A 249,694-nucleotide genomic window follows, 5' to 3' on the forward strand; every position below is an offset into this window, starting at 1 on the left:
AAACTTGTGCTGTGCATCTCTCATTTTTTAAAATGTTCCTTCTATTAAGACTTTTCCCCCATTTCCTCCCCTGCTCTTTTTACTTCCAGGTGAATACTTTTGGTGTGAGAAGATTTAATTTGATTTTAAAGTCCTGAGGGATGTTCCTGAAATGCTCTGGTTTTATTTACTGTCTTGTATACTTAGGTTTCAGTACTGCTTGGGACTTAGACATACTTCTAAATGACAAAGAATAAATACTAGTAATAAGATTCAGTTCCACTGCGGTCTGCAAGCATATTGCTAGTTTATCTAATGCTGATTAGAAATTTAAATACAAGCTTAACTGTGAGTAGTCCTCTTCTACTCTTTCTCTTTTTATAACTGTCTTCTCCAGTAGCAAGTTTGAGAAATGACAAAAGCAGGATGATAGGGAGAATACAAAAACAGAGCTGGAGAATCCCAAACAGGAAGAAATTAATAAACTAAAAAAGAAAATGCAGGGAGGAAGGCATCTGCTGCACTTGTTAGTTGGTGGCCATACACATGATCTTCTGTGATCCAATACTCGTTCTTATTGCATTCATTGAAAAAGTGTCTTGCATACTCCTGAAGCTCAAAGCAACATCCTGGGCCCATTACAGTGACTTAAGCTGAGGTATTGAAAGATTAACTGGTTTCTGAAAATTTATCCTCACTGTCAAAAAGGTAACATTCGAATCCATAAAACTGGTGGAAGCCCCTCTTTTAGTTAAACTACAAAAAAACTCACGGAAGTTTAAGTCCCCGTTATGGCAATGTACTTCCTGCCCATCTCCTGAGGACTTGAGACAAATGAAACAAAATTTCAGGACCATTTCTGACTAGCTCTTCATGAATTATAGAAAACATATCTTATTTTTCCCCCATTATGTGTTAACTGATCTAGAACAAAGAGTATCTTCTTGTCCTGCTTTAGGCTGGGATAGCTAAATTTCTTACTAGCAGATGGTGTAGTGCTATGTTTTGGATTTAGGTTGAGAATAGAGTTGATAACACACTAAAGTTTTTGGTTGTTGCTAAGCAGTCAAGGCCTTTTTTGCTCCTCAAACTGCCCCGTCAGAGAGTAGGCTGGGAGGGCACAAAAAGTTGGGAGCGGATACAGCTGGGAAAGCTGACCCCAGCTGACCACAGGGATATGCCATACCATATTACACTGTGCTCAGCATATAAAGCTGGAAGAAGAAGAAGAGGGAAGGGGGGGACGTTTGGAGTGGTGGTGTTTGTCTTCCCAAGTAACTGCTAGGCGTGATGGAGCCCTGCTTTCCTGGAGATGGCTGAACGCCTGCCTGCTGATGGGAATAATGAATGAATTCCTTGTTTTGCTTTGCTTGTGTGCATGGCTTTTGCTTTACTTATTAAGCCGTCTTTACCTCAACCCATGAGTTTTCCCTGTTTTTCTGATTCTTCTCCCCATCCCACTGGGGGGAGGGGGTGCGAAGAAATGAGCGAGTGCCTGTGTCATCGTAGTTGCCAGCGGTGGTTAAACCATGGCACTTCTCACCAAAGACATTTTATTTGGTACGAAGGGAAGCAACATATTTGAAAAAATGCTCTAGAAACTTAACGAAGTACCTGGAACTTTCCTTTGACAGGATTTCCTAAAAGTTGTGGTTTCCTTGCCCCTTTACTGGGCCATAGCAAACGACAATGCATCTTCTCCTGGTCTACATTTTTCTGATTTGCAGTTCACCATTGTGCTGGGAGTAGAGCGTCAGATGTTGTTATGACATACACTGTCTGTCCTTGAACCTTATTGCAGGTAGTAAATCCATAGCTGTGTAAAATGACCTTGCTTCAGGATCATCATTTTGACAATCAGAATAGCAGAGGACAAAATTTAATCTAGGATGGAAATTAGTGTTATGGAGAGAATACAAGAAGATTTCTCCTATTATTTTCCACCTCAGCCAATATAAAATCAGTGGTTTCTACCCTGCCATTTGTGGTTTTGCTGATGTGACCTAGATTGTCACAGGTTATTGCTTCAAAAAAGTCCCTAATCTACACCTGCATTACTCATTTGTTCTCACTGGCTGTACAAAAGACTATTTCATACACTCTTTAAGACGCACCCAAATGTGCCCCTGCATTACCACTGTAATATTGATCAGAAGGCATTTTGAGCACCACTCAGCATGTACTCCACTAAGTTGGCAGCAGCAGTGTGTACACAAAGTGCATCTCACAGACTACTTTCAACAGCCCCCCCTCTTGCCAACAGCTTTCCAAGTGGAGAGTAAACATCTGCAGGCATATTTGCGTACCTATACAACTGTAACCACAGGCAGATGGGATCTGTCTCCGTCCGCCTTACAAATGTAGCCAGCAGTGATTACTGCTCAGCTCAAATTGGTGGGGTTTGGAAATATTGCTGCTCTTAAAATTGTTCTTTTTATGTGTATCTGTTGCCTTGAAAGCCTCTACAATCTTTCCTGCAGCCCAAGTGCGGGAAAGGGAGAAAGTGTTTTCTGAAAAGTGAGAAAAAGTCTGTAGGAAAGTGTTTGCAGGCCACTAAAGTACCAGAACAGCCCACACCCTGGCCCCAGGACAATTGCACCTTCAGCTTTCTATAATGTGCAGAGAATTTTCCTGGAGGAACAATGAGTGAATTCATTTTGTATTTTTCTTCCTCTTCGTTGCATCTCAGTTGTTCTTTCAGTCTTCGTGTTATCTGCAGTACCTGCAACACCATTTTGAAAGAGAAAAGGTATTTACCACCAGAGAAGGAAATAATTACAGGTTTTGCGCATACTGAAGTATGTGGTTAGCTGCAAGGGAGATGTGCGTGCTTCAGTCTTGCTTGAGATGGAAGCAGGTAGAATTACAGAAACTATGGGTCAAAAAGGCTAGTGTGACCTTTTGAGAACCATGTATAATGTTACACTATCAGGCAGGAATATACTGTTTATAAACAAACAGAAGAAGAATCCTACCATGGCCTGTTGCTGAGACAGTTGCCAAACAGGCTGGGTAAAGTCTGCCCACGGAAAAGCGTGAGATAATGCCCCCATAGGTTAGCCTGAATGACTGTGTCGCAATTCAGTCATCATTGTGTGAGGAGCATTACAGCAAAACCAATACACTAAGAACTGCCTCGGTATAGCACGAGTTTGTTGCTAATACAGATCACATTCCAAACCCACTTCAGCGCGTGGCACACGGCCAAGTGGAAGAGTAGCTGCTGTGAGCTCATCCTCCGGGGGGAAAGGGAGTGGGCTGCAGGAAGCAGGTGATACTGAACAGCCAGCGCTGACCTTCCTTGCGCTCAGCTGGAGGCTCCCAGTAGTCTAAGATCTGCCGCCACCTCCGGTGATTTCTACACAGAGGTGCTCGTGAAAGTGTTTGCAACCACATTCTGCCTCTAGCTTTCCTTCCCTTGTCTCTCTTTTTCCTTTCTGGAATTAACTCTTCTGAGGCTGCTTAGTGCGTTAATCATCCTTCGCATGACTGTCTTGCAGTGGCCATGGTCGTGGATTGTTTATTAATCTCAGAATGTCTAGAAGTGCTTCTGGGGTGCCTAATTCTTAAGTGCCCAAGGCTTTTCTCTTTCCACCCTTCTCAGTGCCTTCTAAACTCAAGAAGCTGTGTGCAGCTTCAGTTTTCAAGGAGTTGCAACTGAGGAAGCCTTTTTTTCTTCCTCTTTTCTTCCACCTTGTTCAACACATCTGTCACTGACTACATAGGTAATCTCAAACATAATTTCTTTCAGCTTAAAGTGAAATCCACTTCACTTTATAGTTTTTTGGTGGTTTGGGGGGGTTGTGGATTTGTTTGGGTTTTGTTTGGTTTTGTTTTTTTTTTATGTGCTGCAGAATATTGCACCACTGCCTACTGCAGTATTAATCATTCTTGTCCCAAGGCAGCATATCCTGAAAGATCTGTTTCATGCCACATGGTTGCTGAGGCAATTGCAGTTATTTCGATGTGCAAAGTTTGGCATCCAGGTCCAGGAGCCTATCCAGAGGGTTAGCTCTCACTGAATCCCCTGCGAGTCCTCAGTAAACCTTTTAAGAGTTGAGACTATGGTGTAAGTGAGGTAACAGCTTGTGCTTGAGCTGAAAATACTTGTACAATCTGAAATGTAGACAAATTCTCACACTGTTCCTGTGGGTTTGCATTTTGTGGCTTTCACTAAAGCTTTGGGTTTAGGCAAGTTCTTACTTTGTCTGCTTTTACAAAACTAACCATGCCTTCAGCTACTGTCTGTACTTATGTGAATAACACGTCTTTTATCAGCTGGTAAAATTCCTCCTTTGCTTTATCTGCCATTTTTGCTATTGGGTCTTTATACAAGACACCCTGCTGTGTCATCCTGCTTCTCCCACAAATGCAGAGTTGTGATAAGAGCAGGAGCTAATAAAACCATAGGCTTAAATTTCTTGGCTAGGGCATAAAAGTTGGACTTATGGGTAGATACTGAAAATAACTATGTACATTGTCAAGCCGCTACTGTCATCTCTGGATCCTTGGGTTTACTAATGCTTTCTGTACGTCACAGGGCTTGAGTTAGAGGGAGGCCACCTAACCCTGCAGCCATACTAGTTCTTTGCCCAAGACGGATCAGCATTACTGCTGGTTATATTAATTATACCCAGTTTCAATGGCTGCTGCCCAGCTTTCCAAGCAGCAGGGAACTGCCGTAATGCTGCAGCCATGTGCATTTCCCACCGTGTGCCTTCCATCCTGAAGCAGTCATGAGACAGGACCCAGGGGAAACTATGCGCCACCAGCCAAGCAGAAAACTGAGTAGCGAGGGACATAACAGGTACCTAAAATTTGATTTGTACTGGGCCACCTACAAAAATTTCTGGTCTATTAAGCTATATCATTCCCTTTGCTTTGCCACCATTACTCGCAAGTGACCTCACTGACCATTTAGAAAGAGTTCTGGGTCAGATGCAATTCTGCTCTGTTATTATATTTTATGCATCATTATTTTCTCTGGTTTTTGTTATATGTATTTTAATTTTTTTTCCAGCATGAATCCCCATGAGAAGCAGTAAAGAGAAAGACAATACTGAACAGTGCTAGGTTAGATCCTGTCAACCTCGTAATCCATCCCTGAGAAGTGCAACACCCGCCTGCAGTACAGCACAGAAATACTTTGTTTTCATTATAGCTGACTGTGTTTGTTCAATTAAATTAAGGCACACAATAGCTCTGTCTAAATCAGAGCTTTTGGCTTTGTTTGCACAGGCAAAGGGAAACCTCAGTCCCTTCAACACAACCAAGAACCACCTATTCAAGCAGAATGTCCCAAAAGCAAACATTCCCAAAGGGGAAACCAGAATTTAAAACTCATTAAAACCTTCAAGTTTCAATACAATCTGTTGTGTGGTCCCATTGTTTCTGCAGAAGCTTCTTCAATACACAGTCTAGACGGTAGCCTTGACAGGCTTATCTTTTATTCATGGAAGACGAGGGGAGAGCAGGAAAGAGAGGTGATCTGGCTGTTGCAGATTTCATTGTACACCCACACAGTTCTTCTTGTTTCTGTTTTGCTGACATCAGTGTGTTTTGTCCTTTTGCATCTATATCCATCACCATATGTCCTCTGTTCACACATACGATCCCAGGGGAATCAAACAGTAAAGTGTTCCAAATATCTGATACTCGGATTTCCAAATGGTCTGTCCCTTGCACCGTACACACCCTCATTAGGTGCACGTCCCCGCAACAGAACAGATGCAGGTTTTCACTCAAGTTTTAGGCGTCTTTTCCACAAACCATGGCAACAGGGGGCTTCTGGGTCGGTGTGTGTTTAATTTGAGCTTATGTTGCCAGTCCCGCACAGTGCTGACCCAGGCACTGCCCGGCCTGAGCGGTTCAGAAGCCAAGACTTCCACTGCCCTCTCCTGATTGCTGGGGGGAGGGGGGAGAAAGGGGGCATTTTTATGCCCTGCAAACCGCTTTTCTTTTTTCTGCCACAGGAGCAAGTTGGAGCCAAGCCATCTCCCCAAATCCTTCTGTCCTACCCCACAGTCCTTCAGTGACCAAGAAGTGAGAGCAAATCTGAGGAGCAGCAAGAACAGGGCTCTAAGCTGAGCAGGAGGAACATATCTTGGCAATGGACCCCAGCAGCCCGAACGCCATGTCCTCCACTCTACCTCAAGCCACCCTTGCACTGAGCAGAAGGAAATGGAGTCAAAGCAGATAGGCACATCCATCTGTGACTGCAGGCACACTTCCCACCTTAACGGGGGTCTTGAGTTCCCACTTGGCAACTGCTTTGTCTCCATTGCTTTAACGAAACACTAGGTGGATGCATCACGCGCCCAGAATCCTCTCATCGGTCTGGTTCCTAGGCTTAAAAAAAACCCAGCTCTGCTGGTAGCCGTGACTTCTAGCGGAGAAGTGATATTTTTGAAATAGAAGGCAAGGAGATTCCAAGGGAAAAACAGGATGCCTGATTGTGCACCTCAGGGAGAGACTGAGTAATGCCCGGTGGCAGTAAACCTCCGCTCACTGCTGAGAGGAACAACTGTGGGCACGGGTGGAAGGTGGGGAAATGACTGGAAACACCAGGGAGAGGGGAATATAAATAATTTTGTATTCTTCCACTGTATGCCACACCAGAAATTATTTTCCACTTGCCACATTCTCAGGCATCGGCGAATGGGGAAACTCAACCTTCTCCCCCTTTTAACATGTTACACTTTGGCAGCTCACAGCAGTTCATTTGGCAGGCGTGTGCACCAAATGTTCCTTTCAGTCTTGTAACAGATGGAGTACATTACACACAGGACTGCATGCCTCACGTACAATACCTAATACTTGAACTAGGAAAGGACATCCAGCAGATCCCACTGACCACAGAACTGCTTCCATATCGCTGGGAGGGAAGAAGTCTATAAATGGGTTTGAAGTAAATATTACTCTGTAATATTTATCCATATTATTTATCCATAATATTACTTACTCTGTAAGTAAATGTTACTCCGCACAGTAAGTAGATGTATATGCCTGACTCCACAGCCTTTGTTTCCAGAGAAGCAAGCAATTTATTCTTGCATTCATATTTCACTTTGGATATGTCCCACCTGACATCTAAATCTAAATAATTAAATATCCTCTGATCTACTTACATTTATGGTATAATTCTTGCAGGAAGAATGAGCACCAGATCATTTTACCAGCTGTTTGATTTTCGTGGCTTTCTTGTTATATTGTTATGTATCCCAAAATGAAATATTAGCCACACAAATTTTTCAGGGACCACAGGCTTTTGATTAAATTGCAGATTAAAAAGTTTTACCCAATTCATAGATGAAATCTAAAGTTACTGGCAGTTTCAAGGAAAACATAGAGAATATTTTCAGAAATGCACCTAGCAGACTGCTGGTTTCTGAGTGCCCACAACAGATTAGCTATCAGAGCTAAAGAAAGCACCTCTCAGATCATGGCAGCTACCAGGTGCATGTCTACTGTCAACCAGGAAGGAACAGCAAGAGGGTAGAGTGAGAAAAAAAATAACAGAAGGACAAAATATTAAAATATAAACACCAATGGGTTTATTATTTATATATTCAGAAACTGTAGGAGGGATTCACACAGCTGTGAATCACACAGCAAGTTAGAAACTGCCCGTGAGTGTTTAATACATATTATATAATATCCTGCATAATTTAACTTATGTATTTAATATATGTATTAAGCACTCACGGGCAGTTTCTAACTTGCTGTGTGATTTGAGGTGAGCCATTCACTCCCTCCTTCAGTTTCAGAACCCGTCAGATGAGGATAAAAATATTTGTTGATATCATTGGTCCAGTCTGAGGCAGCCCTGGTATTTGAAGAGCAGCCATTCATGTGAACAGTGTTACAGTTTTTATTACTGAATTATAGATAGTGCTGTGAGTACTTCAGCTATTCAGACACCCATATAAGCCATGGACAGAAAATCCTGTCTCGTTCACTGCAGAGCAGTACTTAAAGAGTCAGACCATGGGTCTATTTTCTGCTCTGTGATCAACGTTGCCTCCTCCAGGGCAGGGTGGACTGCAGTGACAAAGAAATTCACTGTAACATGTATGCTCCAGTGTTAGCTGCTGCTCAGCATGGCTTATCAGAGATCGTGTGGGATTTCCCCTCTGCTGAAATATCTGGGGAAGAGTTAATTTCTGCATTTTTTCATACATGTATATATGATTAGCTACATATTGATATGCATCCTGATATAAGTCTGGTATATAGCAAAAGATGATGCTTCGCTTATGAACGTAACGATGCATTGCTTGGCCTGTCTGACCCCAATTATCTGGTGGACAACTGCATATCCAATTAGACAGTAAATACACATACAAGAACAGGCTTATGGTACAGAAAGATTCAACAAAGTAGTTGACTCTATTTGTTTTCCTCTTACTGAAGATAACAATATTAAATCTATGAGAAAACCTCCAGAGCCAAATACTTTTCTTCAAAAAATTCATTTCCTGCTGCCATAGAAACAGTCTTAAACTGAGCAAAGCAGAAGTACAAAGTTAGTGTTCAGTGAATTCTTACATTCCAACAACTTATCCAGGCCACGGAGAGCAGACAATAGGCAAGGGCAAATAGCAACTCTTAATTCCTGGAAAGAGAATAAGAATTTACAAAGAGGAATACTTCTGTGTCCAGCCAAGCCTTATCCCTTTGCTCCAAGTGCAGATGGATTTTATTGTAAGGAAAACAAGTGCCAATAAAGCAAGTAAGTTCACACATTTCTGTAAGATACAAAAAATGCTGTTTACAACAACATTAGTATGTAGATGTGTTATTTCAGTATGAATGTATAACAAATCATTTCAGGCATGAGACTTCAATCCTGCTTGAGAACTCAGCTGCACGTATAAAACAAGTTAAAACACAGTCGGAAAACAAAGAGGAGTAAAAAGCATAGCAGACTGGCTGTGACCAGTGCACATCTTCTCCTCTTGCACACACAGACACATGTGAATCTCTTTGGTTCTGCTGCGCTGTCGAAGCCAGACAGGGGAAGAATTGCTCCCCACAGCCCAGACCACTCTTCAGGACAACGAACTTCTAGCAGACAGACACAGAGCTGTGCTACTAACAAAAATGCTGCAACAGATAAATTATCAGGCCTGGGTTGCCTGAGCACTTTGCTTTTCCTGGGGGATTTTTATGCAAGCAGTCATTTATCTGGCCTTCTTTGTTCACTATTTATGTGCAAGACATCAGTTGGTCTAAAAATGCCATGCTCTTGTGCTCTGAGGTCAGCTAAGCATATTGTTTTCCTTATGCATCAGATCTAACTCCAGAAATAAAAGGACAAACATGCGCTATATATATATATATATATATATATATATATACACAAAGGGTGTTGCACAGTTCAGTGTTGGTAGTCCAGGACTTGCTTTGCTCACGACTGTGACTTGGCAAGCCGCAAGGCAGGTCCTCTCTGTAAGCCCTAAGAACACACTGACACTGTGCTGCGCCTGTGCCCTGCTGGGTGCTCTGACTCATGGTCATTGCCAAAGCTAGATGACATATGTCACAGATTAAAGAGCAATCGCTGACAGCCTATCTATCACCTACCAAGCGGCAGTGTCAAGAAGGGCAGTGTGTTCCCCTTCAGTAGCAGCAGTTCACGGCCAGACCATTGACTTGACCTGACGTGAATATGAGGGAGCCAGCAGCTGGGGTACAGCACAGTCTCTTACAGGACTTCTGGTGGCAGCCACTGCATCTAGGCCAGCTAAGACCCATAGGGAACTTGAATAAGAGCTCAGATAGACATATTCCTCTTGTTTGACCCATCTTAGAGCATTGCAGCATCTGATTTGCAGGCAAACATGTAGATATGCCCTTGAAATATCTGGAAGAAATGTACACATAATTCAGCACATCTTTCCAATATGTATGCTCCTGTCTTCTGTTTCCAGTACACTGAACACAAACCAAGAGTGTGGATTTGCCGTGGGATTATTACTGTACGTAGACTGAAATCTGATGGTTGAAAGAGCAAGCAACTAAAAAACAAAAAACCCACCAGAAAAACCCCAAAACAGAACAAAGAAACACAAACACAGTATCAACAAAACAGTGGTGGTTTTAGCCAATTTTCATTCACAGTTACCAAAGCTGTGCAAAAATAGCAGATACCTGCGCTTACGCCCACAGGCATGAACACAGTGTAAACATTTTTGTTTATATACGCTGAGGGTCTCAGCCATCACTTAGAAAGGTTATTAAGACAATAAAAATATGTCAGCCTTTGGGTTGGTATTAGTCCTGAAGGTCTTTGTTAAAACTGTGAACAGAGGTGAAACACCTACAAGTTTGAACTAGACCATAACAGATGTCATTTGCTTTCCTTACAGTCTGCATTTCATTCTTTTTGCTCTCCCGTCCCTTTGATTTAAAACACATTTTGAATCCTGGTCCCATCAGTGCAGCATTCTCAAAGAATATTTCTCATGATATAGAAGGTTGCCATATGGGTGAAGGAAATGAAAAAGTCATTTATTTCCAGCTTTGGGGCAATTCACGGAAACCTGCCTAGTGACTATGCAGGTTTGTAAAAACAAATCATTTGAGTTCTCCAGGCCCTAGGCTGCTTGACAGGTTATGTCTTGGCAGGCATCTATTTCATCTTCCCAAATGTTTGATAGAATTTGCATGACTTTTTGACAGCTAAACTCAGTGTTGCTGGGAGCTATTATTCCACTGAAGCCCTGCTTCATCCTCCTCTATCTGCTCAGCCATCCTCCGTCTGATGTGGGAAAGGATTCTAAGACCAAATGCAGCTGCTTCAACAGGAATTCTGCACTGTCTCCAAATCTGACACCATTTCTTTCAGCCCACAGAATGATCAGTTTTGGCACAATTTTCTGGTGCCGACTTCTGAAGAGAGGATGATGCTGTTAGGTGGCTGCAGCAGTTTTGGTTTCCAATTGTATGCCCTACTCTCCTGGAGGTCACCAACATGCAACAGTGACACCTGAACTCTAGGTGAAAGAGCTCCCAGATCATCGCCGTCCACAAACTGGAATATTAGTTGAACCTGAACCAAGTTTTACATTGCCGCTGGATGGGCTGGAAACATCATGGCCCCAGTGGCTTCGCTGGTCATCATCCAGATGTTCCTTGCCAAAAAGGTGGTGATCTCCAGGAGGGGACTGCTAAACAGCTGGGGGCAGTACGCCTTCAGCACTGGGACTGCTTCAGCCCCCTATGAAAAACTATGTCCAAAAAATTCAACCGTTCATTTGACCTCTACTTCCACTTAATAATAAAAAATACCTTATCACACATTAACAAATTATTTTTATGCTTCTTTATCTCGTTTAAAAGGCCTGTGCTAGATTCCACATTGGTTAAGATAATCTTATTACTTCAGTGGCCAAAGCATCTCCTTCCCATCAATGTCTGGTCCTGGGCCTATAACAAAGATTTTGAGTTTAGACCTCTCTGTTGTTATCCACATCTTACTTTTACTTACCTTATTGTGCAGCAGTGTGGTCTTAATGATGTCTCCTCTTCAAAACTTGAAAAAATGACAATGGATTTGCTTTTTAATCACTATCACTTCCTGAGAGTGCATGGGACTGGCATTCCTTGACTTTAGTTACTCATCTGTTGGATCCTAGATGACATTTAACAGCATAATCTCTGACCTGAATAGTGTGAGAGCTGCCTATTTGTAAAAATGACTCTTTTCTCACGGGATACTGTTACTGCTTCTACCAAAGGTTCTGCTCCACCTGGAGCCCTGAAAAATAAAAGGAAGCAATGATGACAAATAGTTTCTTCTAGAGTCTAAGCTCCAGGACATCTTCATCTTTCAACTAAAACTGCAATGGGTATTGTTTGACACTGAATTAAATCTTCTTGACCCTGGGAAGTTCAACCACTTCCCTTCACTGAAGACAGATGTAGCAAACATGAAGTACATTTTTCTGCTGAAAAAAAAGGCAAAGGAATCCTGTTGCTATAGGTAAAAGGGATTTGATATGTTTTTATTCAAAGCATGAATGGATGCTGGGAAGTTGGGGGGGGGGGGGGGTTGACCTTGGCTGGACACCAGGTGCCCACTAAGTCACTCTATCACTCCGTTCCTCTGCAAGATGGGGGGAAGGCAGGGGGGAGAAAAGAATAGGATGGAAAAAACCTCATGGGTCAAGATACGGGCAGTTTAATAAAGTAAAAGTAAAGGCCATGCATGGAAGCAAAGGAAAACAAAAGATTCATTCTCTACTTCCCATCAGTTCCCAATGTCCAGCCACCTCGTAGGAAGTAGGGCTTCACTATGCATAGCAGTTGCTCCATAAGACAAACATTGTAATAACAAATACCTCCCCTCCCGCCCCCGCCCACCCTCCTTCTTTCTCTTAGCTTTTATTGCAGAGCAGATCCTATGGTACGAAATATCCCTTTGGGCAGTTTGGGTCAGCTGTCCTAGCTGTGTCACCTCCCAAGATCTTGCCCACCCCCAGCCTGCTGGTGAGGGGGGAGTGTTGGGGAGACAGCCTTAACGCTGGTGTGCTATCAACACCTTTCTAGCTACCAGTACAAAACACAGCACTATCAGGCCTGCTATGGGGAAAATTAACTCCTCAGCCAGACCCAATACAGAAGCTCAGGCAGAAAAGGAGTGTGATACTAATGGAAACAAACAAACAAAAAATTGTATTTGCTTGGGGCCCAGGAAGAGGTACAAAGAAAGACAGGCTTGGTTCCAAACTAAAAGGCTTTGTGGAGGAAATGATTGGATTCCTCCTCTACTCAAAAAATCCAACTTTGCTGTGTCATTGCAAATAAACAAACCGGCACAAACTAACCCAGCTCTTTACACGCTCTCTCCTCCTCACTGGAATATCCTAAAAAGCCCCAGATGTTTTCTAGGTACTTGGACCAAAAGGAAGGCAATTATCTGTATTATGTCTTTCGGGAAGAATGAGGATTTGTGTGGGTAGATCTATTCCCTGCTGTTCTACATTCGTTCCTGTTTCTGATGGGTGTATTCTGGTTAATTAAGCTTTATATAATTTTTTATTTAAATAATTTCTAAATTATTTAATTGTTAAGTAATTGTAGGGTCTAGATCTGGAAACAGGTGGAAAAAAGAAATAGCATAGTTGTCCGTAGAACATTTTCAGTTAGCTTTTTTACTTTTTTCCCATTCTCTCTCTTTTTTCTCACAGGAGGTTGGGGGGTATTCCATAACGTGACCCCAATTATACTTTTGCTCCAGTTATCTGACTTTTCCCTCTCTCTTACTACAACCAACATGTAATCATTACTTGGAGATGGCTGGAAGCTTTTCCTACCAAAAAAAAAAAAAAAAAAAAAAAGGCAGGGAAAAAATAAGCAAGAGAGACTACATTTTATAGCCCACCCAGAACACCAAAAGCTTTCTCTTTTCAATACAACTGCCCATGAGCCTGTTTTGTAAATAAACCCAGGGTCCAGATTCAAAGGAAAATAAATCAAGCATAATTGAGAGCTTCACAGAAAAAAAAAATTTAAAGTTATCTTAGCTTTCTAAACTGTCCATTACTGACTCGTATATGACTGTATCAAACCAAACATCTTTGTTTAAAACTAAATACAATTCTCATTCTCAAAATGATCCTTTGATTCCTGTCTATCCATCATTCTTTTTTTCCACCCACAGTGGGTCTGCCACATGTTCAGAGCTCACTGAAGTGGGATGCTTACAGAAGAGAAGGGAGCTTTTCTCCCAAATCAGTATGAGCAAAACCTTGTGCTAAAGAGAATCTTCCTTTCTTACGGAAGGGGATAGCCAAGGATATAATTACTATGGATGGTGCATGGAGCACACTAGTCTTACACTTTACAGTTTTTATTTTTCATGATAGACTTCCTGTATCTTATTCTTTTGGGTAATTTCATGGTTTGTGCATATTCAAAGGGGGAAACGGAACTTAAATTTCATCACAGGTGTTGTTGACTGATAAAGATAGAGAATATAGTCTATTTTTAGAGCTAGCTAGCTAATAAGAAGTTTAATTGTTTATCACTAATGTTCCAAGACTCAGATGTTGTGTAATTGCAATAGATGGTCTGAAGTGCAAGAAACAGATGCGATAAATGACAGGACCATGAGAATGTTACACCAACGTAGTTAAAGTTCTACTTCAACATATCCTACCATCTACTTTAAAAAAAAAGTCTTAAAATCTCAAAATGTAAAGCTTTTCTTCTAAAAGATCTATTGCAGCTGTAATTAAGCTTTATCCAAAATACCACTAACATCACTTGATTTTTACCACTTAATAAATGCAATGAAACTATTTTAAAAGTACAAATCCCATAGAAAATGAGTAGCGCTTGGGGAAATTTCATCAGCAATCTGCCTGTCTCCTCATCTCGTTCACATCTACTCTTTAGTCAAGTTGAATCACTTTAAATTGTCCCTGCATGTCATCTGGTCCGAATTTTACTCAAAGCAGGCCTAGCCTCCAAGTTGGATTAAGTTGCTCCGGGCCTGGCCCAGGACACAGAATCTCCAGGGATGAACATTGCACATCTTCTTCATGAAATCATAGAATGGTTAGAGTTGGAAGGGACCTTAAAGATCATCTAGTCCAACCTCCCCTGCCACGACCAGGGACACCTTCCAGATCAGGTTGCTCAAAGCCCCTGGCCTTGAACACTTCCAGGGATGGGGCATCCACAACTTCTCTGGGACACCTGTGCCAGTGCCTCACCATCCTCACCGTAAAGAATTTCTTCCTAATATCTAATCTAAATCTACCTTCTTTCAGTTTAAAACCCTTACTCCTTGTCCTATTGCTATACTCCCTGATAAAGAGTCCTTCCCCTTCCCTTTAGGAAGGCTGCTGTAAGGTCTTCCTGGAGCCTTCTCTTCTCTAGACTAAACAACCTTGACTCTCTCAGCCTATCCTCACAGGAGAGGTGCTCTAGCCCTCTAATCATCTTTGTGGCCCTCCTTTGGACTCGCTCCAACAAGTCCATGTCCTTCTTATGTTGGGGGCTCCAGAGCTGGATGCAGTACTTCAGGTGGGGTCTCACCGGAGCAAAGTAGAGGGAGGGAATCACCTCCCTCGACCTGCTGGCCCCACTTCTTTTGGCACCTTTTGGCATCTCCTTGGGGCACCTGTGCCAGTGTTTAATCACTCCCACAGTGGACAGATTTTTTCCCTTAGAAATCCAGTTAGAATCTCTTTTGATCGAAGTTGGGACTGTTGTCTTTTGTCCTTCAAGCATACAACCCGGAGAGGAGTACAGTTTCATCTTCTCAACAGCCCTCATTTTGTAGCTGAAGATTGCAATAAGATTCCCCCTTAGTCTTCTGAAAATTACGCCAAGCAAAACCCATCTCCCTCAGTCATGGAATATGTTATGTGCTCCAGGCACCTTAGTGACCTTCTGCTGACCTCTCTTGAGCTTGGCAGCATCTTTCCCATACTGGCGTCCCAAAATTAGATACAGTACTCCAGATGTCGCCTCACAAGTGCATAAACAGAAGGGAGTAACCACTGATGGTTGCTAATGAAGCTCATCTTTCATATACAATGCCCATCTTATTCACAGTGCTGCTAGGACTTACTATTTGTCTCTATAGGCACTCAGGATCCAAACAGGCCAAAAAATTATATTTGTGCAAAGTCCAGTTGAAATAAAATCTATGATATCACTTCTTTAAAGAATTTTTAAACAAGCATTTAATATCTCTTCAGAGAGTGATGAGGGGAATAAATCTAGATGTCCAAATCTAAGATCATAAACCCTCAAACCACATAACATGGAAGTCTTGTTATTTCAAAAGCTCTTCTAACTTCAAGTATCCAGCACTAACACAGTATGCAGAAGGCAATGTTTAGTACAGTTCCAAAATAGTCTGGGGTTAGAAACTAAACCAAGTATTGGACTTTAAACTGGTTTGATGACAATGTTCTTGTCACTATTGTTATTCTAAAATGTTCACTTAGTCTGAACAACTGCTAGGAATTGAAGAGCGATTTTTGCTATCAATTTGAAAGCAACTGAAAGAATCATAGAATCATACAATCTTAGAATCACAGAATGTGTTGGGTTGGAAGGGACTTTAAAGGTCATCTAGTCCAACTCCCCTGCAGCAAGCAGGGACATCTTCGACTAGATCGGGTTGCTCAGAGCCTCATCAAGCCTGGCCTTGAATGTCTCCAGGGATGGGGCCTCCACCACCTCTCTGGGCAACCTGTGCCAGTGTCTCACCACCCTCATTGTAAAGACCTTCTTCCTAATGTCTGATTTAAACCTACCCTGCTCCAGTTTGAAACCATTGCCCCTCGTCCTATCGCTACATGCCCTTGCAAACAGCCCCTCCCTATCTTTCCTGTAGGCCCCCTTCAGGTACTGAAAGGCCGCAATAAGGTCTCCCTGGAGCCTTCTCTTCTCCAGGCTGAACAACCCCAACTCTCCCAGCCTGTAAAGAACATTTCTTCTGCTCTGCTCAGGTAACTGTACGTATCGGTCAGTATGCTAATTTCTTTTCTTTGTAGGAAGAGTTAGTGACATGTTAAGTAATCCTGCGTACACAAACTTGAAGTATTTATTTCAAGGTGTATCCTTAAGTTATTCACTTTTTTGCACAAATAAGCACTACAAGTAAATGAGAACCAGTGGCAAACTAAGTCGTCATTTCCTCTCTGACATGTGCATTGGATTCTCCTTACTAAACAGAGCTTCCCAGAATGTTTTATGTACACTGTATTTAAATATATAGATATTACATAGTTATGTAGTTACTAGTCTTCTAAATAAGGATGGCCTTAGATAATTTTCTTTAACTTGCTTTACACTATCTCTTCCTGAGCATAAACTACGTGTCTGCTAAGCAAGGTCTGTCAAACATAAGGTATAAAAAAAGGAAGATGATTTATTTTGCTTGCTATGACAGTTTTCAGGAAGAATCTAAAATGCTGTCTGAATGAGCTCTTTTTCATGCAATATTTTTTCAAAGTCTACCTAGGCACAAGCAGTGATTTTGATAAAGCTTACAGTAATGTAGGGATTTGACTAATAGTTTCTCAGGTCACCTGCCAAAAGATTAGAGAGAATCAATAAGCAATTACCTATATGATTCTGAAGCCAAAACTGATCTCACTGTTGTGAGAAAGCACAACCACAAAATGAAGGATGGACAAGATTTCTGGATAAGAAGGCAAATCCTATTCATGTTGATGTCACTGAAACTACAGAATTAATTGTCTCAACCTTGAGGTAGAAAAAAGTGAACAAACAGCTCTTCACCTATGCAGATAAAGCCTGTATCATTGAAAGGCACATAGGGGACAGCAAAGACAGTCTCTATGATTTACCAGTTTTGTTTATCAATCATCTGCATTTCCATCTCTTGAAGTTTAACTCTTCAAGTCCTGCGCTGCTAGCACACTGCAGCCACACGTCTAGAAATGTTGGCCAGTGTCACAGGGTCAAAAAAGTCAAAGACATATTTCATCAAGAAAATATTTTTATTTTTTTTTAAAAAAAAGGCTTTTGCTGGTATATGTCTGTAAATTTGTATATAAATTGCAGCTCCATTAGGAAAAACTGTTGGTTCAGCTAAACACATGAACAATATACTGGCAAAATCTTTCTATTGGACCTGAGTCCTTTTTCCAGGATACCTTAGACAGAAATGGAAACTACTAAAGCCAACCCATCTCCCAGGAGTCTGAAAATGCTGACAGGGCAGTCAAGCAACTGGTGGCCAAAAAGCCACCCAGCTACTGTGCCAACCACGCTCCTTCAGAGCAGAACTAAATTACACCATGCTTAACACCAGTTGCTGGGTACACTCAGTGTCAACACTCAAGGAACAACCCTGGTGGGAAAACATTTTAAAAATTCATGTAGACACCTCCTACATAAAGGGGAACTTAGAACAGCAGATACGGGGGAAGAAAAAGGAGGAAAAACTGGGGGTAAAAGGAGTACAAAGTTACATAAAAAGTCCGTACACAGAAGCATCTGCAGGGCCCTATGGAGCAGAAACAGGCATTTTGCGCCCTGAAATGTAACCTGCCCATGAGAACAGTTCAGCTACAAAAAATTCACTTGGAGCAGCCTAGATTAAGACTGTGAATTCACAGAGGAATTTAGCTTCCATGGCTGTCAGTCCAATACATTTAATGCTCACTAACCATTAGAAAAAAACTTCAGTTTTAAATATAATATTAAGCAAAAGACTACGGTCATGATGAAGAAGATAGATATGAAAGAGAAATTAGAATACAAAGTCAAGCAGCCTGAATTTTCCACTTTTGATTAATTCATGGAAAAATACCTGGCTGTATTTCAGTTTCAGCCTTTATAGAAACAGACACTTACACATCTAGCAGAACAACTTTTGCACCCACCTGACAAGAAACTGATCAACAAAATATGCTGTAAAAATTGCTTACAATTCCTAAATAAACTATAGAAAAAAAAAAACAAATCCTAACTTTGTGACTCTTCCCAAATTTTCAGTATTCCACTCATGACGGAAGTGCATTTCACTGAATAGATCCTCTTTGAAACACTAAGGTCATACATTGTCAAATAAATTGCTTCCTAATTAATCAGCTTGGGAAAAAAAATCCTCCAAGAAATCTTATTAAAGTATGCTCAAGTAACAAATTTAATTCCTTTTATCTTCTTATATTCAATAAATATTATAATAAATGATCATGCAGAGAGGAATGTCCCTGTCCCCCAGAACAGGGACTGTTAAGTCAATATCCAAAAAATAAAAGTATTCACATCAAAAACTTGAACCTAAGAAAGAAGGAAATTTCTTAAGGGAAGAGAAACATACCTGATGTACAGGGAAAAAAGCCAACACACCATGTCATGTGACCGCTCTTTTCAATCAAAACTAATAAGCCTTTTCGATGTCATATATTAAATACGTGCAAAGAAGTACTCAGAAATTATATTAATAGAAATTGCTTAGCAACTTACTTCAAATAACAGCCAAATACAAGGAAAGGAGAAATCCTTAACAATTAATTAATAGAAAGAGAACATATTCATTGAATAACTGATTTGAATCGAAGTATTGTCTTGCATCTCCCAGTTCAAGTTTCCATGACAACTTTTTTTTGCTCATGAGTAGCAGGTAGTACCGAAGTATGATTCATATGTACTCTACTTCGTATTTGAGTTTATAAAGTAAGCGCCTTACTAAAGAGAATAGGAAATACACGCTTATGACATTCGTTTTACAGAGTACATCAGTGTGCATTACAAAAGACACCACAATTGGGATGTGATAGTAATTATTTCAATTTAAACTCCTGACTGCTGGCAATAGTGGCAAATACTGAAAAAGCAAAATTTTGGATTAGTTGAGGTTTATCAATCAAGCCTATCAAAGCTTTGGAATCAAGGTTCCAAATCAAGCCTATGTTTACAAAATATTTAATTGCTATAAAGGAGGCTAGTCAAATTTATTTCAAATCTGAACAAGTTTTGCTTGCGACTGAAATATTTCAATATATAGTTGGTCTAATCTTGAAAACTGCAAAGAAACTAAAACTCCTGTTAACCTCAAAGTATCAGCATAAGAATGACCAGCAGCAGAAAGTACAAGGCTATTCCATGCTCATTATGTGACCCGAGTGTTAAATGAAAAGCACAAAGTTTATGGTAAAAGTAGCTTGTTTGTCCTTCCACTCACTGTGATGTCATCAAACAGAAAATATTTTATCATCAAACAGAAAATATTTTAAATAAACGGATGATTTGGGGGCCTTTAGTACCTTTGTATCCAAAAATACCCAAACTTTTAAGGATGATAGGATTAAAAGAAATGAAGTTGATACAGCATGAGGCTAGGAGCCTTGCAATATAAATAAATGAGCTGGACTTCTTTTTCAGGGTAAATTCTTCTTACACAAGCTTAGTTCTCTACCTGAGTTCATCAATTTGAAAACCTCCTAGAATTAATAGGGTAGATTTAAAAGAAAGCATTTGCGATTATCACAAAGGAAGTGTTCAGCTTTCCCCAAAGGAGACATCTTTTTTTCTGTCTCCTGAAGTAGCTCTGGAGACAGGTGCAGAGACACGTGAGCTCGCTCAGCACAGCTTATTAACTTGTGCTCGGAGCCATGGTAAAGAAGCTATATGATCTGCAGGCCAAAGCTGGACCGCTTCCAGGCAACTTTAAGTGCAGTCAGGGCAAACGTATTCACTTCTTCTATCTGTCCATAAAATGTACTCTCAGCCAATATTTCAGCTTCAGGTATTCCTTCTGGTTGCCTCCACGTTTAGAAGCTCAGCATGAGATAACACCAGGAGGGAGTTTTAGAGATGTTAAGCACTGTGCACATGCAGGCATCAGCTATGTTAACCCCCAGGAACAGAGCCGTTCATCTAAGTTTACTGGCCACATTTGAAAAGACTGGCCATGGTCAGTGGTTTTCAACCTGAAGACTCATGCATTATTTCTAGCTATGAAAACTAAGTCTATTCTCAACAGGTTAAGGCTGAGAATAAAAGGCACATCTCCCAGAGTGCTTTTAAGAGAATAGGCAAGGTGGAAAACACTGGCAGCTCTACCCAGGAAGGTACTCTGTTCACTGCCATGGAGCATCACTCCCCATCTCCCACCGACTGTACTGAGACTTCTCATCCCACTGAGTCACTGAAAACACACATCATGTGCATTTTTCTGCCCTCTCTTTGTCAGTAACATTTTCCTGTGACAAAAGTCTGTGCATGGCATTATTACCTAGCTTTCTGTATCCACACAGGGCATCTGTTTTCTGTCGCCTTGTGCTAATGAATATTTACTCACAAAAGATTGTCACCAAGCACTGCTTCATTCTGCTGCAGAGAAATGCTGATTTCAAGTGTTTGCCTGAGGCATTCATTTGACCGATGCCTTTCATTTACTTGTGAAAGAACACATTTTTAGGCACTCTTAACCAGCTTCTGTTGATATCTTTTGTTGTTTTCCTGGAGATGTTAAGAATCATATTCTGTAAATAAAAAAGTAGATTTGTCACATCACATTCGTACCCCATAAACTCTTTCACCAATAGTCTGTACACAGGCTTTCTCAGGTGGTGTTTGAAAGGGCTGATTTACTAACATGAATCAAAGTAACAATTTAGAGGTAGGTAATATTCCAGTTCAGAACTGTGTTGATTGATCTCAACCCAAGAAAAAAGTAGGAAGAAAACATGGAGCACAGCTGAGTCCCAAATACCCAACTCTAGTGTTTTAAAGGCTATTTTAAAGGCAAGCTCCATTGTTCTTCTATCACATATATAGTTATATCATCAGTAATTTCTGACAACAAAAAAAAGCATTAGGAATAGTACTAAATATTAATAAAACCACTGAATGAGGTGTTATGCAATTCCTCATATTATCTATACCATGTCATCTCACTTCTATACACTATACACACCATATGTGTAAAAATAGAATTCATGAGCACTAAAATATGAAAATATTATATAGGATCTGCAATATTTTTCTCTGCTTACAGCAGTTTTTTCTTACATATCATGTATCCAAATTATTGTACCACAAAAGAATCATAAAGCCATCAATAAATTACGTAAACTAGCTTTTCTAAAAAAAATATGGATTTGAGGTTTTAAATCTTTTAAAACATTACAGTTTTCAAACATACTAAACATTACGGTTTTAAAGCACATTTCTCCATAAAATTGCAAAACTAGAATACTGGATTAAATTATATTAATAATGCCTCACGAATGGAGATTATTTTAGAGAAAAAACCTACATATCTATGTATTTTGAAAAAGAAAAGGAAACACTTCTTTGTCATGCTCTTTTTTCCCCCCAATCATCTGTTGTGTTTACAGGTTTCAAAAGTTGGAATAGATCTCGTAGGTGATAAATTAATAGGAACTGCACATTACCTTGATCGAAGTCATCAGATAAACTGTAGGGGTCTGGCCTATTTATCAGATTAATAATCCCACATTCATACAAATTTATAGCTAGGCCAGATGGAATGTAGCATGGGTAAGCCTCTCTACTGAGGTTTTACCTGGAAAATATCTCAGTGTTGCAGCACCATACAAAACAAGACAGGTCCAAAATAAAGAATGATACTTTCTTTTGCACAGTGTAATGGCCAATTTATATTTTGTGACATTCCACACCTTTATAAAAAATACAAGGGTGTGCTTACAAATATATTATAAAATCCAGAGAATATTCCAAAAACCTGTATGTGCCATTTTTTGGAGTTAAACCTACTTTCAACCAGTGACCTTTTCTATTAAGACCATAATGAGATAAACGCAGGGTGACTATCTTTCTATAAACAAAGGCTTGATTTCAGTTATCTGTACAGTTATTGTAGGTTACCTGTACAGCAAAGCACAAAAATGGCTAAACTTCAGTAGAAAGTCGTAAGTGCTCCATTAGCTCCATTTTGTGCAAACAGTTCAGTGAACCATACCGAATTGTGGTAATGAAGCAGCAAATATTTTCAGCACGACACATAATGAGTGCCTTTATTTGGAAGTTAATTCACAGAAGGCATCAGAAAATACTACATATATTTACTCCAGAATGAATTTCTGTCTGCATATATGTCTGCAAAAGGGGGTTAGCAAAACTCTACAGAGACAAAGAATTTATGTTCTCATGGCAGCAACGTGAAGTACAATTCTGATTGCTGATGAGATTAATCACGTTGAACTGTGGTTCTCTACAAGACCACAAGTACTAGAAAGTCTTAGTTCTGCCAGCAGGAAAAATCCACTCTCTCTCCTCTCCATCTGCTTCCAGTCTCCCAGGGACACTGAGGACACACAGGGATGCTCTTCATACACTGCACACCACTGACCACCAGCACAGCAGATGATGCAGGGCTTCGTGCTACACACTTGCACAGCTTTATGTGCCGAGCTGCATAAGCTGCACAACCTGCATGAGCCACGGGGTCCTGGTCTTTGGAAAGTAACTCTTGTAAGCTGGCTAGGGACAGGAAGGGCTCGGTCTGTGCAGAGCGTGTCCTCTCTGGCTGAGGTACCACACCTCTCTGACTCAGAGGGAAGTAACTCTGACAGTGTTGAGGAACTCACAGCATAAAGCCCAAAATTCAGAAAAATTAAGATTGGTTCTGCAGTGGTGGAACCAGAGAGAGCTTTCTCATACCCTCAAAAGAACATACAGCATTTAAACTGGCCAGAAATGGCTGATTCAGCATGGCTGCAAATTATAGCCAATTATATAGTCACTTGGCATCATGGCTGCTTGGAAATTCCATCTAAATATGGGCTATCTTCAGCATGAGAGTGACAGGACTCCTGCACTGGTTTAACCCCTGCCAGCATCTAGGACCATGCAGGCACTCGCTCACTTCTGCACTTGGGGAAGACAATTGTAGAGTAGAAGTGAGGAAAAACTTGTGGGTTGAGATAAAGACAGTTTAATAAGTAAAGCCAAAGCCTTGCACACAAGCAAAGCACAACAAGGAATTCATTCATTATTCCCATCAGCAGGCAGGCGTTCAGCCATCTCCAGGAAAGCAGGGCTCCATCACGCCTAACCGTTATTTGGGAAGACAAACACCACCACTCCAAACTTGTCCCACTTCCTTCTTCTTCCCCCATGTTATATACCAAGCATGATGTCATATGGCATGTAATATCCCTGTGGTCAGCTGGGGTCAGCTTTCCCAGCTGTGTTCCCTCCCAACTTTTTGTTCCCTCCCAGCCTACTCTCTGACGGGGCAGCTTGAGGAGCAAAAAAGGCCTTGACTGCTTAGCAACAACCAAAAACATTAATGTGTTATCAACATTATTCTCATCCTAAATCCAAAACGTAGCCAGCTGCTAGTAAGAAAGTAAGAAACTGCTAGTAAGGGAGTTAACTCTATCCCAACTGAAACCACAACAACCCAGCTCTGCACATCTTTAATACGATTTTCTCCCCCTCTAGACACAAGTGTTATATTAAACAAACAAAACTAAACACTTCACAAGCTGCTTTAAATATATATTCAAAGATTTTGGTATTTTGCACAGAGATAAAAACCAAAAAGAAAAAAAGGGTAGAATCATAATTACTAAGGATTCCACCACTTATGGAAGAAACTTCATCACTCCTACACACTCTTAACCTGCCCAAACTCGTATCAGCCCCTCCATATGATCTTCAGCATCTCCATCCCCTGTTTGCATACATGACTGAGAAGGTCCTTGTCCTGTAAAATTAAGGTCATGGAGTGTGTCTTTCTTCTTAGAACAAGTTTCCATTTATAAAGTTATGTAGTGCTTCACTTAAATGACAACACACTATGATGCAATGACTTTCCATGAAAAAGCACATGCAAGGACACATGATTTTGTCATGCAAAAACACAATTTGGTTTATGACACAACATAACAAACTTCACTGAACTTCTCCCAGATCACAAGGTATGGCCAAATTTTCAATTCACTTTAACCTATGCGCCTAAGTCCTCCTCATCTTCTTGATGATATATGTGGGCTTCTATTTAGTATTATACCACTGGAATCAAGATGATTTTCCTTTCTAGTGTAGTATGTTGCTGCCAAGAGTGAGTCATCTTAATCACGTGGCTTTTTAAGTGGCTAGTACTTGCTTTTTGAGTTGAATAAATTAAGCTTTCTGCAATCCTGACCTGCTGTGGCCTCTTTTTAAAGTAACTGTTTATCTTTCTAAGATCAGATAATGATAATAGACAAATGCCTAGTTTCTGAGCTTTACAGTTTGTGTAAATCTGCAGCTTTGCATCTCAGTTCAGTGAAGTTACTCCAGGGGCAAAGTGACTCAGGTTTGTGAGTATCCCTTGACTAGAAACAGTGCTTTCCCTTACAGTTTTTTCATCATCTGATGAATTAGGCCTCTTACAGGCCTAAAATACAGCGATCCATCTACAATCCTCTAACTTATGGGTTCCATACTAGGTCAGATACAGACCATATATAGTCGTGTGTCTGTCTGTCCACCTGCCCACCCCCCCTCCCCCCCCACAAAAAAAAAGAGAGAAGACACCCAAGCCCTAACAAAACAATGTTTTGGTACAATCTGCTATCAAGTGCATTTTTCTAGAGATGGTCAGAAAGCAGCTTACTTATGTAGTGCATTATGCAATCACTCTAGCAGTCAAGTGCATTATATTGCTTCTTTAGAAGCTAATGTACTCTTTACCTAAAATAAAAAAATCCACATATCAATATTTTATTTTTCCCTCAGAAACTAACTTGTCTTTTATCTAAATGTTTCTCATACCTAAGCTAAGTGGTATCTTTCACTTTCAATTTTTAAGCAACTGTATGATAACAATATAAAGAATGTAAAAGTATGTGGACACGTTTTGAGATTACCTTTAACGTTCAGATTTGAGTGATTTAAGTCATTAAATCATTAAGTGATTAAGTCATTTAAGTCATTAACATTCAGATTTAAGTCTTCTCTTTATTTTCAAATAACTTTCTTAGGCCCAGATCTTACATTTTGGTGCATTTAACCTTAAGCACACAACTAATAGCACTGTTACCCTGCAGGCATGCAGGTAGTCTAATGAAACTGTTTTCACTAGCTCTTCAAGATCAGGCCTTCAGATAACAAGTTCTTGCGGATGGAAATGGCATTTTAAAGGATTTTGTTCACATCTAGGACAGCAGGGCTGCATTCTTATTTGGCTCATCTGAGTACTACCGAGAATGGAAAGATAATGGGGAGAGATATCTCAAAAATCAGCCTAGACTTAACAAGTGATTTCCATTTGAACCCTGCATATTTCCTGGTTTATCTGTAAAGAACAAAAAAGGAGATTAGCTCCAAAAATAGAAAAAAGTGTCCATGAGCAATTTAGGATTTGGAGAAACATCCAGAATGAGCATCAGGCTGTGCCAGAGCACATGTCTGGCTAGGCTTCAGCACCAATACTTATCAATTACTGGGGCTCCTGCAAGCACTCTCTGATTCCCCCATTTCAGCAGCAAATGCATGATCTGATCTGATCTAATACTCACCTTCAGGGCTGTGTGCAGTGGGGAATGACATATCTACTCTATGTCAGAGATTCTCCTGGAGATGATCCAAGCAGGCTTTACACAGGTAACTGCAATTGCAGCAGTGTAGGGTTCTGTACAATCTGTCACCACAAATAAACACTTGTGCATCTACCTTCACCAATGCTGCACACTGCTAAGGCTACATTATTGTTAATGCCAATTTATGGCCCAATTTAACCTTGCAGGTGTCTGCATAAGTGAAGGTCCCTCCATGTGCAGGGAAAGAAGTCAATACTTAGACCCAACCTCCTATCCCCCTACAAAACTAGAGGACGCTCTTGTTTGTTCTGACTGAACATTATTAATTGTTCTAATATTGTCTAATGTTCCCCATGTAGATCTGGACAGCCCAATACATCAGCAGTCTTGAAGAAAGATCTTACTTTACATTTCGTGTTGGATCAATTTCTAGTTTGTAAATATTGATTTTCTCATCAACTAAAAGTGTATTACCAGGTGCTCTGTGGGTAGCAGAACTAACAAGGGGGCTTCCTATGGGGTTGTGTCCTTTTCTCTCTGCACCCTTAGACAACATCCTCACAAGGCAAGAAATATGACATGCAGCTGCTAATATGCAACTGTATGTGTGACTGTTGGCTGCCTAATGGGCTGCCAAACAGAACACCTAACAGTTGAGTTGTCTGTCCTTTTTTCTCAGTGAGGGCTTCTGCTTCTACAAAGCCACTAGTTGTCATTAGATCATTAGGAGTATTCTTCATCCTAAGGATTTTTTTTTCCCCCCTTGAAATCAGTTGATGTCGAAAAGGGTTTATAACTATAGGAAAGCCTGGCAGCCAGAAAGTCTGATCACAAAAAAATACTTGTAAAAATAATAATAAAAAAGGTACCTATAATGTGTTCTTCCTTCTGAAAAACTCTTCTGGACAAAACATGAAGAATTTATTAGATCTTTCACTTAAGCAAAGGTATATACCGTAGGCTTTTTTACACTCTGCTTCCCTTGACTGGAACAGCAGTGAGACTTAAAGAATTTCCAGCAAGGGAAAAGTTCTAAAAAAATTATTTGATATGCAAAATCTCTAATACTTACCATGTTTAAAGAAAACATATTATTATACACATTTGTGATAGACAGTCTCTGTGTTAACCGTGCCTGTGTTCCAGCTGCTTGGTTGCTCTGGCACCAGTTATCTATTGCCTGCTTCTGGTTTGTAAACACTCCATGGGGTATGGGACAATCAACTATCATTTTCCACATATTAGCACACTGCATAGAGCTGTCAAGACTTGCTGGTCCTTAGACGTACTACTAGCTTTAAATATTAAACAAAAAAGAAAAAGCAGTGACAATAAAGTAAATCTATCATTCTTTTAAGCTACTCAGCTGCAATTCAGTCATGGCACACTACCCATCTTAGGCTTTTCATGGTAGTCTTTCCTTCACATAAACACACAAAACCAAAGACTTTTTGGTAACTCCAGACATTCTGCCTCCTATTCATTAGAGCAAAAACCCAAGCAACTTTACTGCACACTCTTTTTGATAGCTTGGTTTTTGGAAGTAGCTGAGTGGTAATACACTATCTCACTTGTAGCCATATGCCAAGGAAGTTCCCTATGAAGAACCATAGTCACAGCTCTTTCTGGGAATCAGACTATCACACATTTGAGACGTATAAAGATCTATTCTCTTGGCTACTTATGTTCCTGCCCATCTGCTGGAGTGGCAAGGTGCCTGCTTGCAGACTGACGTGTCAGTTTCAATAAAGCAAAAATAACAATTAAAGAAAAAAAAAAAGCTTCCAGCTGACGTAATACTTCCAGTACTCAGACTTCCACAAGGAATCCCTCCTCAGTCACAGCGATACCATATGGTTCTTCCACACAACACCTAGTGACACTTGTGCCAAACTTCAGTGATAGAAGAAAAGAAGACCGTGAGTTCACAACCGCCAGGAGACAGACTGTACATAGCAGTGGAAACCTGAGAAGTACACTAAGGCAACATGCGGTGTCCAAACATGGCACAAAGAAGCACAACTAGTATCTGTTGCTCGTAAAAGCATTCATCTCTAAAGTGTATCAATTGTAATGGATATATTCCAATTTGTTTCCTCTAACTCCATATTAAAAAGATAATGTAAAATAATTTTTTTATCTGGTGTCTCTTAGGCAGGTGCTTTGGGCATTCTGTATTTATTATTCTCCTGGAACCTCCATATCAGGATGTCCATAGTAAAATGAAGTAATTTCTGGCCAGCCCAAATTTAGTATGGGATTTGAAAGGCAAGCCGAGTTAATTTGTGTTTGCATATGATTGTGATAACAAAAATTCAGCAAAACAGATTTTGCCTTTGTGCAGGAACAGGGAAATCCATTGTTTTCAAAGGACTTACACAATTTGGCATTCAGTAAGCAACTCCATGAAGAATGTACAAAAAGAAGATTCAGTGTATTCCTTTTAGATGAGCTGACTCTAAGGTTAATAGGAGGAAATGTTGGTTAATGCTTGTTTGTCCTATCCTCCCTGAATCCAGAGAGCAGGCTTGCTGAGAAACAAAAGCCTTTCCTGTAGTCACTTCCTGGGACAATGCAGAATTTTTAAGTTTGAAGTAAATGTAATATTGGGCAAAATACTACCTCAAAATGCCATCTCTGATTGCCAGTTCAGAGGCAAGCTTCTGGAGTAGCTGCATAGATTCTAGATTTTAACTAGTTCAGATGGTTAGTGCACCACCACTAGGGAATTACATGTCAAGTTTGGAAATCTGCATTTATTCCAAACATTTATATGACAAATTTGAACCTGGCTAGGTAACAACAGAGTCCTCCACTGAGAAGTCTGAGTGAAACAGCAAGTACACATTGGTAAGCAAAGCCAGCAGTGGTGAAAAACAGGCCAATGAACACAGCGAAATAGTGACACCTATGTTTGAAAACTGCTTTCATATGGGTATCAGTGTGCTCTGAAAGGCTTCCAGCTTCACGCCCATATCGAGTCATATACGCAGGTCTTAAGTGCATCCCAGTGCAGAAACAGGACTTGGCTAACCAGTGGTCAGATCCACAGAGGAATATAGGCTCCACTGCTGAGTGTATTACAGTGATACCACATAGACCCTGGCTTTGAAGCCTATCCCTCTCTACTCCGCAAAGGAAGAGTTAAGTATTTCAGAATGAGCGGGGAAAAAAAGCAGTATTTTGAGCAAGTACTACATATAATGGTCAATAGAAAGGATACAACAGAAGCCTTATGCTACCCCTTCCAGAGTTTTGGCATTGTATTTCCTGCGGTGAGAAGGCATATCTGCAAGGGGGCACGGGTATTTGAGGGATCTAGCCACTCAGTTGGCTTAGCCTGGTATGCAATCAATGTGCACACCTGCATTGCAGCCGAGTATGTCCTCAATAGTCCCTGAACACAAACATCTTCTATAGAATAGACACCATTGACCAGTGGCTGTTCTAGTCTGAGTTAAAGCCAATAGATCTTGAGGACAAGTGAAAACTCGTATGCCATTTTTCCTGGTGAATAAAGCTATGGAGGTTTTCATATACACAGGACAAGAATCGAAAACCTCTTTGTGTTGCAGTACAGATGAATACTACAGTGTATAATTTATCATTTATAATTCATAGCTTATAATTGCTCTTAGTGAATGGGACAAATATTGTAGATTAATACTGACATTTTTCTTATTGCAGCCTGAAAGGATCTTCTAGTCTGCAATTTCCTAATTAAACAGGATGTGCAATCACCGAATGAAAGAAAAGCTCTGATTATCTTAGCCTATGTCAGGCCAACACATTTTTCCAGTGAAACTACAATGGTGAGGGTTAATGAGCAGCATTAGTGTAAAATAATGTTAATGCTGCTTCTTACCGCCAGCAGATAACATTATTTTTCAACTATTGCATGGTCTCAGAACTGAGTATATCATTCGCTGAATCACACAGTGCTGCCATTTAAAAAGAAAAATCTCCTGGGATTTTACATCCTACTCAGAAAGAATATATTAAAAGACTGAAACATCCAAAAGAGCAATGGTCATCAAAGAATATTATAGAGGTGCATGGCAGAAGAAGGAGAGGGAGAAAGAAGGAACAAAAATGCATGGATTAAATTGATTTCCAGTCCCATGCACCATTTGCAGCAAGCCAAGGCAATCTCTCCGGCCTGTAGTTTCCTTCCAGCTGCCCTCTTTCCTGAGGGCTCAGTGGAAACAGGTCAGAAGATGCATGAACTGATATGGCAGCTGCAGACTGCACCTAGCTGCCTCCTTTTGAAGGATACCTCAGGAATTGTCACTGATTTATTCCAGACTTCTAGGAAGCATCAGATCTACCATATAAGCAGAAGAGAACTGTGCTGTATGCATAACTGCTTTCTCTGGTCAGGGGGAGAGAAGTAGGGCTCACTGGTACCAAAAACAACACTGCTCACTGACTAGAAAAATTGGCCATCAGGCAAATATAGGTATGTGTCAAAATTTTCTGGATTTAAAAGGGCAACACTTTTCTTATTTGTCCAAATTAGTCAATTCCTAAGGACATCAGGATGAGGAACTTCTAGCAGGGATACGTGAGGACCAAAAATGGAAATGTCAGAACACTACAGAAAAGGCAAAATGCAAGACTTAAAGTGTCATTTGTTAACTTTCTTGAGGTGGCCATTTTTAAATACTTCTCTCACCAGAAACTTTGTGTGCCCGTTCTGCACATCCCTATGCTTACATTTCCCCTGCTTTCCAGTGATCCAGAGACACAGTGACTTACAGGATAAGTCATTTACATACAGTCAGCAGCTCTTACAGTAATGATATGCCAGGACTCTTTTCAGGGTAAGAAGTGCTGTCAGTGCAGTGAGCGCAGAGGGAATTGTGCAGCCTCTTAAAGCTATACAGAAGCAAAAGGCAGAACACTGATGCATCACTCTGCAACACAACTATGGGCTCCATTCTGACAAAGCCAGAGAAGCCACAATTATGCAACACATTTGCCATGAAAACCTACTGGTAATTTGAGTACCCAGATGCCCTCTCCTGATTAGCTGGACAAGAATAAACAAGCCCTTTTCTGTGCAACAAACCTGGGATCTCTTCCACCTCTTTTCACTAGAAAGTGAAGAACAGGGAAGAAACAAGTACCTAGCCCTGGATCTGTCCAAGGGGCTCCGTGAACAGAATACACCCTGAATAAAAGTTAAGATATAATTTTTCTCACTGTTGTCCTGCCCATTTCCACAGGGCAAGAAGAAGAACCTTATTCCAAGAAAAAGAAAAAAGGAGTCAAACAAAATCTTGAAGCCATACTTCAAATGTGACCAGTGCCAAATGAACTGAACGCTCTACTCCTGGCTAGCATGCAAAGTGACGTAGTAAGACTGAACTTCTGTGGGAAGAAGAAAACGACTTTCACAAATCACCCTGAAAAGCTACCAGCTCTACCACTACTCCACAGTGGTAATTTAGAGAAACAAGTAATTATTATGTGTACTCACTGCCCACCTTGACTGAGTTTCTCAACAACAAATAAACAGTTCAAAGTCATAACAATGCTGGCAAGAATGAGTAGATGTATGTTTACGTTAACTAATGTTTTGAAAATAAAAGCTATTTCTAGAATGTGTGAATGTATCAGGAATTAGAGTTAACTTTTCCAAAACAAGTGTAGTGTAAATAACACGTACAGAGCAAGAGAGTGCTGATATACACACAAAACATTTTGCTCTGAAATGAATCAGTCCTCCTACACAAAAATTAACAATCTTTTGGCTTCACAAAGGCTGCATTCTCACAATCAGAAGCTGGGGCTAGTTCATCTACCAGCTCCACCGAGCAGCTGAGCAGTTCACACCAGACTGCTGAGCAGAATTGTGGACACTCCACACCAGAGACTAACGCATCATTTTCCTGCACCAGTTTCAAGTTTCCTTCTTAACTCAAGAGTAAACAGACATGCTGCTGTGGAGATGTCTGCACCAAGCACTTCCCAAACTAACTTTCTGTGGCTTTTCCCGTAAGTGTAAGAATTATTTATATCTACCTGTGGAAACACGTTAGCCTCAGAGTATAATTAAGGGAGCAGTCTGTGATCTGGCACCCAGACTCACGCATTAGTAAATAAGTCCTCTTTCAGGATGCTCAGTGTGTCTGGAAATCTGGTTTGCTAACTGATTTGCCTGAGCCTAGGTTAGGTACTTCTTGTACTTGTTTCTACCAAACTTTCAGTCCTATAAGTACTGCAAAAGAATGATTCAATCAGTGGATTCACATCACAGGGGAAAAGACACTTGCTCAGAATAACCTGGTCTATTGCCTTGTTCATAGTGAAAGAAGTCATAGAATAGGAAGGAAAAACTCTTCAGCTTGAGGAAACAAGTTCCAAATGCAATCCACCAGATGAAGACCTGTTATACAGAGCGGCTACAAAAATTCCTGAAAGAAAAAAGTACCACACATTTAACAGAATACTTCAAGCAACTTAAAGTATTTTACTGGATTTTATAACTAAACGTGGTTAGTTATTCAGGCTAACAATAGAAGCTGAGAGGAACTTCAAAAGAGCCTGTACAAGTCAGCTAAATAGGCAAATAGAATGGCAAACAAATCCAGTAACAACAAATAAAAAGTAAAGTACATTGGAGAAAATACAGCTAGGAGTCCTAAAATGTTTCCAATTAATATTATCAGCCCTGAAGGAAACCGACACATCACTGTAGCCCAGGTAAGGCCTTTATTCAATGAACAGATGCTGTTAGGAAAAGGAAAGGAAACTATGAAGTCCATTAATGAATGGGAGATGGGACAATAATAAATGTAACACAGTGTTTCTGTAGAAACTAGTAATGCAGACTCAGCCAGAATTTTGTATGCCGTAACTAGGCATTCTACCTCAAAACAGGTGGGATTACTTCCTAACAAGCTCAGGAAAACATAAGAATGAAAAAGAGAGCCTGAAAGACAGGAGTGCTTCTCTTCCATGGAAAGCTGGTAAAACTGGTAATAACATGTAAAATAATGAAGGCACAAATCCTGGGAACTTGTTCATCCTGCCTCACAATACAAAAACATGGGACTGAATAAAAGGTGAAAAACTGCAAACCCAAACTATTTTCTCATTCAAACTGCAAATACACTATGATTTGACTTAACAAAAAGACCCACTGAGACAACAGCTTAGCAAATCTTGGCCATTTCTTTGGGTCTCCAGAATATGTGGAATGTTGCTAATTGATGCTAACACCCTTTGAAAGATATAGCAAGCTTCTTGCTTCTTTAGTCAACCTCTAATAGTTTCACCACCTACTAGTGACTTTGCATTCACCTATTGCCACCTTCATACCCGTCCCCTAATTCAGCTGGTACTTACAAAAGGTACGCTGCTAGACAGATCAGTGCCACACTCAAGTAATTGCTATAATTCTAGCAATTAGCAGGAACTTGGCGTTATTGTCCTGGCTCCACTCCTCGGCATTCTTGGGATTACACTGACCTCTGGTGGATTGCAGGAAAAAAAAATCGTAGAGAAATGAAGTAGACAAAAAGCCAGGGAAATCACACGCAACTTTGGTGGGAATTCAGCGAGGGCATGCAGGAAGCCAGGTGTGAAAGTGCTCCAAATCACTCAAGGCAACAGGGCAGGTGCAATATCACACTAATGACTCACTGCTAACAAACCAGTTTAGAGATATTTCAGCTTCTACTCACAATGCTCCCTTAAGATACTCTCTTTATCAGCTTGTGTTAGAATTTCGTATAACATCACTAAAATATCATGTATGCAGCAGCCCCTTATTCTATATAAGGAAAAGGAAGAAAAGAACAGGTGGATCTGCAAGCTTTCTGTGCACATACATTTCAAACTAAATGCATATGTTAAACTCTAACCTTTCTTCATTCTATTATGGTGACATTTAACTATTTTTGTTTATTTTATTTTCTTGTCACACATTTTAATTATGCCCAAAGCCAAATCACTTGTTTTTAGCAGTCCTGATAGTTTCAGTGACCTGTTTTGTGGCATGCTGTCACAAATGCTGGCACTGACAAAACTCATGGAGCAGTTAACTGATGCTGGGAACAGGAACAAGAGGCCACAAGCCAGGAAGGGCAGGAACTGGTTTTCTTGCTGAAGAAAGCACAACAGGGAATTATACCCTTACAGGGCAGTGTTGGAATTCACTCAGGAAAACTAAAGGACACACCCAGACAGAGTAGAACTAAACAAGACGTTTATTACAGATTCAGATTTTGACTGTTTATTAGTGTCTCAGGAAATCAATGACTACTGAAAGGGATGAGGAGCTAGAACTGTTTCTACTCCACTGTCCTTGCAGAGTGAGACTGAATATTGAATTGGGTCAGATTATTAACTTCACTCTCCCTTGCATGTAGCGGTAACTTTATAACAAACTAATGGAATTTGACATGACATTTCCAGGGGAAGGAGCTGGGGAGGGGGAAGCCATCATCTGAGGATGCCAGTTGCCAGCTGTTGTATTATACTTTAAAAATAGGAAATAAGAGAGAATGAAGAGATCATTGTTGCTGTTCAGTACTTTCTAGAACTAAAGTCAATGCCATCAAAAGCCTAAATAGGCTCTTTCAGTGCTAATTTGTCAGAAATATTCTCAGGTCTGATAAGATACTTAAGTGATAAGAAGAGGCCTTTTGTGCATGCTCAGGAAGAGCTCAACAACATTTAAACAGAAAGGGAAAACCTCAGTTTAGGTAGCGGGTAAGACTCACTTCAGTGCTGGGTTCTAAGCAGCTCAGTGGAGCTGGGAAACGCAGCTCCTTCCACACCTACTTAGAGACACAGCCTCCTCACCGCTGAAAGACTGCACAAGATGGCTTTATGGATTTAAAACAAAATCGTGGAGAGGCATACGTCAGAGAGTGTAGACATTATCACTGCTCCCTCCCATCCTCCCCCAAATGGAGGAGAAAGCCTCCATTTGGCCGAAAGACAAGTAGTGCGTGCAAAACCTAGAGGGTCTTTTGGCTAGCCAGATGATGATTTTTCACAAAACCTTCAAGAACTTGGTATTTCTCTAGCTCTTTGACAAATTTGGCTGAAAGCCGTTTAAAAAATATCACCAACTGACAAAGTAAAATAATCTCAGTGATTAAATCGTTCATCACACCTTTAGGAAACCAAACAGAAAATAAAATCTCACTATTAACTTAAAAGCCAAAAAGGCTGAGCATCTCAAGTCTTTCACTAGGTAGGTAAGCTTTTCTGTCTTAATCACTGCAGGATCAAATTCTCCCCTTATGCCCTGTGGCTGAGTTGACAGACTGAAATACCTCAGCCACTGCATGCAGCAGGTCAGTGGTTTAGCTTAGATTCCATGTAAGAGGCCATGAAACCTACAAAAGGCCTTTGTATCAGAGCAGTTAATTCACTTCTGCTAATCATACAACATGTACGGTAATCTGTGGCAGACCAATAAGGCAGACTGCTAGGACAGCAATATCTTAACCTGCCAAAGCATAATTCACCAGCACCTTCTGTTTAAGCCCCTAGATACTTTAAAATGGCAGCAAGGTATCTGTTTCCACCTCAAGAGGATATTTTTATCCACTAGATACTAAGAATTACTGTTAATTATGCCCTCAATTTAGCATGTCCTGGTTTCACGAGGACAGTTATAACAAATAAAATGTTCATGGATTCAGAAATTAGCAATTCAGATTCATTGTGATCATCTAGAATAGAAGCTACAGAAGTGCCTGACATGAAGTCATTCCTTTTTGAATTATATTGCCACTTTCAGAAAATCCTATCCCTGATTGGACTAAATCAACCAGATTTTAAAAAAAAAAAAAAAATCAGCAATGAAGAATCACTTCCTGTCCTTTGTAAATTGTTCCACTGATTACTTTTACTGTCTTGCAAATTGTTCAATAAGAAGAACCACAGGATTTGTGATCAAGGTCTCTAACCTATGTCTTTCAATCACATCAAAATCACTTTGGTCACTGTTTTCTTATGGTATCTGATTGTTTCAGCAAGTTTGTGGATGACATCAAGCTGATAGGCTTGACGGAAGGGATGCCATTCAGAGGAACCTTGACAGGCTTGAGCAGTGGGCCCATGTGAACCTAATGAAGTTCAACATGGCCAAGTGCACCTGGGTCCAGGCAACCCCCGGTATCAATACAGACTGGAGGATGAAGGGATTGAGAGCAAGCCCCAAGAAGGATGTGGAGGTACGGGTGGACGAAAAGCTGGACATGAGATGACAATGTCTGCTCACAGCCCAGAAAGCCAATTGTATCCTGGGCTGCATCAAAAGAAGGGTGGCTAGCAGGTCGAGGGAGGTGATTCTGCCCCTTTGCTCTGCTCTTGTGAGATCCCAGCACAGGAAAGACATGGACCTGTTACAGCAGCTCCAGGGAAGGGCCCTGAAAATTATTAAAGAGCTGGAACACCTCTCCTCTGAAGAAAGGCTGAGGGATTTGGGGTTGCTCAGCCTGGAGAAGGATCCGGGGAGACCTTATTATGACTTTTCAGTACTTAAAGGGAGCTTACAAGAAAGACGTAGAGGGGCTTTTTACCAGGGCCCATAGTAACAGGACAAGGGGTAATGGTTTTAAACTAAAAGAGGGGAGAGTTAGATAGACTGGACATAAGGAAGAAATTCTTTACAGTGAGGGTGGCAAGACCCTGGAACGGGCTGCCCAGAGAAGCTGTGGATGCCCCATCCCTGGAAGTGTTCAAGGTTAGATTGGATGGGGCTTTGAGCAACCTCATCTAGTGAAAGATGTCCCTGCCCATAGCAGGGGGTTTGGACTAGAAGGATCCTTCCAGTCCAAACCATTCTGTGATTCAGTAACAACTTCTGGGGACACCTGAAATGACCAAGTTTTTCATATAATAATTTAGTGTTTTATGGATAGAATGTTTTCTTATGTAGCTATTTGAGTTCTCCTGTATCCCTAGGAATAAATAACAAAAGTCACAGGCATGAAAGGTTTTTTCTTCACTACACTCATGACTTATGTAATCAAAATCTGGACTAGTTACATTTGACTTCTTAAACTTCTGTCCAGGCAGCTGTCCCTGAGCTGCAAATCAACACTTGACTGTATCAGCAACACAGAGTAACAGATCTCCACTAATTTACCAGCCTGACTGTCAGCAACAATCTGATCAGTATCCTCTGCAAGACCAACTGCTTCTGTATTTTAAGTATGACTTTACACGAAGTGCTGACCTTTATGCATGCGTAAGTTAGGCTTGAGGCAATGCTTAAGACAATCTTCTTTAAGTAGAAAACAGAATTTTGGATGACAAGCCAAAGCTACTGAAGGTGAATTTGCCTAAACTTAATGTAAACAATATTGGTTGGTTTTGCTATAAACTGAAACAGACCACTAATATACCCTGTTTCACAGATATGCCTCAGCATAATGACACAAAAATTAATTCCTATAAAGCAAACTAGGCTTAAATTACCAAAGGAAGAAACCTGCACTCCTGCAAGTCTGCACACTTCTCCAGAATCTGAGACTGGTGACATTTGCTTGCTCCTCAGCTTTGTCTTATTTCTTTCCCCACTATCAATGCTGCAAGGAATCATGCCACTCGGTCATTTTGCAGCCCTTTTATGACCTCCCATAATTTAGCTAAGATGTCCTGGCTGTCCTGCAAAAGTGACTTTGCAACTTGCATTCTGTACACAGGATGTAACTACTCTTTCTGCCGTTCCCAGGTAAGGAGGTACTGGAAGCAGCAAGCAGGCCACAACAGCTGTAAGAAGCACAGCAAGAAAGGCCGATACAAGAGCTGTACAGGTCTCAGGTTTCTTACAGCTGGTACTAGCCTCATTCTACTTTTTCTCCAAATACAGTCCCAGTTTATCCTCCTGGTGTACCTAACAGCTCTATTCCTCCTTCTCAGTGTCTTTCAAACATGGTATGTACAGCCTCTACTTACAGGGTCAGCAGATCTGGAAATTGTGCACTCAGAACCAAGTCTCTGCCAGCATTCAACTGCTAAATGCCCAGGTCTATCGCACACTTTGCCCACCTCTATTGAGGCTGGTTACTTTGCATATGCTCCTCGAGCAGGGGAGCAAACAGCAGGGCACGACCGACATGATCACAAATGAGCAACAGACAAGATCGTGGTGTTTATGTGCAGTCGCCTCACTGTGAACCTCACGACCTTCCACATGAGAGCTACTGCAAAAATGCAGAGCTGGTGTGCTGAGAAGAGAAACCAAACGCCGCCTCTGAGCGGAAGGATCGCCGCCCACCATGTGAGTCCTCCACAGAGTGCTGGAGTGGGGAAGCTTAATGGCGGGACAGCATCAGGCACAAGAGATGCTTTCTGTGGCAGAGTTAATTGTGCCAGTAGGGGCTCACCTCGGACAAGCCGTACTGATGAAGGCCCCACAGCGCGCCCAGCTCGCTGGCGTAAAGACGCCGCACGCACGGCAGCCCCCTTGCCACAGGAGAACAGTTAATTTCCCCCTGCAGTCACTTCAGCACCGAAGACCGCCCGCCCCCGACCCAGCGTAGTGAGCACCGACCGCTGGCGGCGCCAGCTGCGCCCTCACGTCCCGGCCGGCGGGGCCGAGGTGTACGCGGCCTCCACCGCACCCCAACCCGCCCTCAGCGCCCGTGGGGGGCGCTGCGCATGCGCAATGGCTCGAGGCGGGGGGAGGGGGGGCCTCCCCCGGGAGCCTCCATCGCTCTGTTCGCGCAGGGGGGAAGGGGCGGTGCTGCCCGGGACCTCACCGCCCTGCACCACGGCGGGTTTGCCTGCTCGGGACTCCGCCTGCTGAGGGCTGTAGCGTCTCTTCTGTGGAAGACGCTTTATGCGGTCTCTGCGCTGCGGGAAGAGCTGGCCTGTGTGTCTTTCTCCATCCACCCCCCCTTGCTGGAGCGTTGGTTCGTGCCTCTCGAGGCACGCTGGGAGCAGCAGGGGCCGCTGGTCTCTCTCTCGGCGCGCGTGGTGGCGGTTGATGTGTGGGGTGGCACGCGCTCGCGGTGAGGACCATGGAGGGCCGGGGCCGTCTCTGTCTCTGCTAGCGGCCGCCGGCCGGGCCAGGGTGCTGGCTGAAGACGTAGGCCAGGCCGCAGCGGGCACGGGGAGGGCTGAGCCGGTAACGGGAAGGGGTTGGGGGTTTTGAAACGGCCTCCCCGAGAGCCTGGTGCTGCTCTCCCCGCCGCAGGAGGTGCCGCGGGCACGGGGCCTGGGAGGGGTTGGCTGGGGATGGGATGCCGCTTCGTGAGGGGAACAGCTTTAGCACACGGACGACCTTTCCTTCCGTCCTCGTTATCTCATCTCCATGAAATAAAGCATTGAGTGACTCAGTGGCCTGTATGAGAAATAGTGCGGTGAGCGGGACTAGGGAGGTGATCATTCCCCAGTACTTGGCACTGGTGAGGCCCCGTCTCGAGTACTGTGTTCAGTTTTGGGCCCTTCACTACAAGAAAGACATTAAATTTCTGGAGCGAGCCCAGAGAAGGGCAGTGAAGCTGGTAAAGGGTCTAGAGAACAAGTCTCTAGAGCGGCCGAGGGAACTGAGGTTGTTTAATCTGGAGAAAGGAAGGCTGAGGGGAGACTTTATTGTTCTCTACAACTACCTGAAAGGAGGCTGTAGCGAGGGGGGACGTTGTATTTTCTCCCAAGTAATAAGCAATAGGACAAGAGGAAATGGCCTCGTGTTACACCACAGGAGGTTTTGATTGGGTATTCGGAAAAACAATTTCACCGAAAGGGCTACCAAGCATTGGAACAGGCTGCCCAGGGAAGCGGTGGAATTGCCATCCCTGGAGGTATTTAAAAGACATTGTGGTGCTTAGGCATGTGGTTTTGGTAGTGTTAGGTTGATGGTTGGATTCAATGACCTTAAAGATCTCTTCCAGCCTAGATAATTCTATGATAGGTGGCCCTTTGTCTCCTGGAGTTTATAGTTTTGAAGGCTTATATGTAGGCTGCTCGCTGCTCCTTGGGAGAACTCTCCAAAAGCTCACCTTTTGGAAGAGTGAATTTTCTAGTTCCGTTATTTCGTTGGTTTATGTTTAATTCCTTTGGGCAGGCTTTTGCCATGCATCCAGCATGTTTTCAATGCACCATACCACCCGTTTTAGAGGAATACTTTTTCAGTAAGGTGGGAAAGTTGAGTGCAGCTGTTGTACACAGACATCTGTGCGTGGGCTTTCTGAGATGTTGATGGGTTTCCACATAACTACTTTCTGCTGTAGCAGGACACTGCAACTCTTGTAATTGAGTAGCCCTTAATCTTAAAAGTGCATTGATAGGGATGATTTGGGCTTTTTTTTTTCGAGGGGGAAGGACATGTAGAGTCTACTTGCTGTTGTTTGAAATCAGGCAGTTATTTCAAATATTTCATGTTAGGCTTCTTGTACTGTTTGTGTATCTCAGTCACTCTTCCAAGTGAAAGTGTGTTCTCCCTTTTCTTTCAGATGAAAGCAATGGAAGTCTGTCGATGGCCTAAGCAAGCACCAACATGACCAGAAGATGCCGCAAGAGTATGGTGTGCTTGGCTTTAATTATGAAATGCTTATTCTGTATAAAACATTATTTACTTGTGAATTTTTTTAAGTATTTGCCTACTGATGAATTGATCTTTTTCATATGCTGTTAATTTAATTTTTTAGAGGTGATCAGTTCTAATACTTAAATTTTTGCCTTTGTGTTGCCCATTCATTTGTGTCCAGAATGAATGTGGTGTCAAAAAAGGCAGACAGGAATTCTTGCTCAAACTGTTTCAGGAGCCTGGTTATTTACCTTTCTCCTCCCTGTTTTTGCAAGGACAAAAAAAAAAACCTGTAGGAATTGTATGGTTGAGCAGTTACATGGTAGATTTTATGCTTCAGTCTTTTTAAATGAAGAGTCTGACAGTTATTAAAAGAGGAAAAACTAAAATGATAATGGCCACTTCCACCATTTTTTAGCCATCCTGGCTATCATGATAACATCTTACTTCTGTGCTGCAAGTAGTTAGTGCATAACATTTCAGACTTCTGCAGTGGCCTCTATTTTTTCTGTTGCAAAAAGATATCTACAGCTTCATAATACTCAGCTACAGAAAACATGAAAATCTTCTTTAATGGGGGAAAAATGTGTTTTGCCTTTGTGCATTTGCCTTTTGTTACTTATGTCTGGTGTCACAAAGGTTTAAAAAGAATCCCTCTGTAGGACTATTCGGTATTGGATGATATGTATTCTAGTCTTTTGCTATACGTAGAACAGTCTTTCCTTGGTGTACTTTTGAAAGTGTAAAGTATACTTTAATACCGCTGGCAGTGGCGGCTCTTATGGGATTGTGAGGTCTGTTCCAACTGGAGTGCTTAATGCTATGAATGCTTCTTACAGAGTTGTAGTGTGTTTTGCTGGAAGTTAGAAGCTTACAGACATAGCCCTCTCTGGTGAAAGCCTCTGAGCGTGCGAAGGGCATGTAGGAAAAAGTTACACAAAATGCTGATTGCCCAGCTGTCCTGCAGCTTCCTTCATGAGGTGAGTAACAGTAATTTCTTGTGCAGCGGTGTCCTTCAGCCTTTTCTGGTAATGAAGCAGACATTTTGTTGAAAAAGAAGTTCAACAGAATGACTTTAGAGCAGAAACTTGAATTGAAACATTGAGAGTGAGATCAGCCTTTTGACTCTGTTCTCATCACCAAAAGCAAGGTGGAAACCCTAAACTAAAAAGTTTGGTGTGACTGCCTTATTAAAAGCAGTGAGTGGCTGCCAGTGTGTCCAAGAGGAGTCTGTGCTTTCCTGTTTTGTTCTTGGGGATGATAACTGTGGAGCAGTTCAGAACACAAGGACTGAATATGTTCAAAGACTGGTGAAACATGAAAGCTCAGAATCTTATACGTAAAGTGCTGTTTCACTGTAAAGTCTTGGAAAAGCCAACACTATGGGAAAGTTGAGTAGTGCAAGACAGCATGAAATTCAATGTTAGAAACAAGGCATTAGTAAAAATTGCTTGTATTAGGAAAGATTTCTTCAGTGCCGAAACTGTGGTTCGTGTAATCTGCGTACCCAAGAGTACGTAGTAATGACAAGTAATCCCAGTCTTTGAAGCCAGGAACTTCTTGGTCAATATTGTGAATGTGATGTAAGAACAATCCAGTACTGAGAAATCATTATGATAACCCCCTACATTTCAGGGGGTGTAAGCCACACTGAGTAAACTATTAGACAGCCTACTCTAATTTTGTAGAGACTAAATTGAAGGTGAAATTCGGAGTACGAACTTAAGTTTCAAGCCAAATTGAAGAAATGACTGATTGTCTTATAAATTAGAAAGGGTCACAATATTACACCATGTGCTAGAGAGTGGTGTTCCTGTTGAATACTTTGTGCAGTGCTCAGTGAAAGAAAAAAATGCTGAAGGTTTTTTTAGCAGCAGCAGCTGACTATAAACAGACTAGTTGCTCAAACATAGGAAAGTACAGCAGTGATGAAGGGTAGATTGAATGGAGCAGAAAAACAATAAAACATGTCCAGCTCACACATCTTGAGCATAGTGAAGAGGAGAGTACTGAGACGTAGTGCTGCGCACTGAAGCAGGGGAAGAAGTATAAATATTGTTCAAGAATACTTGGAAGAGATAAAAGGGAGAAGTTTCCAGAAGAATTGGGGTTGCATTTGGCACCCATTAATGAGTCTTTTGGATTATTGAGGCTTTTGAATCATCAGTGATTTTGCTGCATGCTTTTTTATTCTTTCACTGTGCTAGATATTAATAATACTGCACAAACTACTAGGGCAGAGAAATACAGGTTGTATAATTGTGTGGTGTTTGCAGTAGCAGCTTTCAAAATGTGATTATAGCTCTGATTATTTGGCAGCCGCTTACAAAAACAACATGATAAGCTCTTATGCCAAGTTGTGCAAACTGAGCTGAGTCAAGTTCTGAAGGAAGTTTGTGATCCAGTAGTTTTTCCATGCTGAAGACAGATATTCAGAAAGCGATTTCCCAGTAGCTACCAGACTGGTTGATCTGGAGTTATTTAAAGAATGTATGCTGTTTCTTGCTGAGAAAGGACTCAAATAACTTCTGGGGAAAAATTAAACTGACAGTTCAGTATTTTGCATGAACACACACATGTTCCTACAAAAGTGAAATTGAGTGATACAAGATCCACTACATCACTGTTGGTTTCCTTGTGGAAAAGAATAGAACAGAAATCTTCAGTGACGTGATGAAATTCCTTCCAAGTTTGTGACAATGCCCTTGAAAATACTAGAATCACAAAGTTTCATGCATTGAAATGTGAAAATCCACTTGAGCAATATGAAGAACACAGACAAACTTAATGCTTTACCAGTGCTGTCAATACAAAATGAAGCAGGGAAATCCATCCCAGGCCTTTCACACAACCGGCACTGGGTTTTTTTGCAAGGCTGAAGAATAAGATGGGGACTCTTTTTATATGAATCTCTCAGACACTGGGAAGATAAATGTATGTGTAATCTACTCTGAGTAATGTATCTAATAACAGGGCTGCTACTTGTTTTTCAACATAAAATTACTAAATCTCATCTTTCTATTACTGGCTTACTGTTCTCTTAAACTGTCATAAAATACCCATTATGTATAATTATAATGCATATGTGTGCAGAAGTTACTACTACAAAACTTTCTATTGATTCCTACTAGGTAGAAAGTGTTAGTACGGCCACCAACTTGTAGTTAGGATCTGAAATCTTGCGATGGGCAAAGATCTCTTGCATGTAGATTCTTTAAAAATTAGATTTGCAGATTTTAGCTTTTGACTTTTTTCCAGAGGGATGAGGGGAAGCTGGTCGATGTAACTTTGGACTAGTCTCAGTGATCTAGAGGGTGTTACTGAAAACAGCGGCGTGCTACATGTGTCCAATCTCACATTGTGTTTACTTTTTTCCCCTAGGAAGAATTGTTAGAACCAGCCTGAGACCAGTGGCAGTCTATGCAAGACTACTCCATAAGAAACAAAAACCTGTTAAAAAGATGGAATGTTAAGAGTGCATGTAGTAACACAAGGTGCTTTTAACTGTATTGGGGCAGTGTCTGGTAATATTTATGTAGCCAAAAAAATAAAGATTTATATTTCTGTTCTCAGAATTTCTATCCTTCCCAAGCTATAATAGCAGTTTGACAGTTCTGACTTCCTTGACATTGTGTTTGGGATACCAGTTCACCCCTTTGGACTAAATAAAACCTAGGAGCTATTAAGTAGAGGGGAAATGATCACTGAAACCATGGTCTTCTGTAGTACTTGGGAGATTGGGTTAGCTGAGATTGTATTGCGGTGAGGAACAGTAGAAATTAAAGTTCAGCAAACCTGGGTTTAAAAATAGCAGGAAAGGTGTTTCTCCAACATGGAAAACCGCAAGCTTAGTTTTTTATTACCTTGATCAGCTGTATAATATGGTACTGCAACTAAACTTGAAGTACAGTGAAATACTCCAGGTATAACAACTAGAATTCCTGCTTTTTTTTTTGGGAAGGCTTCTCATAAATTAATTTTATCAGAAGAGCAAATGCTGAAATTACGTATCTTGCAACGTCTTTTTTTTTTTTTTTTAGTAGTGAACGCAAGCAAATTACGAATGCAAAGTCTAAGCATAAAGTTAGTTTTTAGTTTGTCAAGAGGAAAGGAGGTTTAGACAAAAGTAATTAATTTTTAGTGATTCAACATATAATTATTGGATGCACTTGAAAGCTTAGGGTTTCTTTTAGGGATTACATTCCCTGAAGATACCATCTGTTCAGGAGTTTTGCTCATGGGTCTTTGTTCTTAAAGTGCAAGACTGGCAGGAGTAGATTTCAAGACTTTTTTTTTTTTAAACTCTTGAGAGCAAGATCTAATGCCAGGTTTTAATGATGGCTCTCTAAAATGTTAATTCTCTTTCAACAAGAAAAACTGTAGAATCTTAAGCTTCAGTGTCTAATACCTGTTTCCATAGTGTGGTGGAACAAAGAAAAAGTGAGGTAGAGGGAGGAATATTAGACATAGCTTACTAAATTAGTAATGCTGGTAAATATTGAGTATGTGTTAAGCATCAGGACTGCCTTTCGGTTTTTGCATGGCTAACTGGACTGTAGCCTTGGGAAAAAACCTCAAGACTCCTTTATTTTTTCACTTTCCTCTGTTGTACATGAACACAATGTCTGACAGACTGTTGAAGCTGATAGTATTTAAAAGTAGAAAGGAGGACAGATTCCAAGGTGGTCTAGGGGAGAAAGAGAAAAAAAATCTGTGCACTACGTTAGTGTTGCACCAACCCTCCTTTCTCTTACCTCCAGAGCTCTGTGGAAGAGGGGTCTCAGGATTTAAAGCTGCAAATCAGAACCCTTTAGAGGTGTGCACAGAAGGAAAGCTGGTGTGTTCTGAATTCCTCTTCAACTATTCAGCATGCTGCATCTGAGTTGACTAAGGCCAGCTCTGTTAAACAGTCCATCAATGGGGGAATTATTGAATGTAAATCTGTTACCTCTTTTGCCCAGCAAAGGGGCTTCAGTTGTAGTAAATTTAACAGTATTTTATGAAGAATGTCAAGTACATTTTTATATCTTCATTGAGGAAATAACTGCATAGTCCTAGCTATTTTTGAGATCTTAACATTACTGTGACTAAGGTGTATCTTTAAATTGTGACCAGCTGGGAGGCCAGTGGTTTTCTTAACTCACTATGAGTTCGGGTCAGATGGAGTTAATTTTACCCATAGCAGTTGTCATAGTACTGTCTATTAGTGGCTAGAAAGGTGTTGATAACACACCATTGTTTTGGCTACTGCATCAAGGCTGTCTCTCCAACGTTCCCCTGTTCCCCTCTCACCAGTAGGCTGGTGGTGGGCAAGATCTTGAGAGGGGACGTAGCCAGGACAGCTGACCCAAACTGCCCAAAGGGATATTCCATACAGTATGACATCTGCTCAGCAATAAAAGGTAAGAGAAGGGAGGGCGGGCAGGGTGGCATTCGCTATTACGATGTTTGTCTTCCAGAGCAACTGCTATGTGTACTGAAGTCCTACTTCCCAGGAAGTTGCTGGACATTACCCCTGCTGATGGGAAGTAGAGAATGAATCTTTTGTTTTCCTTTGCTTCCACACTTGGCCTTTGCTTTTGCTTTATTAAACTGCCTTTATCTTGACCCATGAGGTTTCTTCCATCTTACTCTTTTCTCTGTCCCCCCTCATCCTGCTAAGGAGGGGAGGGACGGAGCAGCTTAGTGGGCACCTGGTGTCCAGCTGAAGTCAACCCACCACAACTCATATCAAAGAGACAAATACAGGAGAGAAATTAAAACAGGCACATGAAGGAAAGAGCATCTGCCACACTAGCTTTGCATCTGTATGTTTGGTTTGACAGCTCATGTAGTCTGCTGTTTTCTGGTGATTTTCAGGTAAGAAAGGAAAACTTAGTATGGATATGCACTGGAGTATAAAGCTTATGCTGACAACTTGCTGCTACCAGGAAAAATACTTAATCTGGAGAAGCTGTATCCTCAAGCGGTTTTTAATTGGTACTACACCTGTTTTTACCAGATGGTGTTGTCAAATGAATCTCTTATTTCTGAAGGCTTTGCTCCTTTGTGTAATGTAAATAAGACACACAGGCAACCAGGGAATGCCCTAAAAATTCAAGTTTTACTTGACTTTTAAATAACCTGGACACAAGTATTGACACAGCCATCTATCAAACTCAATTTAAAATAAAGCACACAGTTGCTTCATGAATACTTAATGTACATAGAACATACACATCACATTGATATGTTTATGTTGTTTTCAAACATCTTTCTACCTTTGAATTAAACAGGCTTTCCCAAAAGAAAATGTGCTATCCATTCAGTTCAATATTGACCTGTATAAAGATGACTGATTTGGCAACTTAAATTATAGTGATTTCTTTTTTTTCCCCAACCAACATCTTCAATATAATGAGCTCAATTAGAATAACAAGTTACAAGGTTAGGGGTATTGGGAAGGAGTGCAGTGTAGAAAACAGCAGGTCAAGGCTAGCTCCTAATGAAAGAAACCAGCTAACAAGCAAGAGGACCAATATGGGATACACAAAATGGTTTTGTAGTGTGGTAAGCAAGCCCTCTTTATTGTATAAAATACATGTTCTGCAAAGAGGTATATCTACATCGTAGTGTTGCTAATTAGTAAGTGAGAGAGTTCCATAACTTACCTATTTCTAGCACTTACAGAAGTCTCCGAAGAGGTAAATGCAGAGGCACAAAGTTGAAGTTGTTGGCCTGAGATCAGTTCAGCAGACTAGAAGCAGAATTAGGATGAGAATTTCTCAAATACCACTCCTTTTCCAGTGAGGACAGGTCTGTATGGCATCCAATCCCAGGGTAAACTTTGCCTGAGATGGTTATGCATCTCCTGTCTTTTGCCTGACTCATCATGAGGTACACATATTTGAGGCTGACATGCACACGGCAGGCCTGAAAACGTAACTGCCTCAAGGCAGTGCAAGCCTTAAGCAAGCCAGGGAATGGTAGCAACAGTGGGAAGGGCAAGGTGTAGCTCAGAGATGTAAGAAACCAGCTGCTTACAGATGTTACAGGGCTGGCTTAGGGCTACAGAGCATAGCTGCCACACAGTAAGTGCTTGCAGTGATTGATCATGTGTAGGTCCTCACACAACAGTAACAAGATCACAAGAAAAGGTGCCTTTCCTCAAATGACTGAGGGAAAGAAGCTTGAAGGGAAAGGAGGCTCACAGGCATGGAAAAAGTTTCTTTTTTGTATTATTAGCTGACAGTGACATCCTTGTCCAAGTTTTGCCTTGTACTGACACTGAACACATAATACAGGTGTTGAGCTTAGTCTTTCTTCTGTAGATACAAAACTATTGTAGTGCCTTAGAATGAGCATTTGACTTGCTGAAACCTGCTTCCTGCATAGTCTCATTGGAGAGAAGACCACTAACTCAAATCTAGGACTCTGTACATTTCTCATTTAAAAGGAAAAAAGTTGGCTTGCTTACTAAACAATGCTCCTGTGACTTGAGAATTGAAACCTTTCACTATTAGTCTACATAGAAGCTTGTTTTCTGATGTAGTAGGATAAGTAAAATGCCACACACTTGGCTGATGGTATCGAGCAATAATAGACAAAAGCCCACAGGCAGATGACAACATACAGAAAAAAAATGAGGTTGGATATAAAACTTGCAAGTAATTTTCTTCTTGATCAATATTTGAGGATTGGCAAGATAAGGACACTATGTACAGACAATTCTCAAATAATAACAACACAAATCCTCCTAAAGGAAGTAGATATGTTCTACTTGCCTGTGCCTGAGTAAGGAATGCAGAATAATGGTAATGATTTAGAAAGCAACAAACTACAAGCGCGTGCATAATGCTCCAGCTTGGAACACCTTGAAGAAATAATGAGTGGCTTTTGCTGCAGACACTGTAACCAGTTCTTGTGTGGTTTGTCGTGTTTCAGTAGTCTTCCAAAAGATTGTGATGCTCTAGATTAATCTATATCACCTTAATCTTTGCCACAATGATGGGGTGGGTTGTGGAGTTTTTTTTTCTTTTTGTTTTGTTTGGTTTGGTTTTTTTAACTGGTGCTTGTGAGAATACTACACAGGGTCATAAATAGATCTTAAAATATCCTGTTAAATTGGAGCAATGACAGTGAAACTATTTAACAGACTTCCAAAACAGTTTGAGCAAATACTTTAAGCCAAGCCCAACAATGTCCTAGAATGAAATCTATAGTAAAACCAGAAAATGCTGAAGAACCTCCATGAAAACAGAATTCTTATCACAGAGAGGCACTAGGCTTTTTCCTTCCCATAGACTTGTTTACTGAGACTGAAGAAGCAGAACTGTCCCAAATAAGTGATCAAAGAAAAATATATATGAAGTGAATCTGCCTTCCCTGGCACGATGCAGGATCTCACAACTGCAGACCAATTCCTATGATAGGAATATACAAACTGTTTGGCTATCACCCTGGCTAGTAGCATCCACCTGACCACCTCAGATCATGAAACAATAAAGAATCAAAAAATGAAGTGGAAAATAAAACACATCACACAAGGTTTCACTTCTCAGTTTTGTTAGTTAAAATGTGTATCAGTAATCCCATGCCTCTTGTAAAGCATAACTTAGATGCCTTATGATCACACCAGTTCTCAAACAGTATTACCTTCCTGACAGGGCTGCAGTCCCCTGGTATAGTGTTGCTAGGCGTAGAATCACAGAATAGTTTGGGTTGGAAGGGACCTCTAAAGGTCATCTAGTCCAACCCCCAAGAAGACACAGGAACACTGCAAACCACTGAGGTGGTGCGGGTCGAGTTTAAGGAGGACTCATGTAAAAAGGCACATGAGCTACTACAGCCCTTTCCAATGCTGTTTGACAAATTCAATATTTAGTTTGGGGATTACGCCTAGCAAAAGTTACTTTCACAACACCAAGATTTTCCTAAGCTTCTTAATAAGTTAGCAATGCCAGAAGGCTCATCCCTGTGCCGACTGTGGACAAATGGGAGGCAGATCATTTGTACAAAGTGATAGGACAGAAGAGATAGATAGCATCACTTCAGATACGTACTAGAAGATAACCCAATGAATGTGCAGCATTGTTAAAACTTACTATTCCTACCGTGACAACAGAAAAAAATTGCAATTATCATACCTGAAATACTGCCTTTGTCATTTTATCGTAGTAGAAATGGCTCAGAGAAAAGTATTGGAAGGTACTAGCATTGATTATCTCATATGAAAAGAGGTTAAGGCAGACTTCGCTAATCTAGTTTAAAAAAAAAAAAAAGGCAAAAGGCTATTTGCTAGCTGTCTTAAATCCTACTCTACAAGTTTCATTTAACCAGTACTTAAGTGCCTTGCTAAGCAGTCTAAATATGGTGGGTCAGTACACATTCTCCATTTTTTTTTTCCCAGTGTGGTTTACTGTAAGGTGATAGATGTATTTCTGTGGTATGGAATGTTCAATTAAATAGTCCCTCTACATAAAAGGGCATTCAAAATTGAGAGAACACTTAAAACTGCCAAGGGAAAGTAGGTCTGTATCACCTCTGGAACTCTGGAACTCTCTGGAAATCTATTATTTCTGAGCTGAAACGGGTTGAGTCAACATTTGTATTAACAACACGAGCATCTGTTGTTGTGCTAGGCTAAAATAAATCTTGTAAGAGCTATCAGTCCTTATGTCTCAGGACATAAGTTGATCCCCATATAAAATTGTGAAGATAATTCTCCCCATATCACACTGTATTGCACAATTGGCCAAAAATATGACTATTTTGCTTCTCTTGAAGCATCCTGGTCAGTTAACAGTCATTTTTTGGAAAAAGGCTATTCAGTTACAGAGCAGACCATAAAGCCTGTTTTCTTGCAGCAATTTTTTTTGTTTTGTTCATTTTTTGGAAATGTAACTGCTGATCATTCAGGTCTACTAAGACTTTTCTTTTTGGTTGTCTAATCAGGCAGCTTCTCCTCGATCAGTCACACCACTAGAACGGTGGTTCTAGTGCATTGCTTGGCCTTCCCAACAAGGAGGCTGTGCTTCAGAGTGTCCTGAAGAAATGCTACCACGTCGACTTCAGTTCCTTCCCTTGCACACACACACACAAATTCCCCATTTCCAAAGAAAAAAATCCATTCACCATCGTCAGTTATGGCAGTCAAGTCTCCACCTTGAAGCGTGACACCTGTACAGTTTTTATGATCTTAGTGGTGGGTTTTCCATCGATATTGTTAGTGGATAGCTGAGATGTTTCTTCTATTAGGCTGTCTTTAGATCCGTTCTGTCTCTGAAAGGAACAAATTAAAACACGTTGTTGAAAAATTGTAGCAGAATTTAAATACTGTATTTTGATACCTGCTGCTATGACAGCCTTAGGCTAAGGATATAGCGATTTTTATGTACATATATATATATATACACACACATATACACCAGGAATATTAAAGTCTCTACATTTATTTGATCAAACAGAACTTTTTCCCCTTCTTGCCTCCTCTCTCCACTGCCAGCTGCTGCCTCTCTGTGCTATTTGGATTCATACTCTTTATTCAGGAAACGCCACAACTAATTATTTGATATTTAGCAAAACACTGCAAGCAAGTGCTCACAAGGAATTAATGGCCACTGTTGTGAGGGCATCTGGTGCAGAAGGAAAAGAGAGGTGTTTGTGGACACTGAATATTGTAACATTAATTCCTTCCAGGGCATGAATTTAAGCCACGTTGTATTGGATAAGAATGAAAATATGACTGTGAATTTTGAACAGGACTCAATCACACAAGTTACGTATTTCTACAAAATACATGTGTGCTTAGCCTTACCTATACCAGCTTCCCTGTCGCTGTAAGCGAGACTCCCCCTTCTCCCTCCAAAAAAGAAAAATTGCAAAGGATGCACAACTACTAACCTGTTGAGTCAACTGGATGCTGGGACCTTTCGCATCTGAAGATCGTGTAACAGGCAGCGGAGGCACCAGATCAGTTTTCGCACTGGAATTACAATATTACAAAATGGATATTGCTATAATGAAGTAAACTATAACTATGCAAAGACAGAATAACAAAGTTAACACAGACAGTTATATAGATCTGAAAAGCAAAATCCGAAAGGCTTATCAGCTGACTAGACATCTGAAAGCTGTCACACAGTGAGCTATCACCTCAGTGGTCAGTGGGCACCTTCAGGCCATCCCATTCCTTCTCAAGGGGCCTCTCTCCCCCCAGCGTACAGGGGCAGCCCAACTTCATGTGAGATGAGTCTCACCCGAAATCATGGATGTGCTGCACCTCCGTCGGGGGCCATCCAGCTAAAACTAGCCTCCCAAGTGGGTGATGACATCAGGGGCCCGCTTTTGATATTTAAGGCCTTAATAAAACTGAGAATGGGGCTGTCACTTTTCCACTCATAAGTAGGCCCTTACAAATCAGTCTTCTAGGAAAGACTGACCCACCCATTGCTGAAGAGGGTTCTACTGGAGTTCCCATGAAACAAATTACAGAGTTAATACAGATGATGTCTTAACTCTATTAAGGATGAAGGTATTGGGAAAGAAACTCACGAGTTCTCACCCCTTAGGCAACTTCATGACCTGCCATTGAAGAGCAACAGAGGTTTATTTTGGCTTTTTCAGTTTTTCCCCCTTCCAAGTGGATCAAGCAAGGCTCTGTGGCCCACAATGAACAACAAATGCTTTTGTACTTGTTTGAGTCACTTAGCTCTGAACACCTACTATTTAGAGGGTTGCCTGAATCCTTTGCCAGCAACCAACCACATTTATGCCACTTCTAATCCAACCATGATCTTTGAACAACGTTCAGGCCACACTAAACCAGTCCATTGCTAATAACCACGTTCACGTACTTCACTTCAGACAGGACAGATCTTTCACCATCAGAACACTGTGATCGCCGATACTGACGGTAGCTCCGAGGGGAATGTGAATGCCTAATGCGGATCGGGTCGCCTTGAGTCCTAAGAGAGAGACAGAATTCACGACGGTAGGTTAGTAAACCAGATCTGTCACAGAAACATAAACTCAATTGCAGACTGAGAGATCCTCACATTTCTTATTAAAGTACAACAGAGAGCTTCTGACTGAATTTACTGCACTGGCTGAATTTAAAAGGCTGATGCTTTTCTGACAAGTCTGTACTTGGAATTCAATGCTTTAAAAGTGCAAAGGTCATAAACTGGCGTGCCTGTATTTGAGAATGAAACTATTTAATAAAGAATGCATTAATATATACAGCTTCAGCGTCAGCTTTTCTGTTTAGTGGTGCCGTGGAAGCACATTATAATGCAAACTGGGATCCCATTTCTGCCACATGCAGCTGCTTGCACTGACACATGGCATCCCAAACGGGCAATTATCACAGCAAAATAGATGTCAGTTCTTAAGGAATAGCTACGCCCTGGCAGCTGCCTATGACAAGCAAGGGAAAAGGTCGAACAGGTCAAACAGTGCCTTAAATGACTGGAATAAAAATTTTAAAGGAAGCAGAAGTTTAGGAAATAAATGGATTTTCTTGTTTGAATTCAGTTCTCCCTGATTTTGTAGTGTATAACATAAAACAGATTGATGGATGGCACAGGGAGACATGAAGACATCCAGTAGTTTCCTGAGTGTGTGGGAGACACAGGGAGAGATGAAGATGGTTTTATCATATTTTGTAAAGAGAAAATATTAGGTTTTAAAATTATTAACTAGCCTCATCCAACCCATCCTAGATGAGCATTTAGAGTAGACAAAAGTTTAGAGACTATCTGTACACCCACTTCTATTTCAGTATGACAGAGTTCACAGTAAAATAAGAAAAGTGAGTTTTTATATTCACAAAGAAAAATCCCGACATAAACTCACTCTATTTTAGTGTATGGAATTTCTTTCAATTGCTCTTCAGACAGGCCAGATGGATCCACAAGCTCCTTCCTAGAAAGGATTAGGCAAAGTAAAAAACGTAACAGTAGCTACCAACTGCAAAACCATTCTTATTTTTATTATATTAGGCTGAAAAGATTTACTGAAACAAGCTGCTGTCAGCCCTGAGGCTATCTTGACATCAAAATAGGAAACCTATTAAGAAATGTGTCTAACCACCTTGATTGCTTCAACTGCGTGTCACATCCTGTTCCACCTTCCTCTCACCTCCCTGCAAATCTGATCTTGTCGCCTCACAATATATACGAACATTGTGTATACCAAACATCGAATATGCTTTGGACTAGATAACTATCTTCCCAACGGATAGCTCTACAGAGTATGGGGCATTATCCTAAAAGCATCAGTATTACAAACACAGACATTTTGGAAGCCACTGAGGAATAAATCTCTAAAATTCTTCTTTAATAATTCATCTACATACAATGGTCATCTGTATTCAGTGCATTCAGTGATCTGCAGTATCTCCTAGACATAGAAGGTTATTAACACCCACATAGTTTACTGTGGCACATAACTAAATCAGAACGTAATGCCATATAGCCACAGTGCCGGGGTTGTGAATAACTACATTAGAGGCAAACCAAGCAGTCACTCAGACCCTACAAGGACCGTACTTACTGAATATGTTTCCACAGTTCTTCTTTAGCTTGTACATCTGGGCTTCTCCTATAAATACCAAAAAAGACAACAAATGCAGAAATGTGAAAACCATCTGATGTGTTGCTATTCAAATAACTTTTAACAGCACAGACCCTGCACAGAAATCACGGTAAATGTAATCCACCACTGACTTCAATTTTAAGGTTTGTTATCTCGGAAAATGCATTAAACTTCACTGCTTTATTTCAACTGAAAAGTTATTTCCTGAACACCAGGCTCTCAATCACAATTCCTGTTCCACTAGCCTTCAGCAAGAGTATGCACAAAATAGAAACACGATTTCCCAAGCCAAATCAGTGCCTGGCTACTGCCACCCCTTACCCAGCTGAGGAACAATGTGTTTTGGAATAACACTTTTGTAAAAGGCCCTCAGAAATGTCCTGTGGCCCACGGAGCCCTCTGTGGGCAGGAGGAGGGACAGGCCACACCAGGCTGGCACACCAGTAATCCCTGGCCATTCCCAGTGAGCACCAGTGGAGAGGACCTGTCGCTCAGCTGTGCAATCACAGTACAGACTCTTGCTTCCTGGTCATTTCCAAGAAGGGTTTCTGCTCACTTCATTCACCTTTGTGATGTCCAGGACAAAAAAATAACAACAAACCAACCAAATTAGCAACGACACATACTCACGCACACAAATATTTTAGCAAGTATTCATTTGCAGAGAAAGTACTAAACCAAAATTGTAATTTCCCTGTTGCAGACAGAGAGATGAAGTAAAGCAAGCCTGAATGGCATGCCTCACAGAAGACACTCTCTCCAAACTGGATCCCTTTTATTTTTATTTTTCTTACCCTGTTTTTTTGCAAGGTTAGTGCAAAACCACTGCTGTTGCTGAAGTTGCACCTAGTATTCACTTAAACCCGTGCAGAGTAATAGATTAAATAGGCATTTTACACAGTGGCCAGGACTTCATTTGCACAGAGACATCAGGTAACTTTTCATTTGGATAACGCTTTGAGCAGCCTGGTCTAGTAGGAGGTGTCCCTGCCCATGGCAGGGGTTTGGACTAGATGATCTTTAAGGTCCCTTCCAACCTAAACCATTCTATGATTCTATACAAACTCAATGTCGACAGCTAGACTGTTCCACACCATCTGAAATGTGAGGGATGCAACTTTTAGAGAGATTCAGCATGCATAAATGCTCCCTCTGAAGTCACAGTTTCTAAAGATTAAGTCTTACATCATCAGATCACACAGCTTGCTTTTTTTTTCCCTTAAACAAAGGGCCTATCATATTCAAAGATGCTTTTGGAGTGATATAATCCAAATTTAAATGAAGATCAAGGAGGACAGCAGAGTTCTGTGTTTTAGCATCTATTAAATCCTCTCTCCCAGTGACAGAGCTGTAGCAGAAATAATTCCAAAGTGGTCTCTAGCACTAACAGTTTCACGGTTTTCTTATTTCACCATTACTGTGTTTGGCTCATTTCCAGACTTCAGCCTAGCAATAATGTTCTATATTGCAGTAAACGTTTTACAATTAGTGTAAAGGCAGGTTATTCAAGGGTGGTAATGTTTTGGGGTTGGTTTTTTTTAGATTTTACAGGTGCAGAAGTACTGGGAGATATTAGTTCACTGCTTTATAAATACCAGAGATAAACAGAAGGGTGAGAAACAACCTTACATTTGCGTCTCCCTAGTGGGACTAATATGAACTAATCCATAATCTTCTTGGGCTCCAAGGTGGCGATGGCTTTCCAGGCAGCGCAACGCAGCCGCCCCAGATGATTCCTGTCCTTGACAGAGCCCTTTGTTGTCCGTTCTGACTGCTCAGGTCCTCATGATGGCAACAGTTACGGCCATGAATAGCTTGCAATCCAATTTTTATTATTGTTCATAGTTGCTTTATGTGTTTGTGTTTATTATAACGCATTATTTTTTCACTTCTCCTATCTCTCCTTCTCCCTTCTTGCATTTAATTCTCCATCTCTCCTTCTTGCATCTGTCCATGCTGTTTTTAACTCCCTGATGCAGCACCTTGGTATGCAGTGGCATTTAACAGCCTTTTTCACCACTCCGTTTTGAATTGATTTCTCCTTCCACGCAACCCCCTGCTCACAAACTAGCAGCTGCAAACCCTGCATTCACCCCGGGGCTGGAAAGATAGGCATCCTCTTCTGAGGCTGAATAATCAGGCAGTGGGGAATGCGAAAGCTCCCTGAAAAATGCCAGCTTCTCCAGGGAGGCTTTGTAATGCTTACAAGCCCTAGTTTGCCTGAGGAAGCAAAGCCTCAAGGTTGCTCCCAAACCCAGGATCCCCACAAAGCAGGGTACTGTGCACACCACTGACCCATCTGATCAGCTCACCGCTTTTACTTATTCATGGAAATACAAGGGTTCAGGATGTGGCCTTAAGTCTCACTATCATCAAACATCATGGGAAGCCTCACCTACAGTAAGAAACATTGTGGGGCAGCGTGGAAAGAGAGTGATTAAATAAGAAGTCATCTTCCTTTCTCCATTTTCTAGGAACTGTGCCTCCTGCTTTCTGCGGCCAACTCCAGCCATGTAAGTCTGTGATCTCTGCCATTCTCCCTCCTTCCACCCTGCAACTACACTAACAAGGAAGTCACTCTTGTAAAATACAAGCTTAGCAATATGGCATCTCATGGAGGGGGGAGAAAAGAGAAAGAAAAAAATAAAAAAGGAGAAGAAAAGGGCTAAACACAATAATTCCCCAGAGCGAACTGCTTTTATGAATTCCCATCTTGATATTATTTATTTCCATCTGTTTAAGAAGTGTTACCATACATACCAGGATAACCTCACAGCCTTTATTCTAGTTAAACCCCCTACAAAAGAATATCCAGAAATATGATACAGATAAAGTATCTTAATAAAAGCATTTTCCTCACAAAGGCCTGTTCTTGCTTCCTTTGAAGGCAAAATGAAGAAAAGCTTACAAAAAGAAAGGTCTTATTAAGGTGAAATGTAGTTATGGCATATACTGCATGGGAAATTCATGTTTGTACAGTTCTTAACAGCCCACAACAAAACAATCCTTCTATTAAATCTTTAAAGACAGATCACAATCCCTCTTTCACTTCGTTTTCATCTTTTTACTGTGAATTGGTTAAGAACGCACAGTTTTGACACATAATGTACACTCAGATTGTCCTATTGCAGTATCTGAATCAGTAGCAATCAGATTGTCTAATGCACAAGAAACCTAAGGGGAATTCCCACTAAGTGATGAGTCTCCAGGAGGGTTTTTGTTTATTTTTATTTCATTTTCACAAGCTTGAACAACTCTACACATTAATAAGGTCTAAATTATTTTTTGTGTCCGCATCTGCACCCTTATTAATATTTCAGTTTAAGTCACGAATGGTAAATTTAAATAGCCATGGAACTTTAATGGCCAACCTTCTTAATTAAAAAAAGCCCTTTGGCTACACAGATGTTTTACATGAACTCTTGAAAATAAACCCTGTAGAACTAGAATTTGTAGCTCGCTCTATTTGCTGATTCCTTTAGGAGAAAGAAAGGTCAAATTCTTGTCAAATATTTTTATTCCTAAGACCAAGGAGCCACCGCCTCCCCACCACCCATGACTGATATTAGTCATTATCAAACAAATGAAATGCACTGTGCCAGGCACAGTAACAAACATTTCAGCTATTACTTCACGCTTCCAAAGTGAACCTCTAGTTAAGCTGACTGCAGTAAGGAACTTAACGTGGAAGACTTATGCGTACTACTGAAATGAAGGGTTTGTATCAACTGTTAAATGTGCAAATTGAAATGACCGTATGACCAGACTTAAAAATAAAACCAACCGTACCCTACACCCTAGGGAATCATATGTTTCCCTTCCCTCTGACCTGCATCCAGTCATGTAAGCAAACAGCTGAGCCAAAATAAATTAAATAACTGCTCCTATAACCTACTGCAGTTTAACAGTTAAAACGCCTTTTACTAAACTTTTTTTAAAAGCACTTTGAAAGGAATTCCCATTATACTTTATTTAGTTCCTACTTGCACATATTAAGGATCTCTGCCATACTTGAGAAGTTTGGGCTTATTTCGTTGTCTTGGTTTTGTTTTTTTAAATTGAAGAGTGAGACAAAAAGAAGGAATATATTCATCACTAACACAATAGGGAAAAGAAAATGAGAAGCCATCCAAAATCTTTAGGATTTCCTCATTTCTTTGCTTCACCTAGGACCCTCCCTTGTTCAGTAAGGTGCTACACATTCACATTTTTTGTTAGTAGTAGTAGAAATAAAACAGAATGTCACTGTGCTGGAAAATAAACCCCATTTCATAAGTTAAATTAGCCACAAGAGGGAGCCCATGCTGTCCAAGCAATGAAATTTAGTTGGCCTATGGGAAAAAAGAAAAGTTGGCTATAAATTTAATCTAACTATTATTAACTGAGTACATTTCCTAGTTTACAGCAGTTTCTGTACATAGTAAAAAAATTTAAATCAAATTTAATCAGCTATATTTTGTGGATTCCATACAAGTGAGCTTTAATATTCCTGATTTTTAGTAATATATCATTGTTTAATTACACCTAATAACATTTGACTTTTGTGCAGCTGAAAGTGAACAAGTCTGTACAAAGCCAGTTAAAGTAGAAATTCCAACATTTGGAATTTTAATGGCAAATTCTATTTCTCATAAAAGAATGAAAACTGTACACTATGAAACTGGAGACAGAAACAAGTTCTAGCAACGAGGCCAACTGAAAACAGAACTCAAGCAGATTTTAATACTGGAAACTTCAGTGCGGATTACAGTTTCAATCGGCATGAATGAAATGATCGTTTAAGGCACTATACAGTTTCTCTCGGTAAGTCTTAACATGAAAGGTAAATTTAAGAAAAGATGGTGATGGAAAGTACCTATGTGAGTTACAGAGGCAACACGTTACACTATCAGCATCAGGGCTGGCGACTCACCCACGTTATCCAGGCGGGGCGGGTGAGGATACAGTTTCAAAGGCCTTGCCTTCTCTCCCTGTGCCCCTCCTGGCAATCCTCAAACCCCCCCGGCCCTGCCTTGCCCTGCCCTTCCCTGCCCTGCCCCTCACGATGATGCTGGCGCTGCTCTGGATGGTTACTTGGATGGTAGATTAAGCTTGATACAAACACGATACAAAACAGTGCGTCTATACCCCAAACACCTGTCATTAGGAGAAAAATATAAATTAAAAGAAACCAGCATTTTCATTAAGTTTGAGAAAATCGGTTTTAGAGGCCAACAACTTCACCATGTCAAAACCAGCTGTCAGCAGGAACGGCGCTGCCTGGCAGCATGGCTCCATCCTGACATCAGGATGCAACAAATCATTGACTGCTGCTTGCTAAAGGTAATTTGACATGGAGGCATCAGTAGCTGGTCTCATCTGGAGCAATACTGCAGACATTAAATGATTAAACAAGTGTGCATGCATTTCACAAAAATGCCTGCACCTATCACACAAAATCTGAATGTTTTCACAGACTTGCTGCTCAGAATCGCTGGGGAATTGCTGTCCTCATTACAGAACTAATGTTCAGTGAGCCACAAAACCATCCAGGACTCCATTCAAGGTGATGGAGAGAGCCTCTAACCAGCTCTGGTACAAAGCCCTGAAATTCAAACCACTACAGGAAGGAAGTTTGACCACAAAGACAAATCTGCTAATGTGAGAACGTGCCATGTGAAAGTCTCTGTTCCTCAGCAGCTGAGGGCCACCACAACACTGGAGATATTCCTCCTGCTTTCCAACATGCTACAGCAGCCTTAATTTTCACGTCCAAGAAGGCAAGGGTTACATACGATCGAGATCTGTGCCTGGATCGACGGTAGTTTGGATCCGCCTGGTTTTTCTCCTTTTGTCGCCGTAGCACTGCTTCCCACTGAGGAGCCGAGTCAACCATGTCATTCTCTTGCCGTAATCTGCAAAAGAAGTAGCAGGAGCTTAGTCTGAAGTCTCTGGTGCAGGATGCTCTGAGAAGCAATGGGTTAGTTTTTCCCCACAAAAATCCAGCTCCTGCAATGCAATACTTCAATCTTCAATCTTGCTAAATGTTAACTAATGTTCCCAAACTACGTTAAAAGGTAAGAACCCGCATCAAAGAAAACTCATTGGTTTGTTATTTAGAAACAGAATAATCCAAAAATGAAATGACCCAGGCCTTTAAGGACAGGCCCACAACCTGAATTCGTCTTCCCAGTCCAAGACAAACATCTAGAATTTTTTTCCTGTTTACATATTCCCGCCTACCTCATCTGCAGCAAGTGTAAGCCCCACATCATGACACAAGGCTGTACTACTACAACTTTTCCAAACATTTTGTTGTGGCATGTAAACCTTCCCAGGATCCAGGGGAAATCCCCCAGGGATGCCCCTGGCGAGTTCCCACTCACGGGGAAGTGGTCCCTTCACTCTGACCTGCAGTAAAGCCCAGGGTGCATGCAGACCTCCCTGGCTGACCCAGACATTGCTCCCCGTCTGCACTGTCCCCTGTGGCTTCAGCCCCCACCTCTGCTTGTGTGCTTCTAAACGACATGATACGCTTTTATTTCTTCTTCTTTTTGCTGAAGTAACTCTACACTGACGCAACCAGCAAGGCCAAGTGGCGTGCCAGCGTTTGGCCATTCAAATTTCTACAGATGCTTGGCAGTTTTGAGGTTGCAGATATGAGCGGTGTGATGAAACACTTAAGGTGGAACAAATGGACGTGCTTTGGTCACAGCAGGGAATTTAAAATTCAGCAGGGATTTAGAAACAACCCTGGAAAATACCACTCCAAGAGTGGGCTGTCTGATAGGACAGTATGACTGGCATACTGAGGAATCCAGAGGAGCTTAACAAAAAACAGGTAGACTGACAGGTAAAACAAACAAACAATCCAACAGAGATAAAGGGATTACAATGGAGACGTGACTCCTAGGAAATGCAAAGTACGCAGCTGTTGTTGCTCTTCACTACATATGTACCTTTCTCCTTGAGTTTTGAATTGTATGAGGCTAAACTGGCTATGCAGGCTGCTGCTTTTCCTTTAATCAGATCTTCTCTCACATGCATAATTAATTTTGAGCAGAAGCCCCAGCTACTGTAAACAGGCACAACTCCACCAAACGGCACTGAGCATCTGCAGAAGACGGCAACATGAGGTTTTGATTTCTAAGCAAGCCTTTTTAAATCTATAATCTGGTGACAGAGATTAACATAAACTTCTACCTAAGGATTTAGTAGGACTCACAGAGCAACAAGTAATGAATTGTGATTTTCATCCTGTATAATCCAATTTGTGGAGACAGCAATCACCCCCACATGGTATAAACACCATCAACTGCCTCGCACATACGGCGGTCACTTGCAGAAAAAGATGACACGTGGCTGACAGACCAGTGCCACTGCCGAGGGTGGTGGGTCCGTCCTCCTGCCAGTACTTGGCTCCACCTCTCCCGAAAAACAACTCCTAACAGGTCAAGTAGACAGCCGTACTCTGAAGGAGGCATTCAGATGCTTGCCGAAAAATAACCAGGAGCCACTCATTCTTCTCAGGAAACCCACACAAGGCAGCAGAGCACGAGTTCCGTAGTCTGGCACAGAGCACATGAGACCCTGCACCTCGTGTTTGAAACCACGCTTCCACGATGACCACAAATGACCTCTCATTAAGGGAGTAAACACATCATTTCTGCTCCGGTCCATTCTACTAATGCAAATCCTCCTGCCTAACAGGGAGTAAAACTGCAGTGACAACAGAGAAGTGTTCTACACAAATAGAAGTCCCCCTGTTTTAAAGGTAAAGAAGGACAAAATAAAAGAAAGAAAGATTTCAAGACTTTGGAGAACCTAATAGCTGCCAATAATATACAGTTTCCAACAAAAATTCAAACATTATTCAGCATCACTTAAAGACCATTTTTTAAACAGAATGTTAACAACAAAAGAGAAAGAAAAAATTCAAACTAAGCACTATCATTCCTCAGTAGCATTACTATGAGATGGTCACAGCAAAGAAATCCTAATTTGTCGATGCTGGGATAAGTGCATTAGCAGATATGCCTCTGGTTAGACCACACTGATCCCATCATGCAGAAGTTTTACATATTCCTTAGGTTCCTTCTAAAATGTCATTCACTGACTCTTTTGACAAACAGCATACCTACAGGAGTCCCTGTTTTCCTTTGGTGTGGTCACAATCTTAGATGATGTGTATACTTTGACACCAGTAGGACTCTACTGCACTTTGGACACTTGGGTTCAGTCATTTCCAAGAGTTACTTCAGCACACAGATGGCAGACAGGGCTACCTGGAGACACTTCCCCCTGCAGCTACCGAAGATTGATGAAGAACAACGCTACATCACAGGACTGCTCTTTGATAGGAACATAGAGAAGGAAGCAACTCTTCTGCCAAATTTGGGACCACTGTAAGATGAGATTTTATTTCCCTGAAGTTTTCTCCATTCTGTTATACTGCAATGTATTTCTCTTGCATTATTTTTTACACAATCTGAAGAAAAAAACTGGAACTAAAGCTTAGTGTCTGAAACTCAGGATACTACAGTTTTTGTGCCTTGTAGAGGCCACTGGAAAGTTTCAATACTATTTATTAAAAGAGCATGATGTCCTAACCACAGCCAAGAGAAAACAGAAGTCTGAGTTGGGAATTGTGTATCATTTCATACTTTTGAAAACAGCCTTGCTAGTATTGAGTCTATTCCTCTATATATGCTTCAGTTTTCATCACGTACCCACACTGCAATCCCATTCTACATCAGCATTTCTTCTCCCACCTAAATAAATTCAGTTTTATACATATGTTCACCGTTTTTATTTGAGAGAACTGATGTGACAAAAACATTTCGTTTCCCATTTTTTTCCATATTTCATTCCTCTCTCTCCCCTACAATGACTTTTGCTACATATCTCACTGAAAGATGTCTTATTTACCTTCTTATGTACTTACCCAATTTATTTATTTTCCATCCACACCTTACTTTTTTTTTCCCCACACATAACTACTCTCATTTGGTCACATGCTCAGCCATCCACTACTGCTTATGCTTTCTTCCTTATATGCCCTTCTACTAAACTCAATTATTATTTACTTGTCATTGTTAATAACAATATTGACATTTTTATATATCTACTGCTGCGTGGCAAGCACAGTCCTGAGCAATGCATTCATTTATCTCCAAGTACTTCATATTTCTACTCTGACTCCCTTCTTCTACTTGTTGTAAAATACAGCAGTGTTCATGATTGTTATTTATCTCTTTAATTTGAGCAAAATACAGAAAAATCTAAATATATAAAGTAGTGTGGCAGCTGTTAAAACAAGCAGTGTCAGCACGCTCAAAGTACTGTTGTACCACAGCGGAACTCTACTGGATGGAGGTATGAAGCAATAAAGCATTCATTTTGCAGCTGCAAAGAGAGGTACTATGCTCACATTTAACAATGTAAAGGATGACCAACATAACACAATCTACCTAAAATACTTTACTTAGATGCAATGATCAAATCATAACAATTTTGGGGCAAAATCTTTAGCTCTCTTGACAACGGAGATAACAACAGCAACAACAAAACCAAAAACAGTGGAAAGAAATTTAACTCAAAACTTAAGTTTCTATTTAAAGATACTTCTGATGAAAAAAATGTTGCCCTTGTACTCCAAGTCCATTACAACCTTCCTTTCATTTTCACTTTTTGCTTCCACAAGGGAACAAGTTGATTTATGTCTTATAGAAAAAAAATCCTTGTTACTGGCCTGTGAAATAAATCCAGTTGATATTAATAGCTATCACAGTGACAAACTGGGCATTGTTTGCAGGGAGATTTGATGGTAAAATGGAAAGTCATAAGACTATCATCATTCATCTGTTGACTTAGAGATGTCTTTTTCCTCATTTTTTGGTGATATGATACCAAGCTACGTTTACATAATGATAAATTCTCTTAAAACAAACAACTCTGAAGACTTGATTCCTGAAATCTCATTCAAAATACCTGAGCAGACAGTCATTTAGGTACAACGTACAAAAATGAGGGGCTTGTTGGGGATGTGAAGGCTGAAGGAAGTCTTGGATGCAGTGACATGAAATGGTAGAATCTGGGACCCTGAGAGGAGAGAGGAGGGCAAAAAACAAGATCACAACCCAAGACTTCAGGAGAGAAGACGCTGGCCTCTCCAAAGACCTCCTTGAAAAAGTCCAGTGGGATATGGCCCTGGAGGGAAAAGGGGACCAAGAAAGCTGATTAATATTCAAGGATAGTCTCCTCCGAGCTTAAGAGAGGTCCACCCCAGTGAGTAGGAAGTCAGGCAAAAACGCCAGGAGGCCTGCATTGTTAACAAGGAGCTCCTGGAAAATCTCAAGCACAAAAAAGAAGCATGCAGAAGGTGGAAGCAGGGATGTGTAACATGGGAGAAATATAGAGACATTACCCAAGCATGCAGGGATGAGATTAAAAAAGCCAAAACTCAAATGAAATTGAATCTGGCCAAGGATGTCAAAGGCAACAAGAAGGGCTTCTCTAAGTAGACAGGTGACAAAAGGATGGATAGGGTCCACTGCTGAGTGAGGCAGGGGACCTGGTGACACAGGACATGGAAAAGGCTGAGGTACTGAATGCCTACTTCACCTCAGTCTTCACTAGCCAAGACTGGCCTTCGGGAATTCCAGGTCTCAGAGGCCAGGGTAAAAGGCTGGAGCAAGGAAGACGTACCCTTGGTGGAAGAGGATCAGGTCACAGAAGACCTAAGTGAACTGGGCATACGTTAATCCATGGGCCCTGATGTAATACAACCATGAGTGCTGAGTGAGCTCGTTGGTGTCATTGCAAGGCCACTCTCAATGATCATGTCAATTGTCAGAATTGCCCAAAGACTGGAGGAAAGCAAATATCACTCATTTTCAAGAAGGGCAAGAGGGAGCACCTGGGGAATTAATTACAGGCTGGTCAGCCTCACCTTGATCTCCAGAAAGGTGACAGAGCTGCTAATCCTGGAAATCATTTCCAGGCACATGAAGGAAAAGAAAGCAACCAAGAGTAGTCAGCACAGATTCACCAAGGGGAAGTCACGCTTTATCAACTTGAGAAACATCTACAATGAATGACTGGCCTGGTAGAGGAGGGGAGATCAGTGCATATTGTCTACCTGGACTTCAGGAAGGCTTTCAATGCTGTTTCCCACAAGATCCTTATAGAAAAGCTGTTGAAGTATGGACTGGATAAGCAAACAGTGAGGTGCATTGAAAACTGGCTGAAATGCACCTGGGCATCGCAGTGGACACCAGCTTGAACGTGAGCCAGCAACATACCCATGCTGCAAAGAAGGCCAATGGTGTCCTGGGCTGCATTAGGCAAAGTATTGCCAGCAGGTCAGGGGAGATGATCCTTCCCCTCTACTCAGCACTGGTAAGGCTACACCTGGAGAACTGCATCCAGTGCTGGGCTCCCCAATACAAGAGAGACATGGACATAATGGAGGGAGTTCAGTGAAAGGTCGCCAAAATGATGAAGGGACTGGAGCATCTCTCCTAGGAGGAAAGACTGAGAGAGCTAGGACTGTTCAGACTGGAGAAGAGAAGGCTCAGAGGGATCTCATCAATGTATATAAATACCTGCAGGGAGGGTGCACAGAGGACAGAGCCAGGCTCTTTTCAGTGGTGCCCAGTGACAGGACCACAGGCAATGGGCACACACTGAAACACAGGAGGTTCCTCCTGAACATCAGGAAACACGTTTTCACTGTGAGGGTGACTCAGCACTGGCAGAGGTTGCCCAGGGAGGTTGCTAGAGTCTCCACGCTTGGAGATACTCAAAAGGTGGCTGTGAATGGTCCTGGGCAACTGGCTCTATGTGGCCCTGCTTAAGCAAATACATTTCTTCTACGACTGAAATATGCTCATCATTGGTTCTTCCTCAATTTCTATGAACATGTGGATTAGACGTTCACATGATGGAGTGAAACCTCAAAGACTAACTGAGATCAAGTAAAGACTTTCTCCCTACCCTTTTTTCAGTGTTTTATCTTCAGAAGTTCTCACCTGCATTTCTGGTTTTCTTTGATAATTTGTTTTCCTCTGATAAATCGTTCACAGTGATCTCTTCTTACATGAACAAGTTATTCTACTGTTCTATGATCAGAAGCAGATTCTTTCAGGTAATGTGAGTATTCAGTGATTTTATTCCAATAAAACAATACAACTTTGTGTCTGCTTGTGCCAGGGATCTGACTGTCATACTAGGAAATATATTAGTATTAATCTATGCAACAGGTAAAGCTTGAGTAACAGCAGTTGCAAGCCTCACTATATTGTCCCAATTAACCCTGTTAGGGCTGGCTCACCTCTGCTATCAGGAAAGTTATTCAGTGCCTGTGCCCTTTCAGCTTATTATATTCCTGCTCTAGCTGCTGACAAAATGCAGAAATTCATTACAACTGTTGGTTTTCCTGCACCTGATGACAAGGAACAAGTCTCAGAGCTACAGCTCATTTAGTGCTGTGTTTAACATGGATAATGACTTTTGATCTGGTCTGATTTCAAGTGACCACCTAAGAGTAAGAGATGCTGCAACATTAATATTTCTGATGTATCATACATTTCTGAAAATGTGAAAAACGTAGAAACAATCCACACATTGAGGTTTTTTCTCTTTAATTTTAAGCACTTTTCAATGAGGTGAGGAAGGGTAGGGTAAAGGCCCTTTTATTCTTCAGAAAATGATAAGCAGTACTTAATCCTTCGTGCAATCCAATCTTTATATTGCAAGAAGCTCTTAAAAACATTCCTCTGGTCAGTTTCTAATTTCCTTCACTTGCTCGCGGAGCTCCCTGAACAAGAAGTTTCACAGGAGAAAAAGCCTGGCAAGAGTGCTCTAAGGAAAAGGGACACCAAATACCATTTACCTACTGATCACTGAAACTATACTCAGCATTTCATTCAAACTTCAGAGCTCACCTGGAAAACAAATCTTCCATGCACACTAGGTTATTGTTAGCCGAGGATCTCACAAGACTGTGCTCTGGTTCAAGCAAACTCCAAGGAAATCTCATGGCTCAATTATGCTTTATACTAGCCCACTTGAATGTCACAATGATTTTTTAGCATCTCTCTAACTGTTGCAAATCGTGCTTAAAATACTGTTACACAGCATACCTCTGCAGCATTATCCAACAAATAATAATTTCTAATAGATTCAAAATATCTGAAAATCATTTATCACGGGCAGCTTGTGCATACAGCTTCTTAGAAAATTCACCTCAAACAACTCTTTTGTCCAGTGACAGTACTCTTATGCTCTATTTATGAATATGAAGAAATTCTATGTACTTCTTAAAAATATATTTTCATAAATAACTCTCAAATGCTGTTATCTCAAATGCAACATAAAAGTCGCGGTTTTAATGGAATTTTCTGCTACAACAAATCAGTTGTTATGCTCACTTTTTCTTATCAGCAACAAGAAAAATAGAATGTAAAAAACCAAAACTTGCTAGCATCATGCAATATAAACTGCTGTTGTCCTATTAAAAGCTGACACTGTACACATTTTGGGTTTAGGCCCACACTTCACAATTTAGAAAATAAAAATATTTATACAATTAAATGCATGCATGTAAAAACAACACTGAGGTTCAGATCCGTTAAAATATCTTTTGAGTATTCTCCTCAAAAGCTTATTATCTCATAAAATTCCTCACTTGAAATTTTTGAGGTATTGAAGTATATGATGTGAATATCTTGTCATCACCATTATCCACTTTATTAGCATTAATATTGCAAGTCTTTTGTAAATGTGCCCCATAGCTGATTTTGTAGCTCACTAATGAGCTCTTCCCAAGCAGCAGGAGGGTACGCATTCGTAGCATCCACCTATAATGTACATTTATTTTGGCAGCTACCTCTCTTCTTACGGAAAAAAGGACCTTAAGCTGGCTCAGGAGGACTGTATACATATAAAACATGTTTGATTCCTTCTTATTAGGTCTACCTCAGAAAAGTCCATTCTCCACTTGTTTGTGTTTCATGTCTCTACATCCGAAATATATAATGTTCACCTGTTTCTCTTCTTCCGATGCTCTCTGTTGGAATTCTCTGATTCACTGCCACTGCTGGTGTTACAGCGAGACCGTGATCTGGAGATGAGAAAAACAACATCTTAAGACGAATTTATCTACTAACATCTTCTAAGTAGTACTGGAGTTCCAAACAAGCCATGAAAAACACTGCAAAGACATTACTAGGAAAATGAGAATTAAAAGACTCTAGAGGGCTTGTCTACACCTGAAAGTCGTATGATCTGTTTCTCATTAACTGATTGGGAATAACGGCTTCGAAGGCAGTGCACCCAAAGTGCCGTGTCAGGTGAGTGCTATTTTCCTTCTGAATCATTGCATTGCATTTTTGTTTGTTTGTTTGTTTTATTTTATCTCTCAGCATTCTTTGTGTATCTGCAACCATGAAGTGTTTCTTTGAGGTGTGAAATGTTTTGTCTTTGAACCGTACGCATTCTGGCGCTTTTCTCACTGCATATTGTGGAACACCCACCAGAAACATCAAAGTAATTCTGGTTTTGCTGGCAAAACAAAATGCTCACCGGATCTGTCTTTTTCTATTCGCCCCAACTTCCGTATGGTTTCTAAAGTTCATACCATTTTTCAGGTGTCAGGCAGTAAGGAATAAACACCACTAACACTGTGATTCTGCTGATGTTTATAAATACAGAAAGGCTGAAGGGCACAGACTGGCAGGTGTATGTATCAACACAGTTTTGGGATGATCTGATGCACAGCTACAAAAATGGTACATCATGTGGGGGTGGGGGGAAATAATAAAGCTATTACTTTAGTATGTCCTCTGATTGCAAAGCTTCAAGTGGTAAAGTGACATTTAGGGCTCTGAAAAAGACTGGTGGAACATGCTGATGCTGAACTTCAAGAAGAAGATGGCCATACAGCAACCACCCAGTACAGAGAAGTGCTTGACCACTACTACCTGAGACACTTAAATCCTTGATTGCCACGGACGAACATCTTGGAGCAGACAGACCAGCTTTCAGGGCTCTGGTCCTGTCCAAGAAACCAGGGCTCACTTACTGTATATATAGCTGGGCTAGGTCCTAAAAAACAGCACTCTCATCAAAACTTGGTTTGGACCATTCTTTAGTGTAATGATGGTCTCTGAATGCCTGAAAGGAAAGACATGTTTCTCTGTGGCTTTGACAGCCCAACTGATTAATGGGGAAAGTTTACCAGTATTAACATGATCTGGCCTAGAAGGACTTAGGATATCCAGAGTTAGAATGGTTTTCCTGCAATGGAAAACAGAAATTTTCTTCTGAGGTCTCTGGGCATGAAACAGGAGATACTCCTGATGCTGCTGGCAGACATACACCCTTTCCTGTGCCTCCTGGCTTTTCATTTGCTCTTCAACAAGCCACTTTCCTCAGAGAACAGATTTGTTACACTATACCTCAAACAAGTTGAGGACTGAAGGTAGTTTATTAGGCATAAGCAACAGGTAAGGGGAAGCATTTCATGACAAGGTTGGAGGCTACTGACAAGCACCTGCTCACAGCACGTTTTAACAGTTTAGGGAGAAGGGCCCAAACAGGATGAGAGAAGAAAAGAGACTTCCTAGGGAACAGAATAGCTGCAGCATGGACCTCCCCTGTGTGTCATATCTGGCCAGGGACACACCATACTGCTCTCCGGCTCAGAAAGCACAACACTGTTAACAGATGCAGATGTCCTTCTGACATAGCTGATGGTCTGATGAATGTCTCCCTAATCCCAGTGAATTACATCTGGTTTTGTCAAATTGCTGTGTCATTAAATGCCTCAGAGTCTGCTCTCCCCCCTCTACCAAACTAGGAAATCAATAACTCAAATAACTCCCATTCAAACAGAAATGTTTCAAAATAACAAGTCAGCCAAAGCCTGGGAAAATCACTTCTGCAGGGAACAGACCTGGAAAAGTGAAATTCCCCCAGAGGAGAAGCTGAAACCTCTCCCCATCCCCAAATTTCAAGGCTCGCAATTTAAAGCCATTGAGAGGCTCAGGATAGCCAACTTGCCAGGTAAAAATACACATTTCTGTGTGAAGCTGAAAGTGGGGATAAGAAAGATGCATATTATTACAGAAAAAAGTAACCCCAAAGGAAGAAGAGAGACTCAAGGATGGTGTCCAAGCATGTGTGGCTCATGCACGTTCAGAGCAATAAATGCCCTAGAACTGTAGCAGCCTTACCAAAAGCATACTTCTCCCCCCTCCACCCCGCCCCCCCCTCAAATCTTATCAGATGTTTAATAAATATTCCACTAATCTTGAATCTAAACATTACTAGGTCATCCAAAGAACACTCAGACTTACAGGTCATGGAGCAATTCTGTTCTTTTGCATTTCTCATCATTCTGACCTAAGCAATTTATCCCATAAGTTAACAAGGCAGCAAAAAATCACACCGTGGCAGGGGAAGTGCAAGATAAAACATCCTATTTGCTCAAATTTAAGATAAGCCTTTCTCTAGCTTTTCAGGAATGGAAATCTGATCCACCTTTTGGATACTGTACATCAAATTACCTTGTGTTCCCTGTCAGGAAGGCATTTGCGGGGGGACAGAAGGGCTGCTGAGCTGTCAGCTGAGTGGCAGCTGCTCATGCTGGCTGTCAGAATATTATCTTTCACTGAATATTAAACATCAGCTTTTACTGAACTGAATAAAATACCAAAAAATGGAAAAAAAAGCTGGTTTCCTAAGTCAGGTGCAAGAACACGTGGGATCATCCTGATGTCTGACAATTGCAAAGCACCTTTCATCCTTTCTGCTCATGTTTTCTTGTCATGCAATATATTTGATATTTTGCATATCTATATGGTCTGACATAAGGAGCAAGAAAGAAGGCATAGTCAGTTTGGCAGGAGACACAGAACAAATACAGTCCAGGAGGGGGTCTGGGGGGGCATGGGTTGCAGGACTTGGTATTTCAGAGAAACAGTTGACAGAAAAGGCTCATATTTTGGTGCAGTCCTTTACTGATTAAAAGGAGAGGAAAGGAGCCAACTCTTCTCCAGTGGAGAAGGTCTGTTCCAATATACAATAAGAAACCTGTACATTTGTAATGTAATACAGCAGGCACAACCTTCAGGAAGAAGTCCCTCCTGAGCACTGAGATGCCTAACTAAATCCTCTGAGTTTTATGCGCTGCAAATCTACCGTAGGACTATCACTGGCAGCTTGTAATGGTAACATCCTTCAAAAAAATAATCTGTTCTTTTGTAATAGGTGCAAAGTACATGAGCACTTTCCCTGACTTCCTGCAATTGTCCCCGAGATGTTTGTATCTCTGCCAGAGCTCCTTTCCTGTGCTGCAGCAGTGAATCAGATCCTGGGAGTGCCTCCTCTCCTCCGCGAGCTTCAGGAGACTCTGACATCGAAATGTGCTGCACTGTCTCCTTTTTCCAGCAGCCAGGGCAGGAGGACAGGAGCGAGGAGAAGCACAGCACAGAGTCGTGGCAGGCAGATGTGGCACTAGAGAATTCCAGATGCAAAAATCTGCCGAAAGCTGAAGTTGTTGAAGGGCACACCCAAATTCACACCAGCATTTTATTTGGAAATGTGGCAACTAGTCAAGACTGCCCAGGGGAAAAAAAAAAAAAAGAAGCTTAAGAAAAATTTCAGCAAGGAAGTGCAAGACGGTGAGAAGACCTTAAGAAGTTGCATATGTCTCTGCACTTACCTTTTGCAGGACAACTTATCTCAAATGATTATACACTTGGTTTCAAAACAGATTAACTAAAAGTGGACTGGAAGGCTGGAGAACTCAAACCAAAATCTGCAGATGCAAAATCCAAAAGCTAAAACTTCTGGAATTGACTTTCAAGTTGCAGACAAGCCTTTAGTCAGCTTCCACAAACTGCTTCTAGCACGGTGTAGTGACAATGTGCAAGGCAGCTTGTAGGAACCTGTGCTGTGACGAGGTTATGCTACAGAGGGTTTTAGCAAAAATAAGAAAGGAAAAGAAACACAACAAGCCTTTTAAACGTTTAGGAACATGGGGGAGAAGGAAGGAAGGGAGAGGATGCATGAAACTAAAATACGATTAGTACCTTCGCTATAATTTCATGGCTGCTGTAATTATATATTTACCTTCTCCTTTGCTTTAAATCTGAATCTTCTCCACTGTTTTGATTTTTCCTGTGACATTAAGGAAGTTTTAATGAAATACCATGGGGTCACTTAACACAAATACACAAAAACTCCCATATTAAAAAAACAAAACAATACAAAACAACCAACCAACCAAAAAAACATTAAAAAAAACCCAACCCCAAAAAACTTTACAAAGGTATTTTTTTTCGGTATGATTTAAGGCAGAGAAAAAAGGGCACGTGCTTGTTTTAAACTTTTCAGGACACCTCTACAATAAGTTGCGAAGGCACGAGCCCATTCAAGTTGTCATTGCAAACCCCTGACTTGCAAGGTTAGGCATGGTATGCAGGCTTTTAGAGTTTCCTACTGTTTCCAGCACAGCAAAGCCTGATGTTTTCCTCTTAATTCCAGTAAAGAGTACATAAACAATACTGCTATTGTTATTAAACAGTTGAAAAAGGAAGGTGCATGAACAAAACCAAGATTCAGGAAGACATAATTAGGTTAGAATCTACCTACTATTGTCAGTCTTGACATTCTCACATATGAGATAAGACTTTTAAAAACATTTTGTTGGTGTGGTGGCCCAAGAGAAAACTTGCTATTGGTATGACCACCTGTCCACCAAGTAGATCAGCCAAATGCAAATCCCAGATGACAAACACTTCGCATCTCAGAAAATTTCTTACCACATAGTGCGCAAACATGGTTCTTTTCTTGGTACAAGACAACTTTGCATTGCACATCTCTAATCCTTTGTTTTTACAGAGCCCAACAAGTCCTTCTGACAACTAAGCTAGCAATGAATCAGAAAACCCGTTCAGGAAACACATTGCTATTAACACTTACAAGGGCTCTATCCAACAAAGTAAATCAAGATAAATGTATTGACTTAGAGAGAGCTACACTCCTTTACTTTAACTCAGGCATGAGGTCACTAAGCATACACCATGGGTGAGTTTCTTCACTCCTGTTCCAGACAGCTAACAGCAGATAAAAAGGTCTGGAGCAGCTCAGAAACCTGACAGACATAAAAGCTCTGCACCTAACCACATTTCCTCAGAGATACAGCTGCCTCTTCAGAGATTCTTTTGCAAACCCTAGCTTTGAAAGCCAAACAGGTAATCACTTCAGAGGTGTCAGAAAGAGAAGTAGCTCCAAGTGCTGGCTTGTAAGGTAGTCCTAGAAGACTGTGATGAATATGGCATGGTAGCTATGCTTGTCTATGCTTTGCAGTAGATCACAGCACCGGGGTATGTCAGCGATGAAAGCAGCTTCTCAGCAGGACAAATTATCCCAGCTAACATGTAGTCTCTCAAAACTGTATCACTTCACAACTGTCCTGTAATTCGCATTTTAGACATACTCGAGGACACTCAGCACAGAATCTCCATCCATTTAATTTTACTTCTCTAAGTCACTCAATTCAACACGTACCCCTTAGAAACACATTATCTCATAATTGTATTTTTGCTGGCATCCTCTCTAATGTAAAGTAACTCACACATGGGACTGTTGAAGACAGCTTTATGGCTCATTTGTTTAATCTTTGTTGCACTTAAAGCAAAGCAATGTTCTTAAAACAAAACACTGCTCTGTATTAGAAGCTCATTGTCAAGCAAACAACATCCATCAGTCTTTTCCTTCACAAGGGAAAAACAGTTGCAGCAATTGAAAGGATCTTGTACATGCCACTAATGCAATTTCTGATATATTTAACATTTTCTCATATTTTTAACATTGTTTTCCTAGTACTCGGAACAAGCAAAAAGCCTGACCGAAGGTTCCTTTCCAAAAACAGATCTGGTATTCTTGCTCAGGTGTTTTTCTTTGGACTAACAACTGGCCCCTAGAGTAGCCCTTTTCCCAGGACCCAGCTGTACCTCCAAGAGCCTTTACTGAACACAGAACATGCAGGACCTCAAGCTTTTTACTGTGAGAAGCTAACAGTAATTAACCCCAGGGCTCTTACCTCCTCCGGACTGGCTGTCCAGACTCATTCTCACTGCCACCTGATGGGTTCCGTCGCCGAGAGTAAGGAAACTTTGGTGATTTATTGCGGTCACTGGGAGAATTATACAGCCCGCTAGGGTTAAAAAGGAAGAGCAAACAGTTGGCTTTAAAACTTCCAGGAGAGTTAGGCCAGAAAACTGAGATCCAGCCTACAAAAACGAGAAGGCTCACACACGTATACACATATTCAACTATACATGTATGTGTGTGGGCTGTGTAAATACAGATGGTACTGCTTTGCAGCAACAAATAGTTTACACTGAACCTTGAAAATGTAGGAGAGAGACCTGTTCATTGCCAAGCCAACAGCTCTAAGCTTACAAAATGTAGAACCAAGTATATACATATTCTTTTAGCATTACACATTTTCTGTGCTTTAGTATGAGTTATCCAACCTAGAGCCAGACATTCAAATGCACATCTATTTTTTATGTTTTCCATGGATATAAGTATGGAAACAGCGCTCCTGTCACAACATATGTCTTCATCACAGAGCTAACGCTCAAGACCGTGAAACAATTTTAGCTCCAGCTCTCTACTGTTCACCCACACAAACCTCTGCCAATGGTGTGGAGGTGTTTCAAGCGTTAGGTTATGTTCTTAAGCCTGGGTGGGACCCACTGGGTTGCATTGTTACCAAATTAGACATAGACTATCAAATGCTAGTATGGATTATCCTGTGATACCTTCCTACAGTGTAAGGACCTCTTCCAACAGAGCCTGCGATGGAGTACCTACCACTCCAAGGTGGTCTACTGATGTTCCGAAACTTTCTGGAGGAAGGGTGCTAAACTCAACCACACACCTTTATCTAACATTACTTAGCCCTTTTCACAACAACTATGTGGTAAATATGATATTCTCAACAAATTCCAGTTAAGATATTTCTTTCTGCTTTCCTAAAACCCTCTGGCCTTCAAATTGAATACATTCTTCTTCACGTGCTTCTGCAGATTGCTGATTACAGCACTGGTTGGCATAGCTGAAAAATTGCCACGGTTCATCTCAATGAGAATCATTATTAGAAGCTGTGAAAAAGCCTCTGTGCAGCATACAGTCTGCTTCTCTGTCTAAAATTGCATAGTCCTTTAGAATAGACGGACTTGCAAAAACTCAATCCTACCATTCTTTGGCTCCTGGGGGATCAGACTTCCTGTTACCCTGAGAGCTATTTTAACACCAGAGGCATAATGTGACAAGCTGACACCACTTCTTTTTTAAAAATCACAAATAAAGATCTATCCTAGCAAGAGAATATTTGCACACTGCCATGTCCTTACTCTGAAAACTCTTGATGTTTACAGAAGGAGCACACAGGGTAAAACAACATGGTGCCCCAAAAGACACACCATGTATAGATCTGAATCATCTCATAACTGGAGATGATTCTGGATTACACTTAGTGTGCCGTCTGGTTCAGAGGCCTGTTTCCAACAGCGGCCATAAGCAACCACCTCCAGGAAGCAAGAAGTTGAATACATATGACAGCCTCCCAGTGCTCTCTCAGTCCGCCACTATTTTCCAGGTAGCTTACTGAGCCAGCTGCTGTACCTCTGTCTTCAGATGCCCTTGGGGATTTCTCTTCCATAACTCATCCAGCTTCTCCCAGGAATCCACTAATTTCCAGCACCCCTTGTAAAGGACCACAGCTCTCCTACTCATGTCAAGTCACTACTCAGTGTCTTTCTCAATGCTTTTAAACCACCTGCAATAGCGTCCTCTGAAGATCCCAAGTCCTTACGCTGGAAAAATACAATACTGATCTCTTTCTTCTTTCTCTGTGCTACTCATGATTTTCTAGACCGCATAGCCTGAAATGATCTCTTTCCCAGACTGAAGAAAGTGTCCTGCCTGGCCTATTCCGTTGCTCCTTGTACAGATTTCCTGTACAGCCATTCACACCTTTGATTACCCTTGCTGCCCCTCTCAAAGCCTTTTCCTTTTCCTGAGATAAGGACATCAGAACAGCACTCACAATTCATGGAGCAAATATGCGATCCACAAATTTATGTAATGGCATAATGCTGTTCTCTCGCTTTCCTAATAAATGCTAATTGTTTTTCTGAATGCCACATTGCTGATGTTTTACTGTAGTTATCCATCATAATTCCACAGTACCTCATTTTACTCAGAGATCTAGGGTTATTTTTTTGCCCCCATGTGCCTCTCTGTACACTTACTGACTCAACATCATCCACTGTCGAGTGACTCATCATTCGTACTTTAGGGGTCTTTGCCACTCTGCACAGACAATTTTCACTCTCACTATCCTGAACAATTCTGTGCCACCACCAAACCTTATATCACACCTTTTCCAGGCCTTTGACAAATATACTCAAAAGCAGAGGTCTGTGAACAGATCTCTGTGGAAAGCCACTGGTGACTCTCATCCACTGACCACCTCCTCCTACACCTGCCTTCCTAAATTTTGACTGATAATTTATCCATGACAGGACCTGTCTTTTTATATGCAACACAGATTTTTTGTGACCCTGTTAATGCATTAATATATTATACCAATATCCTTCAATCTGCTGCCATGGCATGATATTTACCATTGCACAATACCTAAGACATCATGCCTTGCCTTACCTCGGTGGGCCATTTTCCTCCCACGGTGCGCTTGTTTTACTTCTTTGGGTTTCTGGACTGTTTTCATTTTTCATCTTTTTAAAGCTAAATAAAAGTACAGATATATTTTTTTTTAAACCCATAGTGTACAGATCACGTATTCTCTCGCCCTGATCTCTTAAAAAATAATCTTAAAGGCATACAGTCATTACAGAGACCTATCCTGGCATATAGCTATTTGCCTGCTGTGTGAAAGAGGGCAACCGTTGCTATGTTGAAGAATCTCTCCTAGAAAGAGAGACTGGAAGGGGAAAAAGAAAAAAAAAACAACCTGAAAAATCAGCTCCACAAGTTCATAGTTATGGCTGCACTGAGTCAGAAAAAAGGTCAATCTTGTCTTACAATAAACAGGAACAGATGCTTAGGCAAAATGTCTAACAACAGGGCAAATACACAATATGGTCACAGTCTTCCACAATATGCAGTTAACAGATTATTGAACTAGAGGCTTTATCTGCTTTTTATTTTACATAGCTGCTGACGGAACTTTCTTCCATGGATTTGCTTACATGGATTTACCTCTTGAATATTTTTTAATTTTTGGCAAAAATAGTGCTTGGTAGCATATGCTCCTGTATTTAACTATGGCACAAACAATTATTTCATTTTGCTTCAAAACTTCCATCCAGTTCAAAACTTCCATCCTGTGTTCCTCACTAGTTCTGTGCTTATAGAAAGAAAAAAAGCCCTGTGAATGATTCCCTAATCACAAACTCCACCCCGTAATTATTTTTTTAATACATTTTTAACAACTGTCTCATCTCTTCTCCAAGTGAAAGAATCACAGACTATTTAATCTCTCCCAATACAGGAGTCACCACATACTTCTGATCTTCACATACTTCACAGAGTAGCATATTCTTCTATTCCTTCCCCAGTAACTCCTAATGTTTTCCTTTTGCTACACACTGAGCGTAGATCTGACAACATGACAGAGCTGTCTTCCCTGACTGCTGCAAGGTAAAGTACCAGCACAGTCAAGATAGTCACCTGGCTCAAGAGATATATTAGTGCTTCTAACCAGTCTCCCATCGTACCTATGGGAGATGGGGAGAAAAACAGGATGCTCCAATTCTTCCTTTGTTAGTTCCATTCTCACAGTGTCAAGTTTTATAACCTCCAACCCATTAATGCTCCTGGATAGCCTGCTCACTGCCACTCCAAGTGCTGGATGGTGGCTTCCAGCTGAAGCACGATTCTTTGCACCCATCTTCTTGGCAAAGGTTAGTCATGCTTCTCCTGCATCACCATCTCCAGAGCTCGCTCTCTACATGAACAAGCAGTTCACCTGATACAGAACTAGATAGTCATATCGATTTCCACTAAGCTCTTGAGGAAGTGTTACTGACGGAAACCCACTACAAGCATTAATACAACGTATCTTCTCAAAGTGCAACTTAAGCAGGAAAAAAAACAAAAAGAAAAAAAAAAGCTTTACAGATGCTTTCAGAGGAGGACCTAAGCCAGAGTTCTTTGCCCAGAGTAGGAGGTGACAGACTCGGCTTTATGAAGGAATTGTGGCTACTTAACTCACTAATCCACTTTTAACCTCAGCCTTTGGGTACTACAGGTCACTGAGTTAATCATTTAATTCTCGCATAGTGCACAAAATGCAAAGCTACAGTAGGTCAGCAGGAAAAGAAATTAAATTACACTTTATCAGGTAAATCATTTTCTTAATACTGCACCCATTAACTATTGACTCATATGTGCATACAATCTATTCCCAGGCTTAAAAACGTGTACTTAGTAGAGACTACGCAAGTAACTCCGGTAAATATATGTTTCAGTTCTGTATTGCTAAAAGCAACCAGTTTTGCACAGTATAAACTACTGAACAATACTTACATTCAAGTTGGACTTAAAGAAATTTGAATAGAGTTCTCAAATCTTAAAAAAAAAAAAAAAAATAAAAGCAGGCAGAGAAATGATCCTGGGAGGGGAATCCACTGCATTAGATTCCTAAGTCGTTATTCATTCTGAGCAGACAGTTTACAGCTAGAGAGCTAGAGCATGTCAGCTCTTCAGGTATTAGCACTATCTCCAGGAATGCAGTTGCAAAAGGGACTGAGTTCATTCAAAGTATTTGAAAAGGTTAGGATCTGAATTCCACGTGAGATTACTGTTGTTGGGGGTTTTATGGTTTACCTTGAATTTATACCACTTACGCAGAAGTCACCAACTAGGTATCTCACAGTGAATGAGATGTTAAACTACGAAAACTCAGCTTGTAAGAGCTGCTTAAAGATGCTTCGCAAGCATGATTGACAATTAATGTGAAAATTACATAGGATGGAGTAAACTACCAAACTATAAACACTTCACAAAGTATGTGTGCCGCCTGTCGTGCATACTGAGACTAGCAGACCTGAAAGGTGTTTTACATGTGCAGAGAGAGACACAGAGAAAAACAAATCAATTTCTAAATAGAAAGCATGCAACAAAAAAAACTTCCATCACTTTTTTGCTGAAAGTGACTAACGCTGTTTAAAACTGTGACTCAGTGAGAATCTGACTCTGAATTGCTTTTAAACTGTCAAGGTAAGAAATTAAACTCAGAAACCTGGAAGTTGCCATGTTGAGAGCCCTCTATTTTGGCTCTTGCTCTACAACCTGCCTATCCATTTCCTTTTAACAGTTCACTGCTAAAAATTTATACACAGCATTAGGAGCACAACCTGTAGTGAAGGGCTCCTAACTCTTCCCAATACGATCATCTCTGCACTACAGAACAAGGGTACACCTTTGCCTTTTACCTTTCGCTCTCCTAACAAATCACAGAACGACAGAATGGTTGGGGCTGGAAGGGACCAGTGGAGGTCATCTGGTCCAAGCCCCCTGCTCAAGCAGGGCCACCTACAGCCAGTTGCCCAGGACCATTGCCAGACAGCTGTTGAATTATCTCCAAGGATGGAGACTCCACCACCTCCCTGGTCAACCTGTGCCAGTGCTTGGTCACCTTCACAGGGAAAAAGTGTTTCTGGATGTTCAGAGGGAATGTCCTGTGTTTCAGCCTGCATCTGGTCCTGTCACTGGGCACCGCTGTAAAGAGCCTGGCTCCATCCTCTTTGCACTCTCCCTGCAGGTATTTATATAACTTTGTATTGTTTTCTACTCAATGGCCTAGCTTCAGCATGACCAAGTGGCAAAATCATAAACTTTCTTTCAAATAGAGATACCCATGATCAGTATTATTTTCTAAGGGTTAGAATATGGGATTCAATTTCCCTCAAACCGAGGAAGGAATTAAATTCAGCGCTTGGTTTTTGGTACAACTATTAGGCAACAGAAAACACTATCCACCAAGTATTTGCAGTAAATATTTTAGACCCTTCTTCAGAGGTCAGTTCAGATACCTAGTACGTGAAGCCCACAGCTTCAACAGAGAGACAAAACCAGAGTTGCTCAGCTCAAAAAAAACCTGTCAAGGTTACTGGGCATGCCAAGACAGACATTCAGGCAACTAAGAAAAAAAGTTAGGTGCTGAGTTTTTGACTCATTGTTTTGTCAGACCACTCTTTTTTGATTCAGGTACCCAAAATTCCATTTATAATTAAGGGTGGGGATATAAATCCCTTTCTGAAACTGAGCCTCACCTCTTTCTCTCAAATACATCTAATAACAAGAGACGTGCACTCCAGCACTGATAATTAAAAGCAGCAGATCACGTAAGTCCAGAGAAGTCCTGGCAACTCACTGCTCCTAAGGATCAGGCAGAAATACTCATGAGCTTTGTTCTGGATTTACCGGTGTAATGGGTAGTGGACTGTAGGATTAACAGCACTGCGGGAAGAGAGGCCATGCCCAGCTCTTCCCTGCCCACACATCCCAACCAGAGCTTGCCCTGTGCAGAGGCAGAAAAGCCATGGCCTGAGGCCCTGCCGGCCAGCCCACAGCTCCCAGGAGAGACACACAGGACTCCACAGGACTACCCTGATCACTGCCCCTTGAGTCACTACCTGTTTTTTTCCTATTTAAAACTGAGAATGTTTGTCTTCCCAGTAATTTGCCCCAGTTCATGGGTTTCCAAGCTCTGTGTCACGTGGAGCCCCTGTTCCAGGTTCATCAGAAGATCAGGGTTTGTTAAAATGAATTACTGAGCAACACACTCTGACCTTTGCCAGCAGAAGATCAGATGGTCCTACACTTAAGGGCAGGATAAACTGTTGCTAGTGATTACTTAATGTGTTCCTCTATCCAAAAAAATGCACAATCTCTTAAAAACTGGTAAGGAACTGCTGGTCTACTTACCTTTTCACAGGGGAAGGTGCAATAATTTTGGTAGTTCCTTCCTTTTCCCCATTTGTTGTAATCTGGCTCATGTTCTTAGATCCTACAAAAAATGAAACCACAAACAAAATAGTCCTGTAGCATATATGCTTCCACACCTATTCAGCATAATCACCTACTGAACACAGTGCAGCATGAGAGATAAAATGATACACAAGACATCACACTGCTGTGTCGCTGTGTCCCATCCTTATTTCTAGTTATATCACATCACAAGAAAGTTCAACGTGGGGGCATTCATTACTCTACCACATGAAACAGAGGAGTCTGAAGCTGTTGTTCTCAAAGGGAAACTACACCATTGCCACCAGAAGGGAATTCCCCGCTCAGTCACCAGCAAGAAGAAAGGTGTGACGAGAATACAGGCTGTGAAAAAGCTTGGAAATCCCCAATGTAGTAACTATGACTTCTAAAAGACTATTAGATTAGATGGTAAAGCAAGATGAATATGTTTGCACTAAGAAACCATTTACAATTGATGTAGCAACATAGTGCAACACAACACGAATATATCCCAAGTTATGACCAGGAAAATAATAACTCTAAATCAATGGATCAGAAAACTAATAATGTAAACAGAGAGAGACAATAAAGGGTAATACTCTGACAGAGACACCTAAAGATCACTTTCAATGAGTCATAAACTTTTGGCCAATATTTGAAAGTTATCTGCCTAGTTTCCAATTTTGTCCCCAATACTCTTTCCATTTTCATCCTGCACTTTTTTGCACTGTTGGCAATTAAGTCCCCAGCTGAGCCATGGAAGGGAACCTGAAGAAGCAGGAGGAACATGCAGTTTCCCCTCTTTTTGAGACACCCATATAACAAACATGCTTCAAAGAAAGATTTGTGTATTCATGATTTAGGAGCACTGAAGGCCACAGGAGTCTGGATATTTCACACTGGGTTAACGTCAAAGTAGTGTGATAAGATTGTGCTCTACAGATGTATACAGCTCAGTATCATGAACAAAAGAAAGAACTGTTCTGTTCAGTTTGGTATTTAAATATATTAATCATCAAGACAGGTTTGTTCCTACCAGTGCTGTAGTTTTAGTTTCCATGCTGTGCTATTAATATTAATCTGTAATTTTTCTCCAGTTCACACACTCTCTTTCCATCTAACTGGCGGTTTCAGTCATTTCTTACAAAACTTTTACCACCTCCAGAAACAGATGTTAAATAGAACAACAAAGCAACACCACTGATGATCTACATCAGCTCTGGACGGGATTCTGAGCATGTTCATTGAAGATGATGAAACAGATTGACTGAAGCCTGTAAGACTGCTAACAAGGAAACACTATGTCTTCTGGATGCAAGCAACAGCATCAGAGTGTTGTTAATATACTGGTACAAAATCAAAGCCTTTTTGTTTGGCTAAAACTAAAATGTAATATTTTAAATTAATCTGTGGTGTGATTTTGCATTATAAGCCTTCTTCATAATCTCAGAGAAAGAACCTCTCCATAATCTCCATCAACTTTCCATACCACCCCTTTTACATACAAAGTCTCTGGACTATCCTCTACTTCAACACAAACACTTGAGGTATCCAAATCCTGTCCAGCCACCAGTTGCCTCTCCTACAGGTTATAACTGCTACTCTTCTGCAGGTGCCTCATACGCTGCACAGAGGGTCTCAAGTGGAAATAGTCACCTTTCCTTTAGCAACTCAGCCAAGCCCTTTCCATGTTTGACCTCACCACTTCTAATGATGTAATTTACTCCTTTCCCTGCTCAGTTTTTCAGACTAATGCCTGGCAGGGAAGGGGAGCAGCCTGGGTCCCGTCTTGTCAGAATCTGCTCCTTCAAGACCCTTTTTGTTGTTTATGCAAACATAAGCAGTAGGAGGAATTTAGAATATTCTGAAGAAGGAAATCCAGAATGGGCACAGATTCACAGACAGAAAGGAAAACAAAGTTTCGGAATTCTGAACAAATCCTCTATTTTATACTGTAAGAGACAAGCAACTCTCCAGACTCTCTGAAGCACTGCATGTCTGCCCATACAGTTATTTTCTGTTTTCAAGAATGAAGCAATAGCTACACTGCCACTATGAACTGTTTGGCAAGAAGACAGAATTACTCAATGAAAAACTTTCTTGAATTAATGTGAATGAGGAAATGACCAGAAAAAGAATCACTGATCTTCATTAATGCCATAAAGAAATACTACAAAAATTCTTCCTCTAACCTCTAAAAAGAGACGGATGTCTGCAGTCAAAAATATCACATAAATAAAGATGGCGTCACATAGAAACAGGAAGCAGAAATTTCCCACCTTTAGAAAAGGTACTGGTAATGAAATGAAAATGGAGCAGGTCAAGGACATCTCAGGGTTTCTGACCATATTTTTTTGCATGCAGAAACATTTAGTTTGCCTTTCCTAGGCCATCTAATACACAAGATAAAACAACCCACTATAATAATGTGGCTTACAGAGGTATTGAAATAAGCAAAGATACAACTTTTTCAAAGGAAGCACTTTCAGTACAAGGGTAAGTGCTACAAAAGTAATAGCCAGAACTGATCCTTTGCTATGTTTGGCAATAGCCTGCCTTAGAATTCTGCTGACACCCCATCGTCTCTGGGTGTCAGGAGATTGGGGGTTGTGCGATGCAGAGTCAGCCCACCTGAGTGCAGAAAGTCTACGATGCCTTTGCAACTCCTCCAGCGCCCTGCACAAAGGCTGGTCGTGCAGACCCTCCATGGGACACCTCAGCTTCTGCATCAGCCAGTACTAGTAAATCCTTAAAAAAGACACAGCTCCTTCATCCTATTGAGTTCCCTGGTTACCACTCTACTATTTTAACAAGTACTTAGTTGAGGGAAAATGAAAGAAAAGACAACATAGTAGTGACTATCACACAGATGCAGAATCCACCCAGAAATACAAAATAGGTTTCAACTGAGACAAGACCTCTTATTAACTACATTTGACTCCACTGCTGCCCACAAGGACATTTGCTTTGTTTTTTTTTTTTTAAAATATCCCTTGCAGCGTAATTCTTGTGTACAAATAGCTACCTTAATTAGGAGCTTTCTGTCCACGCTTACAGAAACTGTATTAATTGTCTTTAAGTGTGTTCCACCTTGTGTATCTTTCACTAACTACAGTACAGTAAGTTCTACCAACATACACCTCAGTATGCTACAGTACCCCTAATATAAAAGAATAGACTCCAGAAAATGTGGCCAAACACTAAGCTCATTGCAATAACTTGTCTGTACCACTGATTCTTGCATGCCAAGGTAAATGGCCTCTCAAAAATACCTTAGATAGCCAGAAATCTTGAACATATCACTTCTAACAGGTTTTGCTGGTTGTTTACCTTTTGTCAGATAAGTTAGTCATCATTCACTGCACTGAACTTTTCTAATGTGTTGAATGCGCACACTTCGATTCCCTTTTACAGCCATCTTGATGCTGATTCGTGCATTCAATTTAAATAGATGATTACATTTTTAAAAATTCAAACGTCCAAAACCTCAGCAGCCTCGCAAGCTAATTAGCTTGTTAGGCCTGTTTCTTATCAACTAAAGCCATGTCACTGACATTATCTGGAAGTAGTGTTTGTATTTAAATCTATTAATGAGAGCAGAAGATAGTGTGATCAAAAGGAAAACATGCAGTAAGAGCCCATGCTTTGCACTGTGTGTTACTAAGAGTCTACAAAAATGAATAGCATAGCCTACTCTGTGATAATGTTTATTTTCCGAACTAGTTTTCAAACCTGTAGCCTTAAGGGTTTGCGCATCTCACACCACATTCATGAAATGCAGAAGCAGTCACATCCATCCTTTTACAAAAACTGGAATTTAAAATAAAATTTAAAGTGTAAATCTAAAAGCAAATAAATAAGTAAACAGATAAAATTACCGCAAGATTCATTTTCTAAAATTTAACTTTCAAACCCAATCTCACAACTTTCTGGGAAAAGATTTGTGACTTTGAACTAGCTGCCATGATGGAGGCTGAAGAAGCAGGGAAATGACAGGCGTCTGTGGTAATACGTAAGTTTGTCAGGGCAAGGACTGTGACTGCCTGTGATTGCTTAGCAACTATTATAAAACAGACAGTACTGTAATTTTAATAGCCACTCCCAACTCTCCACCTGGCCTTTAAATCAGAATGGCAGCACTTTACACTGGTTGATAGAACCACCCAGCGTGCAAGGCAAGGACAATTCAAGCCCTCAGCCACCAAACAACAACAAACCCTAAGCGATGTGTTTCCCACCACTGAGTAAATTCAGACACTCAGCAACAGGTCTGGTCACATCAATGTTTGTCCAGAGAGGACACTCCCAAGGACCTTTACACGTGCAGCATTCAGCCAAAAGAATAATGAAGGCTTTCACACTATGCACTGTTGTGAAAGCTGAACATTATCAGTCTTGCCCTAAGAGGGTAAGAGAGGATAATGAGAGATCCTGTTCCATGTTTAAGTTTGTGATTCGCAACCAGAACAAAATGCAACTGCAACTCTCTCTCTGATGAAATGAAAAGGGGGAGAATAAGCAAACGAAATGAGCTATGCGTATCTCACATATAAGAATTTACAGAACAAAATTAAAAAAACACTTCTCCAACTGAACAACAACTTGAATGCCAACCTAAACATACACCAAAAAAAAATATTGCACTAATATTAAAACATTGATTGCATACCCATTGAAGTTTCCTGGTCTGATTTTCCCACTAACCCTAGAATAACTGAGATACGAAACGTACTAAGCAAGCGACAAAAGGGAGGTTACTGCATTTTAAACCACTGTAATCTGTATTCTAGGAAAACAATCTGCCATGCTAAAGCCAAACTGTCCACACTGTCTATCACGGGAATCAATGGCAGTGGCTTTTATACAAGAAAGCTAGTTTCTCTCTGTTCACAGTACCCCCTCCTCCAATCCTTCTCTTAAAGCACGAATATTTTTACTGGAAACATAAAAGTAAATATTTTCTATTGTTGTCTTGGCACCTACTCCAACTCTTAACGCAGAGTTCACCAAGTAGGTGTAGTCCTAATGACTTTAGAATACTTTAATGGACCAGTGAGACAAAGAAACATTATTAGTCACTTGGCTCTGCAGAAGAGAGATAACCTCTACCTTCAGGTGACACAAAAAAACATATAAAAACCACATACTATGTAACTGCTTATAACATCAGAACATATATACAAAAAGGAGAAATAAGGGAAAACAGTTTAATGAGATGCCAGAGGTTAGAGGCTTCAGCACTTCACACACACCTCTACGGTGGAGGCAATGCAGACCGCACTTGCTACAGCCATGCATTTGTACCTACTGGTTCATCTAATTGCCTCCAAACCACTGCTGTGGCTGGTCCCGTTACTGGCACCAATAGATTAAAAGAAAAAAAACAAAAAACAAACAACATACAAAACTAGAATGGCTAACTGAACTGGCTGCAGAAAGGAAGCTTTTCATGCACTTAACTTTGCAATTTAAGGAAGATGCTGAAGATGCTGAACTCGGAGAAGGTGGAAGGAAGTTACTGCATAAGAACTATTTGTAAGTTGTTATTGGGTTTTGGGAGAACAAACAGAACTCTGATTTTCACTCCAAAAAGCTAAACTATAAGCCATGTCCAGCTGGATCCTTATTTAAGTGACATTTGGCAGAAAACACCTTAAGAAATACGTAATACATGCAAGCTAAAATCACCCACTTTAAAGTGCTGAAGAAGGCATATTTAATCTTATAGCACCATACTAGAAGCATCAAATCAAGAACAAAGGACTAGCCATCAATGACAAACATTGGCATAATTTCATTATGTAAAAGGAATATTTATTTTAAGAATAAACGTCATATTATTCTGTCAAACATTTCAGTCAGGGAAAGTTTTAAGTAACTCAAAACTGTTACACCACCAGGCTCAATTCAGAGATAAAAAGTATTCTGTAAAAGTAAAATCTACTTTGGGTTAGTATTTTTAAACACATGATGCTTAAAATTTATCAAACAGACTTGATTTATTGTGTGAAGTGGACTTTGCTATACCCAAGAACCAGTTTAGGTGAAAACGGGTGGGTTTATCCTGGTGACATGCAACAGACTGTCACATGGTGTCTGACACATGGAGAAGCAGTCTGCTTTCTGCATCTGAAAGTCCACTTAAATGGAGAACGACTACTAGATGCTTATCATTGCGAATACCTAAATGAAAAAATAAAGAGTAAACAATATGCTCATTTATACGGAAAGATGGAATTTGAATAACATAGTTCTCTTCCTTTAGCCCATATTTTCAGTGGGAAACAAAAAAAATTCATTTAATTTAAAAATCACTTGAGGTAATACCCCTACATCAGTGGAAAACAACGACATGCTTGCAACACATGGGTAATCAATTAAGCTGAATTAAAAGCAAAACAACCCAGATGGATGATACAGATTACACAAATAATATATGAGTAAGATGGTGAAAAAGCAGCCTTTTTATTTTAAAGAAAATGAAAGTATTTAAATCCACCAAACAGCAAACATGCGTTGTCCAGAGAATTGCACATCACATTACATTAGCAGAACAGACCACGGGAAGGTTTCAGTTTTCCTCACGATTCCAGTCAAAAAGACCAAAACAAAAATCAACAAGTATGACACAGACACCCTTACAGCGATGTAGATTGACTTTCACTGCCTGCGTTAGGGCAAACATTAATTTCAACTCAGGGCTGAGTTTCAGCTGACAAGTTACCTCCGAATAGCCAAACAATTTTCTGCCCAACTGAACTGGGGACTAATGAGGTGGGAAACGCTGATCATCTTGAACTACCACCCTAAGAATGGGACAGCCCAGCTGAACAAAAGCCTAAGTCACTAGGTTCAAGAGTGAACAGCTTCTTGTCCTCTTAGGCACCCACTGACAGCTGCAGACACAAGAAAACGATATCAAAATCAGAAAACAAAGCAATCCTTCTCTTCTTACACTTAACTAAATAAAATTAAATTTAAAAAAAAAAAAACAACTGCTGTAAACTGCTTATATTGTTCAAGGGCACCACTTTTAATTACACTGCGCTTCAAGACCCACTGCAGCTAAAAGGCAGAACACACCAGCTTTGTTTCTAAGTGAAAAGACAGCATCCAGAATAAACATGTGAGGTTTCCAGATGTATATACCTGCTCTCTTTTCAAAAACAGGGACTCTCAAAAGTCTATAATGCTGTTCTAACCCATGATAAAGAGAAATCCTGCTTACATTTTAAAGCCCAGACGAGTTTTCTCCCAAACTGCTAACACACACACACACACACGCACATACATACGTAACTCCATGTACAAGTTCAACCGAAATCTATGTGACTGCTGTCATAGATGAAGCTAAGCACACATGCGTAATCCTGTGTAGAACTGGAGCTTGACATTAGAAAAGCTATTACTAAATTTCAGGAAACATCCATTATTCTGGGCATGACTCCTGTGATCCAGGCTTAATCTTACATATTTCTTTTCACACCTGTAAAAACTTCCAGCTTCTCCAACATCTTCAGCATGCAGAACAAATTTCCATCTCACACATCCGAACATGTTAAAATTGCAGAGAGCAGGGCACTAACTTCTGTTCCACTTAATATCCAAATAAAGGGATACTGCCCTTGAACCATGAAGAGGATGTACAAGACAGGTACCCGACAAGATGCACGGCTATAAAATTCTTTCGCGAGAGACGGGACTCCTGAAAAAAAACATGTTCTCACTGCCTGTTTTCAAACTTTCCTTTCATCCTTCACATTAGACCTAAAAACATGGGGTTTTATCATGTTGGATCCACACCGTCTCTTTTACTTTTAACCACAAAGCTGGAGTTTTTAGATCCAGTTAAGGTTAGGTGTAAATACTGACAAGGCAAAAGAGAATCAATTCTGGGAGATGCTTGAGAACACCCCAGCAGTTCAGAGTTGCTTCGGGGAAACAAAATGAACCAAAGACCAAAGAAGACATCTCTCTACAGGCCCAGCAGAGAAGGACTTACCGGTCTGTTGTTGTGTTCTTTTGGGGTAAGTCTTGCTGCGACTTCTTTCAATGCACTGGTCAGGCCGCGGGAGCTGCACAGAAGGGTCTCTGGTCATTTGCAAAGATGTCCTGCCACTTGAAAAGGCAACAAAATCATGGGAAAACACTTGGAAAAATGATCAAAGAAACAATCCAAAGAAGACCTTTAGATTGAAAAAAAATGCATGGTGTTTGGGCAGCATATTTTGTTAGCTGTTCACTTCTCATCCCAGCTCTGGTTCTCCTGAAGAGTAGCACTATCCTGACCTTTTTTTCTTTGAATCAGATATTCACAGAATCATTAACAGATTGTGCCAATCTCTTCTGCATCGGGAATTTTCAGGAAGAGCTAAGTGACTAAAACAAAATGCTGGTTTATTAGGACGAGGCTAAGATAGTGTGACCTTTTGTAACCTCGAATATTCTAACATAAGACTTTCTTAAATAATTTGATTAGTTCCTCAATTATTTCAGTAAGTTTTTATCTCAGGAAAACACATAGTTAACATTGTTCAATTCTAGTCAGTAAGGGACTACTTCTCTGCCATGTGGAATGACAACCTAAAGGGCATGGAAAACCCCATGCAAAGCAAACTGTAATAAAGTACTCTCACTAGCACAGGCCCAAATGATAATAAATTGAGTAGAAGTCCTGATTCCTGTTTACAATAAGGCTCTTCTTCACTGCAAAATGTAAATAAGCTATTTAATTTAAATTCTTTTATGCTCATTTTAATATTCCTCTCCATGTGACTAAGTAGAATAGCACGTTCATAACAAAAATGTAAAACAGGCCTCATGTTCCTCCCCCAAACCCCCCATTTGCTTCTGGAAACTTACTACACAAGAGAAGCAATTGTTAGTGTTAACTCCCAGTTGCTCAAACATCTGCAGTTCGATGATTTCTAAGTAAACCTGTATCACACTAGCAAGTGCCAAGCAACTATAAAGGCATTACGCATGTAGATTATCTAAATTAAGCAAATAGACTCTACTAGGATGATTGTATTTTCACCAATAGTCAGCACTGCAGAATTTTCTTCTCCTCAAAATTTGTAAAAGAAGCAAAGGACAAAAATACCCCAAATTCTCACATTATGTTACAGTAATGATGGTTTTTGATACTCAGTTTAATGGTGGTTTTGCTCCCAAGTTTTCCAGAAAACACTTCTACTCAACTTTTAAGTTTGGCAGCCATGCCAGACTTGCAAATTCCAGAAGCAGTTTTAACAAAACACCTGGTGATAAGACCTTCCACTCACACTAACACCTCCATGTATTAACCAAAGTATCTGATCTTAAGACAAGGAAATTACTTTCCTGAAAACTGTTTGCCACTTAATGAGAAGTGCCTAGAAGATTTTAAAAAAAAAAAAAACAAAAAAACGCTTAAAAATATAACAGTATGGTCCCCTTACACACAGTCAAATGGCGAGATTATGGTTTCTGATAATGATGTATACAGATACACAACACTGTCACTGCTTTCAGTGCTACATCCAAAGACAAAGAGGGAAGACAATCAAAGCTGATGGATAAGCAAAGAGAAGATTCTTTAAGCACATGAAAATGCTGCTCTGAATTCCAACACAAGAGTTAACATGTGAAACACCAACTGACTATCACTATTTATCATTAACACTGTATAATCAATATAGTGCAACTAGACGTCACAACCCACGTTTACTAGAACACCCACACAGGTCAGGGGGAGTCCTCAGGAATCCCTGCAGCAAAACAAGGGAACACTTCATACTAGTGAAAGAGATATACTTTAATGTGTTCTAGACAAAACTAACATTATAAATATAGCTGTCAGTAATGACTATCATCCCAACATCGCAACTCATATCACAAACAACCCTTGAAACTTACTAAAAAAGGAAGACATACTTAAATGCCCCACCAGCAGGAATAACTCAAACATCGTTAACTGCTTCTCGGTATGTTTTTTTGAATTGATTGGAGGTCCTGGTAAGTACAAGTATTTCTCCTCCCCAGCACCAGTGTCCTGCTGCAATCTGCTGACGTGGTGCAACAGGCGAAACTCTCACCCGCAGTACTCTGGCAAAATCCACTGAACTCCTATCCAGTTTCACAGACGGAGTTATATGGGTCAGGATCCAAGCAGAAACCCCAACAGCAGTACTATCATTCCCCTATTAGCTACAGTAAGAAGAAGCTGGATCTTTCCAGATAATGTGATAACCCAAATAACCTAGATTATTATGAAATATGCTGAAGATGGGACGGAAGCACACCAGTGATCCTGGCTGAAGACAGGCGAGGTTCAGCCACATGAACTCAGGCACAACACTGGCATAGTCATTTCTCCATCAGTAACGCCCTTCTTACAAGCAAGATCTCACATCCAAGGGTAACAGAGAGCTAACTGTGAATTCTGATTGACTGCCAACAAGTGTAATAGAGCTACTATTACACACTGCTATTAGTATCTACCACAGATCCTAACTCAAATACAGGAGCTGCTAGAGAAATTGGGAGTTATGGTTTTATTGTTTTTAGAAAAGTCTCCCTAAGAAGCAGTGGCAAAGAACTGGCTAATTGATGATTGTCAGCCTTACCCATTATGATCCATGTATTTCTTGAGTGATGGTGGAAATACAGACAGGAAGGAGAGACAGACAGACAAGCCAAAAATAAACCTAAACAAACCTGGTATATTTGCAGGCCATGGAAAAAGACTCTAGAAATTACCCTTATAGTAAATAGGCCCTTTTTACCCAGCCACTTCAAAATAGCTACAAAAGATGAAAAACTATTTTTATCCCCAGTTGATCAACAGGGAAAATTAAAATAGAAAAAGAAAGGGCCCTGGCTTTCAGTTATGGTTTTGATTTGATGCTTTCCACCTTCCCTTTCAGGTTCACTGAATACGCAACTCTAAAGCAATTCTAAAAATCAGGCCATAAATTATTTGGCTCATAATTGCTCAGGCAATGTGACAGAACTAGATTTAACACTGTGGCAGCCAATTGCCAAATCAAGTGCCTTACATAAGAAACAAAATCCTTGCCATTTCAACAGACTTAAAGAACGTGAAGTTTCAATAAAACTCAATAAAAACTATCGAGTTTCTGATATCTTACAATTGTAACTACATGCTACGTTCTGCTAGTCGTTTGTAGCACAGCAGCTAGAGGATCTTAAACGAGATTAACAGCCCTTTATGTCACACTGTCTGCTTGGTTAACTCAGGCTAAAACTGAGACTCAGGGCTCCCTATACACCCTTAGTGTGAAGTTTACTGCATCTCTCAAGGCTTGCAGCCTGGAATGCTTATCCAATTTTGCCAGCTATTCCAGTTAGAAAAGATACACCCATCTCCCTTCAGACCTACCCTCACTTCTGTTCTGAAATCAACAGCACTGCACCAGCAATGCTGCTGCAGGATTAGACATAACCATTCGGATCGAGAGTCCTCATCATAGCTCAACTGCAGCTGTAAAGAAATTACGGACTTTATACACTTCTTTGCACCAACCCTTTGCTAATTCCCAGAAGAAAGGCAGCAGCCAACATGCCTCCTTGTTTTGGTATTCCCCCATTGACAGGAAAAACCCCTTAGGACGTGCACATAATTTCAGGACTTGTAAGGAGACTTTAACTTAAAGCATTGCCACGGCTGCTGTCACTTTCACTACGGGCTACAGCAGACCTTTGCCAAATCTGTGGATCTGGAGAATAAGAAGTAAATTGCATTTGTCCCAAAACTGCCAGATTCCCAAAGGGAGCCTCTTAAAATGGCCCTGATTCATGCTTTGTCAGCAGAACTGCTCTGAGTCATAGTCTGGGTGGGGTTTTTCTTTCATTGAAAGAAACAACGAGAAAAGAAGGAATGAAGAAGGAATTAATTTAAGTTTAAACAGTTAAATAAATTCACCTGTACCGATGTTTATAACCAATGGATCCAAACTTGCTAAATTTTCTTGACAGAGAGTTTGATTCATTCTCTGGCACTCTGTATAGTTTGAAAAATAAAACAACAGAGTAAGTTTTACAGGCCCCTTCCCAAGAAAAGAAAAGAGAAATACAAACTTTAGGTTCCACAAAAAATAGCTTTCTGCTAGTTCCTCTTCATCCCTACCTCCAGGCAGACCCTTATGACATTGAGAGCTACAGAAAGCCACATGTTTATGCCTCCTCTTTTGATTACGAATCTCTTTATTTCAGGGTCTACTGTAAACTGCTCGCAACAGCAGCCTTTCGCTTAATGTTTCACAGGAGCAGGCAAAAACATCACGCCATGGTAATGAGACCGCAGGAGGGATTCTAAGCTTACTCATTTACAGCACTGCTAATGCCAATCCCAAGCCTCCCATCGACCAGTTCCTAGCTAGACACCCTTGCACATTTCTGTTAGGGTTTTTGCAACAGTAAAATGAAGTGTTTTGAGATGCATAATATTGGAAACACTTTATACACTTCAATAAGTATGCAAAACGTTATAGAAATTCAATAAGTCTTTCCATCAAAAACCAAAATTTCTGTGCATTGTAGGAAATGGCAATGTCTGAAATCCAAAGGCCTCGCTCAAGTCAATGCTGCTACAGAAAACATGATGGTTAAACACATAAAAATGTATGTGGCAGCTTAAATCCTTGTGGATGCTTCTGTTAAAGCCTACTTTATGCAACCTGAGATACTGTTTCAAAAAGAATTCTCAGAAAAAGAAACCACCAAACTACCCAATTTTAAACATATTTAAACACTGTAAGAAAATGCAAGGCATCAGCTTTTAAGAGCATTCTATAATGAAGAGGAAAAATGCGTTTCCAGGCAGCAAGGCTGCGTTACACCACTCTGTAGGTATAACAAAGTTCTTAATGTAGTATCCCTCCATTTGGTAATGAAATGATGACTTCTGCATCACTCACCTGAAAAAAGTATGATGTTCTACACAGCATTTCCAGAGATGTTTGCATGTGATCTTGTTACGTGCTTCAAAAAAGAAGGAAGTTTCATTGCACTGAAAAGAAAAGAAAAGAAAACAAAACAAAACAAATCAATATTGTTATGAGGGATTCTGCCAGTGAAGTCAATCTTGATTTACTGAACACAAGAACCAACTGTCTCATATCAATGCATGTAAGAAAAGACTTAAGTCTGAAGAAAAGCAGGAAGACAAGCACGTTCTATAATTCAGTAGAATTCTTCACTTAAAAGAGTCTTCCTTATTGGCTTATCATTGCCTGAAAATAATTATTTAAAGAACAGACTCCTTAAATATAGAAAAACAGAACAGAAAGGAGATTACTGAATCCACCTTAAAATCTCTTAAGGAAAACAACAAAAAAGAATATTCAAAGCTTAAAACCTATTCACTGGAAATTGGCAGTCAATACAGTACACATGAGAAAAAGGCAGTGAGAGATGAAAGAGAAGTCAGACATATACAAACGATAAAATACTTCCAACAGACAAGAAGAAGCAACAGACACATCACACTGCTTGCTTCCAACAAGGGAAACATTCAAATATGTTCAGATAAAATACACTGCCATATATCTGTCCCTCAGTGAACTTAAGTGTTCGGTCTTATATCTGTGACAGAGTAGACCCCACTGACTTCAGTGCGAATCCTCAGCATGGTACGATACCATCTGTAACAAAACTGTGTTCTAAAACCATTCCCCTGACACATGAATTACAAAGGGGGTATGATTCATACCACTTTTGGCAGCTGATTTTAGGAAATGGATGCCCTTGCCCTAGTTACACTTCTGCAGTGCCATGCATGCGCAGGTAAAGAGTTCTGGCAAGTTTCTCCCACTCTTCATTTAACGAGGTATGGTGACCTGCAAGCACCTTGCAAACGGTGAATCAATTCAGTACGTTCTTTAGAATTCAAAATTTCACCTTCAACAAAAACCAATTATATCTCTATTAACGGCTGTCAGGCAGCCTCACGAAAATCACAAATTGCCTGCTCAAGCAGCCTTTCCTTCACCTTGAAACAAATAACAGCAAAAATGACAGAACTTTGCACCTGCGGTTACAATAATTGACAAAAAACTGACACAAAAAAAACCAAAACCAAAACAAACAAACAAACAAACAAAAAAGACAAAACCAAAAAAAACCCACAACAACAAATCAGAGACATGAGCTTGTTTTCTCCCATTGATTATTTTAGTTAGCTTAATGGCTGGCTGGAACAGCCCCATGGAACATCCAAGGAATGAAAATCATCCATTCTCCTCTCTAGGGTATCACAGCAAGAAACAGGAGTACAGTAAGACATACAGCCACTCAGAATGCTGAAAACTAGGATTTATCTGAGATTGCTATGGATAGCATAAAATGATTACACAGTAGATTAGTCACATAAGTATATTCTTAGTTCCTTAAAATACAATTTTAATTGTAGGCTTGATAGGGATCTTCACCTCTCTGCAGGATTCACAAGGGTTTTAACTTGGAGCAAAAAGAAGTTCAACTTATAAAAAGTAAAACCAGAAACTTAAAAACTGAAGCTCTTCTAAAACAGAAAAAAAAATCTAAGTTCCTGGGGGGAAAGGAAAAAAAAAAAGAGCTTCCTGGAGAATCTTGAAGATTGTCAAGGAGAAAAACCTATTTACACTAGAATTTTCAAGAGTAGCCATATTGCTCTTGCTTCCCTGGCAACCAGAAACAAGAGTCCACCCACTGAAAGATCGTACTGCATTTTCACATTTATAAAGTTTAAGACATGTCAAGGGGTACTTTTCCATGTGCTTATTTTACACGTAACAGAAACGTAGCTTCAGATTTTATGGTTTAGTTTACATTACAGTTTCTAGATCACACTGTCATCTGATGTGATTTCATATAAACCCACACAACTCTAGCCACCAGTGCACTTTTAAAGAATAATATCAGATCAGGCCTGTGGTATTGCAAACTTTATGCAATATGATGAGTCAATTTCACTTCTGTTAGGAAAGAACTCAATGACTCACTTTTAATATATAGGATCTTCCTCCTTCTTTGTCCGCTCCTAAATTCCACTTTTAGGCAAAGAGTCCTTAAATTTATTTAATTACATGATCTCAGAGGACAGAGTTTATGGGTTGGGGGAAAGGAGGGGGAGAGAGAAGCCAAGGCTCTTTTGTTGTTGGCTTTTTTTTTAAAGAGTCTTTTTAAAATAAGGTATTTCTGCCATATCTTATTATTAGCCCAGCTCAAATGCCACTGGAATTCAGGGATTTCAGGGAAAGATTCCCATCAGGGAAAAGGTTCTACTTGTCCATTTTTTCTTCCTTTTTAAGTTAAAGGCTTAGCATTTTCACACATACAGAAAAAAGGGCACATGACACGTGACTAAAAGAGGGACAGTATAGCAATCTGACCAGCAAACATTACTGATTCCATCATTTGAAGGCACTCTTTTCTAAGGTAGAAGAAAGCTCATCTTAGATGAGAAGAAAATTTTGATGATTAACTACATGCTGAAACATCTATACTTAGTATGCTGCAATCAAAGTCAGTTGGGGGAAAGAACAGCACAGCTCTATAGATCCAGTTTATCAATAGGTTATGGAATTCAGATCTGGAAAACGAAACAACTGCCTAAAAATCAGGGGACTGACTACACTGTTTGTTTATGTTGTTTATTTGAATTTGAAGGAAAAGCACATGTCTGAAAATGATTGCCTCAGAATGGATGCTTGTAGTAAGTTAAATAGCAGTTAAATTTTGCTTAAGAGAGCGAAAGCAAGCCTAAAATATTCATCTCCAAGGCCTTTCACCAACACAGTGGAGCCAATTCGTAAGTCATTTTTCACTTTTTCTGCAAAGGATTCAGTAACTTGCTGCAACTAAGTCCAATATGACACTACATACAGAATATCTAGGTTTAGGACTTCCTCCGTTTACTTTTTAAGAATTTTTAAGGCTTGCAAGAGTACTGTGATTACTCTCACAATTTATAAATGCATATATAAAAATAAAATTACTGAAGGCAGTAATACCTTCCAGGTTTAATCTTTCTCCCCTAACAGAATAAATTGATTTGTATAGGTAAAGCAAGGATGGCCTTAACTGTTAACATCATGAACTTCTGTTTCCAAAAAAGGCAACATTTTTATGCTGCCTTTTACTGGAAGCATAATTGTACAATTATGTACAACTGTACATTTGCAATGAGCCATTGTAATTTCTTACAGGTAGTGAGCGTTAGCTGGGGTTTTTTTCTTAATACTCTCATATATCTGTACCAAAAGAAACAAAGATCTATTGTACCTCCACTAAGGATTTATAGGAAACAATTCCAAACTCATTCAGCGTTGTTTGGTGCTTCATAGGCTACTCCCTGCTACTCATCCTGTTGCTTTCAGAGTGCCCGGTGTACTAAAGGTGATGGCTCACTGCTTCCAGAGCAGTCCTGGTCGTCTGCACACTCTGAACATCTACCCTCTCCTTTGAGCCAGCTTTGGTGTTTTTCTGTTCTTTCAGGAAGCCAGCTGTGCCCACCAAACAAGCAAAAAACCATTTATTTTTGTACGGTGGTTTTTGATCACACCTGTGACTTGCTCCAGGAAGGGAGGGGGCAGGACCACATGTCCAGAGGCTACAAAAGGACCGGCATACCCTTTCCAGCAGTACCCAGTTGTTGAGCTCCTCAACTACCTTCTCATAACCCTGAAAAAGGCAAGACACTAAAAAACTGTGCGGACAAACATAAAATATTCCTCTCCTTTTAAATGCTTTAGAAGCTTGTTCTGCAGTCTCTCAAACACACTAAAGCTCATATTGCCACAGCCTCACCACCATTTTTACCCATGGGAGGTGAGATGGGCTAGCACAGGAGATGCAGATAGCTTGACCATACTACGAGCTTATAAACAGACAGGCACTCAAACATGTAGCCACAGCCCTTATCTGTTTTATGCTGCTTCACAAATCAGCCAGAAGACCGATCTGGCACAGCCTTGGAGATCTCCACGGAATGGTTGGTAATTGGTTCGCTGCCCCACCATACCCCTTCCCCACTCCGAACTTGAAAGACTGAAAGAATGTTACTAACGCCTTCAAAGGAGAGAAGTCAGAGGGGTCGTTGCTCCACCTAACCACAAAAGGCCTCTGGAACTGCCAGAGCTGACGCACAGGTTCAGGAGAGCCCACGCTGCCCTTTGCAAACACCTCCTGCTTGCTGGGCCACGCCAGGGTGATCACACACCCTTTCAGGCTCAGAGCTGCTTTTTGCCCAGCGAGCTCAGCGCCCAGGCAGGGCAAGCTCGAGTCCTTCCCGAAGAGAAGACACACACTTAAAAATGACAATTCTTCCCTCTGGGGGCCAGAAGATCCCTTGTTTGTGAAGTTCATGGATTATTCCAAAGATCAGAGGGCCACTACACCCGTTCCATGGAGCACTGTGCCCATCCACAGATCAAAAACCTTCTGAAAACCCATGACTCAGAGCAGACTTTAGCTGCTGTAACTTATGACAAGACATACATTGGTTCCCACCAATCCAGGCTCAGAAAACGAAGAAGAAAAACCCAAAACCACAGTAGGACCCCTGGCAGCACACACACCACTGTTTGTAGTCACACTGAATATTAATATAGCATAAGGAGGGATCTTGCCCCATTACAGAGCACGCAGCATGTACACGTAATACATGTGCATATACAGGTAACAGAAATATTAACACTAGCTCTGAAGCTACTGCTTCCCAACATTATTCTTTGCCAGGTTAGGCACATACCTGGATACTATCAATTGTTAACTCCAATAGGAAATATTCTGTCTTTATATATTTACACAATGCATACCAATCATAGCTTATGTAATGGACAATGGTTACACAAGGTCAATCTTTAAGAACATTAAACAAGTCAGGAATTAAAATTAACAATGCTGTGCCCGTTTGTATAAAGCATGTCAAGATTGAAACAAACTTATCTCAGCCTTGTATTATACCAATTAAAAAAAAGACTAAAGAAGAACTTACCAAAAAAAGATGACAGTAACACCTTAGTGGCAAGGCATATAAATTTATGCAGGTATTTTAATCCTAGTTCTCCTTCAAAAATGTTAATTACTGAAGATTTTGCTATCAAGCCTTGAACCGATCTTACAATCCTTTTGTAGTGGTTCAGAAGGTGGTTAAGAAAAGGCAAAAAACAACCCCAACCAACCAAAACAAACCAGAACCATTCTATGTGATGCATTAACTCCGCTACGCTTGCTCACCTCCACCCTCCACTACCACTCTGGCTTAAGTGGGCAAATGCAAAATTGTACAAAAGTAATCTGTAATTCTTAAACCGTAATAAAGATCAAAATACTATTTTTGGCTGGAATTGAAATCTAAGCTACACTGGACTTTAGAATAGGAGGAACATCTCTTCAAACCGTGTTCAACCTTCCGAAGAAACCACCAGAGGAATAAATCAAATTTAAAGTTCCCACCCAGAACTTGTAACTCAAGAAGGAACACAGCACGTGACAAGGCAAGAATGGGTATAGCTGAACCACCTCATTAATGTAATTGTTTTTCAGATTTCTGACACTTTTAAAAAGCAGATTAAAAAAATAAAGCATATTTCCAGGTTTTCTGAGACTATTTAAAAGAACACAAAAATCTCATATTGAGACAAGTTTCAGTCACCCGAATGGGGAGCATTATGTGCTTTGGAATTGCCCTGAAGTGCTCTAGCATATGTCAGTGGTTGGTATTGCTCCTAAAAACAGCCTTTACCAACTTCACCTTATAAATTCAGCTGAGCTGGGCCTCTTCATCTGACTAAGCAAGACTGCAGAGGAAGGCATGGCTTGAAATCGTGTAAATCATTTTTAATTGCACAGCTGGGGGGTTGTTCTGACTTGAAACAACCCAAATTTCAAAATCCCTCGAAACAAAAAATTCCGACTTCCAAAAGAACCTTCTCTTACAACAAAAAATAATGAAAGCAAGTGTTTTGCACATTCAACACTTTCTGGTTTGGTGAAAGAGAAACATGAAAAGTAACAAGTACAGAAGCTTTGCATAAGCTTTGCGAAGGAGTGAAATCATTCACTTGCATGTTCAGACACAGTGCAACCGAAGTAAAAGGCGCTGTTACAGAAAACAGTACGGGGTTGTGGGGAACAACACAGAAGTACTTGGTACCTACAGGCAAAAAAGCTCCACATCCCTCACTCCTGCATATTATTACATTTACGTTCCCAGCCTACACAATCTATCAAAGCATGCTTTTCTCTGTTCCGTTTCATGTCCTTAGTTGAGAGAGAAACTGAGGAAGCAAGCCATGCTCCTCACACGGGGAAAGCACGGGGGGAGCGCTGCGCACCCCCTCAATCACCCACTTCCACATAGTGCATCCACTGTGACAGGCTCCGCTTCGCGGCATCGGGGGGGGGGGCTTTGGCAGCCACCTGTATTGCTGGATCGCTTCCAGTGAGGTTGCTCAACAGACATCTATGCTACCAGCAATTGTGCACAGGCATCAGATGGATCTCTCCATTTTCTTAAAGGAAACTGGAGGAAAATACACTTTTCTCAACTCCAGAAAATCTTTGCAATTGTTTGCGATGTTCAGGGAATCTTCTGTGCAGTCCCCACCGGGGAAGGATTCCTGATTTCCGGCTGATATGTAGAGGTCTCATGGAAAGCCTCACACGTTTCTAGCTCAGAATGCACAGCATGGGTCCACTTCGGGGACAGTGAAATACTGATTCAATCATTAACATCACTGAAAAAGAGTTTCTGTCAGCTGGTCCAGGTCATTAGTCTCACATGTCAGGATGAGTCATAGACAGCCAAATATTAAGGGCAGCATTTTGTTTATGAAGGGGCAAGCCTTAGGGAGAAAACATAATACAAGCAAAGCAATGAAAGATAAAATACCAATGGTCATGCTTGCACACAATAGCAAAAGGTATGCAGGAAAAATACAAGTTACACAAGAAATGTTCTCATGGAGGAGATATGAAGAAGTACAAGAGATTACACTACAAAACGGAAAAGGTGAAGCACTTTTCTTATAAGACAGAAAGCCTAAATATCTTCTGCTCAGTAAATCAAGTTTATGAAAAGTAAACAACAAACTCAGCAGCCATAAGTATGTCTGACACCGGCACCCCACAGCGTATTTTTTTGGTAGCCTAAGGACACGGACCTGTACATGTAGACTGCCACATCTGCCATCTGTCAAGGAGATTAAGGTGTCCACCTCTACCACGTTAGTGGGAAGTACACATTCAGATTCTTTTGGTATGTTTGAAAAAATGTCAGACAAATTTATCGAAAGGGAGAAAGAAGTTGTTACCACAAGTAACCCTATGCAGGGCAAGAGCAACACTTCATCGGTACTAAAAGCTTCCTCTTGATGAGCATGGGCACCCGTGAAGGGTGCCCATCGGTGTAAAGAAAGGTAGCCAGCGTATGGAAAGATGAACCAAAATCCAGCCTGCACAGAGTTTTCACTACAACATGGAAAGCATGATTCACACAGAGCACTCAATATACTCAGAAATAACCTGCTCTTCTCATTACGTGATGTTAACTCCTTCGCTATATGCCATAAAACTCCATCTAAGACACGGGAAAGTGTCCATTATTCCTCCTCTTCCCGAATCTTTTCTGGTATTCTTTCCAACTAACTGGAAATACGTAACACATTCCAGACTTGGTATACCACATCTGAAACAAGGAAAGTATTAATTCCCTGGGCCATAAAGTGATATCCCAGAAGGCAGGATGAAGTAAAAATGGCACGTTTACTCTCCTACCATATACTACAAACTCATGTCCCACACGGAAGGGCAAAGTGATAGCATTTATTCCAAAAAAAATGGAGGAATAAAAGAAATTTGTGTATTAAGTTTTTGAGGACTATTGAAACATACAGTCATATAAATACACCGATGAGCTTTTCCTCCTCTGGGTGAGAACAGCAAAACTGTTATCCCAGCTTTAATCCAGAGACAAAGGCTACTGGTTACTTCCTCCAATACATAATTTTTTTCAAAGTAACACCACCAGAATGTTTAAAAAAAAGGGAGAGGAAGATTTTTCTGCGCCATTTTGGCCTTTCCTAATCTTGATAGGATATGAAGCACTGTAGAAGCACTCCAAATGAGTATTAGTTGCAAAGGAGGATTTTAATGATGGTACACACCCTTGTACTTACTGTTCTCTTGAACAATTTCCTAAAAGTACCTGTCGAGACTTGAAATTACCAAGTGCTGTCAAAGTGTTTGCCTTATGATCACAATAGTAAGTGCTTCCCAGCCATCAACATTCACAGTCTCAACTTAAGCACATTTTCCAAAGCTTTCAGTTTTTCTGCTCAGCATGTTAAACCTTTGCAATTCCACATGGTTCAGACAAAAACTACACATATGTGGCATCAAACAGAAACTACAGCATCACGTCAACGCAATTCACTCTATGTCAAACTCAGACTTGTTTATACATGAACAGGCACTCACCCTTCACATGAAACACGGAGAAAAGTTTTCCCAACCTTTCCCCAGCCTTCAAACAACTCATGGATGAGACTAACAAGCACTACATAGGTAAATGAAGATACGTTGATAATCAGTAAAGGGGAATACTGCCAACAGGCTAATACTTCTTCAAAACTATAAACTCTCAGTCCTGATATTCCAAAGAGACCTACAAAATATTTTCAAAAAATAACTCAGCAAACTAAACTTGTAACTCAACCAGATACCAAAAATCACAGACTGACTGCAACTATTTGCTTTATTACACTTCATAATTTCCCCTACATCCTCAACACTCTCCTCCTCCCCCTGCCCCACATGCTTCCTAGGTGATAAATATCTTTCTCTCTTTTCCACTGACTGTACCCTAAAACCTCCTCTCTTGCTATCAACCTGCTATCCTTGCTCCGCTGGAACCAACATGTTTTTCTCTCAAACGGTCTAACAGTTTAACTTAATGAAGTTAAACACTGTCAAATGGGTTTTGAGCTAGATTATGTGGCTGCTTCTGTTTCCAAGCTACAAAATTACTTGTGTCTAACAGCTTTGTGAGTTTTCCTCCATCCACATTTTGGTTAATAATAGATCCCTGTAGATTTAGCCGAGTTTAAAAGCACTATGTAACACCATAAACAAGGTATTGCAGAAGTAGCCTACTCTAATTTACAGAGCACAATGTAAAATGATAAAGGTTTGTTATAAAATTCCTACTTCAGTACTGTTCTGCTGAAGTTCTCTCCCCTTGAGTGCAAAATGGGGACAGAAAGTCTTTCTTTAATAGAACTGCAAGCACCATCAGCACCACACTACACTCGAGGATAAGGTAATTTTCTAGCAGTAACTATCAATAAAATTAATTTCACTTTGATGGCTTCTTGCAGTAAATTTCAAAAAAATAAATTAGACTTTGATGGACATGACAAATTCCCCACTTCATTAGACCTGAGATTACATTATTATTTTTTTCAGGCTTAAATAAAAACTTACATCTTTTCCCAGGACTCTAAGTTCAAACTGTGTTTCTTTGAAGTGAACTTTTGTAATTCTAGGCCTGTAATGTTGGAAAAAAAGACAGACAAAACTTCATGAGACTTTAATTTCATGCATAATAAAATACACAGTTGTATATATTTACATACAAAGACAAAAAGGAATTCACAGGCAGAAATTTTTTTCAGGTATGCACCAGATATCAAGAGAAAATTCGCAGTATTTAAACATTTCAGCATGAGTATGATAAAGTTGAACTATTTTTTTCAATACTTAGATTAGCAAAGAATTAAAAATCTGTATAATCTAGACAAAGATTAGGAATTCCAAGTATATTTTTTTATTGGTATAATTAACCTTTCAAATAGATACCACAAATCAAGACACTTCCATACAACAAAACTGTTATTGTTTAAGCACAGACTGCACATTTAAATTATACATACCAGAAATATTTTCCTACTTGTTTTTTATTCTTGTAGACAACAACTCCTATGGGTGTTAATCCTAAAAAATATTCAGATTTGTTTTCACCCTAGAAAATAGAAGCGCATGTCATTCATACAGTTGTGAGTCGTATCACTGTAGCAGTGAGGAAGTCAGCCTGATGGCTGACTTGAACATACTGTTTCTCCCTGCAAATGGGAAAATAGTATTTGATCTACTGATGCAAACTCCTATATGAAAACTTGTAGGCAAAGAGGCAAGAAAGGAAGGCAATGAGGGAAAGAATGGGAGATTCCACATGCCATAGCGAAAAACAAAACGAACTTTTTTTTTTAAAAAATAATTACTTTTGGCTATTTGGCAAACAGCCAAAACTCAGAAACTAAACTCTCTACTCAGACACAAATGCAACAGGCATCCCAACTTTCAGATGAAGGTGAATAGTGATTTTTCTGACTTACTCTATTATAATATAACCTCACAGCTGCTTTCTCCCTCCTAAAATAGTATCACCTGCACACTGCTACCAAGTGAAGTACCTCCTTTGAGAGATTCAGAGCATTTTCTTGTTCAGAATGGGTAGCGACAGGCAAGGAACAGAGGCGTGCATCATCTCCTCCAAAAGGAAAGCGTTCCTGAGGTCCGTATCTGAATCGCAAACCGCGTTGGCAGAGAACAGGGTGAAAACCCTGTTGCCGAGTGGCAGAAGGCCCCAACCTCCCCAATTTACAGACTGTAACCAAAATCAGTTGGACTGACTGCAGAAAGTGTCCTGATGTGAGAAAGCTCAAGCATAACCTCTGCCTGCGCGCCTCAGTGAACTAACTGCTAAAGAAAACTTTATGTTTAATATGACCAAGCGAGGGAAAAAAATACATCTCTTCATGTGTGCAGCTTCAGTCTCAAATGAGGGCTTCTGCTGCCGTTGTAATGTTAACAGAAACAATGATATTCAGGGGTTAGACTTGGGCATATTACAACTCACCCCTCATTACCCAGACAGGGATGTCATTGCACAGCAAAAGCAAGCTAAGAGGAAAAAAAAAAATCCAGCCTCTGCTAATATAACACAATTTTGTTGGATCATGTTGAATCTTGTTCCAGTAACTCCCCCAGCTTTCTATGGGAGGGAGGGGCACAGAGCATGGGATATGATTAAAATTAAGCCACAGGGTGCATTAAAAAATACTTCATGTTGTGGGCTACACAATTTTCAGCAGGAAATACATACTTAATCTTCTGGTAGTATCTTGATTTCTTTATTTTCTTTCAAGTAATTTTACAAAGTACTGACATCTAAGTCAGTGAACTATCTACATTACAACCCCCCGTTTGAACTTCTGATTTTCTTTTATTAAAAAAAAAAAACCTGCCACAAGCGCAATTATTCAAACAAGATAAAATGATGTTTCCACCAGGAGCACATAGCCTCCGGGTGATGACTTGGACCCAATCCCAACATACACACCGTTTTACAAAAGAAGTGGAGCGTTTTGCTGAGGCAATGCAGGTAACTTGCAATGCTGCACGATACAGCACAGGAAAAGCTGGAAACATACTCTGGATCTTTAGCAAAACCTTCACAATGAATATTTCAAAAAGCCAGACATGGTGCTGTTACCCCACCCTCGTTTTTGCAATGGTATTGAAAAGGTTTCAGGACACACTTGCAATTATTTAAACAAGAATAATGTGCAAATTCTTGTGTCAAAGACAAAGGTTATAACCCTCTCTCATCTCTCCTGACACTCACACTAATTACTTCTTATTTATCTGAATTGTTTTTCCCAGAATATAACTGATCGTCTTTTATAGGTGTAATACGATCACAGCCTTTCATCTGAAAACCATTAGGCTTCCATATGTATGAATGACTGAATCCCCTCAGTCTGTAAATATGTCTTCCTTTGCACTTCTTAAGTACAGTGTTTCCTTTCAAGTTACTCTGTGGCAACCAAACTATATAAATACTCTCCCCTACATTAGTACAAGAAATTTTTTTTCTTTGTTTCCAAGTTTAAAATATTTAAACAATACTTACATAAACAGGATGGAGATCCACTCCATACATTTCCAGGGATTTGGCCACCCCCAAGTAGTTCACTTCTGCCTCAGCAGGAACTTGGCCCCTGTAAACAAAATTCTGTGTAAGAACTTTGCACTTCTGCTGGACAGGTACGCAACCCTTCCTACCATTTGTGTAGGCTGCCATTATCCTTCCAGCACTGCACTTCTGCTCGCTCCAACTGAGACTGGACAGTGGGCACAAACTTCTACTAAACTCTCGGCTGTAAGATCCTACCACAGATACATGCTATCATATATAGGCACTGGAACAGGTTGCCCAGGGAAGCTGTGGATGCCCCATCCCTGGAGGTGTTCAAGGCCAGGCTGGATGGGGCTTTGAGCAGCCTGGTCTAGCGGGAGGTGTCCCTGCCCAGGGCAGGGGGCTGGAACAAGATGATCTTTAAGGTCCCTTCCAACCCAAACCATTCTATGATTCTATGATATATGCGATGTATGCCTACAACAGTGGCTAATCTTTTCCCTGCTGTCACAAACACACTTCAGACATTCAATTTTTAGGCTTAAATACACAAAATAACTTTTTTTCAATTACTATGTGATTATTAATAAAGCAGCCATAGAATGACTGACTGGGGTACTATTTCCCCCTCAGCAGAGCTGAAACTACAAAGGGTTTCTGAAAGCAGCGTTCATGACTTCAGATAAAATATTCCTTTCTTCATAAAACCTTGCCTACAGGAAGTCACACCAACTGGTAATACCCCAGTCTGCTACTGTGAAAAGTTTGGAGACTGTCTCAAGAGATTTTGGAGACTGTCTCAAGAGATTATCAGTTTCAAAGATACAGCTTCCCTTCCTATCTGCAAATGTGAATTCATCAGTTAAAAACCACCATCGCCTGCATGCCGGTAGGAAACAATAGGGGAAAACTGGTGGGGGAAAAACCTGCCTACTAGGAACATATCACTGATGAAGGATTTCTTTTTAAAAAGAACAAAATGACTAAATAAATTCTAAGCCTTCAACAAACTTATCCTCAGAATTTAATTTGTTCTCCCTTTAGTAACTGCCATTGATACAAAAGCAAGACACTCTGTTGCAAGACTGAAATAATTGAAGCTGCATTTTCATCTTCACTCCTTTTTAATACTATGTTGAAAGCCACTGGACTGTCTTGCAAAAAAACCCTGCACTTCCATGCTGGGCCCCAGAAAGGATAAATAAGTTCTTCTAAACCATATCACAAACTTGTCCATAAAATGTCTCTGGTAGGTGAGATAATTTGGATATGCCCTTAGCCATCCTAGCTTCCAACTTTTTAACTAAAGAGACCACTATCAGCTGTGTAAAGTCAATGCTGGCAGTGGGGATGACAACAGTCAGGTCAAACTGTCAGTGAGTACACTTTCGTTCCACTGTCTTTTATGATGCTTCTAAATCCCTGATAGCTAACTCCAGCTAAGCAGCAAAAGAGTATCAGACCTCTAGATCAGTATGCATATAAAAATACCAGAGACAGTATTAAGACAGTTATTACTCCTCTTTGCAACCACTGTTCCCCAGCTTCTGAATTGCATCTTCAAGGTTATAAACTTTTTGAGGCAAATGGGTCTCAATCTGATTCACTACACTAATGACTACAGCAACTTGAGAGAGGAATGAAGATTGCTTAGTATCGGTGGCCTGGTACATAGCAATTCATCTCAAGTTTCATTTCTCAAACACAACCTCTGTGATGTTGAACCAGACAAACTCTCTGTGCCTCAGTTTACAATCTCTAGAACAGAAAAAAAACAGTACTTTTTTTACTTCACAAAAGGACCTGTAGTAAGGTTCTCTGTAATGTATCAAATTACTATAGAGCAGTCAAGCAACCACACAGAAATAATTATTGAGCAACAGACTCCCCGCCCTGAAAGAGAAAACTCAGGTCAATGTGGCAACTGGCACAGACTCCAATTACAGAACTTTTCAAAGAGAACAGCTGGGTCTCTGACTTAATATCTATTCTCATTAAACAAGTCACAAATAATACTAACATGCAAAACTACAGGCAAGAAATTACTTAACCTTTATCCAGACTGTAGCTTCATTATAGCAAGAGAATCAAGAAATCGAGATCTACATACAAGATGGCTAGCTCTGATTATCTCTACATTACTTTGACAAAGGGCATGATGAACATGCTCATAAAATGTTTCTTACTGCTCTCATCTTAATAAATCGTTATATCACAATTGCACCCAACTTGGATTTGTTAGAACAAGCTTCTTTATACCTACCAGGAACACGAACTTGGAGATAAGCAAGTAAATGTTTATTTTGGCTTTATGTACGGTTGAACTTCTGGCACATGCTTCACTTTCAAAACCAATTTCACCTTTTGCATTTTTGAAGGCACTGTGGTCTAATATTTGGAACAGCAGGTTGGGAAGCCAAATCTCTCTGACTTCCAGTGCTTTCACACAGTGGCTGCTGGTTCGGCCCTGTTACTCATATGGCAAGAGTACTTCAGTCTAAGACTAATCTCACTGAAAGTATTCCATATGTAGAAGACCATTTCTAAAAATCAGTAAGTGTGACAAAAAGTAGCTCTGAGTTGCTGGGGATTTTTTTATATTGTACGTGCGCCTAGAGACAATTTAAACCTCTCCTTTAAGAAGACTACTTACACAGCTGCTGCAAATGCTTCTAGTATTCAAGCCATATTCACACAGGATCACTTTCTGGCTCTGCCTCTGTCACTGGGAAGTATGTTCTTTCCTCCAACTTCCCTATGAGATTGCTATGTTTTTCCTCTCTATGTTGCTGCTGTTGTTCTTCTCTCAACCACCGACAGCACCAATGGGGCCAGAGGTTACTAGTTCTCATCTTGCTTTGCTTATCTGTTGGGCACTCCAGTCCATCTCCTGGTTGTCCTTATTACAGTTTTTCTTCCCACTCCATTGACAAGTAAGCACAGGAAAGCATTATACACACAAATCAACCGACACCCAAAGCACTATCTTGGGATCCACCATGAGGCAGAGATTATCCAAAATGTCAATGCTGGTAGAATTGGAAGATGGAGAATTAGAGTTTCGCATTATAAAAATGCAATCTGTCTTTTCCAACTTGTGCAAAGGTTAAGTTGGGATTACAGGAATCTGACAGGTCTGTCGACATACATGTTCCAGATCTCTACAGTTGTCCTTTGTCGTGTCTGCAGTATGCCTAATATTTTCCTCCTGCAAACTCTTCAACAGTTGCCCCTGCCAAGTACCATAACTCTAGCCTATTCCTCCTCTCAGTTCCTTCTCATACATAAGAAACGTTACCAACTACTGCTTCAATGCTTGTGAACTTCTGTAGTGCCTTGTTCAGTTTAAACCAAAATTATCTCAAGGCCCACCAGATACCGCAGTTCCCACTGCTTTAAGTTCATATGCAAAATTTTGGAATTTGTTTGGTTTTTGTCCAGAAACCAGCTCTCTGAATGCCCTGTGTTATTCAGCGCTGCCTGATGACTCTGTTTCTAGGTGCTGCTTTTTTTCTTACAAATCATATGTTCTTCCTTACAGTGGAAGCCATTATATTGACTGCTGACAACATGTTTTATGTAAGATATGTTGGTTAATAAAATGAAAGGACCTTATGCTTTTAAACCCAAACTGTCTCTTTAATTCACGCAGATGTTGCAACCGAGATTATCACTTAAAACATGGGCATACAAACTGCTTTCCTGGTACCTCCTGCAATGTGAGCTGCTCCCACAAAGATTCATGCAGGTTGCAACAAGCACTCCTTCATTACCCCAGCTAAGGATCTGGCAAGAAAATAGAGGCTTCATTGTACCAAGTGCTGTACATTATTAGATTAAAAGTAGTTTTGTCCTAACAGTTCATTTGAATGCATAGGGCAGTAGGAAGAAAAGAAATGTTATTATCCCCATTTTACAGATGGCAGAGTGAGGGATGGGCATAATAAGCAATTTGTCCAAAATTATGCAGGAAATCTGTCCTGGAACAGGGAACTGAACTCAAAGATGTTTATTTCATTCTTTTCCACTACAAAACTGAGAGGAAACAGAAGCACTATTAAAAATGTTAGTTCTGAAACACTTGTAGCTAGGCCTGACAGACATCGTATTTCCAGTTACTGTCCTACTCAGTTCCTAAAAGAACAACTCCAATTAATATAAAACGTTTTCTGTTTCTGAGGGACATAACTGGATACTCTGTGCTCTTTCCTTGGGTCCAGAGACTTCCACTCCGCACCACAAGTCGCTCCCTTCCCCACCTACCAAGCACCTCCGAATCTGATGTGACCTGCCAAGTTCCCAACAGTACTTACATCAGAGTTTTGTGTATCCGCTCTATGGCTTCCTCCAGCTCTTCCTTCTGGTCGGGAACAAAGCGGTACTCCGAGACGTATCCCGCAGTGTGCTTATACGGGTCATAGTCCCCCAGCTCAGCTAGAGGGCACAAGAAGAAAAGAAAGGTCACCTATTTTCAACACTTTATGTTAAGCAAAAAATAAGTTATATAATCCACCTGTTTGTTGCCAAGTCACCTCCTTCCAACTGACTGTCAATTTACTACGCAGACAGTTAAAAAACCCAAACACAGTACAGAACTGCTCATATTAGCACACATCAAGCCAAGAACAAATGTCTTCAATCATTTTAAAAGAGAAATGCAAGGTTCAAAGAGCTAGAGGTTTTGACAGGAAATCTACCACATCTACGGACTAGGTATAATTCGGTCCAAGCCAGCAAAGCTGACACTTGATAATACATATTATTTGGCAACATATGTAAAACAAGAGTAGAAGGAAAGTCTAGTTTTTGGAATGCCTATGCCCTCACAATAAGCTGTAACATTACAGATAGAATTGATCCATATTCTTCCTGGGAATCCTAACATAAACATCAGTGTGGGAATGCAAATGGAGACAAATACCCTGGGACACCTAGAGGTATGCCCTTCTAAGTGTGTCATTTCTTGTGAGGAAACACAAGACTTCCCTTTTCAATAAAATATTGATATATTTCCTGAACGCTAAATTCACTTTCAAAACCAAAATAATTTTTAAAAGAATTTTCTTAAGGAAAAGAACCTAATAAATAGCCGACATAATTTTCTTTGAAACAACCTTGAATTTGCATACATTAGTTACACCAGTTTACATGTTGCTGTGCAATTATAAAATAAATATGCACCTTGGTCAGGACTCGCTTCTACTGGTCTTAACTGTAATTGCACCTATCTGAGAAATTCCGTGAAAGTTAGGATTTCAAGTTTTTAATAACCCCAAGTAAAATCTGCGCAGACTGGACTTCTCTGAGAAAACCTTCACAGAAGGTTTCTGTCCAATGCTCTCACTAAGACAAAAACATAGCCAAAAGGAGGCTTCAAGAGCCAAGAAGAAAAAGACTCATCTAATAACTCATGTCTCTCTCTAGAATTTAATGATGTTTCTAGAACAAGACAGCTATCTGCTCAGCAGAGACATTGAGAAGTTTCTCTAGAAAATCTCCACAAAAATGATGTGGTCCTTGCCCATAGCAGGAAGAAGAACAGGAATGACTACAACAGCAACAACTCCAGCACTCCCAACAGCAAAACTGGTATATTCTGCAAACTGTGCCACAGGTACTGATTTTTCCACCATCGCCACTAAAAAAATCTGCAGTCTTTGACCATGAAAGGAGGAAAATGACTCATGTGCCTGGAGACCAAAGACGACACCCAGGTACAACCTGAATGGTGAAAGCAGGGCCCATAGCTGGAGCAGGACATGGGTAGAGGACTCTGGGAGCACAAGTGGACCCAGCTCCTCCTCCAGATCTTGGCAACTACTAGCTCCACAGGGAAAGACACCACTGATACCATTACTAAGGCAGAGCTTCTCAGCTATTACTGAATTCCTACAAACACACTTCATCTCAGTTTGGAAAAGAAAAAAACCACAGTTGACCTCGGTCCTGATGCTTTGGATTCATATTTTCAGTATTTGACACGGACGTTTCTCGGGTGTCTTTGTATACTTTGAACAACTGCAGGCCCTAAATAATAAGGACAAAGCTTTTTATAGAGTCAATGGGCACGTATGCTCGCTGGTGCCAGGACTAACTTTAACCCACTGCATGTAATCTTTGCCATGCCTTAACTCTCCTCTCTCATGTGAGTTTCCTCATTGTCCCCCAATAGAATATCTGAGATCAGAACCACAGGATTTTATACCAAAACAACAGCTCCCCATACTTTAACCACCTTACAAAATGACTGAAGGACAAGAATTTATTCTTTATACTCATTTCTCATAATACGATTAAGATGTTACCACCATTACATATTTTCCTGCTGCATACTTGTAGTATTTTTTCAGGGAGGGACATATGTCAGTAAAGTGAAACGCGCATTGTGAAGTTTTACAGAGTATGACGTGTCACATTCCTTAGACAGCAAAATGAAGTTAGAAGTAATTGTACAAAAATAAAAACTGCCTGAAATTTTAGCTGTTCGGAAACACATCTAACACACCATGAAATTCTGTATAATACCCACTTCCATTTTGTACACAAGTTATTCCGCCTTGTTATTCTAAAATGGAAATGAAAGGAGGACTATTTTTTATGTTGTATTAAGTGTTGATGAGTCACACTTGGAACACCAATAGTACAAATTATCTTTGCTTAATACATATCACTCATGGGAAACCTAAATTTAACATAGAATGAATTACAGATACAGGTCCCAGCATGGCTCATCATACGATTTTTGGTTACCATTTGTGTTTGAGTACAGAGCTTGAGCTGTAATATTAAAGGAATAACTAACTGGTAGACAGACAGTCCTTTTCTAATTGATTGCTAGTTCTATCAAGTATGCAGGATATAGCATCCACCTCTGAAAAGCTAACTACTGATGGGTGAATGCAGATAAATGACAGATAGAATTAAAATTCTTCACTTCAGGTCAAAACACATCCTCCCTTCAAGCACAGGCGCATTCATACTGACATGATGTAATTTTTGAAAGAATTTTTTATTGACAGGCTTTGTTGGCTGGAGGCTGCCAATAGCCCATCAAATCCGTAAACTGCCTGATGAAGGTTTTGTCATACTCTATATGCAATCCGGAGTAAGTCATAAAGTCTTAGTACATGATAACATTTTCATCAGCAATGCAAAGAGTGTTTGGCAGACTCTTCACACCGACTTTTCAGTTTCCTCTTTACATTAACTTCTATATTGCTTCTATATTATCTGTTGAGAATGGCCATCTATTTACAGTGCTTTAGCTGAAATCAGTCATATTAGTTTTGTTCTGTTTTGAAATGAACGCATAAAAGTGTTAGTGAAATCTTCAGTCACCACTTAAGATTAATCATAATGTAGGATTAAAAGAAATAAGCTCATAGTTGGCCAGAAAAACTTACACTGAATTACATACGCTCCCAGCTGTGCTGCAGTGTTGATTGGACAAGGCAAGCGGCCCTGTAAAACATCTTGCTTGACCTGCAAGAAAAACTGATACCTAAAACACAGAGAGAAAACAAAGCGATTACTGAGCCTCATGCACCACGTAATGTTTCATCATCTCCCAGTTTACTGAAGGCATACTACGTACCATAAATTTGTGAGTCAAAAACTGTATTCCTCTCTGAATTACTTTTCCCCTATTGACCTTGAAGTAACAACTAAGACTAATCTAGTGGAAGAGCCTAGTAGGGGAGCACTCTGCAGTTTTCCCATCTGCTTATATTATGGAGATACAATTAATTTTCCTCCAAAAAACGTAATTTCTTTCTGTAACTTTCACAGAGCGCCTGCTCTAGGAAGTGGAGAAGAAAGCTAGGAATGAGAAAAATTGAACAAGAAACCTAACAAAGTGCTAAAGTTTAACCTGATCAGTGGATCAACATAAGGGATAACTGGATATTAGATACTTCTTCACTGAAAGGTTTCCTCTCCACACACCAGAGTACGAGCTCGCGAGCAGCAAGCAGATTTGATGGAGTCCATGTTCCCATGAAAAAAATGGATGGGCATACTATCAGCAGCTAACTGGATCTGTCATGACATAGGGTACTCTCCTTCTTGGAACAGAGATAGCAGGGTAAAAACATAATTTTCAAAGTCATAACCTGCTTCTACAGTTGATGAAGCATGAACTGAGAATACTTAAGAGTGAAACAATAGGCAGAAACAGATGGAAAAGTAAAGACAAGAAAACAAGCCATCGTATAAAGGATCTGCTTGATTTTGTAGCTCCCCATATTCACTTATAGGAAATTTTTTCAATGCTCTTTGGGTTTTGTCTTGTTTTATTGCACCAGATTTATGCACTGTTTCACATCATCCTAAACGAATTCTTGCAAAAAGTAACAATACTGAGAAGGTAACTTTTTGAAGAAAAAAATGGTCATCCATATAAGCATATAGCTTTTTCATTATTTACTAATTCAACTTTATCTACATAGAGCCATGCAGCTACACTGCAAGTAATTTATTCTGTGTTAGTAGAAGTTACGTATGAAGGCACTTTGGAATGATCTGTAAGCTCAAAGTGCATCTATGCTGATTTCAGGGAAATTTGCAAACTGCAGGTTACGTGATACCTGATCATTTAAGACCCAACCAAATTTACTAGAGTTTATCAGCCCAGATGAGCCTCTGAATAAGGATACCAGTGTCTTTTTGGTTAATGATCCCTCAGAATTTGTGCTGTGACAGATAATACAGTAGCAATGTCCATGCTTAAAAAAAATGTCTAATATTCTCCACCTTAAAGGACCATGGCACTGCACAAGAATTTTTTGTGAATGTTATTAGGCAACACAAAGCACATACACTCAGTGTTTCTCCACTCTAGGCAATACCGCTGCACTGCTTCTAGCTAATGCTTGCCAGTCCTACCTGGACAAATCTTCCCTGTATGAATGATGATAATGACAAAGATGATTTTACATCTAGTGTGGACAACACAGCATCTTCTTTTTAACATGAAATGCATTATCTGATATGCTCCTGTCTTTCTGTTAGCAATTCTGCATCTCTACAGTGCAGAGCCTCATACCAGATGACGCTACAAATGTCTTTTCCATGTAGCAGGTATCTGTATTTCTGCATTCTCATAGTGTAGTCTCAAAATAAACCAGGATAGGAAACTGCAAAAAACACCACCTCCCTGCAAAAAACAGTCAGAGCCAACTGTTAAGTGCTTAAGTGACTCCTACAAAGTGAACAATCTCAATTCCCACTGAAGCCACTAAGCTCCTGGGAAAAACGGGCCTTTTGTCCAAACTTGTAGCTGAAGTACACTCATCTCGTGTGCTGTCAAGTTTGTCATGCATATATAATAGTGCCTAAGCACTGGTTTGCTGTAGCAAACGCATCCAGCAAATGTTAATATGAATCACCACAGTGTGAGCTTCTGCCTACAAGCCAGATAGATTCTGCTGTGAAGAAATTACAAATTTGACAGGTTTTCATTATTTGCAAATAGTAATCATGTAATGCCACAGATCATCAACATCTAATAACAAACTCTGCTCTCATATCCATTAAAATAACAAACACAAGCTCCAAAGAAACACATCAGTTAGCACAACACGGTTAAAACATCACTGGAATAACACACTTAGGTAGAAAATTATTATTATGAAGAAAAATAGGGCCATTAATCCCTCCTAAGCAGAAGGAAGTTTTTTTGGTTTGGTTTGTTTTGTTTTCTGAAAAGGTGTACCTTCCTTCCAAGGTTTAATACCCCATAGGAATAAATGCTCAGAAATGTTGAGGGCATTTTACTACTCAATGTGTTTTGTCGAAGACCGTCAATATAGCTTTCTTATGCCCTCCCTCTGTACCTTTTAAGGTGCAAACTCTGCATGACCAAACACTGTGCAGACATGAACAGAGGCTTACTAATTACATTAAAATGCTTCTCGACTAGATTTGCACCCCTAATTAGCAGTGCAAATCACAGACTGACCTTATCACAAGGCAAAGAGAAACACTCTTTGAAAATTTAGCCCCTGTCATTTCCCAGACAGAAATCCACCCTGCCTCCCAGGTAGCAACCACAACAGGTTCGGTGGCCAAAGCTCCCTTCCCGGGGCCATCCGTCCTCCCCTGTGAGCAAGGATGAAAGTGCTTCTGGAGAAGTACAGCAAAACTGCATCAAACTTTCACAGTAGAGAGGCCACCACATTGGGGCCAGCTTACACTCTTTTACCTGCAAAGTCACGGTGTTTATTATTTTTACCAGGCCAGCCTCAATCTTGTTATATTGGAGACTTCCATTCCTGCTGTGCCAGTGTGGAAACAAAAGAATTTTCTCACTCTGGTACAAGAGAAATATTCTGCCTGTGCTGCAACAACTGCCACCTTTGATTAAGGAAAATTAAAAACCCTGTGTGCATTCTAATGAATTCTCATGTGTCATATTCCTAGGACATCAAAAGAAATATTTTGGCATTTATTAATGCAAGCCAGCACACTAATTTTGTCCGCCTACCTACCCAAATTCTCAAATTTCCTTTTGAACCTAAAGCTAATTGTCTGAGACCTTTCATAAGTACAGCAAGCAGAAAACCCTGTGCGTGAGAGTTCAGGCAAGCACACGTATGTATGTGTCCGTGCACACGGGTGTGCATGTGTCAGGGTGCGCACACTCATATTTTGTAGAGGCCAAGGTTAAAAGAATCAAAAGCATGCAAACTCTTCAATTTCCTCCACATATTTTAGAAAGACCAAAAGAAATCTGCTTGAAAAACAGTTTTAGAATCTAAGCTATGGCCAATAAAAAAGAAAATTCCCTGTATTTATATTTGATATCCAAGTAAACTCCAAACTTGATTATAGCGCAATATAAATGCAGATGTGCCAATGCATTCCTTTAAAAAAAAAAAAAAAAAAACAAAAACACAAATGCACCTCAAGTCCCTTTGGGTTATTGATGCACCAGAGAGCATCTTTTCATCTTAGGCTTCCATATAGCTGTCCGTAGCGACCACTGTGAAGCCAGTCACAATTCTCTTCTTACACATACATGTCCAAGCAAAAACATTCAGATGTTGAAGGAAAAAAAAAAAAAAAAAGCAACCCTGCCACACCACAACAATATGCACCTGGCTAGAATAGATTACGTCCTTGAAATCAACAAATTACACTCCTGTTAAATACTGCACCTTGTTATTTCTTCTTTAAGTTTACAGGGATCCTCTGCGTAGAATTTAATGCCGAAATACAGTGTGTATGGTGGTCCAGCTGAGGGGAAGAAGATATTTGGTGCAAAAGTTAGTTGTTATGAACTGGTAACTGTTATGAATTGTTGCTAGTTGACTACAAAAGAGCCTATCTTAATAATTTTTGAAACTTGAAAGTTGCAGAAAAAAATCTTACATCCACATAGCAAATCTGTAAATCTACTCTCATTACACATGTGGAAGAACAAAAAAAAAGGATTTTTGTTATTCTGCTAGTCTTGTGTTTATTTATTCACGGCTTGTCTGTCTACTTGGAGTTTTTGCTTATTTTGAAGATTTAACTTTAGATTTCATCATAACTTACTATTTCTCCAAGTTGTTTTTTTTTTTTTACTGTTTGATTTTGACCTTCAGATACTTTTTCCACTGAAACTTTTTGAAAAATGCAATTGTGCATGAAATGTGATTCCTGGTCATAACTAATAATACCGAGTACTAATCCCTTCCACACTTTCAAATATCTTATGGAGGAACTTTAATTATGCACCACTTTAATTAAGAGACATTCAGAAAAGCTTTTCTATTTACCTTTTAAAAATATTGTTCTCCTGAAAGACTCAGTTAAATCAGTACCGAAATTCTTATAGCTACATTTATTCCATGCATGCTCCACTTCTACATCTTTTTATAGAAGGTTTCCAAATTCTTAAGTATAATGATCTTTTCATGTTCTTTAAGTATAATAAAAATAACAGATCCTGCATCTGTGATATCTGAAAAGTGACAGTAACAGCACACACTTGTATTACCAGTAAGAGGCACTACTTTTACTTTCAGAAGCAAAAAGGAATCTAAGTTGGTTATGGTGTGGTACAGTATGATAGATGTATCACAGCTAGTATAAAATCAATTATCCAAGTTAAGAATAGCATAATTTATTATTCTAAAATAAAACGTAAGCACAGAGAAATATTTGCACAATAATCACATAAATTATTGGGAAATTATGGTATGTTCAATCTATGTGAGAAATTTCGATACAGCTCTGAACTGCAGTAATAAACTTGTTGAAGAGTTATTAATCTGCTGTGACTACATTATAAACATTGTACAGGCTGTGTATGTGGAACATTGCCTCTGTTACTTCATCTTCAGATACGTTCTTTAAGTTTAAATTAAATACATACTGTTTATCAACTCTTTATGTTCAGCAAGGGTCTTTGCAGGATCCAGCCAGTACTGTGAGACAGATAATAATGGAAATTAGTCACTTAACATGGAAAATTAATACAGAACAATTGCAATTCTATATTTATTCACATATTGATATTTATTAGCAGACTGACACACTTCAGTCGGTCTATATGCCTATTCAGAAATAGGCATAATAACAGCACTTTTCCAACACCTGTGAAATTGCTGTAAGAACACAGTGATCAATTTTTCTTCATGTCCACTAACTATGAAAAAGTCAGCTTCACTAGGAGCAAATTAAAAGTAGTTTCAATTTTCAGATAGAGTTTCTAGTACCAGGGGGAGTGGATGACTGGAAATTGACAGGGCACAAGCTCTTCCACGGGATGGTTTACAGGACTGGTTGGACAAATGTGTCAGAGACGATGAAGCTATGCTTAGTACACCGCAGGGGGACGAACTGTTACGTGGGTTCCCATACAGTTTGATCAACAGACAATCTGCAGTATAATTTCTCACTGATTACTCTGCCCCGCCTTTTATCAAACTTCCAATAAAAGTTATTCTGATGTTACTGCTGACCACAGACCAGCTGTGTACTTCTCATCATGGCAACACAGGTCACCAGCATCCTGCCCTTAGAATCCCTCCAGCAATTTACTTCTTCCCTTAGCTTGACGCATCTATGATTCAATTTTGGAAGAAGGCACAGAGGCAGCTGCCAAGACCATTTTTGTCTTCCTTTATTTCAATCCTCCTCCCTCATACACAAACTTTTTGGGCCAACTGAGATTGGCACCCCTTCTTAAAACACTGGAAACAAAAAGGCTGCAGAACAGAGTTGCTATAAAGAGCAAATTGAGGCAGATTTGAACCTACTCCCTTAGTACCCACACCTTTTTTAACTAACTACACAGACCAATGAATAAAGAAACTCCTTACCTGCGCCCCTGAACTAACCCTATAGAGAATAAAATGATTAATCAAAAATTCCCCCCTCTATCCAGAGTACTTCTCTGGATTAGAAAATTTCACTATTGGAAGGAATAGTATAAAGGGAAGAAAAAACACTACAAAGCATCTAAGTGGAAAGTGTTGAGCAACTGATTTCATAAGTGGTTGTAAACAACTGTCATTATTTTGACAAAGCGTGAAAACAAACTACTTCGATTAGCTGCTGATCCACCTGCAATAGCTGTATGCCTTGTTCTTGGTCATTGCTATTCCAAATCCAGGTATGTTTGTTAAGCAAGTTTCCTAAATTTTGAAGGAAAAAAATATTTGACTATATCCAATAACTATTCAAATACAAACCTTAATATCAACAGAAGGCGGTAAGTAAGAAAGCAAGTTTTTTCAACTTGCCCCACTTGTTCAAACATCCTACTAGAACTCCTTATCAGCATAATCTAAGATAGCTGATAAAGGCTGATAAAGAGATTTTAGAGTCAACAGGCAGAAAAAAAGGCAAAATGACTCTGCAGTGCAAATTCTGGCTACGCAATGCGGTCAGAATGTGGTCCGACCTCTTCCCAAAACTGGTGTCACAGTATGAACAACACATTGTCAAGCTACCTTGCTGATCATTGACAGCTTTGTGCTACACTGCAAGAGTTTCAAAATCAGATAAAAATCTATCACAGAGTAACTCCTTCATTAAGTTCTCCTGAAATGAACTGAAATCGTCTGGCTTCAAGAAACATCGTCTTATAGTCCTCTTTGCACTTTAGCTTTACATGAGGTTGCTTGATTATTCGTAAGAAAAAAATAAAAATTTATAGTGATGGGTCATCATTCAAGTTTGCAAGTCAAACGCAGAACAGTTAACAGATTTCTGGTTTGTCTCTGAAACCTGAATTCCACTGCCTGTTATATCCATGTGATTCAGGGGCTGCCATGAGAGAAACCAGAATTGGACCAGGTCATTAAAGGCACTCATAGATAATACAATCAAAAAGGAGTTGCAATTAGAAGTCTTAATTGTCACTAGGCTGCACTTGACTTGCAAGTCAAATTATATTCTTTGTAAGCTCTTCTGAAGGCAATTTCTAAACTTGGGGGAGGGGGGAAAAATTCAGAGAGAAAACTGCAAGTCTAGATGCCGAGGGAATCTGAAGAGAGGAGAGGGGACAAACTGGGTTCTTTGCATCGCTAAACGTTTCCTTTCCTTCCCCCAAAATGGAGCCAGCAGGAGGAACTCCACTCTGAGCCCTCACCCCGGTGAGACAGATTGCCGCTGCTCCTGCTCGTGAAAAGCATCATTGGCTGGCAGGAGGAACTATGCTCTTCTGAGGGTACCACGGGCATCCAGATCCCGTGCCGCGTAGGGGACATTAAACAATTCAGCTCAGGCTGGTTTACTGCTGGGACAGAGAGAGGTGGGGAAGAGGCAAGAATCAAGTTTGCCTTCTCATTTCTCCAGTAAGTATTTAGCCCTGTGGCAGTGCCACAAACCTTAAAATCACTGTGTAGCTATTTATTATTTCAAAGGCTGCCAAAATTTTCCTGAAGAATGCAACGGGTAGGGGGGGAGGAGAGGGAGATTTCTAACATTTTATTTATAAGCCAAACATGAATGAAATTCCATGGATAATGAAAAGGCATTTTTCAAGCCAATGTCAGACAATAAAGATGAGAACATTTACAAAACCAAGAACCCCCACAACAGAGCCCTCTAAGCGTACACACACACGCATGCATAACAATGTGTATTAAATGCATGTTAAATGTTTGCGTGTACATATAAATAGTGCTGGGTATAGTTACAGTTTTGAGCTCACATGTTAAAAGTGCCAAGAGAAATGGAACAAAAAAAAAAAAAGCAGAGCGTCTTATTAACCCAATACGCTTGCACAGCAAAGTGCTGACAGCAAACCCTGCACTGGTGACTGCCAAAGTAGCTCCAACACACAGCCGTGCTCTTTTTATCTGTTCGGCAGCCAGCTTGCCACCCCTCACTGATTTCCCACCTGTATCTCCCCTGCACAGCCAGCAAGGGTTATCTGACTTGCGAACAGCTCGCCACTACTGCAAAGGTGAAGGGCCCAGCACATACCCACCCAACTGCAGGTGATAATCTTTGTGACTCTGAAACTTAATACTTACAGAAGAAATGGGGGGGGGGGGGAATCATGATTTCTAAATAGTCCTAATCCATGCAACTATCCAACTACTGAAGTGATGGCTACTAGTTTACTAATTGTTATTTAAAAAGACCATATAGTTTTTAATTTAATATTTTTTTATTTACTAAGACTTACTATAAATGTACAGTGTTATTAAAGCAAATACTTCGTTTTTAGTTTTTAGGTAGAAATTATTTAAAAAGATGTTTTAAGGTACAGCATATCTAAGAATAGACAGGCTCTACTGTCCCTTGTACTTCTATAAATCTGGCTCCCATACGAGCCAGATGTGTAAGAAGTATGCATCCAAGCACCACGCAGTATTTCATATTTAGCCCTTTTAAATGACTGCAAACATTTTTCCACAAATCTGGAATCTTCATTCCTTGAATCTGCATAGGGTTAAACCTGGGTCAAATTCCATGAACCTGTTTGAAACAAAATATTAACTAGGTTAAAATGTTTGCTGTGGTATCAATCAATGAAGTGTCTGGTGGAGGAAAATCTATCAAATTCAAACTAAACTCTGGGCTGTCCTGATTAAGAATGTGATTAGATTCTTACGCAGCTGTACCAATCATGCCACACATGCCAGTTTTTGTTCACATTTACAACAGGGAAAAACACAACTTCCAAGAGAAAACACAGTATTTTTCAGTTATAATCCGAAATTATCAAGATTTTTCCACAATCTTGGACAACACTAACAATTACATTTTTTTGGCAGTTTATTTCTGCAAATGTTCAGTGCAAAGAATCTAAATCTGCTAAACTCAAGACATCCTTACTACGTAAGAAATGTATAAATCATCAGGCAATTCCTCCATACAAAATACAAACATGTATTTAATACTTCTGTCTTTTCTTTATTAGAACCTTAAGTTATATTGATTATATTTGGCATATTTAGTGTTTCCTGTTCTTCCTGGTATACTCTAAAAGTTTACTCTTACCACCTTTAACTTCCCTGACCATCAGTTTTCTCTAGGTTGTTTCCATCTATTAACAACCTTCTAAAATTTCTAGCTTCTGATCAATATTATAAGCCTCCTTTTTCTTTTCACTGGCTATGCCGTCTATTTCAACAAGCACAACAAGCAGTTTTCTTTCTAGATAATTGAGTGTACCACACTTACGGGCAAATGTCAAATCTAAACAAAACCAAAAATCCATACAAAAACGAAACACAAACTAAGTATAGTTAGCCTGTTTTTCTAAGACCTTGAGATCAAAATATACACCACATTACGTGACAGTAACTCCCTACAGAACAGAAATTTTTGATTGCAAACCAACCTTTTGTTAAAGTCACACCCTTCTTTCTACAGTTAAGCTACATACAGCCTGTTCAATCTGTTACCCTATCCGATTTGGTTAATAACCTGGCAATCTGAGCATGCTGCAGTTACTCTCTTAATCACACTGGATGGACCAAGAAACACCTTTCAGATACATGCGTTTGCACAGAATGCACAGGGGTATGCAATTCACGGCACAGGCTTCTCAGCCCAGCTTTGCCACAGCCCACCTGACGGACCACAGCAGCCCAGCGACCCACGGCAGCAAGTTCAGCCCCACAAGGAACTGAGACCTGGGCTACGCGGCTGCGAAACGCGCAGGCTCCCTCCTACCTGCTGTGCTCGCAGGTCTGTAGGCTCAAAGCAGAGCTTCCTCACAGCAAGGGAGAAAACACACATCTACGCTAGACAGTGGATGCACGGTAGGGAGACAGAGCGTTGCCCATCTCACCTTAGCTCCATACCTCGGAGCACCACACGCATCTTCGGGCAGCACCGCACCTGAACTAACCAGGGCTGGAGAAATTATCTTGGCTGCGATGCTGAATTAACATGGTGATACGGCTTTCTGTATTTGTATTTCCCCCCTTGGAGCCCAGAGAGAATATCAGTACGCTGTACTTTGTGAACGTAACAGCTCAGATTAGCATTATATCAGATAAGGAAAGAAGGATATCTGCATCACAGCCTGTTGGACAATGCAGACGTGCCTTCTGCAGCTTCAGCTTAAGCAGGTTTAGCGCGAGAGCTTGGTTAAGGATGGGGAGGGGGCAACCTGACCAATGTGAGACTGTAAAGTGCAAAAAAAATTGCACTTGTAAAGTGTAAAAAAAAAATAAATAATTTCTTATCAGCAGACCTTTAAAATGTTTTTGGTTGCCTAGTTTTCTGCTAGCTTTCTGCAATAAGGGAGTTTCAAAATCTTTTTTGTAAGAGAAGCTCTAATAGCATGACTCTTTCAGCACGCTTTTGTGATTTGACAAGGCAATGCCTTTGGGCTTCAAGAGCACCCTTCCCCTCATCAAATTCTGCTCAGCTTTTCCTGAGATACTACGCGTTAAAATTGCCATTTCCATTCTCTCTTTTGTGTGCCTCAAGAAAACACTGGCCTCCTGCCAGAACAGTAATTAGCGTGACTATCCTACGGCACACGGGAGATGCCACAAAGGCAACAGCGAAGGGACAATGTGGGGAGCGCCCGGGAGCTGCAGCACAGTGGGAGCCCTGCGTGAGAGGGGCCGGGGACCTGCATGGTCCTCCCAACACCAACCTGCCTCGCCTTTGGCCCCTCCTCCACTAAAGGAGAGGTACATTGCTGCACTGCTTTTTTTTCCCCAAATACTAAAGCGATGAGAGAGTAAAAGGCAGGACAGATTTTCCTAAACCACCATCAGCTTCTGCAACACAGATTCTGGGGATCATGTCTCGCCTGGAAATACCAGATGGGGCTCAGCGTCCTGCATTTCTGGCTGATGAGGCGGAAGACCAAAATGCCCTGTCAACCAGGACCCAGCTGACCATAAGCATAAAGACGGCATCTGGTCTCAGCTTAGCCTAACCCGAGTGTCAGCAGTGTGTGCAGCGATGCAAAAGGCTCAGGTGAATGGCTAATGACGAGGCACAGCCAGAGATTCAGTGTCACTCAGAGAAAACGGGCCTTCCTGTTAAAGTATTTGCACCAAAAAAGGTACTCATGTACTACGTCAAAAGGTACTCATGTACTCATGTACTATGTACCCCTTATACTGGCCATTCTTAAGAACTTGCAAGATTTCACTAAAAATAGCAAGCTAGCAGCAATTGTCATAAAATTGTCATGTACTACTTACTCATGCACCACGTACTTTGTGAACCAAAGCACTCAGAGGCTAGGAAACACCACTGACAACCTATAGCGTTAGTTCAACCCATCTGCTTATTCTGGCGTAGTTTTCTATTACCAGATCATTAATTAATTATTACATTTTGTATTTTAAAAAATTATTAAAAGGTACTTTTTATTTTCCCTAAGGAGTCCTACCTTGTTCAGAGAACAAGATAGATAAAGCTTACATACTCCATGGAGAAAGTGTTCTGGCAACCCCTAACCTTCAAGAATTTGATTTTGCAGATTAAATACTGTTCTTCTAACATGGAGAGTTCAGGGGAACCTGGAATGTCAATCAAGAGAAATTTGTGTAATACGACCCAATTACTCCCTTAGAGACAGCGTCATCCAATTTATACTTTACCCTACTGTTGATGGTCTTCCCAGCGTCATCAAGTTCTGTCAATCTGTTTGCTGCATCCAGCTATTCTCTCTCACTTGCTAATTAGTTTGTTAGCTGTTCACGAAGAGACTGTTTTAATGTTATGCGCTCGTGTGCTGCACAGCACAGTGAAACTCTGTTCACTGATTAGAGCCCTACTGGTACTACTAAAATAATTATTATACCACCCACATAAGAGGTAGCACACCAACACAGCACTTAAAAGACCACCTGGAAGTGCTGAGGCATGCAAAAGTAATGGGGAAAATAACTAAACAGGTTATTTCAAACCCTTAATAAAAAATATTTCTTTCATGACTGGGTTATGTTCTCTAAAATACAGTTTTGTCCACCCTGCTTTATTCATTATTCAGTTAAATATATAGTATGACAAAAAAATTGACAGAGGAATACTAGAATATCCCCCACCACAAGCAATGTATTAATAGGCAGACAAACCTCCAAACACATTTTTCCATCTGAGACTAACTCAGGAGCATGGTTTCAAAACTAATTAGCAAGGTAACCTTTTTCCCCTTCCCTTAGGAAATCTACTGTGGCCAATCCAAAACACAGCCAATCCAAAATTCAAATCTAGGCTTCTTGCCAGCCTTTACAGGACTAATTCCCACAACAGCCCAGAGAGTTCTGGCCATATTCAGCACATAACTGAGTGTGTGTTTACAGCTAAAGCACAAGGTGTTGTTTGTTGCATGGCAGCTTTCCCCTTATACTGGCCATTCTTAAGAACTTGCAAGATTTCACTAAAAATAGCAAGCTAGCAGCAATTGTCATAAAAACACATAAAACTGAACACAGTAGCACAGGTTTACTCATTCATGAACTTTCCAGATAAAACAATGAACTTTTAATTACGCAATACGCAGACCAACAACAGCAACAGGCATTTTCACAATATTTTGCTATGACACAGCCCAGGTGCAAAGCCTGCAGCAGAAACGCTGGGTTCGGTCACTGTGGCAGCACCTACACGGTAGGGCAGGTGCACTCCTCAACGTGGCCCACCGTTGTTGTGGTCCCTCCTTGTTTTACCTCCTGGCTGCTTCCCAGCGGCATGTCCGGACAGAGCTGATTCGTGCACTGCTCTCCCACACACCTGGGATTTCCCTGCAAAGAAAACCCGCAGGCGGGGGGAGACACACAGGGAACGGGAATGCTTGCCCACCAGCGCAGAAGCCAGGCAAGAAACATGGGCCAGTAGAGCTCCATGCAGAGAGAGGCTGGAGCACCATGTCCGTGACAGTGCAAACTGTATCCCCACGGCACGACCGGTGTTGGTGCAAAGAGCAGGCAAACACCGGGAAGTGGGATGAACGCCTTCCTAATCCCATGGGAGAAAATCGAGAAGCACGGTGGCTTCCTGACCTTGGGCTGGCCAAGGAATAAAGATAAAGGCCAACATTAAATTTACACCACTAGAGCGTCACGCAAGGGAAAAGGGCAAAAAGGCTGTATTTTTGTTTGGAAAAGATGAGTTAATGGGGTTATGGCCTACGTACAGCTCATGCACGCTGCCATAATACAAAATGCACTGGTATCATACCATCAAACCATCTAGGCTGTTAGGAGGATGCTTCCTTATATATGCCTTTATGTGTTAAGCCCTTCACAGAACAGATGTAATCTTCTCTTACTTTCATAATGCCATATACATCATTAAATACATGGTGTGTATGCCTCTGGAAATGTTCTCAGTAATAGCCATTTCTATTTTATTTGCCTCTACAGGAAAAAGCTAAACACTTTTGAGAGCAAAAAAATACACTCACACCTCAATTTCCTCAGGAAATCAAAAATACTATTTTTAACAGTCTACCTTTAGTTCACAGCTGAATCTGACTTTCATCTCCAAGGAATGAAACTTGGTTAGAAGCTTATCAAGCAACTGAACTCATACATGTCTAGACTACGGCACAGAATTAAAGATATACTGAGTACAGCAGTCTGTAGCTCTCATCAGCAACCAATGATCTTCTGCCAATACTGTTCTGACTTCAGCCTCTACATGTTCAAATTCTGCTATAAACAGAAGAAATTGGCAAATATTTAGCTAGTTCAATAACTTACTATTATTTTTAGATGACACATGACATCTCTTTAGGCCAGGGTCTTGTGCAGTACACTCTCAGCACAGAACAGTGACTTGAAAAGCGTAACTGCTTGACGTAATTTAACCACAGGCCAGGCATTATTCCCTTTATAAAATTCAGGTAATATGAAGACCACCTGCTGAGCATCCCCTGCTCCTCACCTCTGACTGCAATAACCCTGCACAGGCTATTTGGGGCCGGGGGGGGAGGTACTACAGACAGTGCTGCCCCCAGCCACTGCCTGCTTTGGCTGGAACATCTCAGCCTTAGTTTCGATTTTCTTGCCTATTTAGGACTGTAATCTCCTGGTGGAAAAAGCTCTCAGAGGTCTGGTGAGCCCCTGCCAAGAAGTCTCAAGAGAGCACAGGCTCAAGGACACAGAGATGGCTCAGGTGGAGCAAAAATGTCTTTGCCAACACCCTGACTCCTGGGGTGGACGGGCAGCCACCACGCCAACCACACCATAGGCTCCGAAACAGGCGTTCAGCAAGCGGCCCAAGTGAGGCAGTCTGTGACACGCTCAGGGACGCCACTTCCCAGACACCACAGGGCCAAGGGAAGCAGACAGCATAGTACACCAAGCACTGGCCTCAGGGCACGGTATTAAAAGGGAAAAATATTAATTCTACTTTCATACTATAATTTTGTACTACTCATACTTCCTTCATTTAGTTTTCAACAACATTTTGCATTTGATTCTGTTCCTATCTAAGACATTAAAGGCTATCCCAAGACTTTAACATAAAGGAACACAAATAAATTATTACTGGAAACCTGAGCCAGGAAATGGTGAAAGTTAGTGAAATTATGACCACCTAATGCTCCACAGGCAAATGGCACAAACAGGGTAAATTTTACATATGGAAAATCCAATCTGCCATGCTTTTACTCACCGTTTGATGACTTCGGTCACAGTAGCGCAGTCCAAAGTAATCTATCTCCACTAGGTTTAAGTGACGAAATACGTAGCCCAGGACAACCGACCCTTTCGTTGACTTCTGTGGGAAAGAATTTACAGAGCCTATTCACAAAGATGCTCTGCCTTTGTCAGCTATGTGCAGTGGCATTCATGCATTCAGTTAGCTTTGTTAAGAAAAAAAAAAAAAAAAAAAGAGGCAGTTCCCAGTGCTTTTAACAAAAAATTCAGCTGGACAGAAGAAAATATTTTATCCTCATACATGTTTAATCAATCATTCTGTAAATACCATTAAGTAGCTGACAGGTCAACAGTTACAAAATACAAAACAAACAAAAAAAACACCTCTCAAGTGTACTTGCATAAGCACGATGCTAGTGAACCTAGCATATTTGTAGAAAATTTCTGTTCTCTGATTAAAATTCTAATCCCCATGATTTATGGTAATTCAAAAATCATACTCTTCTGCTCAGCATGGGCCTGTCACTCAAACTCTGACAATAAAGATCAGGAGGCAAAACTTTGCCCTTAAAATCTAAATTACACATCATTAGCTGCTCTGTTACTACTCTTTGTAAAGAAGTTTAGGTTTTATTTGTTTTCTTTTAAAATACTTTTCATGGTAGAAGTGGGAACCATCCAACACCCTGAATTGAAATAATCCTGTTGTTTTCTTGAATGCTACTTCATTAAGGGTCTACGCCAGTATTTGCAAACAATGCTGGGACAATATTGCAAACAACATCGTACTGTTGAGAATGCATTACAAAAAGCTCACTTCCACCTGAATGCCTCTTATTTGTCGGTTCGCCTGGCAGCCAACAACAAACAGACCAGGAAGACTGAGAATAATTACACAGAATGATCCCCCCTCAGAATCAATTAGAGCCTTTGACTATTATGGTCCTAAATTCCACAAGAAAATATGGACATAACTCATAATTAGGTTTTGGTTAACTGCTTCATATTGTATAAACTGCCAGGCTGTAGTAAAATCACTGGAGAGAAAAGAAACAGGAGGAGGAAGCTGTGGGATGTTGTTTGTGCTAACTCACTTTTTAGGCTACGAACCAATAATTTCAAAATTAAAATGGCAAATAACGTTGACTAAAAAATCACTTAAGTTCGCTTTGCTGGTGAAGTATCAATCACATAACGACAGTGAAGACGCATCTGTGGTTTTTTTCAGCAGGTGCATTTGGTCAGGGTTTGCACCTAGTCACATGGGCAGGGCCAATACAACAATTTCAGACGGCCACGCACACTCTAAGCAAGCCATGACAAGGTGAACATCTCTGGTAGGCTGGGAATTGTGTATCCATGCCACTCACCAGATTTACTATACATGTGCTTAAACCAGGAGATGTTCTTGAAAGGTTCTCAGTGTTTAACAGTCTAAAGTCATCGTACAGGTTGCTGACACTAAGGAACTGAAATGACACATTCCCTCAGCATGTACAGTGAGACTTAATGATCAGCCACCAAAAAGATAACAATTTGGGGGAAAACATGATTAAGGTAAGCAGAAATGCACTAAATCTCATTTTAGCATTTTGGATAAAGCAGAGCAATACAGTGATTTTATCCTCAGATTCCTCAACAAGAATCTGAGCTTGGGTTGTAAGAATGATGCGAGACAAGAATCTCTTAGGTATGGAGTCACCATCAGGAGCACTACAGCAAAAAGACAGAAAGAAAACAAAAAAACCCACACCTTTAAAAAAAATATTAAAAAATACAGGTTAAATTATTAGACAGCAGGGATTCAACCCTGAAGCGGTAATTGTCCTGCCACGTTTTATCTTTAAATCCGTTGTTATTCAAAGAAGCAAGAGAGATGTCCCGCTAAAAAGCACATAGTTATCTCATCATACCTCATATAGGGCAAACTACCTACACCATTAGAACTGTGTCCATTAGCACTTAAACAGTACAACAATGTCTTGGGAACCTAGGACTGGACAGGCATCTCCAGAAACAGACATGGGAAAAGCTCAAAATAAACGAGCAGCCCTGACTCCAAATTAGCCGCATGGATAAATGATGGCGACACTTCCAACTGGGTACTAAATGTTGTAAGAATGTTATATAGACAGAAGGAGCTCCACCATCAGCTGCTCAGAGCCACAGGGTTTTGACACAGCTAACCAAAACATGGCTAGTAAACCGTTGCAGAAGGCATAAAAAGGGCTGCCTGCACCCTGGCTTACAGGGGACATGGAGCGGGGCCCACTGAAGGCACAGCTGAGCTCCTGGGATCAGCAAAGCTCAAATCTGTTTGCTTTCAATGAGCTTTCCGCTCTTTGTCTGACCAATAACGTTATTCATAGTGTCAGTTAGTTTTATTAGCAGAACTAAGAAATAGTAATCCAGCGGCAAAGATGGAGCTGTCAGTTTTCCATTCAGGCATCTTACCATAATACTACACGTTCCTGGGAGTAATCAACGATAATAACATAACAAAGAAGCTTAAGTCTTATAGGACTTTAACTTACATAACTCTGTGCCAGTTTAGGATTCAGCTAGCCTTCTTGGCTAGAAGTCGTCTTCTTCGGTCAGCTAAGGATTGCAATGTGGTCTACATAAATGGTCTTTGAGTCAGCTTTCCTCCCGTGGAGGCTAAAGCTAGCATGTTATCCCTAAGAAAAACGCACGTTTCACACACGGTTTGGCTGAAATTAAAGACTGCTTTCCTTTCAGAGATAAATGGTAACAATGCATAAAAAGCTTTTTAACTGCTTTTTACTTACATTGCTAGGCTAAGAGAAAACACAAATGCCCATTAATTTCTTCTCTTGACACAGCTTAGTTAACACGTCTGTCGTTGCAGGTCCAGCTGTGGGGAAAGGCTGAGCAAAACCACCCAATTTACAATGGCTGGGGTTTCTCCACCTCTACAGCAGCAAGATGCCTAAGACTTTGGCTCTCCTCAGCCAAAACAAGACTGTGTGCAGTAGTCTCCGTATTCCTTCTTGCCAGTCCCTCTCACATCCCTCAGCAATGCCCGTAGGTACACAAGGCAGCGCTTTGCAAGGGTACTGCCAGGATGAGAGCAGAGCCAGCAGGTATCCTCGCACCCCTCTAACCTCACCTTTCCTAACCCCAGATTTTCCCAGCACCGAGGAGCACCCTTCAGGTAAAACACTGACCCTTGCTGAAACCACTGCAACCTCATTTTCCATTAAAGCTCTCATTTTAAACCATGTGATTTCAGGGTTTCATGCAAGTAAATTGCCTCTTCAGGTGGAGTTAAGAAAAAGTTTTGCTGATGAATCCCTAAGTATCTACTTCTCAGTCCTGAAATACATTTTTACGGCATCAGAAGAAAGTTTTGCAGACTAAGAAAAGGCATCTTATTTCACCTGATAAAATTATGGCAAAACTCAGCAAACCCGCAAACTGAAACTATCAAAAATGTTAACAAAAGATGTTAACAGGATTACAGTCACATCATATGGCATTGCAAAAATTACATAATCTGTCTTGCATTAAGCTCAGACTTGCTAGAGGCTTGCATTCTTAGGGGTAAACCCAAGTATATTTGAAAATATCATCAGCAACGCTTTCAAGAGAGAACAAAGAATTGTTCGAATGAGTCATAACATCTTGCTTTACATGTTAGCACCGTGGCTTCATAAACCAGAAAGGCAGGTTTCTACTGGCTGAAGAAAATGACAGCCAGAACATTCAGGAGAGACCTGATTTAATTGTATTTTTTCAATCAAAAAGAAATTGTTCTTTTAAAATCGGTACATGCAGTACTACATTTTGACATACATTACTGTATATTTAGTCACCAGGCATTCTTATCTTCCACACCGCTCATTGCTTTTTAGCTCCAGTGAGGTTTTTCTAGTTGGATATTTTTTAATTTTCTCTTTTGTATTGTACGCAGCAGTGCAGGCCGAATCATATCCATAATCAATGTTAACTGAATTTAAGGACAAAGCAAGACATACAGCAATGTCTGCCTCAGTAGGATGTTAGTCTGTCTCTTGAAAGAAAAGTGGTGCAGGTAGTGAAGCCTCTTTTTATTAAAAACAAAATAAAAAACACATTGTTTCTTTTCGTTCAGGCATCCATCATGAAACCTTCCTCCTGAAAGTAATTAAATCCACAGACTCTACCTCTTACACTCTCATAAATGCTAAGGAAGATGCTGATGAATTCATGAGCCTTTGCTCAAAAAAAGGGCTTAAAACTCTGGCTGCCTTTTGAGATGCTTCCCACCACCACGACCACTGTTAGAGTCCTTTGGAAAGTCACACCTGATGCTGAATTAGTTATTCTGCTTGTATACTGGCAGGAGATAGCGATACAGAACAAGAGCGGAAGGTTTCTAATGCTGAAGGGAGTTTATATTAGAGTATGGAAAATCAAGGAGGATGCTGTAGGGGACAACAAACAATCACGCCGAGACATTCAGAAACACCTGCGTAACAAACACCCCCACATTTCCCTGTCAAGTCCAGGGCTGCTAACGAGCCCACCGAGTGGGAAGCGCATTTGATCGGCAACCTGTGTGACAGACAGCATCTCGTGCCCACACCGTCCCTGCACAAGGTGCTCCGCTCATGCTGGCGACGGAGGGTGGGCACCGGCACCTTCCCCGACGGTGGGAAAGGGCAGGGCAGAGAACGAGCACAACTCTTGACACATGTGTGAGCACTGACCAGACAGACAGCATCAGCATGCTGATGCAGACATGCTCCAGACAGTAAACTTTACACAGCATTTTCAGAGACCAAACAGCAGGATTTTGCCCTAAGTAAAGGCTACTGAGGAGACAGGAAAATTATGCACAAAAGCAGTGCACAGCCACGCAACTGAGGGTGAGCATTCCTGGCAAATATGTAACAGAAAAAGGTGTCTCCAAACAGTGCTTTCTCGCTGTTCTTTGCCCATTTTTCCCCTTTACCTCAAGCTCAGAAGAGACCAGACACCACTGCAGTTTTCCATCACCTTCCATCTATAAAAGCAGCAAGGCACAAGACTCTAAAATCAAAGTCCTTGGTGCTCATTACCCACACAGAGCAAGCACCCCTTTTCGCCAAGGCAGTCAACCAGCCAGGCCTCAATTTGCCCGCTGCATGTTCCAGCAGAGAAAAATCTTTAAATTAACAATGCTAAATATTTACAAATATTCACCTAGATAAAACAGCTTGACCTTAATTTGCACAAGGCATGTCCAAACACACAAGAATTTACATTAGTAAATAACTAATCACATAACACAAGTAAATACTTTCAGAAACTGACGGTTTAACACAGGCAAATGTAATACCACCGTCTGCCCTAAGTATGGAACATACAAATGTGCCATCCAAACCGTACTAATGCATCCCTCCCTGTCTCTTTGTCCTTCACTGACAGCAGACATGACAACCTGTTTTCAGAGTTTTTTTCTGAGAACTCACAAATTTATGGATACATGCACAGTCCTCCCCAAGAACTCGACGCAGCACCCGATCTGTCCGTTGGATGTAACCTACAGCACTGACTTTTAAGTGCTGTATGTTAGGATGCCTGCAGACTTCATTTTGTTTTTACTAATGGCCAATCTAATGCATTCCAGTTAGAAAATGCTATTCTAGAAAAATGTCCGAAGGCGCCTCTTATTTGTCTGGTTTTGCAACTAGTGTATCTGTCCCAAATTTAGAAATACCTTTAAAAATCCACTTAGGGGTCAAGTCCTTAAAAGAGAGGAAGACTCCTAAGAGCAGGGTCTCCAGTTAGTCAAACCTCCAGAAGCGCCTCAGCAGAGTTTTCTCCTGTCAGAGTAAAGAGGATGCACTTACATTTGGCACACTCATTCCAAAAAAAGGAAGCATCCCATGTCTTCTAGTTCATTTTCTTGACATAGTTTCTGCAAAACCTTTTTCTGTTCATTGAAGCCTTCCTTGAAATCTTTCTCATACAAATTTGTTCCAATTTTAAAAAATGTATTTTTTCATGTTGCTTATTTTGTCTTGTATTGAAATACATCTGTTCTGAAGCACTTGCAATATCCATTTTTTACCTTTTCTGTTGTTTTGCCTTATTTATTTATTTTGCCCTATTTCTTTTATTTCTTATGTTTTACTGGAGCAATATTTCTAAGGTTGCTTCTCTCAATGTGTATACAAAATAAAAATTGCAGAATAAATACAAAGGTATCATCCTTTCATTTTAATCATCTAGTTCTGTTGTGTTTGGTTCTGTTCCACATCTTTGATAGACTTTGTGATTTCTGCCTATGTGCAAAAGGGAAGCACTCAAGTAGCAAAGCCTTCTAACTTTCCTAACTTTTCCTATAGTCATTGGTCTAAACACTTCTTTTAAATTAGCGTGCATTTTTATGAAGCACATAAAGCTCATTATGCACAGCAGTTTTAGAGCACCAGAACTTATAATTTAAGTATGTCATGTGCTTTGGTTAAGTGTTTTAAGTGCAGGACTAGCGGCAGAATATCAGTAAAAAGCTAAATACTAAAAGGCTTTCAGAAAGAGAAAATGTTAAAAATTAAAGAGGAGACACTCATTCTGTCAAAGTGTTTCAGGATTTTACTGCTACTTCAGCTGTTACAGAGAGCAGTAATACAGTAATACGGTTACAGTCTTGTTATAAGAAGTTGGCTCAAAGTTTTAGTAGAATGGTGGGGGTGTTTTATGTTGGATTGTTTGGGGATTTTTTTTAGGAGCAAGAAGAATAGAAAGAAGAAAAGATTAGTATACATCTTGTTAATCCTTTGGTTTGCCATTTCTTTCATTCAGAATGAATAGCTGTACTGCCAGACCTGAGCACACCTGCAAAAGCTTGTTTGTACGCAGCACCACAAGACCAACCAAACAGCAAACCACCTTCTCACACTCCCTCTCCTCAAGCAAGGCCCAAACCTGGTGTCCTGCTCAGCACTTGCTCCTGGCCCTGGTGACACTGTTAACCCCTTGACCATATTTTCCTTCAATATGACTTGTTAAGTGTAAATGGCCTCCTCCTCTGTTTCTTATTTCTGCTCCTCTCCGGCTTTCAGCTGTGTCATCCCACTTTCTTTTTGTTCGTTTGTTTTCCCTCTAGCTGACACTTTCTTTCTCTAAGCTCTGGTCTAAGCTCTTTTCAAACCTCTGGTCACGGAGTCGGAAACTTATGATGGTAATTCCCAAATAAATTCTCCATTTGTTCTTTAACCTTTTTTTCCACTCCACTCGTTGAAGAGTAAGGGCTACAAAAGAATAACAAAGAAGTTTAAATCTGTGTCTTCAAGTCAATTCACATCTTACAGCCCTCTATTGAGCTCCGTTCAAAAAACCTTATTGCAAAATTTCTCATATTTTGCTTCTTCAAAAGCAAAGGTGTTAATATCAGACTTAGTTTATGATTTGATTCCGTTAACCGAACTGTCTCATTATCATTCAGTCAAGAGATCGAAGAGAAAAAGTTACCAGAGAAACAGCGGAATCTTTCTCAGTTGCAAAATTATGGAACAGACAAAGAGAGAATTCATTTCTTGAAAGGACAGAGGCTCCTTTTCTTTCTGGCTCTGACGTAGGTGACACGGGGAAAGAAGAGAGTGGGAAATAGAAGGAAAAAAAAAAAAGAGTCTCTCCATTAAACGAGCCTTTCAGATCACACATATCTTTGGCTCTTTTGCATCTTTCCCTCTGCGAGATGCACATCCCGGTGATGCAGAGCTGAGCTTTCCATGCGTGAGCTTCTGGAGGCCGCTCGGGCTGGGTGTGAAGCAGAGCTGTCCTCAGGAGGTGGGGTGTGACAGAAGAAAGAGACCAAGGATGCTCCGAGCTTTGCTCTGTGGAAACGTCCAAAGCCCACCGCCTATGCGCTTGCAGGGCTTCGGGTGTTGCCTGGGCTTGGAGCAAGAGTGGGTTTCCGCACTGTCCTTTGGGGAGGAATCGCAGAGCCCCGCTGCTTTTGCTGCTGGGGGGGTTTGCCCGCGGCGGGCTGTGGCACGGTGCAGGGGGGTGAAACGGAGCAGCTGGGGAGTTGCGCTCAGCCCAAGGCTGGGACGCGAGCTCTCGTCTTCCACCACGCACCCGTGAGAGCCCTGCTCGACCAGGGAGATGCTCACAGCTGCCGAGAGGAAAGGGCCTCCTCCCGTCTCGCAGCTTGGCAGCTTTGGTGGGTCCAAAGGGATGCGTCGCCTTCCATATTCATAGGGAATTATTTAAAATAGATCTGTGAGAGTGCAGGAGAAGTGCGTGCATTATAAATTCGCAAATACTTCTCTTCTGCCTTGCCAGGTACTTGTGGTCTATTGCTGGAGCATCCCTAATCGCACAGAGCCCCTGCCTGCCAAGGAAACATCACGGTATTTTTCATTTACTGCTCTCCTACAGGCTAGTCAAGCTATTTCTTTCCACCTGTCAATTGCAAACTGGATATTTTGGTACTGGATTCAATTGAGTCTAAACTGCAACCAATCGACAACCTTTTTATATATAAACTTGTAGTTCATATATAAGTGCTTATTTTCAGTTTAAGATTCACCTGTCTTTAAGCATATTTTCATTGAAACACATACTGTCCTTTTACAGTCTATGTAATGATGATTTGCCACATTCCCAAAAAGCTTGTCCAAAATGTATCATTTTAATTATTTAAGAGCTTTGAGTTTGATAGAGTTTGTTATTTTGACTGACACTAGAAAATTACTTACTCCTGCAATGTTCACTGAATGCAAAAGGATACACTTGTTATCCTAAAAAATGTACATACATTTTCTGTACAGCTTTGATAACTCGATTGCCACGATGCTTCCCATAAAACCAATTTGATTCTACTGGAAACTTAAATTCTCATTAAAGTTTCTCATAATAACCATCTGGAATTTTATTTGAAAAAAAAAAATAAGGATTAAAATGTTTAAAAAAGCCTTCCTTTTTTTTTTTTTTTTTTTTTAAATAGACATTCCTCATGAGAGCTACACTGGGAGTCTTTTTGTTCTAGAAGTATTTTTATAGATCTGCTCATTAGCAAACCACGCACACACACACACAAAAAAAAAAAAAAAACACAAAAAAACAGTCAACATGTTTGCACCAGGACAGGAATAACTTATCCATTAGCAGGCTGTAATGGCTGGTAATGGGGAACTCTATACACCTGCTTTCTCTCCTGCCCCTTCTAGAGTTTCCGGCTGTCCCGAAGAGCTGATATCCAGTGCCACACACTGCACGGGGTCACATTACCATTCTGCTGGTACTGGGCTGCATTCAACTTTAACAACCTTGACTGAAAAAAAAAAAAGAAAAAAGAAAAAAAAAAAGCCTCCTCCATGGGAAAAGAAGGACTCTAACAGACCCGCAGCAGCAGAGGGGGGTGAGAAGGACATATCTGTCACAGTTCCTCACTGCTCTTCGCCCTCCAACTAGCGCTGCCTGCCCCCTCATCCCCACGCTCGCAGCAAGGGTGCCTCATTCAGCTGTCACTCAGTCCCTGACTCATTCAGCTGCCAATCAGTTCCCAAATTGCTGCAGATTTCAGCCCCGCATCTTCAGATAAACCAAAATCTAAGCCAGGGTTGGGGTTTCTCTTGGGTTGTTTTTTTTTGAAGAATGATATTCCTGCACATAAACAAACCTGCAAGGCAAGAGCCAAGTTCAAATAACACCACACAAAATGAAAATTTAAAGCATTAAAGCAACCTGCAAACTGCTAATTCAGCCTCTTGCATGTATGTACTGTGTCAGTGTTACCATCAGTTGTTTCCCCCTTCAACTCACATAGGACTATCGCCCTGTCCTTGGCATCATTCCTTATCCCGGTCTGACAGCCCTGACCTCCTAAATTAGACCTACCTACCATGTCAGGGTGGGTTTTTTTTCCCTTTTTTCTCTAACTACTTCCCAGTTCCTTGTCCTATCCTACTACTTCTTTCCAGATAGCACCCTCCACACTCATACTGCCTTGCCACATACATTGCTGCTTCCCTCAACCCGTCATCCCCACTGGTTCACGCATATTCCTTGAACTCCCTGTGCCCTGAATCACAGGCCCTTCCTCCCTCCTCTACTTTCATCCTTCTCCAACCTGCTTCTTCACACCCTTCTCCTGCCAGTTTGGCCCTTGTCCCCATGGGAATGAAGTCAGGAAATTTCTCCACTGTGTTGTGTTGTGGGACAGGTAATGCGGAAACACATCTGACAGCTCCAGATGCAGGAATTTGGCTTCAGTTCTGCTGCCCAAACTCAAGCACCAGAAACAGCAGTTACACCAATGAGGCGGTGGCAACTGGGACCTGATAGGGACAGTAAGAGACAGCATCCTTACAGGATTTAACTGACAAAGTTTGAGGAAATCTCTCCTGAGAGAGATATTTCAGCATCACAAATGGGCTTATTGCGGGCATATCTTTAAAAGAACAGGGAACAACACATCTCTGGCATGGTGACCACACTGACAGCAATTATCGAGTCTTTGCTTCAAGGGTTCCTCAGACAAAAGTTGTCTGGGTTTCTTTTTCTTTGACAGACACTTCTTTCTTGCTTTGCTCTTGGAAATAACTCAACTGTTTTGAACAAAACTTTGTGAAATAACATAACTCATGACAGAGTTCAAAACTTTATGATTAGCAAACCTGCAAACAGACCAAACAACTTCAGTGGTCGTAACAATCCTCTCCCTAGCACTTCCATTCAGGAAGATCCCACAAGCTTTTCAGACTGAATTTATAGCGCTTTCCTCAGAGATTTTATTTAAAAGTCCATATTATCCTGAACTAGTTCGTGGGCATTGAGCTGTAGTGATAACCCAGCTTTATTCCTCTGAAAAAGTAATGCACAAAATATTTCATGTTATTTTAAGGGAAACTGAGGCACATTTTAGCCAGTTCTTTTTTTCCCTGTGACCTCCATTCCTTCCCCCTTTCAGTAATTAAACCTTTGAAGTGGTAACTTAATGTTAATCCCAGCGATTCAGACAAGGACACTACTTTATCACTGCTTAGTCTTCATTTGTTCCCTACAATAATTAGTATCTTTTGAAGTGCCTTTATATGCTATGAGAAAATGGGTATACTTAAGAACACAATTTTGCATGTTCACGTACAAGAACAGTAGGTAACTGTTCAGCCAGTCAACATTCAATAGCTACTTCCCCATCAATACTAAATCTTTGTTGAAAGTTTATAGCATGTAACACTATAGACAGCCTTCTGAAAAATCTTTCTATTGACCTATAAAAATTTCAGATATACCAGCTTTGATTATGTATAGAAAATAAGATTTCATATGCAGTGTATATCTTTAAAGATCATCCAGAATTATTTTTCTAAAACTGCATGTATGACCTGTCATGATTAACTTGTAAACTGATCAATAAAAATAAAATTACCATAACCTCTTTATTTTTAATAAATGTCTAACATAATGAGGTTATTGGATATGGGAATTTTTAACATGAAGATACAAACCAAAGAACTACTATACCTTGGCTTTGAAAGCTACTCCTACAAAACATTTTTGTTCTTTGATATGGAACCTACAAGAAACTAAACCTCTTATACATGGTATAATATGATATGTATGATATACAGATATATGATATATATTGATATATATTGGTGGATGCCTACCTGTGCTAATGAAAATACTCCACATACAGAAGAAACAAAAATAAGACAAAACCCTTACTTAATCAGTACTACTGTAATACATCTCCACGAAGGAGAATATAAAGAGATTATATACATGTGCAATATTGGATTAATTTTTTCGCTCCCAGCCGATAGGCAGATTAGGGATAACCATAGCATAAAGACCTATACACAAATATGGCACACAGAATTTTGCAAAACTAGACCCTTCTTTCTCTACATTTAGCACAAAACTAACAAATATATCTGTTCATAAACAAAAGTGTTCACAGAGATGTGAGCAGTTAACCCCTCAATGCTCATTGTCTAAATATTGTGACTCTAATGAAAAATGCATCCTTGCAGCATCTTCAGTATCAGACTCAAGAGGTTAATTAAGAAAATGCCTCAGGCATGCTATGCTTTGCTAATGTGGGTGGCTATCTGCTGTGCTCCATGGGTCTGCTCACACATCTCAGGCAAGAAGGAAAACAGTGCTTAAAACAACTTTCTGAATACAGACATGAAATCACAAACATTTTTCACATTAGAAAAAAATGTTGATTAATACCAGAAGACAAAAAGTCTGCTTAGAATCGAGTGGTGATGTGAAAATAACTCATTAGGCTTTTTCACTCAGAGGGAATTATAACAGTTAAGAGTGAAAACCTGATCCTGTTTAAATCAGTACGAATTTTATTACTGACTTTTGAGGCAGAGGATTTTAGATTAATGTTAAAAACAAGATTTCAAGCCTTCAAGCCTAAACTCCACATAAGGCCAACAACTGCTCACGTTGGATCTACTGGAGTCATGAGCTTAATAACCTTTGTTTGGACCCAAGCAGTAAACAGCTCCCAGCTCCTGCCCAATAATCAACAGAGTAAAAACTGACGATTGTAATCAAAGCAAAATAAACCAGAAAACTGAAGACTGATTGGAAAAACTTCTCTGTTTAAAACACAAACTTGCAGGCAAGCCACTAGTGTATTGTCAGAAGTCTACATCAGAGTATCTTCAGTTCTGTTGCACTTGTACCCTGCCATGGAGCGCTAGATAAACCTCAGATGATCATGCTTTAAAGTGAAATAATTTAAAGTAGTGGAGATGCCTAGTGAACTTCCTTCACTGCAGGCATATCACAACATGTTCTGCAGACTAGACTGTTAAATTTCAAACAGAAAATCACTACTTTCATTTTTAGCTTGCTTGAAACGTACGTGGTTACATCCATTTTTTGAAGACAAAACGATTCAACTCTGATCTGTGTTGAATACAAGACTTTTGGCAGCATTACTTTTGTTTACATTAAATATAGCTTACTGCGTGATTTGGACGTGATCCTATTCACATGGAAATCCAAAGGCAAAAAAAACCCCTTTTGTTTGAAGACAGGAGGCTCAAATCCTTCAGTTTTGATCTGACTGGTTGAGGATAAAATAATATGGTTTACTTAAGAGAAAAACTAGCAGCATATTCAGCAGGACCAAATAAAGTAATAGCCCGTAGGTTGCCCCTTGCATTTTAGTTAAAAGGCACCATTCCTCTAAGTTTTTAAGGTGTGCCACTTCACGTGGACCTCAACTCATCACTTTGGCAATGGGCTAGTAAATTAGATATGCCCAGGTAGTGCTTCTTGAAGTGCTATTACAAAGTTGGGGACGCTCATATTCCAGAATGAAATATTACTAAGCACCCTTCCTTATGAAATACAGATTTTTAATTTTTGTGTAATTTTTTTCTTACTTACAAAACTTCTCTGCTGACAATAACCACAACAGGACTGTTACATGAGACAATACCCAAAATCAGAATTTTAGAATATATTTCTCTATCAATGTACACGGTTACAATGTATACCTAAAATTATTTCTAAATAACTGTATTTGTTTAAAAATACTGATGCTTTTCAGCCAGAGTAAGATCTGAAAATTCATCCCATGTAACTAATAAAAGGAGGACAGACAGTAAAACCGTGAGCAGACTGTCTTCCCACCGAAAGGTGCAGTCCTACATGAGTCAAAACCTCCCAGGTGGGTATCAGAAAAAATTTTCTACCATAAAAGTCTAAACTAAACATTTTATTTCTTAACAGGTGTTAGCCCACTATCCACCTCCATCACAATATTCAGTCCACCACTATTTTTCCCAGGATCTGCTCTCAGGCCACCGTGACATACCACAATGCCTCATCCACAAAAAAGGACCAAGGCACTCACTCACTCACTCGGCTGCCCTGTGAACTCTATCTTGCAATTTTGCACAATACAAATGCCCACAAGACAAATATCCTCAAGGACAATCTCACTCAGATTGCCAGTTGTAACAAATCTAGACACTGCTCACCCAGATGCTGAAGGTGCCACACATCCCCTTCCCTGTGCTGAGGAGATGATGGATGCCAGCTTACGCAGCTGCTCCTACTCTGCCGAGCTGCTCTTGGGAGCATAACTCACCCGATTCCAATGAAAATAAACCAGGCTAGCACAGATCTCTCAGTTAAACTGTACAAGTCTAATGGATTTTGACTTACCATAGCCTGATGATGTCTCTGTCAGAAACCTGCTGGGAATTTTAGGCTATAGGTATGTAATCAGCACCAAAATGAGTAAGTCCCTCAAATGCGTTACACTGTGGTAGTGGTCAGTTACCCCAGCCACCGCACAGGCCTCCAAGTCACTTGGTATATCCAGTTATGCAAAACAGATGAGATTTTAACAGCATGTTGGCCAACTCCTAGACACAGTTATGCTGCTAAAAAGCAAGGCTTACATCTAGCTTCGTTCTGGGAGGAATACAACACTATGCCAGTGATGTACATGTCATTCATCCAGTTATTAAGGAGTTCATTACCTAATGTCAGGGCTTGGACACTTGTAAGGCCAAGCCTGGACCTGCTGCCATGCAATATCTCACAACAGGCAGTGATTGCTCTCTTTCATGGATGAGTGGACAACACTATCCCAGTACCTTCCCCATATTCTAATGTAAATTTCAAAAACAAACCAAAAAAAATCATTGACAGAAGGATAATCAAAGATCACCCAGGTTAACTAACAAAACATGGAAACTACACAAGTTGGACACGGAAGGTTTGCCCACACTCAGACATTCTCTCAGAACAAAGAAGTTCTCACATTTTTACATTCAAACTGTTCGCATCTACACACATTAGAGTTGTCTGTAGGCTTTTATAAACTCAGCTATTACCTTGCTGTCAATCCCTACCACGAGAGCAAAAACGCCTCCTGGGAACACTGTGAAGAAAGCCGGCACAGACACCATGCTTTGAAGACATTATCAAAGCCTGAAATAAGCTGTTGACATTTCCTCCAGAAAGGGAATTGATGGATTTGGAGGTGTCACGTTTTGGCACAGAGGCAACACAGTATGATAATCAAGCGCAGACAATGGAAAGCAAGTAAAATAAGAGGAAGCATCACCCCCACTCGCACAGCTACACTGAGAACAGTCCATCCAGGCTGCTGTACTCAGAAACAAAGAAACACATTTTGCTCAATTCAGAGCTGCTGGTTGTGACAACTTCACATTTTTGAGGCAGAAATAACATTTGACTCTCCTGTCTTGCTAAACGAAGGGAACTCATCTGTTGTCCTGTTCAGAGCTGCAATAACTCAAACAATATCAGAGCTTTCAGCTTAGGTAGGGCAACATTATCACTCAGGCCAAATGATTTGATTAACCATAAGGTTTTGAGATGAGAGGGGCAGTTTCTCATCACTATATACTTCAGGTAATGCTTTAACATATGCCCTCTATATCGCTCTGCTTTAATCTGTTATTACAGGATTAAACCTTGGTATTAGAAAAACAATTAGCAAGAACAAAAACATTGCATGTTCTTGCGGAAACTGGAGTACACCTCATATTAAAGGTAAGACAGCAAGAGTATGTTAATATTCAAAGGCTGAGATGTTTGCACATTTGTATTTACTTCCTTTTGTCCACATGTATTTTTAGTATAATTATTAAAGCTGATCTCCTAGGAAAGCCTTCTCTGGACTTCTTCCCTCGGTACTTCAGTAAGAATCAAAATTTTTTCCATTGCTCACCTCCCCATTTACAGGCATGATCATTCATCCTTTCTGTAGTAAGAAACAAAATGCTACTCCCCAAAACATTTATTTGCGTATTCACTGGCCCCTTCTTATTTTTTGGCATCAATCCACTTAAGTCACCAGACTTGAGCTATGTCAGAAGAGAATTCAGCTTTTTCTTCCTAGACATAATATCATCACACAATACCAAGATCCAAGTAGCTAAAATATGTTAATTACACAAATTATACTAAGGAAGTCTGCACTTCAAATATACACCAGTGAACCTTACATTCATTATGCAACAGCTTCTCTCACATTAGGAAAAAAAAAAATATATATATATACATATATACACACTCCTGGTCATGAAACCCATTTTCAAGTTCACTCCTTAAGGACCATAAATGCGTTGCCACAGATTAACTGAAAAATGGCAAAAGAAAAATCCCCATCTGTTTAATATTAGTAGTGCAACGAGTCCTTGAGGAGTCAAGACTTTCCAGTGTCTTCAGCTGATACAGATCAGAATAGCTTCAGTTAGGTCCACAGGGCAATCAATCCACAACACCTGAAAACACCCAATGTTCAAACAACTGTTACAAAGCAGTTGGCTGTGCTGTTCCCCGGTGACAAATCTAAAGGAAGTGTTTGAATAGTTGAAATGCACAGCTGTTGAAAAGTCAAAAACATTGTCGGTATACCAAACAGCAGAGTATTGGAAGCCTCGCCCTGCTCTTTTATACAGCGTTTGCTCTCGGCTCTGTCATGAAGGAGAAAAGGTATATAACTCCACTGTCAAAAACAAGTGGCATAACTAGCCTTCAAAATATTTCACTGTTTGACAAGCCGACTGGTGACACAGCCGTTCTGACAGCAGACATTCAACTCACTGTGTCCTAATGCTCCATACACTGCACAAATAAGATACTACTCAAAAAAACTGTATTTCACAGAAGCGTTTAAACAGATAACATTTACCAAATTAAGCATTAATTTAAGGCCTAATGAAATTAGACTGGAAAGTCTAAAATTTCTGTTTTATGGAAAAGGCTATTTTGCTGCCAAGTTCTTCCGGTAATTTACTTGAAAAACAGATACCTCATTAAAAATAACAGGCAGAGTAGATTGCCACTAGAAGTATGAAGACAGCCAGTATTTCCCTCCAAGTCCTTTTGTAGATATAATACTTATTTTTGCCTGCCTTCATAACACAGACCCAAAATAGCTAAGATTGGCTGCAGCCAGTCTGGCATACGCACACCTCTACCATTCTGCGGGAGATTTAGGCTCATTAGTATCAGAAGTTACACATCAAAAGTCTTGGTAATTTATTATCATCATAAACTAGACAGAGATAAAAGATAGGGTTTTTTCCATGTTACATATGGGCAGGCATGAGAAAATTCATGTTTATTCCTTGCTTTGTACTGGCTGCCTAAGTTATATCACATCGATTAAGCCTCCTCTTCCGTAAAATTTGAGTTGTGAGTCTGGCCTTTCTACCATACAAAACTTAGAATGATTTTGAAGAAAACAATGCTTAAAGACGCAGAGGTAAACAGAATGCAGTAAGACACATTTTTGCTGGTTGTAGGCTCTTCTGATATACTAAGGAACCACCCTTTCCTGCTAAGAAATGATTTTCAAGAATAGAAAACACTATGTCTCACCAGTCTGAGCTTCAGTAAAATATCTGATTTGGTATCACATGAGACATTCTTAATTAAATTGGATAAAGTATAGCATAGTGGAGGAACTGTAAAACAGACAGGCTGGCTAAAGAAAATTGGCAGCAGATTTTTCATTTTTTAAAGGAACATTATCAAAACAAGTTCCTCTAAGGTTGAAGGTGGAACATACATCACTCATTACTTTTTGCATTTCTGCAGTTAACACAAATGCCGGTCTGAAATTAAGAAGTACAAAGGAAGAGGACAGACACACCTTAAAGAAAGAAAACTACCTGGAGGACAGGATCAACAGAAATGAGATTAAATTTAACTAGACAAACTTGCAAGGATATGCTCTTGACAACCAAAACCGTACATTTCCGTTACAGCTGGAACGTCACTAAGCAGAAATAAACAGGGTAGAGAGGGTAAAGGTCTATTAATCAAACGCAGCACCACTAGCACTTGTCATGAACACCCCAAGTTAGTGGTTTACAATATGGTCCAGTGCAGCTCCAGTGAAGGTGCAGGTCACCTCCTTGTCCATATTCGGCTGAAGAGCAGAGCACTGTAAAGTGTCCTGGTACCCCAGCCACACAGATTACCACACCAATGGCAACCCTTCCAGCTTTTCCACTCAACTCGGACTTTATTTTATGCTACACTAATGTTAATGTAACAGCATGGAATGTTTGCAGTCTTACAGTCATAAATTAAACAAAGCTCCTTGCTAGGTTAGAGACAAAAGGAAATGACAGTAAGTCCACCCAAGTCCTGTACAAAGATAAACTGGGAAGTTCTGCAGAGGGCCACAAAGGCGGCTAGGGGGCTGCAGCATGTGAACATCCAACATGCCAAGGAGTGTGAAGGAGAAATTGTTTGTCTACATTGCAGAGAAGAAGTCAAGGGAGGATGTAGTTACGGTAAGAAACACAGATCCAGACTCTCATCAAAGATGCGCAGTAAGAAGAGGAAATGATCGCAAGATGCAGTAAGGGAAATTCCTTACTGGAGAGTGATTAACTGCAGGAACAGGTTAGAGACAGACAAAACTCATCTGAGAAGGGTCCTAAGCAATCTGCTCTATCTTGGAAGGCAACAGGACCTCCAGAGGTTCCTTCCAACTTAATGATCCTATCGCATAACTTAACAGCTATACACTACACAACCTACAAAAGAGAGTAATGCTGCATCACTTTACTTGCATTTGGCTGAAATTAGACTTGAACAGGAATTCATGGAAATAGTAGTTTGGAGTAAGGATGCCCCTATCCCTGGCTTTAAGGGTTGTGGTAAGAAACCTCTTCCTCATTCAGAAAATACTAAAAGAAATGTGTATAACTGATGTCACTATAAACCATAGGAAAAAAAACATTGGAAACCGGTCTCCTAACAGAGTCTGTATAGACATGTAGTCAACCAGTGTTATCAGTAATTTTTTTTTTAAGTTTAAAAGCTGTACATTTATTGTTCCCAGACAATAAAATATTGTTTAGCCAAATGCTACTCTGTTTACCTTTGAAAACATATTTTGAAGGTATAAATACAAAACTGAAAAATATTTTTATTGAAGTGTGATAACATACGATTTAATTCACAGTGCACACACTCATAAAGACTACACCCTCAAAACATTTTATGTTCATTTTTACATTGCTTATGTTTATATAAAAGGAAAGCAGGAGTTCAAAAAAGTTATCCAAAGCTCTTAGATATTAACTATAACCCTTAACTACAGTGAAATATTCTAGTGTTAACAAGCAAGTCTGTTTAACTTTAAAAGCAAACACACCAAAAGATCGGTTAAACATAAAGTCAATCATACCTCTGTTTACCTTTAGCACTATTTCCAGAAATGTTACCTCTGAGGAGTTTCTAAAGAGAATAGTTAGAAAACTCTAGGCCAGCAATACTTGTCATGAGTTCCTTTCAATAATTATTAACAGAAGCCTCTTAGTTCAAGCAGCGTACTTTCAATAAATTACCGTGCTGCTAACAGGTCTACTTTGAAACAATGGCACAAGCTTCTCAGTGACCCACATAGAAGCCATTTCAAGCACAGTATGATCTGATAGCTTAGCATTAATTATAACATAGATGACTGACTTTGCAATTCTTACATTTAGTTTTGTCTTTCATGTTTTCATGCAACCAATTTAGCTATACATACATACTATGAACTCTTACTGTTGAAAAGAGAAAACTGTTTGGACAGCTTAAAACAGGGCTAGCTGTAATCACCTCTGTTGTAACAGAACAATGCTTTGCCTTTCCTCTGGGAAAGGCAATGCAACACTGAATTTGCTTACACTTACTAACTTGAGGAGGAAAGCAAACCAGTCCCAACAGAAACTGGAAATCAGTCTTCCACTCTTCAGTAATTACTGCTCATGAACTGGTAAAAATTAAGAGAGAGCCATGCAGGTATGTCAGAACTTAGCACTGAACTGTAGCTGTTAATGGTGTAGCTTCTGCCATCTATGTCACAGGAGCCAAATTTGCTATGTTGTGGAAACAGTCTGTTGATAAAGAAAAACACCTCTGTTACGTGTAACTTTAGTTAAAGGACATGACAGTTTTCTTACTATAGCTTTATAGCTCAAGCATTTCACAGCCAAACTTGTGGATACACCAACTTTTCTTCTTAAAGCTTAGATTATTCTTCATCCCTCATTTATGTATGGAAATGAGAAGGACACGACCTGAAAAATACTCAATTGAATACCAAATTCCAAGTATCTTCAACTGAATTTTTAATTTTCCTTTTTTTTTTTCCTAAGGGAGAAACAAGTGCTATCTGCCTGCAAAACTCAGGCAGACCATATAGCATCCGTGCACTTCAAAAGTCATCTCCAAAACAACACTTGAGAGTAACCTCATTACTTCTACATTTTTTAAGCCCAAATTTGTTAAAAGCTGATTGTTCTAAAGGCAGGACATGCTTCTTAGTTGTAGCAAGCAAGGTAATTTTCAAGTCCTGACTCAGCTAATAATGTGCTTGGTACCATCACAACTGTGTAAATTTAACATTTAAACTGAAAGATTCTTTCAAGCCACCGTACTCCTTCAAACTTTATACTTATATACCTTTCAGGGAACATCTCCAATACTTCTTCGTTTACTATTTTATAAAGAAAAATGTAAGAAAACATTCCGAGCTCATGTAATTTCATGGTCCAAAACACCAAGCTAATCTCCCAGGGTGAAATACTATTTCGTATCCTCTGCTCTATAGGCAGCTAGCTAACTGGTGCCTTCATCAGTTTACACCTGTACACTGGTTTAAATAGGTGCAATCAATTAGGATGTAAGACATTTATGTTAATAATGTACAAGGAAATATATTTATCTTACTTATTATATCTTTATACTTACTTATTATATCTTTATAAAGCTGTTGGAAGGAAAATAAATTAAGTCAAAAATTCAGCCCAAATCTGTGGTACTGCAGCCCCAGGCACTGTTCTGGAAAGCAATACTGAGATAATTGGACCCCACACAGATATACCAGCAAATCTTGATTTAAAGCTGTTGCATTAGGCGTTGGTCCAATTCCTCTATAAAACAGGAGAACTGCATCAGGTCTCAATCCACAAATTATGCTATGGATAAGAAGGTCGTCTGTTAGCTGAAATCACTCCATTTTCCATGGCAGGTTCCACAAAAGGAACACATTTTAAACAGGAGACCTTATTTGCAAATGTTTCAAATGGCCCAGTTTAAGATTACGGAAAACTGGCATTCACAAGGTCTATTAACATTGTTGGCTCATCCATCCCTACGATAACACGCCTAGCTACTCAGATGCTATTGTCTCGTTCAGACCTCCCAAATTCTTTGAACGCCAGCCCACAAGGTTTACGGGACAGACACATCTCAGCGGCATCTCCAGATGCAGGAGTCCTCCATGTCCTCCATCCAGATCATAAGATTAATAGGAGGCCACAGAGCTACCTTGAGGCCGCAGAACGTGCAGCAAACCTGTTGCAGGCTTGAGAAGGCCATGGCCAGGCACCAGTGCCTGCCAGTTGCCTCTGGCATGGGAAGCTGTGGAGCTGTTAACATGTGGGATTCCAGCATCCCAGCAGAGGAGTTTGTTACAAGCAGCGAAAGAGCAATTCTCACAATTAGCATGTAAAATCTGGCAGGTTTGACTTCAACCAGTCCATCCAGAAGGACAGATGAATCACTCCTTGGCCATTTTAAGTCTTTGAAATAAAAAGACACAACAGGAGGTTCCAGGACCCAGTTAACTTGTTTTTCAATTAGAAACTCTCAGCTTCTTTCAGAAAAAGATAAACATTACATAAACTCCAATCCAATTTCATTCGTAATTTGCTGACCTTTAACCAGCACAACAATACTTTAAACAGTAACAAAATCTTGACTGTGTATGAGACCAAAGCCACAATACTAGGTCTCACTCTGCTAACTCAGTCTCTAGGAGGGCATTTGAAAATATAGTCTCCACTCTGAGGTATGATATTCATGGTATTAGTTAAAGACACAAAAAGAAAACATACTGCTCTGTGGAGCATGAAACAAGTGAATTTCACAAGTACATGTATCGCAAACCTCATGGAAAGACCTGGAGATGTCTTCATGCCTGCTACTGCCTATCCATGCAGCAATAATAAAAGCAGTCTTTTTCACTATAAATTATTAGCAACTCTTTGGTAGCAGAACAGATCTCAACATATGTACTTTACTTTTAAGCCCACTGAAAAATTTGATTGTGCTAGAAAGAAGCTTCAACAGAAGACAAAAAATGGTACACAGCTGAATGGGTGACTTCTGTGTGCCCACAACTACTGTGACATTAAATAACTGGAAAAAACCCAACACTCTTCTATGGACAGACTAATGAAACAGACAGAGGACATACTCTTTACAGCCCACCATGATGCATATGTGCCTGTTAATTTAAATACAGTAAATAAAGTCACAGTGACGAAGTAAGCCTATGTGGGGTACGGAATTACAGAAGAAGAAAACAAAAACTTGAAAAGCAAGTCCCCCTTAGTTGAGCAAATATGTCAACATTCAAGATGTTATAAAATAAATACAAATACCCCATCCAAAGTACTGAATTTTCCCCCTACATTAATTCACCACCCTCCACTCTTCAGAGTTTTAAAACTTTTTATGTTGGTCGTTTTCCAAAAAAAAATATCAGTAAGTCATTATCAGCATTAATTTCTCATATGCTGTTTCAAAATCCACTGACTGGAGCTTGCAGTAAGAAAAAAATTACAAAGATCTTCCATGAATAATAAACGTTGGCATTTTTTCCTCATACCACATACGGTGGTAGAATAAAACAAAATGCATCAACTCAGTGCTGTAACTGGGGAGAGAGAGCAGCATCACAACCTTTTACAATAACATATTATTGTTCTAATTCAAGGAAACAAGACTGCTAATATTTTTTGTGAAAAATTTTGTTATGGTGGGTTGACTTGAGTGGCTGCCAGGTGCCCACCCAGCTGCTCTCTCACTCCCCCTCCTCAACAGGACAGAGGCACAAAATAAGATTAAAAGCTCATGGGTCAAGATAAGGACAGAGAGACTGCTCATCCATTACTGTCATGGGCAAAACAGACTCAACTTGGGGAAAAGTGGTTCAATTTATTGCCAATTTAAAATAAAAGTAAGATGGTGAGAAACAAAGACAAAACATAAAACACCTTCCCGCACTTCTTCCCAGGCTGAACTTCATTTCTGACTCCTCTACGTCCTGCCCTCCCCAAGCAGCGCAGAGGGATGGGGAATAGGGATTGTGAACAGTCCACAAGAGTTCCTCTTCGCATCTCCTTCCTTTCCACTTTTCCCCTCCTCCACCCCTGCAGACCCCTGCTACAAAGACCTTACCATGTACACCCAATACAGTTGTGTAGACAGATAACAGAAGCAGCCTTTGGGAGTCTCATGATATGGTTCAATAATGATGTCATTCTGGAGGATGGGAGGGGGGAAGGCTTTGTTTAGAGGTTTCATACCATTTCAGAAATTTCATATGTCACATTTCCTTCCCCAACATAATTAAACACAAGTCAGGGGGAAAAAAATAAAAATCAGCAATTTCCTTTGTATAAAATAAATGGGCATTATGACAGGGATCTGTTTTTCACACACACACTCAAAATTAGGGGCCTGTTATAACTGCAACACTATACTGGCGAGCTCTAGCAGTTAGTTGTTCATCTACCCTAGCCAATGTTGAAAAGTAACACTATAAAAAAATACTAGTAATTACATTAAATAAAAATGGGGCAAATTATAGATCTCAAAATATAGTTTTTGGTAGAGAACTGTCTTCCAGTTTGAGGCAGGGTTTTGCAATAGTTTATCCATGAGCTGTAAGATAATATAAAACCACCCTAGTAAAATTTGTAGACGTCCCAAAAACTACTAAAGTGACAAATAATGAGGCAAGCCACTTATTTGTGAAAACAATCTGAGTCACTTGGTAAAACAGGCTCTTCTGAAAGCATGCATTCTAGCAACTGCAAAGAGCAACGTCAACTATAAAAAGAAAATTAGGCCAATTCTATGAAGTAAGGTTTGTGTCCTGAAAAGCTGCAGCTCTGAACAGGACTTGGGCATCACCATGAATAAGCAAGTGAATGTGAGACCACAGTGATGCCATTATCAAAGCCGGGGCAGGGGAGAATACAACAGCCCTATGAACAGAAAAGTATCCGGGTAGGAAGGTGGCAACACTTTCATATAATTGAAGAAACATAGCTAGTTCTTTGCATCTGTACTTCAGTAAATTAAAAATGGTTCAGACTGGGCTTTAAAAAAAAAAAAAACAACACAGAGAAACTCTGGAAAGCTTGTAATTGGGGAAAGGGCGACAGAAACTTGAAATACTCAAGTCTATCAGAAAGAGATCAAAGGGGTGACTCAGTCTGCGCCTCTCAGTATCAATACAAGTAAGATATCTGACAGATGACTTTCTAACAACAGAAGATAGAGTAAGGTCAAATGGATTAAAAGTATCTACAGAAATTTATATTAAATACAGGAAAAAAAAAACAACTGTGACAATAATAAACATGTTGAACAACCTAACAGGTGATAGGGTAATTCTTAACTGGAAACCTTACATTCTCATCACTGCCTTTTTAAAAAATAAGCACAAATTACTGGAGAGGCAGTAAAGCACACATTTCAGTTATCACCAACTAATGAAGACAGAATGGTTTCTGGGCCAGGACTGATAAGAGCATGTCACCCTACAATGAAGGATGTCCTTACTGTAGTTACTGATCGCAGCTCCAGCGAAGGACATGTGTCTTGACTCTTTACAAATACAGCAGAAACGCATATATTCCAAAGCCTGGACACTTGATTCACGCATTCATCTTCCCAGTTTCCTCAGAGCATTGCCAGCTGCATTTATCCACCTAACCAATTGCCAGCACCAGTAACAATAAACCTCCTGACTTCTTGTTCTGCTAACGGACACCAACCACACCGAGCTGCAGAACGGTCTTTGTGTGAGGGCATTTCCCAGGGCACGTTTTCTATCAACAGGTACCGTGCTCCACACATACCAAGATAAATGGCTTTCACCATGCACGAGGTATTATTCCCCTTTGCTTATTTCTTCACTTACCACTCCCCTTTTGCCCCTGCCTACATCCCTGCATCCTCTCCCACCTCTTTGATGCTGACAGCAGAAGGCAGCAGATGCTCCTGAACCTTCTGCTCCTACCCTGTGCTGTGCTGCAAACCGTGGCCGTTACTCCCCCACTATGCTCAGCTTAAAAATGTTTACCTGAAGCCTTATTGCTCAGGGTAGGGGAAGACATGGGTATTGAACTGGGGTAGAGCTGGAAAAGGATACAGGGAAAGGGAGAAAATATGGATATAAACATGCCTTGTCAAACACATCATTAGCCAAAGCAGACCTCAACAGTTCTGCTTCTATAAGAGTAAGCCCCATTTCGCTCACATGTCCACAAGCATCCTACATCACTACTCATTCCTAATGCCCCCTTCCTGGCAGGAGCAGAAGCACCCATTGCCAGTCAAAGTCTCCATAATCCTCCTCAATGGCAATGCTAAGGATGCAGAGGCACATTACCATGAAAGCAAATGAATAAATTATGTACCATGAGGATGGGAGGGGTGCAATCCTGAAACTAAAGACTACTGTGGTGGAGGAGTTAATTCATTTTTTCTGTCCAGAAGGGGTGAAAAGACCTACTGGCTGGAAAAACTCTACTTCCCCGAGATCAAGTCACTGGCTTTGGTGGTGCTCAGATTTTCTCACTGCATCAGGCAGCAGCAGGACCTACAGAAATTTCTGTGTGTCTCCTCCTGAGAAAGGTTAAGCTAAATTTTACGTGAAACATATAGCACCCATATATGTGCTTTATGTCATAGCTATGTTACCTAATATCACACAAAGTATATGGATGATTACTCAGCAGTTACACTAGAGTCACTTCATCCCCTTCTGACACTTCAAGACCAGATATTATTTTCTGTTTCCAACAGACTACATCCCTTCACTAGTCTTTAGGATTTATTCACAGAAAAGTCATTTTGTTTATAGCAGGCAAGCAGTACTGCATTTCAAATGTTGCTGGATAAAAGGTGCTCTCAGATGAGCAGGAACAATGTGAAAGGGCTGGAAAAATGACTTTATATTCCATTACAATTGCTATGTCAGTGATATCCTAAGGCTCTGGGTTTCATTATATGAAAGCTAAAATAATCGAACAAACATGACAGGAGCTCAAAAAACCAATAATTTCATTTCAGGTATAAAGGAATATTCTAATGCATTTTGTCTGAAAGAAGATGAATGCCAATTTTTAAGCACTTAGCTTTCCTAGGATTCTTTTACCAGACAGGCTGTTCTGTCAGATCTGGCTCTGCGGGTTTATGGAACTATATAAGGCAGCAAAAATGAGCTAAAGGATGGGTAGTTTTATATAATGATCGTTCCAAATTTGAAGCTGCATTGAAATGAAAATAGCACTTAAAGCAGAAACAAAATCCTTCTTGTTGACAGTCATGGCGGGGGGGGGGGGGTGTTTGTTCACTTCAATTTGACACAAGCTACCATAAAAAAAACCCTACTTTTCTTCTTAAGGATGCTGCTTTTTTGAAAAAATGTAAAAAAGTACTAAATTATTTAGATGACATAAACAGAAGCAAATCTTTTCAGATGTCACCTTCTCTCTCAGGTTTTTGTGTCTGTCTTTTACTCACATTTATCTGTCTATGTAATACCAGACCCCCACAAACTCCATGTTCACAGTTATCTTCATAAATCGGACATAAAGTACTCTGAGCTTTTGAAGTGTCACACTTTGACTTACATATGCAAGACACACACGCAACTTAACTTGCTATGACTGGTTTGACCTACACCAAAAATAGATAAAAGATACTTAAAAAAAAAAAAAAACAACCTTCATTTCCCCTCCTCAAAAAGAAGTGCGCGACCAGGAGGAGAACGTGTTTTGCTTTAAAAAAAATGATGGAAACTAATTGTACAAATGCTAACTGGATTTATTAAAAGAGGTGGCTTTGTTAGTTGCCATCAGCTTTAAGCTCCTTGAGAACAATTCTGACCGCGACTGTGCCACAAACGCACCCTCCCCGTGTCACCCTGCGGACACAGGCAATGGCTACACAGCCCACACAGCTGGGAAGCCCTGGGAATGGCAGGAACACACCCAGTAGTAGCTGTTTTCAACCAGCCCCGTTATACCAATGAGTCTTCTTTTACGTGAATAACAGACACGGGAGCATTGCAAAAAGACTAAAATGAAAGAGTTCCCTTTTTGTGGGATCTGTCTGCCTGACTGAATGAGAAAATCACCTCACAAAATTCGCCTCTTCCTTGAAAGCCAGGTGCCTGAGACCAAAAAGATCCCAAGCTGTACTGAAAGCAGTCATGCATGAGGCTTCAGGTACTGACAGGCAACACAACACACAGCAGCTGAGGTCTGCTTTCAACACAGTTGGGTAACAAAGTAAAGATTTCAACCCTGCAGTCTGTTTTCTTAAAGTAATTCTTTTTTATTTCTGCGACAAACCTGGAAGATCATAGGTAGCAACTGGAAGGATGGGCATCCCTGGACCTGCCTCATCCCTGGAAACATTCAAGGTCAGGCTGGTTGGGGCTTTGAGCAACCTGATCTAGTTGGAGATGTCCCTGCTCATTGAAGGGGAGATCGGACTAGCTGACCTCTAAAGGTCCCTTCCAACCCAATGAGAAAGACTCATATGCAGGAAATTAAGGCAGAGCAAAAGAGCAGAAAGAGGCAAAGGGAGAGAGTGCACGGCTCATTCCTTCTTGCCACTGCAAACACCATGCCGTGTGTGAAACAACAAGCACCTTGTTCAGCTCTGCCTTCTCCGGCCTAACAGAGGCGGCAGCACAAATGCCTGCCTTCGGGAAGCAGCATGTGAGCTTTGCCCCGTCCTCCCGCTCTCACGCTGCTGTGAGATTCCAGTTGTGAAATTGTTGGCTCTGCAGAAGCACCACCCAATCATGCACAACACCGAGAGAAAGACCACACGTAACGAGAGCATGGCAGCAGCCAAGGAGACAGGAAGAAAAAAAACCCATACACTCGCAACACCTAACAAAAACAGAATTTAAAAAAAGTAAGAAGAGAGCGGGGATGAAATAGGAACCAAGCAGCAACCAAAGTGCACTGCACAAGGAAAAGCACAGAAAGGAGCCTGTCAGGCATCAATTTATTGTGCAGTTTATCCGCAACTGGTTTTAAAAGCATAATTTTTGCTTCCCCTTGGGTGTTACATGTAAGTCTAATTACAGAACACTCCCATTCAGGTGAAGTATACAGCACTCACCCTGGATTGGCTTTATATTCCCATCACACTATTCACCATCTATGAGACAAAAATCCCATGCCTTCTACAGTTCCTGCCTTCTCCACGGCTTGCTGCTATTATGCAGGTGAAAGGATAAAATGGTTTAGTATTTCACAAACAGAATACAGGACAGAGTAATTTGTGAGAAGTGATCTAGAAACAGAGGCTTTTTGGCAGTCCCTGTTTGCCTAAGTAGGTATGAAGGAAAAATTTTAATTGCTGCACCAGAAAGTTAACTAACATGTTTGTAACCACATGCATAACCTACAAAATTCTCTGAAACAGACCTAGATGTGCTATTGAGATTTGTTGTTTATCCACTTTTAAAACTGGCCAAGACCATGTTCGTTTGTGACAACATCAGAAGCATACCTGACTTTATCAAGCCAAGACTGGCACCCTGGAGTCGTGTCAAGACAGATTAATTCCACAATGATGCTCCACAAAACCTGTCATGAACCAGGAACTGTAATACTGCTATTTTTCTTCACAAGCCCCTAAACTAAAATCCAGGCAACAGCTATAAACCCACTTCTAAACGTTATACCGACAGAAACTTTTGGTATATTCAGTTCATATACAAAGGCTTCCCATTCTGGACCTGCTTCTAGTCAGAACACACCATTGCACACAAACAAAGCATAAAAACACACCTGGCCTACTCAGGCGATGAATTGTAAACGTCATTCAGCAAACCAAAAACAAACAAGCTCTTTGCTTCTAGGGAGATTTCATTCATTGCTATTGCGAAGGTTTTGCCACTGGAGCAAGCAATTCTGTCTCCATTGACCTGATTTCCCTGATACCTTGTTTACCCATGATATAGGCAGAAATACCTGGAAATGCATCTCAGTGTTTACAGAGCCAGAATCACCTCTAGTATCCAATACAAGCAATGAGAACAAACTGATTAATGACATTTTAAAACAGCCAGTAGCTGAAATGGAAAACAAAGGCTGCAAAGAAAAAACACTGGAGAAAAAACTGATAAAAAAAATCCTAGATAAAATATATACACGTAACACAAACCACACAAAAGATCTGTTCTGGTACATTTACAGACTCCATAGCTTACAAATCTAATGCACAGTCAATGGAAATCTACAAAGATACCAAATATGCCCTACACTTGAAAACCACACCTGAAAATCCTGGCCTTATGTTTTCTGAAAAAGATACTGGAAAATGTGAAACAATACACAATTTTAGGATTTAAATGGCTAAAAACGTGAGTTCATGAAGTCACATAATATAATATACTACATATAAAATGTTATATATTCAAGAAGTGGGCCCATGTGAACCTCACAAGGTTGGTTCTGTTGAGGTGAACCTGGGTCAGGGAAATCCCCAGTATCAATAAAGGCTGGGAGACGAAGGGATTGAGAGCAGTCCTAAGGAGAAGGACTTGGGAGTGCTGGTGGATGAGAAGCTCAACATGAGCCGGCAATGCATGCTTGCAGCCCAGAAGGCCAATTGCATCCTGGGCTGTATCAAAAGAAGTATGGCCAGCAGGGCGAGGGAGGCAATTCTCCCCCTCTACTCTGCTCTCCTGAGACCCCACCTGGAGTACTGCGTTCAGTTCTGGAGTCCTCAACACAAGAAGGACATGGACCTGTTGGAGCGGGTCCAGCAGAGATGGTCAAAGATGATCAGAGGGCTGGAGCACCTCTGCTATGAGGACAGGCTGAGAGAGTTGGGGTTGTTCAGCCTGGAGAAGAGAAGGCTCCAGGCAGACCTTATATCGGCCTTCCAGTACCTGAAGGGGGCCTATAAGAAAGCTGGGGAGGGGCTGTTTGCAAGGGCATGGAGCAATAGGACGAGGGGCAATGGTTTTAAACTAGAGCAGGGTAGGTTTAGATTAGACATTAGGAAGAAGTTCTTTACAATGAGGGTGGTGAGACACTGGCCGAGGTTGCCCAGAGAGGTGGTGGAGGCCCCATCCCTGGAGACATTAAAGGTCAGGTTGGCTGGGGCTTTGAGCAACCTGATCTAGTTGGAGATGTCCCTGCTCATTGCAGGGGGGTTGGACTAGATAACCTTTAAAGGTCCCTTCCAACGCAACACATTCTATGATTCTGTATCAAACCATGGGGGTTTTTATGTAAATACTGGGTTTACATGTTAAATTAGTCTCTTGACAAGATGATTAACCATGAAGAAATCTTTACGGTGTGCATGTATGCACAATTGCATCTAAAATTAAAAGATCCCAGTGAATACTAATGTTTTGAAGCTTTTCCACCAATTCTAGTTCTGCTAGAACAACATTTACATAATACAAACAGAGTTTTTTTACATTTCTTTTGAGAAAATTGCACATACACACATTTACAGGCCCCTGTCAACCTTGATAACCTTATCAAAGGCCTTTTTCAACAACAGAGAAAGTGGCAACAGTCCAACCCTCAGCCTTCTGAAATCGGTGGAAAAATTTCCATTGACAAAACAATTGTGCACCTAACCTAGATCACTAAATATACAAAGAAAAAAATGCAAAGAGCTATGCACAAACATGCTCCCATGCACACAATAGAGAAGTGGGGAATAAAGCCAGAAGTTGTGGAGGGTGAGGGTTTTTCTGGTAACCCACTTGGTTGTCACAACTCTTGAGTGCCACATCTAAGTAAGCTACATATACCAATTCCTCCAATTTACAACATCCTAGTCATCAAAGATGACTAATATCGCACGTTACATGGACAACACATCTGTAACTTTCATCCCATCGTCAACTAACACACAAAAATACCGAGCACCCTCCGTTCCTTCACAAGGGGTTCAGAAACCTTTTGCAGACTTTTAGGAATGGCACGTGAGCTGCAGCAGTTCAGCAGTTCTTCAGCACACTGTTCTTCAGCCACTAGTCTCCTGTAAAAGAACTCTGGCCTTTCAATTACTGTTTTAGATAGATAGGTAGACAGGTTGATAGATAGGTAGCTAGATTATATAAGTATATAATAACTTTATACTTTTATATATGTTATATACTCTGTTTTGTATGAAAGCTCGGTCCTTTCATAAACTCAGAAAATGTATATTTTACACTTGCCAAGTACTGCACAGTCAAGCATGGACCTTCAATATAATACCAATTAAAACAATTGTTTCACTACCAAAAATGCATCTGCATCATTTCTCCATTTTGACATTATACTATTAATCCATAACAAATTTATGATGAAAAGTAAAGTTCTGGGGAAAGAATGAAAACTTTGTGAGCAAGCTGACACTACAGTATAAAATAAAGACACAGTCAAAGCTGTTATGTAATGGGTTTGTTTGATGACTATAATTAGTAAACTTTTTGAGATTATGGGGTTTTTTGCCCACGTTTTCACTGCATTTCCTATCGCACAAAAGGCAGGAAAAGGTTTTGAAAGGCATTTTTACACTGTGTATTTTTTTAATTCAATTTCAGGGTAATATTTTCAATAACAACTCAGTAAAACCAAACCAATTACAAAACTCTGCAGGTAGTTTGCACAGAACACATACAGATGCTCAAAAATCCAGAAAATTCATTTTCACAATTAATATTTACTCAAAGTTTCAGATTTACAGTTACATAGCTTAAAATACTGTGATTCACTATAATCTTAAACCAGCCCAGGTTTTGTAAACCAGACAGATAATGAATTTTTTTCACCACTGATTAATCCGCTGAGCTGTAAAGTGAAACTTTTTCTTGCTGACAACAGGCTACTGCAACATGAAGTTGGAGTTAAGAGGAAAAGGCTGAGATGGGAAAAAGAAGAAACCATACTTGGTTCGGCTTTGTGACAACATTATGGCAAAACAGTATCCCACATTTTAAGATGTATGTTCTAGAATGATGAGCCTGTTGAGAAGACTGTGGAGAACAATTCCTCATATATTAAATAACACTTTTAAAACTAGTACAATGGATTGGAGCAACACTTTATTTTTGTAAACTGTTGTAACAACATTCCAATTCCTAATATATTACGAGTGTGGTTGTATTAATTCTACCATCAAAAAGGGAGAAGTCAGTACTGGGCCTAGACAGAAATCACAAAGTTGGATAAATACATAAAGCAGGAAGGTAACACTGAAAACAGTATTGGTGATAGCATATAGTCAATGGAGGTGCCTTTTTTTTCTTTAAAGAAACAATAATTCTAGAAAAACCATAGACAAAAAATCAATTCCTACACTTCAGCACAAACATAATACAATACCAACTCCTAAAACATGGCCTTCTATAAGGTGGTGAAGGAAGAAGGGTAGATTTTACAGGATTTATTAAAGTATTTTTGATCTGGAGGAGTGGGAAAAAAAAAACCCAACAGTTTACAGGATGAATGAAGTATGACCTGACTTTATTGTGTAATACTGTATTCTGTAATTATTTATTGCATTTACTATTCATATGCGATCAGTTAAGTGAAACAGCATGATAAAGCTCTTTTCAGCAAGATGAACAATAAAGTACTCTCTTATAAATTAGGGCAACTAACTTCTCTTTGGCATATTTCTGTTTTGCTTGTGCAAGTAACATTTTTGCAAAGGGTTCAAAGACAAAATATTAGCAACTTTGACTTACAAACTGCAGTGTTGTTTAAAGAACAGGTTTAAGCAGAGAAGGTCCCTGACAGAGTATTACTGACTTCAGTGCAGAGGTCGTAATGCCTATCTTCAAATTCACAAGGCCTTGGATAGCAGCATTTGAACTTCTCATCGTGGGCATATGGAACTGTTTGAAGAAGGTCAGCAGGCTTTAGGTCCTTCTCTGGGCCCCAGACAGCTGGAAGTGGAAACCCTCAGGAAGCTCCCCGGTGGGGGCTCCCCACTTCGGGGTGACCTGGCAGGCTGCAATCCAGGAGATCCATCTCCCACACACTGCTGCCCACAGCGCCTGCTCAGGGTGGGGAACGGGAGTGGCTGGGATGAGCCCTGTTCTAGCCATAGCCACGTGGCACACGACTCCTCGGGAATCACAGCCAACTGGAGTAAATTAAAGTAGACCTCAGGCTACCTTCGATAGGGCTGGGCCAAGTCAGGAGAGGAGAAATATGCAGCTGTAATTAGGACAGAGTTCAAGCAACACATACACTCTTAATCAAAAACATTTTTCCTCTTAATTTGATCAAACGTTAATAGTTTTACAAAGATCTTTGTAGCATACCTCCTGTCCTTGCCACCTCTGCAGCCAAATACTAGCAAGTTTAGGTGGGAAGAAGCATGAACGGAGGGGAATATTACCTCTGCCGTGTCATTTCTATTTCTACTGCACTCAGGATTTTTGGATCCTAAAAGAACGGGCCAGATGACAAAAAATTAAACTGCAATGCCAGTGCTGAGAATGAAGGTACTCCTCCTCAGGAGATGCATCGGGTAGGTAACTCCAAACAGGCTGTCCCTGAAGACACGCATCTCAGCAAGCCAAGAGCCAAATCAGAGACAAACACAAACTACTATTCTTAAATTCTACAGAACTTCAGTAAAACTGAACCCAGACTGGAGCAACACTGGATAATATTGGTTCAGTGCCCTTCTTCTGCTTCTGTAATTTTGCTGCCTGGACAGCAGTTGTTAGTAAAGGTGGTTAGTACTATTTACAGATTCAGACTAATGTTATACTGTCAGAACAACATGACCACAAAGACACTGGAGAACTTTTCAAATATGAAAGATGAGAAACTGCCTAATAAGAAGCCATTACACATTCAGGTCCTTCAAACCCTGAGACCAAATTGCAAGTACCTTTGCCTGTGGAAGACATGAGTTCACTTCGAGGAATTTCCTGAAGGCAGAGGGCTCTTCTAGAAACCATGAGTTTTCAAAAACCTTTCTAAAATCACGAGTTTCACCTTTGCAAAGCGAATTCATACAAACCTTTAAAAATGACAAGGGACACCGTATGCAACAGCATCATGGAGATGTCAAAAATCAGATGCATAAAACCAAGCCAAGAAACTTAAAAATTAAGTCTGCAGAGAGAAATCTGTCTATGGCTGCAAGCATTTTTTTTAAGAGCAGAGGGGTCAGGAAGTTGGCAGTGCTGGTGGTGAGGTTTGTTTGCATATTTTTTTGCCCTGCTTCTGTTTTGTGGGTTTGTTTTAAGTCAACCCCTGTTCTTTGAGGTTAAACAAAACCCCAGATTTTTGCCTGAACACATTTCCAGTCTTCAAGGTCCTCTCAGATCTTCTAACAAAGAACTGTATGAGAACTTGTATCTGGTAGAAGGACTTATATCTGATAAGATCAATCTAAATTAAAATATAAAGTAGCTTTTTCACACCACAGTGCCTATTCCCCCTCACATCACTTGCCCCTTCTGCTCTATTATCATCATTTACAGAGATGAGACACAAAGAGACTGCCAGAATACTGTGGTTCCCCGTGGTAGCAATTGTAAAAAATACATCTAACAACTCCCAAAACTTAAAGTCAAAAAGGAAAGAAAAAGAAAAAAAAAAGGAAATATTATTTCCCCCTTTCTTAAGTGCAAAGACTTGAAGGCCAGACCCTCCCAAGGGGGTTAGACTGGTAGAAGCAAGAACTGCACTCTGCTCATTTACGTACCATCTCAAGGCTTTGGCCAGTAGACCAATCTTACCAGTTTTCAGTCTCCTTGTCATCTTCTTCAGAAGACTGTTTCATATCACTTCTTCTGGATTTCTGCTGGATCCCAGCCTGGCTCGGTTTAAAGCTGCCTTGGAAGAGGCAATGTTCTGCCAAGCAAATAGCTCCAGGGACAGCCAACATGAAGCACACAGATAATGATACACATTCGGAAAGTGTGTTGTGGTTTGGAGCAGGGGAGGGAGAAGCTGCCAGAGCTTTTGCAAAGTCACAAGGTTAAGTCATGTCTGCAGTGGAGACTCTCAGAAAAACACAGCAGAACAATAACCCTCACAGGCAGCAGCCTAAGGACCACTGCTGCACAACCTCTCAAATAAGAGTACCCAAACAGGAGCATAAAAGTATATGCTGTTTGAAATGTACTAACAACATCAGTTGATTCGCTGCACACAATGAGATGGGGAATTTATGAACAGTTTTCTACCCATGGGTGAAATTGCCACTCAAAGTTTTTTGCTTTTGTATCGTTCACAGTGCAAGGTACACGCTGTCATCTACTTGCTGGGAAGCCTCTGTCTCCCTCTCACTTACCAGACTAGGGGGAAAAAAACCAAAGAAAAGCAGGTGAGGAGAGACTAAGAAGGTTGTTTAGATTTATTTAGTCCTGTCTCCTTATCATCCAGGAAGATATAATAATATGGGAAGAACTATTTAAGAAAGACAAAACAGAACTGCAAAGCAGGATTTTGGTAAGGACACACTGCAGAAACAAAGATGAAGTTTCATAAAACAAAACATTGGGCAGGAGCAGGCTAAATCAAACCAGTCCTGATATTCTCCCTAGGTACATGAATATGAGATGGTAGTGGACAACCTAATGCCCCATACATGCCCAGCCTCCCTCACCTTGGCTGCCTGAGTGCCTGTCCCTGCCCAAAGCCAGAGCTTCCAGCATTTCCTAGCATCAGGTCTCCTAACGTACTATAAAAAAGCATGTTAGAAAAGGTTAAGGATCAAACGTGCTCTATGCACAGACCCACTCACATTAGGAAAAAGTGAAAGTAGCTTAACTGAAAACAAAAGTGACCCTGGCTGGCTGTCAGAGAAAGCCTTATGACTAGAAGAGTAACAAAGGACTGCAACTGGGCTCCTGGGAGGCGCTTTTAGTTGAGGTTTTCAAAAACAGATCAAACCAAAAGAACCTAGAAAGAACGAACCACGTATTTGTGACCATGCCCTCATGTAATGTAATCCACTATAAATTGATTATATATCCTGTTCATCTAATTCCCTTCTACCCCTATTGCTCTACAGAAGCACTCCTAGCCATTAACAAATTACGACTTTACCTTCAAGGGAAAAAAAAAAAAAAAATAAATCCTAACACTTGCTTTAATTCTGAGCTTCCTCACAGAAATATGCAGGCTTACTGGTTTTAGGAGTCAGAGGGTTCATGCTTTTGAGTTCCTCTCTGCAACAGTGACACCAGAAAGTTTAAATTATTTTAAACGAGAACAAGAAAGAAACTCCAAGACTTTGCATTGACGAAAACATCCAAGTGAAATCCACTATAAGAATCAGACTAGAACATTGCAGATTGTAAGCCCTCCGGAGAAATCAGAGACCCTTGAAGATACCTATATAAACTGAACTACTGCTACACCACAACCTCTGCAGGCTCTTAGCCAATAGCAAATAAAATACAATGTAACTGAATTCTCTTATTGCAAGTTAAACTAAACTGATTTACTAAATATTTGCTATTCATGCATGTGGATAGCTACCACAGCCACTTACCAGCTTGACCACGTGCCCAAATCTTTCAACAGAAACTTGTAAGAATCAGCAAAGCCCACAAACCCTGCATGCAAGTAAAAGATTTAGATACCATAGTCCCACTGGAGAACTGAATTTTATATAGGGTAACACATCTACCTGAATCACAGAAATTTCAGCTCCATGTCACTACATAAATGACTTTGTGACAGTCAAACTTTCCTTTTGAAATACAGTTTTAATATGTTCCCATGTGAAGAATTACAGTATTGCTTAGAGGCAAACATTTCTTTGTGTCAGCAGCAGCTGTTCCTTAAAACCTGTTAAATCCACATTTAATTATCTAGGATTGTTTGTTCATTAAAAATACAAACTTAACAGCACAAAATCCTCTCTCTTCTGTTCTTTGCACTGAGTAAGAAAATGCCAACTCATAATGCTGAGATGCTGCTTCCCATTTTCAGCTCATGGGTCTGGCTCTCGCACACCACACATGGTAAAGGCACTTTCACATTAAGTGATACTGTTGTACTGGTATTTACTCCGTAACTGGTAATTCAGGCCTTGAGACAGTTTTTCAGAATTACCTGAGTGCCAAGCACGGTCTTTAGAAAAGACTTTTGAAAGGCTCTTATGCAAGCACCTGAATGCTTTTGAAAACAAGTATCATGCCTGTGTCCTTTGTGTACAATTCCAATCCTGGCTATGATTACATGATACAAGATAATCCCCATTGACATCAACAGGACCTTCCTCACCAAGATCAGATCCTTCCAATTTCTCCTTTTTCATATGCATATTTTTTTCTGTTTTGATTTGAATTTCTTTTGCTTTCATACATTATAGCTTAAATAACATTTGAGATAATCCAACAAAGGATGGTAGTATTTTTTTTCTCCTTCAGTAGAACATGTGTGAGCTGACTAAAAGCCTAACCACTGACTTGACATGTTTTGCCTTACTCAAGTGCCACTGGAGGATGTAATTCCCAGTTGAAGCAAGAGGCCAAAACCAGAACAAACCTTTCTTCAAAATAAAAAATCCTTTTAAGCAGATCCAGCCTTCTCTCCAAATGAAGTAGATTAAGAAAAAAAATCACAAAAATCATCTGTTTCACCAGGGTTCAAACAAGTCTGTTATTTCACCAAACTATTTTTTCTGCTCTATTCCTTAGCATAGATATATATCTCTCTCTATATATATATGTTTCAAGGTGCATTCACCTTGTCCAATGTATTCCTTTTCTTACAAATGAATAGCCTAAATAACATGAGCACTATCATAATGCGTAGCCAAACAGATTACAGAGGGATTCTAATTTTTTTTCTCTATGAAAGCACATCCAGTTAATCAGAAAGACAATTTCTGCATGCAGAGAAAATCTTAAGGTTTGGGGGTCTGATGGGCTGGCAGGGCTGATGGGTTGATCAAAGGGATTTGATAGATTGTGGGTTCTGTGTTTTGATAAGATCAGCACTTACTGTGGAATTACCTGCTAGGCCTTTGGCAGATGAGATACCTTTGTAGCTTTGTGTTAGAGATGCTTAAAATCTCCAGGCTTGCCTGGAAACCTTCTTCAATTCACACAGCTCCTGGAACCACAGTGTGTAGCTCCCTCGCAGACTGCCCCAGGCAAGGGCGGTCGAGCTGCTAATGCTGAACTATTATCTTTCCCACTTAAGGAAAGGTTAAGCTAGGTAAGTACAAAATTATTTGTATCGGTATGAACTTCTTCCATGTTGGTTTACCTATATAATTTTTTTTGCAATGAAAACAGAACACCTTTAACCAAAATCGTGACAGCCCTGCAAGAACTGGGTAGACATCAGTCCAGAGCTACCCATAACATGCACTTATAATTTGGGGCAGACGCCTGGCACAGTTTACTGCCAGCAGAATTCTACGAATTTATCCTAGCAGTGCAACAACCCCAGACTAATCAGCTATTCTACTGCCTAGAGACAACATTCCCCGAACTGACAGCTTGGCCGCTTTTCCATCCTAACCTGCTCCCCTCCCACACTCGTCAGCGTGCTCGCCCCTGTGCTGCTGCAGCCCCAGACCCAGATGTCTCTCTAGGGCAGGGCCTGCTTCTACCTCGCCTCCTTGCGGGGTACTTTGATGTTTCAAGTGCTACCATGACTAAAACAATGCATCGCTCCACAAAAACTCCAGCCCCAGCCTTGTGCAGGAGGAAACAGCTGTACACTTGAAAAATAACCTAAACCTACATGCATCGTGAATGCTGGAGCATAAACTACTACAGTGAAAGGCATTGTTTAATTAAATGTGTGGTCCCTTCTTCCAGATTGAAAATGGCTAGCGGTCCTGATGGCGTGCAAGGCTTCCTTTGTGTATACTTAAAACAATCATTACTGCAGTTTCCTTTAAATCATTCTTCTGGTTCCCCCCTCACACTTCAGACTTAAAAGAGCTAAGAAGAATCATGCTTTTCCCTGCATTATGATTATTTTATTTTTTTTGCAAGCCTGTACTGAATAGAAAAACCCTGTATCAGGCCAGTCAGGTTTCCTGTTCCCCCATAATTGTTCCTAACTGACTTCAAAATGCAAGCGCATTTGTATGCACGGTGAACTTCATAGCAAACACCTGCTTCTTAAAGGCACTGTACACTCTGCTAGCTCCTATAATTTACTGCTTGAGTACATTCTTTCGCTTCATTTTCTGTACACGCAGAAATCAATGTTCAAAATTCAATTACGCTACTTTTCAACAGTTCAAGTGATTTCTCTTATCCCATGTTCCTTCTGCATGCAAGAAAAGGAATATGAATCAGACCAAACTTGAGAAACCAGATAATAAGCAGCAGCCTGTTAGATGTCCTTCTTCTTACAGATAATACTAAGTCCATCTGCTCTATGTGGTGAGACTTATGTAGGAAAAAATGCATATTAAGATGACGAACCTTAATCCACTGTAGGCAAAGGCAGAAAAAACTCCACCACTTTAAAGAGAATTACATCAATCCACTAGTGGATTAGATAAAAACACACACAGAGAGTATAATCACCTCAAGTTGAGGATGGAAATGGGCACAGCATACATTTATATAACTTTGAAAGACAGGTGAATGCAGGAATAAACACTGGCTTGTATTTTTGTGACTTTTCAAGTGCATGCTTAAACTCCAGTAGAGCAGGCACATAAAAATCTAGCTGTTTTGAATCATCATCAAGAGAAGACACATGGTAGGATTAAATAATACCGAAGAAAATTTCACTTACCCATTTGATTTTGGAGTTTCTTTGGGTGCATTATTTGCTTATGAAAAGTTCTGGATTAATATTCTTGGAGGGAGGGCTCTATAAGCACACTACATGTATGTGACATGCAGCAACCCAAGTATTTCTATATGCTGCCCTACTGACAAGCTTCAACGCTGACCTATCTAATACTCACAGACAAAAAAATAAAATAAAATTTTTTAAAAAGTTAAAAAAATAAAAAAATAGAGAATGTCATGGGCTCAGATAAAGACTACGCAACAGGAAAAAAAATACACATCTATAAGAAAAAAGCTGGGTTTAATTAATTTTCAGTGAACTCAATGCAGGTGATTTAATTCCCTCCCAATCAAACCTTCCTCTCAACAAAGAATGCCAAGTTGGAAGCATGCTTTGCTGCATGACTTTTGCCTTCATCTGGAGTTTCTGCATGCCACAGTAAAAGTTTTGAGCTCTTACGAAAACACAAACAGGACAAATCACTGCAAAGAAAGATAAAACTGAGGAGTACTGAGGAACTTCTTTCCTTTTGACATTTCAAAGATTCCCACCCCAAACATCTTAATTTAACCAAGACCCCTCCAATTTCTGTACAGACATGCCCTTATTTATTTAAAAATAAACCTATTCTTTTTCTGACCATCCATGCTGACTTTTGTTCACTTTTTCACAAAGCAGCAGATACCATAAACAAACATGGTCTGCATTGCAGGTTGACTTCAGGAGACAGTTCATGAAACCTGCTTCTATAGCGGATTTTTTCAGGAAAGTGGAAAAAGAGAAAAAACAGCTTTAAGATCATGGAATAAAGATTCAGTCATGAAAGCAACAAATACAGCTTTCATGCTCTGAACAGTCAGATTCAAGATCTGAATGCTGATGAAAGGCCAAGGATGACTAAGAAGAATTTAACTTTTATTTGAAAGGTAGAAAGTTTATACGTTTCTTTTATGTGAACAACATCTAACGTCTTCATACAAGATCTAACACATTTTGTTTTCAGCGTCATCATTTGCTAATTGAGCCTGCTCACAGAAAAATAGGGTCCAATTTGGCTCCTCTTGAAGTTGATGCCAAAGCACACCAAAACATCTATTGTCTTCATTGGAAGTGAAACTGGGTCCATAATTTCAAGTATTCCCAAATCAGGGAAAGGCTTTGGTAACTCACTATTGATTTCACAAGAAAAAGAAATGTTATTACCAAATCTCTGCCTCAGGAAGAGAACTGGCTTTTGCAGGAACAGCCCAGGGACACTGGAGGAACAGCTGAAGGAATCACAATGCCTAGAGCATTTTCTTTATAGTAAATCTCATCCGTAACCTACCTGTAGCACTGGGAGAGCACAGAATACCCCCCATTTTTGGAGAAAGAGGATTTACAGAGGTGGTTTTAAAGGCATTATAGTTCATCAAGTCTTAACACAGAAGAATAAAATACTACTCAAAATAACCCAGAATAAATGCAGTATCTTTGAGAGACACCAAAAGCTTTTGTTTCCAAGTATGATCCCATGGCTTTAGAGCTTCCTATATTGCAGGAGAAGAACGTACATGCTGAAAAAAGAACTGAAGTGTTCAGACAACTTAAACATTGTACACAAAAGGAAAAGGCTTATGGGCATGTGTTTTGGAACACCTAGGTCCTGCTGAGGGACTTTGAGAGAAAAAAAGAATAGGGGGAAGAACATGGCTGAAGAATCTGACACCACTTCAAAACAGAGGCAAAATATTTGATCTTTTGAACTTAAGGGCTTTATTCCATCCTGAAAATATTATTTAAAAACGCCTTTAAGCCCACTCCCTCCTCCCCTACCGAAAGCAGGCAATGCAAATTAAACCTAAAAAGCTGAGGGCAGGTCAGGACACTCACACATCTCTTCAAAAGGTTCCACTACAAGGTCTTGTGGCTTTCTTCCCTTCTTTCCGAGAGGAAACAGTGATATGAGAAAAGTTTTTTTGCAAGTGTAACCATGCTGTTAATTTGCATCTCTCTTTCATTTGCACGGGGCCTTTTTTCTTTTGATCATCAGTACTGAACTTAGGCTACCTTTCTCCCATGACCTCTTCTAAAGTGTCCTCATTTCCTGTGAAGGGAGATCCAGGCACAGTTGTCAGGAACATGCGCTGCATGGTCCCCAATATAAACAGCTCGGGTTCGGACGTTCAAACCAACCTTCAACATTACCCAGCACCTTCAAAGCACTCCGACACGTATCACTCACCCCTTACAGTCATGCTGTGACAATCAGAATTATGACAGTCGGAGACTCAGCTTTCTTTTACTCTGGCATATTGAATAAACAAACCAACCATACAGACAAAAGATCGTCTCTCAGCATCAAGCAGACTTCAGATGACCCCCAAAGGGGGAACACAGCGTAGAAGTGGCCAGTTGCACCACTTAGCCCAGGGTCCAACAGTCTCCTTGCACTCCCTCAAGTTGTCTTCCCAGGCAGTACAAGCACAGCCACAGAACACCACAGGAAACAAGAATCTGACAGTTTCTCAGCATGAACAAAAACTGGAAAAGTAGTAGCAGTCATGGCTTTCCAGTGCCATCTGGTTCTGACACATGACTTCCTTTCCCTTCTACAGCCCTGATGAGATTACGCTACTTCATAAACGACAACCACCTTCTATACCATAGGTAAATAGATAACACCACCGAAACAGATTTAAAGCAGAGGCAAGGCCCAATGCAATATTCTTCTGTCTTTGGTGTTGGCCAACACCAGCTAGTTTTGAGGACGGTTTAAGATGCCCCCAGTAGGAACACGTGGAAAGTCTGCTTTCATATTACATGTCATACCACTATTTAGAGATTACCTCTTTTCAGATAAATAATCATTTGTTTCAAGTTGTAAGTCAGTGTTGAACTCACTCCTCGTTACTCATGTAAGTGTTATTCCTCATTTTTTTTTAATTCTCACTAGCTAGTTTCACCAGTTTGCTGAGGTACTCATGCATGGCATAAAAAAAAAAAGGTGTATTTTCCTTTGTGGTTCTGAGTGTAGCCCCTTATAAAGACAACTATTTTTCTGGTATTCTGAGGAGAAAAAGAGCTAAAACCCATTACATTCCTTCTAGCCACCATTCATCTACCAAATAGGAAAGAAGTTTGTTGCAATTTTTTTACATTGTGACACTGAGAATCTGAATAAAACTGAAGATTCAAAACCAGAACTGTAATTTTTCCATATCTAATTTATTTAAAAGATTAATAATAATAAACTAGATCTTCAATATTTAATAAATAAGAAGTGGGCATTACCATAGACAGAAAATATTTTTGGTTACACTACAAATAACTTATTGTCAGATAGACGAGAACTTGCAGTGAAATATATAGAATGTGGAAAACAAGAACCAGGTCCAGTGTTTTTCATCTGGATGATCTTTTTTCTGGCTCAACCCTGCAAGATGCTCAACTGCCTTCAGTTCTGCAAAGTGTTAAAGCATGTGCTTACATACATTAGTAGCCATGCCAAATTTTACCACTAATTACATAGGGAAACTGACGTTTTCTGCCTTCCAAATACTTTTTGTGCAATTGAGATATAAAAGATCCTCCTTTTCCATTACCAAAAGGCATTTCATCTCACACAGCCAAAGAATTTATCCCTCAGTGCACTCAGTTCTCATTTTCCTCAGAATACAGGAAAGATAGCAAAGTGCTGAGCCACTTATTATCAAACTGTCTCACTCAACCACATACAGATTTTACCCACACACCCAAAACTTCAAGAACTAGGAGAAGAGAGAGTGTCTTCTTTCCAGGCTTATAGAGAGCAATTTGTAACCCTGCAAAGTTTAAAATGTAAATATTGACAAATAAATAAGTACATGAACCATACAAAATATAGCACACTTTTTCCTCCACATTAGTAACCATCCATGATTATGACTTTATTATATATTTCAAATGTAAGCAGAAAGAGCAGTTGGATTTCACAGAATGTAAAGGATTCCCCTTATTAAATATAACTAATAATACCTGATAGGAGGGAGGACTTGCCACTTGCATGCGCCTCCCTCATGTCACACCAAGACAAAATAAAAAAAAATTCACATGAAAGAAGGGTTTGTTTAAAAGGAATCCTTAAAAACCTCCAAAACTTCTAACAACAAAGCTTTAACATAATAACCCTGGTACTATAGGTTAATGATGCATTCAACTCACTAACATCTTTTCAACTCACTGAAGTCTTCCATGAAAAAGATCAAAAAAACTCTAGCTGGGTATTTTAAATTTTAGTTGTTATTTTCGATAGTGATGATTTGTACCATCAATTCAAAGAAACTACTGAGGTGTCCTTTTTCCAGCTCTGGAAAGGTACTACTAGAATTACATTTCACGAAAGGTCTCTTCCCTTGTCATCACAGCATTTATTTTCCTCTCTCACTCATATTCCCAGGTGTTTTTCTCTCTGTTTCTAACCTCCCCAATACTACTGGTTTTCTTTCCCTTTCCTCAAACAAAGAACGCTGGCTGTGTGATTACTGCTACCTGTGTCCCCTTTTACACCTGAGACTGGGCCATCCTGACCCATTTTCTTACAGGTAAGCACCCCCTCCCAAAGAGTCACCAAGCACAGGCTACCTCAGACCAGTGGGACAACAGGCAAAACAAGGTATGGTGTACTTATGGTCATACTGAAATTTTAGCTTAAAATAAGAAAGTAAATAAATATTTACAGTCACAAGCCAAGCAATACAGCCTTCTATCACAGAGATAAAAAAGCACAATTCCCACTTGGCAAAACAGGCAGTTTTTCCCCCCTAATGCTACAGCAAAACCAAAGGAGCAGAGCTCTCATTTTGCAATGTTTCTATTGGTTTTCCACTTCTAAATAATAGCACAGGTTGACCCCAAGCATGTCCCTTTGACCTTAGTGCCGACAGTGCTCAACCATCCCCAACACAGGATGCAAAGGCAGAATGGGAAAAAAAGCATAATCAATACTGAAATTACAATCTTCATTTTAAACTATGAAAATAAATTGGTATGCAGCAAGCACAAAACCTGATCAAAAAGGCAGTATCTAAAATACATACTAAAAATGCAGTCTGCAAAATTCTACCCAGATATTGATTATTCATTTGCAAAGATCTCACTTTTGAATAAAATGCAGCTATTATAGCTGCTCTCTCATTACAAAAATTAAATCCTCTTGAGCAAAGTAAGAGTTTAAATAAAAAAAAAACCTGTCAAGAATGAAGAAAGGAGAATGCATCAGTAATCTCTCATCTTTCTATCAAAAATATGGATATTAGCAATCATGCAACATGACTAATAACTTCTCGTTTTCTCATACGTGTTCAATACCATCTTGGCAACAGATATTTTACAGTGTGAAGTGACATAAAACTATAGCTTCTTAATGAAATCCTCTTCATGAAGCACCTTTCAAATTATTCAGTCTCTTCAAGAGCTCCCCTCATACAACATACAAGCAGTTTTCATTATTGAGGGGAAAGGCTGCAATTCTGCAGCTGAATTTTAGTTTACAACTTTAAAAAACTGAAATTAATAAATTATCAACAGATGGTATTTAACTGCACTAAATACTCTAATGTAAGAAATTCTCAATCCGAGTTACAAAAATACAAAAAGCATATAATAAGCAGGCTGCCTCACACAGCTTACATTTGCCCTGGTTATATTAAGAAATCATTGCTCATTGAAACCAGCAAAACAGACCCCTCTGACAATATTGCTCAAACCTCAGGTCAACTAAGAGGTAACTTCATTTAAAAGTTAATGGATTTCCTTCTTGCTGTCATGCTGGTTTCATTAATTTAGTTAAGTGCACCTAGGGAAAATAAAATGTCTCAATGTTCATTTATTTTATGGTTATTCCCTGGGGTATTCAAAATTGCTGGTCTCATCTGTAAAGACACTGGTGAAATTAGTAATCTATTTCAAATATGTGAAAGTAATTTTGAGAAGTAGTTAATAGCAAGGTTCATGAGCCCTTTTGTTCCTTTAATTCTTTTTTAACCAGAATTGAGCACTATTTCAGTCCATTTTTAGAGAACTGAAACAGTGCACAATCCCACATCCACCATCTTGTACTCAGTGTGCAATCAGATGACTATTTTACATCCCTAAGTGAAATTTAAGAAAGAACAGCATCTTTCTAATATGAAAGTGCTATGGACTACCATTAATTTATATTTTTGTTAAAAAAAAAAAATCGATGCTTTTGTTACAAAGAATCCTCAGATGTACTGTAACTATGACATTAAAGAAGAAAACATGTACTTATTTACACTTGTAGCTTGACAATATTATCTGTTTAGTCTCCTTGCTGTTGTGCAAAATATGCACTCATAACAGAAAACTGTAGCTTTATAAAGACAAGAAACTACGAGGTTGTCAACAAGACTTAGAATGGTATTGGTTTTTCTAAATACAGTTTTCAGTGTTTAAAAAAAACCAAAAAGATTTTGGTTGTGTCCTTTTAAGCAATTCACTTTTCGTTAACTATTCTTTTCAAAACAACATTCTGAATATCTAGAAGAATCTGCCTTGAAAATATCTGTTGATCAATAACAAACAGGGCAAAGGGCAGAATACGATTTAGTATATTTAAGCTTCAGTATTACAGTTTAGTAATTACTGCAGGTGGTAAGCAAATTACCATAGGTGGAAAGCAACTGCAATCTACCATTAAAAAGATTTTTAGGATTTCTGAAATAACGTACCTGCATAATTAAGAAAATTTCTCACAGAAAGATGCTTTCCTTTTTAAAAAATGTAGAAGTATAAACCAGCAGACATCACTGTCACAAAGAATACACTCCGTATTCACACAGCAAATGACTACCAATTTGACTTTTAATGCCAACTCGCAATTAGAATAATGAACACAATGTAAGATCTTTCTATTCATAGGGCTCTATTTCCTGCTGACACGTGCATTCATTAAGCATTTTCACCAGGGAAGAAAATAGGAGCCTGCCATTCCCATATCAACTTTGTGGAGTCTCCAGAGATAAATTAGCTTGATCCCAAAGTGCACACCGCATTTTCTGTATGCACTAAATTTTGAAGGCATGAAGCCTGGGACATTTTGAACTGCTCAGGTTCAAAAAAAACCCAAAAAAAAAACCCAAACAACTTCACTGGGGCATGAAAAAAAGAAGAAGAATGCCAGAATAATCCCCAGAAAACCTTATAAGAAATGGCATGTTTACCTATTTCTATATATTGCACTAAATCATATTGTCAATTATTCCATAAGTTTCTTAACAAAATATATCACACTATGATGAACCCACTCACGCTTTTTACATCTGAAGTCATTTAACTCAGTTCCTAACCTCAGTCACTCACTATTTCAGGTACTTTTATGTATGTGGGTTTTTTGTTTATTTTTTAAACCACGTTGAGATGTTGAAGCCTGTTTTTAGATTGTTGGATCTAATTTTGTTAAATTCCCAGTAAATCATCATGAGGAAAAATCTGTCTGCTTATTTCCCAGGTAAAAACCACACACTTTCCTTGGAGACTGAGTACCTTATTCAGAGATTCGACCTGTAAACGTAGCTTACAAACCATGAGATGCACCTCTGTATGAGGGGCCACATATGGAGCGCCAGTCAGCCCTGTATATCACAGAAGTGCCAATTAACACCTTAACATACCAAGTGAGTGGTATGGTGGCCAGAATATCACTACTAGGTGTTACTACCTAATAAACTCATGTTACAGAACATATCACAGAATCACAGAATGGTAGGGGTTGGAAGGGACCTCTGGAGATCATCTAGTCCAACCCCCCTGCCAGGGCAGGGTCACCTAGAGCTGGTTGCACAGGAACAGACATTCAAAACACAGGTGGGTTTTGAATGTCTCCAGAGTTGGAGACTCCACCACCTCTGGGCAACCTGTTCCAGTGCTCTACCACCCTCAAAATAAAGAAGTTCCTCCTCATGTTTAGGTGGAACTTCCTGTGCTCAAGTTTGTGCCCGTTACCTCTTGTCCTGTTGCCGGGCACCACTGAAAAGAGTCTGTCCCCATCCTCCTGACACCCATCCTTTAAGTATTTATAAGTGTTGATAAGGTCCCCCCTCAGTCTTCTTTTTTCCAGACTGAAAAGACCCAAATCCCTCAATATGCTGTAAATGGTGTCTTCCAGGAAGAATTAGTGTATCTATCCTATTCATCACTTCTCTTATAATGAAACTTTGCTGTTGGCCCATCACACATGTCATATTAAATAGGACTTAGCGCAAAAATAGTGCTCAGAGAGGAATTTCAAGGAATACTTCAAAAGTACAATGACCAGATGGCTCAAGACTAATTAGAGAGCTTGCTCACTGGAGAAGTAGGTGGTGTTTTTTTGAAGAACTTTATTCCCACCAAAGAGATACAAACATAAAATAGAGATGTTCATAATATTTTTCTTCATGAAAAAGAATACAAACATTTGCCTTAAATAATGTTCTGAAGAAAAATAAGTAAAAAAGTTGTTAAATTCCTGTTACATACTCATTACACGTTGACAATTCTTTGTGAAAGAGCTAATCACAAATAGGCTTCATAGCAGTATTTTCTAAGGGCCCACAGAGGTTTCCTGGACCTCCAATAACAAGTTTGTGCAGCAAGGCACACCAGTCTCCTTCTGCGAGGACAATTACTCCAATGCTTAAGAGTCAAAATATGTAATGCCCACAACCCATCAGTTAGGCATCATGTCAAAACACTATTGACATGTCTTGTGACATCAACAAAGAACCTATACCTACTTATGGCACTTTTACAGTACCATAAAAATGCCTAAATTACTGTTTAATCTATGTGAAGATAAGTCAAAATAACAGTCCTAGAAGAGTGATTATTTTTTCATTTAACAGCTGATTCTTACCATATTCATAGCAACAGTCTGTTAAAAACCCATTTCTTAACTGGCATCTTGAACATCCTTTTTAGAGGAAAAGCTGCCACAATTTAAGACCATATACCTTCATTAGACAAACTGTACCAGAACCTGGTGCATACCCTCTGTTAATCCAAAATTGTTTAGATGAACAATTGCCATTGCTTTATCATTTCAAAACGTGTACTCTACAAAATATCTCTCACTGATAATGTACTATAGGGAAACATAAAAAATGAGATTATGAGATATCTGATGCCATTTCCTCATTATCTAGCTATTACCAGCCTACTGTAAACCAGAAGGCTAGAGAGCCAGCTTCCACATTTTCATACAACACTGCTCTGAACTTAAAACACAAAAACGTAAAAGGAAAACAAGCAAGACAGCACAGTGAGAAAACAGAAAGAAACTATGAGAAGCAAAAGTCAATTTGAGCAATTACAAGGAAGAAATCATCACCAACTCCTCCAGACAGCATGGCCCACGGCAGACTGGTCAGCTGCTACCAGCCTAGAGGAACTTTATTCCTGGCCCTCATGTTGACCTGTTGCACGACCTTGGAAAAGTCACTCAACCTCTTTGCACCTCAACTTCCCCACTTGGAACCAGAAAAAACCAATCCTTTCCTGCCCCTAACAAGCTCTTTGAAGTCCACAGAGAAGAGACAAGTATCTCTAAATTGCACTCAAATTCTTAGTCTTGTGCCACCTCTGCTCATTAGTTTAATTTGAAGTATAACTGAAAGCCCACCGTAGTCCCAAGAATGTGTTAATAAAACCAGTAATTCAATAATGTCATATTTGGCTGCATATAGTTGCTGTCAAGCATAGCAAGCCAGAAATAACCACCATGCAAACTAAGCAATGCATCTTCAAAACTCTACATCAGTTCAGAAACAAGCATCTACTTCATGCTTTTATTTCAAATTCAATGAAGAAATGAAGTTGCCTAGGACTCCTACAGTCAGAGAGCTCAGTCTTCCACCCTTCAAAGCAAATAAGACTAAATCCACTAATATTGAGTAAGTATACAGACAGTAAATAGCTATTAATTTGTGGGTTTTACTTCTAGCAGACGTTGTCTGCTTGGGCAAAAAAGAAGGGAATGAAGTTTCCTGTATAACCACTTAAAATCTCTGCTCATGTAATACTTCAAGATTTGTGAAACCATACATTTCCTGTGTAGCTGTAAGCCCAATTAGAAGTGTGAAGACAAAAGAAAGGTTACATCCTGAATCTGAAGTTCTGAGGGTATCTTTGTTTTAAAATAAAATACATAGGAACATTTATAATCTGTAACTCAGTGCCAAAGGTGAAATTCTATAAAAACAAATACGGGACTCTGCATTTTCAGACATGTACACGCTAACAAAAGAATTAAAACAAAACATTCATATTTCAAGGTTAAAGTGCCAAATGACAGAACATGGCAAATTTTAAGTTCTGTTTTACTTAGAAATAATCATGTAACTTCAGTGGAAACCTGCAGAACACAAACAACACGAATGCTCCCTCAGCAGTTTAAAAGGGCATAAGCCAGGGGTCTGTTGAAAGAGCCTGTTCTGCCCTCCTCCAGCTGTGATGCGGATCAGGGCACCATTCCAGCCACAGACTAACCCAGCAAAAGCAAAAACCAGTGGTTACCCTTCAGCTGGACTTGGGCTGCTCTTCATACGCAGCTGCACAAACACTCGTGCGTGTACAAAGGCAAGGGAGAACACAATGGTGGAAACCATTGACATGGGGAGAGCTATGCAGTTCCTCTCTGTAGGCTTTTGAAGGCTCATGGAGTTACACTGCTGGGGTGTGGCTTCACATTATACAAATTTAATTTAAAAAAAAAAAAAAAACCAAACAGGCTGCTACAAAAAAGGAGATTCTCCTTTCCCTGAAGTTCACTGCTGTGCACTTTCAGCGCCTATCCCAAAATGTTAACAAACCACTACTTTTTTGTCAGATCCACACATTGTCCCAACTGACTCTACGATTCCTCCACGGTCAGATTTGAGACAGAGAAGGAGCAGGTGGAAGGGGTGAAATCTTTAGCATCATACCACATTCAGATCGCGCTAAGAATGGCAGGAAACCACACCCTCATCCAAACCTAGATGGTTCCCAGCACTGTAAATCACGCATTCTTAAAAAGTAGTTACATCTTCAGACCCTTTCTTTCCCATGGGACGTTAATTTTTATTAGACTCTGCACAAACCCATCACCTTTCAGGCTTTGGATTCATGAAGCTAACCGTAGGACTATCTTTGCAGCTTATTCTTTTAATACACGTCTTCTGCAACTGCATATTTACAGGCAAGAAAAGTGTATGTGCATGCATAACAACATACATAGCCACATCTGCACATATAAAGTGAAGTTTTTCAGAAGTGTCTAAACTTAGACCTCAAATACCCTACGTAGGTACTGAATTCCAGCATCACAGTGATTTGCTTACTCCTCTGTGCTAAGCATGGATTTACGAGCCTATTTATAAGCAGGCAGTTGGTTCAGCAAAGCTTGACAATTCTGCATGCATGTAGAGCTGGTAGCACCTCAGATTATAGTTAAAATTATATTATTAAATTTAGACCCTCCCCTCCCCCTTTAGGTCTTCCTTTCCCCAGTTGCTTCACCAAACTTTAATCATTCACGCTGAAACATACAGGCATACAGATTTCTATTCTTTGAATTTCTAAGGTAAAATAGATCAGCCGTTTCCAAGAATAGATTTTAGAAGAACTAATTTTTTTTCTTTTTCTTTTTTTCCTGATCCAACACTGAAACCACGTTCCTACATGGCTAATAAATTCAAGTCTCTGGCTTTTCGAACAAGGGCTTCGAGTGCCTGAGAGATGCCATTTGCTGTCATCAGGCTTAACCAAACAGGACCAAGTTAAGGGCCTTTAGAAAAATCTTAGTTTTCACATGCTCTGTCAGGGCTCATTAGCGTTTGGCAGCTGACGACTTTGAAGAGCTCACCCGCCCCGAGCCTGCTGCAGGAGCCCCAGAGCTTTTCCCACCGACCCGGCCACGGGGCTGGAGACGCGGATAGAACTTCTTCACACGCCCGCACCCCTCCGCCCGGGAGCGGCTGCCCCGCCAGCCCCGGGGCCGGGGGGAGGCTGCGAGCTCTGCCCCGAGGCAGCCGCGGCCGGAGGCGGAGGGAGAGGGGAGTGACTCAACGCGGGTGCGCAGCACCCCCTCTACACAGCCGCCCCTCCCTTTATTTTTTTTTTGGTAGAAGGCATAGAAAAATACTTGTGCAGGGTGTCCCGAGAGCTCCGGAGCGGTCCGCACCTGCTCACTTAAAGGAGCATCTCAAAGTTAAAGTCTCCAAAGCCACCTCTGCCCCCACCGGCACGCCTCTTCCCCATTCATGTGTCCCTTGCGCGACAAACTTACGAAGTTGTTTTTTTGTTTTCGCCTCCCGCGGGATCCCGAAAACCCTTTTTTTTCCTATCGCCGCTCCCTCCCCGGCTGCCGAAAGGAGGTGGGGAGGCGGAGGCCGCCAGGCAGCCGCACCGCGGGGCGCGGAGCCCGGCCCCGGGGCAGGCGGAGGTGTTGGCGGGGGGCGATCCTCCGTCCGCCCTTACCTTGATGCCCTGCTGCTGGGTGGTCAGGGTCAGCTTGGACTCGTCCAGGAGCAGAACCTCGCAGTAAAATTCCTCCGGGACTGCGCAGAAACAGCCCATGCCTGCTGCGATGGCCGGGGACGGGGCGGGCAGGCGGGAAGAGCCCCGAGCGGCGGCGGCGGAGAGGGGCTGAAGCGCAGCCGGGGCTTGGGCCGCGCCCGGCTCCGCGCCCGGCTCCGCGCCCCGCCGCAGCGGCTGGAGACCGGCGGCTGCTAGGGCGCAGCGCCCAGCCCCACGGGGCGGCCCGCCGCCGCCATCCCGCGGAAGAGGCTGGACAGGGGGTGCCGGGCGCTCCCTATGGGAAAAGGAGGAGGGGAAAAAAAAAAAAAAGACCGGCGGCTTTTTAGGAAGGAGCCCGGAGCGCGCAGCCCTCGCCCGCGGCTGGCTGTCACGGCGGCTCCCCCGCCGCTGCCGCCCTGGGGAGGTACCGAGCCGCCCACCCGCCCCGTCCCCCGCCCCGTCCGCGCACGTTTCCGCGCCTCCTCTTTGTGTGGAGGAGCGGGCGCCGGAGGAGCCCTCTCCGCCGCCGCGGTGGGGGACGGGGCGGGAGGGTGCAGGTCTCCCCGCCCGGCGAACGCGTTACCTCCGGCCGCGGACCCAGCTAGCGGAGCTGGGGGGCGGCGGTGCCCGGCGGGCGCGGGGCTGGCGTCCCCCGGCTGCCCGCCGCCGTGTAGGGAGGGCGCCGGCCGCCGCTCGCCTCCTCCCCCGGTAGGGGCGGAGGGATGGGGGGGGTGAGGGGGAGCTTCGCCGGGCGCCGGGACCGACCCAGCCGACGGGCAGCCGCCGTCCGCCTCCTGCCGTCCGCCGCGCAGGGCTCCCCCCGAGAGGGCGGGCGGGCGTCGGCGGGAGGACCGGGGGCGGCTTGGAGACGGAGGCCGGTAGACGGCACCTGCCAGGCCGAGGAGCCGCCGCCGGTGGGCTGGATGCTCTGCGCCCGCCCCCCTGGCACCGCCACCGGTGCAGCCCGCGGACCGACCACGCAACACCGCGCCGCATCTGACGGTACCCCCCCGGCATCCCAGGGCCGGGACCGGACCCTCGCTTGCCCTCTCTCGGGGCTCAGCGGTGCCGGTGGTGGGGTGGGGGCGATGCTCCCGGTGCCGGTCCGGACCCCTGCGCCGCGGCACCACTGACCCCTGCTGGGCCGCGGGGGCGGGCGGCGTGTCCCGCTGGGGTCTCCCCGGGGGGGTCAGGTCGGGGAGCCGGTGTTGTTGAAGCCGGCGGGGAAGGGCTTCAGGAGACACCGGTGAGGGTCCAGGAGGGGCCGACTTTGAAAGCAGCCTTGGCAGGAAATGTTTTCCCCAGCATGCTGTTAAATAATGAGATTGCCACAGATACATTTAATTTAAAAAGCAACAGACCTGTCGTATTAGGAAAAAAAAAACAAAACAGACAAGGTAGAACATAAAAGAACTTGCAACAGCCTTTGCAGTTCCTGTCTATAGTTTCTGGAGCACACACCAGGCTACCTTTGTATTTTGGTTGCTGCACGCATCTATACTCTATGATTTTTCACCCTCAGGCAGAAAGTTAAGCCCTGATCCCACAAGTGCCTCCGCATTTGCTTAAGTTTGCATGCATGAGTCGTCCTGTTGAAGATCATACGAAGTTTGCATGTGCAAATTTAAGAATATGCATAAATGTTTTTCTTACGATAGCTAACTTGCTCATACGGCATAAGAGAGGGCAGAAGGATATTTCTCACTTGACAAACTCCACTACATAGGTTGGTAAGTGGCACAGAGAATGATATCTCTGCTTTCAAACACCTGCCCTAAATAAAACTGTCCTACTCCCAGGAAATACCACTTCCATTTTCTTGTTTGGTGCAGGTAGTATTTAAACTTGGGCAGTGGGGTGTTGGGATCTCTGTATCCATCCTGTAGCTGCAAAAACAGTGTTCCATGAGCACTGTGAAGATCAGAACAAAAAACACTATATATGTTCACAAAAATACAGCATGAAGTCATGCAAAAGCTTACAAATTCAAGATCCTAACCTTTTTTGTCGGGCAATATATACCCAATGAGAATATCATCCAGACAGCACAAGAAATTTAGATAAATTTATTCCTGGTTTTCTAAACACATTTTTGAAACATCGTTCTTGAATCCTGACAGCGGACAGTTTTCTAGGGAACAGATGGTTCCTTTTTCCCTCTACTTAGTCTATTTAGATCCATATATCATGCACATCATGACATAAATTACCCCCTAAGTCAGTTAAAGTCATTATATATGTATAAATCACTGATTAATCAAGTGAGAGGGAGGGCTCAGTGAACTCAAAACCCGTTTTAAAACCTTTAATTATAATTTTAAAATGGCTCATATAGCTTCATCACAATCCCACAGCTGAGTGGTTTAAATCAAGACCAGTCTTGGTTATAAGCAGTCCAGTGAAGTACTTCACGTCTTCTGTTTTTGAAGATTCATTTCGCGCTACTGCACATTAGCTGAGTGGTCCACAGGGAATATATAAAATATGCACTCATCTTCAGCTGCTGCCAGTGTTGGAGCACAGAGCCATTAACATATGAACTTATCTCCTAAGCAGCTACTGTCAATAGCTAGCCACTGGTTCTGCAGCAGTATCAGAACCTAGTATTTGAGGTAAAAATGTGGGAGGAGGTCCTGGAATGAAGAAGTGAGAAAATTAACCAGGGGAGCAGAGGAAGATGGGATGGGATTTACACTGTGAACCAGTATGGGCCCTGAGGAGCTCCAGAAAGCAGAACTATTATTTATAGGGCCAAAAATGTAGGGCCCAAACTTTGCTTGGAGCTCCATACTACATAAGACCAGCCCTGCCTCAGTATTTCAAGTATCAGGCCAGCCCACAACTTGTGAGAAACACAAGATAGTCATCTGTTTTCCAAATCCATTAGGAAACTGAGCTCCTTTTTACTTCCCTCTGCAAGAAAAAACACAGGTCAAGCACCACAAAGGAAAACTTTCTGACATAAGCTGTCATCACACAAACACAGACATGTTCAACTCAGGCATGTAAGTACAGGACCAGGGCATAAAGGCATTTTTTGTCCATTTCCTGTTTGATGAGGTATCCACTGTAGCCACTATGATTCAGTACAACTTCATTAAAATGATAAGTTTTAGCTCTAATCAAGTATTTCCGATGTGGTCATATAAACAAGGCACTGAGCACCACAAGGACTTCTACATATGAAGTGGCCTATATCCATATTCTGACATATCTGCAAGGAGACTAGCTGCCCAAAGGAAACAGGTTAGCGTATCTGGTGTCTCACTAATTTTTACACAGTTCTGCTCACAAGCGCTTGCTGCCAGTAGTTCAACATGCAGTAAGAGGCATGATGACTTGTTTTAGCCATTATCTCCATCACTTACTTATCACTGTTATTTACTGATGTGTAGAGATGCAATTCCTGTATCTTATCCATATGGATATCCTGTATCTTATCCATATGAGCAGAAGAAAGCACTGAGGTCTAATGCAAGAAGTTTAAAAGGAAAACAGAAAGCAACAGCACATGCCCCCTGGGCTAAACATACAGATCTGAATGCATCTTCCATTGAAGAAAAAAAATCCTACCAAGACTACTACTGTTCAACAGTTATTGTCCAGTAGGGTCTGGTCTGTTTACAGGAAAGGTAAGGTACAACTCCTTCAGCGGCACTTCACTGCTCTGGTTTGACACATGCCCACCTGCCCATAAAGCACTGCCCACAGATGTCTGCAGTCCTTCCAGAGAGGTTCTCCAGATGTTCAACATACTATTGAGCTTGTTTGTGCCTCTTCCACCCAAAAAGACGACGAAAGCAAGCAACGCAATAAGAATCATTTCCACATAGCGTTTTGCAGCATTCAGAGGCTGAAGTTTGAGTGTGTTGCAAATGTGCATGAATTCATGTTTCTCACTTCACTGATGAAGGTTATACTTAAAACACATTCATGGATGCTCTCATCTAATGATTTCTCCAACTCTGTTACTACTACAGATCACACACGTATGCATCCACCGCACAGTAAAAAGCCATGGTCAAAAACCATTTTAAAAATAAATTTATTCATATATTGATAGTTTTGTATTTCCTCCAAAAATGTATTGACTTCACATTACACTGTATGCAATACACTTAGGGAGCCCTGAAAGTAAGACACGCCAGTCAAGACCACTTAAATATGAGAAATGTTAAATTAAGGCGAATATTCAGATCTATAAGGCAGCAATAATCAGAAGAAAAAAAAAAAACACCCACAACTTAAAAGGCCCCAAAGTACGCTTGAACAGCTGATTAAATTTATTCATACTTCCATAGCAATAATCACCTTGAGGACCTCAGAATTGATATGGCAGTGAGTAAAAATCCATTGTTCTTCTTGTTTGCTTGTTTAACCGTACCCTAGAAGATTGCGGCACTGCAAACAGACTTAATAATTAAGGAAATCATAAGCATCTCTCACTTTCTGATTTTTTAATAAAGAAAACATGACATGAAATATACTTTCTCTGCTCAAAAAAAAATCAAAGCTTTCAGGTTATTTATTGTAAACTATAGAGCTAAAATTAGAAACTGCAAAATCTGTATACTTCCATCAAAGCAAGAAAATTTTCTGTCGCTAGCGACTGTTTATTGAACCTGATTTTGTGTGCGATGTGGTTTCACAGAGTCTGTCAAGATTTTGACAAGTTACCCCTATGCAAAGAAGAACCAGATGATCCTGTTTTGTTTTGCTTATGCTCAGCTTCCTCGGCAGAACTTAAATATGTTTTAATAGCAAAGATAATTGAGTGGCAGGATGTAACAATCTAACTTAGCAGAAGAAAAAAAAGAAAACAAAACAACATTCTCTTCGGGACTTTACGTCACGCTCTGACACTTTAGATTGGTACCTTGTGGCCCCAATCAGCAGAAAAATAGAGGCTGTGAAGATCTGTGGACATTTAGGAGGTGAGCTTCCTGTGGAGAAAAGCATATCTTTTTCAACAAATACTACCCAATGAATAAACTGTCACCTTTTTTTTGTAAATAGGGAACAAGTAGACCCATGCTCTAGCATGGAAAAGAGAAGATTATTGTCTCCAAACTACTGCACTCTTTCCTACCGCATGAGAGGAACTCCAGAAGTATATCTTGGGGGTAAGACAACGAGCAATGAGGTATCAAAACCTTCCTGCCCAGGGAGCTGTTACAATGCCTGTTCCAAGGTACTAGATATACTCTGATATTCTTCTAAAAGGCAGTTGTTCTGAATGCACTTAGGGAAGCATCTTTTATCCCAAAGATAGGCTGGCCATGACCACTGGCAAATTACAAGGGACTCGGGTAATCAGTCAGTCTGCTCTTGTTTGAGCCCCACGCTGTCCAAACACAACAGAAACCCCATTTGCCTGTAACTATCATCTCTTCCTTTCATCTCCCCCACTCTCTGAATGCGAGTTTGGGGCGGGGGGGCATCATTGCCAAGAGATTCTCAGTTCTGTTTCCCAGAGGGTCATTAGATCCCAGAGACATGCTACACCTAAGCAATGACTTAAACAAGACAAACATAGGCTGAGAGGATTACCCTAGCCAGAAATCCCAAGCCAGTTCAGGGAGGCAACCAGTCAGGACCTAGTTAAAGTGACACAGGTGCCAATTAAGATGAACATTTTAACAGGGAGTGTCTCCCACCCATAAAAGAAAGATCGTGTTTATGTAGACAAGCCATCAGTAGTAAGCCCTTATAGAGACAACTACTAACTACTGTTATAAGGTTTATTAAACTCATCACTGTGAACCTTAATTTTAAAAAAGTCAAACACAAATTTTTATTTACAGGTATTCGATTTTTATTCTGTTTGTCTTTTGATGCCTGGATATTACAGCCACGTTCATGGTTGAGATCTTCAATGCTAACCTTCAATACAGTTTCTAAATTAAAGCTAACTCAATTTCTAATATTGTGGGATCTATAATAAAATAATGTCAGCCACAGTATGCAGCAAGATTTTAAGTTTTGGATAATCTGAAAATCTAAAGATTTTCTAATACAGTTTGTACAAAGGATTGCTGTTCCTGGAAAAGCAGTCCTCTTTAGCTGTAGCTTGAATGCTGAAATTGCAATCATTGTTTGGAGAATATCACCTATCGTGAGCTATGATGAGATGAGCTAGTGATGGGATGCTGCAGGTAACTGGAAGAAATAAGTCTTTTCTTCAGCGACTACACTTATCTGTGTTGATTTCATAAGTGAAGGGATTTCAGCAGCTCCCTGCAACTGATCAAGGAAATAACCAGCTCGTCGTGTATCTTGTAGGCTCAAATACTTGATAAGTGAATATACAGAGTGAAGCGTGTCACATGTAGCCTGCTGTGACTTCCTTTCAAGTTTCCTTTCTGTAGTGGGAGGATGGGAAGGATTCCCTCAAGCACCTACACCAGCCACTGAATCTGAGGGATGCTGAGCCTGCAGAAGGATTGCTCCAGTTCAAAATCAGACAGGACCATTAAGGTGCCTAATTGATTTCCTATTTATCACATCCCCTTGAAAGTGGGGAACATTTCTTGCTGCAAAGCCCAGGAACTCACTCTGGTAAAGTGTATTTTCTGGAATTATCAAGTCAGTCTGAATAGCAGGAAGGCCTGGAAAGTTTGCTCCTTTTCTGGGAGTTTGTTTGTATGTGTGGTTACACCTGACTGACATGTTTCTGTGTGCATCATTTGACAGTCTTTGATTCTTTTCTTAAAACATAAAAAAAATGTAAATGAGAACTGCATGGGACAGGAAATCCCTTAATAAAACAAAGAAATTAAAGAACTCAGCTTGCCTTCAGAAAAAATTTTCTCAGCTTCTAAAGTTATTCAAGAAACTGGATGCAGTAAATAAGAGATTCACAGCATTTTTAAAGTCCTGGTACTGCTGCATTTCATGTTGTCATAGTGTAAGTCTGACATGGCCTTCAAGAGTGTAGCAATACTTACTGTTCATCATCATTCTGTATAGCTAACAGTCTAATTCCTTGCCACCCCACTTTTGTGTTCAAGTTACTTGGTCATGCTAACAGTCAGCTGGCTGAAAAGAAATTCTATTTCCAGTATAGGGGAGGAGAGAGGAAAATATAAGCAAAGGGGAAGTGAAAGAGGAGGAGGAGGAGGAAGCAAACTTTGCTGTTTGTTGTTGGCATAAGAACTGCAAAGTAAGTATACAATACAGAGGTGAAAGCTAGAAAAACAAAAGAAATAATGAGAGGCACATCAGAGAAGAGAGAAACAAAAGGAAGAAAAGTGGAGGAAAAGCATATAAACTGAAGAACAGGAAGAGGATGAAAATATAGTAAAAATGCTCTAAGCAGGAGGTGCTTCTGTAGGAGCTGGGCCTGACACGCAGGGACAGAAAGACAGGATCAGACTGGGTCATGAAAATGTAAACAGCTTTGATGGAATTGAAGTGCAAATGCTGCTTGCACAAGTCTTATCCTCCGATGTAACGTTTTGCCTTGAAGGCAACTGGAGCGTGGTCTAAGCGCCATGGGTGTTCCTCCCCATCCTCTGCTTCCACAGCCCTCCTGTGCCCTCCTCACCTCGCTTCTTACTGTCCTACATGGTTTTAAACGTTTTTAAACACGTGCTTCTGCTGTTTCAGGCAGGGAGCTGATGATGTGTCCCACTGTAACTTCTCCTAAACACGTGGGTTAAACAGCAAGGCATATACTTATTGCTCACATAAAGTCTTTTTGGCATTTGTTTTAGTTGGGTTTTTTCCTGCAGCTGAATGTACAAAATGAAGTAATTGCTGATGAAGCAATACATATATTTCTATACACATAGACATATATTCTATACATATTTTCTTGTAAAGGAAAATGGATTTTGTCACAGCCTTGGAGAGTAATGGATCCTACATTAGAAGTTGGTAGATGATCCTGAATATCTCAATGTTAAAGTGTACACCTCTGTGCACACTATATATATTATACACAAATTGACTACAGCATGGACATTCATATATTTTATAGGACACAAAAGTAGGAATGTTCCTCAACTAACACAACATGTAAAAGGTATTACTATTCTAATATATGCATGTTTTCAAACCCACCGCATTACAGAACAGCACAGATTGCCAGAGACTGATATAGCAGTGCTCCAAGGATGTAAGAGCTCTGCATACACCATCTGTGACGAGAAGATTAATGAGGTTACACCATTCCTTCCTTACTAATACTTTTACAGAAAAGTTATTCTTTACTACCTGCTAGTCTTCCATATTCATAATACCAAGTTCACTAATGATGCTTCCATTGCTGCTAGCACTGAATGATCACAATGAATTCTTAATTTGCTTGTGCATGCATTTTATATCATGTTCATGCTGTTTTGATAGGGTCTGGATTCCTAGTATCTTACTTCATTGCCAGAACAGCATACCTGAAATACCATTTTGAACGGTTGCTTATTTATACCCTTAAGTCTGTTAACCCAACTGATACTTATAGCCAAGTTCTACATCATTCCTTGCATATTTATAGGCATGTGTTTGCACAGACTATAATGTTGCTAAGTTTACCAATTAAAATTTAAGCCTAATTATGTTATACTTCTGCTTGCTTCTGTCTGTACTGTCCAAAATTAATTAATAGATTGTTAAAAACTACATAAAAGTCTTTCATTTATACTGCTCTCTTTATAGAGGTGTAAATAAAACCAAGAAGGCAATATTGACTGCACACCAACCATTACCAAAGCTTCAGGTTTTTTTGTAAAAGGTGTAAGGAGAGGCAGAGAGGTGGTTGAAATAATTTTGACTTTTTCAAAACAATAATTGGGTCTTCCAAAGTGATTGTTTCAGCTACTACTTCGAAGCTTTGCAAGAAAGTATGACGCTGCTCAGCTTGGTATCAGCTGAAATTTCAGGACCAGGAACTCATTTCAGGGACAAATTTAAGAAGCTCACCCTCTTCTTGTTCCTTCCTGTGTAATCCTTCTGGCCTTAGGGCAACAAACTTTAGAAGGCTGTTGAGCAGAACTCTACTGGGTGCAGGTGCCCAGGTGCTGTCAGCAGGGGGCTGCAGGGGTGGCCTCTGTAGGAAGAGGATTCTTCTGCCCCACAGTTCCAGTCAGCTCCAATGGACCCACCACAGGGCACAGCTGAGCCCCTCAGCCAAGATGGTGATGACTCCATAGTAACATACTTAAGAAAGGGAAAAAACACTTCACAGCAGCTGTGAGAGAAGAGAAAAATCTGAGAAACAGCCCTGCAGACACCAAGGTCAGTGAAGAAGGCGAGGGAGGAGGTGCTCCAGGTGCCAGAGGAAAGATTCCCCTGCAGTCCATGGAGAAAACCATGGTGGAGCAGGTTGTCCCCCTGCAGCCCATGGAGGACCATGGAAGAGCAGATATCAACACTGTAGCCTGTGGAGGACCCCACGCTGCAGCAGGTGGAGGTGCCCTGAAGGAAACTGCAGTCCATGGAGAAAACCATGGTGGACCAGGTCGTCCCCCTGCAGCCCATGGAGGACCATGGAAGAGCAGATATCAACGCTGTAGCCTGTGGAGGACCCCACGCTGCAGCAGGGAGATGCCGTGAAGGAAACTGCAGCCCATGGAAAGCCCACTCCAAAGGAGCTGTAGTCCATAGAGGGGAGCCCAAGCAGCAGCAGGTTTTCTGGCAGGACGTGTGACCCCTGTGGGAGATCCACACTGGAGGAGGCAGTTCCTGAAGGACGGTATCCTGTGGAGAGGGTTTTTGAAGAACTGCAGCCCATGGGAAGGACTCGCATTGGAACAGTTTGTGAAGGACTGCATATACCACAGGAGGAACCCCATGTTGGAGGAGGGGAAACATGAGGAGGAAGCAGCAGCAAAGAGGAATTGTTATGGACTGACCCCCGTCCCCATTCCTCATCCACTTGCGCGACTTGGGAGGAGAAGGAGGTAGAAGAGTTGGGAGTGAAGGAGAGTAGTTGAGCATGGGAAGGGCCCAGGGGGACGGGACATTTTAAGTTTTGTCTTTGTTTCTCACCATCCTACTCTATGTTTAATTGGCAATGAATTAAATAAATTTTCTCCAAGTCAAGTCTGTTTTGCCCATGACAGTAACTGGTAAGAGATGTCCCTCTCCTTACCTTGATCTACAAGCTTTTCATCTTATTTTCTGCCCTTGTCCAGTTGAGGGGGAGAGTGAAAGAGCAGCTGGGTGGACATATGACACTCAGTCAAGGTTGACCCACCACAGAACCGACGATAATTCAGCTGATGTTCAAGTGAAACTTTCGGACCATGGTATCAAAGGATAAGCTTTGAAGGTGTCTCAGAAGGTTTCTAGGTCAAACTCCTGCTGAAAGCACAATCAGCTACGAGGCCAGACAAGGTTGCCTCGGGGCATTATTCAGCCTGGTTTTTAAAACCTCAAAGGATGGAGACTACACAGCTTTATACTCCCACACAAGTAAATGATGGCCATCAAGGTAGAATATTGTTTGCATTTGCGTAAACATGCACAAGACAGACACCAAATCAGGCACCATGTTAGTTTGCATGAGTGTTTGAACATACCAGGGTTCTCCGACCATAGGGCATTCACTTCATGAGCTTCTTGAACACAGGAATGCCTGTACCCTTTGGACAAGCCTCATACAAGATTAATACTTTGGCCGTACTCACAAACAAAACTCATTAACTGTGAGCTTTCAGTTTGCCATCTACAAAAGCATGAGCCTGAGGTTCGTGGAGGAAATATGAGCAACTGAACAGTTGCTGGATTTCGAGATTATTCACACACCTACAGAGTTAGCCACAATCTGTGCAGCATTTGCGGGATTGTCTTGTATATTTCTTCATAGGCAGAGACATACCTGGTAAAAGAATACTGAGAAGTTATTCAGTTATAATTAAATTATTAACCTTGTCAAGAGTTTGATTGCTGGTTAGTCAGGATCCACTTTATTGGGAACAACACTTAGAAAAGTTTCTCCATACAATTTTTTTCCAGGGTGTCCCTCCATGGTATCAGCTTGCTCAGAACGGCTTGCTTTAATGAACAATCATTTTGGTTTTCCTCTTCATCAAGGGCTCGATGCATTGGCAAAACCACCTCTGTCTAGAGGAGAGATAGCCAGAAGACACGATCCTTAAAGCCAGACTAACACCACCATCTGTCCTGTGAAAGCTGGTTCTAGATCAGACAATAGCCACTCATCGGGCCCAAGCATAATGAGTTCAGGGTTTCAACACAGGGCCAGAGAAGTCAATGGTTCTTTAACTCTGGAATTGGTTCATAACATTTAAAGCTGTTTTTAATGCTTGCAGCTAATCTTGCATGAACTCTTGTTATACCTCCTGATACCTCATTACTCGGTCCTCTGAAGGGCAGCATGTGCTCAATACCTTACTACAGTTTGGACAGTAGTTATTCACTTTGCAGAGGGTATGTTATGACACTGTCAGTAGCAGTAGCAGAACAGTGGATTAGAAACAATGGTCATTTCTATTCCTACGTTTCTCCCTCCTAGTAAGGTGGATTCAGTGAAACTGTGTTTAGCTAACTATGCCACCTTGGAGGGTGACTTACTGTTCCCTCGCTCTCCCATACATTGCTTTATCTGAACTGGTCACACAAAAATTATTTTGAAACAAATATGATTTCCAAACGAAGGATGTTCTTTCTCAGCCATCTCCTGGGGCCTTAGTTTTGTGTAATGCCATTTGGAAAAGAGGCTCCCTTTTTTCTTCAGTTTGTTAATCAGCTGACAGAAAGGATCCTAAGAGCAGCAAGGTGCCCATTGCTCCTATTACTATTCTTCCCTCTCCAGCAACTTGTGTGAATGGTTACAAGAGTGATTAACTGATTGATTTACACAGCAAAGTCCTTGAGCCATGGCCCATAAACACAGTTGTCTTCTTCACAGGATGACTTTCCAACCAGACCGTTTTCTTCTGACACTCAGAACCGGTTACCATTGCCTCCAGAACCAGCATCTGCTGTGCACTAATTTGCTTTCAAGTTTCTTTTTCATTTAATATACATTATTTCCCATTATAATACTAAACTTAAGGAGATCAATTTCTGATCCTCTGTGACAGGAAACTCTTAACATCTATTTATAACAATAACAAACATTGTTAAAAGCAATCATTAAAGGAATATAAAACAAAAAATATAAAACAAAAAAAATCAAAGCACTGTGAAAACATAAAAATAACTGATTGATCCTCACAAAGAGGAGCAATTGAGATGGACAAAGGTCACTATGCTTTTCTATAACTGAGAAAACTGAGGGTAGACAGTAATTTCACCAGGGAGTTATGCCGAATCAGTGGAAGAGTAGGAATTGTATCTCAAATGCCAATCTCTTAGCTGTAAACAAGTTGATCATTGCCTTTTGACATGCCATTTCTCCCCATCTTCTCTATAAAAAATGCCTATGATTAAAATACTAGTGAACATGGTAACTCATGACTTTTGAAGAGAGTGTGTCATATTAACAGGCTCAGAGCATTACAAGGATATATACATTAAGCCATGTTTAAAAAAACCGAAGATTTCAAAACTCATATTATCAAAACCAGAAAGAGTTAAAACTCAGTATGCTGAAATTCATTCTCAGTGTTTGTTGTTCCATTATTTTTAGTTTTACTTTGGTTTTCCTGTAGTAAAAAAAAATCCTATGTGTGTCCTATTTAGATTTGTAGTCCCACAGGTCCACAGGGATAACATTAGTGGGATTTTTCCCTGGGGATACCATGTTTATAGATATGGAATTCAGCCTTGAATTTTGTCTCCTTCAACATGGAAACAGAGGTAGCGAGGTTGTGTGTGAACCAATCTGTGTCTGTACAATAATAATGAGAAATCAAACATTTTGATTTGTCATCTTACTCAAAGGCAGAATAATATGTTCCTGCTTTGTTGTGTATAATCTAGGGTCTTGGGATCAACCCAATTTTTCTCCTTCAGAGAAGCCATCAGGATGAAGACAATCAGCAGAGCACAAGATGTGTATTATTTATATACATTATATAAGTGGTGCCCTAAGTGTCTGGAAATTATCTTCTGTGGCATTAATTAGACTGCAGAGTGAGGGTAGGACATGTGAACAATCCTAATATACTAATACCCTAATATACACTGCTACTCCTCTTTGCAGAAGAACAGGCCATTTTTCACTCCATAGTGTTTAAGCTGTATATCTACAATGAAAACCAGAGTCTCATTTCTGAGTATGATAATGTTGATGTGTTTTCCTATGCTTTTTGTTCTAGATATACCAAAATATGGGTGCGTAAAATTAACAAAAACAGAAACAGTGCAAACACCACTGGGTTATCAGATACATTGTGCCACCAAAAACCTATCATACAAATGTTCATGAAGATTTGTGGTAATGAAATTTCTTGTGAAAAGCTTTTAAACACCTTGAAAGAAATCTGAAGACAACACCAAAGTCAGAGGTGCAGAAGACAAGACTATATTGGTAATTCTGGAAGCAGATTTCATAAAAATAGCTTTCTAATAGCACTTACAGCATGTCTAATGAAGCTTTCTGACTTCTTCTTATTCTTATATAGTACTGAACGATACCACTAAAATAAAAGTAAAGAGTATGCCACCACAATTTATGCCATTAGAAAAGAAACAACAAAGAATTGTGTATTTTCCTCCTTTTCCATGAAAGCTGGAATATGTTTCCAAATGAATGCACAAGCTGATATTTAATGCCTAGACTTATCAGACAGCTCGGGGTGGGGGGGGTGGTCACCTCATAAATTATGAGACCAAGGCTGTTCAGTTTTCCATGCACATCCAGCTCAATGAGTTTTATTCAGTGCTTGCTGACAATCCACACAAGCAAAACTAGTCAGACGAGTGATAGCTCCAACTACTGGTGCTATTTTGTTTTGTGGTAGACAAAGCGGCATTATTTTGAAGTTGATTAATATTGGCCATTGCAGCCAAACGTCAGGTTGAAGTTGAGATGATCTGTCACAGCTGAGTTACTTGCCAAAAGCAACTGACAAGGAGCCAATGTTTCCCCCCACCCTCACAATGAAAGGGACATTACCAAGATAAAAATCTGATTTAGAAAGAGATTTTTCCTTTACTTGTCATGTTAACACCATATTGTGTCACTGAAAATATTATTTTTCCTAGATTAAGTTTCCGTATAATTTGTTCTGGTTTTGTGTATGCTCCTGACTAAGCTCAATCACTAAAGCAAGTTGGTGAGTTTCATATCATTTCACTCATTCTGTTCTGTTACCACAAACAAGTTTGTAGTCTTCAGCTTTCAATACTGAGGAAAAAAAACTTCTTGGGGAAAAGAACGTTTTTTCAAAATTAAGTCAAATATCACACAATCACAGAAAGACAGAAGAATTGAGGTTGGCAGAATCCTCTGGAGATCATCTGGTCAAACTCCTCTGCTCCAGCAGGGCGACCTAGAGCTATGCGCCCAGGACCATGTCCACATGACTTTTGACTGTCACCAAGGATGGAGACTTCACCACCTCCTTGGGCAACCCGTGCCAGTGCTCAGTCACCCTCACAGGAAAAAAACGTGTTTCCTGATGCTCAGAGGGAACCTCCTGCATTTCAGTGTGTGCCCATTGCCTCTGGTCCTGTCACTGGGCACCACTGAAAAGAGCCTGGCTCCACCCTCTTTGCATCCTCCCTTATATACATTGATAAGATCCTGTCACAACCTAAAGGGTTACACAACCTGAGGATGTGTGGAGATCATGACCATGGGTTTGTAGGATTCCATAATACACGAGGACATGGAAGCTTTTGCCCTCTAAATTTCTCTACTTTATTACAGGTTGCCACAAATTAAAAAAAAATCACCACTAGCAAGTATACTTATGATTAACAAGGAAACAAATATATATATCAAGCTATTACAAATTACTATCAGCAATCAATAATATAGTATCAATCAATAGTATGTCAGCAGTTAATAATAGAAGCAAACGAATTATATAGCAACAAACAATAACAGCAACAGTAAAGTAGGTATATAATATTACAGGTTACTACGAACTTATCATTAGTGAAGCAACTTATCAAAAATATAGCAGCAGATACAATTATGGCAGATGACTTATATGTATATATAATAACGGTACCAAGTAAATTAGACAAATTTCAGAAGGGCCGAAATCATCATAAATGGGAGGACAAACCGAACCCACAGGGGGACCCAGTCATCCCAGAGGTGGGAGGACAAACCAAACCACCCCCAAAACTGGGCCCAAAGAAGGATGAACAAGATAAACAGGCAGAGTCTCACTTCAAAGATGATCTGTGTCACGGAGCCTGGAGTCAGCCAGGCACTCCCAGTGAGAGTCCAAGATCTTGTGGAAAGTTTGTGAGGAATTCAACCTCTTTAGCAAAGGAAAAGTACACACAGCACAGGAAGTTCTCACACAGAGGGGCTCCATTCTGGATAAAAAATAAGTCCTTTTTATATAACAGTGACAAAAGAGAATGCAGGACATCACTACTTCAAGTTGCCAATAGGTGCAGTTAATTTCAATTTTTCACCTTAATCAACCAATATATGATGCTGTTTTCTGCTCTTTCAGGCCAATTTTATTTTCCTAGACTGCTTCCACTTTTCAGACCATAAGTTGCTGTTACGGTTTCTTTGGGTTTTTGCAGTTATCGATGGTATTTCAGGATGCCTCTGGTTTCTAGGTACCCTAGCTGTACTTCAAAGAGGCCAGCTGCGCTTTTCAAGGGTATTTCTGGTTCCAAGGCCTAGTTTCCAGGCTCACAGATCCCAGGCTGGCAGGCATTTTCTTCTTTTCAGTGATTTTCCCCTTCCACCAGGCCGCCCTTATGGCTGCTCACATCAGGACCCTCCGAGCCTTCTCTTCTCCAGGCTGAACAGTCCCAGCTCTCTCGGCCTTTCCTCTAAGGAGAAATGCTCCAGTCCCTCCATCATCTTGGTGGGCCTTCACTGGACTTTCACCAGTAGCTCCATAAATATAGATAAGCAACCTTGAAATACTTAGAATAGATCTGATCTGTCCAGTTCATTTATGTGTTACACATGAGTTTATGTGGTACATATTGATTTGTACGGTGTACTTGAAATAAGGTAGCATTTTTCAACAAGGCTATAAGGTTTGGATCAATTAGAACCTGTAACATTCTCCACCCTTACTGCAACCTCTGATTTTGGTCTGATAAGATTTTGGTAGATAGATCACAGACAGGAAACAATCTTTATGCTCAGGAAAAAAGAAGTACTACCAAGGCAATTCACAGAGTTAGCTGTTTGCGGAGATACTGTTGACTCTCTCAAGGGATGAGAGGCCTTGCAGAGGGATCTAGATAGATTGGAGCATTGGGCAGTGATTAATGGGATGAAATTTAACATGTCCAGATGCTGAACTCTGCACCTAGGATGGAGCAATGCCAGGCACAAGTATAAATTGTGAGAGGAGTGGCTGTGGAGCAGCCCTGCAGAAAGGGATCTGGGGGTGCAGGTCAACAGCAGACTCAGTAGGAGTCAGCAGTGTGCCCTGGCAGCCAAGAGGGCAAACCACATTCTGGGGTGCATCAAACACAGCATGGCCAGCTGGTCAAAAGAGGGGATTATGCCGCTATACTCAGCTTTGGTGCAGCCTCATGTTCAGTACTGTCTGCAGTTCCGGGCCCCACAATGTAAGAAGAATGTTCAGATACGTGAATGCATGCAGAGGAGGACATTAAAGCTGGTAGAAGGATTGGAAGGCATGTCCTGTGAAGAGCAGCTGAGGACTTTGGGATTGTCTAGTTTGGAGAAAATGAGACTGAGGGATGACCTCATTGCTCTCTACAGCTTCCTGAGGAGGGGAAGGGGAGAGGGAGCTTCCTGGGATCCAGTGACAGGATGCATGGGAATGGTTCAAAGCTGCATCAGGGGAGGTTCAGACTTGACATGGGGATGCATTCCTTTACCAGGAGGGTGGTCGAGCACTGGAACAGGCTTCCTAGAGAGTTGGTCGATGCCCCAGGCCTGGCAGTGTTTAAGAAGCATTTGGACAATGCCCTAAATAACGTAATTTACCTTTTGGTCAGCCTTGAAGTGGTCAGGCAGTTGGACTAGATGATTGTTGTAGGTCCCTTCGAACTGAAATATCCTATCCTATCCTATCCTATCCTATCCTATCCTATCCTATCCTATCCTATCCTATCCTATTTGAATCTGTCACTGAACAACTTCTCTGATGAAGACAAAGACTTGCCCAAAACCCAAATATCCATGGACTGTAACCTCCTCCTTTATATTTGATCTAGTCAAAGTAAAGCTGGTTAAAATGTTCAAAGTGAAGTCATGCCTTTTGCATTGAAGTTTAGCTGCATACTAGTTTTTGTTATAATTCTCTTCCAGAAGCCCTAGAACATGACACAGAATTCCCAGTCTATTTTAAGATCTTGTGAATTGCCTCATAGAAGTACACAGGAAATATCTAGTACAGAAGGCGATCCCCATCCTTGGATATATATAGAAGGTAGAAGAAGAGGATAATTCAATATTAAAGGACAAAAGCTCAGAGAAGCACTAGGGGAAAACTGATGATCTGTGTCACAGTAGCTGTTTAACGATGCCATCATTTGTCGTCCTCTGCACTTCCTCTGCAGCAGAAAAACCTGCTCCCATCACTACATCAGTGAACAAGACAACAGATGTAGAAAAGAAACATCATATTCAGGGCAGACTGAGGCCAGAAACAGTCAAAAGCACAACAGCCCAGCATTCAGCGTAGTATATTTTGATGCCTGGGCCAAGATCTGAGCAAGGTTGAGCAGCCCAGTCAGTAACATTAAATGAGAGAATAGGGGCAAGAAACAAGAGCAGGAACAAGAGCTTAGACCTGAGGTAAGGATCAGGGTAGGAAGACCAGTTGGAGCAGAGCTCCAAGAGAGGCCAGAAATCTCTGTCCTGCTTGCTAGTTAGAAAGCTGTGCATGGCATGGAATCTGTGCCCCACGAGTTTGGTAGCCTTTGCCAAACAGTGAGGCCATCACTCTATACAGGAGGGCAATTGCTCAGCCAGGGCAGATTGGAACAGCTGAAGAGGGGTTAGGCCTGCTCTCACCTGCTGCAGATGGAGTTTCGCTCATTTATGGGAGAGAGGATCAAGGCAGCAAAGACTAGCAGTCCCAAAGATGGCATACTCTGGTTTGTCCTGATACCCAAACTCAATAGCCAGTGCAGAAGATTAAAGGGAGAACAATCTGCCTTTTGCAGCAGCTCAAATCAAGCGTACAGGTTTGCCCATTGTAAACAAAACCATGAAAATGTTGGTGATTTGTTCAAATTTTCCGTGAGCATTTTGCAGATTAGTAAAAAGATGGGTATTGTATGTGCACTGTAAAGTACAGGGAGAAGAGAAAATTGGCTGTGTAATGATTTCCGCAAACCATTGTGGCAAATTTAGTAACCTTTAATATTCCTGCAGAGACTCTCAAATATTTGTCAGGCCAAGCTTTATGCCTAGTGGTCCCAGGGCCATTTAATCTTCTTCCACTAATACTAACAATCCATGACGGTGCATTTGTTTCTGTTCATCGCAGGTATTCCTGCCTCCGGCTTATGGATCGCAGGGATAGTAGCAAGAGAAATTGCTCACTTCGCCTTTAGTACTGCTGGAGCTGCGTAAATCGTGGCACCACTAGATGGCATTCAAAGCACGAGCCATAAATTTCACTGCGGCCTTGTTGGGATTTCCTTGACCTCGTTAGTAATAAATTAAGAGCGGCCATTATGTGCCCAGAAGACCATGATGTTTTATTCAACGAATTCTTAAATAACGATACTGACGTCTCAAAGGAATCTTGAAACAGAGAATCACCAAAGTTATCTAGCTAAAGGGCATTTCTCTCTCTACAGTACTGTAGAAAGCAGGAGTTTTGGAGGACAGTATGACACCTGAAGTGAAATATTATATAAAATATCCCATAAGTGTTCTGATGAGACAAAATAAGTCATAAAAATGGCAAGAAATGTAGAAATCTATGGAGATGGAAGCCAAACACTATCTATGTACACATACAAAGCGTGTATATACATCTTAGCCCTACACCTACGCCTCTTGATATAAGAACTGATAGCCTAGACAAAAAAAACCCCGCCAGACATCCTGAGGTCAGTCGTCTTCATCTATCTGAAACTACTTTATCAATCCATACATAAAGGAAAGTTTATTTAAAAATGCAAGTGTCACAGTTTAAAAGTAACAGGAATAAGGTCTCAATTACAACACAATGCAGAAGAATGCCTGAAACTTTCAGTTTTCTCTCTCTTGCCACGTCTTCATTCTGTTTCTCTTCTTCAGGCTCCCACAAATGTAAATACACAAACGCACCTACTATTAGTTTCAAAGTTCAAGAGCAAATGTATGCAAGAGGTGGTCAGACTTAGGTGTTCAGAGGTAGTTTTATGCTACCTTTGTGTATTTCCTAAAAAGATCTAGCAGCATCCTGTCAAAAAAAAGGGGGGGACACCTCTCGTCATTCCTGTTTCCCAAGAGTATCCTCAATTCATCTTGTGCCAACAGAACATGGGAAAGGGACAGGGTCTTTATGCCAACTCTTACAGTGCCTGAGGAAGGTCAGTTAGAAGATTTGGTATGTGATCAATTGTAGAAACTCTACACCCCTTATGTTGCAATAGTGTCAATGTAATGGAACCACAGACCAATCATGTCTTGGAACCAACTGTAAGCAAAAGAGAAACGAGTCTGTTATCCAGGACCATTGTGAATCTTCTTTAAATATTTTTTTTTTTTTGTCAATTAACAAATACAAGAATTTCCTTTTACAGAAAAAAATATTGATACAGTAGAAGACTAAGAATGTGAAGTATGTTCTTCTATCTTTTCCAGGGAGCAAGTAATGAATTGCTTGTACTGCACACTCTTGAGGAGAAAGGCTTTCTCTTTGGTTTGTGCAAATTCTTACATTAGTGCCACCCCAAAACAAATCAGTAATCATCATGATAATAAAAATTGGCAGTTGCAGAGACATCTGGACAGTCAGTAGATAAGAGATGGCAGGCTGACAAAGATGTGATATGGAAAGGGATGTCATATACTTAGAACCATGCCCAATGGAGTAATCAGAGAACATGAATAAAATAATGCCAATATCCCAGAAGCCCAAACAAGACCGAACACAAATAAGGGCATAAACACATGTTTCTGAAGGAAAATGAAGACATGTCAGCGGTCATTAAGGCCAGTTTTTGGTTTATTTAGAGCAGTCCTGGCTGATCATGGAGGAAAAGGCAGATTGTTAGGAGCTGAAGAGAAAAGGTTGTTCTATGTTGGTAGGAGAATATCACCCTCTGGAGTTCATAGAAAAATAAAACTGGGACAAGGGTAAGTAAGGAACCAATCAGTAAGGAAGCCAGAATCTCTCTTTTGATATTTCAAAGGTCTAAAGTCCTCTGCCACATGAAGGACTTCAAAGGTAGCCAGCAAATGCTTGCAATGGCAGTGACTTCTTTGTGTTTCCCACGTAAGTCTGACTTCACTGTGGTACATGTAACCTCTGCCACAAAAGTCAACATTCACAATTTATTTTTTTATGACCTATTTCAAAGACTGCAAAAAGTTTGTTACATTATGAGTCATAGTGGCCAAAATATGTAAATCATTCTGGTATTTCATGTGCTGCTAATTCTTTGAGCAAAGCATAACAGGAAATTCATTATGCTAATAATTTTACAAATGCTAGAGGCATATTTTTGTTATGTGGATTCCCCTTTGAACTTGAACTTGAGTATTCCTCAGCATGGAAACCTTCAGACACCTTTTGAAATCATGTGTTGAAAATGTAAAGATGGAACATTCAGTACAGTAGAGTGTAACACACCAACACACCATTTATATCACCTTTCCTCATTAAATACAGAGGCATATGAAATTATGTTGGACTGCTGTGTTTACTTCAATAAAATGAACACAAGCGGTAGGTTGTGATGTATTTTCACTTCAAATGGATTAGCTGGAGTAGAACTCACATAGCAAACCACAGTGTTTGTAAAGGAAAAGCCATTCTGCTATTTTATATAAGAAATACCATAGAATACACAGAAACTTAATCCTAGTTCTTTTTTTTTTCTTTTTATCTCAATCAGAAATGCTCACTGTTTCCTTACAAGTAGATTTCAAGTGCAATAGTACATTAGCTACCTGGAATGGATCTGATAGGATCTGCCTAATTTATTTCTATCCATTCATGAGGAATCTTATTACAGATCGAAAAACGAACTGAGTAAAAGAAGTCTACAGCCACTTAATCCAGATTATTATTTTTTTAATTATTAGGTCATCCCATAAAGGCACCCAGCTGAGGGAACAGAAATAGCTTTCATGACTTTTGCGTGGTGTAAAATAATACCTTGAAACCCCACAGTCCTCACTACATCTTGCTCTGTTTAGAACCAGGTGTGTCAAGCATAATCTACAGAGCAGGTTCTGAGGCCCACTGTGCGCTGCATCCATGTTGCAGAGATGTTGTCATTCAACCTGTACGGCATAAAGAAGCCCAGAGCTGTTCTTGTGGCTGAGTTAATGAATTACCTGGTTCAGAGGAGGCTGCTGAATATGCCTATTTATGGGGTTAATTTTTACTTCATAACTCAGTAGCTGTGTTTTTCTTTCTCTGTTCCCTTGCTCCCCTCCAAGCATAACCTCTCTTCTCTCAGCCTTATCTCTTTGCTCTGGGAGTTTCCCTTGCTCTACAATTTCTCCTTTCTGTCTTAAGTACTCACTCCCTCTCCACATTCCCACATACTCTGGCTCTTCCATAAGGCTTTCAGCGTGGCGGGGGGGGGGGGTGTGTGTGTGTGTGTGTGTCAAACAAGCCTGAACATGCAAATCCTCTGATTAATTGGCGGGGGTGGGTGGGAAGGCTGCACAAGCAGCTGCACAGATAACCCCTGAGCCATGAAAGCAATCGCAGGCAGTTGTAGTGGTGCTTCTGAAGCTTGAGGGCAGCGAAGGCGAAGGAGTTTGCTCTCCTCAGCCTCAACACGTTTCAGACATGACCATTCTCAGTCAATTCCGTGTGCCTGGGCTTTGGTGATTTGTCAGAACCAGAGAAGATTAGGAGAAGCTGGGCATCAAAGCTGAAATGCAGTGTTCACCCATTTGCCCACAGCAAAGATCTGCCCACAGAAGATCTGGGGCAAGAGACTAGTGAGATCTTTGATGTGCCCGCCATGGGAAGCGGAAGGGAGCTGCTAGGCAGGGCAGCAGGCAGCCAGGCTTGCTGCTCTGCTGCTGCCAGGAAAATGGGCTGAGCTGGAGCTGGAGCTGGAGCTGGAGCTGGAGCTGGAGCAGGCAGCTTTGACCTGGGGTAGGTATTGCCACACGCTGCTGCCTCCTCAGCGGCAGCAGCACATAGACTCTTTGGCTTTCCTGGCCTGCAGCACAGGGCGAAAACATAAGGCAGTTTTGTTTCTCCCAGCAGTCTGCTGTCCTTGACGGCTGCCTTGAATTAGCCCTGTCTCTATATTATTAAGCCTGAAAATTTTTTGAATGTCGGAAGATGCTGGAATTAAGGTTAGCTTGTATACGCAGGCTGAGACAGCCTTTAGTTACGTCTGCCTTGTCTCTGCAGAGACCATGCCTGAGTCAACATACAGAAAGGGCAACATTCAATAAATTGCTATTTTTTCTACTCACTGTCAAAAGTTTAGGTCATAGACCTTAGGGTGGTTTTCTACAAATTGTAAATTCAAGGGAATCATTATGGGCTTTTCTATGAGGCTCCTTGCAACAGTATCCAGCCACTTCACAAATACTAATAAACTCATAAAGCACTTGTGAGATGAGTGGTATCCTGCTGATGATACACAGAGCTCAGCAGCCCTTCTGGAAGCTCTTAGTATATTGCACAGACCTCTGCCACTGGAGCTAACTGAGTAACTGATTCAATATTAGGATGCTTTGCTCTGTGCAGAAGGTGACAAAGTATATGACCAGGGAATGAATGAGATGCTTTGCCTTTGAGTTTCACATACATATTTTGGCTGTAGAGGAATAGTAAAATCCAGGGTACGTGCAGTCCAACCAGGTACAGAGATCCCCACACAAGCACTGTATGAACTAATTCCAGGTCTAGCTGCATTAATGCAGGACTTAGCACCCCAGGAGCATCACCACAGCAAGGTGGCTGCTGTTCTGGGATCCATACTGAGAGATGCATGACAACTCATCAGTGTCAGTCACAGCTCATGTGTATCTGAGGTGGAACTGTACAGCACTGGGCAGACCTGTGGGCTTGAACACACAGATCTGTCTGCTCTCTGTCCCTCAGTCTTAACATCCTCTTCTCTGTTTCTTCCACCATGTTCATCCCAGCTGTGTTGCTAAACCACCTTTTGCTCTTTGTCCTGCTCCTGTTCTCTTCTCTGACTTAGTACCCATCTTCCCTACTCAGGCTGCTGGACCCTGTCTCAGCCCAGAAATTCCATAAGAAATGCTGAACACCAGGTGTCGTTCCTGCCGTTCTTTCACCAGATGGCTGCCGGCCAACATCCTTCTCTCTGCTTAAAACGAAGATTTAACTGCAAGCCACAAATATATTTTTATGGATTTTCCTGGTTATGTATTACAGTATCACCCATCCTACTTTCCAGGAAGGAAAGGCTCAGGCGTCTCCCTTATTTAAAGGTGTCACCACAGAGTGACCATAGGAAAATAACTTTCCTGTGGCTTCTCATAAACATACATGCGCTGTTAAAAAAAAAATCTCCCAAAGCTTTAAGATATTAGAATACAAGTTACTATTCTAAAATAAAGTAAAATAAGGAGAGAAACAAAAATAGTAGAGGTACAGAATCAAAGAAAGCACAATTGAGAGGAACCTTGAGAGATCATCTCCTCCTTTGTAATTCCTGCAGCAAATGCCTGTCCAAGACTCCTCACATCTTTTTTGTCAGTTCCTCTCCCAGTACTTCACTTCCCATTAGAACATCTTCTCCAAGATTTAGCTAAAACGTCTCTTACTCCAATTTAAGCTCATTACTTCTTATCCTCCCCACTTTGCACAGGTAGCAAAGCATCTGAGTTTATGGCGGCCTTTTACTCAGCTGCAGATTATTATTGTGTGCCCCATCAGTCTTCCTTAGGCCAAAGAACACAAGACCCTCTGATCTTTCCTTACTGGTCACGTTCAATCATTTTCAATGTCTTCTCCAGACCGCGTCCAATTACTTACATCTTTCTTAAGGGCAATACCCAAGCCTGGGACAGACTCCAGCTGAGCTTTACCAAAGCTGCACTGAGCAGACAGATTAATGCTCTATTATACCCCAAATATCCATGTTGCCATGGGCAACAGTGAGCAGCAGTAGCCAGTGGCTGAACAGTAGCCAGTGAGAGCAGAATTTGCCGCTAAGCAGAATTGAAGGAGATAAGGAAGGCTGTGGAAAGTGGCCACGGGTGGATATGGAAAGGAAAACGCCAGCTGAGTCTGGATAAAGGAGCAGCTGGGGCGAATGAAGGCAATAGACCATGCTGATGAAGAACTGGAAAACTGCAAAGCGACTGAGCAAAGAAACTGTGAATGCTTTATAGACATAACTTAAAGGAGATGCTTCCCAGTTGTGCCCAAATTTCTGGCATGTGCTGTCTCCTGGTTCCCAGGGCTCTGGGCCCTGTGGCCAATGACTTAGTGCTGCCCACTCGCCTCTGTATCCATAACGTCTCTGTGTGTGAGGGCAGACTGCCTCGGTGGCGAGCTGCTTGACTGGCCATATTCATCACCCATCACTATTCTCACATAGACGCATCTTGGAATGCTGCTCCCCTTCCTCACAACAGCATTACTTTTTTTTTTTTTGAACTGAAGTTTATCTTGTAGTCCGGTGTTCTCCAATGCCGTCTCTGAAGGACTGCTGCCTCATCAACTTCCCTCATTTTTTATGAGTGATATCACTTATCTACCTTGCCCTTGTTCCTTCTGAATGCCATCTTAATTATTTTATTTGCCAAAATAATTTTGATTTCTAAACCCATCCTCCAGTGTACTCACTGTCCTTTCCACCTTCATTTCATCGCAAATTAAACAAGCTCTACTTTGTTTACACAGCTCATTCCTTCTTTCTTTAGTGTCACAGCTTGGAACTGGTACACTTCAAGACAGTATTTAGGACCAATTTTATTAGTTGTTTGTTTAGGCCTGGTTTTGCTTCCTCTAGTAGCTAAGGTTGAGAAAAGCAGCTTTTCAGCAGCAACACATAAAGTTTTGTCCCTGACCAAATTTCATTACAAATTAAAATTTTAAACAGTTTTTAATAATTCTAATCTAAATGACTAGATCTTGTTAGTCATATCAAATGTCACAACTAATAAATATATGCCTGTTTCTCAACCCTTTCAGAATTTGTTAGTCACCTGAAATACTGTTTCAAATAAAAAAACTGAATCAAATTCAAATAAAATTAACAAATATCAAATCAAAAGGTACAAATGCATATACTAGGATTACAGCAAAGCTATTTACTTTGAAATCAGGTTTTTTCCCATTCACATTTCCAATACAAAACAACAATATTGCTGCTTCTTGAACAGTTCTAGAAAACTCACTTTTCAATGCTCCCTCTCTGAATAAAATACACTATCATCTGCGGCCTCAATGCTGTGGACACAGCGCATATACACATCATTTCAAGTCCCCTTGTTGGGTCACTTGCTTCACCGTAAGCACGGTCGTCAGCATTTGCCATGGTGGGGTGTAAGAAATTGATCTTGTAAGTCTACCCTTTTCTCTAGGGATGGTGTCCAGCCAACTTTCTCTGCTGTTGAAGCCACCAGCCCGATTGCTGTTAAAACATTCTTAATCGCAACAAATTTATCCCAAGCTGATGATTTCCACAGTTTATTTGGTGTGTACAGTTTCAAAGGTTCCTCTTAGTATTTGCTATAAAATACAGTTTAAAGGTGAAATGAAGGTCTGCTTTCCAAAGCTGGTGATCCCGGGAGAGCTGAGAAACCCCAGTCTGCAGCGACTGTGTCTCCACTGCATTGGTGCCATGTCCAGTGCTTTCTAGACCACGTCAGAGCAGCACTGGCCACAGTGAGCAAACCTTTCCCTAAAACATGTGCAACTGGTAGTCACCATAGTAACGCAGAGCTGTCAAGTGAAATAGCATGTTACCAGAGATCTGCAGCTCAAGTTACTTCACCAACACTGGCATTAACTAATGTTCTAGATGTTTTAAGGAAATGTTTTAAGAAATAAAGAGCTTAGCAGGGCACTCTCAAATAGATTGACAGAGTAGTCTCTGGTTTTAAGGCCAAACCAAATTATTTGATAACCACACACAATGGCTTACAAATGCTTTCCTAACCAGTAACTCCTGTTTGACACACAGCATATCCAGCTACAGCCTCTGTCTAGCTTATCAAACACACAGCAAGTATACTATTTCATTTTTTGTGATATTGCTAGTGGACAGCTTCTCAAGTCTTATTCTACATGGAGAAGGGAAAAAAAAAAAGCGGTCTCTAAAAGATAATAAGTGGAATTTTCATAACTGCTCAAATTACATAATACAGGTGTCTCCATTTCAAGAGGACAGTAGGTCTGGAGTTTGACTCTAGTGAGAGCCAGCCTCCTTCATACCTCTGTTTATGGATCTATTTATAAAAGGAGTTTGGGTCCCAAATAACACAGGTACTTTTTGAAATTTCGCTGTTAAAGAACAATTCCTCAGCTGTAAGGAATGTGGACAGAATGCCAGCATTAAGTTTGTTTATCTCCATTTTTTGGGGGGCCTATCTCATATGTTCCTAATTAACTATGGCCTTGAGATACATCCTACACTGTAAAAGAAATAGCGGTATTTGAAGTGTGTGTCAAAACAAAAGCATCCTACAAACACAATACTCTTTTGGAAGTTGGCTGTTCCCCTGTACAGCAATTTGTTACCTGTTACAGTAAAGAATAGTTGATCTTATTATGTGACTTTCCTTACCTGCACTGCTAGCACAAGAAAAACTCTATAGCATTCTCTAGACCAGTTGAACAACTCATCTCCGTACCTTTTCAGAAAATCCTATGTGCAGACAAGGTGTATGAGTGGTTGTTTTGCACTGACTGGGCATAAAGACTCATGTGGCAAACAGCATCTGTAATCCTCTGCTGATTCACAGAGAGTTACAAGATCTCAGCACCTTTAAAGATTAGGATACAGTAAAGGGCACCTCCTTTAATAGCTCCGTCATATAGGAATAGTGATAAAGTTCTGAAGAGAAGTAGCAAAATACTTCCTATTGGTCATATCCATGCAATGAGAGTTTCAAGTCCACAGGCAAAAGCAATTTCCATCACCTCTGTTCAACTTCTTCAGAAAAATTTCTTTCTAAAAATACAGCACTTGATTTTCTCAAACAGACATTACTCTGTTTCTCCATTCTCTCATAAAATGCTGTTAAGTTGCATTAGCTTTCAGTGGATTTTGAAAATTCAAAACAATTTTCATTACAGAAGTCTCTCCCTTTACTGTTTCTGTTAATAGAATCACTACATTCAGAAGAATGTACGTTCTTTAAAAAAGCTAATTCAGTCCAGTTTTCTTACCTTTAGTTGCATAGAATCAAGCTTAATTATTGCCAGTCTGTTCTAGATTACCTTCTTCAATTTGGTTAAGTAATTAATTTGAAAGATTATTGTTTCTGTCTTTGAAATGTTGTGAAGGATCTTACCAAGTCAACCTTTCTTTATTTTGCCTGAGGTTTCTCACTTAAAACTTTTAAAAAATCCATTAAAAACCCAGATAGTACCTTAAATATCAGTTCTGTTATAAGTACATTGTGGTCTTAATAACATACTTTTTCATTCATAACAGAAGAACATCAAAAGGAGTTTTTAGGAAAGGCTATTTGGAGTGAGTCGCATGCATTTCATTTGCATCTGACTCAGGAAGTGAAGAACAAATTCCCCATGCTTGCTGATTCTCCTCTGTCTAACATGAAAAGATAGCTGCAAATCCATAAATATGTGCGATGTGCTGTGGTGGCATTGCTGCAATGTCATTCATTATAAAAATGCTGCAGGCATCCCCTTTTTACCTGCTCCTTCCTTCAGGATTTTTATTCCAGATAATAAGCATAAAGAAAATCTTCAAAGCTGTTTTTATCTCTGTATGTGTGAATTCAGTAGGCACTAAAAACACTAAGCTAACAACTGTAAAGAGCCAGATTCCTTGTTTTAAGTAGAAAGGGAGTGGCTTAAGAAGAAATCATTCAAACGGCATAAAAAGGATCTGATTCATTGTTTTCCTGCATTTTCTATGATTGCTACACCAGTTATAAGTAGAAAAGTTTCATAATGAAAGCAAATTATGGGCAGGATCCCCAGCATTGACCACAGGTGACTGTATTGTCAAATAAACCCCAAAAAGGATTTGAAAGAGACTTTAAATATAAAGGTGAGGAAATTTGCTGGTAATACTAAACTATTCAGCATCGTCTAACCTAAAGCTGGGTGGCTAATAAAATGTTAAGTGAAATTCAGTGTCAAACTCCTTGGAAAATCAAATAGAATTACAAATTCCCAGTAATGGGCTCCACATCACAACACCTAGGTGAATGAGAATTTCGAGTCAATTGTTTTCAATTGCATGAAAATGCCAGAACCATGTTCATTAGTGCTTATAAAGGCATGTAGGATGCTAAAGGATAAGTAAGTAGGGAATTTTAAGAAAGGAGTAGAGGATAAATTGGGAAATATCATTCTATCACTGTATAATCTCTGCCGTTCCTACATTTTGAACATTACATGCAGGTCTAAAGCACGCAGTGGAAGTAGAAAAGGTAGAGGATTTGGTAACAGGGATGATCTGAAGTGTAGAACAGCTTTATGTTTCTATATGAAGTTAATCCAAGTAACCAAATTATGAGTTAATCCAAAACCCTTCAATGTGGAAAAGTGGAAGTGTAGGCAAGGGGAAGCTGAACAGGAGATAGCTGCTTACTGTCTCTCGTAGTTCAAGCACAGGGGGACACATAATTAAGTTATCAGGCAGCAAGCTTAAAACAAGCAAAAGAAACATAACACACAGCTCGTAACTGGGGAATTAATCATCCTCAAATGCCAAATAGACTAGGAGTGGGATTAGAAAAATCGACAGCAGACAAATTCAAGGGTGGGTATGAAACACAGCATATAGGATTCAACTGCCAGTTCAGCAAGTTCTTCAATCACCGACTGCCAGATATTCCTTACTTCAATACTACATACTTTCAATACTATCGTATAATTTCCAAAATTACCCATCAATGGACACTGTCTGAGATAGGATGGTCTTTGTTTTGACTCAGTTCTGACTATGTCCCTGTATTTTTGTGCAGTATAATCTAAAAGATGCTGGGTCTAGGGCTGGAACTGACACAGAACCAGCCACAGTGGCAAGGAGATATAAGTGACTTCAGGCATGGGAGGATGCTTGGGAGCAGCAAGGAGCCTATCCATACGTTTCTATGACTTTGTGCACTCGAGCTGTCAACGCCACAACAGTGTCAGTTTTAAGAATGATCACTTATTAATGTAAAAAAACAGAAGATGAAGTCTAGGGTAAACGGGACTGAGATTTCCAATTAATTTCCCACAGGCAATGTGCAGTTGCCAGATGCCAAAGACATACGGCTGTTACACAGCCAGGATCAAACTCTAAGCAGAGTTTCCGTAGTCAATGTCTTCCTATCCATTAGCAAATTCCCCGGCTCAACCAATGCCTTTGTCTTCATATTTTTGCAGTGGTAGCAAGCATTATTCTAATTTTGGATGCAAACAGTGCCATTCTTAGCATTAGGAAACATATGCCACTGGTTAGGTAAGAAAATAATGGAAGAAGTGTCAAAGGTTGAAATCAAAATTCCATTGGAAAAATGGGAAAAGAACTCTTAGGCGATTGAAGTAAGATAACCCTGGAGGAGACTTATTTTTAGAAAGAAGCACACATGTATCTTGAGGTTGATCTGACAGGCTATACCAGGTTACAGATCTCTACAGAAAGGTCACCACACTTCTTACTCATGTATTACTTCTCATGCTGCTCACAGCAGTAATCTTTGGCACGGAGAGATCAGCCATATTAAAAGGCTATAGATCATGAATCATGTCATACGCTGGTCTCCTGACAACTGCAGCTCATGTCTCTTAAATATGTTTTAATTTTTGTATGTTTTTTTTTATATTAAATTTTTTCATGTTAAAAAATTAAAACATATTGTGATCAACATGAGCAGGTAAAGGAACAGGAAGATAAAGAGGTCATGATTAGGGAAAAATGAAAAAGTGATATAGAAAGATTATGTAAATAGACATCTTTAATAAAAGTTCTTGATGGTAATGTCAGAGTTTTTTAAGTAGAATAACTCAGTGCCATATGTAATCTGTTGTGATAAGAAATGATGATAAGGAATTTCATAAAAAAAGGTGATACATTGAACATCTGCCAGTTCCTTGCCTTTTACCTCATGACCCAGTCTTTTGTACTTTGGATGAAACAGCCAGAGCAGCGCCTGATGGAAACATGGGAGGAACTTGTCCAAGTGTATTTTACAGGTTATGCAAACGTAGTGTTTATTAGACACAACAAATTACTTCAAAAGTCAGTGTGTTTACAATGATTCATATTTTTCCTCAGAAAACAGTACAACCATCCCCAAATTTGCTCATCATTGTAAACCAAAAAAGTCAAATGCAGAACAAAATGTTGGGCTTATATCGTAACAGAACATTCTGATTATTTATATTTTTTAAGTATTTGTATAAAAATGAGGTCTTAATAGAAAATTAAAAGCTTGGGCTTCATTCAGTTGAGATGAAACTAAATTTTCAATCCATTAAATTCCCACAGACCAAAAACTACAGTTTCTAATCAGCTTTTAAAAAAGGGTCCTTTATTTCCATTTAAAAGTTGTCCAGCTTGTTTATCAAGGGTGGAGGAATGAAATGCGCTGCCATTAAACCCTAACAATAAATGGGTATTTTTCCAGTTAAAAATATACTTAGAAATCATTCTTCTGGTCACCTCTAATCTTCAGCTTTTGTCAAGTACTATCCCTTGATATTTGTTCTCCACAGTTCTAGGAAATCAAGTTGCCCATTAACATTTTGGATAGTCAGCATTCCCCCTCAGGGTATCCTACTGACCTACTGAGCTTTCCTGCCAGTTTAACCTCAAACCAGGAAAAACCTTTTGCTGGTAGAATAATTCTTTCAACATGACCTAGTTGCTAGTTACAGCAAGATTCATCTCATACAACATTTCATTTAAAAGCTTTTTTACCGCTATTACTGTTCAACAGCTTGATTTTTTTTTTCCTTCCTTCCCGTACACACTTGTGGGATAAAATTAATTCAAGTGTCTTCCCTTTGAATTAAATGTTTGTCTCTATCCAAACAGACAAAATATATTTGAATATACCCTCTTCCTAGTTAGTAATTTTTCTCCTTTGTTGGATGCAAAGTCGTAAAGATTATTTACTCCATTACTGTCATACCCCAGTCTGATGCCCATCATATGACAACCTTGTTGCAGACTATCCTTTTATTGAATGTCTAATCTCGGCACAGTCTTATTTGCAGCCTCAATGCAAAGCTCATATGTCACCTTGATTCTTCCTGTAATTGGATACCAATGGCGCAGGAACATGGAGCTGAAGAGCCATCGAACCCTGCGTGAGGCAGAAGTACCCTTCTATTAGCAGAGAGACCCACAACAACGCCAGAGCCTCAAACTACTTGTAGAACGGCTCCTCACTGTCATTGGCAGAGTTAGGGTAACCTATTGTTTCACAGACAGTGTCTGTTCATAGAAAAACGTTTTGTTTGAGCTGACAGCAACTTTTCTTAGAGAATGAGATTGCTATTGCAAGAGAGGCGGTAATTGTCACACAAACAAAACTGACCGGCTTTTTTCCCCATGAAGCACTAGTTTGTGCCAATAATGCACAAAATATTGAGGAATCCACACAGTGCCAACTCGCAATGAAGCTGCTTTTAGTATTTCATGCCAGTTTGTTTTTTTTTTTTGCAGGAAGAATTAATCTAGTGACACAGTAGGAACTCACTGATTTGCATTACATTGCACAACACAGCATGAGCTCGCAGGGCAGGAAGATTGTCTCAATATAAGCAGGCCAGTAGATGTCAAAATTTATGGCTGGGTCCAAAAATTGGGCATTATTTGTTCTCACTCAGATAATGGATGATTATAGGCATTATGAGAATGAGAAGATTGGAAGGACATTGTGAATACAGACAGGATGAAATAGTCTAAATTCCACGCAGTTAGAAAATGTGGTATGATACAGAATTTTGTTTTCTGCTTTTAAGGACACTGTTGCTAGGCTTGCATCCCTCACGAGGTCCATGAGGATGGATGGGCCTGTGCACCTTCCTCAGTGGTCCTTTGAGGTTAGTGGAAATCCATTCTGCACAACTTGTGAAGAAAAAGGACTCTTGCATGAAACCTTCAATCCTGTGCTTCGGTGCAATGTCTACTGCAAAGAAAATTAAATCCATAGACTACAGCTATGCTTTCTCCCTCTGCCACCCTGTTCTTGTAACCTTCTTCCTTATTTTCTTCACTTCCCTTGGCTAGAAAGCTAATTGGAGAACACACTGACACAATTTTATATATAAATTTAACATGTAGAAGAGGCAGGAAATTGAAAGCTTCTGCTTTCACAGCAATTACAATTTAAAACTGCAGGTGTTTATTCTGAGATGTAATAGTGGAAAACTGTATTTGCATGCAGGGTAAGTTATGAAAATGAGCTTTTTATTAACACTGCAAATTACGTTACGGTCAAATAAAATTATATGAGTAAACTAGGCAAATAAAACTAATTCCATTATGAGGAGCTTCAGAAAAAGTCCTCCTTTATGCTGTCTCCAGCAGCAAGATAAACAGTTACCAGCAGTATATCATCAGAAAAATTCATTTGCTGATCACAAGCCTGAGGGAACTACACTGTTACCTAGCAACTAGTGAGAGTAGACTTTTTTTTAATAAATTAACCCCTTGATGAGTGTCAAATGCATAACTGATCTGTGAGATTCGCCGCTTCTTGCTGGTCTGAGTAAGCTTGTTTCTGACCACATCCGAGTGAAAGACATTGTTTCACCATTTTAAATGGCCTACGCTTGGCCTCTGAAGACATAAAATTATTACACATCTCCCTTCATAACAACATCTCCCATGAAGATGAATCTGTCACATTGCATTGTGTCATGTTCCAAAGAGCCTCAGCCCAGAAGAGACCTCTGTGTGACTGAGGTTTCCACACAGCCCAGCTTTGGTTGAGAAGTCCTGGGTTCCCATACCAGGAAACTACTTTTACACTTCTTTCTGCATTAAGAAGTGCAAAATTTAAATGCGATGCCAAAGTAACACTGCCACAGGGGATCCTTGATGATCCTGCGTGCATGATAAACCTTTCAATTTGTTCTCAAAAATACAGCATGAAGTTGTTTCTTGGCAGGTATAAGTTGAGAAATAGTTATAATTTTATGATAATGGTTGTGAAAAAAGGCAAACACTTGATCAGCCAGCACATCCAGTGAGCCATGAATCAGACCCTAGAAACTTTATTATGCAAATGACAATATGTTTGAAATAAACTCTCAAATTGCATCTATTACCTAAATGGCAAGAGATAGTAAAAACCTATCAGCAAACCTGACTTGCTCAATTTGTTTCCTAGAACTGTGTTTACAATGGATGGAATATCTAAGACCAGTCCTGATGACACACATCAAAACCCGCTCTCTTTCCTACAGCAAAATAAACCTGCAGCAAGTCCACTGAAATTAAATGAGCTGAGGTACACGTGAAAGCAGAGTGAAAGATCCTAGAGGTCACAAGCTTTTGATAACGGATAGGAAATCCCACTGTTTTCAAGGACTGTACTTAGAGTTTTTTAGTGGGTAAATATAGAAGCACCATTGTCTGGACTCAAACAACCTTTTTCTGTCCTGACCTCTGCACCTGAGCCGGTGAGAGCTGCGCACGCCACATAAATTCATACAAAGCTTAACGGATGCAGCAGCGAAACTCAAAAGAAAGAGATCAGATTCAGGGCATGAAGGGCACTCAGGGTGTGGTGAACGGCAAAAGCAGCTTCTCATACGGCCAAGTCTGGCAGATGTTGAAAGCTGTGTGAAGGTAAGTGAAACTGCAATTTTTCAGAAATGTCTATCTATTGCAGTGTAAATAGAGGCAGGTTGGACTGCAGATGATATTTTCTTTGTACATCTGCTTGCTACACAACAAAAACTCTTATGTACAACATAGCCTCTTTTCAGACCACAATCCTGACATATTATGGAGCTCTCAAAATGTCTGAGGAAGGATCCTGAACATACAGCATAACTCTGGTGGTTGGTCAGGACTTTTTTTTTGCTGGTTCTGTGATCCTTCGACAAAGTCCTTCGGACAGGTGGCTTTTGTTCTGCAGGATGAATACCCAACTATCTGCAATATTAGAGATATCAACACCTTCATCAGGAAAGGCTGGAACTGCCCCAAAACAGGGGGACCATCTTATGTAAAGAGAAAACACGCAAGCAAAAGAAAATATATTGAATTTAAATGAAAACTAGATAAAACATTAGAGAACTGGTTATAGAAACCTGATAAACGAAAACTATATGATAACAATTCTAAGGATGAATGCTTTACAGAAAAAGCTTCTAAACCGCTTGGTGACAAGCGAAAAATGGAGGTCAGAGAAATTATGCTTGTGTTAATTGTAGTGGAAAACAATTGCTTGTGAAGCGATCATCTCTCTTTTTTACCTGCAGTTTCATATTTCTCATTCTTTACCTACTCCGACCTATTGTTTTATCTTACAATGCCCTTTTTTGACAATAATAGTCTCTATTGTCTGAACACTTTCACAAATAGCTATTTTCTTATTTGACAGCTTGACTTTTAATGATGTCTTCTCTGACCTTATTTTGCTATTCCCTGTGTGTATTTATTAACCTTACTTTGATTTGTTGCAAATATGCTGACACAGCACAAATTCTGTTTTCAGCTTATTAAGCTGTAAGAAGGAGTTACACCTGAGTCCTCTTAATGTCATGAAGAAAATCTTAATTCTCCTGTCTCTGCAGCTGGAGTCCTTAAACCTCAGGATAATGTAGCAACCTGTGAAGCACATGCATTCCTACAGGCAGCACTAAAGAAAAATGCGATAAGTAATTAGGTTTCATGATTTATATGTCTGTTTCTTCTAGATCCTACTTGCTTCAAAAGTACTAATGTTTGATTAATGTGGTCTCCCTTTTGATATCTCAGCTGAAAATGCTAAGTCCTGGGTGAACAGATGGTGAATTAAATTGACTGATAAGAGGGAAGAAGTTAAAGCACTTTGAACAAGAAAAAGGCAGGCACAAAATGGAAACTGCATTTTCATTCCTTAAAGGGGAAATACACAATATATCTCGCTGACCAAGGGAGGACCCGCGTAAATATTCCATTTCGTCATTTGTCATTTTCTACGTATTTAATTATTAATATTTTTAACACAGTGTGTAACTAAACACTGACAGTTCCAGTTCTTTCTCAGAGTGTCATGTTCATATCAACACTAAAAAAGGGAGTGTGCTTCCTCTGCAGTGATGCCTGTTCAGTCCTGGGAAATACTGTTCCATCCTGGGAAGTACTGTGTTGGTGGGGGTACACACCACTGCCAAGATGCCCAGCCCACGGACTCCAGATGTACATCACCAGAGAAGAAGGGACCAACTGGAGAGGCAGAGGATGGGAGATCTCTGTCCCTTTAGAGGAGGAGGAAGGATGCTTCCTTCTCACCGTGAAGACTTCTGTGGTAGCCTGATAGAGTTCCTGTAGAGGCTTCGTGCCTGTCACCGCCACTGCAGGGATACAGCTGAAAAGACAGGGCATCTCCTGAAAATGTTCTGCTTCTGCTGAGTTTCTGTTGCTTGTGTCACTAACATCTGGAGTTTCTAAGCCCATTGTAAGGCAATCATATTTCTGTTTTATAACATCCCGTATCTGCCATGCAACATGCTGCATTTTACTGAGGCATCAATAAATCCAGCAGCAGATGTTTGTGTGTGTCTCATCTGTGAAGTTATGCCTGGCTATGAGAGCATTTCAATATATTGCATTTTCTACTGCCAGTCCGCTTGAAGAGACTTTGTTCTTTCCTTTCGGCTGCTAACCTCTCTTCTCCAAATCCCATTGCTTAAAATAAAACCTTTGAATGGGAAGTTTAGATGGTTTTACAGACATAAAACGTGAGCAGATGTATAGAACATTTTTTAATTCCTCCCTGTATCTTTCTGGGCTAGTTCTTAGAAGATTAAAGAAAACTATTAAGCACATACAGATGTGTTCATTTCATGTTTTGCACATCTGCTTTTTCAAAGTTGAAATTCTGTGGAGGAGCTGCCAAGAATACAGTTTACATCAAACAAAACAAGAGTACCACAACACAAGTGGATTTGTAAACAACCACACAGAAAACTACTGAACTCCAGAAGTTAACCTGGAGGAAAAAGAAGGAGGGGCTTTATTACGAAGATTGGTATATCTGCACCAAATGCTTATAAGATCTTCTGGTTTGATCCAGATATCCACCCCCACAATACTTGAAGCAAGATATTATACAACCATGATCTTTGCATTACTAACATTATACTGTGGGTCAAAACTTACACTCCACTGGCTATTGTTTTCCATTGATTTTCATTGACCGGCTTGCGGGGCAGCTGGCCACTAGGTCCTGACACTTTGGTGGGACTGAGGTTATGTGAATATAGTCTTCTTCACGAAACAAATGCGGTGCAGATCCTCATCAAACATAGCTGCACCTATGTTAGGCATCTGCGTACCCCACCCTTGTTATGGCTGTAATCATAGCCTTAGGAGAAATAGGCTGGATGATGCAGTTGGGAGTGCCCACAACAAAACATATTAAGGTATCCTCAGAATGTGGTGACTTAGACCTGATTTTCAGAGGCTGAGCTTTAGAACTAAAGCAGTTCACTATATATTTTTCAATCCTTTCCAGGTGTGTACTTCACCACTGTTACCTATAAAGGCCACAAAATGGATAGTTTGGATCAGTGGACTGCAATGTCAGTTGCAGAAAGTAGAAATTCATTACTAATGCCGGCTAAGGCTAGATAGATCCCACTCCAATTTCTCTGCTGAGACCATTGGGGGCTGCATGTTCTGCAGATAGGAGAAATACATGGGCCTCTAGAAAGCATGCAAAGTGTGTGCGTGTGTGTGTGTGTGCTCCAGTTCATCGGATACTGGGAAACCTGAAGACCAGATCAGAATATAGGTGAAGATTAAAGGTGAATAAAAATGATTGCAAATATGCAGAATTTAAAAGATGTCTGGGCCTTCCATACCAGATGGAAAATTATGTGAACAGGGACAGAGGCAGCAAAAGGAACCATTACAAATATTTCCTGCTCAGTTCCACTGGTGCTAGCAGCATGGGTGTGCAACACAAGCAGCTGCTTAAGCTATTTTAAAGTTGCTTAATACCTGCTGGAGATTAAGTTCCACATTTTAAGATCACGTTACTGGCCACACTGTAACGTGGTGTCCCTCCACATACTAACAATACATGGCAACAGGGATTTAACGGTGTTAAATACTCTCAAATTCTATCTAAATTTAATTGCTATTTTAGCATGCAACACGTTTTACTATTCTTTTTCTTAAACAATTAAATACAATGTCTAGAACAGAGCAGTGCATAAATATTACAGTAGTCATAAGTTTTTCTTCATATCTGATTAACCACAGGAATTACTGAGATGAGCTGAAATACGTAATTTAGACTTAAGAATTTATTTATGACTAGACAGCACTGCTTAATGATCTTCTTGCTAAATGTATAGTGATCCATTTGATAAGAAGGCACTCATAATGCTCCTGCAATCACTGGGAGATGGCTCAGTGTCTTCAGTATCCTCTCTAAATTTATTTTTCTTGGCAAAAAAACCCCAACAAAACAAACCACAACATACCTATATGCATTGAAAATTCTCAGATACAACTCTACAAGTACCACTGCCTCACCTAATCACCTAGAGATCTGTTCTCTAAGGGAGTCCAGGTCTTGACCCACAGGTAGGTGCCACCACAGCCGGGTCCCCCACCGGGACCAAGATGGCCGGCATGCCTAGGTGACACTGTTGGTGTGCAGAGGCAGAGAAGAGGCAGAAGATATTGCTTTTTTGTGCAACAGCCTAATTGCTAACGGAGCTGTGCAGAAAGCAGGTTTGGCTCTGCGGCCCTCCAGTGCGCAAGGGAAATCAAAACCGTTCTGTCTCCAGTTTTGCCTGTGGTTTTATAAAACTTCTGATGCCACCTGCAGGTGAAACTTCCTCTGACACCCATCTCCCTTTCTTTCCTCTCCACCTGCCACATGGTCTCATCCATGCCCTTTGATCTGCGCTGGCGCTTGTCAGACCCTTCACAGAGATGCTTTAGCTCAGTGACACAGCAACACCGAAAAACCAAAACAAACACACATCCTCCTTTTCCTATGGTAATTTCTGCCATGTCAGTGAATTAAATCAACTTATGGAGGTCTAATAAGTGTCAGGGGCAAGTGTTAAAGGAGTAGCACTCAGGAGCAGAATCTGTTCTTTTTGTGACGATACACTATAATATTAGCTAATCCCATCTCATGCAGCTGTATTTTAAGCCGGTGGCTGGTTACCAGGCTAAAGGCTACACCATCCTGCATAGGTGCTTGAGAAATTTACCTCCCGCTCTCCTTGCTGGAAGAGTGCCACTATACAGCCATGAATAAGAGTCTAGGAGACCACAAGAGAATGAGCAAGTGACAAAGAATACCTGCTTGCAATTTAATGCTGTTCAAAACAGGTTGTTATCTATTTTTGCTGCCTCATTGCTGCTTATTTGAGGAAAAAGAGAAGTTTAAGTGTTCTTCCTTAAAATTCACTAAACTGTGCTCTTTTTCTTCTTGTCTTGTTAAATATCCATTTCACTTCTTCACACAGGGTGTAAACCAGTAACAAAAGCATAATAGATGGCCAATGACAGAAGTAGGTGGTTTGTGGCAATGCAGTGATATTTCTGATCTTTTTTCCCCGTTTCTGCTTCCAAAACAGAGACATTAATAGAATGGAATATCCATGCAAGTAAATGCTGTGGCATTCTCAGTGGAACACTTTTCCCATATATTTTATCTTTAATCTGAAGAATTGGTTAAATGATCCCTTTTTCATAACATTCATGATCAGTTTTCACCTTCAAAATCAGAATCTAAATGTGAAATTAAAGACTGCTTATAAACATGCAATTTCAAATCTGATCAATTTAATATGGGTTTTAATAAATGCTTCCTGGGCTCATCACAATTTTGCAATTAAACTGAAGGAAAACATTAATTTTATACTGACATTGCATTGATGATAGGACCATCTCCATTATATACATGTTTAACTCATCCATTATTACATTACTTAATTAGGAAAAAGGAAATGAAGTGAAGTCTCCTTCTCCCTGGGTGATCAATTAGACTTCCCTATTCTTTATTCCCCCCACTCCTCATTATTAAGATTAAAATGAAATTACATGGATTAGTTCCTATTTCCCATTTGGAAGTAGCGAGCTCTGTTACAACAAATTATTGAGCTAAAATGTAAAATTAAGATAAAGAAATAAAGACGCTATTTGGTTTAAAAAGTGCATTTCAAGGGAAATATTTGTAAGCTTGTTTAAATATTGGTGAGTTGATAGTCAAACAGCAGGACGACTGAAGATTGCAGTGAAGAATCTCAATTATGATACAATATATTGAACGTTATATATATATATATATATATATATAAAAAATGAACATTATATATATAATGTTCTCCTTTTCTAATTATTCAGCAGGATGGGTACCTGATCTCATATTAGTACAAAGTTTATTTCATTCGTTACCTTTAAACTCACATTCTACGAGGATTAATGAAAAAGCTGATCGGAAAGGCAGTCAATAATTAATAAGCCTGATCCTTATCTAGTACATATATAATTAGGAAAGGTGTGATTATTCTTTTTTCATGAACAGTTCAAGAAGTATCTTGTGCCTAATACATCCATCCAGACACCGGCATCTAGCATCTATATGAAAAATTGACTTTGAGATATAGCAAGAGGTTGCCTGGCAACAACTCTTTTATTTTGAATGGCATTTTTGGGGCAGCAAGTGAAGAAGAGAAGAGCTGGAAAGGAAGTTTGACTCAAGAGGCCTGCTCTGATCTAGATTCCCGTGTTTCTCTGTGACTGTGATTCTGCTCAGTACAGATGTGGGTCCCACATGGGACCGCGTTTTGCAGCTCTCTCAGTATATACGATTGCACTTTCCCTTTGTGCCTAATTTAAGATGTGTAGTTTCTTGTTTGACCCAGCAAAACAAACCTCATTAAGAGACACAACTAAAAAGAGTTTATTTTGATGTTGATCACATGAGGAAGAGCTGTGATGTCTGGGCTCCAGAGAGGAGCGCTTTGTCTTTGCAATACATGCCAGGATAGTCACCAAGAAAAAAGGTCCTCGTGCAGACCTGGGTTTAGTTTGATTTCTCTAGATTGCACAGGAGTTCTCCTACCCATCCCTCCCCAAGGGTGCTAAAATTTTCAGCTCTGCTCACATGGAGGGAGTGGATCATTGAGTCTTGGGACTAGAGGTAGCAAATATACATTCAAAATGTCCCTTATCAGAATACTTGGGACCTGTGTCCTCACAACCTTCAGCTTAGGGTAGCTTGGATGGTTCAGTCACCTTTTTAGTTTTTTGGAGTGCTTTGTTCTGACTCAGTTATAAGGCATTTTCTCTTTAAATTAAAAAAAATATATAGCCCAAAGGAAAGGAAAAGGTGGATAAGTTTGTAAAAACAAAACACACCAATAAACCAACACAGTGAGAAGGTAAGATGTAAGTTTATGGGCATGTTAATATGCCAATAGTTCCACCAAGAGCGCTGAACAGAAGCTAAAAAAGAAAAAAAGAAACAATACCAAACAAACAAACAAACAAACAAAACCCCCAAACAAAACGAAACAAATCCCACCAACAAAACACAGAGAACTTAATATCAGATATTTTATTTTTCTATTATATGTTCGGACTATCTACAACTCCAATATGTTTCTCTACAAAAGCAGTAGTACCTTAGAAAAAGAACCATGTGACTGACGATAAAACTTTCATTGGGAAAGGTAAATCAGCCCTTGCAAAGTCCCTAGATATTTTAACAGCAGCAAATCAAGACACTGAGGTCCTGACTCTGCTGCTTATGGTGCCGCCTTGTGAGGATGGTGATTTTCCTCACCAGTGTGCTGCCATTCTCTTCCATCTATTCCCTCCAGGTAGAAAAAAAAAATGAAATCACTTGTTTCTTAAGTCACTTGAATCATTATCCAACAGTTTCTTCTATATCCCATTGGGTTCATATATTAAAACAGAGTGACTTTGAAATGGTGTGGCTAAACTTTGAGTTTTGGGCTGAGCTTGTCCTTGTCAAAAAATCAAACCTATCTTACTACTTCTGTTTTAGTTTTGTTATTTAAAGTAAATTTGATGCGTGTTAAAAATACTGAGGAGAAAAGTGCCTGATGTGTTAACTTTCATATCAAAAGGGGTCCTACTTTACTTTGTGGGCTCTTTTGATTTCCCAGAAAACAAATAATTGTGGAAAAATATCAAGTAATTTTTTCATACTTTCTATTCATGAATGCTGGGTGCAACATGGGAAGATCCATTTTGCTTGTTTTGTTTTGAGGCAAAATAAAATAAATAAAAAATATTTTAAAAAAGGGTGAGATAAAAGCAAAAGGAGATAAAAGCATCAAGACTGAGGGAATGATCTTATGATGAACTACATCCTCTAGGTCTGCTTTTAAGCTTACATGTTTTCTTTGGTTTTCTCCTCTTGCTTTCGCTTACAGCATTGTAGATGGTAACAAGAATGAGAAATACTAAAAAATGCCATCTGCCTGCAACTGACTGCCTTTTAATGCCATTATCATTTGGGCTTCTGAAACATAGTAAAAATTCATCTACACCCATGTTCCCACTGCTTTATGTTTTAAAAGGAAAGGATCAGAATAGATGTGTCCTGGGGTCAGAAAGCAATTTTCTGCCCGTGCTTATAAAATAAAGATTCATGCAAATGATAATAAGAGTTGTTGATTTATTTCAACCACAACTTTCTGAACAATTGCCTACTACGGGCAGAGAGGTTTGGTATTTTTCAGCCAAATGTTTGAACTAAATAAGAAAAAATGGCATTCGCTTTTCCCATGCAAAAAAATGTTTGAAGTCTGAATTCTGATACTGCCCCTCAGAGTGACTGCAACCTTTCCTACCATGGCATTACCTGGAAATTGCACAAGTACAGTATGCATTCAACTATGAATGGAAATACTGTTAAGCAAAGGATTTGGGACAGTAACTTGCCGACCCAGCCTGAAATTCTCTCTTTCTCTAACAGCAGCTCATTGATACCTAATTTCTGAGAGCAGCCTTTCAACCAGCAGTATATGGATGGACTAGTAATTTAATCTGGAACATGTTTTACTAGTTTGCTTTACGAAATGTCAAAGGCAACAGTAGTAAGGCTTTTCACAAAAGGGAATAGATACAACAGCTGTTTCCCACTTTGTCTACTGTAACGGTCACTCTGCCAAGAATGAAGTCCAATTTATTTGACATGACTTGTCCTTGATAAATCCATGCAAACTGTGCCTTATTGCTTTTTTATCCAAATGCTTTGAAACGGTCACATATCATTTGTTCCCGTATCTTCACAAGAATCAGTATCAAGTGGAACTGCTCTGTAACTCTTCTTGTTGTCCCTTCCACTTGCCTTTTTTAAAGGTAGGTATCACAGTTGCCTTTCTCCTACCCTTCCTTTTTCTTTGAAGAGATCTTGAAAATAATTTTGCTGAGGTTTACAGAATGCTGACTGGAATACACATAACTTAATGTCGGTATTGTTTCAAGGCTCTTACTTCCATTTTCTTGCCAGTTCTTTAACCCTTAGTTAAAACTGTTTTGTTCAGGCAGCAATCATAAATAAGCCCTAATTGCCTTTCTGTGAAGAGGGAAGCAAAAGAGATAGCTGAAAGCTTCGGCTTTCTATGCTTCCTCCATTATTTCCTTTCCCCTTTATTACATTGCTGAAGTATATTTTCCTTTGTAGCCCCCCTACACGGGTTTACTTTACACATTTTTGCAGCCCCTGCAACACACTGAAACTCAACTTGTGCCTTAGTCTTAATTTACTGTTACTTGCTCATTTTAATCCTTTAAATTCATGTGCCACTTAGTTGTACTGCTTTAATAAGAATATAATTCAGGCACGTCATCTTTCCAGAAAGAATCCCGTTTAAGCTGAATTCATTCCGTGCCGTTTCTGCATTGAAGAACAGGCTTTAGCAGCAGGAGCTTATGAGTGCTGGCATAATGGTTTCCCCATCAGCAGCTGTAAGACTTAAGGCTGCAGCTGGACTGTTTTCCCCAGAGCTCACACACTGCCTTGCCCCCAGGAACCTGTCACCTCCCGGCCTCCGCTCTGCCCACAGGTTTATCCAAGCGGTGTTTACCCAGGACAGGTTAGGAAACACACAAGGAGTTCATCCAGAGATTCTGACACATGGAACTAGCAAATCAGGAGAGGCTGATGGGCAGCAATCTTCACCAACACGGCTCTTTGTAGACACAATGTGTGTCTGCTCCCTGTTACCAATAGGAAAATACACTCCTAGCAAAATTTTACACCAATATAAAACTAAGGTGTAAGCCAGATCTGTGAATTCCAGTGATGAAAGGTATCCCTCAAACTATGTCAGTCAAGTACGTTGCTTGTTTTCATGTTCCTTTCTGCAGGAACTGCCACTAAATGTCTAACAGTCATCATGAGTACCACTTGACTGTAACCACAGAGAAAGTAGTGGTGTTTTCCAGTCTTGGCAGAACTGAACATACATTTAAGCATTGACATCACTATATTAGTTCCTTTTTCAGCTGACAAAACAGCTGAAACAATGACTTGGACAGAAATAACATATATTTACATGTGATCCCTGGTGATTTGAGCTATGGAAACAATAAATTGATTCCAATAGTAATCTGCTACTTGTGTGGTTGAAAAACAAATACCCCTATGCCTGCTCTGTTATTTTCAAGACAAAAATGAAAATGCTTTGGGAAAACTGAGAATAAAAAAGACGACTGCATCCAAGTGGTTTGATCGTTGGTATTAAGTATCATTTGCAGATGACAGTACTTAAATTAACTTTGTTAACCACTCTGTTACGAAGTCAGGTAAAGTGAAAATTAACTTTTGCTTCCATTTAATTGCCCAGCTCACATACTGAAAGATACATTAAAGTACAGTATAGGTAGGTATAACCTGATCTGGAGGATTGTGTAACATTTTCTCCTCACCTATCAAAAGAATTTGAGAATCGTTTGTACATTTAAATTTGTAACCCTTGGCACATACATCTGGTTAGGTACTTCCCACAAATCAGTTATTTCTATATATTTTAGTCAGAAAGATCTTACTATGTTCTGCAGATTTTTGAAAATATTAGGTTATTGATTGTCCACTTGCAGTTTTTTAGTTTTTGTAAGACAAATGTTAAAAAGGCAAGTTGTATTGCTTTGCAAATTGCTAAACCAATTTTGTGTTAAAAATGTGGTTTTATATGTATTACACTTTATGACATAGTGTGCTAACTGAAAAATAAGCTAGAAAGCTATTGGCAAATTCCTTGGTCATGAATTTCCAAAACACATTTTAGCAAAGCATTAAAAATAGCAAGTGTTTTCATCTAGTGAAATACATAATCTCTCAAATAACTAACTTCACATTTTTGTTTCTTATTATATTTCCATGAACAGAATGACTTCAACGAGCTTTAACTCCTCCTTGTCGTAAAAGAAAGTTGACCTTTGAGGAAACAGCAAGCCTTAGCAAGGAGCATATAGCAGATACGTAGTGTTAGCACCTGAGCCTGGCGGGACTGTCCTGAGAGTAGATCACTACATGGTAGAACACTGCTTAGCTGGCCTACTGGATTTCACTTCTTGGGTTAAACTGGTTGCAGCTAGAACATAATCTTGATTGCAGGCGCTTTTTATATAATGTGGTTTAAATACATTTTTATGCGTAACTGAGTTTCTACCTTTGCGATGGAGAACACAACCCTTTACTTCACTAACAGAAACTCGTATCCTTTGCTTTTATACGCAAAATGAATACAAACAAAATGGTGTTGTAGACAAAATCACTGAGCATCTGCCACACAAGGCAAGTTTGGGAATGCTGGTGACACAGCATATTTATTGCTGTGTCGTCTCGTCCTATTTGGAGGCTGGCATGCCTTCATAGTTTTGTCTGCAGTCATATACTGAACCAATCCTCCCAGATCATGTTTGGAAAGGGTATCAGTTTTTATTACGGTTGTTGCCATTATACTCACTGGCAAATTAAAAGGCCTTAAAAGTTTAAACCACCTACCTAGCATTAAAGGAATGCAGATTACAACCTTATGATTTTGTTCTTTCCACAGCAGACATTTTTCTGAACTATCATATTTCCTACCAAGAAAACAATAATCTAGTCTAAAACAATACTCAATAATTTACATCATCTATCTCAGCCCACAAAAACTTGTCTGTTTCATCTTCCTCTTTGTTCACATGATAATGAAGGAAATAAGTGATACTCCTTAGAACAAGTAAGTGGTTGCTACTGTCCTTGTGGTTCTTTGTTCTTTTTTTCTGATAGATGTTATCTTTGGGAACCAAAGCTCCTGACTTACACCAATAATGAATCAAAGATGCCTGTGCTTGACTCTGAGCACTGCCACAGATAGTATAAACACAGACATCTCAGTTTCAGGGATTGGCCCTGTCCTCCTGTACTCCTTCATTACCGTATCTTTGCAGCTTAAGGGCCCTTCCTACAATTCACTAACATCTCCAAGTCTGCCAAAAACTTTATAAATAATATAGTACGAGAAGTATTCACTGTACATACATTTGATTAACTCCTAGCTTGCGTTTTAGTTTTCCCAAGAGACCCTACATGACAATAACAAAGGTGGCATGGTCCTTTTTCTAAACTTGCCTTCCCTCCCTACAGTTTTCCATTGGTTTAGGGCTCCTACTAGCACACCAGGTGTGACAGTTTCCATTTACAAGAAAAGATATTATGCTGTTCTGAACAACCATTGTGCTACTGAACAACCATTGTATAAACCTGTCACTTTGGATGATGACTTTTAACTTCTTGGGTTAAGATTGCTTACAAGGGTAGTACTGTCATCTGCCCACCCTCTACCAGTTGCACAGATACCTGCAGCTGCGTCTCCTAAACTATGGGAGTGATTACGGTTACTTTAAAACCTAGCGCTATGAACAATGGTGTTTCAAGATCTGGCTGTTGAGAAATTGAGCTGTCTGCATAGCACGAAGGAATGGAGAATCTCAGCAGCCATCCCAAGTTAGACTTCCATTGCTTGTCAGTCCTACCCTGCAGTCTTTGATTCAAACTGATGGTTAGAAATTAAAAGATTTCAAGAGTATTTGGAACCATTTAGTCCCCCTATATCTTTGGGGTTTTATTTAATTAAAAACAAGCAATTTTCCTTTCATAAATTTTTCTCAAAATTAACTTCCCAATAAACTAAACAAAACTCAATAAATGTAATTAAAAATTATAGGTGCTAGCTGTGCCAATATAATTTCTCATTTCTGAATCTCAAAACACCTAGCAAACTTCATTTACTGATGGCATCAATCCACCATTGTTATGTAGATAATCAATTTCTTACCTTTACATATATTATTTTAAAGCTAGAGTGGGCTTATTGTGCAGGAAATAAAAATAGGCTACATTTTTGCTGTAATCCAACCAAAACAAGAATATCCATGCTTCCTTTACCTAGAAATTTTTAGGCAAAAATTCATCGGTCTTCTCTGAGAGTGATGAAAGAGCTAATCACACTGAAACGATCTAATTCTGTAGCATTCCAGCCCTGCAAAATCTGGGAATGCGGCAACATTGCAGCGAGAAGAGTCTTGCTGAGCAGCAAGCACTGCGGACCGAGCGATCGGGAGCTCTGCAGGACAGGGGCTCATGCGCAGCTCTGACGATTCACTGAACTCCCTGGAAGCAGAGAAGCAGAATCAGCAGCCTGTGACGAAACATTTCATCTCCCTATAATTCAGAAAGCTAGCCCAGCAGGCTCTGAACTCATCAAAACTCAGACTATGCACTTGGAGCAGACCTTTTAAGATGCAGCCTATTTTATCTGAACACTATACGTTTTCTGATCATAAGTACAGAGAGCTATTTCAGAGATGCCAAATCTTTCTATAGTTAAACAGTTCCCTTTTAAGCTTGAGTTTTTATGCATGAAATATTTTTGGATCAGATAAATTCTACAAAAGCATTAAGGATTCATTTACATTCACAGTGAAGAAAAAAATATTTTCCCTTGAGGGAGCTGGAAAGCTCTGACAAACATACGTTTTGTCACACCAAGTTTAATGGGAGGGGAATGATATCTTGTAACTGCCTCTTCATAATATCAGTATGTGCAAAGGTGAAAAATAGTACCAAGCTCCTCTGCATACAAACTGAAACCTTCCTTGGACATGTCTTCTCCCTTAGTGACTGACTGACTGACTGACTGACTGACTGACTGACTTGACTGGTGTTCAGGCATTACTGTCCTTACCTGGAGGGGCACACACTTGACTAAGCATTATTTTTCCAAGGACGAATATCCCAGCTACCAATCTGGCTCCTTGGTCCAGAGGGTACACTATTTTAATTGTGTCTATGTCTTGATCTCAACAGTATTTTCATAGATAACAACTAGAAATACAAATGCAGTTGATTATCACAGTTTAGGATTTATGCTCAGTGCCTACACTTCAGTAGAAAAGTAATCCGTTTTGCCCCTAAATGTTAAGTAACTTCATTTTGGAAATAAATGTCATAATTACCATAAAGTAAATGAGACTTAAAACATTAAGCTACTTTGTTGTTCCTTCGTATCTTCAGAACTGCTTGGAAGTCAAAGGCTGATGACAGCGTAATGTGAAGAACAATTTTTGTCCTCTGAAGAATATTAATACATAGAATTATGCTTAAAAAGTGGGTAACCTTATTGAAACCATATTACAGTACATTACATTAACTATTGATCAGCCATTCATTTCATAAGACTGCTACTTGCTTATATTGAATATAGTTTCATTTCATCCTCATTGGGAACAATCACATGCATGTCGTCTTAGAACAGTTTCACCACATGGTTGTCATCCACACATAACTCAATAAATCTGAAGTACGTTATTAGTATGGGATTTCCAGACAGGATCACATTGCAAAATTGTGACTGTATTTCCCTCATCTATTGTTTATCTCTATAAATTTATCTCTAAATCATTCGGTGCTCTGCAAAACCGGTATACACTCTTTCCAAGTTGCCTGGCTTTACAGTTTGCTGTGAATAGTTTGCTCACGGCAGCGGTACATTTCACTCCGTGTCTATACCACACCGTAACTGACCCCGTGTTGCTGCCGAGGGCTGCCGCACTCGTGGGGCTGCTTGCTTCAGCTCTACGCATCCCGGGGTCCGTTTCAAGCACATTAGTAACAACCAAATACAGCACAGATTTTCCTTTCCTGACTTTGTATTTCCTGAGGTAAGTTAATACTTGGGGTGGGACGTGCGGAAAATTCCTCCTCGCTTTCACAATTCACTGGGAAAACCACCCGAGCCAAATGCCTTGCAGCCGCCACCCACAGCTGTGTGCAGGCCCAGTCAGGCACCCAGGGTATCTCTTCCTCCCTATCCTTTCTCCAGAAAAGCATTTCTCCTGACTGCACCAAATGTTTTGCAGCAGAAGGTGCTGATCCACTTATGGCCCCAGCAAGAAAGGCACTCAGACTGCAAAGTGTCATTTAAAGTGCTATTCATTACAGCTAACACTACAAAGAAAGAGAGAATAGTATAGACAACTTCGTTTTTCTATCAGAAAAAGAGAGATGAAGGCTGTCTTCCTTTAAATTCTCACAGATACAAAATAAACAGTTATAAATTTGATCCATACATTAACCAGTAATTTATTAGTCTACCTATTCAGAAAGATAATTATATGAACATTCTATTGACTATGGTTGTTTCTAGAAAAAGATGGCACACTATATCTTATGTATAAGCAACTTCTCTGCAAGGTTTTTTAATACGCATTTGTACCTGTTTTGTAAATAAGGAGTATCAGTCAGTAAATGTTCACCAGATTTAGGAGTAGATGGGTCTGCAGGAATATTAAAAGAGCCTCATGAAATGGGTGGTGAAATACATACAGATTTATAAGCTGAAGGCATCCCCCATTTTTTTGTGTAACACTATTAATATAGTCATGACAGTTTTACTGTTTCCTTAGTTAAAGGAGCATCTATGGGCCACAATTTTCAGAGGCACAGAGCCACAGCTGGCACATAACGTCTGGTGCTCCATGCACAGTGGTTCCAAATACTGAGCCTACCAGCAAATTTTGTGTCTGACAGTGTGACCTCCATGGGTCAAACTAATTACGGAAAAGTTGAAAAACATTGGTCTCTGCCTATTCTCCTTTTGATTTTCACATCGGTGTTTTCAGAATAGACAACATGCTTTCCCTCCTTTGCATATCTACATTTAGGTATAAGTGGGGACATGGCAACAAGCAGTTATTGTGACATGTGTGACCTATATTCTCTCTGTAGTTTTTGGCAAGTCATTTAACATCTTTTCTAGATTTCTGCCTTGGCAAAATAAGTGCTACCATTTTAGTATGTGATATGTGTGGTTATATGTGATATAATGATAAAGAATAAAACAAGTTCTTTCCATTACTGTGTCAGCAACTTCTTTCAGAGATCTGTGGCAGACAATTTGCTAAGTAAACTGTTTGTTTCAAACTGCAACAAACTCATAGCAGAATGAATGCATGCAAGTAGAACAAATCTAGTGAAGAAAGAAAACTATAACAGTATCTCATATTAAGGAGTTTTGTGTTGTTAGATAATACCATGGTACTGCCAATTCTGAGAATTCAAAACCCAAAAGCCAGTCCCCAAAAAACATAACACTGGCTTTAACACGTATTATTAAAAAAAAAAAACCAAAAACAAACAAACAAAAAAAACCCCCTACAACCTTTTTTACTTTTCAGACCACACTCAAAAATGTCTTCAACAAATTCAAGGAATGTGTTGCTATGAGAATGAAATCTAAAGGGGGAAAAGGGGTCCATCAAACTAGCCATTAAAAGAGATAACATTAAAACCAGTAGTGAATTATTCCAACAAGCAAGAAAAACAGGAAGTATACTATAAGACTAAAATAGTTATTTCAGAAGCTTGTTAATGCTCTGGAAATCAAGCAAAGTCTCACACAAAACTGAAAGCAATGACACATTGCTAGGAACAGTACAAGAGAATAGCTGAAGTTTGTAGGGACAAATTAGAAGTATTCAACAGTTCTTTTCACCCTTTCATTTTGAAAAATAAGTACCCTGACCTAATTTTTCATACATATAAAGTTTAATAACAAGGCAGAAGGAACACATCTTTCAGAAGAAGAAATGGACATGTTAAAGGATATTTAGATGTAAATTTTGAAATGTTTTAAAAGTGTAAGTAATTGAAATCAACAGGGCTTGACGAAGATCACCCTAAAGCAATGGTTCAGTGGTGAATTTTTGGCTCCTGCCTCTGACCACATTTTCTCTCACAAGACAATGATAAGTCATTTAAAAAGAATCCTTTGAATTAATTTTCTCAAGAGGAGAAAAAGCAGAGGTTGAGGAATGATTATGTGACATGTCATATACACAGGAAATACCCTTACTATAATATGCTCAAAGCAGTCTTAAATCTATTATCCAAACAGCTTACAATATTAAAAAGTTTGCACAGTGCTTTGACAAAAGCTGTCTCCTTAACAATTCTCCCCCAATAGCAGCTAAGTAAAATATATGCCACATTATTTGTCCTTTAACATTCCTGTGACACTTTTGTCCTACAAAATCTTATTTTAATATTGTAATTTGAGGGAGTATCAAACTGTACCACCACTCAAAACATTTAAGAAAAAGAGTAGGAAGTAATTTTTCATACTAAAAATAGTAAACTGTAGGATTTGTTAAAAGAGATTATTATGGACATCAAAATCATAAATGCTTAAAGATCAGTTGGACAAATTCATGGAAGAAAAACTCTGACATGTAGTTACAAAGCTCAGGAAGTCCTGTAAGTCACAACTGTTCGAGTTTGGACAATACACTGGGAGAAATACCCTTATATACTTCCTTCAGTCTTGAAAATCAGTAGTTACATTTTTGAAACAAAATAGTAAAATTTTGCATTCATTTAGTTCTCCAGTTATAAGCGCTCAAATAAGATGAAAAACATTCTTTTCTAATCTGGCACAGCAGTCAGATATGATACATAATTCATGCCTTCTGAGTCAGTCTTCAAACACTGAGTGTGTTACTACGGAGGTAGAATTTTCATTCTTTTAAGACAGATATCTCTACAGATGCAGTAAACTCCAAGATGCACTGCCAAAAAATTAATAACGATTTAATACTTAATATGATGAATTTTGCTTAAGTCACTCAGGCAGAGCAAAGAATTATCTGTTAAAGCAGTTACACATATTAATATTATGTATATGACATATTTACAGCACAGCATGTGACTGTACAAAGCAAAAGTGGCTATAGCCTTTGAAATATTTAAAGATGAGAGAGCTGTCAATCATTCTCAGCCTGTGGGGGAAAATCATTTTTATAGAAAGCAAAAAACACACTATGGATTAAAATGAGTGATTAAAAGACTGGACCCAAAAAATAAAAGCCCTTGAGACAGAGATGCGAAAGAAGCAAGATAAGACAAGCAGGTAAAATTTAAAATAGTTGCTTTTACAGAGTCAGGTTTGGTGGGTTTTTTTAGGTTATCGCACATCTGTGTATCGGTGAAAAGAATGAAACTTTGCAGCACTCATAGCGTCGGGACATTGTCTGGAACCCTGGTTTCCCTCAAGGGAGATGAAGTAGTGTTTAATTCTACATTCATCATACAATTTCCAGTCAACGCAATTCAGTCACCTAGAGATACCTGTTGTGTCCTCTAGCACAACCACTGCTACCAGCTTAACCTCACAACTGCACTGATCACAATTATGTGACTGCTTGGTCAAACAGACAGAAAGAGCTTGTATTTGTGCTAAATATCATGCAGATGTATTCTCCATAGCCTAGTGATGAGTACTCCTACCTTATCCTCCGAAGACCCTTTATGTGCTTTATGATGAACACTCACTCTGCACAAAACAGAAATAACCCCCACAAGAGGTGCAGGACAGATGATCACAAAGATCCCCTCTGGCCACTCGAGCTATTAGCTTATACATCTGCAGCAACACATTGAACATTTTTCTAATAGGGATGCTCATACAAAGAATTGAATCTCTGACCAATGCTCTGCCAATGCTGCAAGTAAACAACCTCAGGGTTCCTCAGTTGAGGCTCTTCCTTTGCTCTGATCACTCCAGATGTCTATGAAATACGACTCAATGTTGGCCAAAATCCTCTCGGCTATTAATAAATGCCATTTCTGCTTAGAATCGAGTTTTAGCAAAAACACTTCAAATGCCCTCATGCTATAAATAAGACGGCTTCGTTCCTGACCTTATTATTTTTCCATTTGACAGTCACCTCCCTGACAGATTAACCCAGCTAAAAGCTGTGGGTAAAATACTACTGCAAGCAATTTATGTATTAATTTTTTTAACTTTGCAAAGAAACACAGATCTTTTTTTACCCCAGTAACTCAAAAAGTAAAGAAAACTTGAATGTCTTTTCCTCAAGTTTTCCTCAACTATTCAGCTCTGATTAGAAAGTACAGGAATGCCTGAGGTTGAATTAAACAAGTGAACAGCAAATATTATGACAACGGTCTCTATATAAAGTTTAACTTCCATAATTCTGAAGTATATAAAAAAGATAATATTTCTACCATGATTTTAAAAACTGGATCCCAACACCCCATCAAAGGAAACAGATATATGATTTCTAGACTATTGAGGGCAGTAACATTCCCCTTTTCACCGCCTTGAAGCTGCCTCTATTGAAGGCAAAGCTCCAGGATGGATATAGCTCAAAAGGCGTAAATTAAAGCAATGAAGCTCTTGTCACTCTTTTCCTTCATTCACTCGCTGAATAAAATGATTTCCCTCATAATGCAGCTCTATTTGTCTCCTATTTTACTTTCCTTTTCTCATGTAAAATAGCTAAGTTCACTTTTATATTTTTGGAAGCTGCAGAATACCAACGACACAGAATTGAAATACAGTGACTGTGCCAAAATGCAGAGACCAATGGAAAAATACAAGGTAATGAAATGCTCCCTTGGTTACTTTGTTTTTAAGGTACACATTTCCTTACTTTTCTTTGTCCTTTTCCTTGTGTTGTGTTTTCCCTTTCCTCAGTCCATCCTTCCTCCTTTTCATTTACCTAACCTCCCTCGTATTGTTTGTCCATTGAAAATAACATTCAAACTTCTGGTTTTCCTCATCAACCCTGGTAAGAGGATATACCGAAAAATCCCTGCACTTCCTTCGGGAAATGACTAATCAGAAGGGATGGATTTTCACTAGTAGTCTAACATGAACAAAGAGTGGGGAAAAGCTCCTCTCCCTTCTAGTGATTGTGCTCCAGCTGTTTGTATCACAAATTGGCTCTGAGAGTGGTTCAGCCCCTGTCCTGCTGCTCTACTTGTGAACACTTAGGTGCAGGAGGAAGCATTAATTTGTCAGAGCTGTGGTCTTTTGCCTTTGACAGCCCTCCACAGCAGTCCACAGAGATGGCTGGTTGCAGAGGAAGAAGCAGACTGAAGGACCCTTGGACAAGAAGGAAGCGCCAGGACTGAGACACTGATGCTACCTGTCTTGGCTACTTATCTCTCCAGCCTCCTTTAGTCAAAGAGGGGGACTCTGAGCACCTAATGTTGCAAAGCAGGTGTGTAAAACAAGAGGGTCTGAATACATTCCTTACAGTTATTTTCCTGTGCTCTTTCGTTGGAAGAGGGAGGCTGTACATAAAACCAGAGCGGACTGGACTGACTAAAGCAGAAGGCTTCAGTCCACTTTCACTTCTATTTAATTTCTATTTCCTTTATAAGCAAAGGTTGCTACACTGTACTTGCTTGACACTACAAAGGTCTAAATAAATTCCTTAGATTGCAGTAGCGCTGTAAATTGCTATTTACGAGGTATTCAAGATAAAGATTTTATGGCAGGTAATTTCATTTTCCATCCTCTGCTTTGATACAGGGTGCGACCAGCAAATGTTTCTATACAATCACCCTCACGGCAGCTGTATAGTTATATTAGTTTGAATGCTTTCTCTTAACACTAAAATTTGAAAGTGACGCTGAGTTGCATATTCATGGTTATTAGAGTAATTCAGCACATTAGGAGGTGTTTGGAAACTGGAATGTGTAAGGGGCAATGCATAAGGGGATATTTTCTTTGTAAAATATATATGGAGAAGGGGAGACATTACAAAAGGACTGAATGGCAACATAGAATGAGCAGGAGGTGCGTACTTGAGGAAAAGATGTCAGGCGATACGCGTGTCCATGCCGTATGGGCACAGCAAATCAGCAGCATCCCAGAACGTACCGCTACGCTGCCTGTGATTCTCTCAAAACCAAATGAATCCCCTAAGGCTGTGCAATACACTGGAAAAGAAAATTGATGCAACCGACATGATCACGGGAAATGAAAACACCAATTCCCTTTTCTTAGAAAGAAAGCAACTCGCTTTCTTCATATACCCAGCGCCCCTCCCCATCTCCATTATTTGCATGTTGTATTGGCTAAACCCCTCTGGTATCCAGGAACCAAACAGCACTTGATACTGTAACTGGAATAAGTCAGAAACACAATTCTCCATGTCTCTATTTTGCAGGCTCCAGGGTCCTCTTTGATTTGCTTAGCACTGTCAGCACCCCCATTTGTGCATAAAATCCACCCTTTCTTACGACCTCCAGCTTGAACTCCCTGTGACTAGGGTTCATCCTGATGAGGTAAATCCAGTGTAACACCTACTGGTTAGAATGTGGATGAAATGGCTTGTGAATCGCTTGATGATGACCTAATTTGCAGCCTAAAAGCTTAAGAGACACCAGTGACAATGTGACAACTGTCATTTTTATTCCGTTTCACATTCTTTAGCAGCATTGGTTCCTGCACAGAAGCACCTGGAAACGGCTATTTATAGAAGAGAAATAGAGAATACATAGCAACAGAGTAGTTGAAGTCTGTCCTTTCCATTTAGCGCAAAAAAAAAAAAAAATAACCACAGGAAAGAAGGAAAAATATGATACTCATTGTCCTGTAAATTTTACCAATTATTTTGAGACAACAACAAAAGAATTAATTCCAAGTAATTTCTAGATAACAGGCAGGCCAAAATGGAAACTACTCGCATGTGGAAAGCAACCTTATATCTTTTTATTCAAGCTTGATCTTTTTTATTAGCTTAACTAACATTGCTATTGCCTTCCTGTATGGAAACTTTTTTAGAATTTGGGGTTTATACTTCAAAAGTGCAACCAAAAATATTCCAATTTGTTTACTGCTAAAACATTTACTAAGTTAAATATAATCTACAGAAATTAAGGTACAATGCCAGTAAGCAAGCAGTGGAGAGATGCAACTGAAGGAGTGATTTCCAAAGTATGGGGTTTTATGTTTGGAAACAGAGATACCTATTTTACTGTGGTTATTAATTAATAGCTTCACCAGAAATCATGCTGACATGACAGTAAGACTGTACTTGAGACAGAAGTCTGTGTGTTAACCTAGCCTGTGATGTAAGCATAGCATCAACATACAGACGTGTGTTGCTGATCTGTAAGAAGTGGAGCAAGTTGTTATCATATGGAGAGAGAAAAAGTTAATCCTGAATAGAAAAATTAACGCAAAGCAAATTAAAAAGAAATGTAATCATATAGGCAACATGGAGTTAGAAATCTTCACAAGCAACTGAGCAAAAGTCAACAGGAGCAACTGATGTCTCTTTGCTAAGATAGCCCATCCATTTTTACAAGGAGAGAACATGAAGTTATGTTCTATTTTTGTTCCTTTTTTTCCTTTAATCTGCCAGAAAATACAGTACTAGGTTAGGTAATAGCATAATGCACAAGGTCTTGTGATAAAATGCAGTGAAAAATGCCATATTCTCTTAGAGAATGCTATATTATCTTATAGAGATATATTCTCTATATCTCTTAGCAGATAGGAGAAGCATTACCTGCTTCCAAACAGTGGTTCATTTCTGAAACAGAAAACATCCTTGTTAGAATACATGCAACAGAGCCACCTGTATTACACCCTTTGAAAATGATTTTTTTTTAAATTTACTGGATGGTTCATTTATTGATCTCAAATGACTTTACAAGGTGCTAGATGGTAAGATTTCATTTGAAAATGCATATTTATTTTACACGACCTATCTGTTCCTCCTTCTTTTCCTTACACAGTACTGTGTGATACAACAGCCCCTCATTAAAAGGAAGCTTACTTTTACAGCCTTAAAAACGTAAATTTACCTCTCAATGTAAACAAATGAACTTGTAAATGAAGATTTACTCGCTACCTATATTAACTCTTTTTATTCTGTCTAATTAAAACAGTAATCTTTTTAAGCTATTTGTTGTCAAGCCTTTCTTACTGATACAGAAAAACCCCTGCACCATCTCTCTCTCACCTCACTCCTCATCTTCCACCCCGATACGAACAGGCAGGTACATGGCATAAGGAGACATGCCTGCACAGCTTATCCTCTGCACTTGAGCTTTTGTAAATTCTTGTTTGCTTAGGAAAGTCTGTACGTATTTGCCATCACCAGCAACAGTTTCAAGTTCAGATCTTGGAAGAATTAAATTAATTAATTCCATTGATTCTTCCATGCAATCTGTAATCCATAGGATGCAGTCATGGAAATGCCTACATAAACCCATAATCTTGCACAGCATTATTCCTTCAATGAAATAAACTTAAGTAAATGCTCAAATGTTTACATGACTAAGGCCTGAATTTCTTGCAATACTTGTAATATTTGATAGTTGAACTAAGGAAATCTGTTAACCTCTCTTACTTGTGTCTGTGTTTCCATACCTATAGTACCATTTGAGCAGAGCAGATTTCTGTAAACATGGTAAGTAATGTGAGAAAATCAGAAAGACATTAGGGAATAACTGAGAGGAGAGAAGGAGATAGTGGAGACACTAGTAATATCAATGTCTTTATATGCAAGAACTACTTTAAGCCCACACTGCTTTCAGTCAAGAAAAAATGGTGTAAATATTTCTTCTTTAGTATGATGAAAACAGGAAGGTGTGGATATCGAACAGTTATTTATGAATCAATCTGATTTGCAAAAAAGTAAGTTCGCAGCCAAATATTTTGAAGGTCTCAAAATAAGGTCTTCTCTCAGGCCTAATACTAATTATTTATCATTATTTGTTAATGTTACTAATTTTTTGTTCATTGGTTTGATTTAATATTCTGCCTTGAGAATACACAGGAATTTAGACTGCTTTTTAATGAAGTTGTAAATTATAAGACATTTTGGATAATATATGATAACGGGATTCATTTCAGGAACTGGCAGAATTCCTAACGTAATCATATTAAGCTTGATTGAAAAGTATTTCCAGAAATTATATCAATATAAAGTTTGAGGATTCTGAAAGTACAAAACATTAGATGTGAATTTCCAGATTGCTACACACAGATATTTTCATAACTGTTAAATGAAGTTACCAGATTAGGTGTCACTTATTTCAGAGTTGAGGGCATAGTTACTTGCCTACTCTTCAAATAGGTAATGTGTAATCCATATATTCTGGTTATATATTTAGGTGTCCTATAACAGCTACACAGCTACAGGTAAGAATTCAGGTAAAATTGACCTCCTCTACTATTCTGTCCTTCCTTATTTTCTCCATCTAAAGAACTGCACAAGAAGTGAACCACAGATTTTTCTTTCATAGGGTATTTATCATTAGCCAGTTAGATTATTTCATGAAATTGCATCGAAGTCAGAATGTCTACAGGAGGCAACTTCTCTATTAAGATGCAAACTGTTCAGTGAAACTATTTAAGAATCATGTAGCAGCTGTGACAGTGCCAGAGGTAATTAAATCAAGGTTCTAAAAATAAAAAAAAATGCATGGTGATGCATCCCATATTTGATTTTTCTTCCAGCTGCTAATTACACAAATTTATCCTGATAATTGCTACTCAGACTGGAATCTTCCTATTACATATTTATATCAATAACAAAGATTCAGTCAACCAACCTGTGATTTGCTTCTGCCAAGGTTTTCACATACAGATAAGCTTCTGACAAATTTGGCTTCAGCTTCTGTGCTGGTTTTATAGTGGTGTTACAAACTAGATAATGCCAAGGATGTCAGCAATCAGTCACTCAGGGAGGATGAGAAGCCAATTCTCTTGCTCATGTTACCTCTGTGAGTTAACAGCCTCTTGGTTTGTGGTTTGTTTTGCGGGTTTTTTTACGTATTCAAAATCTTCATTTAAGATACAGGACACCATGCTTGCCCTGTAGTTTGTAGTTTGCGGACAACCTGAACACAGAGGTACAGGCATACATGTGGACATTTTGGAGCTATGTCTCATAGGACTTTTAATCAGAGAGAGCTGTAAAACTCAATTTTACGAGAACACTTTCACAGCGAACACACTTTCTGCTTCACTTGTAAATAACAATCCTAATATTATAGTTAGGTCTTATTTCATTCTATTTTCTCTTTTTTTGTACTTACTTAAAGATTTTTCTGCGTCTGAAAATATACGTGCTTCATACTAGTTAGGAGGTAGTTTTATCTTACTTTACAGAAAACTTCAGGAAAATATTGAAAATGAGATGATTCAGATTTTGTGCCTAATCAACTAACAATGACCAGGAATAGAAATTTCAGATTAGTATTACTTGGGAAATTAGGGCGAAAATGTTCTTGGAAATTGTCCTGGGTTGAGCGACACAGGACTAACTTCTCTTCTAATGCTGGGGAAAACTGCACTTTTAGAAGACTCCAGTGTCTGCATTTGTGAAAATACGTACTTTACAGCCAGCTAGGCTCTGTGGGATTCAAGGTCTGAGTGTTTTCAAGCCTTGCCAGATGCAGGGATGAGGAGGAGTGAGGCCCGGGCACTTGACCCAGGCTGGCCAACAGGATTATTTCGTACCATGGACGTCACATTCGATATAAATTAGAAAGTTCGCTGCGTAGTTTCTCTCTCTCGATGGCTGTGATCCAGCGAAACTCCTTGCCCCAGTGCCAGACCCCTGAGCCCTTCCCTTCCTTCCGAAGCCGTTGCGCTCGCAGTGTCCGACATTTGCTGTCCCCTGCTGGGAATGCACAGCTTCCTACTGATAGAATGGGCTGAGTATAATTCTTGTATATCCTATATTAGTATCTGGATTAATACTGGTTCTTTAGTGTTATTGTTAATTATTTAATCTTATCCTATTAAATCATCAATATATGTTGAACCTGTCTGTGAGAATCAAGCTTTTTTAATTACAAAAGAGGACAAGGAGGACAGGAATGCAAACCTTTCTGTGTAGGTAATATATCCAACAACCTGCCTTAAATCCAAGTGTTATTACACGACATTAAGAAAAACAAAGGGAACAGTGTCAGATCATCAGGACACAATGACATTCACCCAAGGGCTCTTAAGAAACTGAAGAATATTGCTGAGTGAGTGATTGCACAACCTCTTTTCAATGGGCCCAAGCATCAGAGGACTGCAAAACGGTCAGTATGACAGTGACTTTTAAAAGGCTCCCAAAGGAGATGCAGAAGATGAACTACAGAGCAGTAAATGTGACTTCTCTATTGGCCAAGTTGGTGGAAGCCATCAAAAAGAATAAAATTAATGGGAGTGTGGATAAATGCTTTCAACTGGGGAAGAATCAGTATGGGTATTGTATGACCTCCCTTTACAGATGAATCCAATGGCATTCTTTGAAGGAATTAGTAATCACATGCATTAGAAAGGTCTGGTTGATACAGTCTACTTCAATTTCCAAACAATGTCACTGCGTACCCCTGTATTTGGAAGGCTAAGCACAGTTGTAGTGTCTCTGTCTCAAAATGTATAGAGTAAAACTCAAAGAGTTACACAGGTGTGTGTAAAAGGCTTGGTACACCTTCCATGTTAGGACTGACCAGCTCAACTAGTTCATCCTGGGAAAAAAAAAATGACCAGCAAATGAGAGGGCATTTCACATAACAGAGGATTAATAAAGAAGAACTCCTCGCTGTCTCTCTGAACACATGAACTAAGGGGCTTCAAATAAAAGTAGTAGTATCTCCATTTAGAACAAACAGAACAACGTGTTGTTCACACAGAGCACAACTAAGCCACATCACATTCTTACATTTTTAGTAGATGTGGTTCACTGGCTGATTCTGTATTCCTGTGGAAAAGATACCATGATTTTATGAGCAAGCATTGCTTCATAGTATACATATGCAAATAAAATTAATGAAGATTGCACAGGCAACCTTCAGATTTCTTAATATTTAAGTGCTTGTCTTTACAAATAATCTTTTTTGAGATTGTCTGTATATTGTGCCTAATAGCCCTACCACTCCATGAAATGGTACGCGTTGACCCAGAAATGATTGCAAATGACAGCATTCTGATGCATAACAAACATACATCTCTCTCCAATACTCCTGCAGCATCCCACTGCAGTTTTCATCAGTTTCAGAACTGACTTGCGTTTGTGACTTCCATTTTGCATGAAAGCTTCTGTCAGCTGTGCGGCTGCTGGAATTTACCAATTTATCAGCACTATCTGTAACCAAGCAGTGCCTCAAAAAAAACAATATTGTAGTAACACCTATGAATGTGGAAATACCGTCTCCACTTCATGGTCTAGACCTAATGGTCATGTCAGAACAGCTTTGTTTTTCAAGTAACCAATTGAGAAGCTACTTAGAAATATTTATTTCTGAATCATTACTAAAAGTGTTGCAGTTTATCTTCCATAAAAACATGAAACACATGAGAGCAGAACACTAGAAATCTTAGCTGAGCTGAAATATCCTGTCTCTGGAGTATAAAAATATCTGTTCACTTCTAAAATAAGATGATGATATATAGTTCTAGTAACATACCAGAAATTTTGAAAGTGGTCACTGATGTGACCTTCTCTGAGGTCTTTCCCATAATGATGAATTCAGTAATACTGATATCTATAGTTTATCTCTAGCAGAAGATATCTTTTTTTTTTTTCCCTCCTTAGGAAATTGCTAAACACAGCTGGCTGCTATTGCACAAGAATTGTGATTAAGGTGTGGTTCATCACACAGGTGCTGGCACAATTTTTTGGACATGGCCTAATCTAAAACTATATTTTTTCCCTAATTTTTCTTAAATTCCTACTGTTTCTCAATTCTTAACACATGCCTGTAAGGGCCCTGAGAGCATTCTCCCTCCTGGCGGGGGCTCTGGAGCAACATAGAAATGCAGCTGCCACCCCTTCCAGCCAGTGACTTTGGGGTGAAGGTCCCAGATGTTGCCGAACCCTGTCCCACAGGAGCTGCTTTCGGCTGAGGCTCTACTGCTCATCCCCAGGCAAGCCCCATCTCCTGCTGCCTGTGCCTGGACCCTGACCCTGGATGCTTCTGGACTGACCCTGCCACTGCCTTGCCACTATGAACCTGCCCACCGGCCACGGGGCTGTGTCTGATGCTGGTGCCTCCCCACTGTGCCTGATCCTGACCCCTTATGGGTTAATGTCCCAGTGCGGCTTTGACCCACCCCTATCCCCACAGAGGTACTTGATGCTCCAGCTGGGGCTGCAGCCAGCTGCACCCCAGCCCACCCTGCTCCCTGCCTGTGGGTGGCGGGACAGGCCCTGGCTGGTGATGCCTCTGCACTGCTGGACCAGGGGTCTGCCTCAGCCACCATGGAGCAGCTGAACCCCCCAGTGCCCTGCCTACGCCAGGAGTTTCAGCTGCTACATGACACGCAGGAGGTCAGCGTTTCTCTCACAGAGTTTCAGGCTATGCTGTGATACAACGATAAAATCAATGATAATTAGATAGACTCTGCTTCCTGATACACTCCTCCATGCTAACTGTCCCCTCTAAATTACTGGTTATTATATGAACTTCAGTCAATGAATCACGTAAATGAAGGAAGCTTGGAAACTACACAAAATCAAGCTTTCACCAAGTTTTCAAGGAAGCATCTTGACTCCCTAACCATTTTTTTGATTAAAATTTGCCACTTGTATTAGTGATGTAGTCATATTCATGAGTTTTTAATGTAGGCAGCCTTCAAAGATTTTTCCAGAATACTGTGTGGACTGAGAGACTATGGTTATCTTGAAGTTTACATAAGCATTGCAAATACTGTTGCTATCAGTGAGCTGTGATTATAGTCTTTTAGAAAGAAAGAATGCCTAGTGTAGAGACGGTCATGAGTGCAGCCATTTGATCACACTGATACTGAAGCATAAGTTTAAACTGAGTTATATCTGACCTAGATCCAATAATTCAGGACGCAGAGGGTTTTTTTTTCAGGGAAACAGCATCGGTATCTCAGATAAAGCTCACATGACTTAAGAACAGACCAATGATAGTAACAATCAGAAATGCCAAAATTTCAAATTTCAAAATTTATGTCTTTTACACAAAATCATCTATGTGCATTGATTCTTACATAGCTTCCTAAAAGTGCATTCTTTGCCTTAATTTCTTGGATTATTGTATTGAACTTGTTATGTAGTTGTATAGGAGACAAGGTTCAGATGTTGTCATTTAAGAATACAAAAGCTAGACATTTAAGTCTAAATTGGTCCCTCTAGACTCCATTTATAATCAGCGGACAGGAACAGGTAACTCTAGCTGGTAAATTATTTTAAATGTCTAAAATAAGTTAGATGAGTGTGTGGTATCTTCAATGCAACTTCAGATGCCTGAGATGAACCTTACATAGGGTGTCCAAAACCATGTCGTATACAAGCAGCACACTGTATTATCTGCCATATTTACTCAAATTTCCCAGAAATTAAGGCTTAATATGGAAATAATTATTACAGTATGTACTGGAGCATAAGCATGCTGAAATGAAATATGAAGACTTCCATATAAAATGTCGTATTCTGGAGAACACTGAAACATACTGCCCTATTCCTCTTCCACAATTTCTAACTTTTTTCCTCCAAGAAAGCTGTAAGTGAAGGTACCAGCAGTATTAGTTCATTTATTCTAGTTAACAACTAATTGAGAAGAAAAGTTTGCCAAGCCCACACTTTTGCAGAGCTCCTTCCTTGATAAAGAACTCTGTCAGAAGTCGTATCTGATCATGAGAAAAATTTGAGGAAGACAACAGAAATTTGCTTCATTTGAAGAATCCATAAAATTTCTTCATCAACAATGCTAATTCTATTGGTTTTAGGGTTCATTTGAAATCCATATTATTCTTGCTGTTTGCAGCAATAATTTACTCCTATACACCAAAGAATAGAGACAGATTTTAACATGGCGGAATTTTTACAGTTTTGGAAAGCAGCAAATTCATACACCTTTATTTTATAAGTTCAGTTTTAGTGTCTTCACTGTATAAACTGTTTACCATTACTGTTTGTTCTGTGTTGAACTGTTAGCATGCAGATGGCTGCCTCTCTTTACTCATAATACAAGTTTTGTTAATATGCTTATAGTAGCTTGGAGTACCATGTCTAATTCTTTTGTTGATCGTGGGCAATATTTCAGACGCAACAACCAGATTCTAATTTCTCCAAAGATTCTATCACTTGTGTGTCCCGACCTTTGGTAGCTATAGCAGACTTTTAACTAAAACTCCCCTGGTAGAGCTTCCTTTGCCTGTCTGTTAGGTACCAGCTTCTCGACTCTCTTCAGGTCTTTTGGGTAATCCAAGAGGAAATTTCTAACTGTGTCTCCTTGCCTATTGACTCCTCTTATTGTAAAGCAAGAACTATTTCAAAATCGTCTAGGCTTAATAGATTTCAGTAGGTAAAACACGTGAACTGAATTATGTTTTTTAGGATCTCTCTGCCCTTTCTATCTCTCACGGGATGTAATAGTGTTATTTAAAGACATAGACTTCTGACTTTCACAAAAAAAACCCCACTCTTCTTTTAGAAAGCTGAAGATTTAGGGTGCAAGTCCAGACCTCTTCTGATGTCTGGACTTGAGCATAACTCAAAATGACTCATTCTCTGGACTAAACTCAAAGCCATTTTTCATGAATATTCAAGACCCTCGTATCTTTTTTGTTCTTCCCCACTTCAATTCCAGCACAGAAAACTTGGACATATTCCATGCAACTATTTCTCTGAAAAGCTTCTCTTCTTTCTTTTGTTATACTTTGGAATCCTAGGCATAAAGTGTTGCTTTTACACTTTTCTTCTTTCACAGTTTCTTGCTTTCCCACTTCTTTCTATTGATTACTGCTACCTCTACCTACTGTTGTCTAGCACAAGACTAAGTACATTCGTAAGTGGCACTTTAATACTAAACTATTAATTGTTCAAATCAAACATAAATAAAGGAAGTCATTCCTGTTAAGGGTCATTTGTCTTTGTGATTGGCAATCCTTGAATAGCAAGGGTTAGTCCCTCAATAGCAGGCACCTGTAAAAGTACTATCTAAATGCTTCTCCCTCTAGTTTTATTTACTGAAGGTCCTCTAGACTGGCCTTTTTCCTGAAAGGTAAATGTTGGCAAAATCGCTCCTACAAAATGCTGTTTGAATCCACAACACTGCAAACTGCCAATGTGAGAAATGCTTTCCTCTTCAGAGTGTGGAGAATATGACTGTACCTAGTAATACAGCTAACACCATTAACAAATAATTTATTTTTCATGCATATACTTAGGCCAACAGAAAAGCTTTTCACAGCCAGCTGTAAGCACTGAGAAAGCACTTCTGAAAATGGTCCGTCTTACAATAAACATCTGAAGATATGGACTGATAGTACAGAACTTTTCTTGGTGGGCGTATCTCCCTTAGAATAGAGTGTAACTTTTCAGAACTTATCTTCAATATGATCATCTTGTTCATTTGGCAAACCACTGAATTAGAACTGCTGCATTTTATGTTGCCCAGTAGGTTTTTGGGTCTTCCTGGCATATGGGTTTACGTTTACTGATTCAGGGCAGAAATTGACTTGTGTACACATGTCAAACATGTACTGCAATGTAATACTAGTCTGATCATCACCTGAACACGCTCTGAAAAACTAAACCATAAATAGTAATAATCTTCAGATGAGTGACTGACCAGCTGGCTGAAAAGACAAAAGTAGATTATTTCAAATGCTATGTTAAGAAATATATTCTAGTCCTCTGCTTTTATGCTACCAGGGTACACCATTCACCCTTGTTCAGCGAACATCCTAGCAAGCGGAGAGGCAAATCCCATGTTTGCTTCCGGAATGGGTAGTCACAGCAGCACAAGGTGCAACAGGAGGGAAAGAAGAGGTCATCACTAGGGCAAATTCCTACTGATTTCTAACAGCGTACGCTTCCTTATGCCTCAATTTAGAGCAGCTACAGCCAGTTCTCCTGAGAATCTTAAACAGCCATTGTTTTTCTACCTCTCTTGTATCTCCTTATCCTGTATGAGGCAGATTAGCCCTACAGTCTGATGGAGTGACTTGCTCTCCCTTTCATAGAGGCAGATGGTGTATAAGCTAAAGTTTCTTTCTTTGTGAGCAGTGCAGCAGGTGTTCAGCCACAGGGGCCAGGGAGGAGCTACAGCTGCAAAAGTGCCGCAGCTGCTGCTTGAAATGCTCTCAGCATACCTCTGAGCCTGTCAGGCCTGCACTGCTGCAGCAGATACTCTCACTGCTTTCTTCTTGCGGAGACATTCCTGACAGCAGCTCTTCAGCACAAAAGTGCAGCTCATCGTCAAATGCATACATTCACTTTATTACCACAAGGAAACAAGGGACTGCAAATGGTATATGACTACTGCTGTTGTTTCATTTTCTTAAAGTTGTTTTGTTTTGGCTTATTTATGATTTCTTCATCAGAGATGCCTTAGGAAATACTGAATAAGAAAATATAAACAAGGAGTTGCTATCTCATATCTTTATTCTGGTTTCAGTCTTCTTGAATGACATGCACTGTAAGATTAACTTGCTTTCAAAATTAGTTGCTTTTATTATTACAACTCTCCACCTGACACACAAATGAATCAGAATCACAGAATGGTTTGTGTTGGAAAGAATCTCTAAAGATCATTTACTTGAACTCCCCTGCCATGGGCAGGGACATTTTTTACTAGAACAGGCTGCTGAAAGCCCCATCCAACCTGAGCTTGAACACTTCCAGGGATGGGGCATCCACAATTTCTCTGGGCAACCTGTTCCAGGGTCTCACCACCCTCATCATAAAAAAAGTGTTCCTTACGTTCAGTCTAAGTCTACTGTCTTCCAGTTTAAAGCTGTTGCCTGTTGTCTTGTCTTTACAGGCTGTGGTAAAAAGCCTCTCTTCGTCTTTCTTATATGCAAGCGCCCTTTCTATATTGAAACGCCACAATAAGGTCTCCCCAGAGCTTTCTCTTCTCCAGGCTGAACAACCCCAACTCTCTCAGCCTGTCCGTATAGCAGAGGTGTTCCAGCCCTCTGACCATTTTCATGGCTCTCTTCTGGACCCGTTTCAACAGGTCCATGTCTTTACTGTGCTGGGGGACCCACAGCTGGACACAGTACTCCAGGTGGGGGTCTCACCAGAGAAGAGTAGAGGGAGAGAAGCCCCTACCTCGACCTGCTGGCCGCACTTCTTTTGATGCAGCCCAGGATGTGACTGGCTTTCTGGGCTGCAAGCACACATTGCCAACTCATGTCCAATTCTTCATCTAACAGGATGTCTTTCTCCTCTGCTCTCAATCCCTTCATCTCCCAGTCTGTCTTGATACTGGGGCTTGCCCTGACCCAAGTGCAGGACCTTGTGCTTGGCCTTACTGAACTTCATGAGGTTCACATGGGCCCACTCCTCAAGCCTCTCAAGATACCTCTGGATGGCCTCCCTTCCCTCTAGAGTATCAACTGCACCACTCAGCTTGGTGTCATCTTCAAACTTGCTGACAATGCACTCAATCCTACTATGTCATTGACAAAGATATTAAATAGTATTAGTCCCAGTGCAGACCCCTGAGAGATACCACTCGTTACTGTGTTCCACTTGGACTCTAACTCTTTGGATGCGGCCATGACCACAATTCCTTCTCCATCCAACAGTTCATCCATCATACCCAAACCTTGCCAATTTAGAGGTAAGAATGTTGTGGGGCACCGTACCAAAGGCCTTCCAGAAGTCCAGGTAGATGACATCCATAGCTCTTCCTGTGTCTACTGATGCAGTTACTCCACTATAGAAAGCCACTATGCTAGTCAGGCAGAAATTTATTTCAAGACAGACTCTTAAATTGGATTCAATAAATTTTGAAGGTTTCTCTCTTTGTATGAAGAGGAAGGTTACTGTGTGTACCACAGAGACATGTGCAATTGGTTTTATGTAGACTGTCACACAGCTGGACATCACTTGATTTTCTCTAAACTCCTTAGAATATTAAATTATCATGATTCTCCTCTAGCTTTTAGGCAATATGCCAGAGAAACTAAAGGTGACTGAATTTACAAAAATATTACCAAGAACTACTTTCTTTCAAAAAGCCATAGTAAGTGTGATATGTCATATGATTATGTAAAATAAACCATTTCGAATAGCTAATATTAGTTCACCACACCCACTTTCATTATATTGGTCAAACTCATATCGGCTTGTATTTAGCTATTCATGATCATGATTTGTAGGATACAATTTTATGGCCCTTGAAATGGAAAAGGGGATAATCAGGACACAGCAATGACAGAAATTGCAACTAAAAATTATATTCAAATCCCAGGAAAATTTTGTTACTAAAATAAGCAGTACAAACAATATCAAAACATAAAATGCACAGACTCAGCTATTTATCAGTATGTTCTGGCTTTCCTAAATATCTGTTCAACATTCACAAACGCTTGCAGTTTGACAGCAGCTTGTGACAGACTCTAGTATGATATTCATCCAAGAGGAGTGAGAGAGGTCTTGGCAATGCAATTCCTTTGATACTAATGAGGGGGCAGAACTTGTCTAGGCCCAAACGAAGAGAACAGAAAGCTGTAAAACACTGTAGGTCAAATCTAAGCAGGAAGTGAAGGGGACTAAAAAGGAATTTGAAGAGCACCTTGCAAAGGATGCTCAAACTGGTAGTAAAAAGGTCTTTATATACATCAAAAGAAAGAAGGTAGTTACAAAACTGCTGAGACTGCTTGATGACCAAAGTCTAAAGGTGTTGGAGGGGGGAGAGCAAGGATGTCAAAGCTAGCACAGAGAAGCTCAAAGAGATGTCTGCTGTCAACTGCCATTGGGGTTGCTGGGCATTCACAACCCCACAGCTGCTTCACACTGGGGAGGCCAAGGAGTAACAATTGAAGTAGCTTTTTATAGGACATACGAGTCCAAACAAGGGAGCGCAATACAGGGTGCATAAGCCTGTCACCTGGAAATGGAGAGTCACCTGAACCAGGTGGCATTAAGCAAAAAGTGATGAGGGACCCTGGCTATCAAACTGCAGAACTACTGGTTGTGGTGTACAACTCACCCTTATGGCTGGGTGCTGGCCACCAAACACCTCTGCCAGCCCAGGGCATGCCAGAGCCCACCTTGAGGAAGACAGACCAGACTGACCTCTCTCACTGCAGAGCTTAAGCATTTATGGTAAAGCTCACTGAAGGCATGGACACACACAGGTGGGCAGGGAAGAATCTATTTTCTGTGAAGGCAAACTGCCTGACTAATGGCTGGGTGAGGGTCCCAATAAACACACAGAGAACGGGGACACATTCCACGTTTCCCTTCAGCTTCCATAATCGGCTGCCCATGGGCACACGGCGCTTTCTGCCAGGAGGAGTGGCATTTCTAGCCCGTCTCTCCGACACCTGATGGTACACCACTCTCTACAGCCCAGCCAGGCCACCCTCAGGCGGGACCGCTGTTTCGCTGGAATCACCCCACCGCCCCGTCGGGCTCTCTGACTTCGCCCCGTTAGGGCAACACGG

The 249,694-nt window shown here is 40.4% G+C and overlaps 1 protein-coding gene, 1 long non-coding RNA gene and 1 other non-coding gene across 5 annotated transcripts; 2 read left to right on the forward strand and 1 right to left on the reverse strand.

Annotated features, from left to right (window-relative positions):
- The first annotated feature begins 38,935 nt into the window (after positions 1–38,935).
- On the forward strand, positions 38,936–44,072 carry LOC141736498 (uncharacterized). Its single transcript, XR_012584979.1, has 4 exons — positions 38,936–38,986; positions 40,430–40,500; positions 41,343–41,483; positions 43,885–44,072. It is a non-coding gene; the product is annotated as an uncharacterized LOC141736498 (long non-coding RNA).
- Positions 40,653–40,785, forward strand: LOC141736619 (small nucleolar RNA SNORA13). The gene has a single exon (XR_012585030.1). It is a non-coding gene; the product is annotated as a small nucleolar RNA SNORA13 (small nucleolar RNA).
- A 4,473-nt stretch (positions 44,073–48,545) lies between the features above and the next one.
- Positions 48,546–181,122, reverse strand: EPB41L4A (erythrocyte membrane protein band 4.1 like 4A). 3 transcript variants are annotated; one of them, XM_074570353.1, is made up of 24 exons: positions 181,009–181,122; positions 180,387–180,720; positions 128,147–128,251; positions 118,464–118,515; positions 117,259–117,337; positions 113,506–113,603; positions 110,416–110,536; positions 106,097–106,184; positions 104,055–104,143; positions 103,606–103,669; positions 94,056–94,147; positions 93,062–93,139; positions 89,138–89,253; positions 81,094–81,175; positions 76,804–76,887; positions 74,171–74,284; positions 72,196–72,243; positions 68,105–68,182; positions 59,853–59,972; positions 54,037–54,084; positions 53,338–53,406; positions 52,338–52,448; positions 51,385–51,466; positions 48,546–50,763 (listed from the first exon to the last, which is right to left on the reverse strand). In XM_074570353.1, the coding sequence occupies exons 2-24, from the start codon at positions 180,483–180,485 to the stop codon at positions 50,635–50,637; spliced, it is 2,046 nt and encodes a 681-aa protein (XP_074426454.1). In that variant the 5' UTR covers positions 180,486–180,720; positions 181,009–181,122; the 3' UTR covers positions 48,546–50,634. The 3 variants fall into 3 exon arrangements, with proteins under 3 accessions (XP_074426454.1, XP_074426451.1, XP_074426453.1); XM_074570350.1 differs by lacking the exon at positions 181,009–181,122 and having other exon boundaries at positions 89,138–89,247; positions 180,387–180,835; XM_074570352.1 differs by lacking the exons at positions 76,804–76,887; positions 181,009–181,122 and having other exon boundaries at positions 180,387–180,835.
- Positions 181,123–249,694: the final 68,572 nt, after the last annotated feature.

Source organism: Larus michahellis, chromosome Z, assembly GCF_964199755.1.
Source record: "Larus michahellis chromosome Z, bLarMic1.1, whole genome shotgun sequence".
NCBI lineage: Eukaryota > Metazoa > Chordata > Aves > Charadriiformes > Laridae > Larus > Larus michahellis.

Coding starts and splice junctions, on each gene's coding strand:
- EPB41L4A (XM_074570353.1), bottom strand. CDS start 180,485: ATGGGCTGTTTCTGCGCAGTCCCGGAGGAATTTTACTGCGAGGTTCTG. Junction 117,338..118,463: donor ACATAAAGAGTTGATAAACA/GTATGTATTTAA, acceptor TCTTCCCCTCAG/CTGGACCACCATACACACTG. Junction 93,140..94,055: donor GAACATCATACTTTTTTCAG/GTGAGTGATGCA, acceptor CAAACTATACAG/AGTGCCAGAGAATGAATCAA.